This window comes from Mesoplodon bidens (assembly GCF_964165515.1).
Source record: "Mesoplodon bidens genome assembly, chromosome: 11".
NCBI lineage: Eukaryota > Metazoa > Chordata > Mammalia > Artiodactyla > Ziphiidae > Mesoplodon > Mesoplodon bidens.
In genome coordinates, this window is record NC_138167.1 from 25976812 (window position 1) to 26230415 (window position 253604).

At 39.6% G+C, this 253604-nt stretch overlaps 1 protein-coding gene across 5 annotated transcripts; it reads left to right on the forward strand.

Moving 5' to 3' along the window:
- Positions 1-34503: 34503 nt before the first annotated feature.
- On the forward strand, positions 34504-242795 carry BICD1 (BICD cargo adaptor 1; the record flags this gene model as incomplete). 5 transcript variants are annotated; one of them, XM_081248844.1, is made up of 10 exons in its annotated part: positions 34504-35167; positions 128335-128547; positions 182127-182279; positions 188909-189334; positions 199884-200975; positions 205002-205153; positions 208157-208474; positions 209437-209630; positions 238550-238625; positions 242640-242795. In XM_081248844.1, exons 1-10 carry the CDS (start codon positions 34955-34957, stop codon positions 242725-242727), a joined length of 2925 nt encoding a protein of 974 aa, XP_081104970.1. In that variant the 5' UTR covers positions 34504-34954. The 5 variants fall into 5 exon arrangements, with proteins under 5 accessions (XP_081104970.1, XP_081104968.1, XP_081104971.1 ...); XM_081248842.1 differs by lacking the exon at positions 209437-209630 and having other exon boundaries at positions 208157-208364; positions 242640-242714; XM_081248845.1 differs by lacking the exon at positions 242640-242795 and having other exon boundaries at positions 238540-238762.
- Positions 242796-253604: the final 10809 nt, after the last annotated feature.

Genomic DNA, 253604 nt, shown 5'->3' on the forward strand with positions numbered 1-253604 from the left:
TGCAGATGAGGAATGATATTTAAAGACTGCAATCTAGATTTTAGCAATGTTCATTGCTACTGACATTGTTTCTAGGGCTTTTCACTGGATAGCACCAGAAAGAAATTATGATATTTCCAAGCGAAGTTTTAGATTACTGTGTTCTTACTTAAAATGTTTGATTTAATTTACTTGTAACTCATGTTGAAAACTCTGGTTCCAAACAACATTAGCATAATTATTTGTTTTAGCCTACAATATATGTATATGTGTACCAAAGTATCAATACAAATATCATTACTAACAATAAGAATATTGAATGAAGGTCAAGATTTTTTTTTCAGTTTTTTTTATTCTTAGAATATATCTCATTGAAGTTGCTCAAAGATACTGTGCAATATAGATTCATTTGTTTTGACTTATTTTCAATTTCTGGACCTTGTTTTTTTTTAATAAATTTATTTAATTATTATTTTATTTATTTTTGACTGTGTTGGGTCTTTGTTGCTGCACATGGACTTTCTTTAGTTGCGGAGAGAGGGGGTTACTCTTTGTTTCTTTGTTGCAGTGCATGGGCTTCTCATTGCGGTGGCTTCTCTTGTTGCAGAGCACAGGCTCTAGGGGCACAGGCTTCAGTAGTTGTGTCACGTGGGCTCAGTAGTTGTGGCACGTGGGATCAGTAGTTGTGGCTCACGGGCTCTAGAGTGTAGGCTCAGTAGTTGCAGCACATGGATTTAGTTGCTCTGTGGCATGTGGGATCTTCCCGGACCCGGGCTCTAGAGTATAGGCTCAGTAGTTGCAGCACATGGGTTTAGTTGCTCTGTGGCATGTGGGATCTTCCCGGACCCGGGCTCATTTCCCTTGTATTGGCAGGCAGATTCCTAACCTCTGTGCCACCAGGGTAGTCCTCTGTTTATATTTTTAATTGAGGTTATCACATTAGTAAGGCAAACAATCACTAGCAGAAAGAGTTTTCAGTCACATGGTAGGTAACATGGACAAAAAGCAAAGCCACAATCACAACTGTTAGAAGTATAGACATCTGCATGACAGTTTACTATTAATGACATATGTTACCAGCTCTCTTGTTCTCGATGTATACTGATTATCAGTTAACCAGGAAATGCCCATATTTGCCAGAAGAATATCAAACTCTGAAAACCTAACTGGTAAGATGCAAAGGTTGGGGACAGGAGGCATATGTAGGATGCTCCAGCTGACTCTCCTGGTACTATAGTAAGAGTAGCTCTAGTTGTAGCCCTTGCCCTTTGTGAGATGGTGGGCACACTCTCTGAGAGACAGGGGCACTAGTTTCCTGAAGTTGTCATGGTCTTAATGTGAGTGGTTCTGTCTCCTTAGAAATCTCCTGGAACAGCCTCCTGACTCAAACTTTCCCTTTAGACTATCAGGTCTTTGAAGACAGGGCTTATGTCTTGCACACCTTTAATCCCTACATGAGACTCCTTTCCTCCCATATCAGGGGTTGCTGAAGCCTTGGTAAGTTGTGGCCTTGGTCAGTAGTTATTGTTCAAGGGAAACCAGTGAACTCCATGAGGGCAGGGATTATATCTGTTTTGCCTTCTACTGTATCTCCAGCACGTAGAACAGTGTTTGGCGCTTAATGGATGTTCAGTTTGCTGAAGGAACAAATTTCCCTCCTTCAACAGCTGAGTATCACAACCTTGCTCTACAGTTGCACAGTCTCCAAGTCCATGAAAAATAAATCTGACTAGATTAGGACCCCCCAGTATCTCACACGGGTAGGGTCTGGAGTTGATTTGCTTAACTGAGCCCAGGGTAAAGTTCAGATGTACAGCTTTCCTCTTTTCCCTTCCTCACTCCATATTCTATGTATCTAATTTGATTGAATGGGATTCTTCTTAAATGCCTACTGGGATTTGAGTCCTACCATTAGCCAGTCCATTTGGTGATGGAACAGATCCCCTGCATAGCTCTACTTAGCTTTCCTCTTTTCCTAGTAGAATTGGCCTCAGTTCCCAGATAACCCAGCTTTGTCCTGTGTCTTGGCTATTCTTGTGTCCACAATGGTGCCATAATTTTGACAGCAATTTTTGCCAGTACCCATTGACTCTTTTTTTTTTTTACGTTGGGGGTAGGAGTTTATTAATTAATTTATTTATTTTTGCTGTGTTGGTTCTCTGTTTCTGTGTGAGGACTTTCTCTAGTTGTGGCAAGCAGGGTCCACTCTTCATTGTGGTGCGCGAGCCTCTCACTATTGCGGCCTCTCTTGTTGCGGAGCACAGGCTCCAGACGCGCAGGCTCAGTAGTTGTGGCTCACGGGCCTAGTTGCTCCATGGCATGTGGGATCCTCCCAGACAAGGGCTCGAACCCATGTCCCCTGCATTAGCAGGCAGATTCTCAACCACTGCACCACCAGGGAAGCCCCCCATTGACTCTTATACTGAGGTCCCTGTCTATCAGAAAGGATTCCTTAGCTACTGATTCCAAGCTAGATCAGACATGAATCCACCCCTACCCTCACAACACACACACACACAAACACACACATACACACACATACACACACAACTTTGGACTTCTTAAATTTAAGATACTGTCAATATTTTGGGGAGTGGTTCTATTATCAGTATGCTTCCTAGTCACAATTCATTAGTTCCTGGAGCTTATATTCATCTCTCTGCCAGTTCATGCTGGATTCCCAGCTGATCTCAAGGCCAGGGCTACGTATGGTTATAAGAAACACTCCTCTCCTTGGCACTGCACAAGAACTTCCAGGGATAAGTAGAAAAAAACCCAGCCCTGCTTTTATTGCTTCAATTCACCCTTATTTGTCCACTTCTTTGAAACAGGAATGTCTTGCTTTCCCTTTCTAAACCACACAGCTAACATGATATTTTTATTTTATTTATTTATTTATTTGGCTGCACTGGGTCTTGGTTGCAGCACTCAGGATCTTCATTGTCACGTGCAGAATCTTTAGTTGCAGCATGAGGGATCTAGTTCCCTGATCAGGGATGGAACCTGGGTCCCCTGCATTGAAAGCCTGGAGTCTTAACCGCTGGACCACCAGGGACGTCTGAACATAATATATATTTTTTAAGGGCATAAGCAGTGTGTATTAGTTTACTACAGCTGCCAAAACAAAATACAACAGATGTGGTGGTTTAAACAACAGAAACGTATTTTCTCACAGTCTGGGGGCTAGAAGTGCAAGATCAAGGTGTCAGCAGGTTTGGTTTCTCCTGAGGCCTTTTCCCTGGGCTTGCCATGGCCACCTTCTCACTGTGTCCTCAAGTGGTCTTTCTTCTGTGCAAAGGCATCCATGGTGTCTCTCTGTGTGTCCTAATCTTTTCTTTTTTTTTTCTTCACACACACACACACTGTATTTTATTTTTACAAGAGATAAATACACTGACACCAAACTTTGTAAATGGATGACCACAACAAAAGCGACAATGATTGCAATTACCAAACACGAAACACACTCACACTATGTCATAATATTGACATTCAGTCCAGTAATCCTCCACGGTAACAGCTCCTTTACTTTGCAGTGAAAATCGATTTGTATATTTTTTGCCTCTGAGTCCTTCTGGGATTTTGTTTTTATTATTCAAACAGAAAGTCATAAAAATTATAATCATCCTCATCAGTTCACTCAGTTAACTCAATTAATTTTTTTTTCATCTTGATCTTTTGTTAGCACTTTTATGAGTTCATCAGTTTTCCATTAGAGTTCTGAAAATGCTTATTCATTCAGTTCAGCAGTATACTCAGTTATCAGAAACCTGTACTTGTCAGAGTCTTTTCCATGAATTCCTTGAAGATGAAACCCTTTTATATAGGAACATATTTGCAAAAGCATCAGAGTACACCCAAAACTGTCTGTAAATGACAAAAGACTTAAAAATGACCACAGTTAAAGATTTGATGAAAGTTCATAATAATGCAATTGACAAGGAAATTTAGTTATTTCTGAGATATACATTTTAAAGTAATAACTAGAATTATGACTTATAACATTATACCAGAACATATAAGATTTTTAGAAATTTCATGTAATGTCTGAAACATTTATATTAACATATTTCCATACAAATAGCCCAAAGAAAGTTTAGTATTAGTTGTTTTGTTTGTTTGTTTGTTTTTTTATACTGCAGGTTCTTTTTAGTCATCAATTTTATACACATCAGTGTATACTGGAACATAATATTTTTAAAAATTAAAGTGCTCCTATGATTTTGTTCCCTTGGCTAATAATTTATTTAAAGTGGATACATGAGCCAATTCTGGCAAGTGAGATGGAAGTAGAGCTGACCTGGGAGGGATGCGTTTCCTGAAAAATAAAACAAAGATACAAAAGGAAAAGGCTCTTGCCATCTCCCCCTTTTACTGGCTTGAATTTAGGGAATGCCTGGAGCAGCAGAAGCAGCCCTCCTTCAACATTTTGGTGACAAGCCTGAGGACAAAAGCCAATGATAAGCACAGCAGAGTGAATCCCAGATGGCATCATTTTGCAGCTGAACTGATGCCAGCAGCAACCTACCTCTGGTCATGTTTTGTAAGAAAATTTATGTTATTTGTTTATATGTGAAATTATATTTTCTTTTACTAGCAAAAGCATGCATTCCTAACTTACAGTTAACTTTCTCTTTTTAGCACATCAGTCTGGTCTTATTTCTAAGCATTATCTCATCTGACACTGTGACCCCACATTCACAAATTCCTGGCCCAACCCTCCCCTGGAATTTTATTTTTCCTTTTGTCCTAGTTGGAACTTTTTCAACTCTTTCAACTTTTTTGAAATTTATACTTTTCCCTGCCCACCAGTGTATGTCTTTAAACAGTTTGGTAGTCTACTCCAATGTAAACACCATATGGTTAACATGTAGGACACAATGATGTAGGGAGGACCTACTATGTGTCAGCCTTCCCTCATCCCCAGCCTCCCACACCAGTTATGTTATAGACATCACCTCACTGACTCTTCATAGCAGCCCAGTGTGGTAGGTATTAGCCTCCTTCCTTACCCCGTTTTATAACAGAGGAACTTAAGCACAGAACGTTTAGGGAACTTGCCCAAGGCCTCTCAGCTAGCAAGTCGTAGAGCCAGTTTTCACATCTAGGTCTACTGGACCCTCAAAATGCCCTTGCACTTAGGGCCCAGGCTTGTATTTGTCAGGGTTCTTAGTTGAAACAAAGTAGTACACTGTTCCTATTTATTTCAGGGTATAGAGTAGCTTATAGAATTTCCAAGAGTGCCAGGGACCAAGCTTGAATGCTGCACAGCTCAAAGAAATACCCCACCACACCACGGACTGTCAACACTGCAACCCCACTGCTACTTGTACAAGTAAGCACTGGGTGTCCAGGACTCTAGGAGTTGGTCAGCAGAAGCTCTGCCACAGCAGCTCAGGAAGAATCAAATGCCTCTGCAACAAGGGCCAGTCAGCCTCTGCGCAGCTGCCTCCTCGTCGGACTTTTGTCACCTTCGAGTCTCCCAGGCTTGCTTGGCAAAACCTGGGTCGTATATGTAACTGTGGCCTCAAGGGAGTCTAGAAGACTGAGTTCTTAGTTTCCCAGCATCTACAGTGCAGGATGGAAAGCTAGAAGGGGTTGGAACTGGCACTGAATGAGCCAATAGGAGGATCTCCCACAGGATTCCCTAAAAAAGGATCTTTCTTTACAGGAGATACTTCCTCAATTTAGTGACTGCCACAAGGCAGAGAGAGCAAATGGACTGCAATTCAGTAGCATCTCTGAAAAACCAGTAGTGTTAGAATGACTGAGATGGAATTTCAGTAATGTCGGCCATGATGAATGGATGATAACTTCCCTGGGCTGAGGAGGAGGAAACGTGGATTCTTGCTGTAGGTTAAGGAGTTAGTTATTCCTGAGAAATTTCCTTTACGTAGCTCAGTATATAAACTTATTAAAATATTTATATATTTTAAAATAATTGTAATATAATTATATAAATATAATATATAAAATATAAATACAATTAATATAGTATTTTTAAAATAAGATGATGATCTACTTCAAAGAAGTTAAATACAAATTTTGTTTTAACTTGTTTTAAATTTACTTCTGAAGCAATATGGCCAAATAAAGCCTTTCTTCTGCTCCTACATTGAGTATATGGAAAATCCAGCCTGTGGACATCCCTTTTGTGTTGCTGTGATCTTGTATGAGGTGTTAAATAAAAGGTGTTCGAACTGGTTGGTTATGGGAAGAATGCTTTCTGACGGCTCCCACACTCAACACCTTAGTAATGGGCACATTTTAACCCCTAAAAAACTGGAAGTTTCTTCATTGATTATTCTGTGCTAAACTGTTAGTTCTGTGTGTGTGTGTTTCTTTCAAGGGCAATGTTCATTAATTTAGTGCCACCAGCTATCTGACAGGTTGTCCTACAACCTGTCAAGGGCATTGACAAGTGACAAAGATATCCTTTTCCTGAAGGATTCTGGGAGGCTTTTCACCCCCATGCACAGGGTACTGACAGCAAAGAATGTCAGTCCACTGATGAGGAGTCTCCAAGTGGCAGATTGAACATTTCCTGCTGCTGCCAGAAGGCAGATACCACAGAGTGAAGCTCTTCTTTGCATTCAGTACCTCCCCTGTTCATTCATTTTCAGAGCCTGTTTTTCCTTTGACAACACTTCTCAGAGAGAACTGTGACAAGTGTACAAATGAACTTATTCCTGCTTTGCAGTACAACAACATGTCTACTATCTTAAATCCTCAAATTTAGCAGCTTCTAGTTCATTTTCTTCTTGTATTCATACATTCATTATGTTTCAAATAAATTGCACAACCATTTATTTATGGCTGCATTGGGTCTTCGTTGCTGTGCACGTGCTTTTTCTCTAGTTGCCGCGAGCAGGGGCTACTCTTCATTGCGGTGCGTGGGCTTCTCACTGCGGTGGCTTCTCTAGTTGCGGAGCACGGGCTCTAGGTGCGTGGGCTTCAGTAGTTGTAGCACGCGGGCTCGGTACTTGTGGCTCATGGGCTCTAGAGCGCAGGCTCAGTAGTTGTGACACACGGGCTTGGTTGCTCCGCGGCAGGTGGGATCTTCCCGGACCAGGGTTCGAACCCATGTCCCCTGCATTGGCAAGCGGATTCTTAGCCACTGCGCCACCAGGGAAGTCCCCCAATCAAATTTTCTTTAGTGAATATCTCAGAAGATAAAGTGTGTCTCTCTGCAGGACCGTGTAGCTTTCATAGAGTTTACTATGAACTTACCTGAAACTGAATCATGCTTTTCTTATTAACATCATCTTACAAAGGAAGAATTTCGTGTTTATAAAAAGACCAGTTTCAATATACAAATAGAAATACCCAACAGACACAGCAAAGTATGAAAAAGATTTTTAAAGGAAAAATGAAGAACACCAATTATAACAATTTTAGCACATTTTGACAGATAATCAGATTCAGTGTGTGTTGAACTCAAATCATATTATTTGAACGTTAATCCCCCTTGTTTATTAGGCCTAGTTAATAATGTCAACAAAATGTAATCAATAGTCTAAGAAAGAATTGGGAATTTTTTTTTTTTTTTTTTTGCCGTACACAGGCCTCTCACTGTTGTGGCCTCTCCCGTTGCGGAGCACAGGCTCCGGACACGCAGGCTCAGCGGCCATGGCTCACGGGCCCAGCCGCTCTGTGGCATGTGGGATCTTCCCGGACTGGGGCACAAACCCGTGTCCCCTGCATCGGCAGGCGGACTCTCAACCACTGCGCCACCAGGGAAGCCCAGAAATGGAAAATTTCAGCCAAACTGAGGATTATAACGTGGGAGACGGTCTCTGAGACAGCTCTGAGAACTGTTCCAAAGAGGGATTGGAGAGGTCAGTATATATGTGATTTTTGTGAAGGGGTATGTGCAACTAAGCACACATCTCAGTGGAAGGTTGCTGCTAGCAATCAGGAACCGATATCTTAGTTAATGGTTTTAGTGCTTTTCTAGGTATGGGAAGATACAAGAGTCCAAGTTTACAAAAAATTTCTCCTGAAATATTTCTAACTACCTAAGGGCCTCTTCTTCTGTTTTCCCAGAGCAGAAAGTGCCTCATCCTTATCTTTGCCCTGAATTCCTTTTAGGGTGTGTATTACAGGTCACTGACTGCAGTGGCTAATGACTTAATTCTTGTAGAACTGGATGGTGGGCAACATCCTTTATTTTACAATCCCTTCCCCTTCAGTCTTAATTTTGACCAAGGCTCGGGAAGCATTTCATGACCAATTTGGCCCACGGTGCTAGGAATGCTTATTCCCAGGTCAGGTGAAGATTTCATTGATAGGCCACTCAGTGTGCTTATTGCTGGACTAGGCCCTGTTAACAGTAGCCAAAAGCCTCTGGACCACCTGCTTTACTAGTCTGTTATGGTCCTGGAAATGGTTCCCTTTTGTTGCTTCTTCCCATATGTAGAATTGCAGTGTTACAATCAATCTTATAGAACTATATATTTAATCAATCATTTCAATTAACCTAATCATCATTAATTTTATCTGAAGCTCAGTCAATGCAAGAAACAATAATCTTGTAAAATAGGCAGAATACAAGTAATATAGCTAGTAACATTTATAAGGTCACAAGTAGCTATTTAAGCTAAGAACTTCCATTAGGTGTGGCCCAGTGTCTCCCCAGGCCGTCTGACCAGTCTGCTCTGCACCAGAACTGCTATCTTTAAGGGAAATGATATATTGGCATTCTTCATAAAGTTCACCAAAGATGTCTGCACATACAAGGCAACTGCTGGGTTATTGTGACCTCTTACAGAATTCAGAAAGGAATGTTATCTTCTATCGAGTTACACGGCTGGTGTCAGAAAAAAAATTTTTGTGAACTTTATGTTTGAGCGGGTATTTCTGCCATTGGAGAGGTCTGGTTAACACACAAGGCAGATGCACAATTCATACTAGAGGGAGGGAGGAGGCCCAAATGGGCAGACAAAAATTTCATGCTTAAATTTTTCTTGCCTGGCCTTAAAATGTGAATTTTTACTTCATCAATAAGTAACCCTTTTGGAACTTCCTTGGTGGTCCAGTGGTTAAGACTTCACACTCCCAATGCAGGGGGACCGGGTTCAATCCCTGGTCAGGGAACTAGATCCCACATCCCACAACTAAGAGCCAGCATGCCGCAACTAAAAGATCCCGGGGCTTCCCTGGTGGCGCAGTGGTTGAGAGTCCGCCTGCCGATGCAGGGGACACGGGTTCGTGCCCCGGTTCGGGAAGATCCCACATGCCGCGGAGCGGCTGGGCCCGTGAGCCATGGCTGCTGAGCCTGCGCGTACGGAACCTGTGCTCCGCAACGGGAGAGGCCACAACAGTGAGAGGCCCGCATACCGCCAAAAAAAAAAAAAAAACCAAACAAAAAAGATCCCGCATGCTGCAAATAAGACCCGGCGCAGCCAAATAAATAAATAAATATTGTTTTAAAAAGTAACCCTTTTAAAATCTCAGATCTAGGGGGCTTCCCTGGTGGCGCAGTGGTCGAGAGTCCACCTGCCGATGCAGGGGACACGGGTTCGTGCCCCGGTCTGGGAAGATCCCACATGCCGTGGAGCGGCTGGGTCCGTGAGCCATGGCCGCTGAGCCTGTGCGTCCGGAGCCTGTGCTCTGCAACGGGAGAGGCCACGACAGTGAGAGGCCCGCATACAGCAAAAAAAAAAAAAAGTTTAATTGGTAAGTTACTAGTTGAGGACTGGTTTAGCCCAGAGCAAGGGTTGGCAAACTGTGGGTTTTTAGCCAAATCTGGCCCAATGCCTGTTTTTGGTTAGCCCATGAACCAAGAATGGTTTTTATATTTTTAAATGATTGAAAAAAAAGGTCTATTTTGTAACATGTGAAAATTATAAAAAATTCAAATTTCAGTGTCCATAAATAAAGTTTTATTCGAACACAGCTGCTCTGTTTGTGTAAGCATTGTCTACGGCTGCTTTCACACTATAATGGCTGAGTTCAGGAGTTGTGACAGAGATCATGTAGCCTGCAAAACCTAAAATATTTACTATATTTGGCCTTTTATGGCAAAAGTTTGTTGACCCCTGGACTAGACTTCTGAATTTAAATTTTGATACTTCTCTCTTCTTCACTTCTCCTTCCCTACATTCTGCCTTTTCTAAGTACTTCTTGGAAAGCCCCAATCTGATCTCAGAGGTGGCAATCTGGTTAAAGTGAGGGTCTGGGTTTAGACCTAAGTCTGAAGAAGAAGAGGCTCAGAAAGAGCAGAGAACTTGATAGAAGACAAACCTGGGTTTGGATTCCGGCTCTGCTGGTTGTATATCTTTACTTAATGGACATCAGTTTTGTCATCCGTAAAGCAGTAAAATACTTCATAGATGTGTACTGTGTAGTCAAAAAACTTGAATATGTACAGCCTGATATACACCATGTTCTCAAAAAAATACTAACTTCCATTCTGTTTCCCTGTGCTCCATGCTTGTGGTTGTTTGCCTAAATTTGTGGAGATTGTCTGGGGGCCAAGAGTTCCTTACATGGAGTAGGTTTTTCCTCTGGTCCCTCTCCTGATGGGTTGATTAAAGCAGCCTACCTGGCTTAAGTGGAATTTCTCTCAATATCGCATTAGGGCACCTTCAGCCTAAGGTCTGAGAAGGTCTGCCTTGTGAAGTAATATTGTGGCTGATGTAAAGAATCTGTGCTTTTAATGAATTTTCATTGTTTTACTGAAGTTTATCAACTTTGCTTTCATATCTATTTAGCTCTCTTTTAAAAAAATAAACAAACAGTGTATGTCTAGATTTACATTTATAATGAATCTCACTATCCTATACTATTTCTTTTTTGTGGAAATCCCTAAAACAAGATCCTGGTCACTCTGTACGCATTTTTTTACCAAAATGCTCTGAAATTCTTTGACCATATGCTCTTAAAAATATACTGCAAACATTAAGCAATTTACCGTGTTTTTAAAGTGTTACTCTTTTTTGTTATGCAAAATGTAAGTATCTATTAAAGTTCTTGCTATTAAAATGCTTCCATGATTATTGTTATATCTCAACTTTGTTTTTGTTCTGGATAGAAGCCACAGTGATGAGTTAGTTCATTCCATCAACCCTGAGTCTATTTTGCTAAAATAGACAACAGCTGAGCCGTATTTATGTCATAATCTAATGAACTAACAGTGTATAAAATAACATTATAAATCTGATTCCTTCTTTTGAGAAGGAAATTTACTTAAAATACAATTTCCTTTTATACTATCAAAAGCTTGCACCGTATGATTTATATATATATATATTTTTTCATACTTGATCTCTAGAGGTAAATATTAAATTTTGGAGAAGCTTAGAGTTTTTGCTAAATAGACTCAGTTCTGGTGTCAAATCTAGGCTTTGACAATTAAGACAAGCCTCCCTTTTTCATCTTTATAAAGTGGGAATGAATTTAATTTCACATTCTTAGTCCCGGGTTCATGACTGCATAAAGGAAGAGCCAAGAGCAGAAGGAGGGAGCCCTTTACGTTTGGAAGGAGCAGAGAGTGAGTGTTCCTTCACAGCTGGCACAGAACATAAATCTCCTCCCTGCAACACCGTGGAGGTGGCAGTGCTGTTGATGGGGCTGGTCATGGGTAGCTGGGTATTGTGCCTTGAGTGCCATGGTGTGGGACTGTGGGGAGGTCACTGGAGAGTAGCTGATTCTTGTTCTTTGCCTACTTTTGGTCCAAGGACCTGAGAGGATGATGATCTTATGACAGAAGACCAGGTATAGAATTTATTGATATATTTTTTTCTTAACACTAAGTGTGTTAAGGTAAGGCCACTTGCTTCATCCCTTATATTCTTTACGTGGATTGGGTATGTTGCCTGACTGGTGAGCAACAGCCAATGAGCCTCATTTCTTAACCAGGTGAAGTTCAATTATCCAAGGTCCTAAACATGGGAATTTTGGTCTTTTTCTTCCTCCCTCTTTTTCCAGCCCAATGTGTGTCTGCTCTGCTGTCCCAAACTTTCCCTCAGGGGCCTATTCTAAGGTCTAGACTGGAAGATGAAGAGTTAACAAATTATTTTGTCTTCCACACAAAGCTTCATTTTCCAAATTACACTTAATCAGCACTAAAAGTAATATTTGGGTTTCTATCTGCCTTATTCCTTTGTAATATTTCTCAGTTGGTCCAGAACCCAGGTGGGAATAGAAGGACTCTTCATGTGTTCCCTTCAAAGATTTAATCAAAAGCGACCCCCTGGAGTAATCAATCTCCCCAAAATATCATGACTTTTACACAAAGGAAGAGGAGTAAAATGAATATTGGACATAGTTGTTAACTGATGTACAATAATTTGGACTTACTTAATTTTTAGGTTATTTCTTTTTTTAAAGAAATTTATTTATTTATTTATTTATTTATTTTTGGGTGTGTTGTGTCTTCGTTGCTGTGTGCGGGCTTTCTCTAGTTGTGGCTAGCAGGGGTGCTACTCTTCGTTGCTGTGCGTGGGCTTCTCATTGTGATGGCTTCTTTTGTTGTGGAGCATGGGCTCTAGGCACGCGGGCTTCAGTAGCTGTGGCACGCGGGCTCAGTAGTTGTGACGCATGGGCTTAGTTGCTCCGTGGCATGTGGGATCTTCCTGGGCCAGGGCTCGAACCCATGTCCCCTGAATTGGCAGGCAGATTCTTAACCACTGCGCCACCAGGGAAGTCCTTTAGGTTATTTCTTGATAGACATTGGTTCACTGCCCTTAGTTAGAGGTGGGTCAGGGTTAACTACTCCCTATCCCTCACTATCAGGTTATAATGAAAGCAAGTTTCAGACAAAATTAGACCACGCACACAGATGTTATGGAGCAAGAACTTATCAGCAAACAGGCAGGCAAAGTTCATACAGTCGGTCCTACTTGGTTAGATGAAGGCCCAATCTGCTTCCTCAGGTGCTGAAGCACTTCTCACATGAAAGTTTCATTCTGAGGCGAGGTGTCAGTATTCTGGAGGCAGGATGTGGGTAACTTCATCATTGCCCTCAGGCAACTGAATCCTCTGAATCAATGGCTGAACACAGGAGACAGAGTCAACAACTGGGCGGCATCCCTTAGGCACAGGCTTCAGAACATCCTAGATTCATTTTCAATTTTTAAAATTCTTTAAAAATTTTTTAATTTTTATTTTTTTACTGAAGGATAGTTGATTTACTATATTGTGTTAGTTTCAGGTGTACAGCAAAGTGATTCAGTTATATATATATATTTTTTCAGATTATTTTCCATTATAGATTATTACAAGATATTGAATACTGTTCCCTGTGTTATACAGTAAATCTTTGTTGCATATCTACTTTATGTATAGTAGTGTGCATCTGTTAATTCCATACTCCTAATTAACTCCCCCTTCCCCCCACCCCCAGTCCCAGCTTTCCCCTTTGGTAACCATAAGTTTGTCTTCTATGTCTGTGGTCTGTTTCTGTTTTGTATATAGATTCATTTGTATTATTTTTTTAGATTCTACATATAAGTGATATCATATAATGTTTGTCTTTCTCTCTCTGACTTACTTCACTTAATATGATATTCTCTAGGTCCATCCATGTAGCTTAAAATGGCATTATTTCATTCTTTTTCATGGCTGAGTAATATTTCGTGGCATATATATATATATACCCCACATCTTCTTTATCCATTCATCTGTTGATGGGCATTTAGGTTGTTTCCATGTCTTGGCTATTGTAAGTAGTGCTGCTATGAACATTGGGGAGCATGTGTCTTTTTTTTTTTCCAGCCAAGCCATGTGGCATGCAGGATCTTAGTTCCCTGACCAGGGGTGGAACTTCTGCCCCCTGCAATGGAAGCACAGAGTCTTAAGCCAGGAAAGTGGAAGCCAGGGAAGTCCCCTGCATGTGTCTTTTTGAATTAGAGTTTTTGTCTTTTCTGGAGGTATGCCTAGGAGTAGGACTGCTCTATCAGATGAGAATTCTATTTTTAGTTTTTAAGGAACTTCCATACTATTTTTCATAATGACTGCACCAATTTACATTCCCACCAACAGGGTTCCCTTTTCTCCACACCTTCTCCAGCATTTATTGTTTGTAGACTTTTTTTTTTTACATCTTTATTGGAGTATAATTGCTTTACAATGGTGTGTTAGTTTCTGCTTTATAACAAAGTGAATCAGTTATGTTTGTAGACTTTTAGATGATAGCCATTCTGACCAGTGTGAGGTGATAGGTCATTGTTGTTTTGATTTGCATTTCTCTAATAATTAGCAAGAACATCCTAGATTCTTATACTCTGTTCTAGCCAAGAGTGACTAAAACACTTTAGCCACTCCACATTTCTTGACCGCCATCAATTCTACCAGTGAGAACTCTTCTAACATGAAGATGCTAATTAACAAAGTCTCCTGCTTATTAAAGATAAAGAATTTGCAGGGTGTGCTTTCTGACTAGCATGCTGGCAAGGCCCTCTGAGTGGGTGAGGGAGTTCCAGAGAAGGGCATCTGACCTGCCTCCATCTCGTTCTGTAGAGCACACAGCCTCTGCAAATGGCTGGTTCAATGTCTTTGCAGCTTCAATTATAAAAGTGAAGGACTTCACAGAAACTAACACAACACTGTAAAGCAATTATACTCCAATAAAGATGTTAAAGAAAAAAGTGAAGGACTTCAAAAATATGCCGATTTGGGTTATTGACTATTTTGAGCTGAAGGCACTTGAAAAACAGAAAATGTTAGAAGAGGCTTTCTTTGAACTCCCCTTATCTGCCTAAAGACAGATCCTCCCAAAGGAATACAATGGTCTTAGATTCTCCTCCCCCTAGTTTCATCAACCAGAGAAGACTTGAAGTGGACACCACACCCAGACACATTTGTCACAAACTATCATATCTCCCATCTGTTCTAAGGCCCATTCATCTTTCCTAAAAATCACTTACTCTTTCCTAAGTGGCTTACGTCCCTTTCCCCTTGCCCTGTAAAGACTGTATATAAGCTCTCAGATTGCACAGCTTTTTGGGGTATTTACTTTTTTCTCCCAGTGAGGCCCCTGTGTCTGTAATATTAAAAATTAATAAATCTGTGTACCTTTTGTTAACCTGCCTGCTGTCAGTTTATTTTATAGACCCAGATATCATACCTAGAAGGGTAAAGAGAAAGTCTTTCTTCCCCTACAAAGGTTTGTAAGCTTGCATTTGCCCACATATAGAAGAGAAACACAATAACGAGTTTTCTATTTTCATACATATTTGAACTCTCCAATAAACAGAAAGTATAAAATTTATAAACAATTACATTTTTAAATTTATTATTTGATCACGAATTATGTTATTCTTTTTTTTTTCCTTCCCTTTCAGTATTTGAACATATTCCTTATTATCTGCTGTAAACTGAATGATTTAGGATTTACTTAATGCCGCCCCCTGCCTGCCCCGGACCTTTTATAATTTTTCCTCAGGCCAACTAGTGGTCATAGTTCAATTTTCCACTGTAGACTTGGTTGGATATCATTATTATCATAACTATCATTTCATGGGTTCCCCTAACTCAAATTATTCCGTGTTCCACCTTTTTTCAAAAATTATAACATTCTGGGCTTCCCTGGTGGCACAGTGGTTGAGAGTCCGCCTGCCGATGCAAGGGACACGGGTTCGTGCCCCGGTCTGGGAAGATCCCACATGCCACAGAGCGGCTGGGCCCGTGAGCCATGGCCGCTGAGCCTGCGCGTCTGGAGCCTGTGCTCCGCAACAGGAGAGGCCACAACAGTGAGAGGCCCGCGTACCGCAAAAAAAAAAAAAAAATTATAACATTCTGCACAGCTTTTAAAATTGGTAAGTTGTGTCCCCCCAAATGAGTGATCTACAGGAGCCCAAGTTGTGAACTGCTGAGCTCAATGAAGACATAATTAAAATAATTCCCTTTAGGGACTTGTTGTATCTACAATGTTTATTTGTCAGTATCCATCCAGAAGAGCCAAATATGGCACAGGCCAAACACTATGAAGTAAACAGCTGTAGACATGGTTTGGTGGATTAATAATCACTCAACATCCTTCATTACAGGCTGTGGATATATTTGGAAAGATTGCTAACAGAATTCTTTTTAGGGTAAAAGGAGAAAGTAGTGTGGCCTGGTACAGGGACCATCCTGGTGACTAAAATTTCTTCTGCTCACCTCCCTTGTTCTCTATTAGGAGTCCTTAGCCCACACCCTGGCTCTGATAGAAAGACAAGCTTTGAGTGCTCCTCTACCTCTGTCTGTTCAAAGCCACATTTGAAAAGTACAACAATTATATTATGGAGAACGCTTTTCATGGAGTAAGATGGGTCCTGAAAGCATCAGCCTTGCCTGAGCCACATGTGAGATGAAGCCAACCTCACTCAACTCATCTCATGAGAATTCTGCCTGTTACATTCAGGTAAACAATCAAAAGAGTTTGGGATTTCTTTATTTTTGTCTTGGAGATAAGTGACAGAATTTCTGGTCCTGAAGTGAAAAAAATGATTTTTAAAAATTAATTTGGGGCTTCCCTGGTGGTGCAGTGGTTAAGAATCTGCCTGCCAATGCAGGGAACATGGGTTTGAGCCCTGGTCCAGGAAGATCCCACATGCCACAGAGCAGCTAAACCCTCGCACCACAACTACTGAGCCCGCGTGCTACAGCTACTGAAGCCCGTGCACCTAGAGCCCGTGCTCCGCAACAAGAGAAGCCACCGCGATAAGAAGCCCACACCCCGCAACGAAGAGTAGCCCCTGCTCACTGCAACTAGAGAAAGACCGTGCGCACCAACGAAGACCCAACGCAGCCAAAAATAAATAAATAAAATAAATAAGTTTATTAAAAATAATCAATTTGATGTGCTGTGATATGAACCACATACTTCAACTAGTTGTCCTTTCTTGGGGCCCTACATGTTCAGCTTCATTATATGTTTCCATAGTCTGGAAAGCCTGCCCCTCATGCCATTGCTACCTCCTGTTTTCTGTAACAATTGCTTTAATGGTCCATTTCACTTTTTAGTTGTATTAACTGCTTCAGGAGTGATATTTGGAAACATGAACAAAAATCATCAGTGATATTTCACTTGACTCATTCTGCATTGCTTAAAATGTATTTCCTAATTTGTGGTTATATAAGTTAGGGGTCTGGTTTTTGGACAATCCACATTTCTAGTCTTTTCATTGGGGTCTCTTATTATGTCCTTGGTCTGACTGAGCAGGCAAAGCTTAAACCAGAACGATTGTCAAAACTAGTTAAGAAAAGACTCCCAAGTTTCCCAATGCAATGGGAAAAGCCAGTTATGTCTCAGGATGTGTCCATTGACCAAAGCAAATTATTCTCACCAGGCCATGGCTTGGGACACATGTTGCCACCTTCAAGGCCTGTGCAGTTTGTTGTTCCAACCACCAGCACTTCTCTCTTTGGACTGTGACTAGTGGACAACAGCATGACAGATCCATTCTTGAATCATGCCAACAGGTATTTATATGAGCGGGGTGGGTAGGACCTACCTGAATGACCTCAGAGAGTTGTTGTAAGGATTAAATGAGATAATGCATATAAAACTCTTAGCACAGAGCCTAGAACATAGTAATTGCTCAGTAAATGTTATCAGTGATTATATTAGGACACACATACATCTTTCAAAACTTAACTCCAATATCGCCTCTTCTGTGAAACCTCCTTGACAATTCCTAAGAGCACGGATATAAAAAGTCATTGGAGGGACTTCCCTGGTGGCACAGTGGTTAAGAATCTGCCTGCCAATGCAGGGGACACGGGTTCGAGCCCTGGTCCAGGAAGATCCCACATGCCACGGAGCAACTAAGCCTGTGTGCCACAACTACTGAGCCCGCACCACAACTACTGAAGCCCACACACCTAGAGCCTGTGCTCCACAACAAGAGAAGCCACCGCAGTAAAAAGCCCGCGCACCTGAGCAAAGAGTAGCCCTCCCTCGCTGCAACTAGAGAAAGCCCGCGTGCAGCAACGAAGACCCAATGCAGCCAAAAATAAAAATAAATAAATAAATAAATGAAGAAATGTGTATTAAAAAAAAAAAGTCATTGGAGTTGCTCAGGACTTTTCACCTTACAAAGACCTTTCATCTACATCATGTCATTTGATTTTTATGACTGCCATGGGAGGTTATGCAGGTATTATTATTATTCCCATCTGACAGATGGTAAAACCAAAGCCCAGCAGGATTTAATGACTTTACTAAAGCCACATAGGACATGAATCCAAGTCTTGTGACTACTAGTCTACTGTTTTGTCCAAATGTTTGCATTTTGGTAGAGAACATGATGTGTAATTCTTAATTGCTCCTTGGGGATAGAGGAGGAAGTGGTAGAAAGTTCAGTGGGAGAGGAGTACATGGCTTAAGAGAGAGGTTTATATGAACAGTTGATGAACATCATTTGTCAGTTGTGAGACTTTGGGCAAGGTACGTAATCTTTCTGTGCCTTCATTTCCTCATCTGTAAAATAGGAATAGTATCATTATCATTATAATTACCCTCAATCTCCTGGGGTTGTTGTAAGGGGTGAATTAGTTAATATATGTAAAACACTTAGAACAGGGCTTGGCATAGAGTGGTGTTCAAGACGTGCTACTTTTTAAAACATTTTGAAGAAAAAAAATGAGTTAAGAAGGAATCAACCTTTATATCTGTTTACCAAACTGGACATCAAGAGCTTGTAAATGCGTTTTCCTTAAGTACCCAAAGACTGTATTTGTGCATGAAATAAATTGTCAATGAGGTTTGTGTAGCTCTGTCCAGTACGTGGCCATGGACTGGGCATAACATCTTTTGTCTCTCAGAATTCTCAGTATATATACAGGGACGTTATTAGGAGAAATCAGAAGACAGATGAGAGAACTATTATAGCATGTGCTTTGTACTCATTAAGAATTTTTAGGAAAAACAGAAAAAGCTAAAATGTCACAAAAGAGAAGCTAAAAAGTTGAGTTGGGTGTCCAAACAATGCCAAACCATTTAGCTTGCCTCCACTGGCAATGAGAGAAGGCATTTCTAAGATGAAATTATTTTAGGGGAATTCCATGGCAGTTTAGTAGTTAGGACTCTGTGCTTTCACTGCCCTGGTCAGGGAACTAAGATCCTGCAAGCCGTGAGGCCAAAAATTAAAAAATAAAATGAAATGATTTTAGTAGATATAGTGATTTGTTTGACTTGGTTACTAAAAATTGTCTGTGCAAGCTGGTTATGTAGCCATGGCATCAGTTGGGTTTCCATGGTTACAAAAAATAATTAATCTCCTACAGTTTTTGCAACAGAGAAGTGTTTGTTTATGATCTTACAATTGCTTTGTAATTCAAGGAATTTTATTTCAACTTAAAGAATAAAACTTAATGTTTGACTATTTCTTTCTGGAATTGGTCATGTTTTAAAAGGAAAAGAGGAGAGAGATTATGGAGAGGTTCTGTTACCTGTGTGTAGTGCGTTTTGCTTTTAGAACGATACACATCCATCCTCAATTAATAAGACGGCAGTTTACTCTGCAGGACCCACATGCTGACCCAGAACTCCACTTATGTGTTCCTGGTTGCCCCTTTTCCATTCCCTGTGATGATTACTTCCCTCAAGTCCCTCTACTCCCCTACTTTCCCCTCTCTCGGCAGATGACTGGAGACAGAGAAAATAGAGTCCCTCATCTTATTTATTTATTTATCTTAAAATACATTCTCTTTTAAATTAATTAATTGATTTATTTGCTTATTTTTGGCTGCGTTGGGTCTTCGTTGTTGTGTGCGGGCTTTCTCTAGTTGTGGCAAGCAGGGGTTACTCTTCCTTGAGGTACATGGGTTTCTCAGTGCGGTGCTTCTCTTGTTGCGGAACATGGGGTCTAGGCTTGCGGGCTTCCGTAGTTGTGGCACGTGGGCTCAGTAGTCGTGGCTTGTGGGCTCTAGAGCTCAGGCTCAGTAGTTGTAGCACATGGCCTTAGTTACTCCACGGCATGTGGGATCTTCCCTGACCAGGGCTCGAACCCGTGTCCCATGAATTGGCAGGTGGATTCTTAACCACTGCGCCATCAGGGAAGTCCCCTTATCTTATTTAAATAGAAAAAAAGACAAATACAAAGACCTCAATAAGAAATTTGCAAAAGATGAAAAGAGAGAGAAGAAATATAAATGATAAATAAATAAACGTAGTAGTTTTGGTCAAAAGGTTCATTATCATTAGTTATCAACAAAATGTAGATTGAAATGACAATAAGATGATACTCTTTCTTTGCCTGTTAAATCAGCAAGGATTTTTTAAAATAATAGTACTCAGCACTGATAAAAGTATGGTAAAATTGAAGCTTCTTCCACTTCAATTGATGTGAAATTTAGCACACAACCTTCAAAACATGCATGCTCTTTGACCCAGTAATTTCACTTGGAATAAGTTCTGTATAAGGTAAAACTCCAAAAATAGGAGAATGATTATAATAATTTTTTTTCAGTTGTTTACAATTTCTTTTAAGCACTTGACTGTGAGCTAAGGACAAATCTGAGGTCTTTGCATTTATTTTGTCATTTAGTCTTCATCAGAGCCCTACAAGGCAGACACTATAATTCCTTTCCTACAAATAAGAAACTGAAGTACAGAGAAGGTAAGTAACTTACTTGCCCAAGGGCACACAGACAGGAAGTGGCTCCAGCTCTAGAGCCAGACCCTGAACCACTATGATCTACTGCCTGGTTCTAGAAAAGACTTAAGGCAGCAGGCAGAGTTATATAGTGAACAAGATAATTTCAAAAATTCCATAGAAGAAAGAATAAACAATGGTGGAGACTAAAACAGCGCTGGAATGAGGCAGAAAATACATATTATGAAACCTATACACTTGCTAAAAGAAGGTCACAAATTTGCCTAGATGCTTTCTAGCAGCCTTGGATAAAGGAAAATCTGATCAGTTATACAGTTCACAGTACTCATGAAATAAAAGCAGATCAATTTCTCCAGAGAATACCAACTATTCTTGGTAATAAGAACAGACGCAGATTTATTCCACAGAACACAGAAGGTTCTCATAAAAAGAGACAGTATGTAAGGTCATGGCTAGTGACCTCAACAGCATCCTTGTGTAGACAAGACAACCACTTCTGGTAGGATGAGTCTCCCACCGGACACTTTTCTCATAGGGCCTCATGACCCAACATCAAAACGTGGTAACAGGCAAGCAGGATGTGGGCCAGGCATCTTGTTCTGTACTGGTCTAAAGATTATAGAGTACCTGCGAGAGAATGGGCTGATAGTCTTTAAATAATCCCCCCTTTGATAAATGTGATTTATCAAAGTTCTGAAATTCAGACTGTACTTTTCAACAAGTACCTAGAATTCAGTACCTATTTTGTCATACAGTTTTTATTTGCATTAGGACCACTGGATTGGAGTAGGAATGGTTAAAAAAATATTACAGTATGACATGGTAAATTATGCAGGTTTTAAAGATGATGCTTAGGAAGTATTTTGATAATATGAACATTTTTTCAGACTATAATATTAAATAAATAAAGCAGGATACAAAACTATGTATAACATGATCTCAACAGTGTTTAAAAAATATAGTAGCAAGATAAGAATATTCGCTTTTTCTTAATATAGAATCTTTTTTTTCCCGCTTATTTATTGCAATAGAAGAATGGAAGACACTTTCTAGTTGGATTGGAATATCTCAGAAAGAGGCACTAGTTTCAGTTCCTAATTGCTTGGGTCCTAGGTTTGATTTATCATCAAACCAAGGGGAAAGAAGAAGATGGATATTAATTTGATTTGATTTATTTGGGATGCAGGAGGGAGGCATAATGACAATGTGGAGGAAACAGATTATGGAGAAAGGTAGCAATAAGCAAGATTTCCAGAGGGGCCTTCAGAAATCTAGAAGCTGATCCCTGAAGTTGCCCACGAAGTGAGGGTCCAGGGCTAGGAGATTTCTGTGCTCAGGAGAGGTTGGTTACTGAGCCCTGATATCCCATCAGATAAACCTGCACTTGAACAACAGCATGCTCACCAGCACCCTAGGGTCTACACCAGTTTCTTCTCAGAGATATAGAGATATTGCTCCTTCCTGAACTTGCATTAAATTGATAATTGCCTCACCACAAGGCATTGCTGACTCCCTCATTCATTATCCTGTATGAGCATCCTCTGTAAACACGCCCTAGGACATCAGTACAGGAGGGGGGTGGGTGAAGGGGGGAAGCTCCTATATCTAGAGAGAAAAAGTTAAACTAGACAAGCTTGAGATTATTATTATTATTTTTTTTTTTTTTTTTGCGGTACGTGGACCTCTCACTGTCGTGGCCTCTCCTGTTGCGGAGCACAGACTCCGGACGTGCAGGCTCAGCAGCCATGGCTCACGGGCCCAGCCACTCCGCGGCACGTGGGATCTTCCCGGACCGGGGCACGAACCCGCGTCCCCTGTATCGGCAGGCGGACTCTCAACCACTGCACCACCAGGGAAGCCCTTGAGATTATTTTAATAGTGCTTACACGTGTGCACGTGAATGCACACACACACACACACACACACAGAGGACACAGAGTACTGGAAAAAACTACACCTCCTTCAAGGATTCCACCTAGCTTCCCCTCCTGCCCTCTAAATATGTGTGTTGCCCAGGATCCATTCTCAGCCCTCATCTTCATTATAGGTAATCTTGCTGGGCTATTTCGGCTTCCACACAAATTCTTGTACATATGAAATCCGAAATCTCCAATATGAGCCTTCTAATAGTTTAATGACATCCATAATAGTTACCACATAAGAAGCACATGTAGTTTCCCATCCATAAACATTTTATCTTTGTTTTTGTCCCTTAATCTCTAAATTCTTTTTTTTTTTTTTGCAGTACACGGGCCTCTCACTGTAGTGGCCTCTCCCGTTGCGGAGCACAGGCTCCGGACGCGCAGGCTCAGCGGCCGTGGCTCATGGGCCCAGGTGCTCCGCGGCATGTGGGATCTTCCCGGACCGGGGCACGAACCCGTGTCCCCTGCATCGGCAGGCGGATTCTCAACCACTGCGCCACCAGGGAAGCCCAATCTCTGAATTCTTGATGAATATTGTTCTACTGTAAGAAGGAGGGTCTTGGGAGGGAAAAAGAAATTACCACTCATAAACCTCGTAACCACTCTATGAAGGAAATATACTCATTCCTATGTATAGATGAGAAAATTGAGGCTTGGAGCAGGTAAATACCTTGTACAAGATCAAAGAGCTTGGAAGGAAGATGACTAAGGATTAAAGTCAGGTCTATCTATTTACCTAAGAAAGAAGGTTGACGGTTTCATGTTGGGGAATCAAACTTCTTATTCCCAGGATTTGGGGTAGTATGCTAACCAGGAAATACTAATTCTCCCCCCAGGACATGTTAGTGTGTGAGACTAAGTCACCATAACTTTTTAATACTCAGTAAATGCTGTGAACTTCTAGCTTCATCTACCCTCTGATATACCTGGGGCCTCAGGCTATCTGGCAAAAAGTTATATTACAGGACTCACACTATAAAGAGAAACACTCCTCCTCCTGTGTGTCTCCTTTACCCTCACATTACTACCATACTACTGCACTCCTGACACCAGATGTGTCAGTTTTCCATACATCAAGCAATTCTGCAACACCAGCTGGGTGTCCTACAACTTAACTCAATTCTGACACTACCTACCTGGAGAGAGTATCAGATCCCACAGGTTAAAGGCTCAGTCCCATAAAACTGTCCTCTCTGCCCCTCATTTCAGACACGAATTGAAAGTCTAGGTTGTTACCCATGCTTCCCACTGTTGCTGAACCAAAGTTCATGTACTTGAGGCACAGTGATTTCAAACAAACTGAAACGTCAGTTTGGAGCAGAGAAAGGTTTATTGTAAGGGCCAACCAAGGAAAATGGGCCACAAGTGCTCCAAAGACTGAACTCTCCAATGGGTTTCAGGGAAGAATTTTTAAAGGCAAATTTGGGGTGAGGGCTGCAGGGTATGTGACCTTCTTTTGACTGATTGTTGGTGAGGTAACAGGGTAGTGTTCCAGGAATCTCAATCCTCAGCCTTCTGGCTCTGACCAGTCTGGGGTCCACGTACTTATGCTCAGCCTGAAGTTACCATCCTCCACCTGGGTGGGGGCCTTAGTTCCTGTAGAAGAACTCAGAGACGTGTGTCAGATTGTTATGTATATATCCCTTGAGGAGGAACTAGGGCTCTGTTTTATCAAACTGTTTGAATCTGTCCTTTGGAACTCACAGAAGGTCTAGGAGGCTGAAGCCTTTTTCCTACAAACAAGAAATTGGGGACATGGTCCTGCTTGGTTTCACCACCAGCTATAAATCAGAGGTTCCCACATCCCAGTCTTTGGTTTGGATTATTTTGTTAGAGCAGCTCACAGAATTTAAGAAAACAGTTTACTTACTAGATTACTGATTTATTAAAAGGATATAAGAAAGGATATAAATAAACAGTCAGATGAAGAGCTACAAAGGGCAAGATCTGGAAGCCTCTCAAACACAGGAGCTTCTGTCCTCATGGAGTTGGGGTGTGCTACCTTCTTGGCACATGGATGTGTTCACCAGCCCAGAAGCTTCCTCAGCCATACCCTTTTGGGTTTTTATGGAGGATTCATTACATAAGCATGATTGATTAAATCATTGACCAATAGTGATTGATTCAACTTCCAATCCTTCTCTCCTCCTTGGAAGTGGGGAGGTGGGGCTGAAAGTTCCAACTCTCTAATTTTGATTGGTCCCCTTAGCAACCAGTCCCCTCCTTAGGAACACTTCAAAAGTCACTTACCTCATTAACATAAACTCAGATGTGGTTGAAAGGGGCTTGTTATGAATAACAAGACACTCTTTCACCTTTATGGATCTGGAGCTATTCAGGAACTAAGACCAAATACTATAACGAAAGATGCTCCCACTGCTCTTATCACTTAGGAAATTCCAAGGGTTTAAAGAGCTCTGTGCAAAAAAAAGGGACAACCAAATATATATTTCTTATTTTAAGTCACAATATGACACATTTCTCATTTCAAAATTTACTATAGAGCAACAATAATCAAGACACCATGGTACTGGCATAAGGATAGACATATAATCCAATAGCATAGAATTGAGAGTTTAGAAATAAACCCATATGTCTATAGTCAACTGACTTTTTTTTTTTTTTTTTGCCATACGCGGGCCTCTCACTGTTGTGGCCTCTCCCGTTGCGGAGCACAGGCTCCGGACACGCAGGCTCAGCGGCCATGGCTCACGGGCCTAGCCGCTCCGCGGCATGTGGGATCCTCCCGGACCGTGGCACGAACCCGTGTCCCCTGCATCGGCAGGTGGACTCTCAACCACTGCGCCACCAGGGAAGCCCTAGTCAACTGACTTTTGACAAGAGTGCCAAGACCATTCAGTGGGGAAGAAAATCATTTTTAACAAGTTGTGCTGAGACAAATGGATATAAAAGATGAAATCATACCCTTACCTCACTCAATATATGAATATTAAATTCAAAATGGATCAAATATTAGGGGACCAAAACGGCCCGCCCTAGCCAGGCAAGATAGTAGACACTTGCACGAGTTACCTTAACAACAGGAGGTCCTGGTAAGGAATGAGGAACAAGCTACCATCAACTGGAAGAATTCGGGAAAGGTCAAAAGGAGAGGGGAGATGCCAGCCCATATGTCCTACCAAGCTCCCAGAATCCTTCTCGCTGGAATCCATCTTGGCTGAGTGATGCATTCACCACCAGGAAGGACCCTGAGTCAGAGTGACTGGCCAGAGACACCCCAGAAACTAACATTACCATAAAATCTGAGACTGTGAGCCATGTGGCAGAGCGGTCCTCCTGGGTTCCATTACCTTCCTGCTCTCCACCCGGGTGCCCCTTCCCAATAAAGTCTCTTGCTTTGTCAGAACGTGTGTCACCTTGGACAATTCATTTCTGAGTGTTAGACAAGAGCTTACTCTTGGGCCTTGGAAGGAGTCCCTCTTCCTGCAACACAAAGACCTAAATATAAGAGCTAAAACTATTAAAACGCTTAGAATAAAACATTGGTCTAAATCTTCACCACCTTTGATTTGGTAATGGATTCTTAGATATGACACTAAAAGGAAGGGAAAGGGAAGGGGTGAAGGACACTTACTGGCAGTTGTACACACTTTTTAAACCCAGTTAGCCAGATCCTAGTCACTGGCAAGTTACTTAATGTACTAACTTAAATGGCCACATTTATTACATGACCATGCACACAGCAAGAAATTGGAGATGCAATCATTATAGAAGAAGGGAGTAGATGTTGAAAGACAGGTAGCAGTTGGCCATATGCCATGATTTAACTCATCAGCTGTCTTTTCATTAATATCCTCAATTTCCTTATCTCCTAGTCCTCTTACACACTCACTGACAAAACTCTAATCCTAAACTGATACAGCTACTGCCATCTCTACTCTTATACTTGGTCTTCTGAAAAAAGCCATAAAACTATGTGGCTTTTAGTGTCTCTATAAATTCATGATTTTTAACTTTGGCTGGGCTTTTTGACTCAGGTGGGTGACAAAAATTTATTCAAAAACAATCTTTATAATTCTTTGATTCATAGCACCTTGTAAAACCTTAGATGGATTTATCACTTTAACTGCTAGCATATAGGGTTTTTTTAAAAATTAATTATTTATTTATTTTTTGTTACGTTGGGTAACATAGTTTTGCTGACTAAAATGGTCCTCAAAATAAACTTTATAAAAAAGAGGAATTAGTATTCTGAAACAGGTGACTCAGAACATTGCCTCAGATCAAGAAAATCAAGGCTGGTCAGTGGACAAATTCTAAAGAAATAATACCTGGTAGTCAGAATTTTTTAGTCTTCTTTTAATGAAAAAATAAGTTATATTAGCCTGTGTGCTGCAGTGTGCTGCAAATTCTTCTGGTTCTTTCCAGCCAAAATAAACAGAGGGTAGATTTAATAATGAAGAAAGAATTAATGAGGTGAAATTGTCCCCCTAAATAGGCAAATGCTGATAGCAAAAATGGTAAAATGAAGAATTTCGAAAAAACATCATTTAGAAAGTAAAGCAAAAAACAGATGGAAAAATGCAATCCCAACTAAAATTAAATTGAGTGCTATGAGATTACCAGTGCCTTTCTGGTGGGAAGATGACAATTATACAGGCTGTGGCTAAGAAACAAACCCAGAGAATCTGATCGCCACTGATTTTGAAGATATAAAACAGGGAGAGGACAGCTATGTGGCTGGTTTTTTTCCCCTGACACAAAATACTCCAGCTTTTATTAATTAACATCATGCATCTTAGAAGACACAAAAGATGAGGTAGCAGAGCTGGGAGAGCTCCCTGAATAAACACACAAAACAGAGCAGACGGGCCTCAGGAAGCCATGTGAGCAGAGGGAGGCAGCATCTTCTGGGAGTGGGCTTAGACCCAGGGTTGCTCCAGGATCTGGGCCAAGGGCAGCCTCCCAGAAGGCTAGTATTTGAGCTGCTTGAAAATCAAGTCCTGGCTTCAGAAGGCATTGGTGGGGGAAAACTCACATCTACCTTTAGTATGCATATGGAGGTCTCAGTGAGTGAGGTGCTTTTGAAGGGTGGATTTCCCACCAGCAGTTCATAGTAGAGCATTCCAATGTACCACAGATCCATCTTATTGTATGTTTTCCACCATCTTATTGTATGTTTTCCCCTCTATTGTTTCTGCAGTCATGGAGTTGTCTGCTCAGGCTGTCTCCACATTTGAAACTTCTCTTCATGCTTTAATCTACTACAATCTGGTTTTCACCCTCTGTTCCACACCAGCTACTCTTGCCAAGAACATGCACCTTCGAGGGATGTAATGTACAACATGATAAATATAATCAACATTGCTGTATGTTATATATGAAAGTTGTTAAGAGAGTAAATCCTAAGAGTTCTCGTTTCAAGAAAAAAATGTTTTTTCTATTTATTAAATTTTGTTTCTATATGAGATGGTGGATGTTCACTAAACTTATTGTGTTAATCATTTCATGAGGTATGTAAGTCAAACAATTATGCTGTACTCCTTAAACTTATACAGTGCTGTATATCAAAGTTATTTCAATAAAACTGGAAGAAAAAATAAACTTCTGGGAAAAATTTTTTTAAAAGACCTATAATCTGAGAACTATAAAGCATTGATGAGGGAAACTGAAGATGATTCAAAGAAATGGAAAGATATCCCATGCTCTTGGATTGGAAGAATTAACATTGTTAAAATGGCCATACTACCCAAAGCAATCTACACATTTAATTCAATCGCTATCAAATTACCCATGACATGTTTTCACATAACTAGAACACATAATCTTGAAATTCACATGGAACAACAAAAGACCCAAAATTGCCAAAGCAATCCTAAGGAAAAAGAACAAAGCTGGAGGAATCAGGCTCCCTGACTTCAGACAATACTACAAAGCTACAGTAATCAAAACAGCATGGCTTTGGCACAAAAACAGACATATAGATCAATGGAACAGAATAGAGAGTCCAGAAATAAACCCATACACCTATGGTCAATTAATCTTCAACAGAGGAGGCAAGAATATACAATGGAGAAAAGACAGTCTCTTCAGCAAGTGGTGTTGGGAAAGCTGGACTACCTCATGTAAATCAATGAAGTTAGAACACTTCCTCACACTGTATACAAAAATAAACTCAAAATAGTTTAAAGACCTAAATGTAAGACCAGATATTATAAAACTCCTAGAAGAGAACACAGGCAAAACATTTTCTGACATAAATTGTAGCAATATTTTCTTATATCAGTCTCCCAAGGCAAAAGAAATAAACACAAAAATAAACAAATGTAACCTCATCAAACTTAAAAGTTTTTACACAGCAAAGGAAACCATAAAATAAACCAGAAAAGACTACATGAACCCCAACGTTCATAGCAATACTATTTACAATAGCCAAGACATGCAAACAACCTAAGTGTCCATCAACAGATGAATGGATAAAGAAGATGTGGTGTACATATACAATGGAATATTACTTAGCCATAAAAAATGAAATAATGTCATTTGCAACAACATGGATGGACCTAGAGATTATCATACTGAGTGAAGTCAGACTGAGAAAGACAAATATATGGTATCACTTATATGTGGAATCTGAAAAATAATACAAATGAATCTAATATATACAAAACAGAAACAGTCTCACAAACATAGAAAACAAACTTATGGTTACCAGAGGGGAAACTTGGGGGGGAGGGATCAATTAGGAGTATGGGATTAACAGATACACACCGTTATATATAAAATAAACAACAAGGATTTCCTGTATAGCACAGGGAACTATATTCAATATCTTATAATAACCTATGATGGAAAAGAATCTAAAAAAATATATGTATAGCTGAATCATTTTTCTGTACAGAATTGTGAATCAACTATACTTCAATTTAAACAAATTTTAAAAAGTAAAATAAAGTGTATATACTGAAAAAAAAAGAAAGAAAAGAAAAAAATAGAGTACCCTCTTCTGTGTTCCAAATTCAGTGACATTTCTGTGTCCACATCTTACTCGACTTTGATCTCTCAATGGCACTGACTTGGTCCTTATTCTTTCACCCCTCAAACCTTCTCTTCTTTTTTTCCCTTCAGATGTTTCTCTCCTGGTTCTCCTTCTACCCACACTGACTGGTCCCTTCTCTGCAGGCTTTTCCTCTTCAATTCAGGCTTTTTCTAGGGGTTCCTCAGGGATAGGTCCTGGATGCCTTCTTTTCTCTATTTACACTCTTTCCCTAGACAATCTCATTCATTTTCTTCGCCTTAAATACCATGTAATGCTAATGATTTCCAGAGGAGAATTGTTTATACCCCCCAAGAAGTCTTTCTTAATTCTGGTCTTACATCCAATTTTCTGCTTAACATTTCTATTCAAATGTTTCAAAACTGTCTTGAACTTAGTATGTCCAAAATAGAACTCTTAATCTGAAACTCCCTCCTAGTCTTTCCAATCTAACTAATGGCAAACCATAATCCCAACCGCCCAAGTCAGAAAATTAGAGTTTATTCATGATTCCTTTTTTTTCGCTCCATCCTACATCCAATCTTCAACCAAGTCTTGAGACTTCTTCCATCCCCTCTCCCAATATATCTTGAATCCATCCACTTCTTTTTCCTACTGCCACCACCTCAGTCCAGGTCACCATTTTTTTTCTCCTGGACAATCACAACAGCTTCCTAACTAGTGACCCTACTTCTATCTTTTGATACCGCCAAACTTTTTTACTCATAGTAGTGATAGTCTTAAAGTATAAATCAAATAATTTCAATCTTGACTAAATAACCAATAACCTCCCCCTGTGCTGAAAATAAAACCCAAATTCCTCTTTTTTTTTTTTTGGCTGTCAGGCAAAGGAAATCTTCTGAACAGATTCAGGATCTCTATGTAAACTCCAGGGCCATCAAAAACCAAGAGAAGTGGAATATTTTAGCAGAAAGAAGCAATTAAGAATTCTATTCAAGTCTTGAAGAGTTGAGTGCCAGGCCAACCTTAGGCACAAATGTGAATCAGATATTTGTGTTTGGTGTTCCTAGCCTTCTCCTTTTCAACCATTCAGTTCCTTCCTTGGTGTAACTCTATCAGAATCAGGAAAAAACAAAAAGCAAATATAACTGTAAGTTTAAGTTTACTAACTTTTTGCTTTTTAAACTTATTTCTAATTATTAGATGATAGACTTTATTTATTACCAAAGAAGTTTCAGACATCATTGAGGGGGATTAGAAAGAAGGGCAGAGGATTTAAAAAGTCCTTTCTGAGAAGCTCAAAATCACAACTCATGACCTATCAGCTCTTCTGACTTTAAGGCTGATTCAGTTAGTAGGGCTATTTAAAGATTTTACTAGTTCATGCTGAGAAGCTACACAGAAGTATCCTGTCTCTTCTTGTTTCTGTGTGTTATGAAACTCATTTCCCTTGGAAAGTTTTTTACTCTGTGATTGTTTGCACTTTGAAAGACCAGATTCTTTTTTTTTAATTGAGATATAATTGACATATAACATTATATTAGTTTCAGGTGTGCAACAGCCAAATTCCCTATTCTAACCTGCAAGGTAGGCACAGTATCTGAGTATGTCTCCAGTGTTGCCTATCTCTCTAACGTAGTCTTAGGCCATCTCCCTTTTGCTTAATCAGCCTCAGCCTCTGATTTTTATTCTTTGCACTCACCAAGCTCTTTTCTGCCTTAGGTTTTTACATATGCCGTTCCCACTCCTTAGAAAGCAATTCCTCTACATTTTGCATATCTGATTCCTCTATATTCCTTAGATACTAATATAAAATCATTTCTTCAGAGAGATCTCCATTGATTATCCTGTTATTTCTTTTTTCTACCTCAATTTTATCCTTATTTTTCTTTAAAAACTTTAAAAAACAAACACACAGATGCTGCTTATTAGGTGTTAAATACTATTCTATTCACAACAATCTCATTTGTAGATTAAATTATTATCCCTTCTTTAAGGATGAGGCAACTGGTGGTCCAGTGGGTAAGACTCCATGCTCCCAATGCAAGGGACCTGGGTTCGAGCCCTGGTCCCTGGTTGGGGAACTAGATCCCACATGCATGCTGCAACTAAGAGTCCACATGCTGCAACTAAGAAGCCCACATGCTGCAACTAAAAAAAAAAAAAAAAGAAAGTGCTTCATGCTGCTACTAAGACCTGGTGCAGCCAAAAATAAATAAATTTTAAAAAAAAAGAAGGATGAGGCAACTGAGGCACACACAACTAATAAGTGGCAAATTGGGATTTGACCCAAGCAGACTAAGCTTGTGCTCTTAACCACTATGCTGTATCCTGCCTGTCAATGTCACAATTTGGAATTATTGTATTAATTTGTCTTTTTTGTTGTTGCTGTCTGTTTTTTATTCATGTTATTGTCTGTCCCTCCCAGAACATAAGCTCCATGAGTCAGGGACCTTTGAGCACTGACATCTTATTGGTCATTGATTTCACAACGCCTAGTGTTGTATCTAGGACATAGTGGGTACTTTATAAACATTGGTTTAATGAATGAATGAGAGCAAGAGAAAGCAATATTCATGCTGACAAAGTTGGTGAAAAGTTGGTTTGAGGTACTAGACCACAACAATACAATTTTTCCCTAAATATTTGTTAGAATGTTGCATAAATGATTGGAGGCTACTAGGATAAAGAAATATGAGGGAACCCTGTTTCTAGGAATGATTTAAGAAATTATTTTCTAGATACTTGTCATTGATTTATATACACATATATATGCATGTGTGTATATATGATACGTATGACATATATAGGAAGAAAGAGAGAAATATAACTGCAGTACTGGAAGAGTATGATGTATAAGGAAATGTTTACCTTTTTTCAAGTTTAATACGAACATAGAAAGGATCAAAGTTGTAATAAACAAAATCTTAAAGTATTAAAATAGTGTACATGTCTGAATGAAGTCAGGCTGAATATATTAACAAAAATATATCAATCAGGAAAATGGGGCAGGATGGAGCATAGGCAATGGGTGGCAATGGAAACTCAGAAAAGTCACAGAAGAAAACTCCATTCTTAGTTCTATCCAAAGGAAGGGAGACACAAGCAATCTACTCCAAGTGTTATGACCTCTTTGAAGGGCTGTGCTTATACTTTGTGGAGTGAGGGACCTCCAGGTCATCCTGGGAAGAAGACAGTTTTAGCTAACTGCAATTACAGGCTTCCTCTCTCTTCAGCAGTTCATGGTCATTCATCATTGTGACAGAGAATGGGCACTATAGGAGCACACAGGGGTGGGGAGGGGTGTCTCAACTGCAATGAGGGCAAGGCTGCACAGGTGGAATGGAATTCATGGTGGTCCAAAGTTTCAAGTGTTTTCTTTCTTCCTTTCCCCCTTTCCCTTCCCTTCTCTTCTCTCTCTCTCTTTTTGATCAATCACAAGAGACTATTCTGTTGGAATTGTGAGCATGTGGAAGGAATCTTTTTTTGTCTGTTTTCGGAGACAGTGAAAATTACATCCAGAGAACCTATTAGTCAAGGCTTTGTAAGGACACTGTCATTTGCTCTTCCACACCATCAACCATTGATTTTTTTTTTTTCTTTACCCTGGACACAACGATGGGAGAGTCCTGCATTCTAACTCAGAAAGAGCGTGTATGTGCGTGTGTGTGTGTGTGTGTGTGTTTGAACACCTCTTGGCCACTGAGAAACAGCTCTGTGACAAGTGCCACCAGGAGACAGGGAAGGAACTGGTCAGATCCTTGATCCCACAGCCTACTAGTTACATAGAAATAGCTCTTTTTCTGCTCCTATTGCTTCCTTTCTTCTTGGTTGTTCTCTGTTCTCATCTCTTCTTCATTCTTTACTCTTTCATTCTGACTTTGCCTTCATCTCCTTTTGTGACTCTTCATCACTCTTTGCATTTATCAAAGTGGTCATTTTACGAGCATATAATATGTAGTTATTGGTTTTGTTGAGTGAAGGTGAAGCCAACATAATGATTCAGGTTATGGCTGTGGAGTTATGGTTAAATTTTGGCTTCATCAGTTAAGAGTTGCCTGACTTTGGGCAAGTTGCTCAACTTTCCTGTGCCTTTCTTTCACCACCTGTAAATTGAGGATAATGGTTCCTACCTCAAAGAGTTGCTGTTAGGATGGGAGAAATTTCATGTACCATACTTCAAAGAAAGCTTAGCACGTGGGCTCCAGAACTATTAGCTCTTATTATTTTAAGAATATTTATTGTAGAGTACTGTGGATACTGTATAGAGGGAATTTCATGCAATTTTCCCTTATTGAAGAATCCGTAGAATAGAACTACTGGGGCAAGAAATAATTGTACCCAGAGGCTTCTGGGTGCATGCATTATAGAGATCTTTTTCTGAGTAGTGATGTTGTGATAAGCTGGGCACAGAAAGCTTGGGTGAGGGCAAGCAATCTTTAGCACAGACTGTCCTGTAATAAGGTTATTTGGAGAGAGCGTGAGGTGAACCAGGCCATGTAGGGAAAGGAGGGGAGAGATGGGAAGAGGAAGGAGGCGGAAGGGGCGGAAGCGGGAGCGTTGGGCGGGGGCGTCTGGAAGGCTTTGGAAGCACAGTGTTTGGGTGCAGAAGGCCAGGGAAGGATGCCGCGAGCCCAGGGGGTGAGAAGGAGGATGCGCGGGCCCCGAGAGCGTTAGTTACTGTTTGCTTCTCTTTGAGCAAGGCGCCGATTCCAGGCAGCTTCCTGAGCTTGGGCTCACGTCGCAGTGAGAGAGCCGGGCGCCTAAGCCATTCTCCGGGGGCTCGACGCCCACCCGGGCAAAGCCCTGGGAGGAACTCCTGCCGGCGGCGAGCCGGGCGGGGCGGGCCAGGCCTGGCTGGGGGTCCCTCCCCGCGCGCGGGGCCCCTCCCCGCGCGCGTCCGGCCGACTCGGCATCGGTCCCGCGCACTCGCGGTGCAGCCCGGCGGGAGGCGCCTCCGGAGGTTTCCGTCTGGTCCCTCCTCCTCCCCCCGCGCCGACTCCGTCCGCCTCCCCGCCCCCCGTTCGGAGCCCTGGCCAGGCGCGGAGGGAGGGAGAGGGCCGACGCTGCATCATTCCGCACCCGCTGCGGCGCGGCCGGACGGAGCAGGTGGAGAGGGCGGGCGCGGCGAGCCGGAGCGCGGGGCCCGAGGAGACTGCAGTGACGCTGCCCGGAGACATGGCGGCCGTGCGTCTCTGAATAAGCAGAATCGGAGCCCCTCGCCGCCTCCGGCCGCCGCAGCCTGACCATGCCGCACGGCTGTTGACCGCACGCAGGGGCCGGCCCGGAGGACACATGCCGCAGCAGCTGCCGCCTCGCCCCTGATCCTCTCCCCTGCATTCTCCATGTTGCATTTCTCGCCGGTTTCTCAGGCGGTGTAGCCGCGGCTGCCGGAGGGGCAACCGGGGCATTGCTCTGCTCGTACATCCAGCCACACGTTTCTTTTCCATTTTCATCCTTCCCTCCTTAGTTCCTTTTCCCTTCCCCCGCCTGCTTTGCATCCATCTCCCATACCCCGTTACCCCCTCCTGCCTCCATCCGCCGGGGCTATGGCCGCGGAAGAGGTATTGCAGACTGTGGACCATTATAAGACCGAGATAGAGAGGCTGACCAAGGAGCTCACGGAGACGACCCACGAGAAGATCCAGGCGGCCGAGTACGGGCTGGTGGTACTGGAAGAGAAGCTGACCCTCAAACAGCAGTATGACGAGCTGGAGGCTGAGTATGACAGCCTCAGACAGGAGCTGGAGCAGCTGAAAGAGGTGAGTTGCCTGTCACCTCTTCCCTGCTCGGCCCGGTCCCCCTCCCTCAACTCCCACTCATCATTTATTAAGAAGTCGGAAAGGATGCTATTGAAAGGACTGTTTCTTCCTCTTAGAGCTCTTTGTAGATAAGAGAAGATTGAAAGAGTCCATTGTTTTACCCCCAAGAGAGAAATTGCCCAGGAAATGAATGTATAAGCTGGAATTTGGGAGGCGATGGCTGTTCAGGCTGTGCGGGAGGGAGATTCATAAGAGTCCTCAAGCCTCAGCACTCTAAGGCGACATTCAGCTGGGTTGGAAGCGTAAATCAGACTTCTCAAAACTGCTGTTATATCACATCCAGGTTTCAGTAACAATCCCATAATCCACAAAGTCGATGAGTGAGTTTGTGTTGAGGACCCACGGTTTCAGGTTGTGGAACCTATGGTACCTCAGCCTTCTGCTGAACATAATCACTCCTTGATGAGATTGGGAACTGTTATTAGGAGAACTCCTTGCCAATCCCGTTTGACAAAGACTTGAACAATCTTCATTCTCCTTGTCTTTAGTTATTCTTATCATCCGGCAGCAGGAGAAAAACAACTCTACTGCTGGGTGTTGCTGCTGCCTTGATTTCACCTCTGAGTGAGGGTGGGCCATGCCCAAAGTCTTATAAGGTCACCCTGAACAGGGAAAATTTAATTCCCCTACAAATGGTGTGAAAGAATGGTGTATATCAGATGAGTGGGTAGCCGTGCATTTCACGTAAGGCTCTTCTGTTTGAAATGACTGTATGTATAAAACCAGAATGTCACAAATGGGCCATGTATATATAACACTTGTCCTCTTTGGTCTTTTGGTATTTGGCTTCTTTTAAAGACTGGCTAATGTATTAGAAGAAAATAAGTAGTGAATATCAAAAATTTAGAAGAATATACATATTGTTGAAGGAACTCAGTCTCTTTTACCCAGTTCCTTGGGTACTATGGGTAGCATAAATGTAAATGTACACACCGCTTTTCTATGTGGCATGTCTTTATTTTTAGGTGCATATTGGCATTTAGAATATTATTTCTAATTTGCTATATAATGTTAATCAAACACGTTTTTATTCTTATAATGTACTCAAACAGTTTTTCAAGGGGTGTCTTGTTTTGTGTATTACATTTAAAAAACATGATTTATGACAGATCTAATCAATTTACCTTCTAATTTAGTACATAATATGGTAAGCATTTATAGTTTCAGGTATGTCTTATTTTTATTCTGATGCCTAGATGCCAGAAAATAAACATATGGTAAAAACCCCAACTAGAAATCTGATTTTTTGTGCGTTAGGCTGTACATTTCTAGTTCATTTTGTTGTTGTTTTTGTTGTTGTTTTGTTTTGTTTTGTTTTACCATGTACACGTCTATTAACTACAGCTGGACTTAATGGTATTTTCCAACTTAGATTAGGTCTTAAGCTGATATGTTTAAATTCAGTGATGCTAAACCTTGTGAAGTCAGGAAGGTGATGGTAATTTTCAGAGATGTTTTGATGTTGTCTACACTTATCAACACTGCTTTACCAAGACAAGGAAGTGCAAACCAGGCAGTGTTAGCTACCACCTCCTTGATAAAGGTGGTAGACTTAATTTAATGAAATGGACTATAACTGTTAACTGGCCTTCCTGCTTGATTCAAATAACCCTACTAGGGTTTTTCTGTGTCATTGTATTCATCGTGCATAGTAAACCTTAATGCAATTGTCTTTTGCCTTCACTGGACCATGAACTCTTAAGGCAAGGAATCTGCCTTAATTTATATTGCATCCAAAGTCTTTAACACAAAGCCCAGCACATAGTGAGCATACAATAAGTATCTTATGAAAGAATAAATTTATACTGGAAGAAGATATACTTTATCAAGCATTCACTAGTCCATATTGGTTAGTGTTGGAGAAAGACTAAGAAAATTGAGAAGTATAGGAAGTGATTAGTATTAAACACTACCTGTATTACTTTCATCAGCAGTAATAGGAAAAATGACAAAAAATGTTTCGTAAGAATAGTGTAACAGTGTTTTATTAATAGAGAATAATGCAAATACCAATTATAATTTTTTTGTATAAAACAGTGAGGTGTATTTTGTTCTGTACAGCAGGAGGTTAATAAAAGTTTATCAGGATTATTTTCGCCAAATGATACTTGTTTACATATGTATTTTGAGTTGCATTTAGCATAAGTATAATTTAATTTCATGTTCCCAATGAACTGGCTTATACTATTATATAAAAATGTATTTTAAGGTAATAAAAAATCATTATATTGATTATTTGATAGTGAGACCTGTGATTTTGATCCTTTAAACATGATGTATACTTTAGTTGGGAGTATTATTTAAATGAGCTAAATCAGTCTCAGTAATGTTTCCTGTTTGAAAAGTAAATCCAAAATAATTGTGCGAACTAAGATATTGCAGTGATGATATCATATAGAAGCCATTTTTGAAAAACGCGTTTTGTTAGTGCTCTGATTTTTCAGAAGGAAGTTTTGTTCATTTGCAGGTATATATAGGAAATGATGTTCTTGCTCTATACTATAAAACCAAGTATAAAATCTTTGGTTTATTTCCAGGCTGTTTCAACAGATATGATTCATTTAAAAGTAATTGGACCAGTTTATGGGAATGTCAACAGAAAAATACTGTGCTAAGTACAAGCTGGACGTTAGTAATTTGCAGTGTCGTGACACGGCTGTCTTTAAGGTCATGTTGTTTTCAAGAGTCAGTACCCAGCAATGCTGCTGCCCTCTTTCCCAGGCTGTATACAGCTCTGACAGTAATGCAGGTGAGCAGTATTGCTGAAGATGTGTAGAATCAAGATGATGAATTCATTAATTTTTTTCTAGTTATTTTCTTCCCTAAGTCTGGATTGCTCTTTGGTTTGGCCTCGTATCATTAGGGCTCTGCCCTGTGCCTACATGACTACTGTAATTCTGAAAGAACACAGTTGAAAGGAAAGTACTAATGATGTGAAAAGAATGACTTCTGACATCATCATAATGTTCTGCTTTTCATTATCTTTGGGGAGCTGGACAAAGCACATGTCCACTAGAATACTTAATCACGGCTTTATGATTTCATGAATAATGCTTGCTTTTCAGTGGCCTGGGGGGCACCCATGCCCAGTTATGTTCAGGGCCTGGCTGATTGTATGTTTGGGATGTGTGTAAATCAGCAGTGTGCCTGTCACCCAGGCCAAAATAGTGTTTGAAGAAGAGTCATGGCTCTACAGTAACTTGAAACTTAAAAATAAACATTCATTAAAAAAAAAAAACAACCTAGAATTTAAGGTTTTTGTTTTGTTTTGTTTTTTGTTTTTTTGCTTTAAAAATGTTTAAAATGTTTAAATTTAAATTGTAGGAAAGTTTTAAAAGATCCCCTTAGAAAGAAATGATTCAGCATTCCTGGTAACATTTTAGAAAACATGTCCATGTGACAACTTTAGAAAAGTTTTGCAGCTGGGATACAGTGGACTGTCTACTAAGAATCTTCAACTCATTTTCTTGCTCATTTTCTCAACCTGACACTAAGGATAGACACCAGCTGCTGAGGAAGCACTTTGTGGACACAGAGCAGCTTTTCCTCTTAGAGCCAACTTGATGCTTTTTCAGGACTATAGTTAAATCATTCAAGAAATAAACACTGAACTTACATACTTTTAGAGATTGTCACATTAGGGACCTGACAAAAGCCATTTAACTACCTGAATTCATCTTTAAACAGAACTAATTTTTTTTCCTCTTATGCTTAGAAAGATTGTTAGTTTCTCTTCTCTTTGTAAATTCTAAATCATAAAATCATATGGGAAAAAAACCCCATATTTCTTTTCCAGTCTATGAATAAACATAGAGAAAGTTAATATTGAATTTATTTATCTAAGCTAGTATTTTTATCTCTTGTTGTTTTTAAAGAAGACATGTTATACTTATCACATTTATTATCAAATTAATTAAAACATCTAAAGTATATGGACATATACTTTTGGAAAGTGTTTATAAGCAACCTCAACAGGCAAACATAGTCACTTTAATCATATTTTTTTTTGACCCAGTTTCTCTAACTTGTACCATTTTTCCTTTTTATTTCAACTCAAGATTTCATCCCTGGCAAAGTTATTTCTCAGATACCATTTAGCAAGATTTTATAATCTCTCATCACATTAATCATATTTGCATGAACATGTACAGCAGCCATAGTTTGAAGATTTTTTTCAGAATTTCATGCTTACAAATATTCTTCCCTATCTTCCCAGTAAATACACTTGTACTTTATGGATATTGCATTCCAAATTTGAAAATATGATAATTAACTTGCATGTTGAAATATATAGAAAAGACTTTCTTACACTTAAGATTGTACCTGTAAACATGGCTTTGAAGCAGAGAAGGGCATGAAGAGGTGCATAGTCTGACTGTGCACCTAATTCATTATGCTAGACTTCCCTGGCTCTCCAGTGATTAAGACTCTGTGCTCCCAAATGCAGGGGACACAGGTTTGATCCCTGGTCGGGGAAGATCCTGCATGCCACATGGCATGGCCAAAAAAAAACATACAAAAAAAATTCATTATGCTAAAGGAGAAGTAGCAGGAGATGAAATTGGAAAAGTGGCAGTGGCCGTATTTTGTCTTGGGGATGGGGAACCATTAAAAGGAAATGAAAGGAAACAGTAGCTGTGTTTGGTGCCTTACATTTTATCTCATTTAATCTTCAAAGTAACTCAGAGGCTTATTGCCTTTTTTTACAGATAAGAAAATAATTAAAGCAATAAAGCATTGAACTATGTATACAGCCCCATTTAGGACTAGGCACTTTGCATGCCTTATCTGTAATTCTTATAGCAATCCTTTTACAAGGTAGATATGGCTTGCATCATACAGAAGAGAAAACTTGGTCTTAGAGAGGCTATGGGTCCTTCTCAAGGCCACAAAGCTAAGTGGTGAAACCTGGTTCAGGAAGAAGCCCACTTTCTTTGCACCTTACTACCCTGAGATGCTCAAACACCTCAGTCAACATGCAGTTTAGAAGGTCATGGTATTGGTCGTAGAGGGTGGATTGGAGCTGTGCAGGGGCAGTAGGGGTAGTGAGGGGAGGACAAACCTGAGGGCTGTTTAGGAGGTGTAGGGTGGAACGCGGTGTTGGATGTGACTGGGTGTGGAATGTGAGGAAGAGAGTAGATTTGAGAATATCAGGATGGATTAGAAGGTGGTTGCATTCACAAAGGAAGGTTCTAGGGGGAAAGAGCAGTTGCAGAGGGTAAAGTTGATGCCTGAGTTACATGAGGTTTTTAAGTTCATGTTTTCTTTTTAGGGGAGGCATAAGTTGCATGATAAAATACTCAACTCTCAGTTTAATAAAACAAATGAATAATTTGTGCAATTGGTTGTCATTTTATTCAAACCTAATTTCCAGCATATGGAATATATGAACAGTTTAATGATGTTTTCACAGTTAGTTTGACTGCATTCTTTTTTCTTTTTTAATATTTATTTATTTATTTTTGGCTCTGTTGGGTTTTCGTTGCTGTGCGCGGGCTTTCATTTGCGGTGACCGGGGGGCTACTCTTCCTTGCGGTGCGTGGGCTTCTCATTGCGGTGGCTTCTCTTGTTGTGGAACATGGGCTCTAGGCATGCGGGCTTCAGTAGTTGCGGCTCGCGGGCTCTAGAGTGCAGGCTCAGTAGTTGTGGTGCACGGACTTAGTTGCTCCGTGGCATGTGGGATCTTCCCGAACCGGGGCTTGAACCCATGTCCCCTGAATTGGCAGGCGGATTCTTAACCACTGCGCCACCAGGGAAGCCCGTTTGCATTCTGAATTGAGAGATGTATAAACTCATAAACAATGGGCAAGGAGCTGGCCTGGCACAGTGAGGAAAACCAGCCCTTGCAGACCTCTAGGGTTAGGGGTGCTGGGAGCAACAGCACTCACCCCCCACTGACTGATACTTGAGAGTACATTACCACTTTTCCTTTTTTCTTTCTTTTTTTGGCCGCAAGAGTTTGATTGCCCTTTAAAAATTACCACTGTGGGGCTTCCCTGGTGGCGCAGTGGTTGAGAGTCCGCCTGCCGATGCAGGGGACACGGGTTCGTGCCCCGGTCCGGGAAGATCCCACATGCCGCGGAGCGGCTGGGCCCGTGAGCCATGGCCGCTGAGCCTGTGCGTCCGGAGCCTGTGCTCCGCAACGGGAGAGGCCACAGCAGTGAGAGGCCTGCGTACAGCAAAAAAAAACCCCACAAAAAACCATTGTGTAATTATGACAATTTGTGGCAACAATCCCAGTTGGATAAAAGCATAGACAAATAAATAGTTTCCCCTTCCTCTCCTCCCAGTTCTGTCTCTATTGCTAATACTTTGGTGAGTATTCTCTTATACTTGTTTTAAATAACTTTAAACATGTGAATCCATATGCAGGCTTCTTTGTTGTTCTTATTCTTTAGTTTTTATAAAAATAGACTCATGCCGTACGTATTACTCTGTAATGTGACATTTGTTATTTAATAGTATATCCTTTCAAAATGCAGATATTTCTAGGACAGGGCTGTATTTTTAAGGCACTGGCATTTCAAGCGTGAAGCAAATGGGACTGATTAGGGAAAAAAAACAGAGAGCCTCAGGGAGTATGGTCGGCACTGGAGACCACGAGGGGTGGGGAGGTGGCCCAGGGTCTGCCCTCAGGATAGCTTGGGTGGCCCTGTGAGAGAGAAAACTAGTGTAGGTGTGTGTGAAAGAAATTGATGGGATTGTTTGGTTGCCCCATGGCAGGCCTGTGATATACCAAGGGAAAAGATGGGAAGTTTTATGGGTGAACTGGAAGCGATTTTGATTCCTTGTCTACGTGGCTGGTGTCAGACCTACGTGGACACCATACTAGGTGGCTGGTTTCCAGGGCCGGCAAGAGCTGGTCCTGCAGTGTGGCCACATCCTGTCCATGCTGGGTCTTGGGGAGAAGCCAGGATGATGCAGGGAGTTGGGCCTCATTACGTTAGCCCATCTTTGCCCTGTGATAGTTGAATTTTTTTGTTTATAACTTTTCATAAAAAATTATTTTTATTATTATACTATTTTGGTTGTAATTGTAAAGATAATTTACTTTTATTAAAGACAATAAAGTACACAAAGGTATGAAGAAAATTAAAACCACCCATAATTTTTATTAGTCCAGTATTTTTAATCTGCATTGTCAACTATTTTACATTATATACCAATCAGAATTTTTTTTTCTTTAGATTGTCTATTACTTCTTTTTTTTAAACACCGCCTTCATCAGATGCATGTCCGTTACTTCTTGTTCTGTTACATTTATTCATTCAAAAGTTTTTCTGAGTGGCTACTATGTTGACACTATGCTGCTTGCTGAAGATAAAAGGTTGAGCAAGACAGACAAGATGGAGCTGCCTGAATGGAGCTTACGGGGAGATAGTCAGGAAGCACACACGCACGTCAGATGTGAGAAATGCCATGAGTGAAGAGATGGGGGCTGGCTGGGGAAAGCATGATCAGGAAAAGCCTCTCCCAGGAGGTGACGTTTGAGCCCAGACCTGAATGATGAGAACAAGCCAGTCATGTGGAGATTGAGGGAAGTGATTTTTTAGGAAGCGGGACAAGTACAAAGATTGTGGAACTCTGTTTGTAGCTGTTAGGGGAAATGGTGGGTGACAATGCCCTGTAAAAATAACCATTCATATAAAGAAGATGTGGTACAATGGAATACTACTCAGCCATAAAAAAGAATGAAATTTTGCTGTTTGCAAGAACATGGATGGACCTGAATCAGGGTATTATGCTTAGTGAAATAAGTCAGACAGAGAAAGACAGATACTGAATGTTTTCATTTATATGTGGAATCTAAAAAATAAAATAAATGAATGAATGTATCAAAACAGAAACAGACTCACAGGTATAGAGTACAAACTAGTGGTTACTAGTGGAGGGAAGGAAGTGGGGAGGGACAAGACAGGGATAGGGATTAAGAAGTACAAACTACTATGTATAAAATAAATAAGCTACAAGAATATATTGTACAGCAAAGGGAATATAGCCAATATTTTATAATAACTTTAAATGGAGTATAATCTATAAAAGTTTTGAATCACTATGTTATACACCTGAGAACTAATATAATACTGTAAATCAATTATACCTTAATAAAAAAAGGAAAATTAAAAAAATATCACCATTCATTTGAAAAATGACCATCCATAAAGTAGTGTATTGCCTTTAGATTCTTCAAGTGAGATTTTGGAACTGGACCTCAGAAGTATTTGTGCAGAGCCTAGATCCCTCTGAGGTCTTCTTTTTGAAGAGGTGACTTTGAATACAGATTACTCATTAGGATCAGCTGGGTGATTTATAAAAATACTGCTGCCTGGACCCCACCCTGAGACAGTTCAAACAGTCATTGGAGGTGGAGAGGGGCTTCAGTATATTAACCCCACTCCCCTCATAGGTGCAGCTAGGGCTGAGAGCCTCTCTCCTAGAAACTTCCAACTCTAGGAGTAAATGACTCCATAGGAATAGAAGTGTTTGGTAAGAAAAGCTGGGAAGTCATGAGCCATGAGGTATGTAAACCTCAATGGCACAGTCTTTTTACTTCTGTTTTCTATAAATGAAGACACTTGGGAAAGCCTTTCAGAAAACCAACAAATGTCATCAAAAACTTAACTATGTTAAAACGTAAAATAGATAGCTAGTGGGAAGCAGCTGCATAGCACAGGGAGATCAGGTCAGTGCTTTGTGACCACCTAGAGGGGTGCGATAGGGAGGGTGGGAGGGAGACGCAAGAGGGAGGAGATATGGGGATATATGTGTATGTATAGCTGATACACTTTGTTATAAAGCAGAAACTAACCATTGTAAAGCAATTATACTCCAATAAAGATGTTAAAAAAACAAAAAATCAGAAAAACTTAACTATGTTAGACAATTAAGATGCATGCTAAAAGTATATAATTTTCGATCCTTCAGGGTTGTTTGAAGTTTCCTTTAAACGTTATTTGTCTCCTTTGTTGTGTCTGTTTTGTTGCTCTATTCTGTTTGCAGTTGTTTATGCCAGCTTTACAAATTCATAAGTAGAATATTAGGAAAGAATTGCTTTGATGGATTGATCTTTAACTTCTGGGGTTATTTTCACTTGTTCTTTTGGTTATACATGCTTACTGTTTTCAAATATTATTTTATGGAGAAAAAGCACTACACTAAAATGTAGTATTTATCTGCTATGTTTCTATCTTTATATTTAGAAATGAAAAAAAGAAACCTGTTTACATTTATGGGAAGTACACAGTAACAGTAGCAATTTCCTTAAGAATGTTTTGTTGCGCAGTTTGGTGTGGGTCTGTAAATAGAAGGTTCAGAATGATGGGTCTTTGTTTTTCTCCAGCATACTGCAGACTAATGTGAAATCAAATGCCACTGCTGAAGAGCTCTTAGCCATCAATTTTTGAAATTGAAAGAGGTTTATATTATAACATGAATGTGCTTTGTTGATAAGCCTCACTGATTGCCATTCTCTAGATAGTTTTAGGAGGTTTTTTGAAGTTGACCTCCATGTGAGGTAATTAGATGGAGACAGGATAAGTTTAATCTTGTACATGGCTTCTTTTGATGAACTGAAGGTACTACCATCTTACAGATTATCTTTGTGGCATACATGGCCATTTCCCCCCCCCTTTAAATCATAATCTGACATTCTTTCTGCTAATGCTGGTATGTGTGCAGAGCCTTTAAGCTCAAAACCTCAAGGAAATATAATTAGGAAGAAAAAGCAACCACTAGAGGGAGAGAAAAAAGGATATAACACACTTGAAAACTAATTATAAATGCTTTTAAATTGTTGGCCGTTTGGATTATATTTTTAAGTTGTTAAATGTTATTAGTGTTGGTGATTCACAATTAACTATGGTTTAATGATCTCATTCTAATGATCTGAACAACAAAAACCCCTTTCGTTAATATTTTAAAATAATTTAGAACTAGGACCCTTTTAAAAAATATTTATTTATTTATTTAGGTTGCGCTGGGTCTTAGTTGCGGAAGGCAGGCTCCTTAGTTGAGGCTCGAGGGCTCCTTAGTTGTGGCTTGCCGGCTCCTTTAGTTGTGGCACGTGTGCTCCTTAGTTGCGCCTGGTGGGCTCCTTAATTGTGGCATGTGTGTGAGATCTAGTTTCCTGACCAGGAATCGAACCCGCGTGCCCTGCATTGGAAGGCGGATTCTTAACCACTGCGCCACCAAGGAAGCCCCACAATTACACTTTTAGACAATGGTTATAGTAAGACATTTCAGGAAATGACAATGAAAAGAACTGTCATCATTGATCAATTCCAAGTGAAAACTTTTTAAGTTGCATTTTAATTTGTGATGCTAATGTGATTTAGAAATATGGACACCAAAGTAAATACCATGAACAGGTAGGTCATTGCATAAAGCTAACTAAGGTTCACTCATTCTTTCCTACAAAAACAATATATTCAATACCTCCTATGTGTTAGGCACAGATCTAGGTGCTGAGAATACAGCAGAGACTAAACCCAACAGGAATATCCATGCTCATGAAGCTTACATTCTGTGGGAAAATGGAAGGGGAGACAATAAACAAAATGAATAAGTGAAATAGAATGTTAGATGGTCCTAAATGCTATAGAGAAAAATAGAGCATGAAACGGGGGAGATGGCCTGTGAAGTGGGGAAGGATCAGAGAAAGCCTCCTTGAGAGGGACGGGCAAAGAGGCTGCGTGGCTCGAGGGGTTGGGGTGGGGTGTGAATAGTAGATGAGGTCAGAGAGGGAATGGGTGTCAGTGATGCAGCAGCTTTTAAATTGTTACCAGGACTGTGGCTTTTACTCTTGAGTGATAGGGGAAACTTTTGGAGGATTTGAGAACAGGAGTCTGTGTCCTACGCCTTTTTTCCTCACCTGTATGTACATTCAAGGAGACTGTAACCTCCTTCAGGGAAAAGGAGTTCAAATTAACCTGGTAGCTCATGAGATTTGTCGCATGCTTCTCCCTGCCTCCCCCACAGCGAGTGTGTAAGAGATGTCTGTGGTATTGCATTCATTTAGGCTGGAAGAAAAAGGTGAAGTAATTAAGACAGTTATTTTGAAAAGAGGTTGAACTAGACTACCTGTTTTAAAAATAACCATTTGTTTGACCAATTAAATCCGTTTACTAAAAAATATACTGTGTTGACTTGCCTGGGTCCTTGAACCATAATCTTTACTTAACTTTCTTCTACTCTGTCCCTTATTCTGGACGATATGAGCCATTTAGTAGACCTTAGTCTAACGTGACATGAGGACAGTTTAACATTGTATTACTGGTTCTGTGCCATAGTTGATATTCTAGTTCCTGAGGGACTGGAATGGATGCTGGTCATTCATGCATTCATTCATTCATGTATTAAATAGTTAGAGAGCATCAGTTATATGCCAAGTTTATGCTGGGTGTACAAAAATGAGGAAAACGTGGTCTTTATTTTTAAGTTAGTTATTTGCTGTTAGAGGCAAAAGACATGAACAAATGTGATTAAGGTATTTTATTGGAAAGATCATGGGTTTTTGAGTCAGAACAAACTGTATTTGAATTTGGTTAGTAGCTCTGTGATCTTAGGCTAATACTTAAAACCCTACGAATCTCACTTTCCTCCTCTGTAAAATGGAGGAAGATAGTAACTATAGATGTTAAAGAAAAATCCATCTAAAGCATTTATTACAGTCCCTGACACCTAGTAAGCACCTGTTAAATGATGGAGGTGATGGTGATAATAATTCATAATAATAACAAAATAGTAAAAATAATAATGTGTTGGCTGTACTTGATAGGACACCAAAGTGGAGGGCAGCAAACTCAAAGGAATCAGAGAAGAGTTTCTGACCAGGGCAACGTGTGAAGGGGCATGAAGAACAGGGGGGATTTTCCAGGCAGATGAGGGGCCGAGTCCTTCGGGAAGAAGAAACAGCCTGCAAAAGAGGGAGGATTGGAGAGACTGTTGCTCTTCAGCATCTGTGTTGTTGCAGGTGGCATTTGAAATGGGATGACGGGTGGGAGATGGTTTGGGGCGAGGCGATGAAGGGCCTTGGAAGGAGGCTTGTCGGTTCCCCCACCTCGGCTCCGGCGTGGCTGACCATGGCGACGTCTGCCTGGGAAGGCTTTGCCCCTGAGCTCCAGGCCCCAATGACAAGATGAGAAGTACCTCCAACTAACAAGGGGTCTGGAAGTCTCTGCTGCTCCTGTGCCCCGTTTGGTGTGTTTTTGGGTTTGTTTTAGCCTCCTGGCCTCTTGTGCATTGGAGAGTGGCAGCTTCCCAGTCTTACCCCGTTGTGACCAGGTTGCCTAGTTGCCGCTTCAGTGAGGGTCCTCAGTGCCACTGTCCTTCCATGTGGCTGGGCTGCTTCTGCTCCTGAGAGCCCTCATCGCTCACCCACCCTCTGATTCCTGACTCCCTCGGCTCTGAGAGCCACAGGCCCTGCAGTCTTGACGTAGATTCTAACCTGTCGTTCAGACCCCGCATGTTGAGCTCTGTCCGTACTAGACTTAATATTTCCTTGCTCATTGCCTTTGCTGTTTAGGACCCATGGCTGTTTTCCTCCTCTCTTGTCTTTTGTCTCAGTTGCCATTGATTCAGCTTCAACCTCCATTTTGCTGCTTTTCTACGAGTATCTCCCTTATGCCTCTGCAACGGGGTCAGGCCACTTGTGGGACTGCTAAGGAGCTTGATCTATATACCATGGGAAAAGCATCGACAGTGTCAAAGCAGGAGAGTAATATCATTAACTTTATGTTTGAAAAGAGTGATTTTTGGCTTTGGATTCTGACAGTACAGTGGTCTAGGACCTCTGACTAACCCTTCTGCTGGGAACAATTAAAAATGCTAGAAAAAATATAAAACTAGCCTTTAAAATGCATGAATGAATTGACTTCTTAGTAAGAATGCTCAGAGGCTACAACTGAATAAAAGCAAGAACCTTTAGATGTAAGCAGTACATCAGCGCTTTTGCCTTGAGTGCATTTATTACCTGTAGCTCTATAAAAATTCCGCCCTTGGTTATTTTGTTCTTACCAGAGTCACTGGAAAAATAAATTTCTGCACTAATTCCCAATTAACTGGTCTATTTAATAATAAATAATATCATACTCCTGTAAAATTTCAAACTTTTATGGAAAAGGCTCAGATGAACTGTTACCTAAGCTGGAATTCATTTCTTTTTATCATCTTATATTTTTTCATTTTTCATATTATGAAAAATGTAATTCTTCCTCTTCTTAGTTAAAAAAAACCCTTTTAGTGTTATTTGTGTTCAGATAGTTTTAAATCAATAATCTTCTCCTTATGTTTATAGCTTAATTATATTTTCAAGTCAAAACTATTTGAGGTTTTTCCCCTTTATAATCTAATATTAACAATATGGAGAGTAAAAATTCAGCAATCCAGCATCACATTTAAAACTCCCTGTTTAACATTAAAAAGTAAGACTTCTCCAGTCTCTTTTTCTCCTTGTATACGTTTCTTTCTCATCTTTTATCCCTTCACTTTCCATTAACTTTACACCAGAATATCAAGGATTTAATGGATCATGAAAGAATGAACTCTAATTAGGAGAAAATTCCTCGGAACATTTATTAAACGTCAATGTGGAGGAAATCTTCCTAAGCAAGATATAAAACTTAGAATCAAAAGGCAAGACTGACACATTTGGTTACATAGAATTTTTTTTTTTTTTTGCGGTACGCGGGCCTCTCACTGTTGTGGCCTCTCCCGTTGTGGAGCACAGCCTCCGGACGCACAGGCTCAGCGGCCATGGCTCATGGGCCCAGCCGTTCCACGGCACGTGGGATCTTCCCGGACCGGGGCACGAACCCGCGTCCCTTGCCTCGGCAGGTGGACTCTCAACCACTGCGCCACCAGGGAAGCCCTACATAGAATTTTTTTTGAAAACTGAGGTAAGCACCACAAACAAGAGTGGAATACAGACAACAGATTGGGAAAAAAAAAAAAGCAACATGATTGACTTACAAAGGATTATTATCCCTAGTATACAGCTACCCTGAGTTGATTGAAAACAACAATAATACCATAGAAAAAGGGGAAAGACTATAAGACAAACAGAAGAGGGTTTGCAAATAATCAATAAACGTGTAAAAAGATGCTCGATCTTGGTAGTCAGTGAATGCAAATTAAATAATAGTGAGTTTTCACTTTTTTACCAATCAACTTAGAAAAATTTTAAAGATTGATAATATACAGTGTTGCCAAGCGTGTGGGAATGTGAACATTCTTATACCTTGTTTGTGGGAGTATGAATTGTTATGAGCTTTGAGAATGTGATTTGGCAGTTTGTATTAAGATATAAAATGCACACAATACTTGGGCCCAACAGTCTCTCACAAACCATAGGTAATTGTATACCAGTCCTCAAAAACCATGCATCAAAGAGAAGCACTGGTTAGCATTTAGTATCTAATTAGACCCTATCTAAATGTGTGGAACACAAAAGGAATCAGATTATACTCATTCTTGCATATCCTAACAGATTTCTATATGTTTAAATAAAATCATATCTTAAAATCTAGATGTAATTCCACACATCCCCTCTTATCACTTCTCCCTTAGCCCATTTCATAGACCTGGTTTGAACTTTTGATTTAGTGCTCTTGAAGTATGATTTTTTTTAACGTCTTTATTGGAGTATAATTGCTTTACAATGGTGTGTTAGTTTCTGCTGTATAACAAAGTGAATCAGCTATATGTATACATATATCCCCATATCCCCTCTTTCTTGCATCTCCCTCCCACCCTCCCTATCCCACCCCTCTAGGGGGGACACAAAGTGCCGAGCTGATCTCCCTGTGCTATGCAACTGCTTCCCACTAGCTATCTATTTTCGAAGTATGATTTTTTTAAAATTTATGTTGCATTATTTTTCAGCTCTTCTTGGTCTTGAAAATATGTTTGTGAACATTTTTGACAAAAAGTGATGCTTATTCTCTATTCGGGTGGATTCAGGAGTTGCTCCTCTCAAAGTGAAGGGACCGCCACCACCTATGCTTATTGTTGTCCTCAGAAGCAGTCATGCCATTGGACTCCTGACCCTATTGGCAGAAGAAGTAATACATTTACTCTGAGGTTTACAAAAATACTCATAAGAAAACCCTCTTTCACATTCTGTGAATGAGTTAAGTGATGACTTGGGAATTTTAAACTGTTACCTCTCCGTATTTATGTATTTATGTAAAAATAAAAGTTGTGGCATGTAAAAAACAACTCTTTGAGGGAGAGTCCATTGCAAAAAAGGAAAACGACATAGGAAAAAAATAACTAGAAATGAAGGTTAGATGACACTGTATGTCAAAAAGAAGCTTTTTAAAAAGTTCCTAATCGTAAATAAGAAAAATTACTACGGACATTTATTTATTTCACAGATGATTATTGAACACCTGCCATGTCCCAGGCATTGTAGTTAGGTGCTGGGGGTACAAAGTTCCTGCCCTCAGGGACTTGACATACCAGTGGGGAAGAAAAGCATAAAAGAGTAAGAAAATAAAGAAATAGTTTTGCATAATGACATGTGCTAAAAAGTGAAGAAAGCAGGGTAAAGGAATAATAAGACTGGCAGGTATGCTGGGTAGGCTATTTCAGAAATGAGGGCCAGGGCTTCCCTGGTGGTGCAGTGGTTAAGAATCCGCCTGCCAATGCAGGGGACACAGGTTTGAGCCCTGGTTGGGGAAGATCCCACATGCCGTGGAGCAACTAAGCCTGTATGCCACAACTACTGAGCCTGCGCTCTAGAGCCCTCGAGCCACAACTACTGAGCCCACATGCCACAACTGCTGAAGCCCGCGCGCCTAGAGCCCGTGCTCTGCCACAAGAGAAGCCACCGCAATGAGAAGCCCGTGCACCGCAATGAAGAGTAGCCCCCACTCGCTGCAACTAGAGAAAGCCCATGCACAGCAATGAAGACCCAATACAGCCAAAAATAAATAAATAAAATAAATAAATTTATTTTAAAAAAAAGAAATGAGGGCCAGACATGGCCTTTCAAAGGAGACGACATCTCAAGTGATGAGAACGAACAAGCCTGGAAGAGATTTCAGTGTCCGGGGCTGAAAGTAACTGCAAAGGTAAAGACCTTGAGGTTTGAATGAGCTTGGTGTTACTGGCATTTTGGGTGCAGTAGTCCTTTGTAGGGTAGAACTGTGCTGTGCATTGTGGGGCTGTGGGGTTTCCTGGAGGGTGGTGAGCATCCCTGGCCCTGCCCACAGTATGCCAGCGTGTCCCCACTCTTAGGTCATTGTGATTACAAAAGCACTGTTGCTGTACATCATGGTGACTATAGTTAACAACAGTGTATTATATATTTGAAAGTTGCTAAGAGAGTAGGTGTTAGTTCTCATCACAAGGAAAAAATTGGAACTATGTGAAGGTGATGGATGTTGACTTATTGTGGTAATCATTTTGCAATTATACATATAATTAAATCATGTACACCTAAAGACTCTCAATTTAAAAAGTAAGAAATAATAAATAAATAAATAAATAAATACAAAGAATAAACCAAAAAGAAACACCCTCACCTTCCAAACACCTCCTCTCCCCCCAGGGTGGAGCCATACTACCCTCAATAGAGAACCCCTACAATATGGAGGGAGGGGCTGGTGTGGATGTTAGAGAGGAGGATGGAGCAGTGGACAGCGACCAGGACCTTGAGCCCTGGCAAGAAGTCTGGACTTTATTTTAAGCATAACGGGCAGCCTCTGGAGTGATGTGATCTGATAAATATTTCAGGAAGATCACTCTGGCTCTTCCTTGCAGACTGTCGAAGGAGTGAGCCAAGTGAAGAGGCTGTTGCAGTAGTTGCAGCATTAGGTGATGGTGGCTTGGGCTGGGGGAGATCTACTTGGGGGTGAGAAAAGAATGATTCAGGATGCATGATGAAGGACTTGCTAATTAATTGATCGGGAGAGCAAAAGAAAGGGAGAAATCAGGATGGCTCCTGTGTTTCTTTATAACAAGCTAAGAAGAATATAAAGAAATCATATGATGAGGTATGAAAATGAAGGAATAAATATTTCCTGATTAAATTTAGGAGATCAAATATTCCATATTTATTTGAATTTGAAAATTCTCACGGATCCTGATTTTGATGCTTTGTTTAAAAAAGAATTTTAAAATATGTCTGCCAAAGCATTTAACATTTGGAAAGGATTCATGACTTTGACAGAAAAAGAAGCATCATCCTATAGTTATTATACTCTGTGATGTAATTTACTGGACTTAACTTGGCTACATTTCATGATACACATTGTGTGTAGTCATATTTCCTCCTTTTATTACGAAGCTAAAATGTTGTCATTTTTCTTCCTAAAACTAAAACAAACTAGCCATATATATACACTTCTGACATTCTGTGAAGGCAACCAACCCCCTCCATTTACTAAAATGGATGTCAGTATTTTTTAAACTAAAGAGTTAATCATTTATAGGAAGCAATGTGTGTACTGTAGATTAGAAACATGGAGACTGGGGCATAAATATATCCTTAAACTGAAATTAAAGTAAAAAATGTGACTGGTACAAATAACAGCTTTCTTTCCCCTCTGCTGTGGATCTTTCTTGACTCGCTTGCAGTGCTAGATCACATTGTAGTCCCTGAGGGCCAGGGAGGCAAGTGTACCAGACTGTGAAGAAGCTGATGTGACCTTAGTCTGCATTAACAGAAACACTGTCCAAAATGTGATGGTAAATGTTTGTCCATCCGCTCCTGGAATATCGTGTTCTAGGTATAATGATCTAGGCACCAGTGGGTGGCAGATATGAGGATACAGAGCTCAACTTAATATGAAGAAGGACCTTCCTTCATGGAAGGCTAAGAGCAGAGGGAAAAGTAGCAGGTTTTCTGAGGAGAGAGACTTCCTTGTTGGCTAACGGAGACGTTTAAGCAGAAGCCAAAAAGCTGTTTGGTAGGGATGTTAAGGAAGTGAGTCAGGCATTGATGGATTTTGGAACGGAGGATGTCTAAATTGTTTTCAGCATTGTAACTCCATCATTAAACATGGCTGTCTCACTAATACCGCAGAATTAGAATAAAGTCCTGCTGACAACAGCTGCGCCAGCCCTGCTGTTTGTTTTGCAATGGCTGCTTGGTTGTTAAACTCTGCAGGTGAAATACCAGAGTGATGGAGAGCAGTGCCAGTGAGATTGGCTGCCTCTCATCCAGAGTAGAGATCACAAACCGGTACCCCATAGGCAAAAGCCAGCCCAGTGATTTAGAAACATCTGGTGTAGGGAGCTTCTTTTTTTACCATAAGGAGAGTCATGTAAAAAAATTTGGATTTCAGAGCCCTCTCAAAAAACTGGAAGATTTCACAAAGCCCTGGGCCCACATTTGTTCATGACATCCATGGGCTGGAGCTGAGTCCCTCTTCTTCAGAAAGGGCGTGAATCTCCAGTTCACCACAGTCCCCACCATTCCATCTCATCCATAACACCTTACTGTATCATCTGTCGCTTCCTTGTTGACATTTGAGGTTCTGTTTGTTTGTTTTGGCTGTGCGGCTTGTGGGATCTTTTTTTTTTTTTTTAAGTTTTATTATTTTTGGGGCTTCCCTGGTGGCGCAGTGGTTGAGAGTCCGCCTGCCGACTCAAGGAACACGGGTTCGTGCCCCGGTCCGGGAAGATCCCACATGCCGCGGAGCGGCTGGGCCCGTGAGCCATGGCCGCTGAGCCTGAGCGTCCGGAGCCTGTGCTCCGCAACGGGAGAGGCCACAACAGTGAGAGGCCAGCGTACCGCAAAAAAAAAAAAAAAAAAAAAAAAATTATTATTTTTGTGTGTGAGTGATTCGCGGGCCTCTCACTGTTGTGGCCTCTCCCGTTGCGGAGCACAGGCTCCGGACGCTCAGGCTCAGCGGCCATGGCTCACGGGCCCAGCCGCTCCGCGGCATGTGGGATCTTCCCGGACCGGGGCACGAACCCGTGTTCCTTGAGTCGGCAGGCGGACTCTCAACCACTGCGCCACCAGGGAAGCCCGGCTTGTGGGATCTTAGTTCCCCAAGCGGGGATCGAACCTGTGCCCCCTGCAGTGGAAGTGTGGAGTCCTAACCACTTGGCTGCCAGGGATTTCCTTGACATTCGAGTTTTGACTTCTGATCTAGACACTGACACTCTTGCCCTTCTATGGAAAAAAAAAATAAAGAAGAAAGCAAAATCAAGAATGAGAAAGCAGAGGAGTTGGAGGCGGGTCATCGTGCCTTACCAAGAGCCCTGGACTTGGATTAAAAGGACCCAAATTTTACTCTGAGTGCACCTCTTATATCTCAAAGCCTACATTTCTTCATCTACTGAATAGGAACAGTAAACAGGACTGTTTATTTTTGAATGAGATGGTAAGTGCAGGACCACCTGGCACATCACCTTGCCCAAAGTACATGTTCTGGTTAGCTGATGTCTCTCTATGCTCTCCTGTAAAACCCGAGGCAACTCTAATATTCCCTGTTCAGTGATTTTTGATTTTCATGTCTGTTTTCTCTTTGTGTCTTATTCAACTTTATATCACCAAGCACTGAACTTGACTTTTTGATGAATGAAGTGAATTTTTTTTTTAAACAGGATTTTAAAATAATTAATTAATTAATTTAAATTTTGGCTGTGCATGGGCTTTCTCTAGTTGCTGCTAGCAGGGGCTACCCTTTGTTGCTGTGCATGGGCTTCTCAATGCAGTTGCTTCTCTTGTTGCAGAGCATGGGCTCTAGGCACGTGGGCTTCAGTAGTTGTGACTCGCAGCCTCAGTAGTTGTGGCACGTGGGCTTAGTTGCTCTGCGGCATGTGGGATCTTCCTGGACCAGGGATCAAACCTGTGTCCCCTGCGTTTGCAGGCGGATTCTTAACCACTGCTCCACAAGGGGAGTCCCCAAATGGAGTGAATTTTGAGAGTGAGGGAAGAGAGAACAGAGAAAGAGGAGATGACTGGGCATCTCCTTCCTTCCCCGTTTCTCGGGTCCCCCTCCCCTCCTTCCTGGATCCTCAGTGTCCTAGTTCTGCCCTGAACTCCAATCTCTCTAGAAGGATGTCCACCCATACTTACCGGACCACTGTGTGCCCAGTCTGAACATTCTTAAATTAGGAAAGTGGTTCTTTCTTAAACATATCCCAGTTCTTCATTTAAGAGCTTTATTATCAGGTTTGCTTAAGACTCCTGAAATAGTTACTAATACCTGGAGGTATAGCACTGTTTTGGTTTATCATGACTCTGTTTTTCACTGAATACTTAGTATTTTAAAGTGGTTGTTTTACTAACAAGTTATTTTGCTTTTGTGACCTGAAACAGTACTCTCAAATATTTACTCTGGTGATACATTACTCAGATATATAATTTTTCTATATTTTTCAAAAAGGAAAAAAATCATAGTAGAAAAAAGAGAACAAGGTAGCATGTTTGGTGGTATATGTTTCAGCAGGAGCATCTGGCCTGATTATCTTACAACATATAAAGCCTTTCCATACCTAATATCAGCATGTGCAAGCAATGTTACTTTTTGTTACTATGTTATAATAATACTTGGGTGTATCTGTTTGATTAAATGGACTGTTTCTATGTTTCCTAGCAGTGTGGCTGTAGAAAGTGTTCTAAACACTTTTGTCAGGAAACCTGAGTTTTAATTCCAATTCCCTATTTACTGGCTAGGAGCCAAGACCAAACATTTAAACTGTTATAATTGCTAAATTGTGTTCACCCCCTACCACATACAAGGTAGTCTGCTAAATATGTAGTCTGTCTGATCTCAACACCCTCAGTAGTCTACGAAGTAGATGTTTTTATTATTTCCATTATATAGATGAAAATATTGAGTCACAGATGGATTAGGTAACTTGTCTGGTTAATGATGGAACCAAAATTTGAGTCAGGCAGTGTGACTTCAAAACTTGCATTTTTGCATTTTTAACCATAATAATAATATCAGCAATAATACTACTGTAATGGTAGAAGTAATAGCTTGGACTTACATAGTGCTGGTTGTGTGACAGGCAGTTCTCCAAGTGCTGTACATTAATTTAATTTATTCAAACTCATTGAGCTGTGCTTTCTTAGTTCATAGACTTGTTATGAGTATTAAATATGAATTGTGTGTGCTATAGAAATTGTAAATTAACTCAATTTCTTGGGTGGCATTATTGTACATTCACACATAAGAATGAAGAATTTTATGATTTTTTTTTTTGAATTTTATGATTTTGAGGGCAATTCCCTGGCAGTCCAGTGGTTGGGACTTGGCACTTTTGATGCCGTGGCCTGGGCTGGGGTTCAGTCCCTTGTTGGGGAACTAAGATCCTGCAAGCTGTGGTGTGGCCAAAAAAAAAAAGAATTTTATGATTTTGATTACTTCACATCCTTTAAAGTGACCAGGAAGGTAGAGTTTGCTGCGTGCAGAAAGGCTGCATTTGTGTTTATTTAATAAAACAGTATGATAGTAATAGCTTGGTCCTTCTTTAGTAAGTTTGTAGTTAAATTTTCATTTTCCTTAAAGCTTTTTATAAGATAGAATTTACTCAGGGCTGTTATTTAGTGACTGTATTATAACTGAATAATTGGAGGGACTAATTATCTGTCTTGTGCCCTAGTCCCTGTGGTTGCTGTGGTGACTGCTTTAACAATGTTCAGTTCCCTTGACTGCTGAATTAGGCTTCAGTGCATCATCCCTTGTTTAAAGCCATGTTTTCCAGGGTGGAACCACTCTGCTTCTGTAAATTTGTGTTTGTTATCATCTGAAAATTTTTAAGGCAGTCGTTTTATGGCCTCTGATGTAATTTTGTGTGTGTGTGCAGCATGATGAAAAAAATGAAAAGCCCTTAAATTAAATCAGAGTTTAATCCATGTCCTTAAACTAGATGGTAAGCTGCTTTAGGCCTTTTCCTATCCCTTACACCCAGTCCCAGCTCAGTAAATCTTTGCTGATTGACTCTCAAGTTAAGGATTATTTTTATAGTAGCATATGGTAGGCTCAAAAAAAAAATACTGGTAGTTGAAAACTTGTTGGCATGTATCCATTTTTAGATTTTTCTAGGTCTTATACCAAATGAGAAGCAGCAGAACCATCTGTCCCTGAACCTCTGGTGGATGTCAGCGGTCTCCTTTCAGTTGCACTGTCTTTGTAGTGGATTGTCTTGCTGTGCTGTAATTAAGTCAGCCGGTAGGAGTCCCTGTATTGAAGGGGCCCTCTCCCTGCTGGATAAGTACCGCTGCCTTTGTGTTACATGCCATGTTATTGTGAAGTGGATAATTTTTTTTCCTGCATGGGTCTTGATTTAATAGCAGGATCCTCTGAGCTTCTTCCAAGAAGCACCACATCCCCCTGAAAATAAATGGGGGATGAATTCTTTCTTGAGATCCTGAAGACTATTAAATAAAAGCTTTTCTTTTTCTCATGTTCAAAAATGCTAAATGTTTATAATTATACTCCCAGTGAGTAACTTGGTTCACTGGCTTCCTTCCTGCTCTGGCAAAGGTAGTTTTTTTTTATGGCAGAGAAATTTTATAAAAGTGTAATATTTTAAAAAATGCCTAAAAGTCGAGAACATAACATCTTTATAACCCTCTCACTATGGGCTAATAAAAGAAAGGCTATAAATGAGACTGTTATGCTTGGATTTGAATATCCTTTATTCATCTTTTCTCTTATACTTACCTTCATAAAGCCTTGTGTTCCCTCCTACAGGCAAGCCTCCCTCCTCTCATCCATTCTCTTACCTCCTCACCCCTCTCCTGCCAAACATTCCACTTATCTGTTTGCTGCTTTTCTCCGTGGTAAGCAAACTTTCTTGTATCTTAACCTCCTCCCAGAATATTCTTTCTGTCTCCTGGACTGGGCTTACTTGTCTCCCCTGCAGCCTCCTGTAGAAGATATTGCTTGTCCTCTCCCATATCCTAAAAATCTAAGAATCCAGAGCCAGTGGCATATTCTCCCCCCACCCCATTGCAATCTCCAGACCATTATTCTTCTATCATTGCCTCTATTTTTGCTAGGCGTCCTGTCTTTAGTCTGTTTTGACTGAATAATTCAGTGAGAAAGAATAGACTCAAGGAAAGAGCTAAGATGGGGGACACAAGTGGGGAGTTCTTCAGCAAATATGTTATCGTGTGATGCTTTTAATTTTTTTTTTTTTTTTTGCGGTACGTGGGCCTCACTGTTGTGGCCTCTCCCGTTGCGGAGCACAGGCTCCGGACGCACAGGCTCAGCGGCCATGGCTCATGGGCCCAGCTGCTCCGCGGCATGTGGGATCTTCCCGGACCAGGGCACGAACCCGTGTCCCCTGCATCGGCAGGAGGACTCTCAACCACTGTGCCACCAGGGAAGCCCATAAGCACACAATTCTGACTACATGGCTGAGTACAAAGCAGCTCCAAGAATAATAATATAAAGTTTGGATATTTAACTTCAAGTTAGAAATAATATTATTCCATCGGTAAGATGCATAATTTTACCTTGAAATGTGGTAAATCAAGTCAAAATGGACCTCAGTTTTCCGAAGCATTTTACAGCACTTTAATTTCTTGCCAGAAATCTTCCCAGGGCTGACCTTTTGAAGTCTGTTATTGCTCTGAGGATGTATCAGTAGAAACAAACGTATGATTAGAAATGTAGATGATTAAAAATGCTGGCATTGGGACTTCCCTGGTGGCGCAGGGGTTAAGAATCCGCCTGCTGGTGCAGGGGACAGGGGTTCGAGCCCTGGTCCGGGAGGATCCCACATGCCGCGGAGCAACTAAGCCCGTGCCAATGAAGACCCAACGCAGCCAAAAATAAATTTAAAAAAAAAATGCTGGGATTTATTTGTGGTCACAAGTGTTACTGACCTGTACACATAAGAAATAGAAATCTACTGCCTTCTTTTCCAAAAATCCTTACTTATTGGATAGGTAAAACATAGAATGCCATGCCATTTTGAATTTTTACATTATTAATGAAGTTGAAGGGACTTCCCTGGTGGTCCAGTGGCTAAGACTCTGAGCTCCCAATGCAGGGAGCCCGGGTTCGATCCCTGGTCAGGGAACAAGATCCCACATGCTGCAACGAAGAAAAGATCCTGCATGCCCCAGCGAAGATCCTGCGTGTGGCAACTAAGACCTGGTGCAGCCAAATAAATAAATAAATATTAAGAAAAAAAGTTGAACAACTTTTTTCATGTTGTTTACCATTTTAAATTCCTCTTCTGTTAGATTGTTTTGGGGGGGTGTGTCCTTTGCCTTCTTATCAAACTGCATGTCCATGCTTCCATTGAAAGAAGTGCCATATAGTTTGAGAGGACCTTTATTTTCTAAGCAGACTATTTGATTAAATGTTTATAAGAACTAGATCTACAAATAAGAAGCAAAATGTTGGGTTTTAATTTCTTTGGATAAAAATTTTACACATATTTCCTCATTCTCACAGGGTTACATATTTAAGAGTGTGTAGTTTTGGCATTTGAGGAAACAAAACTGAAAAAAAAGACATTAATAACTGCATTAACAGCATGGTATATACCGGAGGACTATAAATGTGGTGACTTAAATTCAGTGATTGGAAATTTAACATTTTTCATTGTAATTGAAATCTTCCTTAGAACATACATGTTTCCTTGACTCAGAAAGGAAAATACGTTGAGGAAATTTCACTAGTTACCTTATAATTCTGTAAAAATCTCTGTTACCTTTCAAGGGTATAAAAGTTCAGAACCAGGGTTCTCTGTTTTGCTTCTTTGCCCTGAGTGAGTGGTTACCTTTCCTGAGCCCTTGGCTTTCCTTCTGTGAACAGAAGGCACTCCATCTGCTGTTTTAAAGTGGAGATTTACAATTCAAACAAGACAACGTTTTGATCTTATACTCATGTGTTCTAAGATAACCACTTAAAATTAAGAAAATGATATTATTCAAGACCTTACTATCTTTTCTGTAACCTATTTAGAATTTATATTTTTGATTTTTTTTGTCCTGATATGTATTTTTTGACCAATTTGTTGTGTTTTTGTTGTTAAGTTAAACATGTATGAAAAGATATCTCAGAACAGTATCCTATATGTCTAATGCCCAATGAGAAATTTGATTTGGACCCCCCTCCTTTGGACAGACTTTTGAATAGCACTTACCACAATATCCTGTACATGTTGGTTTTCTTACCTTTTTTTATACCCCATTCTTTGTAAACTTCGTGAGTCAGTAGCCTTGTCTTACTTGTTTTTGTCTCTCTCCAGGGCCTAGCACACAGTAGGTAGTCAATTAATGTTTGTTGAATGAAGACCTAAATCATAGTCTGGTTTTTAAAAGGTATAAATTTTATCATGTTTTCCATCTTGCTGAGGAGATAATGGATTCCTTTATCCTATTATTCCTATATCCCTAATGGGAAGGAAAAGTTAAAATAAAAAACATAAAAGTCTCTTCACCTTCCTCTGCATAATGGTCAACTCTTCAAGCATCACCAGGCAAGACCTGCACCATGAGCCGGAGGACACAGCTTAGACTGTGGAGCTCACATGTTAGGATGAATTGTATGAAATTGCCATTTTTGTAGATCAAAATGATAGAATATTGTAATTCCACATGGTTCAGCCTAATGTATTGAACAAAAAGATACGGGTGTGAGGGCTTAAAGTTTAATCCATTTTGGGAATCTATATTATCTGAGAACAACTAATATACACAAAAAGTCAAAGCAAAATTAATTCACTTAAGAATTAGGACCAACATTTCATAGTGGATAGTCAGGGAAAAAAAAGAATTGATTGGAATTCTTTATTCTTATTTTACATATGAAACTATGCATATATTTGTGAAAATATGTTGAAAAAATAAAAATAAACGAATTCTTCAAATTGAAAATGAATGGTTTATTGTTACCTATGGTACTTTTTCTCCACAAAAAAGGCACATTACAACAGCCTTCACTTCACATCTGACTCTATGAGCATTTCGTTAAAGAGATCTCAAACTAAATTTGAGGACTTCATTAACTTTCCAGGGGTTAAAAAGATACTTAAATCATTATTTTCTTATGAAGCATCCAAAATATAGACAGGCTTTCTTATTTTCTTTTCTTCAATTGTTAACAGTCTAAGTCTGTAAAATTCTTATCTATCAGGGACTTGGGGTGTTATTGGAGTCATCTTTTGTGGATTTTATGAAATCCTGCATCTTTTATGGACCTTATGAAATCCTGCACAATTTGAAATTTTATAGTGAATTCTGTTTGCATTGCCTTTGCTGTGTCCACAGCAGTGTTCCATGAGACAAGTACAGAGACACTGATTCTCCAACTATAAATAGTTCTCTCAACTCTACCCATTCCCCTTATCCTGCTTCCTTTTTCTTCGTGGCAGTTATTATCTCCTGATTATATTTTTTGTTTGTCCTCTGTCTCCTCCCATAGTTTCCAGAACATCTGGTTTTATATGTCTGCATAACCTTTTTAAAAAACATCTTAAACTGTGAAATATGCTATATATACAGAAAAAGTACACAAACACAAATGTACAGTCTAACAAATAATATAAAGCCACTATTCATGTAGTCATCACCCAGGTGGAAGGAATAGAATATATGAGCACCCCAGCATCTCCCTTTGTGTCCCTCCTCCATTGCAATTCCCCCACCCCAGGTAATCCATAATTTTGGATTTCCTGTTTTATGAAATGCCTATTTAACTCTTTAGCCATTTGAAATATTAGGTTATCTGTCTTTTAAAAACATGGTATATAGGAATTCTTTATATATGTTCAGAATCCTAGTCTTTTATCATTTGTATGTGTTGCAGATATCTCCTTGTACACGGTGATTTGTCTTTTCGATCATAAATGATTCTTTCCAAAATGAGTATTAGCATCTCACAATAGGACAATGGCTTTTCTGCGTGCAAAATCTAATATTTCCCCTTTCTCTTCATGAAAATTTTTTTGCTACAGTACCAGTGAATATACCAGAGGTGTAAATCCATGGCAGGTGTGAATGCCAAAGATTATGGTTTAAATCAGCAAAAATATACCTTCTTAGATACTAGAAACATTTTGTCAAATGGCCTCTAGCCTTATCTGGGCCACTTGAAGAGTCACCAGGAGATGTTATACAGTAAAGTTAATCCACTTAGGATAACAGCATTTAGTAATTGCTTCCATTAATCAAGGCAGGTTAATTTACTGTCTACTTGCATAATAATGTCAAAAAATCTGTTATCTACTGAAATCTTTTATACAGAAATTTAAGTGTCTGTTTCCTTCATTAAGATTAAGGTTCGGGTTTCCCTGGTGGCACAGTGGTTGAGAGTCCGCCTGCCGATGCAGGGGACGCGGATTCGTGCCCCGGTCTGGGAAGATCCCGCATGCCGCGGAGTGACTGGGCCCATGAGCCGTGGCCGCTGGGCCTGCGCGTCTGGAGCCTGTGCTCCACAATGGGAGAGGCCACAATAGTGAGAGGCCCACGTACCGCAAAAAAAAAAAAAAAAAAAAAAAAAAAAGATTAAGGTTCAAATACTAATCCAGATTACTCAGAATCATTTTCTCTTCCTCACCTTTCTGACACTCCCTCCCCACTCTCCTACAGGAGAGGCCAAACTGCATTATCAGTCATCCCAGAGCTCAGAGCTCTCTTCTTTTGTATTTAGATTTACTTTTACTTTTATGGACAGTTACCAATGGCATTACTATGGGAGGGGGCATGTGAAATTGTCTCTTATCTAGAAAAAGTAAAGTAAAACCCATTTATTTTTATGGACAGTTACCAATGGCATTACTATGGGAGGGGGCACGTGAAATTGTCTCTTATCTAGAAGAAGAGCTGGTTGTCTCCTGATGGTTGAGTGATATACATAGATGTTGAGGGAGACATAAGTTTTTTTTAAAGCAGTATTCCTTAATTCTTGTCAATGTTTTCATCAGTACCACTTTGCATGTATTATCTCTGCATATCTTAGCACTTTGTTTTGGACATTTTGGTCTTTGCTTCTGCTAAGGGGCTGAGTAAGAGAGGAACAAGAAAGTAAAGAAGCCTTGATGCTAAGTACATCCATTCAGTGCCCACAGCTACACATTATTGAAATCATGAGGATTGCTCTCTGGCACAAGTTAATGGTCATGGATATGACAAAAGTGGTAGAGGAAAAGGCCATGGAGAGGTACAAAGTAGGAGGGATGAAAGGATTCATCCTTGCTATCAATATCTTATATTTATATTCCTAAATCCCATTTCTTTTTTCTTTTGACTATGATTTACTGATTACCAATTAAATTATCAGATACTATGTTATTACACAAGAGATCCTGAATATCTTTAAGTTGCTCCTAGTCTTAGAAGAGGAAAGGAGGAGGGAGATGCTAAAATAATTATAATATACTCTTATAATACATGATAATATGCAGAATGTGTTGTGAGCCCAGAGAGCCAGTAACTTTACATGGAGAAAATAGTTTTTGAGCTGATCTCAGAGGGCCAGGTTGATAGACTTTGATGTTCAGTTAGATTTGAGGGGTTAGGGAGAGGGAGTTTTTCATTTGTTTGGTTGTTTTAAGGCTAGATGAATATTATTTCTATAAATGACAGAAGTGCTAGAAGACAGCAGATTTCTGTTTTCTGTATATTTATACATTATGACAGTTCACTTACAGACACACTCATCCTTGTACGTAAATTATTCATATAATGTTTACCTTTCCCCAGTCTGAGTTGGCAGCTTTGGGCACAGAGATCAGGGAGCCAGCTCCTCCTTCAGTGGGTGTGTGGGTGGAATGCTTTCAAAGAAGTTCCTTTCTCTTGGTTCTTTTTTTTTTAACCTCCAAGTTCAAAGATCTTGATTAGACATTTCTACTTGTGTCATACCTTCCTGATCTATTGATGTCCAGGAAATTTGATAACAGACATTTTAGACTTGTTTAATCATTTAAAGGAACTTTTAAAATAATAAATGACTCTCAAGGCCAGTTTAGTTTTGCTGAGGTGAAGATCACTTATTATAATCAGAGTCTTTGATCTAGTGAGGTAGCGAAATTTCTGGTCAAATGATGAACTGAAGACTCAACACATGTGCTCAGAAAGTTTTATTTGTCCCACTACACATCTTTCCTTTTTTTGTGGTGGTATTAGACTGATATTATATATTGGCATTCTGTAAGCCTACTTTGATAAATCAAAGTAGAGATAAATTGTGTTTTCAGCTAATGGTGTTAGCAATTGTGTATTCCAGCAGGTGTTTACTAAGTACCTACACTATGTGAAACACTGTATAGGTGCTAGCCATACAAAGATGAGCAAAACAGGTATGGGTTCTGTCTTCATAGCACTTAGAGTTTAGTGGGAAAAAATGGAATTAATCAGTTTCCCATATTTATAATTACAAATGACATACACATACAAATAAAGGCTCTCTCATAATCCATTCATTCTTCTCTTTCACTCTTCTTCCTAATTATACCATCTGCATAAATTAACAGTCATTTGTCAGGCTTATTTAGCAACCAACTTTGCAATTTTCTCTTGCACATTTTTGTTAGCAATTGCCGTTACATAATTACTCTTACATGTTGGCCAATAGTGCCTCACAGCCATGATGGCTTCCAGATATTCAACTTGGGAAAGCATGTGGATGGAGAGGCCATGAACTGAAGTAGAGAACGTAGGAGAAAAGATTTGAGACTGAGAAAAAGAATGTTTTGAACACATAGAGTTTAAGGGAACAATAAGACATGGGAGTGGAGGTACTCAACAGGCTAGCGCAAATACACTTCTGAGTCTCAAGACTAATGAAGAAGCAAGAAAATTGACAATAAGGAACCATTAATGTGTCTTGCTCTGCTTGTGCAATATATGATGTCAAATTATTACATATAGTTCTTGAAGCCATGGGGGTGAATGAGATGAAAGTAGAGGAAGAAGGAAAAGAGCTGTGGATGGAGTCTTAGCGTCACAGCTCTCGGGACAGGCAGAGGAAGAGGGTGCAGTGAAAGCAAGAAGCGTGGTGGGGGAGCTGTGAGGGGGACCAGCAGGGAGTGGTGAATGGAAACCAACCTGAGAAGTGTTTCAAGAACGAGAAACCAAAGCTGAGGGAGGCCAAGAAAGACTGGAGCTGGGAAGCAGCTGGATTGGAGGTTCACAGGAACAAGAGCAGAGAATTTTGAATTCTTTTTTTTTTTTTTTTTTTTTTTTGCTGTACGCGGGCCTCTCACTGTTGTGGCCTCTCCCGTTGCAGAGCACAGGCTCCGGACGTGCAGGCTCAGAGGCCATGGCTCACGGGCCCAGCCGCTCTGCTGCATGTGGTATCCTCCCGGACCGGGGCACGAACCCGTGTCCCCTGCATCAGCAGGCGGACTCTCAACCACTGTGCCACCAGGGAAGCCCGAGAATTTTAAATTCTGAAACCGACAGCTCTCATTTCACTAAAAGGGTAGTTGGGTGATGATTTTTGTTTTCCTTAGCCACCATTTTGGATATTTGATTACTTATCAGACAGCTAAACTTCTTATTTCTTGGTAGTGAAGATTTACCAAGAAGAATTTCTATGCTATTTAAAGTTAAATGATTTGTGATTAAAATCATTCAAGTTCATTGTTCACTGCTCACTCAATTTCTGTTTTATTTTGTTTTTTAACGTCTGCTTCAAGGCTACTCTCTTTATAGTTTCTATGGTGATAATTTTTAAAAAACTTTTTCAAGTCTTCTTGAAACATGAATAAGTACACAATGACTTAGTGAATGTGGGCCGTGAGTAACTGGCTGTACAATCAACAGCTGCCGTCTCAGGCAGCACTTACAATGCCGGCAGCATTTTGAGAGCAAGTCTGAATGGACCCACTTGTAATCTGCTATGAAAAACCATTTGTATATAGTGTGTTTCATTCTTTAATGTGTAAAAATAAATAATATTAAAGGATTTCTGTACAAGTCACATTAGGTTTTGTTTTAAGTTTTACTAATTTCTATATGTAAAAAAAGATATAATGATTATGCAAATTGAACTTTTTGACCGCAGCTGTTAATGATTGTGCAAATTGAAAAACAAAACAGGGCTTCCCTGGTGGCGCAGTGGTTGGGAGTCCGCCTGCCGATGCAGGGCACACGGGTTCGTGCCCCGGTCTGGGAGGATCCCACATGCCGCGGAGCGGCTGGGCCCGTGAGCCATGGCCGCTGAGCCTGCGCGTCCGGAGCCTGTGCTTTGCAACGGGAGAGGCCACGACAGTGAGAGGCCCGCGTACCGCAAAAAAAAAAAAAAAACAAAACACTTAGGGCTTCCCTGGTGGCGCAGTGGTTGAGAGTCCGCCTGCCAATGCAGGGGACACGGGTTCGCGCCCCGGTCCGGGAAGATCCCACGTGACGCGGAGCGGCTGGGCCGTGAGCCATGGCCGCTGAGCCTGCGCGTCCGGAGCCTGTGCTCCGCAACGGGAGAGGCCACAACAGTGAGAGGCCTGCGTACCACAAAAACAAAACCAAAAACAAACAAAAAACCCCCCAAAACACTTAAAGGGCTGGAGGAGAGAAGGAAAAATCTCAAAGAGACAGCATGGCCAGCAAGCCTTGACAACAATCTTAAGAAAAAATAATATCTGTATCGACAGCAGCAATCCAAGGTAGCTTTGTTTAAAAAGGGAAGCAAAGAACCAAGAGAAACTGGAAGCAGATGTTTGCCGTGTCCACCCAAGCTCTGAGCAGGGGTGGGCACCCTGCCTGGACTCTGTAGTGGTCAGCTCTCCTAAGAGGCCTGTGCTGTGGAGACAGGCGTACTGGGTTTTCAGGGCCTGATGCAATTACCTTCAAATCAGGGAAATCTCACGTTGACTCTGATCCATGCTCTCCCAGCCCATGCACCTGGTTAACTGGTTGCTGGAGAGCATGCCTTTGAAGACAGGATGTGATTTTTCTCCTGATCTCTTTCTCTGGCCTCTTGGCAGTTCTGTAAGTTTCATTGTAACATAAATGTCTATTCTGATTCTGTGCATCAATCTCCTGTGGGTTTAATTAATGTGCGAGAGCATCGCAAGCCTGAATGAGTCTGGAAAGGGATAGTTACCTAGTCCATAGCTCATGACCTGAATCATAGCTGATTCACCAAGTTATGCTCCCTGTTAAGGTCTCTCAGCCTGCAGGCAGGTAGGCACTTTCCTGGAGAGAGTCTTCCATTTCACCATAAGGCCTTCCACTGGCAATTACACGTTACAGTTATTTTTCTAAAAATGATAAAATTTAATATAGTAAGACAATTCAGTAATCGTAAAAATGTGAAACAGATATTACCTAATGAGAAATGAATGACTGGTCAGTTGTAAACGTCATGATTGTTCCCATATTGCATTGTGTCTCCTTGTGCTCAACTACATGGGCCAGGCCTTTTCTATAGCGTGGTCCTCTGGATAAGGAACCATGATGCTCCTAAAGATGTATTAAGTATAGGTAATATTGGAGTCAGTGTTGGTCATCAATAAAGATTTTCTCTGTGGTGATGGGCTGGTCTCTTATGAATAACAGCATTAATACAACTATCAATATATGTTGTTGTATGTTGTACATTACTTAATAATGCATGTAGCTTTATAATAAGCTGCATAATCACACAACTTATGCCAATCTGCCTTTTATATGATTCTATATGTGTTATAGAAGAAATCGTTTTTTATTTTTCTGAAGTCAAGAAATACATATTGCTTTTTTTTTTTTGCGGTACTCAGGCCTGTCACTGTTGTGGTCTCTCCCGTTGCGGAGCACAGGCTGTGGACCCGCAGGCTCAGTGGCCATGGCTCACGGGCCCAGCTGCTCCGCGTTATGTGGGATCTTTCTGGACCAGGGCACGAACCCGTGTGCCCTGCACCGGCAGGCGGACTCTCAACCACTGCGCCACCAGGGAAGCCCTACATATTGTTTTATGTTGCTCAATTTGTGTGCTTTGTCAGAGAAGTATTGCTAGAAAATTGTCTGAAATGTAGAACAATAAATTTGGGGCTTTAGATGATTTAGGTGAACCAAGAAAAAAACTAGTGTCAGAGTTAAAAAGATGTAAAACAAGAATAAAGGCAAGGGCTTCCCTGGTGGCACAGTGGTTGGGAGTCCGCCTGCCAATGCAGGGGACATGGGTTCGTGCCCCGGTCCGGGAAGATCCCACATGCCGTGGAGCAGCTAGGACCATGAGCCATGGTCGCTGAGCCTGTGCGTCTGGAGCCTGTGCTCCGCAACGGGAGAGGCCACAACAGTGAGAGGCCCGCGTACTGCAAAAAAAAAAAAAAAAAAAAAAAAAGAATAAAGGCAAAACATTGACCCTATGTGAAGAATTCTGGTCACATGATCACAAGGAACATGAGTAACCAGTTTGGGATTCTGCAGTAGTCCTAGGAGATCATTTTGGCCTGTCTGAAAATTTTCTCTAGAGAAATGAGAGAAAAGCACACGTTTTCTTCTTGACCTTGAGAATTTATCCTGGTTTGCTGCGTACAAACAGGAAGATCCCAGGAGTTGCCCAGTCAGTTTTAGAGAGGCATGTGGATGAAGATAGGTATTAGAAGAACTGGGCGTTGGGGCTGAACAGAGAGAATGATGATGTGAAATCACCCCCAGGAAGATGCTTCTCTTTAGCTGTACGCATGTACGGCTTATTAACATCCCTGAACTCCTATGTTTGCTTTTCCATGCTGTAGATAGGTAATTTCCAGGGCTGCTGTGTAGTACAGCTTTGGAGAGTAGTGATGGGAGGGCCACCACTGATGTTATGCAATGCAGGTCTGCACAGCCTGACACAGAGGCCTTGGGTTGGTCCATGATGGTGCTGAGTGTATGATAGTCTGATACCGCACTAGAGTAGAGGTTTTCTCGTATCATATGAAATAGATAAGCATATGCAAGCTGTTATCCAGAGACAGTAGTCGAAAGAGGAGAAACCTTTCCATAGGTAAGGAGGCAGACAAGACTCGTGGTAAATTCACTGACTCTTCTTTCTGAGCATTTCCCTGTCATTTTCCTTACGGCCCTTCCTTGTAATCTTAGTATAAACTGCACTCCGCTTCTCAGGAAGTCTGGTAAATCTTTGTACTTCAGCAAACATTCCAAAACATGTAGGGTGCACTGGCTTATGTCCTTCCTGTAGGCATCAAAACAGACAGTGGTGGCATTGTCAGAAAGATGGTAGCAGACACAGTTGCCTAAAGATATAAGATTTCCTTGCTGTAGAAGAATACTGAGATTTATGTGACTGGAAATTCCTGCTCAAAGCATGTGACAGTGTAACATATTCCAATACAGAAGTATAGGGTCCAGCTTTCCCACAGCTCCTTGCCACTCAGGGAACCTGCACAGATTCCACCAGTGGACAGCGCCTCACTTTCTTCTTTCTTAGGCAGCCTTTTTACCCTGACAGCCCTTCTGACTGTTTTGGAGCATTCTGCTGCATGCCTCCTGCTCACCAGGTACAGCTCATTAATTACTTGTATACAGTATGTTGATTGCATTATGGTACAGCTTTGCCTGAATCACATTTTTCATTCTTATTAATTTGGAGACAGGTACCTGCCAACCCAAGCATAGTAAGTTGCACAGTATTTACTACAAGACTAGATGAATTGAAGGTCATGTTTCCAGGCATCCCTAGGCTTTTAACGTACATTATGGTTACTTAGTATTGGGTAATGACTAGCCAAACTTTCTCAGATCCTCCCCCTGGGAGTTTGTGAGACAGGGAGGAAGGAACAGAAGTGCCAGCAGTGGAAGCAGAGGCAGCAGAAGGAAGACGAGCAGAGTCTGAGAGCAACTGAGTCACAAAGTGAGGGATATCTGAGTGGACTCAGGTTGAAGGGCATCCCTGCCTCTGCTTGCACATCTTCTTCTTTCTTCCCTGCCTTTGGTTTGCCGTTTTCTCCTTTCCCTATGGCCATGGTGGAAAGTGGATGTTCCACAGTTCCTGAGATTAGATGTCTTTAGTTTAGGCAGTCAGCAGAGACTAGTGTGTTTAAATCCCAGTTGCAGCTGCCAAGGAGAGAGAAATGGATTGGCCCACCTGGGATCAGGTGTTGCTCTTTGTCCATTTGGCTATAACCAAAGAGATTTATGTGTGCAAACATGGCTGCTGGGACCCAGTTCTGAGAAAACAGAGATATGAGCAATGTGAGAATAAGTTCTCCTATTTAAGGAGTTATTCTATAGGAATATATCCTAATCTTTTATTTATCTTTTTCTTTTAAAGAAACCTACTTCATATAGTAATAATATTGAATATCATCAAAAAATGCACAGCTACATCTGGTTAGATTTGATTGCTCATCTGACACCTGGATCTGAGAGAGGATTAGTCAGTTCATTCCAGAAGCTTCAGTAGTAAAACTGCTCTTAGTAAGTCAGTCCACAAGGCCCACCTGACAGAAGAGGAAATTCAAAACCTTAAATCAGTTAAGACTTAGCAGATTCCCAGTGCTTAAAATCAGAAAATGGATTCAAGACTCACCCAGCTCTAAGATTTTTTGATGAATTCTCCAAGTTCATCATGGACCTTATCCTAAAGTCAGTAATGTTTTTTTTCAGTGTTCAGTATTCTGGACCTAATGCTGTAAAATTATTTCCTTCTTCTCTGGGCTTCTGTGACACTCTGTTCTCCCCATTCTCCTTGTCACTCTCTTCCTCCAAAGTTCCCCAAATGCTCTTTATCTCCCCACTCTGTGAATAGGGACCCAGGTTAGTCCTTGGCCTCTGCCCTTCTTTTTCACCCTTTTTCGTAAGTTTTTCCAACATCTTGGTGTTGACAAAGCATGTTTCTAGCCTTGACCGCTCATGTAGCCATTTTTTGTTAGACACAGTTGCCAACTGAGTGACAACTCAGTGGCTTCATGTAGCACAATTACTAGTATTCCCATAATTTTGTCAGTGTCAGTGAAATTCTTCCATTTCACTAGGCTTAACTCATTTATCTTTGACAACTTTTCCTTCATTGAGTCCCACTACCAAGTCCAGTTGAGTTTTCCTTTGCAGCGACTGTAGGAATAATTCCTTCTTCTCCATTCCTTTTGTTTGTTTGTTTGTTTTGCGGTACGCGGGCCTCTCACTGTTGTGGCCTCTCCCATTGCGGAGCACAGGCTCCGGACGCGCAGGCTCAGCGGCCATGGCTCACGGGCCCAGCCGCTCCACAGCATATGGGATCTTCCCGGACCGGGGCACGAACCCGTATCCCCTGCATCGGCAGGCGGACTCTCAACCGCTGCGCCACCAGGGAAGCCCTCCATTCTGTTTGTCATGACCACAGATTCTCACTGGAATATCTTCAATATTCTCCCAAGAAGGTTTGTTTGTTTGTTTGTTTGTTTTTTGGCATTTGTTTTGTTTTTTAAAACTTCTATTTTAATAAGTAGTTCACAGACAGGAATCACACTGGAATTACTTGAAGAATTACCCCACGCTCCATAACAATCAGTATCTGAAGTGGTCTGAAAATCTTGAAACGTAAAGGCAAGATTTAGTGTAGAATGTTCCTAGGTGATTCTGATATGTACCCTTGGTTAAGAATTACTGCTCTGTTCTTCCCTCCAGTTCGTCTTACTCACCACTGTTAGATCAGTTGTTTAAATACCACTGAAATCCTTCCTTTGTCAGCAGCCTCCTCAGGTCTGTCAGCTCAAGGTCAAGCTCCTTAGTCTGAGATTCAGCACTGCTCACTATTCCTCCAGGGGAGCCCTGAACTCTGAGCAGCTAGTATTTCCTTTATCTGTCACATTCATATTCACTCTTGTGAGTTTACTGGTCTCAATAAAGTAGGTCTTTCTTAACTTCCTCAAGACCCACCTTCTCCTCTAAGCCTTCCCAATGAATGTAGCTGACTCATATTATTCTTTCCTTTCCCCAAATTCCTGTGCTCTTATGGCCTGTACAGCTTATAACCCAGTACTTAATTATGTACTGTCTTGTATGCATGACATCTTTTCTATCAAAGTAGATTTTCAGTTTCTTAAGAGTAGGGAAGTATTTGATATCCTGTACACAGTCCAGTATAGCCTGGCACTATAAATCAACTTAATCATACACTAAATAATGTCTGTACTGATGGATTGTGGATAAACCTCCTGCTTTATCCTGTATCCAATTAAAATAATCCCATTTAAGGTTTTCCCCTTCAAGCATTTTACCCCATATTGTTTCTGCAGTTAGGCAGAGAGGTGAGCATCTGTGAAATCTCCATTTTGCATTTCTTACTCAAAATGTGATTTAAAAAAAAGTTGTGGTTTTCTTAAAATCAAGTATCTTGAATGCCATTTATTATTTTTTTCAGCTAATCAACATATTTTTAAATTTCTTTAATCCACAACGCAGACAGGGCCCTAAAAGCAAATGTGAACTTTGTCCACAGCTGTACCCTATCAGCCACTAGCAGTCTGATTGCATTATTTCAAAGGCATAGCAATTATTTACACTCTCTATTACCCAGGGGCATTTCAAACTGTTACTGAAATGCATCCATCCCTGGAGTAACCATCTGTGAATTGTAACACCATAAGGTAGAATGATGAGCAGCTACATCTAATTGATATGCAAAAAGGAGTTTCAGCTGTCCAGCTAGGGAGATTAAAATTCATCCTTTAGTAGGCTATTTCAGCTAAATTTTTGTTTATCATATTATCTAGTTCAAGGACCTATTGTTTTAGGATTCTCAAAAAGAGCCCTCTTCTGCACCGAGATAAGAACATCTCAAAATGAAAATATCTTCTTTAACAAATGTTTGTTGTAAAAAATTCAAACTCTACAGAGAAAGGAAAGTTCTTATAAAATGCAAGGAGCTTGCTATCATTGTTGTAGAATAGCACAATAGCTGTACATTTCTTTCATACCTTTGCTTGCACTCCAAAATTCCTGAGAGGCAAAAAAAAAAAGAAAGAAAAAGAAAATGCTTTATTTTAATGTTTCAACTGCATTAAAATAAAAGAAACTATTGGGAGGAACATGTGTTAAGATAGTAAGATATATTCCCTGTATTAAATGGGTTTTATAACAATGACTTAAAGTCACTGAAAATTTTCTCCCCCTTTATTACAACATGTAACCCTGACGGGGTCTCTTAAATTAGCTGTCTGGCTAGAGGTACTAAGCCCTCCCAGTGACACCAGCCCTTTTGGAATTATCTAGGAATCCTACAGACCAGCTCATACTTCAGAAAAGTTGTTCTGTGGTGATTTATAGTCTGTGTGGAGGATAACACTTTTAAAATGTAGTGAGGTCTTGAAATAGCCCTGCTGTTGCCGCCCACGGAGAGAGAACTACTCTCCTGAGGTCTGCCCCCGTGGCTGGAAGGAAAATAGCAGCTCCTTGTCAGTCTGTGACAGGAGTGGATTATCAGACATTTGTAAAGCGACAGCAGCAGACTCAGGCCTTTCTGCAGTAAAATTGCACTTAAAACTAGTTGCTCCTCCAGGGTTTTTGTGTGCAGTGTTAAGGCACACTGCAGTCCAGGCAGCAGGCAAACAGCTCTCCTTGAATATCTGTGTGTGCAAAGTGCCTGCGCTCGTCCTGCCTATGCCTGCGAGGACGCAGGGCCATCTTCTCTGCTGCTCAGCACAGCTCAGTCCCAGCCCCTGGGATGAATTAATAATGGGATATAGCCGAGAGCAGCTTTAGCCTTGGCTTGGGTTCCCAGCTATCATGCTGCTGAAGTCTAAGGATGCGCTTAAAGTAATTGAAGCAAAGCACAGCAGGGATGTATTGGCTCAAGATGAGGCACTCTGGGAGATCACTGTTAACAGCGTTGTGGGAGTTATTTGGCACTGGAAACCTAGACCATTTCCTAAAATTTCAAATATTTTTTGGCATTTTGGGCTCCAGATATTTAGTATTCTTTTTGGAAGAGCTGTTAGCTGCCAGGCAGTTTACGTTTTGAAATTATGCTGTGATGTCATCTCTAAGCTTGTCTTGGTGTTACTTACCACAAGCAGGACATGTATGTATTTAAGAATACGTATGTTTAGATAAACCAGGAGAGCTGCTGTGACACAAACCTGGAAGCAGTCAAAGCAACTTTTTATATTCTTAGTAAATTATTTGAAAATTACTTGTATTCAAGAAAAACTCCAACTATTTGAATTCTCCTCTGCAAACAGAAAAAAATCTACAAAAATTGTTACGTATACATATATACAAACACACATATAAATATAAATATGAGCATGTGAGAGATTTTGTTTCCTGTCATATAGTATGTGATAACTGTGTTTGTGATGTGTATGTGTGGTGCTGTTTACCAATGTGTTTTTGGTTCTGTGTCTTAAGATTACTACCCATTTTACAGATGAACGGGTTTGCAAGGGAGAAATAGAGACACAGATGTAGAGAACAAACGTATGGACACCAAGGTGAGGAAGCAGAGTGGGGGGTGGGATGAACTGGGAGATTGGGATTGACATATATACACTAATATGTACAAAATAGATAACTAATAAGAACCTGGTGTATAGCCCAGGGAACTCCACTGTACAGTAGAAACTAACACAACATTGTAAAACAGCTATACCCCAATTAAAAAAAAAATTACTACCCATTTGACAGTATTGACCCTGTAACGTTGTGATCTAAGAACAAATCTCAGGAAATCCTTACATTTTAGCTCTCAAAACAATTTCTCAAAATGATGGTACTGTTTTATACTGAATAAATGTTACTGCCTATTATAGAAACAATAATTTTGACATTTACAAATCAGGTAGTATTTTTGTAGTCAAGCTAATTCTCTGACTTAACAGATTACTTTTTACAATCGTTTAGTCCTCAAAAGTATCCTGGGGCATAATTGTTATCTTTGTGTTTATAACATTGTAAAAATTTTGCTTCAGGATGCACAGCCAGGAGAAGTTGGACCCAAACCCAGATTTCTCAGACATCAAATATTGTGATCTTTTGTACCATGTTGTGTTCCAAGAAAGAGAGTAGTAGACTCTAGTTTAGACTTTTAAATTATTTATTCCTTAAATATATTCCTTAAATTATATTATATAGTGTAGTTCAGTGTTTAAGAGCATGGCTTCTAGAGTAAAAATATATGGGTTTAAGTTTTAGGTCCGTTACTTGCTAAACTGTGTGAAGTTACTTAACATCCCTGTGCTCCAGTCTTCTCATTTGTAAAACGTGTGTGTTATCTTGTGGGGTTTTATATATTTGTTTATTTATCTGTACATATTTATCTGTGTATACATTTACACATCCTTTTTTCCTCTCTCTCTATAAATGTCTAATAGAGATATATATACACACCCCCACCCCTAGGGGCGTATACCTATACAGAATGAATTAGTATGTATTCATGGTTCTTAACTGGGAGTAATTTTGCCCTCTCCTTTCCCATCCCCCACCTTGGGAGACATTTTTGGCCATCACAACTGGAGGTTGCTATGGCATCTATTGCATACTACTAAATGTCTTATACTGCATTGGACATCCTTCCAAAACAAAGAATTATCTGACCCAAAATGTCAGATAATTCAGGGCTGAGGTGATTATCTCTGGATTAGTATAAATTAGCTATTGTCAATCTGAATACATTTGTGTGTATTATATATACGTACATATATAGAGAGACAGAGAGATACACACATATGTATGCTAAATGAGTCAGTAAATATAAAGCACTTTGAACTGTTGCCTAGAATATAATTATAGTAAGTCCCCTACATATGAACCTTCCAGTTTTGAACTTTCAAAGATGTGAACATGTATTTGCATGTCCAATCACATAAGTTAGTTCACGTGTCTGGCATACATTGTCACATGTGTGCATCCTTTACAAGTGGTTGTGCTTTTGTGTACTTTATTGTACAGAGTACAGTAGTACAGTATCTTTATTTCAAACCCAGGATACCCAGAAGCAAGTGTAAAAGCAGCAGTATATAGCCGATTGTGTTAGTTGGGTACCTAGACTAAGTTTGTTGGACTTATGAACAAACTGGACTTCTGAACGTGCTCTCTGAACAGAACTCATTCATATGTAGGGGACTTACTGTACTAGTATGTATGTGTTAGTCATAGTTATTGTTTTTCTAAACCAAAGGTCTGGTTTTCACAGGCTTAAAACCTAATAAATATGGATGTTAATTGGCATATGTTTTTGTTGTTGTTGTTGTTGTTTTTGCGGTATGCGGGCCTCTCACTCTTGTGGCCTCTCCCTTTGTGGAGCACAGGCTCCGGACGCGCAGGCTCAGCGGCCACGGCTTACGGGCCCAGCCGCTCAGCGGCATGTGGGATCCTCCCGGACCGGGGCACGAACCCGTGTCCCCTGCATTGGCAGGCGGACTCTCAACCACTGCGCCATCAGGGAAGCCTGGCATATGTTTTTTAAATATTAGATATTGATTCAGCAGGTGAAATTCTTTAGAAATTACTCTTGTCTAGTATTATGATTATTTTGAGTCTAGAGCCTTATTTTTATTTAATTAATTAAATTTATTTATATTTATTTATTTATTAATTATTTTTTGGGCTGCGTTGGGTCTTCATTGCTGTGCGTGGGCTTTCTCTATAGTTGCAGTGAGTGGGGGACAGCTCTTCGTTGTGGTGCGTGGGCTTCTCATTGCGGTGGCTTCTCTTGCTGTGGAGCACAGGCTCTAGGTGTGCGGTCTTCAGTAGCTGCAGCATTTGGGTTCTGTAGTTGCGACATGTGGGCCCTTAGAGCATGCGGGCTTCAGTAGTTGTGGCACAGGGGCTTAGTTGCTCCATGGCATGTGGCATCTTCCAGGACCAGGGATCAAACCCATGTCCCCTGCATTGGCAGGCAGATTCTTAAGCACTGCACCACCAGGGAAGTCCCTATAGCCTAATTTTAGAGATAAGTACTTGATCCCTGCCTCTGGGTGTCAATTTGAATTTCCTTTTTTAATGTTTTTCCCTTTTTGTGGTACCCTTTGATGCAAAGGTTAATGAAGGACCCAGGCTCACTCATATGGATGCTAAGGAATTTACCTTCTCTAGAAGGGATGAAATGTCAATAGGAAAAACCTCTTTGCCTAGGAGCAAATTCAGGTGTTGTGCTATTATTTTGGATAGTTTGTATTAATAGATTTTCAGACCTATCTCTAAGCATTTTGGGGGCCTAGGACAAGAGGACAAATGGAAGCTTGCTCAATCTATATCCAAATATTAAAAGTGATAAATCAATCGTGCTCCCCACATTTTCTGCTTATTCTGGAAGGAAACAAGATTCCTGGACACTCAAGGGTACCTACTGGGTGGTACTAGGAGGCATCTGATCCCAAATCTTCTTGCCACCGTTTCTTTGTCTTCTCAGTATGACAGTTTATTTCCTAGGTATTCTCTCAATCTCTCTCTCTTTCTCCTTTTTTTCCTGTCTTCATTGGTCACAGCTTAGTGAATTTCACCTTGGAAATTTACTTTTTCACCTATTCACACTAAAAAAAAAAAACGGTTTTCACATATTCACTTCACTGTCATGATTAGGAGCATATGGGCTCTGAAAACTGACTGTCTGGGCCAACTCTACTGTCACACTGGCTGTGTGATTCTGGGCAAGTTTAACTTCCCTTTGTGTCAGTCTCTGCATCTGCAAAATGGGGATCATAATACTTCAGAGGGTTGTTCTGATGCCAAATGAAAATATACATGTAAAGTTGGTAATAAGGGTGGCCTTGACTACAGCGGCACCTTCAGTACCTGAGAGGCCTTTGGCCAACAGATGTCACAAAGTTTATTTAATTTTAATTTGACCATTAATTATTGGGTGCCTTACTATGTGCTGAGGGTTGGGGCAGTGATATAGTTAAGTAGTTACGGTGTGGGATTTGGAATTAGACTGCCTGGTTTTAGATCCTGGCTCTTCCACTTACAAGCCGTGTGACCTTGGGCATGTTATTTAACTTCTCTGTGGCTCAGTTTCCAGATGTAAAAGGAAAATAAAAATAATAGCAACACGTTAAAGTTGTTGTAAGAACTAAATGAGTTAATATGTGGAAAGAATACCTGTGGCACATAGTAAGCATTCAACAAATATTAGCTATTCATCTTCTTCAAACTCTTATGGTGGCACATTTGGCCCCGTCCCTGTATGCAGAGAAGTTCATGTACTTTATTTGCAAACAACCCTCCATGAGTCTCGTGAGAGCTTCGCTTGCGACTCTATGCAACTTTCACACTTGTACAGAACTCTGTTACAGCCTCTGTAATATCCCAAAGTGTCATTTTATAGTACCTCCTCTCTATCCCCACTGGTTTATGAGCTCTTCAAATGCAGGAACTTGGTCTTTGGTGTTCTTTTCCTAGGACTTTGTACAATGCCTGACCCTCTTGATTAAAAATGCTTAAGAAGTGTTTGTTGTATGAGTGAATGAAAAAATGAGACCAGTGCTATGGGTATAATTTGTACACCATCAAACAAGTTTGGTTTACGAGTCTTCTAGCATATAGATTGGCTGGTAAGGTGTATGTTTTTGGAGAGGCCAGATGGGGAGAGAAGGGGACAGAGAAGTTGCTAGTCAGGCATACTGACAGCAAAAAGTGACTACCAGTAGGAAGGAAGTCAGGGAAGGAAGGGAGAAAAACTACAAAAAGTATAGTGATCTAGGCTATTTATTGTATGTCAGTAATGCTACACATCCCAGTAGCCCTGTTGGGCCTTGCTGTAACGTCAGTAACCAAAGTGTCACCTGTGTCCTCCCAGTCCTGTTAGCTTCAGCCTTTACTATTTTTCATCTGTTAATGCAGCACCAACAACTTGGTCCCAAGAGCCTGTCCTGGCAAGAAGTGTTCAGGGAGAATCAGTTCACCAGCAGGTGGGATTCTGGGATTGTCTTGCTGCCAAAGAGCCAGTATTTGATGTGTCACCATCATTGCTGCTTATATATGCCCCCAAGCAAAAGTCCCCACGTTAACCATCCTCTTGCTGGGGACTCTGGCTTGAACTCTGTGTGCCTTTTTTTTTTTTTTTGCGGTACGCGGGCCTCTCACTGTCGTGGCCTCTCCCGTTGTGGAGCACAGGCTCCGGACGCGCAGGCTCAGCGGCCATGGCTCACGGGCCCAGCCGCTCCGCGGCATGTGGGATCCTCCCGGACCGGGGCACGAACCCGCGTCCCCTGCATCGTCAGGTGGACTCTCAACCACTTGCACCACCAGGGAAGCCTTGCCTGGTGTTTTGACAGTCTTCCCCAGTTATCTTGCCATCCCCGTGCCCAGAGAGGAAGTAGGACAGTTACTTCCTGCCTATAGTTGGGGTTCCCCTTCAGCAGGAGTCACACGGCTGCACACTTTGAACACAGAGCTTTCCTTGTGTAGGATGGGTTGGGCCTAACAGGCTGAGGTTCGAATCCAAGCTCCACCATTTCCCAATTGTCACTCTTGGAAAGTATGGATCTCTCCGAGCCCCGGATTTCTCACCCACAAAATGGGGACGATATTGCCCAGTTGTAATGAGTTTAGATGACATGTATGTATGGCATCTGACACATACTAAGCACATGGTTTAGCTCGGCACATACTTTGTATTCAACAAAGGGTAGGTTATTGTCCCTCCCACTGCCATGTCCCAGCCACTAGATTTGCTTGCTCTGGATGTTATCCTCTTCTGGAACCAAGCCTTCCTTTACCAGGCAGCTTTGGCTAATCCCCTAGCAGTAAACTTTGCAGCATGCCTTACACTGCCCTTTTTGACAAGAGGTGTATAATACCCTGTATTGTTAAGAAATGGCTTTATCTTTAAAAAGCTAAGCTATTTCAAGCTAAGGTATCTCTTAAAATCTATCATACACTTTAGTAATATTTCCATAAATATGGTTAAAAGTAACTGCTCTTGGGCTTCCCTGGTGGCGCAGTGGTTGAGAGTCCGCCTGCCGATGCAGGGGACACGGGTTCGTGCCCCTATCCCGGAAGATCCCACATGCCGCGCAGCGGCTGGGCCCGCGAGCCATGGCCGCGGAGCCTGTGTGTCCGGAGCCTGTGCTCCGCAACGGGAGAGGCCACAGCAGTGAGAGGCCCGCGTACAGCAAAAAAAAAAAAAAAAAAAAAAAAAAAAAAAGTAACTGCTCTTATTGGGGTTTTTGTTCATTTATCTTGAAAATGGAAGTGCCTCACTTTAAAAAAAATTTTGGGGGGCCTCAGTATAGATTTTGGACAATCAGGAAGCATCAGTTTTTCAATATTAAATCTGGCTAAGAAGAGCTAGCTGATTCAAATTAGTTTTAATTCTTATAATCTGGTATGAAAATCTAAATTGTCTTGAAATACAGTGGTGCCACTAAAATTGTTTTTGTGTTTCATATTCATTCATTCATGCAACAATCTAAGGTTTATTAAGTACAAGAAACTGAGATGGGTAGATTCTCCTGTTAATGATGAAACATATTTTTGTATAATTAAGTTTCAGATCTTTCTCTCTCCCTCTCTCTCTCTTTCTCTCTCCCTCTCTCTCTCTTTCTCTCACACACACACATAGACATACACACACATATACATATATGTACTAATTTTTCCTTTTTCCCCTTATATAGTTAAAAGTTAAAACAAATGAAGGTAGATAATATTTCACTTGTACTTAAGCTCTATCCAAATTTGCTTTATTTGCAACAAGACTATGATGTAACCTTATAAATATCTAACATCATTTATTAAAAAAACTTTTTACGGGATAGGGTAACTCTATGACTCGATGAGCAATATGTTTATCTTTTGTCTGGAAGCCTTAATGGTACAGTAATACCCAATATTGCCCATAATCTGCTCAGATTCAGAAAGAAAAATGATTTGAATATAATTATGTCTTCAGATTCCCCTAAATCCAATCTTACATGACTTCCTCAGCACCCCCCCCCCGACATGGTAAAAGATATGAGCCTGAAGACACCCGTTGCCAAACCATTACTCATCATAATGCTGAGTAGTAATCCTTCCAAGCTGAAAGATGGCATACCATATGACAAGTGAAAGGGAGCTGACACTAGAAAGAACATTAGTGAAATCAATATTATTCAACCAGAGACATAGACTCCATTAACAGTATGTCAATATGACCAGTTATTTTCCACAGCACTGACATCATGATTGTATTTTTTTTCTTTGTCTTTAGGAGAGAATAGTTTTGCTTACGGTAATTGTTGAATTGTAGCCATTTGCCAGAAGATCTTCTTGGAAGTTTTGCATCATCATCATTACTGGTGTGAATTTGTCTTTATTTGATATCTAAACTCCTGATTGTAACTTACCTTAGTTTGAAGATTAAGATCAATAAACAGGACTAAATATTCAGTACGTTGATGTGAATTCTAGAAATTCTTGATGATTTTCACTGCCCAGGGAATAAGATGAAAGGCAAAACTTTGAGTAATCAGAATTTGTAAATAAATATTTATTTGTATAATTATTTTGTTAATTTCTGCTCCCGCAACTAGGCTGTAAGCTCCCTAAGTGTGGGGACATGTATATTTTGCTTGTCATTGTATTCCTATTACCTAGGACTATATAGTGTCTAGCAAATAGAATGCTCTGGATGAATTTTTTTGTGTGTGTGGTACGCGGGCCTCTCACCGCTGCGGCCTCTCCTGCCGCGGAGCACAGGCTCCGGATGCGCAGGCTCAGCGGCCATGGCTCACGGACCCAGCCACTCCGCAGCATGTGGGATCCTCCCGGGCCGGGGCACGAACCCGCGTCCCCTGCATCAGCAGGCGGACCCTCAAGCACTGCGCCACCAGGGAAGCCCTGGATGAATATTTTTTAATGCATCTGTGACTCTTCATGGATTTTTGTTCAGTTTTCTGATATTGGGAAGCTGTCAGCTTCAGGGTTATACCACCACCACTATAGTAAAGAAGACGCCATCATCAGGAAACTGCAGATACTGTTGCTGGTTCCGGAACCATGCCCTGCCTGCTATAATATGCACAGTAAATGGATGTCCCATATCACACCCTTCAACAGCCATGAAGTGAGGGAGTTGACACTGCAATCTCTGGTAGGACTGTAACCGAGAAGGAAAATTCCTCCATGACCATGCTGGATAGCAGAAACAGCCGTAACCTTAGCCTCACTTCCCCGGGCTAAATCCCACACAGGTGTGTCTACGGTGACCCTAAATCGCACTCAAAAACCTACCTACAATACAGTCTTAGAAAATGCAAATTTTAATATTCCAGCTTCTGCTGGAAAGAAGGCTCATTAGAAAGAAGTTAGAATGGATGTTAAGCACCTATCTGCTGTATCCATTCTACTTCTTAAAAGTTTACATTTGTTTAGCAGTCTTTGGAAGAATGCAATGTAAATTATGATTTTTCAATGTCAAAAAATAATTGACACGTATCGGGTAGTGGTTAAGAATGTGGGTTCCGAGTCATGCTATCTGAAGTCAAATCCTCTTTCCCCTCTATGTGCCCAAACTTCCAAATCTGTAAATGGGTATAATCTTGTTTCAAAATATGAATTTGAGGAATAAATAAGATAAAGAATGTGATATGCTTAGCACATGCCTGGCTAATGGTAACTTGCCAATAATGTTACCTGTTTTAATTCTAACCCCTATTCATCAAAGCTTTGTCTTCTAATAGGAAAGAGAGATTCTTTGATTAAAAAATAAAATTTGGGGACTTCCCTGGTGGCACAGTGGTTAAGAATCCACATGCCAACACAGGGGACATGGGTTTGAGCCCTGGTCTGGGAAGATCCCACATGCCGCGGAGCAACTAAGCCCCTGTGTCACAACTATTGAGATTGCCCTCTAAGGTCCGCGAGCCACAACTACTGACCCCGCGTGCCACAACCTCTGAAGCCCACGTTCCTAGAGCCCATGCTCCGCAACAAGAGAAGCCACCGCAATGAGAAGCCCACGCACCGCAACGAAGAGAAAGCCTCACTCGCCGCAACAAGAGAAAGCCCACACGCGGGCTTCCCTGGTGGCGCCGTGGTTGAGAGTCTGCCTGCCGATGCAGGGGACACGGGTTCGTGCCCCGGTCTGGGAAGATCCCACATACCGCGGAGTGGCTGGGCCCGTGAGCCACGGCCGTTGAGCCTGCATGTCCGGAGCCTGTGCTCCACAATGTGAGAGGCCACCACAGAGAGAGGCCCACGTACCGCAAAAAAAAAAAAAAGAAAGAAAAGAAAGCCCACACGCAGCAACGAAGACCCAACACAGCCAAAAATAAATAAATAAATAATAAATAAATAAATTTATTAAAAAATAAAATAAAATAAAATTTGAATTCCGTTGTAATAGAATTTTAGGTAAGAATGTAACAAATCTCATTTAATTCTTCCTGTTTCCATTTCATTCATGCAGTAATTGAGAGTTTATTATGCACAATGTACTGAAGTAGGTTGATACTCTAATTTTATTTGATTGATATAAATTCTTAATACATGCTCATTCTGGAGAATTTGACAATAAGGAAGTATATAGAGAATAACATTACATTACCTATAATCATACTATACAGAGATAACTGTTGGTAACAAACAGCTACCAGCAAAGTTGTTTTCCTGTAGTTTTCTTTTCTTTAAAAGATAACATATATTCAGTTTGTATCTTGCTTGTTCACTCAAGGTTATATTAGGAGCTTGAAAAACTTTTAATGGCCTTGATAATAATATTTAAATGGAATATAAAAGTTGCTGTTTTCAGTTTTTCAGTATTATAGTAATATCTTTTAAACATGGATTCTAGTGCTTACCGAATACTCCATGTGTCCCTTACATTTCCCAACTTACTTTTATTTTTGCGGTACGCGGGCCTCTCACCGTCGCGTTCTCTCCCGTCGCGGAGCACAGCCTCCAGACGCGCAGGCTCAGCAGCCGTGGCTCACGGGCCCAGCCCCTCCGCGGCATGTGGGATCCTCCCGGACCGGGGCACGAACTCGTGTCTCCTGCATTAGCAGGCGGACTCTCAACCACTGCGCCACCAGGGAAGCCCCCACACCTTCCTTTTTAGTTGAGTTAGGGTCCTGAGACTAGTTTTAGACAATGACCTGCAAACAGAATTTGCTAGTGTCACTTATAGGCCAGCATGTTTCCTTTGTCCCTTTCTTCCCCTAATGAAATGAATTTGGAGGGGTGTGGTCCAGATGACATAGCTGGAGGAGAGCCATCCAATCTACTTTTGACCTAACTGAGTGAGAAATAAACATTTGTTGAGTTAAACCGTTTAGATTTACAGGTTTGTGTATTATAGCAGCTTCTGTTAATTACTCTGATAATTTGTAGAATTTGTCTTGTTTTATCAATAGTACTGATTTACTATTATACTTTTTTTTTTTTTTGCAGTTTTAATGGCCGGGCTATTATGCACTAATTCTCAGGAGTTCAGTTAACAGTCAGTTCTTTGCACTATGTAAACTGAAGATGAATCAGAATATATGGTTCAAAAGTGAGACTAAGGATAGTTGACTACCACATAATCTATTTTGTCTTTTTTCTCTTTTTTATTGACATCAAACGAGGTGGTATTTTAGACTACAAAATGTTCACTGCATGGAAGAGGGTAAATGGATTGGGAAACTCCCTGTTGTCAAATGAAACTTTATGGTATTTGTTATAGAAGTAATTGGGGTAATTAGAGAAAGCCAAATATAACCTGTCTCTATTTCTGTTGCTTAGTTGTGAGGGTCAAAGTGGGAACACTGCAGTGTGGATTCAGAAATCCCTTTCAATAGCACATTGATAAAGAGAAAGATTGTTCTTCAAGGACCTCAGAGGACAAAAGTGAATCCATTAACACTCTAGAAAACAATTTGAATACTGCAGTGGGGAAAAAAAATTCAAGAGGTAAAATGGATTTTAGAAGGTCACTGGAGCTAATTGTCAGTATTTCTGCTCTTCATCAAAATTATTTTTAATGAGCTCCCTGATAGAGAAAGATCCAAAGGGGGGGACTGTGACAGGTTAGACAAAGCATTCCTTGGGAGCTTGAATTTTACTTCAGACTCAGAGGAACTGCAATAAAGATGAATTGGGTTCATGAGTATATATACTCATGATATCAAATATAGAGAGAGAGTATATATACTCATAGAGTATTATGAGAACAAAGACTAGAATTACTAGAAGAGATGTTTGAAAAGAGACTGCAGGAATTGACCAGATTTGTATAAAAGTATTTGAGGAGATACTCTGTTAAAATTTATTTTTTAAGAGGATTTGGCAATTAGCCTCAAGCTAATTTATAACTTGACTGATTTGAAGATTTGCAGGGATTCAACTATTCAAAAACAAAACACAGTAAACCGATGCAGAATACCTAGAAACTAGAGAGAAGTACATGTGGACCCCTTCAAGAATTCTGAAGGGGCTCTTTGTAAAAGGAGATTCATAGGGCTTCACTGGTGGCGCAGTGGTTGAGAGTCCGCCTGCCGATGCAGGGGACGTGGGTTCGTGCCCCGGTCCGGGAAGATCCCATATGCCGCGGAGCGGTTGGGCCCGTGAGCCATGGCCGCTGAGCCTGTGCGTCTGGAGCCTGAGCTCCGCAGCGGGAGAGGCCACGGCAGTGGGAGGCCCGTGTACCACAAAAAAAAAAAAGAAAAGAAAAGAAAAGGAGATTCATAGATAATCTTTATTGAATTGTTTCTATGAGAAAATTGTATCTCAGTTAGCAGACTAAATCAGGCTACGAGTTTTCAAAGATTGTTGCAATTTATGAAACTGCAGTAGCTCTCAGATGGGGGCTGTTTTGTCCCCCCTCCCCCTCCCTCAGTGCCTGGAGACATTTTTCGTTGTCACAACTAGGGGAAGGCTATTGGCATCTAGTGGGTAGAGGCCAGAGATGCTGCTAAACCTCCAAACATCCCACATTGCACAGGACAGTCCCCACAACAAAGAGTGATTCAGCCAACGATGCCATTACTGCCCAAGTTGAGGAATCTTGAGTTAAAGTAAACCAGGGAACTTGTGTGTAAATGAAAAAAGGGATAAAATTGGGGGAAGTGAAAGCTAACCATATTTGTTAAGCCTCTACCCAACACAGTGCCTAAAGCGGGGTTATAGATGGGGTGCCTGCCTCATTGGGATCATAGTATCAGCAATCCCTATAGTCCTAGGTTGGAACCCTTGGCTGAGGTTTCTAGACCTCTCTACTCTTGTTACCAAAAAATTGAGAATAATAATAATATTTGCCCTGTAGGTTTTTATGAAAATTCCATGAGAAAACATAATAAGTGCTTGGCATGGTGTCTTACAATCTTTAAATGCCCGGTAAGTGGTAGCTGGTATCAGCATAGAAATAAATTAAAAAGCTGTATACCACAATGTTTGCATTGGTTATCACTGGGCCAGTGATATAAGAAAATAATAAACTTGTTTTAAATCAATTCAAAAGGAAGCTTCAGATTCCATATCATAAATTCTAAATATTCTTTTCTTTTTTCCAGAGTCAAGTCTAGGTTATGTAGATCACCAAATAATCAGATATTTTCAGCTACTACCTAATTCATAAATGTATGAAAGCTGTGTTATTGGAATGAAATGAAAATAAGAAATAAAATTATTGTCAATATTCTGAGATAGAGAAGCAAAAATGCATTTATGACAGACTGGAGAATAGATAACAGGATTTGGGCCTGTTGCAGTTGTTCATATATATTCATGTTTTGCTCAGACTTTAAAATTGTTTCTCCTTTTACGTGCACATAGCAGTTATAGGGAAGTAGCAGTTATAGGGAAGTAGCTGAGAATCATTCTTATTTGACATTGATCTTCCTAATGTCAGGTCATATGTGAAACCCAGAAAGAGTCTTTCATAGTGTTTAAGAGCACAGATTCTGCAGCCCAGCTTCCTTGCATCATATCCCAGCTTTGCAGGACATTTGGTTTTCTCCAAAACGTCCATAAGCCATTTGGTCCATGCCAAAAAGTGCTTGAAATTTGATCCAGAATGTCCGTGAGCATATTCGGTTTGTGCTAAGTGGTTTGAACAGGACCAAACATCAAGGACCTTTTGGCGTGGACCAAATGGCTTATGGACGTTTTGGACAGAACCAAATGTCCGCAAACCAATCTCAGCCCTACCACGCATGAGCTTTGTGATCTTGCGGAAGTAACAACTTCCTTGTGAGTTAGTCTCCTCACCTTTAAAGAGGAAATAATAATGTACTCATAATATTAAGGTTAAAAGGAGGTGGCATGTATTTATATAAATAACTATTTTCTTCCCTCTAAACAACACCTGGCTCATAATAGGGCCTATGTAAGTGTTTGCTGTTATTACTGAAAGTTGGATATATTTTTTAATGTCTATCTTTTATACCTATTACGGAGAAGAAATTCACAATACTAACTGATAACAAAGATAAGTTTGATAGACACTCTTCAACGTGTAAATGAGAAGTATCAGACTGCTCTGATACTTTATTAGTATTAATTAGTTCAGTTACAGGATTGCATTCTATGGCTTATTCATGCTGTCAGTTACATCAGATTATGTAATGTATTTTATTTTATTTTTATTTATTTTATTTTTTTGCGGTACGCGGGCCTCACTGTTGTGGCCTCTCCCGTTGCGGAGCACAGGCTCCGCGCGCGCAGGCTCAGCGGCCACGGCTCACGGCATGTGGGACCTTCCCGGACTGGGGCACGAACCCGCGTCCCCTGGATCGGCAGGCAGGCTGTCAACCACTGCGCCACCAGGGAAGCCCTGTAATGTATTTTAGAACTAGCTACTAACACATGACTGAGCTTGCAAGCTATAGTTCTTGGTCAGACAGCTTCCTTGCCTCCCACTGTTTCTCAAGGAGGGCCTTGCATTTGCATTTGAATAGTGAGATAAACCTGAAAATGCATACTTTTGTGTTCCTGGTGGGAGAGTGAAGGATTCAAAGTTCCTTTTTTCCTGGTGCAGTTTCTTGTTCCTTGTTTTCTACTTACCTGGTAGGACTTGGCCTCAGTGAGCCTTCTGCTTTAAAGGGCCCTGTTAGGGACTGAGGAACAAGGCCTGGTGAGGGTCTAAGGGCGGGGAATGGGAACCAGCTGCTCAGGGTGGCTCTATCCTGACCTTGAGGGAGAGGAGTAGGAGGTGATGCGAGGCAGTCCTTGAGACTGAGGTGAGAGCAGTTACCTGGCATTTGGCTGACAGGAGCCAGAAAGTCAAAGCAGTGGATGGTCACTGGTAATATCGGTGCTGAAAAAATTTTTAGGCTCAGATTGCCTCAGCAATGCTCAGCAATGTAGAAACTTTGGATGCGAACCAATCACTATGTCAGGCTCCTGAGTGGATCCAAAACAGATTCGTGAGAAGAATCGTGACTTTGTGCCTGTCTGTTCTGAGGAGATGGGACTGCCTTGCACCTGGATGTGAATCCTGGTCAGGAGCTCTCATTCCTTAACAGAAGATGAACTCTGTTAAGTCTAAGGAACTGGGCTTAATTAGCGCTGCAGGCTCTGTCGGAATTGTACTGGGTACTGTCAATTTTCTCATTAAAAGTTTAACTGAAAAAATTATTTTTATGAAGAACAATATATAAAACAATAGGTACTCTAATACTTAGCAGGAGCATAACATGTATTTGTTGTATTGTTGAATCTATTCTAGGCATTTGAAGTTTTATTCTCTAGGTTAGTGGCCTTTTTTTTTTTTTTTTTTTTTTTTTTGCGGTACACGGGCCTCTCACTGCCGTGGCCTCTTCCACGGCGGAGCACAGGCTCCGGACGCGCAGGCCCAGCGGCCACGGCCCACGGGCCCAGCCGCTCCGCGGCATGCAGGATCCCCCCGGACCGGGGCATGAACCTGTGTCCCCTGCACTGGCAGGCAGGCTCCCAACCACTGTGCCACCAGGAAAGCCCCAGGTTAGTGGCTTTTGAACTCTGTCACAGGATCCTTCTGAGGAAGAGAGACAGTGATGGGAAGGAGAGGTGCAACTTTGCATCAAACTGCTGTATATACAAGACTTCTCTAGAAGCTTCTCTTCTTTGAAGAAAAGTTTTCTCTAGCAACCACATTTTGAAAACCACTCTTGTAGGCAAACGACATCTCATCCTTGGATCATCTTGGTCATTGTATAGCTTTTATTGGAAAACTACCGATGTTGCTTTAGCTTCCCAAAGAAACACCTTCACCAAATTGTGTTTAAAAGTTATGCTTTTAAATTATATTTAACTATTATATAAGAACTGCCTTTTCCTGTGAAACCATAGAATATGGGTCCTTCTTACATGAAACATGTCCCTCAGTTTAATCCTAAGAAAAACCTTGTTTCTCTAGAAAATATTTTTTCTTCTCTGACAATGCAAATTATGTAACTATTTTATTTCCAACTTTTCCTTAGACATCCTGATTCTGAGCTACATTTTATGCACAGTCCCAGACATGATACTGACTTTTATGATTGGAACATTTGTTTCTTCTTGTTCGTTACCTATTTCCCCCTATTTTTATTATTTTCTTTCCATTTTTATTATGTATGCCTCTTTGCAAGCTGCCTCAGATGCTTTTGGAATGAGGCAGGATGTAAATTCAATAAATAAAATAGGTCCAAAACACTTACAAACAAAACCTTATTGGGATGGAGCCTAAATATTACTTATATAAAAAGATCTAGTTCCACACCTTCTACAGGAATATTGTTTTCTCATTTCCCTGTAGTGTACTTTATTCTTTAAATATTACAGAATTTTAGTTAGTGTAATAGAAGGTTCATGTATCTAGATTCTGGGTTTACAGTAAGTGAAGCCTTACTTTCAAAGTGTCACTTTACAGATTATAGTTATTTCCTAGACTGGCATATTTTGTGTGTCTAAAATTTGGCAAAGGGTCTCACTGGTTTGAACATAGATTAGTGGAGCATTGATTTTTAGAATTTGAAGAAACGTAGGAGACCATCTAGCACAGTGATTCTCAACTAGGGAGACATTTGGCAGTGTCTGGAGACATTTTTGTTATCAGATCTGGGCTGGGTGCTACTGGCATCTAGGAGTGGAGGCCAGGAATGCTGCTAAGCACCCGGCAATGCACAGGGCAGCCGCCACACCCAAATGTCAATACTGCCGCGGTTGGAAACTCCGATTTAGTCCCATCACATAATATTTCAGGCAAATTGAGGCCCACAGAGGTTAAGTGACTTGTCCTTCAAATATAAGATTTAAAATAATCACCCAAATTCATTCTTTTATTTTTTTAAAAAATTATTTATTCATTTATTTATTTTTGGCTACGTTGGGTCTTCGTTGCTGTGTGCGGGCTTTCTCTAGTTGCGGTGAGTGGGGGCTACTCTTCCTTGTGGTGCGCGGGCTTCTCACTGCAGTGGCTTCTCGTTGCAGAGCACGGGCTCTAGGTGCACCGGCTTCAGTAGTTGTGGCACGTGGGCTCAGCAGTTGTGGCTCGCGGGCTCTAGAGCGCAGGCTCAGTAGTTGTGTTGCACAGGCTTAGTTGCTCCGCGGCATGTGGGATCTTCCCGGACCAGAGCTCGAACCCATGTTCCCTGCATTGACAGGCGGATTCTTAACCACTGTGCGCCAGGCAAGTCCCCAAATTCATTCTTAAAATAGTAAAATGATAAGAAAAATATTTTTTGAGACTGAGATCAAAACAAAGATGTTCTCTATGGAAGACTGTTCTGAAAAATTCCGTGCCCTCTCTGTGGGTGCCTCTCTACAGGAACATTGTACATTCCTGCCCTGTTGAAGTCAAACATGGCTCCTTGACTAGTTTGGGCCTCTGAAATGTGAGACAGATGTCCTTTTCAAGTAGGAGACTTAGGGGCACTTGTATGATATGTGGTGTTCTCTCTTCCCTCTGCCAGCATGGTTGACAGTGCTCCAGGCAGGGCAGGTCTGTTAGCCCTACTCTGAGAGCCATAGCCAACCCCTGATGGGGATGTGGTGGGCACTAGAAATTAAGCCTTTACTGTCATTTTAAAAATGTAATCACATCATAAATTAGGTCCCTAGGAAGTATGATATGCAGTATTCCCACATAGAACAAGATTTTGATGCTTTCCTTTATAACTTAAGATCTTGCACACACAGCACATTACCTCACCCAGGGCACCCTTTATTCTTACCCATCTGGAATAAATAGTAAGGCTTATGTCACAGTTATGGATGAGCTAGCAATATAAATGCTTTTCTTTTTTTATTTGTGTATTTGTATTTTTAAACTTATAGTACTAAAACTGCTGGAACTGAGCACTAGTCCTTAAGACAGAGTTTTCCTTCCCTTCTCCTGTCTTTGCATCAGTTTTCCCTACCTTCTTCCTTTCCTTACTTTAATATTTGTTTCTACTTATGCTGAATGCTAACGTATTCATTACTGGCTGGCTTATATCTGCCTCCATGTGGTAAGTCTAGAAGGACCATTTACCCGAGGAGGACAGAGTAAGCGCCTGGTTATCCTGATTATTGTTAGCTGGACTCACCAAGCTGCTGGGATCTTTGTGGGAGGGATTAGTTTGCTTTTATACTAGGTACTGGTGATACAGAGATGAAAAGACAAGGTTTCTTCACCCAGAAACCTTAGAGTCTTTAAGGGAAATAGACTTACCAGCAAGCTACTTTGTCTCCTTATCCTTAAACTCACTCTTGAATCTCTTATAACACTTTTTTTTAACATCTTTATTGGAGTATAATTGCTTTACAATGGTGTGTTAGTTTCTGCTTTATAACATAGTGAATCAGCTATACATATACATAACATCCCCATATCTCCTCCCTCTTGCATCTCCCTCCCACCCGCCCTATCCCACCCCTCTAGGTGGTCACAAAGCACTGAGCTGATCTCCCTGTGCTATGTGGCTGCTTCCCACTAGCTAGCTATTTTACATTTGGTAGTGTATACATGTCCAATGGGCCTAACCCTGGTTTTCTGGCTGGAGGAGTGAGGATGGCTAAGGAGAAATGGGAGGAGTTGAGTTTTTTTTTTTTTTTTTAAGGGAAACGAGTAAAAATATATTGAAAAAAGTGATTTTAAAAGAGTTTAGGGCTTCCCTGGTGGCACAGTGGTTGAGAGTCCGCCTGCCGATGCAGGGGACACGGGTTCGTGCCCCGGTCCGGGAGGATCCCACACGCTGCAGAGCGGCTGGGCCCGTGAGCCATGGCCACTGAGCCTGCGCGTCCGGAGCCTGTGCTCCGCAACAGGAGAGGACACAACAGTGAGAGGCCCGCGTACCGAAGGGGAAAAAAAAAAAAGTCTAAATATTTATGTAAAATAATATTAGAAAAACTACATATGATAAAAATTTGTAAACAGTATAAATGATTAGCTTAGTGAAATTATTTGCAGCTGTTAAAAATAGTGATATAGGGGCCTCCCTGGTGGCGCAGTGGTTGAGAGTCCGCCTGCCGATGCAGGGGATACGGGTTCGTGCCCCGGTCTGGGAGGATCCCATATGCCGTGGAGCGGCTGGGCCCGTGAGCCATGGCCGTTGAGCCTGCGCATCCGGAGCCTGTGCTCCGCAACGGGAGAGGCCACAACAGTGAGAGGCCCGCATACTGCAAAAAGAAAAAAAAAAAAAAAAAAAAAAAAAAAAAAATAGTGATATAGATGTGTTTAGAATGTGTATCAAATAAAAATTCAGATTGCAGAAGTGTATGCATATGATGACCCTGTATACAAAGTAGATATATGCATATGCTAATGTGATTGTGTAATGATGGGCAGTTTTTTGTTTGTTTTTTTTATCTTATGGAGAAAAACAGGAGAAGTTATTTTTACGGGTATCAATTACTAAGCCACTTACAGTGTGTATTACCTAAATTATACTCTTCCTGGTATAGCTGTAATTTCATGAGATTTAGTCATATCTTTAATTAGATAGTAGGCTGATAGAGGGGAATAATCGCTTCTTATGTGTCACTCTCAGAACTCAGAGTAATTCTGATTCATAATATCAAGAGATCACCATTGAACACAGCCTAAATGAGAGAATGGGGTCAGCATCAAAGAGGTCAAAGCATGAGCTTTAAAAAGAACAGGCCATGGTCAAAGTATTATCCACTTGACTGAAATGCTGGTTGCCTGCCTGCTGCAACTAAACAGGCTTGACCACAGTTCTCGCTGGGACTTAAGCTGCAGTTTCCAGGAAAAGGACAGAAAGGTGAGATAGGACAGGACCAGGGTTAAAGGGAACTAATCTGGGCTTCCCTGGTGGTGCAGTGGTTGAGAGTCCTCCTGCCAATGCAGGGGACACGGGTTCGTGCCCCGGTCCGGGAGGATCCCACATGCCGCTGAGCGGCTGGGCCCGTAAGCCGTGGCCGCTGAGCCTGCGCGTCCGGAACCTGTGCTCCACAACACGAGAGGCCACAACAGTCAGAGGCCCGCGTACCGCAAAAAAAAAAGGGAACTAATCTGTTTGCTAGATCAGCAAATCAGTCCCTGATTTACAGAAATTTAAGATTGGATTTGATTCAAATTTGATTAACTTCGGTTTGATTCATGCTGGAGACTCTGCTCCGGGATATCCTGTCTGGTAGACAGACCACAGAAGCAAGAATCTCATGACTTATTAGAAAGTCAGAAATATTAGAAAGTCAGGCAGGTGGCCACTTGTTTGGTTCTCAGTAGTCTCTAAAGCTGTGCAGGAGCCTGGCGACTGACTGACCGGGTAGGTAAAAGGATGGGCAGCTCTCCCCGCTGCTTTTTTTTTTTTGCGGTACGCGGGCCTCTCACCGTTGTGGCCTCTCCCGTTTCGGAGCACAGGCTCCGGACGCGCAGGCTCAGCGGCCATGGCTCATGAGCCCAACCGCTCCGTGGCATGTGGGATCTTCCCGGACTGGGGCACGAACCCGTGTCCCCTGAATCGGCAGGCGGACTCTCAACCACTGCGCCACCAGGGAAGCCCCATCCCTGCTGCTTTTGTAGGGAGTTGCTCTGTTACCACTGCCGGCTGTCCTGGCGCACTGCAGGCTGGCATCTGGGGGTCGCTCAATTCAGCACCTTTCAGCTGGGATGAGGGAGGTTTTGTCTTGCATTTTAGTATAAGGGGTTTTATTTCCAGGAAAATAGCTGTTCCTTAGTTAAAACAGCATTCCACTTGTAACAGAAAGCAGCCTCTTCTCTCCACATGGGGATAGGTTTTGGAGAGTGTAAAATATTAACCAAAAGAACGTGAAGTACTTCATAGTTCTTTTAAGGCCACTGAAAAGTAAATAATCCTTTAAGAGGGGGTTACTCCACAAGTGAAGGGACCATGCTTTGCATTTTTTCTGTGTAAAGTAATCTGTGCCTCTGTAGAAACTGCAGGCCACACCTCGAGTGATAAAGCAATTCTGCAGAGAAACCCATTTACACCAGATCCTGGATGTCATTCCCACCAGAAACAATTCCAAGAACATACTTATATTTTAAATAAATGATAAAAGCAGTTTCTAGATGAAGTGGATATTACGAAGTAGAAACTTTCGTTATTGGTATATTTATCAGTCTATATTAACCTAAGTTAAAGCTAATAGAAAAATATTGATCCCTTCTTAAAATAGATAAAACACATTTTGAGGTAAGTTGTTTTTCTTCCTATTTGTGACAGTGCTTAAAATCTAATGATACGATAAGCTTTCCTCAACCCTCTTAGGGTCCTTGACTGGACCTGAAAATTAAACTGACAAAGACATTAACAATATAAATTTTATGTGATACTTTCATCAGGAAGTGAAGACCCGAAGAAACTATTAAACCTTAGTATTTTTATAATACTCACTATTTTGAGCAAGTTTGAAGGAGAATGGACATTTGTGGAGAAATATGATGGGTCAAAGAGTATGAGATTACTGCAGTAAGCTGGGGGAAACTTAGCAAGGCCTGATTCTTTGGATTTTTCTGTGTCCCTCTGTCTCCAGAACGAAGGATGTGCCTTTCTTCTCATATGAGGAGGGCATGTCTCACATGAGAGTTTTATGACCTTCCTTGCCCCTGTCATTTTCTCAAACTCCTTCATCCTAAAATATTTGATATGCCAAGGTACCATATTTTCGGGCAGCATATCCTGAACCCCAACAGTAGGTTAAATAGTAAAGGAATCTAAATTTCTACTTTCTTGATACCAAAACTATGTAAATAAGCAAAATATTTTCATAGCTATACTACTGATTTTTAAAAAAATATATATGCAGTTTGTGTGTTAGGCTGAATTCATAGTTTTGTAGTAGGATTAAAGGGGAACTTAAAGTGGAGGATTCCCCTGGGATTCCCCAGGCAAAGAAGCAAAGCCCTATTTATTCACTGAGCCCAGCTGAGCCCAGACTATAATTTCTTTCTTAGACATCCTTTCCCTTATGCAGTGCACAGTGAGTGACGTCCAGACGTGGACTTCAGTGTTTCTGAACTCCGTGGCCCGATAGTCAGCTCTAGTGATCTGCTCAGAGAACCCTGAGGGTTTCTGTCTGGACCTTGCAGTCACCCACTGAGACATGTCTTCTGGGTCTGCTTTCCCACCTTCTTCATAGATATGTGGGTGTATTCTCTAATGTCTTCTGGAAGAGTCTGAGCTGCACTTAGCCTTCCATCTAAAGAGGGACTCAAGATGCCTTAAAATAGGCACCCGTCACACATCTACTTATGATTCTGGAGTGAGGCCTTTCTCTTGATGTTTCCTGTGGTCAGATTTTTTATTTCTTTACTTTATCAGATTTCCAAATATGCTTTTCACTTGGGTCTCTTCATTCCCTTCTGCAAAGGATTTCCTACGCAAGGTTACCCTCATCCTGCTGCAAGTACACGGTCCCCTTGAGGAGTCTAAAATAGAGCCTTTCCTTCAGTAATTCACAACTCTGGTCTCAACAGGTTACATTTTCCTCCTAATATTGTCCTGCTAAATCAAATGTCATGCCGTCTTCCAAAAGATCACCATTTGTAAGCATTTTATTAATAATAAAATTTGCATTTATTGGACACTTATTTTTTTTAACATACATTATCCCATTTAATACTTACAGTAATGTTATTAAGGGACATTCGCTTTCTCAGTCGGGGATGTCAGTGACTCCTCATCCCTGTGTATCCCAGCTTTTAATAGATTGTTGCTGTTGGTTCCTATCACGTTCTCTTGTATGTACGTGTGTATGTATGTATCTATTAATACATACACATTTAAAAATTTATTCGACTGTAGTTTTAGAGGAGCCTCAGGAGGTAGAAAAAATAAATGTTTTCAATCCATCTTTACGTGGAAGTTGGAATATTACTTTTTACAATGGAATCACAAATGAATTTAGGAATATTTTTGGCATTTGAATAGATGCATAAAAGAACTAAAGAGTTGTTTATTAAAAATTCCACTTTTTACTAATTTGTCATATTGAATGCCATGGTGTATAGAAATTCTGGCTATGAAATGAAAACAGTTATTTTTAGACTTGATTTTTTTTCTAATTAACATTTGAAATCATTTAAAGTTACTATTAGGAGCCCTTCATTTTATGCATATAAATGCAACAAGACAGCTGGTTATCTTACGCATTACAGGAAGGATTGTTTTAGCACATTTTCAAATTCAGCTAAGCTAATTATCAAAAAATATTTCTCACTCACTGGTTTTTGGAACATAATTCAATTTTCTTAGCAAATTTTGCTTATTATTGGGATATACTTGTTATAATTCTAACAGAAAAAGAACACTGACCTATGTAATTTTAGTGTCATTAAATTTGTCTCTTTAGGTCTATATGTACCTCATCAATTTAGCCAAAGCAAAAGCAAAGCTAGAAGTCCCTGCACAGCAGCTTGCAGGGGAAGAGGTATCTGCTGATGTGTCTGCATTGTAAAACCCTGCTGTCTGGTGGAATTATGATAGTAATTGCTCTAAGATGCATCCTGTTTACAAAGACTAATGTTGCAGCTGTTTTTAATTAGCTGCTACAAGTGAAAAATTGCCAGTGTATGCTTGTTAGAGCTTCTTAAACTTATTCCATTCCAAATAAAGGAAAATTTAAAGATAGCATCGTAGAACACGAAACTGTTCATTAACAACCAAGTTCAGAGAGGTGGTGGTAAATATCTGAATGTATCCTTCTGATTTTATGGCAAGGAGAAAAACTCAGTTTCCTATGGTACAGACAATTACATTCTGTATTGTAGTCTTCTGGTTTTTTCTTATATCTATATTTCTGTCCTGAGCAGATGATTCATTCCCGAGGAAAAGGCTCTTTGCAGTCCCCACTCTTTGGCACTGTGCATAGAAAATACTTACATGAGGTTTGTAGTATTTCCATTCATAACGGTTTTAGAAATTGTTTTGAGAAAATCAAAAGGTTAGAAATGAAGGAGAGTTAAAAGTGTTATATGAAGTTTGGTGACTATCATTCACAGAGATTTGTTCAGTGGGTTGGAAAAATCTGTGTTAATTTTCTTATTTTCTTAGTTTCTACAGGCCTTGAGGCCACTTTGCTATTAGTTTTAAAATGGCAATATTGATGCTCACAGTCAGGACTGTTGAAGAAAGCTGACATTTTTTTAAATTAATTTATTTTATTTTATTTATTTTTTTATTTTTGGCTGCATTGGGTCTTTGTTGCTGCACGTGGCTTTTCTCTGGTTGCGGTGAATGGAGGCTACTCTTCTTTGCAGTGTGCAGGCTTCTCATTGCGGTGGCTTCTCTTGTTGCGGAGCACGGGCTCTAGGCGTGCGGGCTTCAGTAGTTGTGGCTCGCGGGCTCTGGAGCGCAGGCTCAGTAGTTGTGGTGCACGGGCTTAGTTGCTTCGCGGCCTGTGGGATCTTCCTGTACCAGGGCTCCAACCTGTGTCCCTTGCATTTGCAGGCAGATTCTTAACCACTGCACCACCAGGGAAGCCCAAAGCTGAAGCCCAAGAACATTTTATGTTCTTGTAAAGAGTTTAAATCATCTGTGATGGTATCTAACGCAGTGCCTTGCATAGAGAAGACATATTTATTGATTTGATTTCATGGTACGCTGATTACACTGATCTCTTGCTACTCTGTGGCCTTGAATAACCAGTAATTGACTGTAACTGAAGTGTTATATGACAGATGGTTGTTTTCCATCCTAGGTGAAGACCTAATGAGAATTTACTTAAAATAACAGCAAAGAAACTTAGACTTTAGAAAAGCAAAACAAGGATGATAAAAATCCTTTTGCTATAAGACTCCTTTTGCCTGAAACTTTGGAAGTAAGTAGATAAATTAGATAGCTAAATTCTCTTTCAACTTTTGATTACTTGATTTTCATTGTTGTTTGCAAAGTTTATGAAACCTAAATTTCCTTCAATGCATAAAATGTGTTTGTTTTAATAGAAAAGCCATAAACTTTTCTATTCCTTTTAGCTACATTCCTGCAGAACCACATTTTTGGTTTTCAATATGATTTGTTGAATTCCAGAAATTTATCTATAAATCATTTGTTAGGAACATGTTATTATGTATAAGTTCCATCCAGATGGAAGTCTCTACCCTTTCATGGGCCTGGACTAATAGTGCCAGAGAACACAGAAGCAGACCCACCCCAGGCACCCACCTCCCTCCAGGCCTTCACTCTCTGGCACAGCAAGCAGCGACTCCACTATCTCAAGCCACTGGTAGAGTCCCTTCCCCAGGACCTGGGAGGTAATTTTAGCCCAAGGTAAAGGTTGTGCCTAATTCAAATGATGGCTTTTGTCACACTCTCTACATTCACAGGAATGTTTTATTATTAATCACAAATCATAAGCAATTCCTATTCTTTTTAAATGCTTCTAAAGAGCTACATCCACTGCTATGATTTTGATGCCGTATTAGTCGCTTAGGCTAAGCGGTGCTCTGGTCAAAAACAACCCCCAGCATTTCAGGGACTTGCAACAACAAAGGTTTATCTCTCACGCTATACCTCCATTGCAGGGAGCTAAGACTCTATTCCACGTCACTGTCATTCTGAGACAGAAGCTGAAGGAGCAGCCCCTCTCTGAGGCTTTGCTAGTCCCTCAGCAGAGGGAGAAAAACAGAGAAGAAACCTACAATGGATCTTAAAGCTTCTGCTTGAAAAGGATGCATGTCATGTCACACACATTGTACAAACCCATTCAGATGGCCACTCTGGGAATGTGCAGTCCTACAGAGAGGGCCACCACAAGCCACGCAGCCAGGCCTGGCGTCAGTGAGGCAGGGATGTATAATCATTCCATGGTGAGGGGCAAGGAATACTTTTGAATAATGTTACAGTCTATTACAGTTATGAAATCTTGAGACTGGCTGTAAACACATTCTCATCTGTTTCTGTGATGAGGTCTGAACGTTGCTGACTTCTGGCAGAGATAGCCCTCTGTACTCACCATCCCATTTTATTCTCTTCCTGGGCCTATAGGAAGATAGCCTTTCTCAACCCCTTTGCATCTGTTTGGGGCCAGGAGGCTATTTATGCCCAGTGGATTATGGGGAGAAGTGATGTGTGGCATGTCCAGACCTAGCTCCCATGCACCTGACAGAGTCCATTCTCCCTCCCTCCCTCCCTCCCTCCTTCCTTCCTTCTCTCTCTCTCTCTCTCTCTCTCTCTCTCTCTCTCTCTCTCTCTCTCAGCATTGACTGGGTGAATACAGAGGGTCCTATCTCTCCAAATCACTGCTCAGAAGCAATATATCCAGGAGGACCATCTATTCAGAAACATCTACTTTCAACTATGGGTTAGAACAAATGAACCTTTGTTGTGTTAAGACACTGAGATTTTGTGGTTCCATGTTTCTGTGTTACCCTGTCCTGACCAATATAACCTTCCTTTTTGGTTTACTTAATGATGCATGTTTACTAGAGTGATGTACATTTTGTAGTGAAGTGGTCAAATACAACATAACCGCCGAAATTGCTGAATGTACATGCACAGTTCTACTGTGGAAATATAAATACGTGACCAAAGAACTGATTTTAAAATTTTATTTCATTTTAATTAATTTAAATTTAAATGGCCACACGTGGCTAATAGCTACCTTATGCGACCACAGAACCTTGAGAGTAGAAAGCTTTTTTGGCTATGTGATATATTATATAAATCTTCTCACTATCTCAGCAATCCAAACATAAAACCAACACACTGTCTAAATTAGACACTTTCTGGGTGACTAAGAGACATAAAAATGAGCAGCAGAAAATAGCTACATCTTTATATAGTGTTTCATTCGTGATGGTTGCGACATTGGAGTACTAGTCAGAGTTCTTTTCTAGTACAAATTGAGATGGAGGGTTCATGTTAATAGCTTCCAAATATAGAGTGCAGAAGAACAAATGGTGGAATGGACATTTTTTGTCAGAGTATAAGTGTGGTCTTTAATTATATAAAATAAATATAAAATGAACAAGACTTCACATTCATTTCTGAGTTTCTTCATTGTGAAGTTTGTGAGGTGTGTTAGAGTTGATAACTTTGCAAATGGTGTGCCTTTGCTTAAATCTCTGTACTACATTTGCAGAGGTGCTTGCAAAGCTGGGAACCATTTACAGGTGTTATAAAAGACTAAGTTTTTCTATGTTTAAAGGACTATTTCAAAGAAGGAGCTGAGTCACGTAATGAAAAGAACATTGGATTCGGAGCAAAATGTCTAGATGTTTGTGTTGCCCACCCTCACTAACTGGCTATATGAATTTGGGCAGGTTATTTAAACTCTCTGGGTCTCAGTTTCTTCCACGGTGAACTTATGAGCTTGGACTACTCACCAATCTCTAAAACTCTGTGGCTGAACGTCCCTCTATTTCAGTCCTTTTTTTCTCCTTAACCATTTGTTGTTCACATGTGGAAAGGAGGTATTAGAATGAGCCCACCCATGTCAACATGACTTAACTCTTTGCTCCAGGAAATTCTTGCCCAGAAAGATGAGAGAGTAAATTAATAAATAGCTTCACTATTTGCTTCAGGGAATTCTGCAGATCAGTTTATCAAGACAAACAGTTTGCTCATCTGGGCAAACAGCTCTCTTATTAGAATAATACGTCATTCACCTGGGCAAACAACTTGACCAGTACATGGAAGAATAACATTATGCATTGTGGCCTTGAAAGTAAATCTGCTGTAAATGCTATCTTATTTTACTATCTAACTGGCAGGAAAATATCTTAGTATGTGAGTCTAGCATGTATTTCCTATCTAGCATGAGACTCTACATAGTTTGTATATGAATGAGGTTAATTATAACGAGGTTAATGAAATAATAGTCACTGAGTTAATTATAACAAGGGTGAGCAAAATCAGTTTTCTATGTCAAACAGTTTACAAATTTATATAAAACAATCACTTGTCTATAATATACATTCTAAGAAATTCAGTTTTCTATGACAAACATACATACTCTTAATTAAAGTTACAGCTTAAAGCCTTTGTAGTTTGAAAGTGCAGACCACAGAGGTTCCCTGACATTACTTACCCAACATTAAGAGCTACTTATTAGTTTAACAAGAGACAGGGCATGTGCAAATTTAAACTTAGAGCAGAAACTTCTGCCTTTTGCTTAAGTGTTCTTTGTTCAATGTGCTCTTTTTTTTGTTGTTGTTGAGTTTTTTTGTTTTTTTAAACATCTTTATTGGAGTATAATTGCCTTACAATGGTGTGTTAGTTTCTGCTTTATAACAAAGTGAATCAGTTATACATATACATAAGTTCCCATATCTCTTCCCTCTTGCGCCTCCCTCCCTCCCACCCTACTGTTCAATGTGCTCTTAAGAAAGTACCCTGAATTCTTAAATAACCTGTGTTAAAGTTCTTTTTCTTGAAGTTTCTCACTAAATACCTTTATCACCCATGAGTTCTCTCATTAATTTTAACTAAGGCTGAATTAAACTATTCTCAAGCTTATGATTTTTATTTCTTCATGAAGCCCAATAGGAAAAGCTTTGTCTTTAGGTTCACAGTTTTACCTCAGGAATTTCAATCACAGATCCGAGAGCAGCTTGTTGAAGATATGAAGTTAGAACTTAGAATGTGCCCTGAGAAAAGGGTCCCATGACATTCACATCTGTTGCTTTGACATGGCCATTTTGATGTGGAAGCATTTGATATAGACTGAAAAGGACACATTTTCAGTTAAAAGAAGTTACCAAATAATGTACAAAGTGGACACCCTAACCTTCCGAGCCTCCCCACCACTGTTGACCAGCCTGTCTGTTGTATTCTCTTTCCCTTCCTCCCTCCTGTTCCCCTACTCCCTGCCCTGCCCTGTCCATGTTGGATACTGTGGCCTATCAGAGATGTGGTGAGGCATAAAATCAAAGGGAAGCGTGAGATGGGTTGAGGGTTAACTAACATCTGGCAGGCCAACCACGTGTGACCAACATTAGAAGTTTACCAGCCATCTTCCTCATCTCAGGAAAAGCCATCTGTCATTCAAAGCAAAGCATCTTCTCCTTTCTGAGATTTTACCTGTATCTTTGATGTCTGTACCTCAAATTCAACTTCTCTCTTTTCTCCCTAAAAGTTAAAGGTATTGACGGGAGTAGGGGTTAGGGTGGAAATGTTTGGGCCTGTTGAAGAAAAATTCATCTTATTATTGGTTCTAAGAAAAGAATCTGCTTACGGTTATCGATTACTACAATCAGGCCGAAAGGACAAAACCTTTAATGTTTTCTTATTGACAAAGGAATTTTCAGCACTTTACCAAGGAGGGTACGTATAGAGACTTGAAGACAGCTTCCTTGACAGCCAATTGGTATGTATACCTTCAAAATTAATGACTATATTTCCCAAGAAGTAGGATTAACCTTATGAAGTCTGGATGTCTCAAAGTAACTTGCTACAAACTAGTTAAGACACTTTTATGATGACAAGGTACAAATCAGCCATAGGTAAGAAAGAGCCTTCAACAGCATGAGTTAGGATTTATAGTCTTAGCATCTTCCAGTCCTAGGTATTGTGACTAGCCTCCACCTGTATCATCGAGCTGTAACTCTCTAACACAAATCTCTGAGTAACAAGTATGCATCATAGTTTTTAAAATCCTTTATAATGATGATTTTGGGGAAAGGACCAAATATCCTTGAAGTTCTCACAGACTTTTTAATACATTTTTTGGGAGGAATGATTATACGAGTAACACATTGATAAATGCTCCAAAAATACTGAAAAATATAATGAGGAGGCTGAAAGTCCTCCATAGTCAGAGTCAGGGTCAGGGATGAATGTTGCATTACTTGATAATAAAAAACAGCAATTGTGCATTTTGACAAGGCTGTCTGAATACCCTGCTTTGTAGCGGGGTGCTCCCACTTGTAATTCTGTTTCCCCACCCACATCCTCCCCATGTGGTGGTTGAGAGTTACCTCTAAGCCTACTTATTTCATTGTCTCACACTTCCCCTTTAGTTCTTTGTACTGCACCAAGCTCTGCTTTTCTTAGATTGGCCCCCACTCTCATGGCCTCTGATGGTCCGTAAACAAGAACTGTTCATCCTCTTCCCCTCCCTCCAAGGCCTTTGCTAAACCTATCACCCACAGCTTCCTTCTACTTCCTTCTGGCCAGTTCACAGTCAGTGGCTTCCTGTAAGACCAACATCACAAAGGCGCCTTCAGGTTTGAGCTGTGGTTTCATCAATTACTGAACCTGTGTTTCTAGACAAGGTTCTTAACTTTAATTCCCCGTGATCTTTTTTCTCTGATATCATGGGTCAAGCTATTGCTCATTTCTGCCTTTATTGATATTTCAGTTTTTTTCCATTAACATTATATACTGTGAACCCCATGAAAGGTCAGCATTACTATGCTCCTGAGTAGGACTGAAATTCATGTCTTTAGAAAGAAATGAATTTGATGCTAGTAGGGATGAGTTGTAGAGAGAAGTAAATGGGAGGTAAAAAGGAAGTTATTGTGAATTAGAACAAAATTTATTAAGAGTTCTTATAAATTTCTGGCAAGAAACTATTGAGGATAATTAAAAGTTTAAAAATTATGTAAGATACTATATAACTTAGAATTAGGATTCAGCAACTTTTCACAGAAAACTCAGACAGGAATTGTTTAAACATAAAAGTCCAGAGGTAAGTAGTTCAGGGCTAATGTGGCAATCCCATAGTCACGAGGGGCCCAGGCTCCTTCTTACCTTCTTTTCTACCATCCTTAGTGCTGGTTTACATGCCAAAAGTCTCCCCATGGTCACAAGATGCTCCTGGTGCTCCAGCCATCATGTCCACATTCCAAGCTGAAAGAAAATAGAATAGCAAAAGTGCACATCTCTCAACTGATTCAGCCCTCTTTGAAAGAGATTCCCTGGTTTCCACCTACTTGACTTCTGCTTACATTTCCTTGAATACCCCTAGCAGCCAAGGAGGTTAGGAAAAGTAGTCTTTAAGCTGGGCACATTGCCACTCCAAATGACATCAGCATTTCTTACTAAGAAAGAGGGAAGAGTGGATATTGTATAGGCAACTCACAGGTCCTTCCACAATAGCAATCTAGGGCTGAGATAACCAGATGATGATTTTGCTCTAGTTTAGGCTAAACAAGCTCATATCTTTCTCTGCTTAAGCTACTTCAGTACTTCTTAACTTCCTATAAGTTCACAGCAAAAGTTTCATATTTTATTAATGCTTCTTATTATATTCCTTAATTCTAATTTCTTGCTGCAGTTCTGCTAGACAGAGTCTGGGATAGTTGATGACCATTCACTGGGCTTTGAATCCTGGCCATGCCACTTACCAGCTGGTGACTTCAGCAAGTTACCTAAGCTTACGTGCAAAATAGGAAATGTCATTTGTTATTATAAATAATGCTTTTTAGGCTGAGACAATTTTTAATTGATTTTTTATTGAAGTGTAGTTGATTTACAATGTTGTGTTAGTTTCTGCTGTACAGCAAAGTGATTCAGTTATACATATATATATATTCTTTTTCATATTCTTTTCCATTATAGTTTATTATAGGATATTGGATATAGTTCCCTGTGCTATACAGTACAACCTTGCTGTTTATCTATTCTATAAACAGTAGTTTGCATCTGCTAACCCCAAACTCCCAATCCATCTCTCTTGCATCCCCACTTCCCCTTGGCAACCACAAATCTGTTCTGTATGTCTGTGAGTCTGTTTCTGTTTCGTAAAAAAGTCTATTGTGTCATATTTTAGATTGCACATATAAGTGATATCATATGGTATTTGTCTTTCTCTTTCTGACTCACTTCACTTAGTATGATAATCTCTAGTTCCATCCATGTTGCTGCAAATGGCATTATTTCATTCTTGTTATGGCTGAGTAGTATTCCATAGTGCATATATACCACATCATCTTTATCCATTTATCTGTTGATGGACATTTAGGTTGCTTCCGTGTCTTGGCTATTGTAAATAGTGCTGCTATGAACATGTATCTTTTTGAATTATAGTTTTGTCTGGATATATGCTGAGGAGTGGGATTGCTGGATCATATGGCAAGTCTATTGTTAGTTTTTTCAGGAACCTCTGTACTGTTCTCCATAGTGGCTGCACCAGTTTACATTCCCACCAACAGTATAGGAGGGTTCCCTTTTCTCCACACGCTCTCCAGCATTTATTTGTAGACTTTTTTTTTTTAACTTTTATTGGAGTATAGTTGATTTACAGTGTTGTATTAGTTTCAGGTGTACAGCAAAGTGAATCAGTTATATAATACATATACATATATCCACTCTTTTTTTTTTCTTTTTTAGACTTTTTTCCCATATAGGCCATTACAGAGTATTGATTTGTAGACTTTTTAGCGATGACCATTCTGACCAGTAGTTTTGATTTGCATTTCTCTAATGATTAGCGATGTTGAACATATTTTCATGTGCTGCTTTATGGCCATCTGTATGTCTTCTTCGGAGAAATGTCTACTTAGGTCTTCTGCCTATATATATATATATATTTTTGTGGTACGCAGGCCTCTCTCTGTTGTGGCCTCTCCTGTTGCAGAGCACAGGCTCCGGATGCGCAGGCTCAGTGGCCATGGCTCACGGGCCCAGCCACTCTGCGGCATGTGGGATCTTCTCGGACCGGGGCACGAACCCGCGCCCCCTGCATCGGCAGGCAGACTCTCAACCACTGCGCCACCAGGGAAGCCCCTGCCTATTTTTTGATTGGGTTGATTGTGTTTTTCTTATCAAGTTCTGTGAGCTGTTTGTATATTTTGGAAATTAAGCCCTTGTCAGTCGCATTCTTTTTTTTTTAATTTATTTTTTCTCACACACACACACACACACACACACACACACACACACACTGTATTTTATTTTTACAAGAGATAAATAAACTGACACCAAGCATTGTAAATTGATGACCACAGCAAAATCAACAACAATTGCAATTACCAAACATGAAATACTCATACTATGTCATAATATTTACATTCAGTCCAGTAATCCTCCACTGTAACAGCTCCTTTACTTTGCAGTGAAAATTGATTTGTATATTTTTTGCCTCTGAGTCCTTCTGGGATTTTCTTTTTTTTTAATTCAAATAGAAAGTCACAAAAATTATAATCATCCTCATCAGTTCACTCAGTCCCAGGTAATTAATTTTTATTTTCATCTTGATCTTTTGTTAGCACTTTTATAAATTCATCAGTTTTCCATTAGAGTTCTGAAAATGCTTATTCATTCAGTTCAGCAGTATACTCAGTTACCAGAAAGCTGTACTTGTCAGAGTCTTTTCCATGAATTCCTTGAAGATGAAACCCTTTTATAGGAACATTTTTGCAAAAGCATCAGAGTACACCCAGAACTATCTGTAAATGACAAAAGACATAAAAATGACCACGGTAAAGATTTGATGAAAGTTCATAATAATGCAATTGACAAGGAAATTTAGTTATTTCTGAGATATACATTTTAAAGTAATAACTAGAATTATGACTTATAACATTATGCCAAAACATATAAGATTTTTAGAAATTCCATGTAATGTCTGAAACATTTATATTAACATATTTCCATACAAATAACCCAAAGAAAATTTAGTATTAGTTGTTTTTTTTTTTGTTTGTTTTTTTATACCACAGGTTCTTATTAGTCATCAATTTTATACATATCAGTGTATACATGTCAATCCCAATTGCCCAATTCAGCACACCACCATCCCCACCCCACCGCGGTTTTCCCCCCTTGGTGTCCATACGTTTGTTCTCTACATCTGTGTCTCAACTTCTGCCCTGCAAACCGGTTCATCTGTACCCTTTTTCTAGGTTCCACATACATGCGTTAATATAAGATATTTGTTTTTCTCTTTCTGACTTACTACACTCTATATGACAGTCTCTAAATCCATCCACGTCTCAACAAATGACTCAGTTTCGTTCCTTTTTATGGCTGAGTAATATTCCATTGTATATACGTACCACATCTTCTTTATCCATCCATCTGTCGATGGGCATTGAGGTTGCTTCCATGACCTGGCTATTGTAAATAGTGCTGCAATGAACATTAGGGTGCATGTGTCTTTTTGATTTATGGTTTTCTCTGGGTATATGCCCAGTAATGGGATTGCTGGATCATATGGTAATTCTATTTTTAATTTTTTAAGGAACCTCCATACTGTTCTCCAAAGTGTCTGTATCAATTTACATTCCCACCAACAGTGCAACAGTTCCCTTTTCTCCACACCCTCTCCAGCATTTGTTGTTTGTAGATTTTCTGAGGATGCCCATTCTAACTGGTGTGAGGTGATACCTCATTGTAGTTTTGATTTGTATTTCTCTAATAATTAGTGATGTTGAGCAGATTTTCATGTGCTTCTTGGCCATCTGTATGTCTTCTTTGGAAAAATGTCTATTTAGGTATTCAGCCCATTTCTTGATTGGGTTGTTTGTTTCTTTAATATTGAGCTGCATGAGCTGTTTATATATTTTGGAGATTAATCCTTTGTCCATTGATTCATTTGCAAATATTTTCTCCCATTCTGAGGGTTGTCTTTTCGTCTTGTTTATGGTTTCTTTGCTGTGCAAAAGCTTTGAAGTTTCATTAGGTCCCATTTGTTTCTTTTTGTTTTTATTTCCATTACTCTAGGAGGTGGATCAAAAAAGATCTTGCTGTGATTTATGTCAAAGAGTTTTCTTCCTATGTTTTCCTCTAAGAGTTTAATAGTGTCCGCTCTCACATTTAGGTCTGTAATCCATTTTGAGTTTATTTTTGTGTATGGTGTTAGGGAGTGTTCTAATTTCATTCTTTTACATGTAGCTGTCCAGTGTTCCCAGCACCACTTATTGAAGAGACTGTCTTTTCTACATTGTATATCTTTGCCTCCTTTGTTATAGATTAGTTGACCATAGGTGCATGGGTTTATCTCTGGGCTTTCTATCTTGTTCCATTGATCTATGTTTCTGTTTTTCTACCGGTACCATATTGTCGTGATTACTGTAGCTTTGTAGTATAGTCTGAAGTCAGGTAGTCTGATTCGTCCAGCTCCTTTTTTTTTCCCTCAAGACTGCTTTGGGGGCTTCCCTGGTGGGGCAGTGGTTGAGAATCTGCCTGCTAATGCAGGGGACACGGGTTCGAGCCCTGGTCTGGGAGGATCCCACATGCCGCGGAGCAACTAGGCCCGTGAGCCACGACTACTGAGCCTGCGCGTCTGGAGCCTGTGCTCCGCAACAAGAGGCCGCGATAGTGAGAGGCCCGCGCACCGCGATGAAGAGTGGCCCCCGCTTGCCACAACTAGAGAAAGCCCTAACACAGAAATGAAGACGCAACACAGCAAAAATAAATTAATTAATTAATAAAAACTCCTACCCCCAACATCTTCTTTAAAAAAAAAAAAAAAAAAAAAGACTGCTTTGGCAATTTGGGGTCTTTTGTGTCTCCGTACGAATTTTGACATGATTTGTTCTATTTCCGTAAAAAATGCCATTGGTAATTTGATAGGGATTGCATTGAATCTGTAGATTGCTTTGGGTAATATAGTGATTTTCACAATATTGATTCTTCCACTCCAAGAGCATGGTATATCTCTCCATCTGTTGGTATCATCTTTAATTTCTTTCATCAGTGTCTTATAGTTTTCTGCATACAGGTCTTTTGTCTCCCTAGGTAGGTTTATTCCTAGGTATTTTATTCTTTTTGTTGCAGTGGTAAATGGGAGTGTTTCCATAATTCCTCTTTCAGATTTTTCATCATTAGTGTATAGGAATGCAAGAGATTTCTGTGCATTAATTTTGTATCCTGCAACTTTACCAAATTCATTGATTAGCTCTAGTAGTTTTCTGGTGGCATTTTTAGGATTCTCTGTGTATAGTATCATGTCATCTGCAAACAGTGACAGTTTTACTTCTTCCTTTCCAATTTGTATTCCTTTTATGTCTTTTTCTTCTCTGATTGCCATGGCTAGGACTTCCAAAATTATGTTGAATGATAGTGGTGAGAGTGGACATCCTTGTCCTGTTCCTGATCTTAGAGGAAATGCTTTCAGTTTTTCACCATTGAGAATGATGTTTGCTGTGGGTTTGTCGTATATGACCTTTATGATGTTGAGGTAGGTTCCCTCTATGCCTAATTTCTGGAGGGTTTTTATCATAAATGGGTGTTGAATTTTGTCAAAAGCTTTTTCTGCATCTGTTCAGATGATCATATGGTTTTTATTCTTCACTTTGTTAATATGGTGTATCACATTGATTGATTTGCATATGTTGAAGAATCCTTGCATCTCTAGGATAAATCCCACTTGATCGTGGTGTATGATCCTTTTAATGTGTTGTTGGATTCTGTTTGCTAGTATTTTGTTGAGGATTTTTGCATCTATATTCATCAGTGATATTAGTCTGTAATTTTCTTTTTTTGTAGAATCTTTGTCTGGTTTTGGTATCAGGGTGATGGCGGCCTCATAGAATGAGTTCGGGAGTGTTCCTTCCTCCAAAATTTTTTGGAAGAGTTTGAGAAGAATGGGTGTTAGCGCTTCTCTAAATGTTTGATGGAATTCACCTGTGGAGCCATCTGGTCCTGGACTTTTGTTTGTTGGAAGATTTTTAATCACAGTTTCACTTTCATTACTTGTGATTGGTCTGTTCATATTTTCTGTTTCTTCCTGGTTCAGTCTTGGAAGGTTATACCTTTCTAAGAATTTGTCCATTTCTTCCAGGTTGTCCATTTTATTGGCATAGAGTTGCTTGTAGTTGTCTCTTAGGATCCTTTGTATTTCTGTGGTGTCTGTTGTAACTTCTCCTTTTTCATTTCTAATTTTATTGATTTGAGTCCTCTCCCTCTTTTTCTTGATGAGTCTGGCTAATGGTTTATCAATTTTGTTTATTTTCTCAAAGAACCAGCTTTTAGTTTTATTGATCTTTGCTATTGTTTTCTTTGTTTCTATTTCATTTATTTCTGCTCTGATCTTTATGATTTCTTTCCTTCTGCTAACTTTGGGTTTTGTTTGTTCTTCTTTCTCTAGTTCCTTTAGGTGTAAGGTTAGATTGTTTATTTGAGATTTTTCTTGTTTCTTGAGGTAGGCTTGTATAGCTATAAACTTCCCACTTAGAACTTCTGTTGTTGCATCCCATAGGTTTTGGATCGTCGTGTTTTCATTGTCATTTGTCTCTAGGTATTTTTTGATTTCCTCTTTGACTTATTCAGTGATCTCTTGGTTATTTAGTAAAGTATTGTTTAGCCTCCATGTGTTTGTGTTTTTTACGGTTTTTTCCCTGTAATTCATTTCTAATCTCATAGCGTTGTGGTCAGAAAAGATGCTTGATATGATTTCAATTTTCTTAAATCTACTGAGGCTTGATTTGTGACCCAAGATGTGATCTATCCTGGAGAATGTTCCATGTGCACTTGAGAAGAAAGTGTAATCTGCTGTTTTTGGATGGAATGTCCTATATATATCAATTAAATCTCTCAGGTCTACTGTGTCATTTAAAGCTTCGGTTTCCTTATTTATTTTCATTTTGGATGATCTGTCCATTGGTATAAGTGAGATGTTAAAGTCCCCCACTATTATTGTGTTACTGTTGATTTCCTCTTTTATACCTGTTAGCTGTTGCCTTATGTATTGAGGTGCTCCTATGTTGGGTGCATATATATTTATAATTGTTATATCTTCTTCTTGGATTGATCCCTTGATCATTATGTAGTGTCCTTCCTTGTCTCTTGTAACATTCTTTATTTTAAACTCTATTTTATCTGATATGAATATAGCTACTCCAGCTTTCTTTTGATTTCCATTTGCATGCAATATCTTTTTCCATCCCCTCACTCTCAGTCTGTATGTGTCCCTAGGTCTGAAGTGGGTCTCTTGTAGACAACATATATATGGGTCTTGTTTTTGTATCCATTCAGCAAATCTGTGTCTTTTGGTTGGAGCATTTAATTCATTCACGTTTAAGGTAATTATTGATATGTATATTCCTATGACCATTTTCTTAATTGTTTTGGGTTTGGTTTTGTAGATCCTTTCCTTCTCATGTGTTTCCCACTTAGAGAAGTTCCTTTAGCATTTGTTGTAGAGCTGGTTTTGTGGTGCTGAATTCTCTTAGCTTTTGCTTGTCTGTAAACCTTTTGATTTCTCCATGGAATCTGAATGAGTTCCTTGCCGGGTAGAGTAATCTTGGTTGTAGGTTCTTCCCTTTCATCACTTTAACTATATCATGCCTCTCCTTTCTGGCCTGTAGAGTTTCTGCTGAGAAATCAGCTGTTAACCTTATGGGAGTTCCCTTGTATGTTATTTGTCGTTTTTCCCTTGCTGCTTTCAATAATTTTTCTTTCTCTTTAATTTTTGCCAATTTGATTACTATGCGTCTTGGTGTGTTTCTCTTGGGTTTTTCCTGTATGGGACTGGCTGCGCTTCCTGGACTTGGGTGGCTATTTCCTTTCCCATGTTAGGGAAGTTTTCGACTATAATCTCTTAAAATATTTTCTCTGGTCCTTTCTCTTTCTCTTCTCCTTCTGGGACCCCTATAATGCGAATGTTTTTGCGTTTAATGTTGTCCCAGTGGTCTCTTAGGCTGTCTTCATTTCTTTTCATTCTTTTTTCTTTAGTCTGTTCTGCAGCAGTGAATTCCACCATTCTGTCTTCCAGGTTACTTATCCGTTCTTCTGCCTCAGTTATTCTGCTATTGATTCCTTCTAGTGTATTTTTCATTTCAGTTATTGTATTCATCTCTGTTTGTTTGTTCTTTAGTTCTTCTAGGTCTTTGTTAAACATTTCTTGCATCTTCTCAATCTTTGCCTCCATTCTTTTTCCGAGGTCCTGGATCATCTTCACTATCATTATTCTGAATTCTTTTTCTGGAAGGTTGCCTATCTCCACTTCATTTCGTTGGCTTTCTGGGGTTTTATCTTGTTCCTTCATCTGGTACATAGCCCTCTGCCTTTTCATCTTGTCTCTCTTTCTGTGAATGTGGTTTTTGTTCCACAGGCTGCAGGACTGTAGTTCTTCTTGCTTCTGCTGTCTGCCCTATGGTGGATGAGGCTACCTAAGAGGCTTGATGGGAGGGACTGGTGGTGGGTAGAGCTGACTGTTCCTCTGGTGGGCAGAGCGCAGTAAAACTTTAATCCAGTTGTCTGTTGATGGGTGGGGCTGGGTTCCCTCCCTGTTGGTTGTTTGGCCTGAGGCAACCCAACACTGGAACCTACCTGGGCTCTTTGGTGGGGCTAATGACAAACTCTGGGAGGCCTCACACCAAGGAGTACTTTCCAGAACTTCTGCTGCCAGCATCTTTGTGCCCGTGGTGAAACAGAACCACCCCCCGCCTCTGCAGGAGACCCTCCAACACTAGCAGGTAAGTCTGGTTCAGTTTCCCCCGAGGTCACTGCTCCTTCCCCTGGGTCCCAATGCGCACACTACTTTGTGTGTGCCCTCCAAGAGTCAAGTCTCTGTTTCCCCCAGTCCTGTCGAAGTCCTGCAATGAATTCCCACTAGGCTTCTAAGTCTGATTCTCTAGGAATCCTCCTCCCATTGCTGGACCCCCAGGTTGGGAAGCTTGGCATGGGGCTCAGAACCTTCACTCCAGTGGGTGGACTTCTGTGGTATAAGTATTCGCCAGTCTGAGTCACACACCCACCAGTTATGGGATTTGATTTTACTGTGATTGCGCCCCTCCTACCGTCTCATTGTGGCTTCTCCTTTGTCTTTGGATGTGGGGTATCTTTTTTGATGAGTTCCAGTGTCTTCCTGTCAATGATTGTCCAGCAGCTAGTTGTGATTCTGGTGTTCTCGCAAGAGGGAGTGAGAGCACGTCCTTCTACTCCGCCATCTTGTTTTTAACATCTGTCTGTCGCATTCTTGGCAACCATTTTCTCCCAGTCTGTAGGCTGACTTTTCACTTTGTTTATGGTTTCCTTTACTGTGCAAAACCTTATAAGTTGGATTAGGTCCCATTTGTTATTTTTGCTTTTATTTCTACTGCCTTAGGAGACTGACCTAAGAAAACATTGATACGATTTATGTCAGAGCATGTTTTGCCTATGTGTCCTCTTCTTGGAATTTTATGGTGTCATGTCTTATATTTGAGTCTTTAATAAGCTGACACAATTTTTAAAAATTCAAGTGAAAGATCACATTGCTTTACATGGGGAGAAGACACATTAAAAACATATGTTTCATTCACTTTGGTAACCAATAAGAACTGTGTCCATGTACAGAGCAAAGGAAACATGTCCAAGAAATGTTTTTCTTTTCTTACTTGATTAGAAATAAAAGTCACTTGATCTTTTCTCTTCCATCCTAGTCACAACTAAGTTTTAAGAAAATCCAGGTCATATTGATAACTCCAGGTCAATACTGCTTTTTGCAAGATCAGAAGTGTTCTCTCATTACATTCTTCTTTAGGTTTCAAAAAGCCTACTGTAGTTATTCTCCTGGAATAGTGTGAAATAACCCTTTCCCTGAATGAAAAGCTTCTTTCTACAGTTCTTTCTTCTGAAACAAGGCTTTCCTTTTCTGAGCCCTGAACTGGAATAATTTCCTGGGGATCCCTCTTATCTAGGGGGATTGTAGTGAGGTCACTGCCTGAGCTGATTTCAATTCATTTTCTTGAGATGAATTGTATGAATGCCTTCACAAGTCATCTTTTAAAGGAATAGACTTGCATAAAAATAAAACCACCAGATTTCTTCATACAGTATAATGAGGTCTTGACATTCCAGAGATTTGGTACCTAAATGCATAGACACTCAATGAATGTTTGCTAGAAGGAAGGCTGGTGGAAAGGAAGAAAAGAAGGGAGGGAAAGTTAGAAAAAAAAATTTTTTTTCACTGGAGATAAGTTTGATTTTTAATTGGGAAAAGGAATGTGAAATTTATTGTTGTTATACTTGTGAACCCAGAATATAATTTATGACGACTTAAGAAGTAATTGCCTTTTATCTACATTTTAATGCAAAAACAGTCATTGGACAAGATGCAGAAAAACAATTTACCTATATTTTATACATGTTTTGTTCAAAAAACCAGAATCTATAAGAAATGTTGAAGAATTTCTTTGTGGTTATTATACTCATAAAATGTGTGCATTTGAGTTTTGCTTCTGGACAGATATGTTCTGCTTGACAGTCTCTTTTGAGATCACGTGCTGAGCACATATATTTTTCCTTTTGCTGATTTTAATGTCTCTGTAGTTTGCTTGGTGGCTGTTGTAGTAAGAGACTAGCTTCTAACCTAACCAAAGGAGGCTGAGATGAATGATTAGAAATAAGATTGACCAAAAACAACACTTGGGGGACAGTGCCTGTCCCACACTTTTTTAAAAAAATTAATTAATTAATTAGTTTGTTTGTTTGTTTGTTTTTGGCTGCATTGGGTCTTCGTTGCTGTGTGCAGCCTTTCTCTAGTTGTGGCGAGTAGGGGCTACTCTTTGTTGCAATGTGTGGGCTCCTCATTGCTGTGGCTTCTCTTGTTGAGGAGTACGGGCTCTAGGCGCACAGGCTTCAGTATTTGTGGCACACAGGCTCAGTAGCTGTGGCAAGTGGGCTCTAGAGCACAGGCTCAGTAGTTGTGGCGCACGGGTGCTCCATGGCATGTGGGATCTTCCTGGACCAGGGCTCGAACCCGTGTCCCCTGCATTGGCAGGCAGATTCTTAACCACTGTGCCACCAGGGAAGCCCTGTCCCACACTTTTGATCCCAAGATTTCTTAGGGTATGTCTCACTCTAGCAACAAAAAGAAAAACTAGGAACACCAGGAGGGCCAAGGGAGAGGGAACATGGGTGGCTGCCAGCCTGGGCAAATGCAGTCCTTTTGGTTGAGCCAAATTCATGAGGGTAGAAGACCAGATCCTAGCTTGAGGCCCAAACCCTGATGAGTCAGAACAAGTGTTCAGGACCTCAAGGGCCTGGTAGGCAATGGTGGGCAAAGATTTGGACGTCCTGAACTTGCCTACATTGTGGAGGTGGGTGCAGTGGGTAATTTTTTTTCTTTTTCTGCTTTTTGGTATTAACTATATTTTCTTTAATAATCACATATATTACTTACAAAAAGGAAAAAAACCCCTAGGTTTTATGTATTCACTGACTAAATTTCAAAATCAGTATGGATTTGCTCCTTTTCTAGGAAGTATGGTGTTTTCACTTAATAAATTGCCGTTAGTGTACTTTAGAAGCAGCATCCTGTTTGATGGAGATATTTCAAGGTTTAAATAACTTAATGAATAAGGTTTAGTTGATGCAAGGTACCCCTTTTTTCTCAGGGGACTGCTCCTCACCTCAATACCTTATGAATATCAATGGAGCATTATGGGATAGCCTAGAAACAGGCATAGTTATGTCAGTATGATTTATGGCTAACTTGGCACTCGACATCAATGTAAAGGAGGGACAGTTCATTAAATGGTGCCAGGGAAATTGATTATTCATATAGAAAATAAAGTAGATCTGGACTTCATTTCATACACAGAAGTCAATTTCAGGTGGATTAAGAGACATAAACATGAAAGGCAAGACTTTTAAACTTATGGGAGAAAATATAGAATAGTTTTACGACCTTAGAGGAGAGAAGGGTATTAAATGAGACACAAAAAGTGGTAGCCAGAAAGCAAGAGATTGGTCATTGGACTACCTTAAAATCAAGGACATTACTTCATCAAAAGACATCACTAAAAGAGTTGGGAGAGGCAGAAGCCATGAACTGGGAGAAAGTATTTGACATACATATAACTGACAAATAATAAGGAAACAGGAAACCATCCTTCAGACAGTGAGACCCCACTTCATCAAAAGATACTGTAAAATGAGTGAAAAATCAAGGCATAAATACTAGGGGGAGATATTTGCCATGCGTATAGCTGACAAATTATTAAAGGGGGTAAAAAGCACTCTGTAGAAAAATGAAATAAGCCTCTAATAGAAATTACACAGAAATGGAAATGTGAATCGTCGATAAAAATATGAAAATGCTTAGCTTCATTAGTAACCAGGAAAATGCAAATTAAAACCACCAGAGGATACTACTTCCCACTCCCCAGAGTGGGAAAAACTTTAAAGTCAAAAAGTCAAGTAAGAATGTGGAACAACAGGAACTCTTAGACACTGTTGGTGGCAGTGTGAATCAGGGCAGAGAACTGGAGAACAGGCACAGTTATGTCAGTATGATTTATGGCTAACTTGGCACTCGACATCAGTTAAAGGAGAGGCAGGCGGAGAACCCTGGAGAACCCTACAGTCTTTTTTTTTTTTTTTTTTTTTTTTGCGATACGTGGGCCTCTCACTGTTGTGGCCTCTCCCGTTGCGGAGCACAGGCTGCGGACGTGCAGGCTCAGCGGCCATGGCTCACGGGCCCAGCCGCTCCGCAGCATGTGGGATCTTCCCGGACCAGGACATGAGCCCGTGTCCCATGCATCGGCAGGCGGACTCTCAACCACTGTGCCACCAGGGAAGCCCAACCCTGCAGTCTTGTCAGGAAGTGTTGAAGCTATGTGTGATCTATAGCCTAGTCATTCAGCTCCTGGCCCACACCTTAGGGCAGTGGTTCTCAACCCTTCCTTATGTTAGAATCTAAAAATGAGCATATCAGAAATAGGCCTTATCCCAGACGTGTGGTTACCAAATTGTATACGTAGGTGCTCAGGGGCACCACCACAAACCCACAGAGGACCGTGGGGTATTTTGCATATTCGAGGGAACACTGTGATACTTGGCATCTGCTGGACACTGTGTGAACTACTAACTCAAGATAGTTCAGTTCACAGTTTCCTTGTTAGACTTGCTCCATTCTTTTCTATTATGCAATATTTTGCAAAGCTAGATTTTTCAGTGGTTGCTCTAATAAAAAGCAGATAGGAAACCATAGGAAAATCAATGTGGAACAGGAAATGAAAATGGCAGGGTTTGAGAAGTTGTACAGAGCCTAACAGGTGCACCTGTCCCATTCGAAGTAATTGTGGTTACTTAAGAATGAAATTAAAATATTTTTTCTTTCAATTTTTGCACATTAGTTTTTCAGACAGCTAGTACATTATTTGGACATAAAGACTTAGTAAGTTGTTTGGAACTATTTAGAAAATGGAATTGTTTGGTATTTCTTTTGTCCTGGAGTGCCATTAAAAAAGTTTTGAGACATCAAGTGGATCTTGAACCAAGAATGTTTGAGAATCTCTGTCCCAAATTAGTTAACTCAGAATATTTGGAGTTGGAGTCTGTGTGTCTTTGTTTTTAAAAACTTCCCAGGTGATTCTAATGGCCCCTAGAGCTGAGAAGCACTGCTAGGGAAACTCTTACACATGTGACTGAGGATAGTGCTATTCAAAGTGTATCTGGGGACCAGCGCTGGTTTGCACATTATTTCTTACAGGTCTTCGTCAAGATGTAGTTTATATTAATCACATGTCCAGTGAATAATGGTACAGTTTTTGTAATCTTTTTTTACCCCTATGTTACGTTTGTTCTGGTTAAATTTATTGAAATATAATTTTCTGTCTGTTAAATCTAATAATAAAAAGTTGGATAATTGGATTCTGGTGAGGATATGGAGCAACATGAACTCTCATTCATTGCTTGTGGGAATGTAAAATGCTACAGCTATTTTGGAAGACAGTTTGGTGGTGTCTTACAAAACTAAACATACTCTTACCATATGATCCATTAATCATGATCCTTGGCATTTACCCAAAGGAGTTGAAAACTTATATCCACACAAAAACCTGCATACGGATGTTTGTAGCAGCTTTGTTCATAACTGCCAAAACTTGGAAGCAACCAAGGATGTCCTTCAGTAAGGTGAATGGACAACTAAACTGTGGTACATCCAGACAATGGAATACTATTCAGTGCTAAAAGTAAGTGAGAGATCAAGCCAAGAAAAGACATAGAGGAACCTTAAATGCATATTACTAAATGAAAGAAGCCAATCTGAGAAGGCTCTATACTGTATGATTCCAACTATGTGACATTTTGGAAGAGGCAAAGTTCTGGAGACCGTGAAAAAGTCAGTAGTTGGCAGGGGATTGGAGGGTGGGAATGAATAGGCAGAGCACAGAGAGTTTTTAGGGCAGTGAAACTACTCCATATGATACTATAATGGTAGATACATGTCATTATGGCTATGTCCAAATCCACAGAATGTACCACACCAAGAGTGAACCCTAATGTAAACTGGAGTTTGAGTGATTATGATGTGTCAATGTAGGTTCATCAATTGTAGCAAAAGTACCTCTCTGGTGGGGGGGGCTATGCATGTGTGTGGGCAGGGAGTATATGGGAAATCTCTGTACTTTCCTCTCAATTTTACTGTGTACCTAAAACTGCTCTAGGGCTTCCCTGGTGGCGCAGTGGTTGGGAGTCCGCCTGCCGATGCAGGGGACACGGGTTCGTGCCCCGGTCCGGGAGGATCCTGCATGCCGCAGAGTGGCTGGGCCCGTGAGCCATGGCCACTGGGCCCGCGTGTCTGGAGCCTGTGCTCCGCGACGGGGGAGGCCACAACAGTGAGAGGCCTGCATACCGCAAAAACAAACAAACAAAAAAACTGCTCTAAAAAAAGTCTTTAAAAATCATTGGGGCTTATATTTTGTGGTTTTCTTCTAATATTTTTCTAGTAATTTACTATTTACACGGTTTTATTAAAGTATAATTGACATACAACAAACTGCACATATTTAAAGTGTACAATTTGATGAATTGTGACATAAGTATAATTTGTGAAATTATTATCGTGACCAAAATAATGAACTTATCCATCAGTGCCTAAAATGTTGTTGTGCCCCATCATAATCCTTCCTTTTTCACCTCCATACTGCTTCCTCAAGCTCCCCACCTACACAGACACACAGACACACACACACACACACACACACACACACACCCTCTCCAGGGTAACCACTCATCTGCTTTCTGTCACTGTAGTTAAGTTTACATTGTCTAGAATTTCACATAAATGGAATCTTACAGTATGTACTCTTGTCTGACTTATTTTTCTCAGCATAATTATTTTACAATTCAACCATGTTGTATGTATCAGTAGTAGATTCCTTTTTATTTCTGAGTAGTATTCCATTGTATGAATATACCACATTTTTTTTATCCATTCACCTGTTGATGGACATTTCAGTTGTTTTCAGTTTTGACTATTACAAATAAAGCTGTGAACATTTGTGTACAAATCTATATGGAATGAAATGGCTGGGTCATGTTGTAGACGTATGCTTACAGTAACCCATTTTTATTGTATTTTGCAAAAGTGTTAGTCCACCAAGGATTGGACATAAAACTGTTTCTTCACAAAATGTATTTTGAGAAGTACTAGCCAGGGAGATGTGCAAAAAACTGGATGCAGTGGATCCAATCATCCATTGTTAGGAGAATGGATTATTAAAATGGGGTATATATTTATTCAGAATACTACTTTATAACAATAAAAATAGATGAACGGTAGCTACACTAATCAAAATGGATAAATTGTAGAAATTTAAAGTTGAATTTAAAAAGCAAATTGCCAAAGAATGCCTATGGAATGATTCCATTATACAAATTTAAAAAACAAACCATATTAAATAATGTTATTTACAAATTCATACATATATGGTAAACTATAAAGAAAAGCAGGAAAATGGTAAATACAAAATTTAGGATAGTGCTTACTTGGGGAGGGGTTGGGGTGCAGCGAGGGAGATAGGATGGGTAGACAGAAGCTTTTGAGGCTAATGGGTCATGGTCTATTTCTTAAACTACAGAAATTCATTTTGATGTTATTTTTTGTGCTTATATTTTGTTATAAATTTTCTCTGTGTATATTCAATATATAACAACAAAATTTAGAAAAATCTCTGAACAGTTGAAAAAAGAGTTTGTTAAGCAAGACAGAAGGTACCAATTATGAACCATCAAGGATAGAAAAAAATCCAGGCTTTAAGTAAATATATATTTGAATGATAGGCTATTAGGTATTACATTTGGAAAAATCAGGGGCATTAAACCAAACCATCATAGAATATTTAGTTAAGAAGTATAGAAAATATGGTATGTTATTTATTAGAATGATGCCTTGTAGCCCTGTAATATGATGATTAAATCAGTTACGGATATGTGGTAGATGTTTAAAAACACCTATGGTCAGTCACATCAAGTTAAAAATGCATGTTTTTTGGGCTTCCCTGGTGGCGCAGTGGTTGAGAGTCCGCCTGCCAATGCAGGGGACACGGGTCCGTGCCCCAGTCTGGGAAGATCCCACATGCCGCAGAGCAGCTGGGCCCGTGAGCCATGGCTGCTGGGCCTGCATGTCCGGAGCCTGTGCTCCGCAACGGGAGAGGCCACAACAGTGAGAGGCCCGTGTACCGCAAAAAAAAAAAATGCATGTTTTTAATTTTTGTGATAAATGAAAAATGGTTTACAGAATTAAAAATCAGGATCAAAAATTGGTAAATGAAATAACCTATGTTTCCAAGATGGATGGAATGTATAACTGGGTAGGAGTTAGGTTTAAAAAGCCAGAAAAAAAAATGGGGCAAGTTAAGAAAGAGTTGAAAATTCTCACTAAGAGAAGATAAAATGAAATTCTTTGATAAAATCAACCTTAAGGCCTATGCCTTGAGAAATTTCTGTGTTTTGTCTTTTTACATTTTTAATGGCTTAATAAGAAAAAAGATACATCAGAGTTCCCTTTCTGGTAAGAGGTTCAGTATTTCAGAAATGTGTGGGCAGCTGCTCTCCATGGAGAGGTGAACGGCCTGCTGAGTCATGCACAGGCCTGGGAGAACCTTCACACAGGGACGCAGCAGCCTGTCAGTGTTGGGTGGGGAGAGAGGGTGGGGACTGATATTAATAAGCATTTACTGTGGATTTTATTTATACCTCTTATCTGATATCCTTACCTTTTAGACCTAGTCTGTTTTTACTTTTTTAAGGTAGACATTATTATGCATTTTCCACATTTGGTAACTGAGACATAGAAATTCAAAACCTTGCCAAAGATTGCAGAGGAGGCAGATTTAAACCCAAATACATTTGATTCCAAAGCTCATCTTTTTCCCACAATTAATAGCCAATACTTACAGTGAACTTACTGTATTTGTACCAAGAACTGCTCCAAGTGATACACAGATTTTCTCTAATCCTCACAACAACACTATCAGATAGAAATTATTATCCCCATTTTACAGATGAGAACACTGAGGCACAGAGTGTTAAGTAACTTCTTCATTGTTAAACAATGAGTAAGTGGCAGAGTTGGTCCAGCTCAGGAGCCCATGTCTTTAACCTCTTTTGCCTCTTATGAGTACCTGTGCCTTTCAAGGATCAGGCTTCATTCTGTCAGGGAAACCTTATGGCTCCTAATAAGGTTTGAGCCATGTGAGTCATGGAAATGGATTTCTCCCAGCTGGTTACTTTTGGATTGTCTCACTTACAATGATCCCTTCTTTTCTAATTGGACTGTACCCTCTGAGACACTTTGCTGCTGGAATATAGTGGTTTGGGAAATGTTTCTTAGCCAGTTCAAACAAGTTTAGCTAGTTTATTCCTATTTTTTTTGTGTGTGCTTTATGAGGTCCTTTGGGCTCATTGTTTTCCTCAGAATAAGAATGAATCCTTAGTAGAGCTTTTAGTCCTCTTAAACTCTCAAACTTCATTCTTTAACTTGGACTTTCCTTAAGACTTCATTTAAAACAAATGGTAATTAAACATCATTTAAACCATTGATGGGATTATAACTTATATCCTTTCTACTCCAAAAGTATTTGAAGCAGATTAAAATAAAAGAAACCAATACAGTAGAGGTAAATACACCTCAAGAGTATAGAGAAAACAGGAGATAGTTATACCAGAAACTTAAGATATTTTAGTTCATCGCTACAGAGCATTTAACGCTGAATTTCCTGACAGCTGAGGCAACAGAGAAATACAATTGGTCAAATGATTTTTATTATATGTTCAAAGAAGATAAAGTAGTTCCTTGGGGAGGATGGGTTTTAGTGATAGGCAATTTGACAACCCTTTCCTTCCTCCAAGTTAAATTATGTCTAAATATTCCCTGGAGCACTCAGCTCTTAATGCTGTAGTGGAGACTTTAAGGAACTGCCTCAGATACGTCTTTAAAGACACGCCATGGCTATGCTGTAATTCTTGCTTAGCAACACTTCAGTTTAGCTTTGCTCCTCTGGGGAAAGGCCAGGTTCTGGCTCACCCCCTCCTTTGTTCGGGTCTCTACTCGAAGGTAGAGACTCTGATCGTCCTCTCTAACTGAGGCTCCCTCTGTCCACACCTGCCTGACTATCCCTGCGCTGTCCAACATGGAGTCCACTAGCCATATGTGACAATTAACATTGATTACATTACATAAAAACAAAAATTTAATTCTTTGGTCATATTGCCACATTTCAAGAGCTCATTAGCCACACGTGGACAGTGGTTACCATACTGGACAATACAGATATATCATTGTAGAAAGTTCTATTGGGCAGTGCTGTTTTATACTCTTACTCTGGATTTCATTTTCTTTTCAGAACTTTTCCAACATTATGCTACATACTTATTGATTTATGTTCCACTAGAATGCTCCCAAAGGCAGAGATTTTTTTCTAGAATATTGCTAAATCCTCAGGGTCTAAAGCAGTGCCTGTTACAGTTCTCTGTAAATACTTACTGAGTGAATGAACAAACGAATGAATAAATTTTAGAATTTCAAATAAGAATTTTTTGTCTAATGTCCTCGAGTGACCTAGTATACTGTTCTGTCACAATTCTTAAGATGAAGGAATGATTCTGTAACCAAGGATCATATTTTAAAGATAATTTGATATTATTAAATATACTAGCCGAACTTTTGTCTTTCATATTGTGAAGGATAATAGGCATGAAAATTCCACTTAACAGTTAGCATATTGTCCTGAACATGAAGGTAAAAAAATACCAATTTTCTTGGGATTAAGAAGTCCTGTGAGTAGAATGAGAAAGAAAGGTGCTTATTATATAGCTAAATGGACTTACACTGGCACTCACACTGGCATGTAACTGAAAGCAACTGTGATACATTGTGATGGAATATATTAAAGGTGATAATTGTGCAATTATAGCTACACAAATGATAGAAATCATAATACATTCTAAAATTGTATAGAAATGTCAGTTTACCTCAATTAATTTCAAATAAAACTTATTCATGAAATGATTGCAGTGCCTAAAAGGAATTTGCTGTCTGAACAAAATATAACTAGAAGCATGACTGCCCGAGGTTTGCCTATAAATAGACAGCAAAGCTAGTTTTGTGATTTCTGCCAAGTGTGCAGCTTCAATAGCCTTGGAAAAGATTGTGTCTTGTCTCTTGAGTCCAGCTTTGTTAGGAGATACTTGGAATGGTGGTGGAGGAGGGAGGTACCCGGCAGAGCCAGACAGGTCTGGTAAATCAGCTTCAACAATTCGCCAAATGATAGTTGTCAGTTGGCTGTCATGCCCAATTCCAGTTACCAACAATTAGGAATTGGGTAAAGTAGGAGTGTTTTCTCCTTCACCCTCCCTTTCTAAAATGCAGATATTTTCTGTAGTGTTAGTTCTCAGTGGATTTGCAAATGCAGATCATGGGGCATCTGTAGCCTGTGCTGGATTGGTATTATTTTTCTATTTCAAGTTAAAAAAAAAAAAAAAAAAAGCACCATGGTAAATGTCCTTGGATAACCTTGCATACTTTCAAATCAGGTCCAGTGAAGGGCCATGTTCCTCATAAAAATAATGACTAACTTTGGAAACCCCTATGTTCAGTTAAGTTTTCTGAGCTGCAATAAATATGAATTAAGGATTCATCAAAATGTTAATATTTTCAATTTCAATTCTTGACTCTACTTTGAAGATCTATTCTGTGTATATGTCTGAAATTTTTTATTTCCTTTGGTGCAGGATCCAGAGTACAATTCTTAAAACTTTACACCAAGAGTGGAAAGATAAATTCACTTGCTATTAAGACATTAGGGGTTGTTTTAGCCACCAAGAGAGCATTGCCTGTGTGCTGAGAATAATGTGAGAACCATAGGTTGCCTTAGTCTGTTGATCTTACTCAGGCAGAGTTAAGAAAATGGCCCTGTGAAAGTTTTCTGTTACATAGATGTGGGAAAGTAGTTGTGAAAAAGAAGCAAGTTGTCGTGCTTGACACACAGTTCATGCTAATTTGAAATTTTACTAATACTTAAGTATGATAGTCAGGGTTCCTTTGCCAGTGTGAGGGTCTACTGAAGACGTAACCAGGTCACCATGGGGAGATGTGCTGCCAGGTGTCTCCCCTCCAAAGATTTTTTAATGGGTAATGAATTCAGAATTGACCTCACAGAATCTGATCATCACTGATAGAAAAGCAAGGTAAACATCACTTCCAAAGACAATTTTTCATCTGTTCATAAATGTTATATGCTTATTATCACATGTAGAAGCTTGGCTACTCAAATAAGAATTTCTTTCTGTCCTGAGACTGAGCAAGCCAAACACCAAGAGTATTCTGCTCTGTATAGATGAACAATACTGAAATATTTCTTTCTCTGTTGATGTTTAGGAATCATCTGTTGATTTTGATCCATGTAGAGATTCTAAGAAAGATAGTTTATTGAGACATAGGCTTGCAGGTTATTAATTTTTTAATTTTCTGTTTCTGTAGTATAATTTGGAGATGAATACCAGATTGTCTTTAAAATCACTAAATCATGCTGTCTCCACCTAACTTTATGATGTCCCTTTTAATGATTAACACAAAACTTTTCTGCCTTCAAGTTTGTAACAAGTGTGGAACTGAGTTTCAGAGGTTAATTCCAGCCTTGTTTCTTTATGACCTGTACATAGTCCAGAAGCATCATTTTATGACACTTAAAATTTTAAAATGTATATCACATCATAAAGCCATAGCACTTCTAATTGAATAGTGACCCTTTGGTGTTCAAGTACACATGTTCTTTATAACTGTATGTGCCAGTATTTTATCAAATCTATCAAATCCTTGAGGGCAAAGACTACATTTATTTGTCTAACTTTTTATTTTGAAATAACTCTAGACATAGAAAAAGTTGCAAAAATACTACACTGAATTTCATGTACCCTTTACACAGCTTCCCCAGATGTTAACATCTTACATAACCATAGTACAGTTATGGAAACCAGAAACTGACATTGCTACAATATTATTATCCAATATAAAGAATGTATTTCGGGACTTCCCTGGCGGTCCAGTGGTTAAGACTTCACCTTCCAATGCAGGAAGCCATATTGTAACAAATTCAATAAAGACTTTTAAAATGGTCCACATCAAAAAAAAAAAAAAAAGAAAGAAAGAAAGAAAAGGGCTTCCCTGGTGGCGCAGTGGTTGAGAATCTGCCTGCCAATGCAGGGGACATGGGTTCGAGCCCTGGTCTGGCAAGATCCCACATGCCGTGGAGCAACTAGGCCCGTGAGCCACAACTACTGAGCCTGTGCGTCCGGAGCCTGTGCTCCGCAACAAGAGAGGCCGCGATAGTGAGAGGCCCGCACACTGCAATGAAGAGTGGCCCCCGCTTGCCACAACTAGAGAAAGCCCTTGCACAGAAACGAAGACCCAACACAGCCATAAATAAATAAATAAATAAATTTAAATCATATGGGCTTCTAAGAAGACCTCTGCTTAAAAAAAAAAAAAAGAATGTATTTCAGTTTTGCCAATTGTCCTAAAGTCTTTTTTTCAGGTCAGAGTCCAATCCAGGATCCCATTCTGCATTTAATTGTCATATTTTCTTAGTCTCATCTAGTCTGGAGGAGTCTTCCTCTATTTCTCCTGACTTTAATACTTTCGAAGAGTCCTGGCCAATAATTCTGTAGAATGTTCCCATTTGGGTTTGCTTGATGTTTTCTTATAGTAAGAGTTGGCTTACTCATTTTTGGCAGAAATACCACAGAAGTGACGCTGTTCTCCCCTCAGTGTGTTATATCAGAGGGTACACAATGTTAGTATGTCTTGTTGCTGCTGAGCTAACTTTTGGTCACTTAGTTAAGGTCTGCCAGGGTACCCCACTGCACAGTTACTATTTTTCCCATTGGAATTAATAAATATCTTGGGAGGACATGCTTTAAGACTATGCAAATATCCTGTCTCTCATCATAGTTTTTGCCTATTATTTTATATTCCACTGATAATCTTTACCTGCAACTATTATTACTTGGTGTTTGCCAAGTAATATGCTGACGTCAAGTAATACTGATGTATTTGATTTCTATTAGAATTAAATGATTTGAATCCTACTGTAAAGTAGAGCTATTCCTTCTCTTATTTATTCAGTTATTATATCAATGTGGGCTCATGAATATTTATTTTATTCTATGGATTATAATTCATTACTATAACTATTTTGTTTCCCCAGATTATCCCAGATTTGGCCCTTGGGAGCCCCTTCTTGTAGGCTCTTGTGTCCTTTGACATATCCACAACATTTTTTTTTTTTTTTGAGGTACGCGGCCCTCTCACTGTTGTGGCCTCTCCCGTTGCGGAGCACAGGCTCCGGATGCGCAGGCTTAGCGGCCATGGCGCACGGACCCAGCCGCTCCGCGGCATGTGGGATCTTCCTGGACCGGGGCACGAACCTGTGTCCCCTGCGTCGGCAGGCGGACTCTCAACCACTGCGCCACCAGGGAAGCCCCACATAATTTTTTTAAAAGCATTTTGTTACTTACTCTTTGGCACCACATGATGCACCAAGTTCGTTTTGCTCCAGTGAGAGACTCCATCATTTCTTCAAAGAGCCCTAGTTCTTTTAATTGGAGATTGATATTTAGAAACAAAATTTGGCTGCAGGGTTTGCTGACAGAGCTAGGAAATCTGTATACACACACACAAGCACCTTTCTCTCTCCATCTATTGACCTGTCTATCTCCCTATTAAAGACTATCCTGATAATTCTAATTACAACCCAGTACCACTAGTTTCCTTCTAGACTTCTCCCTTTCCTTATTTGTAATGCCTTTCTCCAACAGGGAGAAACCTGTCTTTCATTATCCATAATATATTTACTTATTTCCTCAGCCCTAGTATACATGTAAAGAAGTTTCAGAATTGTGATTCCATAATCCCTGTGAGAAACAAATTTACTAACTATACTATAGTGTTTGGGTACAGTTCTTTTTGTTTTTAGCTTTACTGTGTATAGCAAAAATACGGATTTCCCAAATCAGTTTAGATCTTTTCTTCTCAACATTTTGGTGTGGTCCTGTTCTTCATTTGCAGTACAGCTGGGTTCATTTGTTACTATTTGTGTTCCTTTTGGGTACCTGGACACATAGAGGCTGATTTTCATTATTATTTATTTGGGAGGTATGTGAAACCTTACTGTAGTTTTAAGAGTCAGAGCGATATGAAAAGGCATTCTCAGAAAAGTGTGACTCCTATGAAATGTGATCCCTTGTATAGCATTTCATTCCCTCATTCTCTCTACCCCATTCCCACTCACCCCCCGTAGCTTACCAATTTCATTACTTTCTGGCTTATTTTTCCGTATTTCTTTTTCCACAGATATGTTTTCTTATACATTGATTGCATTTGAATGTCTTTTTCTGGTACCAGGCAGTTTGAAAGCTGTTTGGTGGTTTTTCTCTCTTAAGGATATTGTTCATAATTGGTATATTCTTACCACTAATGTATTAGAAAGCTAATGAAACTTATTTTCTTTCTTGAAAAATTTTTTTGGGATTTTTCCTGGAATGAAAATGAGAATATGAATTTTGAAGGGCTCATTAGCACTGAACTGTCTATTCCTTAAAAAGATTTGTCTAAAAAATGGTAACATAAAACAAGCAGCAATGTTTTTCAAGTTTTAACCTGTTATATATATATTTTAGCAAGATACTTAAAATTTTTCTTTCTCCTTAATTGAACTTGAATTATTTCAAGTGTCAATGAGAGCTGCTAGCCTGTTAGATGAACTATGTATTTTTTGCTTCTGGAAGTCTTGCAGAATACCTTTTCTTTTACACAAAGTAAAACAAATCATGTTCCCAAGTCTGTTGAATAGTGCAGTGGTGCATTTCACTGTGTGCTCTTTTTCTTTCCAAATCCTCTGCAGGCATTTGGGCAGTCCTTCTCCATCCACCGTAAGGTTGCTGAGGATGGAGAGACTCGGGAGGAAACGCTTCTGCAGGAGTCAGCATCAAAGGAAGCTTACTATCTGGGGAAGATCTTGGAGATGCAGAACGAACTGAAACAGAGCCGGGCTGTGGTGGCCAACGTGCAGGCAGAAAATGAGAGGCTCACAGCCGTCGTGCAGGATCTGAAGGAGGTAAACAAACAACAAACATATTCCCTGTGAGAGAGCAGTGGGAGAGCGAAGTAAGATGAAATTCTTCCTAGGAGAGAGGAATAAAACTTTTTCTCTAATCAGAGGAGCTGTATTAAACAAGAAGCACTCGATGCCGATGCTAGCAATTTTTCTGCTTTTTTAGTGAAATGACAGCTTGTTCTGAGATGAGCTTTTCTCTCTCTTATTGTTCGTTAAGAATTAAAGTCTTTATGTATTGAGTACTTGGGAATTGGCCTTGCTATTTCTGCAGAGGTGTTTAAAAAATACAGCGACCCTAAGGTCACTTCCTCCCCTTTACCTGTTTCAATACAGTGTGGAGAGGAACTGTGAATGTGGTGTTAGCACAGGACTCTCCTCACTGGGGAGAGAGATTCTGGGGGAGTGTTCTGAGGGGTCTTACGAGTCTGGTGATGCAGAACCATAAACTCTTTTTCTGGCTGTAGACAAGCAGCAAATTGTGGCTGGACTGAGCCTTCTTCAGGCCCCGGGCCCTCCCTGGACTCACTCTTTCCCTTCAGCTTTTCACGTAGCAGCGTCATATGCCAGATGGTTTCAGAGTGGCAGAGTCATTCTGTCCTGGGGGAAGGAGGTAATGTTGGGGACAGAAATAGCCAAAAGCAGCTTCATCCACCAAACCCTTTTAAGAGCATTTTTGAAAACTTCATATTAAGCCGTTCACTCCATTTTTTGATTAAGAAAGCTATAGAAGAGGCAGATTTCCTCTAATTCCTACACCAGTGCAGTGGAGGTTGACAAACAAATACCGGGTCCACTACCAAGTGGGCTCATTAACTGAGCGATTTTTTTTTTAAATTTATTTTTGGCTGCGTTGGGTCTTGTTGCTGCACGCGGGCTTTCTCTAGTTGCAGCGAGCGGGGGCTACTCTTCGTTGTGGTGCGCGGGCTTCTCATTGCGGTGGCTTCTCTTGTTGCAGAGCATGGCCTCTAGGCACGCGGGCTTCAGTAATTATGGCCGATGGGCTCAGTAGTTGTGGCTGATGGGCTCAGTAGTTGTGGCTCGCGGGCTCTAGAGCGCACGCTCATTAGTTGTGGCACATGGGCTTAGTTGCTCCGCGGCATGTGGGAATCTTCCCAGACCAGAGATCGAACCTATGTCCCCTGCATTGGCAGATGGACTCTTAACCACTGTGCCACCAGGGAAGTCCCTAACTGAGCATTTTGATAATAGAAAAAGGTCAGATGAAAAAATTGTTTGATATTGTGAAATATAGCCAAAGTAATCCACTGATACGTTTCTCTTGACATTAGTGACATATTAGAAATAAAGTTTCATTATTATAACATATAAGTTTTTCAAAATTTACTGGAATTTAATCAATAATTTACATTTGCCTGTGTCCATATTACAATGAACTCAGTGAATATTGACAGTAGGATTTCTGCTTTACCTAGTTCATTGTCTTTGCACATGCCCCAGATATAGAAATATGACTCTGGAGACAAGGAAGGGAGGCAACCAAGGGGAATTTAGTGTTGGGTACCAAAAAGAACATGAGAGTTTTCAGGATGCCTTGCCTCATTTCCCTCCACTGCAAATGATTGTTAAAAAACAAAGCCCATCTCCAGTTCTTCATTTGATGCATCTGTATGTGCTGGGTCATCACTTGCTTATCCTTTGGAGTACCAGACCTTCTCCTCCAAGTGGACTCAAGGTCATATAGTGCCATAGGCCACCTTGGATTAAGCAAAGCCCAGAACATCCATAGGCAGAGACCTCAGCATCCATGGGCAGCAGGTTCACATGGCAAGTTGGCAGAGAGGCTGTGATATGGGCAACCTGAGGGCCATGGGCACCCACATGCAGGTGGTTTGTGTATAAGGACTACAATCAATGAGTCAAGCAGTCTTGATTACCAACTGGATGGATCCTCTGAAAGCTACACAACCCCACTGTGCGCGGCAGTTGCAGCTGAGGAAAGAACAGCAAAGGTTGAGGAAAGGGTACCACAGATGTTTTCATCTTGGGGCAAGACAGTGGAGATTGATGGAGCATCCTCACTTACATATGCCATGCTTGAGTGCAGTTTCCAAGGAGTAGATTTATGATAAGCATCAGGAGTTGATTATTAAGAATGAGGATGGGGGCTTCCCTGGTGGCGCAGTGGTTGAGAGTCCGACTGCCGATGCAGGGGACACAGGTTCGTGCCCCGGTCCGGGAAGATCCCACATGCCATGGAGCGGCTGGGCCCGTGAACCATGGCCACTGAGCCTGCACGTCCGGAGCCTGTGCTCCACAACGGGAGAGGCCACAGCAGTAAGAGGCCCGCGTACCGCAAAAAAAAAAAAAAAAAAAAAAAGAATGAGGATGCAAGTTAGGAATAAACTGAGGTCTCAAAGGAAACAAAATGCTGAGAAGCCCTTCATTCAGATCAGTTCTCAAATTTTAGTGAGCACCAGAATCACCTAGAGAACTCATCAAAACACTAGTCTTGGGCTCCACCCCCTAAAGTTCTGATTCAGTGTACTAGGTGGAATCCAAGAATTTGCATTTCTAACAAGTTCACAGCAGGTAAAGATCACACTTTAAGAACCACTAATTTAAACTTCTTTGCCTGGCTTAAAGCTGGGCATGGGAGTATCATAAGGCTCACAATTTGGGGAATTGCTGAATGATCCCTTGGTTATAATCCTTTGATTTCTATGCATTTTCAGTAGTTGATTTGCCGTAAGAGAATAACTTGTTATGTCCAAATTTATGTATTTTTAAAATCTAAAACAGCTCAAGGCAGTTTAACCATTTGGGTTTGTCAATAACTAAAAGAAAAAAAAATGGGTGGTCAGTTTCCTGGTCTTCTAAGTGTGCCAACAATTTATCTGTTAATATTCTTTCTGATGGGTTGAAAGCTAGTGAGTGGTATTACTACATCCCAGAGCCCTGCTGTTTTTCATGCAGACATTGTTTTAATGTCGCTAATAAAATTATTATTAGCATGTAGGGCTGAGGACATTTGTAAAAGGAGAAAAGGAATACTATTTCTTGGTATGTTGATACAGACTTTTGATGGCTGGTGTTAAGTTCAAATCCCAGATTTGTTTTTATTGTAGGCTAGTTTTGTTTGTCTTTTTGTATTCTGGGTATTGATTGGTGCATAGTGACTGGAAGAGAGATGATGAAACAGAAAAATCATGACCTGATGGACATGAAATAGACAAGGATCGACAAGGATAACCAATAAAAAGCGTAGTAAATCATCAGCTTGACAGATGCTGTGTGAATTTTTTTTTTCTTTTTGGCCGTGCCCCACGACATATGGGATCTCAGTTCCCCTGTCCAGGAATCGACCCGTGCAGAGTCTTAACCACTGGACTGCCAGGGAAGTCCCTGTGTGAATTTAATAATTTAATTAATGGAATTATTTTTATTTACTAAAAGGACTAATCTCTAATTTCAGTAGGATCATTGGTACAGGCAAAGGTGCCCATGTGTGTATATGTGCTGTGTGTGTTATGGAAGCTTTACAGTCATATATGCGCACACGCGCACACGTGTGTGTGTGTGTGTGTATTTAATTCCACAGCCAAATTCTTTTCCATATATGGTATGTATAGGACAGTATAGTGGAAAAAATGGAAACATTTCTGAATTAGGTATTAGAAAATCAATATTCTAGTCTCAGCTCTGCTAACAGTTTTAGAATTATACTCATGGTATTTGTCAAAGATTAGTTTAGTATATAGTAAATACACAATAAACATAAACTGTTATCATTAATAATTTTCTGCATCCTCCATAGAACTATTGTTGAAAATATCATTTATTATGTAGATCCATAGTCTTAGGTTAAAGAAACAATAGGTAAATACCTCTTTGAATTTATTGCCTTGAAAATTCTTTCCGTTGAGATATGAATCAGGTGGTAGGAATTATAGTATGTTTTTATTATTGCTTGGTTGTTAAAAGCCTCCAGCACTATGTGTCACTGTAAAACCTAACTTAGATTTTTCATATAATTCTCATTTTTAAACATTTTCATCAGCCTTATTGTATATGTGTTCCTAATGGTAAACTGCTTTAAATAAGATTTTTAAGTACAGGGAGTATAAAGAAAAAGTGTCACCCAATCAAAGAACCAAATCAGAGTTAATTTTAAACAAGTTAGGTGTTAATCCTACAGGTCTAGTAACAGGCAGGGGATGGGAAGGGGGGAATCCTTGGGTGACCTTGACCAGCATCATTTCGGTGAGAGCTAAATGAGAGCAGATCGATTACTGTAGAGCCTTTGCAAATACTGAGTAAACAAGTTTGAATTTCATTTTTTTATCTCAACCTATAGGTCTAAAATACTAGAAGATATCCTGAATTTCACTGTATAGCCATGTCACTGTAGCTACCAAGAGCACATGGCTCCCTCTTCTGAATCTTTCCTCAAGTTAATGAAATTTCTGGCACAATACATGAAGCTTTAATACAATAGCTAAATTTCTAACTTGTAACATTTTATTAAGAATTGGCCATTTTATATTTCAAAAGCTGCTTAATCCATATGATCTTTATCACATTTGAAGCTCCATTTTTTTTCCCTCATTGGAATATACAACCAAACTTTATAATACACCAGCTCAATTTTTAGGAATCGATTATAGCCACATCTATAAACTTTTAGGCCATGAAGGCACCTAGTGATTATTTGGTAAAGCCTACTCCCAGATCAATAATTCTTTCCCCAGTAACCTGGAATGGTCATGTAGCCTTTACCCAGACATCTCCATCACTACGGAGATGGTAATCTATGAGTCCTTCCAAGGAAGGGACTGTCTTTTGTTTGTCATTTATCTTGGTATCCCCAGGACTCAGCACAGTGCCTGGTCAAAAGCAGACATTAAAAAAAGAATGTTTGTTAGTTGAACTGAACAGAAATAACATACTTTAGGAGTTAGCTACCTCTGGTTTGAATTCCACCTGTGCCACTTACCAACTGTGTGATATTGGACAAGTTACTTTTGTTCTGTAAGTGTCACTTTCCTCACTTCCAACATGGAGATGGTAATACTAATGTACGGGTTCTATGTCAAATGCCGTGCACAAAGGAGATGTTAAATTACTGTTCATTCCTTGTCTTCCAGCTCCCTCCCAAGGCTGCCCATCCTGTTGCTTGGCAGCTCTAATTGTTAAACTGCCCTTTTTTGTTCAGTGAAAATTGACTCCCTGTAATTTTCACCAACTGGCCATATTCCTAGCCTCTAGATCTACAGAGAATACATTTTTTTAGTTTTCTATTCCACTTGACAATTTTAGCCCATGCCCAACAGCTTCAAACATTTGGAAAGAACTATCTTGTCTTCTCTTTTTCAGATTAAACATATCTAGATCAATTAGCACTTCCTCATGTGACATGGTTTCAGGATGCCTCAGCATCCTGTTTATTACCTTCTTAGACTGAGATCCAGTGTCTCTTAAAAATGTCTGCTTTTTAAAAACAGACTACTGACTGTCTTTACCCCATTGGAAATTTTTGAAAATGTGAACTGTTGGATGAAGGCTTTGAGTTTCTCATCTTAGGGTTTTCATCTTTTTGGATTTTCCACTTCGCAGTCATACATTCATTCATTCAACAGAGGTCTCTTCAGTGCTTGCTATGAGCCAGATGCTTGGGTGCTTGGAAGCATCAGTGAACAAAAAGTCAACAAGGAGTGGTTGTTTTCAATGTTAAAACAACTAAATGTCTTCAGAAACTATTTCCTTCTACTCTTTAGTATCTGTGGAGATAGTGAGCTGTGTTTTAGACAACATATCCTGTAGATTGAATGTTTGTGTTCCCCAACATTCATATGTTGAAACCTAATGCCCAAAATGATGGTGCTTGGAGGTGGGGCCTTTGGGGTGATTAGGTCATGAGAGTGGAGCCCTCATGAATGAGACCCTATAAAAGACACCGCAGGGCTTCCCTGGTGGCGCAGTGGTTGAGAGTCTGCCTGCTGATGCAGGGGATGCAGGTTCGTGCCCCGGTCCGGGAGGATCCCACATGCCATGGAGTGGCTGGACCCGTGAGCCATGGCCGCTGAGCCTGTGCGTCCAGAGCCTGTGCTCCGCAACGGGAGAGGCACAACAGTGAGAGGCCCGATACGGCAAAAAAAAAAAAAAAAAAAAGACACCGCAGAGAGCTCCCTTACCCCTTCCACTATGTGAAGACACAGCAAGAAGATGGCCATCTATGAACCAGGAAGTGGGCCTTCACCTGACACTGAATCTGCCAGTGCCTCGATCTTAGACTTCCTAGTTTCCAGAGCTATGAGAAATAAATGTCTGTTTAAGCTGTCCAGCCTATGGTGTTATTGTTATAGCAGCTCATATGGACTAAGACAACATATAGCATTTCGTACAGTAAATTACACTCATCTTAGTCTCTCATTAAAACTACAGATAGGTGGTACCTGCTGTAACTAAGCAAAAAACATCTAAACAGTCAGATTAGATGCCATGGACCTCAGCCACCAGCACATGGTCACTTTATTTAAGGAGAGTCCTTCAGCCACTCTTTAAAAATCAAATTGCTTCCACTGCATAAATAGGTGGTTTGGTAATAATGTGGAATTAGAAATCAGGAAATCTGAGTTCAGGTCCTAACTTGACCATTTTACTAGTTCTGTGATTAAACTTCTCATTTTCCATATAAACATTATAATAACACCTCTCCTAGTCCTCATGATTTTTATGAGGAGAAAATATTTTTCATGAAAGTGCTTTACAAGAAGGAGAGGACTATGTTAGTGTTATTTATTGTTTTAAAGTTTGTAATTGGACTTATTCATACACAGCAAGACAAAAACAATAAATTTAGAAAGATGTATTGGGGTCTACTGTCAGAAGGCCCCAGCACCTTCTGACAGTAGCAGGAAGTAATGGCTGGGGCTTCCCTGGTGGTGCAGTGGTTGGGAATCTGCCTGCCAATGCAGGGGACACGGGTTCGAGCCCTGGTCTGGGAAGATCCCACATGCCGCGGAGCAACTAAGCCCGTGAGCCACAACTACTGAGCCTGCGCATCTGGAACCTGTGCTCCGCAGCAAGAGAGGCCATGACAGTGAGAGGCCCGCGCACCGCGATGAAGAGTGGCCCCCGCTCGCCGCAACTGGAGAAAGCCCACGCACAGAAATGAAGACCCAACACAGCCAAAAATTAATTAAGTAATTAAAAAAAAAAAAAGAAGTAATGGCTGACACCCTGACACCAAAAGAAGAAACAACACATGTTTAAAAGCTGAAAGAGGAGAGCTGTCTGGGTGTTCTTACTATCAGTGTAAATAGCCTTTCGTACCTGGCTGGTTCTCAAAAGGGTCACTGCATTATTTCTCAGTACAACATCGAATGTGCTTACTGATGGGGAGAGGTTAAACTATTTAAGTAAGTCATCCAATAATAACAAAGCTTTTCTTATATTCTCTGAGGTTTCTGGTTGAGTGATTGGTCATTGAGAGCTGTGTTTACGCATAGCTGAATGAAATTGACACTTCCAACTGAACGATTATTTTCCTGTTCTGTAAAGGCATGGCTTGGCTATAGCTGGAAAGTTATTTCCCTGGCATGTCCCAGTTTCTACTTGTTGGGAATGGACCTCACACCTCCCTGGAATGATGCAAAGTGTCAAACAGTGAAGAATTATCACTCTTTAATTGGTTTAAATAACTAACAATAATATCATAGCTAACATTTATGAGAGCTTATCATGTGCCAAGCACAATACTCAGCATCTTACAATCATTATCTGATCTAATTCTCTTAAACTTACGAGGCATGTACTGTTTCTATCCCCCCTTTACAGATGAGGCAGAGATGCTGACAACTTGTCCAGCAAGCAGTCAGGCTGGTGTCCTAAACCAGGCAATCTGACTCCAGAGTCCCTGCTCTTAACCATGTTAGTGCCTGCTTATTTGTTTATTGATTCCACTGGAGAGAGCTTTTTTTTTTTTTTTTTTTTGCGGTACGCGGGCCTCTCACTGTTGTGGCCTCTCCCGTTGCGGAGCACAGGCTCCGGACGCACAGGCTCAGCGGCCATGGCTCACGGGCCCAGCCGCTCCGAGGCATGTGGGATCCTCCCAGACCGGGGCACGAACCCGTGTCCCCTGCATCAGCAGGCGGACTCTCAACCACTGCACCACCAGGGAAGCCCTGGAGAGAGCTTTTTTGTCAAAAAGTTCTTTCCAACACTTGCTGAGCTGCAGTAAACAAACATCCCTATTAGTATCATAAAGGAATTTGAAAGCAGTTTAACAATATACAAACAATTCACCTTTGAATAATTGTGATTTGATTGTGCCTTTGGGAAAAATAATTTACATTAATGGATTTGTTTGTAGGACTAGTTTAAAATTACAGGCTCATAGAATTTTTTTAATGTATGTGCGTTTAGTTCTGTGAATTTTAACAAATAGAGATTCATGTAACAATTATGATGCAGAAATTTCATCATCCCCAAAACCTCCCCCTGTGTTGTGCTACTCCTTTGATACCCTTCCCCACCCCAGTCTCTGATAATCAGTCATCTGGTTTCTATCACTATAGTTGCCTCTTTTCAGGAATGTCATGTAAATGGAACCATACAGTATTTAACCTTTGGGAGGGGGTCCTTTCCCTCAGCATAATGCCTCTGAGATTCATGTAAGTTGTTGCACGTCAGTTGTTTCTTCCTTTTTATTGTCAAATATCACTGTATGGATATACTACAGTTTGTTTGTTTTTTTAAATCAATTCACCTATTGAAGAACATTTGGGTTATTTTCACATTTTGGCAATTACAAATAGAGCTACTATATACATTCATGTACATTTTTATTTTTATGTGAACGTAAGTGTTCGTTTCTCTATGGTAGAGACCCAGGAAAAGTGGAGTTTGTGGATGCAGATGTGGTACGCTGGCAGATGTGAATGCGGAGAGTCTTTACAAGTCCTCTTCAGGTTGCTTCAATTTTCTCACTGAAGGAAGCAAGGCCAGCAGCTGATAGGGAAGATGGGGGAGGTGTTGGGGATTTGAGGAGAGACAAGTGGTGAGATAATCACTTAGAAGAGTGAGTCACTAAGGTATGATCATAGGAATGAGCGGCTGAAGCAGGGGAAGGTCCCTCAAGAGAGGAATTCCAGGAATTGAGATCACCTTTGTGCATATTAAGAATGCCAGAAATTGAGACCAGGAGTTCTGGAGACATTGCAGTGAACCAGGAGCTGAAGTCTTAGAGAAATAAGGGAGAATGAGTTGGTGTTTACTAAGTGACAGTAACAGTGCTGAGTAGTGGGTAGTATGCAGTGTCTACGCCTACTCTGCTGCTACCTTGTCCCCGAGGAAGTTACTATTAATTTGTTTTGTTTTAATGTACATTTACTAAGTAAAAAAAAAAAAAAATCTCGGTATTCCCTGGCGGCGCAGTGGTTGAGAGTCCGCCTGCCAATGCAGGGGACATGGGTTCGTGCCCCGGTCCAGGAAGATCCCATATGCCGCAGAGCGTCTAGGCCCGTGAGCCATGGCCGCTGAGCCTGCGCATCCGGAGCCTGTGCTCCGCAACGGGAGAGGCCGCAGCAGTGAGAGGCCCACGTACCGGAAAAAAAAAAAAAAAAAAAAAAAAATCTCATGATGACATGAGATTTAAAGCAGAGGAATTTTAAGGGTGGAGGAAGAAGAGGGTGAATGCTCTGAAAGCAGCCATGCGGAGCAAGACGGGCACCCATCTCACCTCCAGGCCTGTACTTGAGAGAGTTGCAGGGGAAACAGTGTCCCCAAGGGAGAATCAGTTTTCCATTTATCGAGGAGTACATTATACAAATCTGTAAAATCACCATGCCTGCTATAATCCCATATGCTCATAGAGTCAGTGAATATTGATTAAAATGCATGCCTTGTAAGGAGTGTATACATTTAATTTCTCTTTTTAAGGATTGGAAGTACTTTTTTCCCCATGATTTGGAAAGTTGAGTGGTTGTATTTGTCAATGAGAAATAATACAACAGCTTTTGAATAGCTCTTAAAACAACGTCCGCCGATCTTAGTCAAAAATATCTTTAGCCTTTCTGAGCTTATTTTGGGCAGGCAATAAGGACCTGCATCTCCATAATTCCAAACACTCTGGGGAAAACTTCAAAAATGAAAGCATACGTAAATGTTGCCAACATCCAGATGTTGGACAGCATTTGGACACAGCTTCAAAACAGTACCGTTTTCATTTGTGACTCTCTGCCTTAGACAATGAGAAGGGGCATAAACTTCTGGCCTGATATCACAGTCGCATCAACTTCCTGCGTAATAGCCAGCCACTAAACTAGTGCCAAATGGAGAATTAAACGGGAAACTGCAGGGAAGGACAAGCTAAAGTTAGAAATGGTGAGAGAGCTTTGCTTGGGGCAGGATGCAGAAATGGCAGTTCTGGAGCTGACATAGGTTAAAAAATAAAAATCTGTTTTTAAAGTATTCATGTGTAGTTTCTTTACTTTTTTTTTTAAAGGTAATTTTCATCAGTTATCATTCATCATTTAAAAATAGTAAGCAGCAAAAGGCAGCCAACTTTTTAAAATGTGTGGTATATACTTGGCGCATATATCGTATATATATGGATTATACATATGGATTATATATATATGGAATATGTATATATAATACATATGGATTTCTTTCCTTTCCTCTCTCCCTTACTCCTGCCCTTCCTTCTTTCCTCCTCCTACCTCCCCTTCCTCCCTTCTCTTTCCTATCTTTTGAATTAGGGTCAAACACCAGCTTTCTACCTCTTGGAACATAAAAATAAAGATCTGTGCACAATCCATTTTATACACATTGATTCTTGAACTAAAAATAGCTTGATTCAGTTTCAAACTTTTTCTCCTACCCGAAGCTCAGGTTTTGCTCCCTGTGCGGACTGGGTGGAAGGAAGAGTAATGCACAATCAGCATTTCTGCTAGAATGCTTAGTGGACAATTTTAATCTTTTTTTACATCTTGACCTCTTTCCAAAGAACATCCTAGTTGGCAGATCTAGCCTGATTAAGATTCTCTTCAGGTATTTAATTCTCCTAAGGGAATTTATAGCTTAATCTAACAATCAACGATACCTGAATCTACTCAGAACTTAATTTCTTGAAGGTTATAGGAAACTTATACTTGAACAAGGTAGAAAGAGCAAACTAATGAGTGAGCTTAGTGATATAATGAATTTTGATATGTATCTTGAATTATACTTTTTAATGCTTAATCAACAAAGATATTTAAAAAAATACTATAGACTGAATTATACTAGATGCATTAATATACCCAAACTTTAACTTTCAGTTTGAATTAAAGTAGAATGCATCCCATAAGAAAGGCTGTCCATTGGTTACCTACTTAAATAACTTTCTCATCATCACTTGTTCACTGATATTAAAAGTAAATTAGGGCTTCCCTGGTGGCGCAGTGGTTGAGAGTCCGCCTGCCGATGCAGGGGACACGGGTTTGTGCCACACGGTCCGGGAAGATCCCACATGCCGCGGAGCGGCTGGGCCCGTGAGCCATGGCCACTGAGCCTGCGCGTCTGGAGCCTGTGCTCCGCAACGGGAGAGGCCACAACAGTGAGAGGCCCGCGTACCGCAAAAGACAAAGAAAAAAAAAAGTAAATTGGGGCTTCCCTGGTGGCGCAGTGGTTGAGAATCTGCCTGCCAATGCAGGGGACACAGGTTCGAGCCCTGGTCTGGGAAGATCCCACATGCCGCGGAGCAATTAGGCCCGTGAGCCACAACCACTGAGCCGGGACGTCTGGAGCCTGTGCTCTGCAACAAGAGAGGCCGCGATAGTGAGAGGCCCGCGCACCGCGATGAAGAGTGGCCTCCACTTGCTGCAACTAGAGAAAGCCCTTGCGCAGAAATGAAGACCCAACACAGCCAAAAATAAATAAATTAATTTTTAAAAAAAAGGAAATTAGAAATAGTTTTCTGATAGAGTTTTGGTTTCACTAAAACAATTTTTCAAAAAGCAGAATTATACAGTCTCTTCTGAGGCTCTCACAATATTCATAAACCTTACTGTCTGCATTACATTTTTTAAAATCTAGAATATTAAAATGTATTTCCTAATGGGCTTTGGCACATAATTTCAAATATGCACATTAATAGATTGACACTATTTACGGGCCAAATTATTCCTGTGTCTTGTTGTGGCATACGGGAGAGAGTATCTGTCTAAAAATGAGGTAGAGATTTGGCTACTTGTACAGAGAAGAGGCCAGCAAGTGTTTTCTGGAAGGTAAATTCAGTTGTTAGAATGAAAAGTATAAAAGAACCTGAAAGGATAACAATATCTATCTTGTCCCAACTGCTAATGATAATGAAACTGGGCCTTGAGAGTAATAAAAATCTTGCAACATTATTTGAATCAATCTTTCATTGGCAGTGCTTGCCAATAAAATGTTGTTTTACAACCTTTTTTTCTTTTTAACTCCTTAAAAGAGTGGTTCAGACATTTTTTCCCTAATTGCCACAAAACAAAATACTGAGGAATAAGATTTTGTAGGGTAGTGTTGAGCTTGGGAGGATCACAAACCATTGTAATATATAAGATTTTTTTTTTTTTTTTTTGCTTCCCAGGGATTAATTTTTACCCCCTTGGGGGCTGCTTTAACAAAATACTTCAGATTTGGTGGCTTAAAACACAGACTTGTTGTTTTATAGTTCTGGAGGCCAGAAGTCTGTAGTTTACTGGGCTAAGGTGTTAGCAGGGTCTTCTTCCTCTGGAAGTGCTGGAAGTGTGTCCATTTCCTCTTCTAGCTTCTAGGACTGCACTTCTTGCATTCATTGGCTCATGGCCCCTTTCTTTACGTTTCAAAGCCTGCACAGCCTAGCATCTTGTTTCAGTGTCATATTGCCTTCTTCTTTTGTGTCAAATCTTCCTCTGCTTCCCTCTGATAAGGACACTGTGATTACACTTAGGGTCTACCCAGATAATCCAGGATGATCTCTCCAACTCAGAAATCATAACTTAATCACATCTGCAAAGTCTCTGTTACCATATAAGGTACCACATTCACAGGCTCTAGGGATTAGGACCGACATATTTTTGGAGGCTTATCACAGGGGTGATACCACCCCCTACTGGAAATGCATATTCTACACCATTAAGGAAAAAAAAATAAGAAAGAAGAATAAAAGATAATAAATATGTAACTTCTGCTAGTAATCAGTTTTTTATTATATCCCAATCTACTCGGGGCACTTGCCATTAGAACAGAGTATATGTTTAAAATTAGTAAGATTCAGAAGCCCTAGAGTTGGTGATGCCCATCTTATTACGATGTACTAACCCATCCATTTATTTTGCGTCAACCTTTCTGCTGGAGCCAGTCAGCAGAGAAGGGCATGAGTCACTCCAAGGTCAGACAGTGTTATTACCTAACTCTTATTGTAATGGGCAAATCCACCATTAAGCTTCAGACTGAGAGAAATACTATTGAGTTGGCAAAAGCTTTTCATGTGTACGTGCAGATAGTCATATGTAACCACAATTTTTCAGACTCTGTGGCAAAGAGAAATGAAAAATCTGTGCTGTATTTTAATTTGCTGCAGAATTTCTCCTTCAGGAATGACCATTCTATTGAGCACCACTCTGTGCCAAACACTGCTGGAAATACCAGCATGTGTAAGCAACGTCTGCCTCTGTTAGACTGTTCAGGGGAATAAAATGAATGTATAATTAATTCTAGTACTAGAAGGCACATCTCTCCCCCTGGGCTGCTTCTCTGAGCACAGCTGCCTGAATTAAAACAGGAAACACCTACCTGACATCCTCTAAATACACAGCCGATTAGAGCCCTCTGAGAAACATCCAGTGGCTACCACTTGGCTCTGCAGCCTAAGTATTATTAATTAAAGACTCGATGCCAGGGTCTTCTTTGTTTATTGTAATGGCTATCTTAGGTGGCCTTGAAATTGATCAGTTCTCTGTTAACAATCCGTGAGTTGTACTCCCATTTGAAATGAGTAGAGGTTATCCTGGAAGTTGAATAATATATTTAATATAATAATAAAGCTTGAATTCAACAACAGTCCTTATGAAGTCCAACTGGATTCTTAATGCTGTGCTCCAACTGCTTTTGGACTTCCCCTGACACATTCTACCGAATCATGGGCTTAAAAACAGTTGTAGGGACTTTCCTGGTGGCGCAGTTGTTAAGAATCCGCCTGCCAATGCAGGGGACACAGGTTCGAGCCGTGGTCCAGGAAGATCCCACATGCCATGGAGCAACTAAGCCTGTGCGCCACAACTACTGAGCTTGCGCTCTAGAGCCCGCAAGCCACAACTACTGAGCCCATGTGCCACAACTACTGAAGCCCACGCACCCTAGAGCCTGTGCACTACAACTATTGAGCCCACGCACTGCAACTACTGAAGCCCACGTGTTCTAGGGCTCCCATGCTGGAACTACTGAAGCCCGTGTGCCTAGAGCCCATGCTCCACAACAGGAGAAGCCACCACAATGAGAAGCCCGGGCACTGCAACAAAGAGTAGCCCCCTCTCGCTGCATCTAGAGAAAGCCCACATGCAGCAACAAAAACCCAACACGGCCAAAAATAATAAATAAGTAAATAAACAAACAAATAAATAAACCTTCTTTAAAAAAATAAAAATAATAAAAACAGTTATATTTGCCCTTATTCTTGGGCAAATAGGACCTGAGCATCCTAATCTTTTTTAAAAAACAGGATTGCCAGAGAATGTTACTGAAGGCTAGTAATATACCATTTCATGCTGGATAAAGCAGACGCACAAAAGAAAAATTGTTTTCAGTAAAATTCCTTACAAATTTTTTACTTAAAACTTTGCAAATAATTGAAGTTAGAAACTTTGGATTTTGCTTTTAGAGCTAGGTGCAGATTTTGCAAGTGTATTCATCTCCGTATTTGCCAGGGTTTAACACTGGTATGCACATAATTAGCTGAATAAGCTTACACATATGATTCTCCTTTCTGGACCTCAATATTGTTATCTATTAAGTGGAAATAAAAGTAACACCTACCTCTGGCAGCTGTTGTGAATCCTTACATGTGACGCACTTGGCACATAGCAGGCAGTGACTCAGAGCTAGCTGCATTATTGCATTGCATTATTTCATTGCTGTTTGCATATATTTTTTAAATGTATTTAGGATTATTTCTTTTATTTATTATTTATTTTTGGCACGTGGGCTTCAGTAGTTGTGGCACACAGGCTCGGTAGTTGTGACTTACTGGCTTAGTTGATCCGCAGCATGTGGGTTCTTCCCGGACCAGGGCTCGAACCCGTGTTCCCTGTACTGGCAGGCAGATTCTTAACCACAGCACCACCCGGGAAGTCCCTAGAGTTATTTCTTAAGAATAGCATTCCATAAGTAGAATTACTGGGTCAAATGGTACAAGATTTTCTTGTTTGTTTGTTTTTAGATCACACACATAGTTATATTGCTTTTATAGAAGATTAAAGCAATTTATGCTTTCATTAGTAATAGAAGAGAATTCCCATTTCAGCGAGCCCTGGCAAACATTAAGCTCTTTCAGGTTGCTTATTTGATAGCTGAATGGTGACATTTCAGTATTAATTTATAAGGTCATTATTGGAAGGGACATGGTTTATCTTGTTCATCACTATATCCTAGCATAGAGCTTGGCATATACTAGACACCCAGAAGAACAAATGAATGAATAAGAAATTTGCCACTTTCATTAATTTCTGGAATAATAAATGAATAAATTCATTAATTAAGGGGTAATTTCTGTACCATAATTTTTGCACATTTATTAGGTTTTAGTTTTTCTGTTATTTATGTGTGCTCCAAGAAAGTTTTGATTTTTTTTAATGATTTGCTATGAGTATTTCCCCCAGTTTATTTGCCTTTTGATTTTATTTTACTTTTAACATATTGAAGTTTTGGCAGTTCTGTTTTTAAATCTACTGCTTGTTTCCTCTGAGATTCCTTTTAGTGGTTTTAAGCGCAGATGTTTCTTCTTCCTTCTTCTCCCCTTCATTCTTCTCAAAACTATAAAACTGTAATGTTCATTTATATCAGTTTTTATGTTTTAATTTTTACTTTTAATGTTTTAGTCTATATGAGATTCAGTTTCATGTGTGGAACAATGTGAGAGTTTAAATTTAAAATGTTCCCCTAGGGCTTCCCTGGTGGCGCAGTGGTTGAGAGTCCGCCTGCCGATGCAGGGAACAGGGGTTCGTGCCCCGGCCTGGGAAGATCCCACATGCCGCGGGGCGACTGGGCCCGTGAGCCATGGCCGCTGAGCCTGCGCGTCCAGAGCCTGTGCTCCGCAACGGGAGAGGCCACAACAGCGTAGAGCCCCGCGTACTGAAATAAAATAAAATAAAATAAAAATGTTCCCCTAGGACTTTCGCTGGCAGTCCAGTGGTTAAGACTCCGCACTTCCAATGCAGGGGGCAGGGGTTCAAACCTTGGTCGGGGAACTAAGATCCCACATGCCGCATGGCGAAGCCAAAAATAAATAAATAAATAAACTAATAAATAATAAAAATAAAAATGTTCCCCTGAATGGCTAAATGCCCCAACACCATTTACGCCATGAGGCTCCTCTTTTAATAAGAATGTTAAATTCTTATCTATACTTTGTGTTGAAACTTATCAAAACAGTTTAAACTAAGAGAATTGCAATAGATTACAGTCTCAAAAAAAAAAAAAACCACCCCAGAATATTTTTATAAACTTAGAGAGCAAAATAAATGAAAAGAATGAATTATTATTAAAGTTATTTTCAATTCAAGGAATGAAAAATAGGCATATTTAATACATTATTACTATTTCCTATAATATACAACTTTTGTAATTTGACATAGATCTTTAAGACATGATTTATAAACTTACAGAAATGGCATAAGTCCTGGGGTTAAAGGTTTACATTTCTGATGAGTCTCAATATTTTTACTTTGAATATCAGGAAAATACAATAGTATAATCAAATTTAATCTTATTTTCCCCAGCTGGATTGGTCAGCACTAGGATTTGATGAGCTTCCTGCAACCTAAATATTCAGTAGCTTAAGGGTTTCTTATCAGGTTTTTGAATAAATAAAGCTTTTTTTTTTTGTCTGAGTGGGTTTCTCCATAATTTCCCTTTAATTAAAATCGATTCCTTTTTTTGGGCTTCCCTGGTGGCGCAGTGGTTGAGAGTCCGCCTGCCGATGCAGGGGACACGGGTTCGTGCCCTGGTCCGGGAAGATCCCACATGCTGCGGAGCAGCGGGGCCCATGAGCCATGGCCGCTGAGCCTGCACGTCCGGAGCCTGTGCTCTGCAACGGGAGAGGCCACAACAGTGAGAGGCCCACGTACCACCAAAAAAAAAAAAAAAAAAATTGATTCCTTTTTTAAAGACACTTGTATTTTCTTTTCTAAAAGAATGCCTACATTATTCTGTCTTCACTGTATTGTGTTTTTATATCCTGTCTGAACTATTTCTGGCCTATTTTGTCTTATTTCTATCATATTCTATTATTCTCTCTACCTACTCTTATGCCAGATATTCACTTTGTAATTATTGCCATGTAGCAATATGTTAAAGATTACTGGTACTATTTCTCTCTCTCTCTTTTTTTAATGTTTCAATTATTTTGGTGGCCCTGTCATTTTTAGTCCATGTTTAAATGGTCAGGTTCAGTTTTTAGATTATCAGTATGCCTGTATACTTGATAGATAGAACAATTTGTAAGACAGGCTCAGGCTCCCCCCTCCTTTTTTTTTCCTGTGCTGATTTAATATTTTTTCTAGGAGTGACTTTAAAAATTCATTAGTTCACTTGTCTCCAGGTAAGAAGAATCCTCCTTTATAAACTGTTCCAAAATTAAAATCATCACTTTCATATACATTTTCTAAAATGAAATATGGAAACCAAATGATATTTACAACCAGAAATTGCAAAAATCAATACTAAGATTCTTTTGTATTTGAAACAGAGAACTAGTAATATCTACTCATAGAATTTTCCAATCTAATCTTTTTCCTGCTAATGGATGCTCAGTCTGACAGAACTCTTAAGGACCATTTCACCCTGTGTCTCTCTCTTTGCCCTTCCCCCTTATGCAAATAAGATGACCCTTACATCCAATCAAATCGTCACAACAGGTTTTTCATCATTTTTAATGGAATGTCAGCTTTGCCACCTACTTGCCTGATACCCAAAGCCTTTCCATCTCCCTTCAATCTGCAACAGAGAATAGTCATCAGAGGCTGTCATCAGAGAGAGTTATCTTCAATTGCGTACTTGTTATTCTATTCCTGTCAAACACTCAGCTGACAGATATTCAAGGGTCATAGCCCAAGTGACAGGCAATCTGCCAATTCCCACATTTTTCCTTAAGTTTTAGCCTTCTCTTGATATAAAGTATTAGAAAGCTGTACACAGTTATCAGCGGTATGATGTGATGTTTAAAAAATAGGGACTCAGAAGTCAGATAAGGGTTGAGTTCAAATTCAGGCCCCACCACTTACTTTCCAGTGGAATCTTGTCTAAATCTCATAATCTTTCTAAGTCTTGTTTCTTTATCTTTACAATAGGGATAAAAATAATGGTGAAGGAATATGTTTCTCTTGATAAACGAATGATATTTTTTTAAACCAGATAACTAGAATTCAGTGACTCTTTTGTGTTTCCTTTTTTACTTGCTGTCTGGGAAACAGAGAGCTTACTCAGTTTAAAGCTCAATTAAAATGAGTACTTGGGCTTCCCTGGTGGCACAGTGGTTGAGAGTCTGCCTGCCGATGCAGCGGACACGGGTTCATGCCCCGGTCCGGGAAGATCCCACATGCCGTGGAGCGGCTGGGCCCGTGAGCTATGGCTGCTGAGCCTGCGCGTCCGGAGCCTGTGCTCCGCAACAAGAAAGGCCACAACAGTGAGAGGCCCGCGTACCACAAAAAAAAAAAAAAAAAAAATTGAGTACTTGAGGCCTGGTCAAGATATTGCTATTTGGTACAGGAGCTATTTGCCCAGGTGAGCAGTTTGTTGTCTAAGATCAATTGATTTTCCTAAAGCGAACAGTGAGTTGAATTACTGATTTTTATAGTCTTATCTGCCCTGAGCAAAGCTTCCCTGGAACAAACAACTAAGTCATGTTGACACAGAGGTCTCAGTTCTCAGTCCCAATAGCTACATCATGTCAGTGCTTGTAGTCATGCTTCTCAAGGATATTTGCTGCTGCTTTTTTTTTTTTCTAAAATTTCTTGTTTTAACTGCCTTATTATGTAGACATATTTTATTGTAATGGCCTCAAAACATTGAAAGCAGAAGGTATAAATAGTAATAATAATAATAAAATAAAAATGATAGTATAATCCAAATCATCAGCAGGGGCAAAGAAAGCAAAAGAGGCTGTATAGTGTAATGGTTAAAGCATGGGATCTGGGTCAGACAGACCTGGGTTTTAATCATGGCCCTGAGCAAGTTATTTACCTCTTGCTGTCTCAGTTTCTTAATTTGTTAGATGATCATAATATTGCCAAATAGGGTTATTTTGAGGATTAAATAAGATAGTGCAAACTCTTGGAGTAGTTAAGTGCCCAATAAACAGTAGTGTAAGAAAAAAGGATGAAATCACAACTTGGTGCCACAGACATTTTAAAGATTTGAGCATTGGGTTGAAGCAAAATTGAGATTTGGAAAGAAAAATTGTCCCTTGGCATTTTTTAATAAAGAAACATGAACTACAGTAGACAAAAAGCGCCTAACATTAACCTGGCACCTGTTAAGTTTAAGAATTATTTAAAGAAAATCACAAAGCCCTGATTTGGTTAAATTCTCTGAGGTCTAATTCCAAATTCCAGAGCTGGAGATGGACGTGGTAATCACTTTAGTCTTAAAATTAGGACATCCAAGGAGCAGCCAACATTGCTTCCATTTCTCTCTCTAGTAGATGGAAAGACTTTTGCCAGCTGAGAGGCAAGGGTGGAAAAGGAATATTAAAAATACCCACTGGTCTCATTTTATTTTTAAGTCAGAAGGGAAAATTTATGAACTATTACCTAACTTGACTTTTCCATTTTAGTGTAGAAGGAATGTTCAGTTTGAAAAATGACTACCCACTGGTAAATAAGGCAAATAATACCTTTGAGTCTAGGGACACTTAAATGGCCTTTTAATTTGTAGTTATTTCTCTTCCTTCTCAGGATCACCTTCTCAGGATAACTAGGAGAAGGATGGGAGAGATTAGTCTCTAAAGAGGAAAAGAATTTATTATCTCTACCTTCAGAAATAACACTATAATTATATGGCAGATTTCCACCAAACCACTTTTTAAAAATGCACTTTTCTACTGATTAGGAAGGACTATTAAGAAAGCATCTTTATAGTTATTTCATATTTGTAGTTTTTTCAAGTGCTTATTGTTTTTGCTTTCCTCCTTCCACTATTCTGCATTCATCAAATATTTATTGAACACATTTTATTGCCAGGTACTGGTGTAGGCACTGGAGATACAGCAAGAAACAAGACAACATCCTTGGTCTTGTGAAACTTATATTCCTGTGAGTCAGATGGACAGTAAGCATAATTATAATATTCTGTCACATTGTAAAATGGGAAATCTTCATGGAGGGACTGGGTTCGTGTGCTGGGGTGGGGTGACATCAAGAGTTCTGTTTTGATCATGTTTGGTTTGAGATGCCTATTAGCTCTCCAAGTGGAGAAGACAACAAGTGGAGAAGAAGAAGATAATTGTACATGTAAGTTTGGAGCTCAAGGTAGAGGCTGAGGCTAGAGAAAGGAATATAGGAGTTATCAGTGAATAGATGACAATTCAAGCCATGGGTCCAGATGGGATCACCTATGGACTGACAAGAGTCAGACCTCAGACACTCCAATATACAGAAGTCAGTGAAGAAAAGAATGAGTCATTAAAGGAGACTGAATCCTAGAGATAAATGTGTTTCCAAAAGGAGGAAATGAAGAACTGTGCAAGGAAGATGCAGCTAAGAATTGATCACCGATTTGCCAATGACCTTGGCAAGAGATTTCCCTGGAGTGGAGGAAAACAAGGCCTGATTAGAGTAGGCTGCAGAGAGAATGTGAAGAAATGGAGATAGCAGGTGTAAACAAACTTAGTTCAGGATTTTGCCATGAAAGGCAGCAGAGGGATGGGGGTAATATTATTTTTGCTTTCTTTGTTATTAGTTCCTTCTGTGGTGGTGGTTTATTTTAATGGAAGATGTGTGTTTGTTAACTGATGAACCTTAAAGAAGGATAAATCGGTGATGAAGGAGAGAGGTAGGAGGGATAATTGCAGAAGTGAAGTCCTTGAGCAGGTGAGATCTGCTTTCCTGATATGCATAAAGATGCAAACCTTAAAATGAAAAAAAAAAAAGACTGTGCTGATTTCAAGAACTCTAAGTTAGGGGCTTCCCTGGTGGTGCAGTGGTTGAGAGTCCGCCTGCCAATGCAGGGGATACGGGTTCGTGCCCTGGTCCGGGAAGATCCCACATGCCGTGGAGCAGCTGGGCCCGTGAGCCATGGCCGCTGAGCCTGAGCGTCTGGAGCCTGTGCTCCGCAACGGGAGGGGCCACAACAGTGAGAGGCCCGCGTACCGCAAAAAAAAAAAAAAAAAAAGAACTCTAAGTTAGAATAGGGAGAGGATGGTATGGGTAGGGGAAAGGGGGAACTGGGAATCTGAATGTTAGTAACATTTTCTAGCGAGAGGAACCCCAGGTGCATAGGGTAGAGTATAGTAACAGCTGGCCAAAAAAAAAAAAAAAAGGATTTGAACAAGCGAACTTCCTGGTGTCCTGGGATGAAAAACTGAGCCTGGCAGGAAGCCTGATGTGTACAGGGATCTCTTTAAAACAAAATATGGGCAGGGCTTCCCTGGTGGCGCAGTAGTTGAGAGTCTGCCTGCCGATGCACGGGACATGGGTTCGTGCCCCGGTCCGGGAAGATCCCACACGCCGCGGAGCGGCTGGGCCCGTGAGCCATGGCCACTGAGCCTGCGCATCCGGAGCCTGTGTTCCGCAACGGGAGAGGCCACAACAGTGAGAGGCCCGCGTACGGCAGAAAAAAAAAAAGGAAAAAAATGTTCTTATATGTGTGTTCTTTGAAATAGTTTAATTGATCCTGTACTGTGGTTAACAATATATAAATCTACTTTAAAGTAAGTTATTGATTAGTCTGTGAATGTGTCTTTCCTCTTCCCTCTTCCTCTCTCATCCAGAGTTAAAATAAGAGAGAAGAGAGTTTCTGGTTTGATTTTCACAGAGGAAGATGATACAGATCATTATGGCTGGAGAGGGAGGGAATACTAGGTGTCCCTGACAACATTCAAATGGAGTCTAAGTTAAAATGCTGTGGGTGTGGGACTGTTTTCTTAGAGATCACTAAGGGGTTCAGGAGCCTACAGATGAGTTTGTTTGTTTGTTAGTATTTTAAATTTTATTTGGTTAATTGGCAGCATTGAACTGAAGTTGTTCCATTATTTTATTTTGTTCATTTTTATGCACAAGTATCTTCCTATATGACTTGATAATATCAATCATTTGCAAGTGATTCTGTTGCAGCACCAGGTTGGGTCCCAGGAATACTGAAGCATGGGTCCTACAATAGAGACTTGAAAAGGACATAAACGGTATTTAATAATAAATGCTGTCGAGGTTGGGATACCAGACCATTTTGGTGAGTGACCCACTCCTTGAAATAGGAAACACAAGAAAGATTGTTCGGAGAGCCTGTATGATAGAGAGGCCTAACTATTTGAATGAAAATACTAAAAAGCATATCATTGTGTTAATTCCACAGCCTTAGATCTTCGATGCTAAAAGGACTACTAAAACCAAAGCTTGTCCTACACTACATTAATCACAAAGAAATTCTGTTTAGACGTTGAGTCAAACTTTCCTGACTATATTGCATACAGGTAGTATTGTGCACTCTGCACTTTCGCCCTTACTGTTCAAATCTGGGTTTCACCACTTATTAACTGTGTGGATTTTGGGCAAGTAACTCCTTTGTGCCTCAGAGAAATAGGCATGATAATAGTGCCTACCTTAGTGGGGTATTGTGAAGATAAAATGCAATGCATATAAAACAATTAGAACAATATCAACGACATGGGTTAGATGTATTTTATGATTACTGCATTGTGATATAATAAGATGACTGTCTAGAAAACACTGTCAACTTGCAGTGCATATTTATCACTTAGTTAATTTTAAGAGATAGTGAAATGATAGGGCAATGATGGCAAACTTCTTGACCACTCAGGGATGAGAAATGAAACTCAGGTGTTTTCTTGTTTTTGCCTTTCACTAGGTATTCTGCCTACTTTTCAAAATTGTGTTACTTTAATCTTTATTACATACAGGCATATTCTCAGTAAGTTTAGGCCAACTTATGTAATTGTAAGGATGAAACTGCAAACTCAGTTTCTAGTCCTTTTGAGTTTGTTAGAATCAATACAAATTTTTCCCTCTTTGATTTTTTTCTTATGTTTACCTCATTATTTCTGGCTATAATAGAAAATTTTCTTTAAAGTTATAGCCACTACAAAGGGAATTATAGTTCTCAAAATGCCAATTAAACACAACCCTTCATTGTTGTTGTTATATATTTTTAAAGTTATATATACATGTTAAAATACTTAAATGAAGTGAGATGACATACAAACGAAATCTTTCTTCACACTGCTCAACCTCCAGCCCCACTCTATAGAAGTAACCACTTCTATTAGTTTACTGTAACAAATTACCACAAACTTTGTGGATTAAAAAATTCTTTTAGTTCTGTAGTTCAGAAGCCTGAAATTCATCTCCCTGGGCTAAAACCAACATGTTAACAGGGCTGAATGTTCCTTACTTGAGGCTCTAGGGGAGAATCTTTTTCCTTTCCCTTTTCAGCTTCTAGAGGCTGCCCACATTCCTTGGTTCATGACCCCCTTCTTCCATTCTCAACATTGGCAACATCAAGCCAAATCCTTCTCACACTGCTGTCTCTCTGGTTCTCTTTCTCTGTCTCTCTTCCACTTTTAAGGACCCTTGTGAGTGCACTGTGCCCATCTGGACAATCCAGTATTATCTCCCTATTTTATGGTCAACTGATTAACAAGCTTAACTCATCTGCAACCTTATTCCCTTTTATTACCTAGTTTCCCTCTAGTGCAATTAAAAAATAGCAACAAGATAACATTGCTTAAAGAGCAATTTTCTTTTTTGTTCTCCTTGTTTAATTGTTTGCTTTTCTTCACTCTGAGCTCTTGAGAGGCATTTTTTTTCCTACCAAAGCAAAAGCATTAACATCCATTCAGTGCTTTAATTGAGACTCACTCCCTCTTCCTTAGACTAGATCTTGGCCACTGTATTAGTCTTCTCAGGCTACCATAACGAAATATCACAGACAGGGAGGCTTAAACAATAGAAATTTATATCTCACAGTTCTGGAGGCTGGAAAGTCCAAGATCAAGGTGCCAGCCAATTTGGTTTCTGGTAAGGTCCCTGTTCCTGGCTTGCAGATGGCTGCCTTCTTGCTGCATCCTCACATGGCTTTTCCTCTGTGCTCCCACAGGGAGAAAGTGAGCCAGCTGTCTGGTGTCTCTTATAAGGGCACTAATCCCAAGACCACAGCCCCATCCTCACGACGTCATCTAACTCTAATTACCTCCCAAAGGCCTCATCTTCACATATGGGGCATTAGGGCTTCGATGCATGAATTTGTGGGGGAAGCAATTCAGTCTATAGCAGCCACAATGGGCCAGGCATCTGGATGGAGTTTGAAGAAGCTCTATCCATGCCAAAGCTGTATCTCTTTTTTAAAATAATAGAGGCATAAAGGCTAATGTGACCCTTTTAATGACCACTTATTCTACAAATATTTCTTGTTTGTGTCATATCACTCACTGGCTTAAAAATCTCCTAATGAGGGCTTCCCTGGTGGTGCAGTGGTTGAGAGTCTGCCTGCCGATGCAGGGGACATGGGTTCGTGCCCTGGTCTGGGAAGATCCCACATGCCGTGGAGGGGCTGGGCCCGTGAGCCATGGCCGCTGAGCCTGTGCGTCTGGAGCCTGTGCTCCACAGCGGGAGAGGCCACAACAGTGAGATGCCCGCGTACCACAAAAAAAAAACAAAAAAAAAATCTCCTAATGATGAAAAGCACTGAACTGGAGAACATATCCAGTCTTTCTCCTGTGCTCTACAAGGCCATGATCAGGCACCTGGCTACCTCCCAAGTGTAATATATCACCCTCCTTCACCCATACTGGCTCCCTTGCTGCTGCTTTCTTCCTTAGGGCCTTTGTTCTTGCTGTTCACTCTCCCTGCAATGCTTTGCCCCAGGTAGCTGGCTTATTCTCATCATCCAGGCAGAGAGAAAAGAGAGGTGGCAATGCAGTGAATCACACACAAGCTGTTAAAGCTTCTGCTTAGAGGTGGCAAGCACTTCACTTCCACTCACATTTCATTGGCCCAAGCAAACCATATGTTCATGACTAATGTCAGTGAGAGCATTGTATGATCTTCTACAGGGAGAGGCTCAGAGGAAAGGGCATTAAATATTTGACCACAAGAGAGTGACCAATAACATCTCTTTCTGCAGAGTAGGTTTATAACAGTATTACTCTAGGATGGAACACCCAAACTGTTTGTCTATGGGCTGTCTTCAACACACATACTTGTGCTGCACCTCTGTTTTGTTTTGTTGAACTAGTTGCCACCATTTAAAAATCATGACATTTCACAAAGATGCAGATTTCTGGCTTCTCTTTGAAATCTAATTTATAGCAAGAACCATTTGGAGCTGAGAGGCATCACCATTCTAAATGGGATATGCACTGCAGTGGTGCCTGTCAAACATTTTTGACATCACCCACAATAAACAATACATTTTACATTGCTACCCAGCACTCACGTGCATGCATATGCAGGTGTACACGCTTGTGTACAGGTATACACATGCATATACATTTCCGAAGCAGGAGTTCATGAAACAGTGCTTATTGTTTCTGCAGTGCATGCTGATAGCATCTATTATATCCTACTTTACCTTTTTCTTTCCTTTTTTCAAAATGTGGAATCAACCCTCTAAATTGATTTCACAAACCACTGCTAGGTCACAGGCCACAAGTTGAAAACATTGCTCTCGATCATATTACTTGTCTGCTGCTCCTCTGAATGCTACTGGTTGGTTTTCTAGACTGAATTTCTGTCTCAGCGCTTCCGGATTCCCAGAACAGTTTGTTGTGTGGGTGAGCAGCAGCTGTTTGCCCTCACAGATTTAAGGCCGTGCCGTTACTGGCTTTGCCCACAGGTCTTAAATAAAACTTATAGCCCTTGAATACCTGGAAGTTTCTATTATTACCCTTCCCTTATTCGACTTTCTAGTTCAATTAAAATAGTTTTTTACTGCCTGGTCAGGGCCGTCACGGGTAGGAGCCGCAGTCATGACCGGATATTACGTCCAGGAAAAGCGGGTGGGCGGCGGGTGCGCGGGCGTGCAGGAGGACCTGGGGCGTGTCTGACCCCGTTTGACTACGTGCTCCAGGAAGTAAAATCCTCTCTGCCGTGTCTGAAGGAAGGAAGCTGCAAAGCTTTGAAATATTCATTTTTTGAGTGTAAAAGATCAATGTTGGATGCCAGATCAAGATTCAGGGAAAGAAAAGGATATTGATACTACTGTGTTGAAACCAAGATGAAAACAACAAAGGATTTTCTCTGGTCATTAAAACAGAGAAGCCAAAATAAGAGACATACTTTTGTTACATCTGTTCCGTTGGACCAGTTTTTTCCTCCATGGAACACTGAAGAAAATGTATGAGCTCTGGTTTTCAATATGTATAAAGTAAATGATTCTCTTGCTGTAAGTTATTTTTGGAAGAAAAATTTAATTAAACAGTTATGGGGACTCCCCTGGTGGTCCAGTGATAAACAATCTGCAAAAAAAACAAAAAAAAAGAATCTGTCTTACAATGCAGGGGACGTGGGTTCCATCCCTGGTCAGGGAACTAAGATCCCACATGCTGCGGAGCAACTAAGCCCGTGCGCCACAATTACTGACCTCGCACGCCTCAAGCAGAGAGCCTGCATGCCACAAACTACAGAGCCCATGTGCCCTGGAGCCTGCGCGCCACAACTAGAAAAGAGAAAACCTGTACGCCACAACTAGAGAGAAGCCTGTGTGCTGCAACGAAGAGTCCACAACTAAGACCCAACGCAGCCAAAAATAAATACTAAATAAATCTTAAAAAAAAAAAGACAGTTATGAGCTGAGGACATAAGAGATGTATTTCAAGAATTGTTCTGAAGCACAGAGAATGGAAAGACTGTTATTTTCAAACTTGACTCTGCAACCAAATGACACAATCTGTACATCCATTGTGAAGGCCACTTATGGGACTATTAAAATCAATGTGGAATCTGGTGAGAAAATGTCTATCTGGAAAGTTTAGGCTAAAACTTTCTTTTATTCAGTCTGTACTATTCAGTTCTAAAATAAATTGTGTTTGATTCCTTAGAGAAGGAAAAAAATAGCTTTTTAGGCAAAGAGACCTCTGATTCAAAATATCACAACTTCCTGGCTGGGCTAGGGAATAAAAGACAAATGTAAGTGAGTCTTATTGTAGGTGCAGGAAGGAACATTCTCAGAGGGTGAGCGCTGTGAATGGTGACTTTATTACCTAGGGAGGCCCAAGTACATGGTTTCCACAGATTGATTCCTCTATCTCATGCATTCGTTTAACAAATATTTATTGATCACCTGTGTGTCAGGCCCTGTGCTAGGGAACTCATCCAAAACTTGTACAAAGATCTCCTAGATGCACAGAGTGTAGATAGTAATCATTTATTTCTGTGTTCTATGCCTTCCTGTTTCTTGTTTTCTTCCCTTGACCCAGAAATTCATCCATTGTCAGGGGGCAATTCTGGTTAAATGTTTGTCACTCAGATGTGTCCTCCTGCTCAGATCTTTGTTGATTCTTACTGCTGTCTGTATGTATATGTAATGGGTTTATGCATGCTGTTGTAGGGAGAGGGTATGGGGATGATGAGACACTAAGTAAAAGTGTCTCAGCCACTATGACACAAGCAACATTGCTATAAAACCAAGTGGAAAGAGGTTATGCTAAAAGGAAGGAAAACAGTGTCTGCATGTTTTCATGGAGTTCAGTGAGGCTTTCCATTTTGAGGACCAGTGCCATTTTGATACCGAGAGGATTCCACCACTTCCATGGTGTTGGTCCCTGGAAGAGATTCAACCACCTAAGTAGTATCGGCACCAGGTGTACCCAGCATAACCAGGCAGCAAGGCCTTGTGGGACATGGCGGGAAGGGGCTTATCAGGATCTTCCAAGGCAGTAGTAAGGCTCCTTCATCCCAGTTGGGAGGCAGCAGAAGCCTCACAGTGGACATTGCTGGATGGTGCCGGAGCAGGAGAAGAAGGAAATGGTTAACGTGTTTCTGAGTCCAGGAGGACAGCTAAAAGAGACTCCCAGAAATAATTATGAGGATGAGGTGAGTTCATACTTAGAGATATTGCAGTAGCTGGTAGACACAAGGACCAGTAATATATAGCTTGTTACTGTTAAATGTGACCCCAGGTTAAGTCGTGGGTTTACACAGCAAGGTTATTTTTCCTTTTCTATGTATGTGCTTTACCTAAAAAGTCCTTTTATAGAAGCACGAATGCAGCTCATTACCAAAAATCCTTGAACACTGGCTCCAAACCTTCCCCGTTGCCTTAACTTTTTTTTTTTTTGTCTCTCTCTTAATCTTGTCTCCTTTTCTGCCTACCCTGTACTTGTCCTCTTGTGTCTATATCCGAGCCTGAGAAGAGGAGAGTTATGAAATCCTTGGCTGCTCTGTTACCTGTGTCTTCTGTTTCTATCTTTTTTCTACTCATCCTCCCATTTCCCTCTCCATCCCCATTCCTTTTACTAGCAAGTCCCTCCCTGATGTCCTGGTCACCCACCCCCTTTAGCTGCCTACCACCCTTAGCGGTAGCAAAACAGCAAAAAATAAGAATAACTGAAGGGGGTATAGTTGACTGAATTATGGCCCCCCAAATATATGTCACATAGCTCAATACATGCTAACCTCTAGTAGCTCAGAATGACTTTATTTATAATAAGGGTCTTTGCAAATGCAATTAAAGATCATGAGATGAGATCATCCTAGATTAGAGTGGGCCCGAAAACCAATGACAAGTGTAGAAACAGATAAGGAGAAGAAAGACAGAGACACAGGGAAGAAGGCCATGTGAAGACAGAGGCAGAAACTGAAGTTCTGCTGACCCAAGACAAGGAATGCCAGGGGCCACCAGACACTGGAAAAGGCAAGGAAGGATTCTCCTGTAGTGCCTTCAGAAGGAGTGTGGCCCTGCCAACTCCTCAATTGCAGACTACTGGCTCTAGAACTGTGAGAGAATAAATTCTGTTGTTTAAGCCAGTAAACTTATTGTAATTAGTTATGGCAACCCTGGGAAACTTAGACAGTGGGAGACCAAACAGCACCAAAGAGACATTTATTTCACAATTGGTGAATATTTTAAAATAAGAAAAATATTCTAGAAAGGAATATAAAAATATTTTCAATCATTAATAAATAAAAGAATGCTTGCTAAATAATTATTTGTAGCACATTTATAGAGCCAGTTCTCACCTGGCAATAAAGTACTCCTAAAGTTAACACATAAACAAATTGTTTGAGACTCATAATACATTTTTTCCTACAGGAGTCATGTGATGTGGATATTTTCAGGTATTAATCCATAATAATTGTTTTAATTTTAATCATATGTAGACTATAAATTTCCTGAAGCTCGGGATTGTCCTGTACACATATAAATTTCACTGCCTAGCAGACTGCTTTGCATATGATAGGCCCCCCAATAAACACTCTTTGAATTTTTAAGCACCATGCAGTAGTGTTTAATAGCAGCTGTTCTGGAGTCAGATTGCAAGTCTAAAAATCCTGGCTCTGCCACCTATGGAATGTAAGTCATTAAGCAAATTATCTCTGTGCCTCAACTTATTTGTTTATAAAATTGGAACGATAATAATAATAATACCTACCTCATAATGTTGTGAGGAGTAAGTGAATTCTTACATACGAAGTGCTTAGAATTAAGAACAGTACTTGCATACCAGGATTCAATAAATGTTAAATACTGTTAGCTCTAAACACGTCTCCCCAACTAAATTACAAACTCTTTGAGATAGAGAAAATGTCCTATGCTTTTTATAATCTCAGAACCTATACAATTTTTGCATAGTATGTTCATTAAATGAGTATTTGTTGAACTAATAAAAGGGATGAATGAGTGATTACCTGTTTATAATACCTTCTCCCCCCAAAATCAAATACATACAGAATCAGTAAAGTTCTAACATTTGTTTCAGTAAAAATGTATTCAGAAATTAAACAATTAAACAATTGTCAAAGAACTACAAATATAATTAAGAGAAGAAAAGAAAAGAAAATTACTACCAATTGTGAAATTTCTCACGGTATTTTAGCCCCTGGAAGGCAGTGACCTTGTCCTATGTTTCTGTGTAATTTTAGATTTGTGCATCATGTTTTGCTTCCTACCCAAGAAGAACACAAGGAAGCACTTACACAGATTTCTGGAGGTCTTTCTCTATGTAGATCACTCCTTTCCAGAATTCTACCCTGCAGCTTCCGTTCACCTCAGCTTCCTGACCTCTGAACCCTTCACCTCAGCGGGGCCTCTGGGTTCTCTGGGTTCCCCCTTCCTGCACCTGCAGTCCAGGAATTGCCTCCAGGCAGAAAGTTGGGGTGTTCACAGTACTCATCTCATCTGTTTCCCTTCTTCCAGAGATCAGTCTTACAGGCTTCTTAGTGTCTGAAAACAGCTGTTTCATATATTTTGTTCAGTTTTCAAATTGTTCACAATGAGAGGTTAAGTTTTTGTTGCTTTATCGGGGCTAAAAGTAGTTCTCAAGCAAGTGTCTTGGTTAAAAGAGAAAAAAAAAAGGTAACTATAAACTAAGACATTTAAGTTCATTCCACTGGTTCTTTTGTTGGTTAAGACTTACAGTGCCATTCCACAGTTTTGAAGAGGTTCTGCTAGGCAAATTTTCAGTCTCGGTCAGCAGTTTGCTTCAGGGGTAGACCCTTCCATCTTCACTTCTGGCTTAAATGAATTAGAGTGAAGAAGAGAATTCTAAAGTATAAAGAATGTACACCGTTGCCTGCCCCAAAGCACATATCTGATAGCTTGTTAGGCAGGATGGTAAGAATGTCATCTCTCTCCATTTATTTGAGCGTCCATTCTTATACCCTTAGTCTATTAGGATCCTCTATTGCTTTTCACAAATTGGTTTAAACTTTTAACAATGGTATATACAGATTTCCTCATCTAAGCACAGAGGCCATTTCTATTTAGGTAATTTCTGTGCAATTAATCAGTTCCCCTCCAAGATCATAGCCCTATAGTTGTGTCATACATAAACAATCCATTTTAATAGAATGCCGTGGGGGATGGGGGGAGGGCAGATAAGAGTCATTTCATCAAAGAAGTGCATTATATCTACTGGAGGGTCTTCTTGTCTGAGAAACACTCCTGGAATTATGTTTTTCAAAAATTTCAAATTTTACTAAAATTGTCAATTTTATTAACAGATGATTTTCTTTTCAACATAACAATTATCTATTGTGATAGCAGCCGGACCACATTCTGAAAATTCATTACCTTGTTAATTTTGACCTGATTCTTATTTGTTTATTTTTTTTGTGGTACGCGGGCCTCTTACTGTTGTGGCCTCTCCCGTTGAGGAGCACAGGCTCCAGATGCGCAGGCTCAGCGGCCATGGCTCACGGGCCCAGCCGCTCCGCGGCACGTGGGATCCTCCCAGACCGGGGCACGAACCCGTGTCCCCTGCATCGGCAGGCGGACGCTCAACCACCGCGCCACCAGGGAAGCCGGGAAGCCCTTGACCTGATTCTTAAAAGCTCCTTTATGTAGCTGCCAGGACAGCAGTTGAACCCCATCAATTAAAAGATATTTGGGGACCACCTATGGTCCAAAATCCAACATAATCACAGCTGGGATAGAAGAATGGACAAGAAGTTAATGAATAATGCCTCAGTCACTTCAGGGAAATTAAGCCCTGCCCAGAGAACCCTGGCCCTGAGGCTTGAAATCTGTTACCTACTGACAGGACCCTCCAGTATCCCAGTACCTTCATGGTTCCATTGTGTTAGCACAAGAGTTGCTGGTGACAGAGACTGGCAGGTGTCAACTGTCTAAGGCATTCTGTCTGCTGGGTTGTTTAGTGTCTCTTCCAGGGTAGATGTTTTCTGATAAGTGTTAATATGCAGTACAAAGATCTCCATACTGCGTGACTACTACCATAAATCCATCCATATGCCTCTTGTCCAGACCTCCCTGTCCCCAATCTTCCAAACTTTCTTCTGGGCGTATACACACACACACACACACACACATACATATACATACATATATATATATATATATATATGCACATACATATACATATTCAGTAGGCCTGGGGTGGAGCTTGAGAATTTGCATATTTGACAAGTTCCCATGTGTTGTTGTTGCTGCTGGTTCTAGGACCACACTTTGAGAACCTCTGTTATCGATAATATGACTTCAAAGGAATTCCCTGACAGTCCATTGGTTAGGACTCCACGCTTTCACTGCCAAGGGTGTGGGTTCAATCCCTAGTCGGGGAACTAAGATCCCGCAAGCTGTGCAGCCAAAAAAGAAAATAATAATATGACTTCAAGTGGTCATTATTTATTTCTTTTCCCCTAGAATTAATATGTCACTAGATTTAAATAGTAATGTATATTAATATTGAACATCATGTTAGGAAGGCAGATTTACTTAAAACATAATATTGGAAATAGACATGAATACATAATATTTTGGACTCACAGTAAATGTTGCTGTGATTTTTTTTTTAAAGAAATGTAAATATGAGTGGTGTCCTCCCAGACTTTGATAGTAGGACTTGTTGCGGTTTTTTTTTTTCCTGTAAATTATCTTCTTAGACTGAAAATGTAGAGCATATTCCTCTTCAGACCTAAGTACTATATAGGAACTATGAGTTGAGTAATTTAACAGGATATTCTCCATATGCAAATAAATGACTAGTATCATTTTTACTAGTCTGTACAGCTTTCCGATTTGATATTATCCAGAAGGAAACAAATTATAGAGAAAACATATCAGAAAAGATAGGTAAATAGTGCATCATTTTAGTATTTCTAACAGTTTTATAGATGAAATTTTAAATTCTCTGGATTTATAACACTTTAAACTTGCCTCTGAATGTCACCATAAATCTGATGGCTGAGACACTGGTCAGTAACTTATTAGGAACACATACTAAAATTTTTTGCTTTGATTTTTTATAAATTTTTTTTGTTTTTATTTATTTTTGGCTGCGTTGGGTCTTTGTTGCTGTGCGCAGGCTTTCTCTAGTTGCAGTGAGTGGGGGCTACTCTTTGTTGCAGTGTGCGGGCTTCTCATTGGGGTGGCTTCTCTTGTTGCGGAGCATGGGTTCTAGGCGCACGGGCTTCAGCAGTTGCAGCATGCGGGCTCAGAAGTTGTGGCACACGAGCTTAGTTGCTCCATAGCATGTGGGATCTTCCTGGACCAGGGCTCGAACCTGTGTCGCCTGCGTTGGCAGGTGGATTCTTAACCACTGTGCCACCAGGGAAGGCCCTATTTGCTTTGATTTTTTTAAATGCCGTTTAATTTTATGTTTGCTTAAAATTGACTTGTTTTAAGCCAGTCATATGGTGGGCCCCAGGCATATATTAAATTACAATTGTGATTGATCCAAAATATTATTTAGATTTATATCCTCAATTCACTAATGAAAGATATTAAAGTAATGATGAATAAAATATATGGATAATTTAAAATAATACAATATATCTTCAAACTCTGAATATAACTGATAACATATTTGTGTTATGGCTGATTCTTTACAAAAAGCAGTTCTGGTTTACTGAAAATTTCTTTTTTTTTTTTTTTTTTTTGTGGTACGCGGGCCTCTCACTGTTGTGGCCTCTCCCGTTGCGGAGCACAGGCTCCGGACGCGCAGGCTCAGCGGCCATGGCTCACGGGCCCAGCCACTCCGCGGCATGTGGGATCTTCCGGACCGGGGCACGAACCTGCGTCCCCTGCATCGGCAGGTGGACTCACAACCACTGTGCCACCAGGGAAGCCTGAAAAATTCTTATTTTAAAAGTCTGTCAGTCTGATTATTTCTGGAGAATGTGAGCTTTACTGAAAGTATAAAATTTAATAGGAGTGGAATTAAATAACTAAGGTACCACCAAAGAATCAAAGATATCTCACACATACTTTGATTAATCAAATGATGAGTGGGAACATATTTTATCTCACTATGTAACTCAGTGAAATGTTAAATAGGTAAAGCAAAGAAGGTAATTATCAGGAGTTTTTAGGTAAGATTAAAAATATATGAAACTCCAACAGAATACTCTTAGGAAATATTCCCCCCACATACACACTGAGTTCATTTGGCTAATAGTGATTCTTTTTTTTTTTGCGGTACACGGGCCTCTCACTGTTGTGGCCTCTCCCATTGCGGAGCACAGGCTCCGGACGCGCAAGCTCAGCGGCCATGGCTCATGGGCCCAGCCGCTCCAAAATTCTTTCCCAGGGCGGGGGGAAGGGAACCATCCTTTGAGCTCCTCTATGGGACTCTGAGTTTCATCCCCCATACACTATTTTCTCCCTGAATTAGTGTGCTTTGAAACTTTGAGCAAATAAGATAGTACTCAGAGCTTGAGGCTACGGCCCCTTAGTTCTCTGTTTCACAGTACTCCCAGCCTCTTCCCAAGTTTGGAGACCCAGAAAATGAGGAATTCATTTTGATTTGGAGAGAACTCTTCATTTTCCCATTGCACATTTTATTCTTTTTGTTTCAGTCTGTTTTCTTTGGCTTTCTGCCAGAAGCCAGGAGACAAAGCCAGGGTGTCTTAATGAAAAGAGCTCAGAATTCGGATCTGGGGTACCTGGGTCAAAGCCTAGAGCTATAATTTCCTACTTCTGTGACATACCCCAATTTCCTTTTATCTCTTTGGGCCTCAGTTTACTCATTATTATAGTAAAACATACACCACAAGTTCTTTTTATTTAACTATTTGTACTGTATTTAATTACCAACAATTAATATTATATATTAGTTATATATAGTTGAATCATAACATCCTTTTGCTGTCTTTTTTTATGCCCGAGAAATTTCTTTCCTATGTCTGATAAGTAATATGTAAGCGGCTAAAACAACTTTTATTAAAACATTAAATAATCAAGATTTCCCACTTCAATAGTACTATAATTGATTGAAAAATTCACTTTGAGTGATTGTAAAATAAGTAATGACAATAAAGCAGTAGTTATTTTCATGTAAGAGAGAAAAACCACAAGACTTAGAATCTATTACCTTCACCTGCCAAGAAGGAAAAATGTTATTGAATATATTTATTTCAATGTATGTATATCTTTCCAATATTTCAAATATAAACTGAATTTCTGCCAGGAGAGTAGTATTCAGGTATTCCTTTTGTTTATCTTGCCTTATAGTACTTTATTTGGTTTTAGAAGTCTAACTGCAAAGATGCAGCTTGTAGAAAAATATTCTATTCCAAATGTTTCTTACTGCTAAAGAGTGTGTGAAGAAAATGCCTCAGAATATTCTCCTAGGAAGGCAAAAAAATTCTGATGCAGCTTGTAGCCTTGACACCTCTGTTTCCTTTCAGGACTGACTAGTATGATCTGCCTTCTGGTGACTGAGCAGTTCACTCTCATCTGAGTGTGCAGCGTGTGAGCGAGGGGGGCTGCACCTTGTCTTCTGTGTAGTGTCTTCCTGGATGGTTGCTGGAATTTATGATTATTGCACTCCGCTCTCCTAGCCTCAATTTCTGTTTTTGTTTGCTGTTACTGAAGTTGGAGCAGTTACACAGGGTCAGATAATTGAAATGACTCGCAAGATTCCAAAGGGTATACTCTTATAAGACTTCGTAGGGGCAGAAAACTTTTTCCTTCTTCCTTTCTCGGTTCTTTGGCAGGTCTCATAATTAAATTGACATAAGACAGATTCACAGGGGAAAAATATAAGGGGACCCCATAAAATATGAGACTCCCCAGCGGCCAGGCAATCGAGGCTTATGTACCATCCTGAGCTAAGGAGGAAGTAGGGGGTCTGGAACTTCAAAGGAGAGGAAGACAATTCACAGAAGCTGAGAAGAGCAACTGTTTGATAAACAAATGTTTGCCATGCCACGGAGACAAGTCTTTCTGACATAAAAAGTTATATCTGGTAATAGCTCTCTTCCTGGTACAGGCCTCAGATCTAAATTCTTTTAGACAGTTAAGAGGGAGGTAAAAAGCTCCTCCTAAGTCTGCTGGGCCCCAATGTCTTCAGCTCAAAATAATCCACATGCCAAAATGGCACATACTCGGGTGGCTTATTCTGCTCTCCCTCAGCTTTGATAAGCTAAAGAATTGGTACAGCAGGAAGAGGAAACAAGCAGAGGTCTGACACTTCGAGACACAGCTCCAAGGCCCTTTCTTAATACCACCTGATGTGTCTTGTGTTCATGTTGTGAACAACTAAGATACACGCAAGATACTTGTTTTCAGGGAAGTTTACGGAAGAGTCTTTTATACCTGGCTGTTCTTATAGCTAAAATTAGACAATATAAACTATGGAGCCAAGTACCAATCATCAACCTATAGATTTTCTATAAATAATGTAGACAAACTAGTAGAGTGTGTGTCAAGGGAGTTTCAGATTTAAGCATCACATTGTAAGTCACTAGTTACTCCATTCATCCTATTAGGGTCCAGGGTCAGTCACAGATGTCTGTGATCCCTGGAGATGAGCTGAGAATGACCTTTAACTACAGATTATCCCCAACCTTACACAATAGTCCATTTTCTTTGCTAGTATTGCTTCCCTCTCACCTGGACCTTATCACTCTTAAATTTCACTACCTAGGTTTTAACCTATCTCTCAAGTTATCACTCCTGCCATGCCAAAATTCCTTTCTCTAGATTATTCTAAAGTTCAGTTTCCACTTATTTCAAAGTAAGGGGGAAAGCCAATACCAGGAAGATGTTGGTAAGGAGAGTTCTGTTTGAAACTTTAATGTAGATTGTAAAGGTAGAAAATTGATCACCTTTAATAATTACCTAAAAGATACATCTTGGAATTTCTTAGACTTTTAATATAATTGTTGAAATCAGAATGCCAGTCAACTTAAGATAGATCAATACTTAAGGGTTTGGAACTTACATTTTATTAAGCACATATACAACTGGATTCCTGTAGCATTAGTTAGCCTGTAGTACTCACACATCCAGAATATCAAAAGCCTTCACAGAGGAAAGATTCTGGAAACATTGTAACAGTCAGAGTAAAAGTTATAGCTTTGCCTTTGCAGTGAGAGCTTTTACCTATGGAACTTAATAGGAAATGAATGTTCAAAATGTGGGCACCTCTTGCTAATATTACATCATTATCTCCAGAATCAGTTCTGAGGAAATTTTGCGAGAAGTTATGTATTGAAAACAATAAAATAATTTATTTTTCAGAAACAGCACCCACTAACTTATTATACACCGGGGAAAATTTACTAAAGCATTTATATTTCTATTCATTCCTTATTTCATAAAGAGAAGGAAACTACAACGTAAAGAGAGAGTTTACAATAATCTTGAATGGATGGATGGCTACGTCCATTCAAGCAACAATTCATATAATAAGCCATTTTTAAGGAAGCAGAGCTTAGTGGTTAAGATCATGTGTTCTAGATTGAACTCCTGACTGCACTTATTCTTGAACTTTAGGGAAATCATTATATAACCTACCCATGCCTCAGTTAGCCTAGCTGTAAAATGGGATTTTACAGCTCCTAGAATTGTCATGTGGGTTAAAAGGTTAAAAGTTTTATATTTCTAAAATGCTTAGAATGGTCTTGGTACATTGTAAACATTATTTAAGTGCTTATTAAATAAATAAATTCTGGCTTGTAACTGAAGAATGCTATGAGATACAGATTCTAGTGATATGTATGTGTATCACTAGGCGTGATGTATGTGATATATATGTATATATATATATACCACATATACATCCACATATATAAGTAAAATAATTTTGTTATGATTAGTCCATTATATAATTGTGTTAACCATGTTCATTTTCATGTGGGAATAAGTTGGCTCTATAGATAAAGTTTGAAAATAAGCAAGATGTAAAGGAACTCTGAAAGTATACATAAGCTACTAAGAACAGTGGGTTGGGGGTTGAGGGGTGGGACAAGTTGGGAGTGAGATTTTTACTCACTGCATATATTTTTATAATATCTGGCTCTGAAATCAGTATCCCCTCATCTTTTTTTTTTAATTTTTATTTATTTATTTTTGGCTGTGCTGGGTCTTCGTAGCTGCGGGGTCTTTCTCTAGCTGTGGCGAGTGGGGGCTACTCTTCACTGCAGTACGCGGTCTTCTCATTGTGTTGGCTTCTCTTGCTGCAGAGCATGTGCTCCAGGCACGTGGGCTTCAATAGTTGTGGCATGCAGGCTCAGTAGTTGTGGCACACGGGCTTAGTTGCTCCGCGACATGTGGGATCTTCCGAGACCAGGGCTCGAACCCGTGTGCCCTGCATTGGCAGGCGGATTCTTAACCACTGCGCCACCAGGGAAGCCCTCCTCATCTTAAATTATTCATATGATGAGCTAGAAGCATGTCTACATGTTGACTGTTTTTTCAAAGAATCTTCAAATGGTTAATGATAAAGAACATTCTGAAGGATCTCCAACAATGTCCTACAAAAGCTTTTTTTGTTTGTTTTGTTTTTCTTGTTGTTTTGTTTTTATTTTTGTTTTTTGGCCACACCATGCGGCATGCAGGATCTTAGTCCCCCCTGCAGTGGAAGCACGGAGTCTTAACCACTGGACTGCAAGGAAGTCCCACAAAAGCTTTTAACTGACATTTTAAAAACTACCTCTTAATGAGGATGTAGGATGGCTCATTACAATTTACAAACTGCTTTTAGAAATGTTTGCTCATTTATTTATGACGACTCTGGAGTTGAGTAGAAAGCTATATTTCTGTTTTATTTTTAATTTTTGTTTATTTATTTTTTGGCCACGCCATGCGGCTTGCACGATCTTAGTTCCCTGACCAGAGACTGAACCCGTACCCAGTGCAGTGGAGTCCTAACCACTGGACTGCCAGGGAACTCCCTATTTTTCTGTTTTCAGAGGTAAGAAAACTGAAAGTCCTGGAAATTTTTTGCTATAAGACAGCATTCGAATCCAGGTCCATGTCCAGAACTATTTTTACTCTTCCACCCACCTCTTTGTAAAATAGCTGCTTCTCTGAAGCTGTTATTTTTTATACTATTCCATATATTGAAGACTTAATTTGAGTAACTATATCCACTAATAGTTTAAGCTTTCTTCTTTATTACCAATGTTTAGGCTAAACTTTGTTTCCTGGATAATAAAGGTGTTTTGTAGTATTAAAAATAAACAACCAAGTCAGACCAGCCAGATATCCTGTAAAAGTTTCAGAAACTATCTGGATGAATAACCAATCAGTCAGCCTCTACTATATGCACATACCTAAGGAATAAACAAAAATAGTGTCTCTAATGACCTTTAGTCCCTTAAGGGGTTTAACTTGTATCTTCCAATCAAGTTATAAATTATATCAATACCCCCACTTTCTGTGCAGCCTTTTTTCCTCATGATACTTATCTCACATTTTGTCATTTTCAATCCCTTCTCCTTTCTCATCCCTCAAATTTTTTTCTTTATTTCAATGTTCACTTCCATTTTTTAAAAAATCACTTTAAGTACATACCATTACTTCCATATTTAATCACTTCTTTCCCTTTCATGGTGTTTCTTCTCATTAAACATCTTTATATAGTGTGTTCCCATGGTGATAGGCAGTAAAATTAATTATTATAATGAATGATTTTGAGACTATTGATGCTGTTTATCTGTTGGGTTAGATCGTTCTTTACAGCAAGTTCACAATAAAGTCTTCAAAGCTGCGGTGAAAGGATATTTGCTAGAGATTGAACTATTTCTGGAATATTTGTCAACTCATGTTTATTGCACAATCTAGATTTCAAATCTATTTAATGTATTATCTAAATTTCCCTTTCCCCTTTTCCATTTAATAAATTATTATAGTAATTGTGTAATCAGGGCAGCATGGATATTCATAATTATAAGGAGATACTATCAGTAAAGAAAAATTGTCCTGCCATCTTTAAATTTAAAAAAGAGAAATTTTAAAAAGAAAAATCAAGCAAGTAAGCAAGGGGTAACTAGACTATTTTGGGAAATGATCATGGTTTCCTGACTTCAAGTTTGATTATGGAAAGAAGAAAAGATTCCAGTATTTTATATCTGCAAAAGCTCATTCCAGAACAAATCAGTATATTCAGGTTACAATACCCAGGTCACAAAGCCACACTTTCACTGATTAAAAAATAACTTCCAGTCCACTGAGTGAACTTAAACGATCATACTACTTTGTGAAACATAATAACTCAATTACTGGATCTGATATATGCTAGATACTGCCAGCACAATTTGCTTATTATCATGTGAAATACATTCATGCTGCAGCAAAACTGTCTATAGACTTTGCAAAACAAAGATATTTTATCAGCAGTAACCAAACTATTAAAAATCTTACACATAGTCTCAAAAGACCACATACTTGATTCCATTTATACGAAATGGACATGGATTTTCTTTTTTTCCTGTGTCGAGCAGCTTGTGGGATCTGAGTTCCCTGACCAGAGATCGAACCTGTGCCCTCGGCAGTGAAAGTGCAGAGTCCTAACCACTGGACCACCAGGGAACTCCCTGTAATTTATTTTTGAGGTGATGAAAATGTTCTAAAATTGATTGTGGTGATGGTCACAACTCTGTGACTATATTAAAAACTATTGAATTGTATGCTCTAAATGAGTGAATTTTAGATATACGAATTATATCGTAATAAAGTTGATACCAAAAAAATTTTTTACACAAAATGTTTTCTGTAAAACACATGTTCCACCCAACTAAGATGCAACGTAAATGTTTATTAAGCTATTTTTTTACTTAGAATAAATATGTATTATTTTAATGTCCTTTTATACAAGTAAAAGAAGGAAAAAATGATAAATCAGGATATAAGAAAATCAGTCATATGTTATTTATTTTGTGCCATTTGTTTCAAATGTTTACAATAAAAGGGCATATTTTATGTTGCTGTCAAGATTTTGCTTATGAGAAATGTTTGAAATGAGGCATTGAAATGTGAACTGCTTATGAAATGTCTGGTCCTTGATTTCTAATGGAGGCTGATATCCCATGGGAAACGTGCTGATATTGCTTCAAATTCAGTCAAAGATAGTTAACCCTTCATGGTGCCGCTTTCTTCAGAACAAGATTTGCAGATACCTTCAAAGTGAGAATTACGGAGTCTTGCTTTCGTTATGGCTTTATTACTCTTGTATAGTCATTGCCAGTCAGGACCTGATCATCTTGTTTCACCCATTTTTATGTCTATTCACTCCTTTGCTTTTGATTTTATGTCATTATTTAAATCTCGTGATCCATTCAGCCCTCAGCCGTTGGAAGGGATCTGGAGTTGTGCTATAAAGGGCTTGGAGGTTTACCCCAGTCCGCTATACAGATACTATCATTTTCTACCATCTCAGAGTCACATTTTCCAATGACTTGGTCTGTGGATTGATCAAAATGCTCCTTTTAAAAGGCAGAGATCTTGTAGTCAAAAAAATTTAGCAAATGCTGCATACCACGTTTTACTCTTACAAAGTCTCAATACATGCTAGCATATTAAGGGCTCTGAGAAGTCCAGCAGAAAAAAGTACATGTGTAACTTTTTTCTTTTTTGGGGGGGGTACGCGGGCCTCTCACTGTTGTGGCCTCTCCCGTTGTGGAGCACAGGCTCCGGACGCGCAGGCCCAGCGGCCATGGCTCACGGGCCCAGCTGCTCCACGGCATGTGGGATCTTCCTGGACTGGGGCACGAACCCGTGTCCCCTGCATCAGCAGGCGGACTCTCAACCACTGCGCCACCAGGGAAGCCCTACATGTTTAACTTTAACTTATATTTCCTAAACTTATGTTTGAGCAACTCCCAGTAACCCTGCACAGAACTAGCCTAATGCAGAGCTCACTATGGGCAATGCTGTCCTCTCCTCCTTTACTACTCTTTCCCAGCCATGGCAAATCTCTTTTTATTCTTTTTCTCACTGAGCCTGTTTGTTTTAAGCCACATTTCAAACTCACCTTGTTTGTTTGTCCTAGCTATTTCCCAGTTATTAAGTCTGGATTGCACTTGGAGATGCTGCCTGTATGGGGCTCTGGATACCTCATTTTCTTCATCAACAGCTCTCCTGAAGACTGTGAAACCCACATGACTGCCTGATAGAGCAATTGGTCTTCCCTTATTGTGATTTCGGAAGAAGATCCCAGTGTCCATCAGCTTATTATTGGCTGATAGCATGGAGACATCACAGTGTTGATGTCCCTCACTAATTGTACCCATTCTTAAGCAAGAGAGTTTAACAAGTCGTGTCAGTCCTATAGTATATATCTATGTCTGTAGGAGATGTTTATCGAACCCTCTTCTTGGTACAAATTTCTACAGAGATGGGATAAAGTATACATATGCATGGAACGTGTGTCACCAAAAGGGTTTTTAAACAGTGGAGAATTTCACCTGGGGCCTGCTTTTCAGGTGTGCTTTTTTTTTCCCCCCAATCTATGAACATATATGAAATGTACAAATACACCTGTACTTCTTTGGCTATACCCAGCTAAGCTCATCCTTCAGAGACTTCCCAGCTTTCCTCACATTACCACCAGTCCAACTCAGGCTGGAAGTGATGAGTCTGAGCTTGGGATACGACTACCGTGAGTGACAGGCTCCCCTGGATTCTGGGATACTGTGGGGATGAATTACTGACAACTAGTGAAGGACATCTGTTCCTTCTGACATCTAGTGAAGGAAAAATAGCCGATATCCAGCAAACAAATAAATCAAATAGTGATAAACACTTTTCAGACCATTAAAACAGGGTTATGTGAGTGTGACTGGGCAGCTACTTTAGACTGAGTGGTCAGGGAAAGCTTCTTGTGGAGATGACACTTAAGTTGAGATCCTAATGAAGAGACAGACAATGTGAACAAGGAGAAGGAAATCCAAGTAGAAGAGACAGCTGCTGCAAGAACTCTAAATCAGGACCCAGCTTGAGATGGTTAAAGAACCAGAAGTTCGGGGATTGGGGACATGATGTGTCCTTGGGAGAAAGATGCAGGATGAGCACTTTATGTGAGGCAAGAGTCAGGTCCCATAGGGCTCTGTTAGGCCTGGTGGGGATTCGAGAATCATCAGCATATCGGTGGTATATTTAAAGCTAGAGGCCTGGATGAGGTTGCCTTTGGAGAGTAGCCAGAAAAGAGAGGGGCTCAGTATAGATTTGGAACACTTGACAGTAGAGGTTGAGCTAAGAAGGAGGGAAGCAAGTCAGAAGGGACTGCAAAGAAGCAGCCAGTGAGGTTAGAGTTTACATGTCTGGAAAGCCAATAGAAGAAAAAGAGTTTCAAAAAGGAGGGAGGGGGGCCTCCCTGGTGGCGCAGTGGTTGAGAGTCCGCCTGCCGATGCAGGGGATACGGGTTCGTGCCCCGGTCTGGGAGGATCCCATATGCCGCGGAGCGGCTGGGCCCGTGAGCCATGGCCGCTGGGCCTGCGCATCCGGAGCCTGTGCTCCGCAACGGGAGAGGCCACAACAGTGAGAGGCCCGCATACCGCAAAAAGAAAAAAAAAAAAAAAAAAAGGAGGGAGGGGTAAACGCTGTTGAAGAAGTGGGGTAAGAGGATGGGACTTCCCTGGTGGTCCAGTGGCTGAGTCTGTGAGCTCTCAATGCAGGGGGCCCGGGTTCGATCCCTGGTCAGAGAACCAGATCGCACATGCCGCAACTGAAAGATCCCGCATGCTGCAATGAAGATCCCACATGCCGCAACTAAGACCTGGCACAACCAAATATATAAATAATTTTTTTTTTTTTAAAGAAGTGGGGTAAGAGGAAAACACAGGTGTGGCCACCAAATCCAGTGGCAACAACGCAAGTCATTGATGACTTTGACAAGGGCAGGTTCAGTGTTTATTGGAATGGATTGAGAAAGGGCGATCATGACTGTAGAAACAAATATGGATGTAAAGGTCAAGTTTTGTTTTAAGACTGGATTTACTATCTTTAAACTGTATAAAGTATTGATAGATTAGAAGAAAGTAATGGGAATGGGAATAGGAGCCATACCTCCTTCTGCTCCACCTCCACCCCAAGTAAATATGAGACGATTCTCAGGGAGAGAAGAGACTGATTGTATGAAGAGAGAAGTAGGAAACTTACTACACTGTGGATATACGGTATGATCACTAGACAGTACCAAAGGCCTGTTTGAGATTCAGGACTTCACCACTCATATTAGGCACCATTCTGACCCACATAACACCTGGAGGTTATTCCCCTGACAGGAAAAGAAACAGGCATGGAGAATTAGTAACCTTGGCCAGCGTTACTAAGTGTTGGAGTAGGGGTTTGAATCCAGGGAAGTTTGGTTCCGAGTCTGGACTCTTCACCACTACATTCCACTACCTCTTTGTGAGTTGTAATTGAAACCATGTGGCATGGATTTGTATTTTCTCCAGTTCTGTTTAGCTTTGGGCATAACAAGGCAGAAAGTTAGGCTCTATGATGTGTTTGCAAGACAGTAAGTATGTGATGATAGTACTGGGTTGGCCAAAAAGTTCGTTTGGGTTCTCCATATTACAGAAAACCTGAACACACTTTTTGGCCAACCCAGTAGAATCAAACCTGGGTAAGGAGGGAAGTGAAAACCCAGGGTTGCAGGTAATGAGCAAGTTGGAGATCAAAGGATAGCAAACCTTGATGAGGTGGAAGAATGGCTGGGTTGGAAGAACTGGAGATGATTTGGAAGAATAGGAGGTAAGTTATTGGTAATGTGGGTTAGAGAGTAGTTCACCTGAGTTGAGGACGCTGAGGACCTGAGAGGTCAAGCAAGAAGTATGGTCCACTCCTCTCACCAGCAAGAGAAGAGTTAATCTTTGGCCAAAAGAAGGAAAATAAATACTATGGTCTTAAAGTGCCAGAACTGGACAGCAATGGCAACTCTCTAGGAGAGAAGTGAAAAAGTCAGTACTGCATACCCCATCCTTTCCCTTCTCCATCTGTCTTCCTTCACTCCACTCACAGATCCAGAAATTCCTGGTTTGACTATCCAAATTAACACTACCTGTAATTATTAATAAGACACATCTTTAACTCTCACATTAACTTTATTGTAAAATTTCTTCCTTTCTTACAACTACATTTTGATACTTTTATCCTTATTAGGCCATTGTTTTTTGCTCTTTTTCTTCTTCTTTTTTTTTTTTTCATTTATTATTACATCGATCAGTGACTAAGTCCTGTTCATCCTGAGTTGTCCCTCAAAATTCCTCATCCTTTTCCTCAAGTTAGGGGGCTGCTTAGCTTGTTCTCTGTCCACCCTTCCAACTCTCAGAGTGACTTTTCAAAACATAGGTCTGATTACATGGCTACTTTGTTTAAAAGACTTTGATGGTTCCCAAATTCCTTTTTTTAATGTAGAATTTCCTGCAAAATCTATCTCAAGTTACTTTGCTCTAGCCACACCCAACTGCACTATTTCCTAAACCACAGCCTGGTTAAGAACTTGAAAGCTTCCAAGCACTGTAAATATTTTGGTTCCTCCTACTACCTCAAAGGTTGACCACACTAGACTGTAATTTAACATTTTATTTTATGAAATAACACCAAATGTAGACATAAGCTGAAAATAATTGGCTATTTTCTAGAGTTTTCTGAATTTCTCTCTTCTCTTTCTCTCTCTCTCAGTGCTCCAGCTTCACTGGTGCCCTAAGGAAATGCTCGGTCTGGCTATTGGCTATTTTAGCATTGCCCTCAAACAAATAGGTCTCTCCTTTTGTTCAAAAGTTTACCTCTGGCTGGAAAGTCCATCCACCTCTTTACCCATTTAGTCAACTCTACTTGTCCTTCAAGGTTCTACTCAAATGTTACTTACCTTATAAAGCTTTTCCTGACTCAACCAGGAGTAATTAGCAATAGTAATACTTACTCAGCCTTTAGGTGTGAACCTCTCTCTGTAAGAGCATGTGTTCCACTGTGTTACAGAAATTATCTGTGTGTCTGGCATCTCTGCTCATTTCCTCATGTTATATCATTAAATTATCACAATTACCATATAATGTTAAGTATTAGGATCCCCATTTTACAGATGAGTAAGCCGTGGGCAGGGACCTGTCACCCAGCTCACACAAGTTATTAGTAAGATCTGATATGACAATGAATATAATTAAGTTATAAAAGGCTAAGAGCTGTATAACTGGAAGGCACTATATTATTTTTTGTACTTTAGTCTTTGTGTGGTAATAAGTGCTTATATTTTCTTACTTCTGGCCAATAGTAGAGGGAATTCATTATTCCCACATAAAGAAATCCTCTTAATGTTTTTTAAATTTATTTATTTATTTATTTGGCTGTGCTGGGTCTTAGTTGCAGCACGTGGGATCTTCGTTGTGGCATGCGGGATCTAGTTCCCTGGTCAAGGGGTCGAACCCAGGACCCCTGAATTGGGATTGCGGAGTCTTAACCACTGGACCACCAAGGAAGTCGCCTCTTAATGTTAATTAAAATAAAACTCTCAAAATGCTGCTATACTCAAGTGCAATGCAAACTGTGAGGATAGTCTACCCCAAACATTTCAGGGAATCCTTTGTCCTCTGAGGAGAAGCTGGGGCTCAGGTCTCTGGAGGCGAAAGGCTAGAGTATCTCCTGGTTGCGCCATTTTCTCCCCTTTCTCTCATGCTTTATTTTTCTCACTCTCATTATTCTTGATGAGGGTTTCTTTTTTTTTTTAATTAGTAAAAATTGTTTTATTGTGGTAAAATATACATCACATAAAATATACCTTTTAAACCACGTTTAAGTGTACAGTTCAGTGACATTAAGAACATTCACATTGTTATGCAGTCATCACCACCATCCATCTCCAGAACTTTTTCATCTTCCCAAATTGAAATTCTTTTTTTTTATTATTATTAGTTTCTGCTTTATAACAAAGTGAATCAGTCATACATATACATCTGTTCCCACAACACTTCCCTCTTGCGTCTCCCTCCCTCCCACCTTCCCTATCCTACCCCTCCAGGCGGTCACAAAGCACCGAGCTGATCTCCCTGTGCTCTGCGGCTGCTTCCCACTATCTATCTACCTTACGTTTGGTACTGTATATATGTCCATGCCTCTCTCTTGCTTTGTCACAGCTTACCCTTCCCCCCTCCCCATATCCTCAAGTCCATTCTCAAGTAGGTCTGTGTCTTTATTCCTGTTTTACCCCTGGGTTCTTCATGACATTTTTTTCTTAAATTCCATGTATATGTGTTAGCATATGGTATTTGTCTTTCTCTTTCTGACTTACTTCACTCTGTATGACAGACTCTAGGTCTATCCACCTCATTACAAATAGCTCAGTTTCATTTCTTTTTATGGCTGAGTAATATTCCATTGTATATATGTGCCACATCTTCTTTATCCATTCATCCGATGATGGACACTTAGGTTGTTTCCATCTCCGGGCTATTGTGAATAGAGCTGCAATGAACATTTTGGTACATGTCTCTTTTTGAATTATGGTTTTCTCAGGGTATACGCCTAGTAGTGGGATTGCTGGGTCATATGGTAGTTCTATTTGTAGTTTTTTACGGAACCTCCATACTGTTCTCCATAGTGGCTGTACCAATTCACATTCCCACCAGCAGTGCAAAAGTGTTCCCTTTTCTCCACATCCTCTCCAGCATTTATTGTTTCTAGATTTTTTGATGATGGCCATTCTGACTGGTGTGACATGATATCTCATTGTAGTTTTGATTTGCATTTCTCTAATGATTAATGATGTTGAGCATTCTTTCATGTGTTTGTTGGCAGTCTGTATATCTTCTTTGGAGAAATGCCTATTTAAGTCTTCTGCCCATTTTTGGATTGGGTTGTTTGTTTTATTGCTATTGAGCTGCATGAGCTGTTTATAACTTTTGGAGATTAATCCTTTGTCAGTTGTTTCATTTGCAAATATTTTCTCCCATTCTGAGGGTTGTCTTTTGGTCTTGTTTGTGGTTTCCTTTGCTGTGCAAAAGCTTTGAAGTTTCATTAGGTCCCATTTGTTTATCTTTGTTTTTATTTCCATTTCTCTAGGAGGTGGGTCAAAAAGGATCTTGCTGTGATTTATGTCATAGAGTGTTCTGCCTATGTTTTCCTCTAAGAGTTTGATAGTTTCTGGCCTTACATTTAGGTCTTTAATCCATTTTGAGCTTATTTTTGTGTATGGTGTTAGGGAATGATCTAATCTCATACTTTTACATGTCCCTGTCCAGTTTTCCCAGCACCACTTATTGAAGAGGCTGTCCTTTCTCCACTGTACATTCCTGCCTCCTTTATCAAAGATAAGTTGGCCATATGTGCGTGGGTTTATCTCTGGGCTTTCTATCCTGTTCCATTGGTGTATATTTCTGTTTTTGTGCCAGTACCATACTGTCTTGATTACTGTAGCTTTGTAGTATAGTCTGAAGTCAGGGAGCCTGATTCCTCCAGCTCCGTTTCTCGTTCTCAAGATTGCTTTGGCTATTCGGGGTCTTTTGTGTTTCCATATAAATTGTGAAATTTTTTGTTCTAGTTCTGTGAAAAATGCCAGTGGTAGTTTGATAGGGATTGCATTGAATCTGTAGATTGCTTTGGGTAGTACAGTCATTTTCACAATATTGATTCTTCCAGTCCAGTAACATGGTATATCTCTCCATCTATTTGTATCATCTTTAATTTCTTTCATCAGTGTCTTATGATTTTCTGCATACAGGTCTTTTGTCTCCTTAGGTAGTTTTATTCCTAGATATTTTATTCTTTTTGTTGCAGTGGTAAATGGGAGTGTTTTCTTGATTTCACTTTCAGATTTTTCTTGATGAGGGTTTCTAATAGAGCTCAGTGCCATCTTATCCCAGAAAGAAAAGAATTGTCAGAGATAAATGTATGATGAGTATGCAAAAAACAAAAATAGAAATTTAAAAAATTTATTATGGAAGCAAAGAACACTGCCCATAAAATTTAATCTTTGGCAGTTCAAAAAAAAAAAAAATGGGGCTTCACTGGTGGCGCAGTGGTTGAGAGTCCGCCTGCTGATGCAGGGGACACGGGTTCGTGCCCCGGTCTGGGAAGATCCCACATGCCGCGGAGCGGCTGGGCCCGTGAGCCATGGCCGCTGAGCCTGCCCGTCTGGAGCCTGTGCTCCACAACGGGATAGGCCACAGCAGTGAGAGGCCCGCATACCGCAAAAAAAAAAAAAAAAAAAATGGGTTTCGGACTTCCTTGGTAGTTCAGTGGTGAAGAATCCGCCTGCCAATGCAGGGGACACGGGTTCGAGTCCTGGTCTGGGAAGATCCCACATGCCGCGGTGCAACTAAGCCCATGCGCCACAACTACTGAGCCTGCGCTTTAGAGCCCGTGAGCCACAACTACTGAGCCCATGTGCCACAGCTACCGAAGCCCGCTCGCCTAGAGCCCGTGCTCCACATCAAGAGAAGCCACTGCAATGAGAAGCATGCGCACCGCAAGAAAGAGTAGCCCCCACTCGCCGCAACTAGAGAAAGCCTGCGTGCAGCAACGAAGACCCAATGCAGCCAAAAATATAAATAAATAAATAATTTTTTTAAAAACGCTTTTTAAAAAAGGGGGTTTCTAACAAAATAAATGAGACCAGTTTTCTTCCCCTGCGTCCCTGGGTCTTATGTCTGTTTTATTGCTAGGGAGTCTTTCAACTTAACCTGTCTCCACACCAAGCTCTTCCTTTTCCTTAATTAACATCAGCAGTTTTCATTAGCTATTTTATGATTTATCTGTTGGTGATCCTCATCAGCTTTGCCATGGTCTTAAATTTGTCCTGACATTTACTATCTTACTATATAAGGTTTTATGATTAATTCTGAGTGTATACGAGCTAGGTTTGTGGTCATTAACATTTTTTACATTGTATATATTCACATTTTACAGAACCTCTTATATCTTAATGTTTTTGTTTATAATTTTATATAAATGACTGGCATCCAATTTATTAGCTTCCTCATATATTCATGCATATAAACAAGGAAAACTAAATAACTATACATCACCCATTCAGTTAATGGTAGACCTTTAAGAAACAGAAAATTTTAAATTAAGATGTCCTGTTTCTGCAAAATAAAAGAACTTAATGAAATATTGTAATTTGGCTTTGTAACCAGACTCTACTATTTTTCATTGTACACTTATTGAACACATATACAAAATATTGTCCAAGGAGCCGGGAATAAAGTAATGTTTCTGCCTCTAAGTAGCTTGACAGTATATTGAAGAACTGTAATAAGTCCAGTCATTTCACAGATTTAGGTATGTTTATTTCAAAATGTGTTGTTCTCCCTTTGTTCCTCACTCTAACAATGCAGACAAAAAGCCATAAACCCTACAATAAATTTTTACAACGATTTTTTTTAGATTTTGTGTTTAGCCATTTGTATAACTGTTTTGTTATTCATTCCATGGTTATAAGGGCCTAAAATATGACAGGTATTAGGGACCCATAGGCAAACACTAAAGGTTCATTATATTCAGATGGAAAAGGAAATTTAATACATGTAAAAAGTGTAAAAGGTAAATAAATTACTAATTTCAAGTAATGTTTAGTGCTATTCTTTCAACAGTTGTTTTCTAAGTATCTACTCTATGCTAAAATTCTGATCTATGAAGGAAATCATATAGGATGATGGGAGACTGAAGGGCACAGATTGGGGAGCTGTCTTATAGCAGCTGTTCAGAGAAGGCCTCTCTGAGGAGGTGACATTTGAACTGAGACCTAAATGACAAATAGAAGCAGAAGAGTTTCCTAACTTGGGTCCTGGGAGTCTGTGGATAGAATTCAGGAGGCCTGTAACCTTGGAGAGAAAAATAATTGCACCTCCATTTTCTCTAAACTCAGACTAAAAATTTAGCATTTTCTACCATTTGAATGAGGCCACAAACTTCAGTAGCATTAGCAGCACCTGTTACTTTGTGATCAGTATTTTCATATCACATCAAAGTTCTTGCAGGATCTTGAAATATCATCATTTCTTTGAAATTACGGTATTTCTTAGATCTGCCACTAGATCTGAGTATACATTCTGCTAATAAAGAAGCACATGTGGGCTCCCCTGGTGGCGCAGTGGTTGAGAGTCCATCTGCCGATGCAGGGGACATGGGTTCGTGCCCCAGTCTGGGAAGATCCCACATGCTGCGGAGCGGCTAGGCCTGTGAGCCGTGGCCAATGAGCCTGCGCGTCCGGAGCCTGTGCTCCGCAACGGGAGAGGCCACAACAGTGAGAGGCCCGCGTACCACAAAAAAAAAAAAAGAAGCACATGTATTATTGCATCAGTTACATGTTACTGTGTAGCAAATCACCCCAAATTTAAGGGCTTAAAATAATACCCCATGATTCTATGGGTCAGCTATTTGAGCTCTACTCAGCTGGGCAGTTCTTACAAACTAACATGGGGTCACTCATGTGGCAGCCATCATCTGGCAGCTCAACTGAGCCAAAGAGTTCAAGATATTTCACTCCCCTGCCTGGCAGCTGGTGCTGATTATGGGCTGGGCCACGTGCTCCAGCAGGCTAGCCTGGGCTTCTTCACATGGTGGCAGTGTTCCAAGAGAGAAAGAACAAGAGCTACAAGGCCTCTTATTTACTTATTTGGCTGTGCCATGTCTTAGTTGTGGCACATGGGATCTTTTAGTTGCGGCATGCGGGATCTAGTTCCCTGACCAGGGATCAAACCCAGGCCCCCTGCACTGGGAGTGCGGAGTCTTAACCACTGGACAACCAGGGATGTCCCTACAAGGCCTTCCTAAAGGAAGGCCTTTAGCCTTCCAAGCTAAAGCTTCCACTGCATTTTGTGGGTCAAAGCAAGTCAGAGAGGCCAGTTCAGGTTTGACTTCAGACTCCACCGGGTGTGGCCACAGGGAAATGTGATTAATTGGGGGCCACTACCATAATAATCTACCTGATTACCATATCATAATTTTGTAAAATATTAACTTAATTTGAGCATAATCAGTGTCCTTTGTAATCTTGTCTTTTACACTGTAAGGGAGGAAAATTTCCTTCTACCCTCTTGGGTTCTGTGACAGGGATAAAGAATTAAACTGACATAAACAGATTAATAAGAAAAAAGCATACAAATTTAATTTTTTTACAAGTACATGGGAGTCTTCAAAAGGAAAATGAAGACCAGAAGTCATTAGGCCCAAAAGCTTGTATACCTTTTTACACAAAGAAGGATAAATTGTGGGGCTGTGACAAGACAAAGGAGCTTGGGCTAGGGGCAGTATATCGTGGAACAGTGACTAGGAACTAAATGGGGGAAACTAATGGAAGGTCATTTTAGTAGATGTGTTTGTACAGGTCCATTTCAGCATCGATTCCCAGTCTCTGGTGATAAGAACGTTCTCTTCCTGGTACAGGAGGGGCACTTTTCTCAGGGGAAATTTCATGTCCTGCTTTTAGGTAGAAAGGGGGAGGGCAGAGAGCCCTTCCTGCATCTGCTGTTTCTCAAGTGCCTTCAGCTCAAAATAATCAATATACCGAAGTGGCATATGTTGGCATGGGAGGTTCTGAACTCTTTCAGTGCCCTTTAAAATATCATTCTGAGAAGAGCTCCATCAGCTTCACCACGTTGTCAAAGAGGGTCATGGCGCAGATGAGGCTAAGAACCCTTGATCTGGAGACAGGGAGTCGGGGAGCGGGAGTGAAAAAGCCTGAAGGCGGGAATGAGCGGCCAAGTCCAACGTGGTAGGGGGCAGAAGGAAGCGTCTGTGGCTGAAGCCAGGGGACCGAGGCCAGAGTGTCTGGACCAAGCCAGGGTTAGACCACGTGGCTTAGTTGGAAGATTTTGAAACTTGCAGAGGGACCCCCCCGGGGTTTGGAAAGTTGGTATTGTATGCATACTAATCTATAACTTTCTTTTATATTTCATAATGCATTGTGGCTCTCTTTGCATTTTAGTGCATAAAGCTCCTCCTCATTCCTTTCTCCTCATTCTTTTAAATAATTCTATAATGCTTCACTAAAGGATGCATAATAATTTATTTCATTGTTCCCCCATTAGCAAACATTTAGACTGTTTCCAATTCTTTGTGTAAATATACATGAATTTATTTTTCTTTTTATTTACCTCTAAGAAAATATGCTTAAGAATGATTTTTAGTTGTAGAATTGCTGGGTCATGTGTATGTGATTTTAACGTTTGACAGATATCATTAAATTCTTATTCAGAAAAAGGTGGTACCGATTTACACTCCATGAGATGTTTTTATTATTACTTTTAACTACCAAGACTTTATCTACACTTCATAAAATCTAGAATAAGAAAGTTTTGTATTTACTGTTTATTCTCTTCTTTCAGAACAATGAGATGGTGGAGCTACAAAGAATACGGATGAAGGATGAAATCCGAGAATATAAATTCCGAGAGGCCCGCCTCCTTCAGGACTATACTGAACTAGAAGAGGAAAACATCACGCTGCAGAAACTGGTGTCCACATTAAAGCAGAACCAGGTGAGGTTTAAAAAGATTTTTGGTTACACTCCAGATGGATCTACTACACCTTCTGACCATTAAGGTTAAATCTTCTCTTTACTTATCCGAAAAGAAACTGTCGAAATTTGCCTCAATCTCCCAACATTAATTATGTGCTGAAATTTCCCAACCCTCCTATTTCAGCTAAATTTAAAAGGCAAACCTAGAAGTAGTATAATTACCAAAAAGCTTTACTGGATAAGAAAAATCTTACTTTATACTTTAACTCTATGTTAATTTATTTCTGGAGTAAGTTAAATGTATTATAATCAGTTTAGCCGCTGACTTCTCATTAAAGCCTGGGTTTGTAAGCTTGTTTTGGAATACAAGCTTAAGGTTTCCCTGCAATCTCTATCAATCTCTCTCTCTGTAAACTGCTTTCAAATCATACAAGGAAGGGGATTATGAAATATAAATCAGTACGAACATTATAAGAAAAAAAACGGCCTGATTTCTTTATTCTGCTGTAAGCTGACTAAAAAGATTGCATGTGTACATTTAAATAATTTTGTGGGTAATGAGACTTAGATAGCTTAATTGCTGAATTTTCCTGATCAGTTTGCATTGTGGTTTGTTACAGTTATTAGTAATAGCATTCTTGAATCTGTACTCTTGGTAGAATTTATTTATGAATAAAATTCATAGGTAGTTAAGCAAAGGTGGACTGGATTTCAAGGTCTTTTCAAAGGTGGTTCCTCAACCACAACCCAGTTCTGGTCTCAGCGCTGTTATAACCTCTCAGATCAGGTCATCAAACTGTGCCAGGCACTGTGCTAGGCTACAGAGGTACCAGAATCCAGAGGGTACGATTCTTGCCCTCCGTCAGCTTGGACGGCAGCCCAGTTGTATGCTTCCACCTCTCTCCCTTCCCAAGTTGGTATCTCCTTCCAGAACTGTTTCAGTCAGCCCTTCATATCTATGGGTTCTGTGTTTGTAGTTTCAACCAACCACAGACTGAAAATGTTCTAAGAAAAGAAATTCCAGAAAATTCCAAAAAACAAAACTTGAATTTGCCTCACACTGGCAGGTACATAGCATTTACATTGTATTAGGTATTATAAGTAATCTAGAGATGATTTAAAGATGAGCCAGTGTGCGTGGTTATATGCAAATGCTATGACCACTTTATCTAAGGGTTTTGAGCATCCAGATTTTGGTGTCTGCCTGGGGCCCCTGGAACCAATACCCCACAGAGACTGAGGGATGACTGTGTGATTTTGATAGATATAAAGATGAAAAGGGGGCTTCCCTGGTGGCGCAGTGGTTGAGAGTCCGCCTGCCGATGCAGGGGACACGGGTTCGTGCCCCGGTCTGGGAAGATCCCACATGCCGCAGAGCGGCTAGGCCCGTGAGCCATGGGTGCTGAGCCTGCGCATCCGGAGCCTGTGCTCTGCAAGGGGAGAGGCCACAACAGTGAGAGGCCCGCCTACCGCAAAAAAAAAAAAAAAAAAAAAAAAAAAAAAAAAGATGAAAAGGGGAAAGGAAAAATCCAGAAGAAAACTGACACAATTGAAATTTTCTTTTTTTCTGTTTTTTTTTTTTTTGCGGTACGCGGGCCTCTCACTGCCGTGGCCCCTCCCGCCGCGGAGCACAGGCTCCGGACGCGCAGGCTCAGCGGCCATGGCTCACGGGCCCAGCCGCTCTGCGGCATGTGGGATCCTCCCGGACCGGGGCACGAACCCGCGTCCCCTGCATCGGCAGGCGGACTCCCAACCACTGTGCCACCAGGGAAGCCCCTGAAATTTTATTTCTGATCATTTCCACTTCTCCCAAGCTTTGGAGTGCTGGGGGGCAAAATGTGTACTAAAGAGTACAGGGGGTGGTTCCAGACCATTAAAAAAGGATTATCTGGATACCCCATGTGTTTTTATCTCATTCCTTCCCCGTTAAGCTCTGAATCACTGTGTGTGCTGAGGGCTGGCAGTACCATGAGACCCCAGGTCTTGATTTGTCTGGGGACAATGAGCTCACAGTGGGGAAAATTAGAAGATTTTTAAAAAATATATGTTTCTTAGAAATAAGAAGGGTATTTTTTGTTGTTTAGTTATTTTGGTCGTTGTTGAAGAATGTAGAAGACTTGAAGCAAGTTTATGTGATGTGCAAATATTTAAAGTGGTCATTTCCCCTGATTCCTACAGGTCCTCATTGCTCTCTGCACAGGCAGGGGTGCGGAGAGCATCCATCTACACTGTAGGGTTTCCCATCACTGCACGTGGTAGACTAATTTACTCAGGAGGTTAATTTAGGCCAGTATTAAGTATTCTTGAAAGACTGCCAAGGTATCCTGTGAGTATTCATTAGCCCAGATGCCATTTCTGTGGGAATTTGTACTACTAGTCTGGCTGATTACTGTTTACAGTTTACCCATACCCTCCCACCAGTAATTGAAACATGGAAATCAAATGCTTAACTCAGAAGTTTGAAAAAACAAACAAAAATGTATACATCTTTTAAATTTTATTTTCTAGATGTAATATGGTAATTATCCCAATTAAGTGTCTAATTAATTAATTTGAAATCATTTTCCTTACAAAGGGCCGTTCTGGTTTATTTGCTAACAAATGGGTGCACTGTAGTGTCACAAGTCTCTCCCAATTAAGTAAATGCTGGGGTTTTTTTGTTTTTTTCTTACTATTGGCTTTTATTTACAGGATTTAGCATATATCATAAACTTTCTTACTAATGAAGTATTGAATATAATGCTTTACGTATAAATACCAGATTTTTTTTCAAAGACATGATGATGGCTGGCTTTCAGTCTCAAAATTGGTCTGAATGTTGCTTTGTACTGAAGCTTCCTATACAAAGTATACTCTTCCAGCCTGGTTTGAGGTTTCTCTAAATACGAAAGCTACTAGAATTGTAAAATGTTTAGTTCAAAGAACTAGAAGGTGCTCTTCTTCTGAAGTTCCATTTTCCTGTTAAATGTTGATTATTTTCTAAATAATTGTTTAAATAGCACTTCTTACTCCATATGTAGCTTCTATATATTAGTTTGTTTCCATCTCTCTTCACTACAATGTAAACCCTTAAAACAGGGGCTGGCCCATTGTAGGCATTAAATATTAATAAATGTTTGTTGAAATAACAAATAAACTTTTTATCTTACATCCACAATTCAACTTACAGAGGAAACTAAAATTTAAGATTATAATTAACCATACCAATTTTTATTTGTGATCCTACACCAAAGAGTTGACTCTGAAAACTTTAGCCACATTCCTCTGTGTGCTGATTTGGTTCTGTGTCTAAAATAAAATTAGACCCAACCTTATAAATGTTTTATACCTTTATACTTTTCAAACCAAAATATCTGAAAGAAGTGCAGTAAGCAGCAGTAGCCATAAAAGTGTCAAGTCAACTGTCATTTCCCCAACAGAGCATCAGAAAAACCTGTTGATGAAACAAAGCTGTTTGTTAGACCTCTTGCAGTAAGATAACAGCTCAACAGAGCCTTAGTAGTATCTCAAAACAGGATGTCAACAGGAAGGATATTCATAGGATTTGAGGATCTGGACCGGTAGGTCTCACATGGTGGGAAAGTGGTTGGGTTAGAGAGAGTTTATGACATAGCTTTGAGTTGGGAGGTACAGTAAAGTGAGGGTCTTGATGCAAGTCTTGAGGAAGCTGTTTTAGTTGAGTCTTATCTTCCAGGAGCAAGTTTTTCCCTCAAGCAGCTAAGTTTTTTATGCCTAGTCCCAGTATCAGTTAACATAGAGGCAGGACCCAGTACTGCTTAACATAGGACAGGAAATCATGCTCAAGTTTTAGAGATGTGATGGCAGGAGAGAGAAATAATACATTTCATGCCCCTAATATCTCATATATTGAGCTAAAGCATTCAATATTTGTTATCTAAGCATTGAAAACCCTAGTTTTCAATTAATAATACAATCATTTTTATTATGAAGAATATTTCCTCTAGGGATATATTTCTATTATTATTGATATATTTCTATCAAGTAATAATATCATAAGAGATATTAAAGATATTATTTCCTGGGATCAATTCCATTTGATTTCATTTAACCAGTATTTCAGGGGTAGCTTTCTATGAGGCCATGTACTTTTTAAGAACAAAAAACGTGGTCACTGGCTCAAAGAGCTCATGGTCCCAGTAGGGAAGGCAGGTAATAAACTCAGCCATCCATGTAATTGAAGAGTAAAGCTATGTGTTAGGTTTGGCAATATGGGTACAAATTAAGATCTTTAGAGTTCTAAATAAAACCCAAATGGAAAACAGCAAGAAAAAGAAAAGATCTTTAGAGTTCCTAAACTCTGAAAATATTATGGTACTTATTTCCAACCCTCATTAAAAATAGAATTACTAAACTATGAAATTGCTATAATGAATCACAACAAAGTACTGATTTTTCTCATGGTGACTACTTTGATGCTTTCTTTAACATATCAGATACCAATTTTTAAGTGCCTTCTCATTCTATTTCTTGGTGCCTCCACTTTGCCGGGGCTCTAATCATATGATAAAGCCTTGCAATGATGGTACAAGAAAGGAGTGATCTGTTTGCCTGAGTGGGTCAACAAAGACTTCAATTAGGATCAGAGTCTTGACTTGGGTCTTGAATGATGAATAAGAGTTTTCCAGATGACTGTCTTTGCCTAGGCAGAGAAACATGAAACAGCTGGGTGAATAGGAACCACATTTGAGAGTGGAATGAGTGAAGCTGCCCAGCTAGAAAGAGGTCAAGTCCCTAAACACAGTTTATTAGTAGTATCTAATATCATAATTGATGTTGTTATATTTTTTTCTATTTTATTTTTTCATTCACAAGTTTATTCAGCAAATACCTATTAAGAGCAGAATTTTATTGAAACACTATGAAGGAATACTGAAGCACTGTGAGGGACACCTGGGTGCGTAAAAAGTATCTCCTCTAAGTAGTTGTGGAGAATATTTATTAAAAATATTTATTAAAAGGTGGCATGTGGTAAGAGCCATGGAAAAGGCCCCAAAGAAGGCATTTGGGCGCAGAGCGGAGTTCTCTTTCACCTATAGACTTTCATGACCAAGAGAGTGTTTGAACAGGCTCTTATTTGGTTGTAATTCAAGAGTAATATTATATATGTATTATTTTTCTTAAAATCACCTTTATTCCCACCACTAAAGAACTATTATTAACATTTTGTTAAATTTCCATTTGATCTCTTGTATTCCACAGTCGTAATACATTATCCTTTTTCACTCAGTTGTATTTATTTCCTATAACATTACAAACCTATTGTTGACATCGTTTTGATAACTTATATTCTTAAGAAATTATTTGTTCAAGGGATTATAGCTATGCTTTTTTAAAAAATTATCTCTTAGAGATAGATACTAAAGTATGTGATATCTAGGGGTTAAAATAATCCAACTAGGGGAGTGAATGGAAATATAGATGAAAGCAGAGTAGACAGGAGTTAATGACTGTTGAAGCTGAGTGGTGGGCTCCTGGGGGTTCATTGAACTCTTCTTGCTACTTGGGTATTTTTACATTACCCACAATAAAAAGTTTTTTAAAAAAGAAAAACATCTCATCATGTGATGGTAAAAATATGTGGTAGATTTAGATTGTTCTCAATTCGTTACTCTCTCCCTCTGCCACGTAACCTGGCAGTGCCCTAGAAAGGGCAGAGTAAATTGGCCAGCTCCATTGACCTTGGTCTTAGTCATGTGACTCTCTGACCATTGCAATGTTAGCAGACATGATGGAGCACAGATTTCAGACATACTACCTTGGTTTGACTAATCCCCTTACCTTCATGCCCCAGGAAGCGTGACCCTTCAAGTTTGGCCCTAAAACAAGACATGTGCAGCTGACCTGAACACAGTCTGAAGCCTGAAGCCAAGTCTATCCAACTGGCAGCCTGAAGCAGAGCTGCTGGTGCTGGCATACAATCACCTGGTTATGTGGGGATCTTTCTTGCAGCTTTGCTTGTGTAAGAGATCTTCTGCCAGTTTCCAGTTGGTTTTCTGGGAGAATTGTTCCACATGTAAATGTATTTGATGTGTTTGTGGGGGTAGGTGAGTTCCATGTCCTCCTACTCCACCATCTTGATCCACTTCCATGTATTTTTGTTTTGGGGTAATTGGTACTGTTATTCCAGATTCTATCCTTAAGCACATGAAATTTTTCTTTGCTTTCTCATCTTACTCTCAAATATATTTTATTGAGATTATATTCTTATTGTGATCATTTAACTAACTTAGCCCTGAGTATAAAAATTTCCTCATTATTAATAATTAAATAAAACAAAGTAATAGTGATGATAAAAATCTTTTCTTGGATTGTGAATATTCTGATAAAATATTACAAAAAAATATTCTTGATTTATTAAGCAAACAGTGCCCCCTTTTGACCACTGGACTCCATAAAAGAAATCCTGAGAGAGGTACCTTTTTCATCTCTGCTAGGAATTGAATTTATATGTATGGATATCTAAAGAAACCATCCTGTGTTACCTTAATGGTGTATACACCATGTGCTTTTCAGATTTATTTTATAGCGTTTTAATTTTTAAATGTTAGGTCCACTAGAGTGTTTAATGGCAGTTTTGTTAGACCCAAATTTTAGTTTTATGAATCTTCTTTATCGTATCTGATTCAGGTTGAATATGAAGGTTTAAAGCATGAGATTAAGCGATTTGAGGAGGAGACGGTGCTGCTGAACAGCCAACTGGAAGATGCCATCCGGTTGAAAGAAATCGCCGAGCACCAACTGGAAGAAGCCCTTGAGACCTTAAAAAATGAAAGGGAGCAAAAGAACAGCCTGCGGAAGGAGCTCTCCCAGTACATCACCCTCAATGATAACCATATCAGCATTTCAGTCGATGGACTCAAGTTTGCAGAGGATGGAAGTGAACCCAACAATGATGACAAAATGAACGGGCATATTCACGGGCCCCTTGTGAAACTGAATGGAGACTATCGGACTCCCACTCTAAGGAAAGGAGAGTCTCTACACCCTGTTTCTGACTTATTCAGTGAGCTGAACATCTCAGAAATACAGAAATTGAAGCAGCAACTTATGCAGGTAAGAACTTTGTTTAGGGCTGTTAGAGTGAATATTTTGTAAGTTACGTGTAGTGTGTTGTGGGATTTCTTATTGTCACATTTCAGTTCTAGATTTTTAAAATATTCTTTAGCAACTTTGAAAGTACAATAGTTTAGAAAGACACAAAAGAGGTGTTGAAGAGAAATCTCTCATTTGCATTGCTTTACGAAATTTATCTCTTAGATAAATTAGATAGCAATCGAGTGTGAAGGGAGAAAAGACAGCATCTTGATGCATTTATCACAAAAGAATGCAAAAGCTTTATACACAAGAGAAATGACAGAAAATGAAGTTTCCTATCACAAGCAACTCTGTGTATAGCTTCAAGATAAATAGTTATACTTCACAGCAATATTTTAAGCTCTAAAAGACATGAATGACATGGGGAGGGGGAAGGGTAAGATAGGACAAAGTGAGAGAGTGACATGGACATATACACAATACCAAATAGATAGCTATTAGGAAGCAGCCGCGTAGCGGTGCTTTGTGACCACCTAGAGGGGTGGGATAGGGAGGGTGGGAGGGAGGGAGATGCAAGAGGGAAGAGATATGGGGATACATGTATACGTATAACTGATTCACTTTGTTAGACAGCAGAAACTAACACACCATTGTAAAGCAGTTATACTCCAGTAAAGATGTTAAAAATAAATAAATAAATGAATGAATAATACGTCAAAGACATGAAGGACTTTCTATATACAAACTAGCAGGATATCATATAATTATGATCATATGATTAAAAATACAGAACAGGTATAAATCTGAAACCAAGGATTTCTTCTTCCTACGTGAGCTAGGCCTTAAATTTTTAGCATCTTTTAATCAAATGTCTTGGGGAGAGTCCCGCAAGCTTATCTCACTGTGAAATGGCTTTCTAATGTAGTCTTGCTTCCCGACCATACATTAATCCAGTGATGATGGAAATGATGTCAGAGGAGCAGCATCGCCACCACCATCATCACCTGTGGGCTGCTGAGGGACAAATTGTTGGGCTCCCCACAGATCTACTGAGCCAGGCATCTGCTTCAACAAGCTTGTTAGGTGACAGGTTTGAGGCTTGCTCTTCAGTCTGTTATCCCACCAAGGTTCTTTGCATAAAGCTGATAATTAAAGGCCTTAAGACTCTGGCAATCACTTTTTTTTATAGCAAACAGGGCTTATAATTTTCTTTTCTATTTATTTATTTAGTTATCTATCTATTTATTTATGGCTGTGTTGGGTCTTCGTTGCTGCATGTGGGCTTTCTCTAGTTGCAGCAAGTGGGGGCTACTCTTCATTGCGGTGGCTTCTCTTGCTGTGGGGCACGGGCTCTAGGTGCTCGGGCTTCAGTAGTTGTGGGGCGTGGGCTCAGTAGTTGTGGCACATGGGCTTAGTTGCTCTGCTGCATGTGGGATCTTCCTGGACCAGGGCTCGAACCCGTGTCCCCTGAATTGGCAGACAGATTCTTTTTTTTTTTTTTTTTTTAATTTTTGCGGTACGCGGGCCTCTCACTGTTGTGGCCTCTCCCGTTGCGGAGCACAGGCTCCGGACGCGCAGTCTCAGCAGCCATGGCTCACGGGCCTAGCCGCTCCACGGCATGTGGGATCTTCCCGGACTGGGGCACGAACCCGTGTCCCCTGCATCGGCAGGCGGACTCTCAATCACTGCGCCACCAGGGAAGCCCAATAGGCAGATTCTTAACCACTGCACCACCAGGGAAGTCCCAGGCCTTATAATTTTCTGCCTCTACAGAAATGACGACTGAAAATCTAATTAGCAGAAGTAAATAAGACTACAGAACCAATAAAATTAATATATTATTAGGCTTATTTTTAATATTATATCAAAAGTTGACATACCCTTTAACTTTTTTAAAAAATATTTATTTATTTATTTATTTTTGGCTGCATTGGGTCTACGTTGCTGTGCGTGGGCTTTCTCTAGTTGCGGTGAGTGGGGGCTACTTTTCGTTGAGGTGCACGGGCTTCTCATTGCGGTGGCTTCTCTTGTTGCAGAGCATGGGCTCTAGGTGCGCGGGCTTCAGTAGTTGTGGCTCACAGGCTCTAGAGCGCAGGCTTAGTAGTTGTGGTGCATGAGCTTAGTTGCTCTGCGGCATGTGGGATCTTCCCGGCCCAGGGATTGAACCCATGTCCCCTGCATTGGCAGACAGATTCTTAACCACTGCACCACAAGGGAAGTCCACCCTTTAACTCTTAACTTTACCTGCCCAGTGCTTTTGGCTGCTGAAAGAGAATTAGTGAGAATTCATTTTCTCAGTGTTCAATTTGAATCAAGGTAAGAGGGTATGGCCACTGGAAGAAAATTAATTTCATATAGATTTACCTGACTGCAAAGTGCAGTTCTGTGTAGGTGATACTTGTCCATGTCTTTTTGCTCAATTTATACTAATACAACCAGGTGGATAGAAAACACATTTCTTGTGAAAAAAATTTTTTGTGACATATATTTACAAGAACGTATGCCCTCAAATTAAATAGAATTAATGTAAAATTTTTCTTGAACTATCATGTTGGTTTCTTTAGGATAAAACTTTAGTGGTTTGAAGCTTTTGTTTTTTTTTAATTTTGGTGGCACTGAGAGTATATGAGGAAGAGGGGGTTTTATATGTAAACAGCCCAATAGTTTTCAGCCAGGTCAACTATTGGTTGAAAGCTCAGAGCAGTTCTCAGTTTTAATCCTAGATGTAATCTGAGCTGGGGAATACAAAAGTCCAAAAGAGAGGAGTAGTTTAATCAAAAGAATGGTGAAGAACAAGTTCTCAGCAAGAGAGTGGTTCTCAAAGGGAACCACCTTGCAGCACTTGGGGTGGGAGAGTTCCTCATTGTCTGAGTCTGTCTGATGAGTTACAGGAGGTTTAGCATCTCTGGTCCCAACCCATTAAATGCTCATTATATCTCCTCATAGATGTGGTGACCAAAAATGCCCCACACATTTCAAATGTCCCAAGGGTCAACCCCTAGTCAAGAATCATTCTTAGAGGGGACAGCACTTTACTCTCCCATAAACTGGGGATACATTTTACCTTCTTCAAAGTGTCATGAAGGTTTTTGAGTTAATATACACAGAGTGCTTAGAACAGGGCCAGGCACATGATAAATGCTCAATAATTATGAACTATTATCATTATTTCAACTCCACAGTGCCTTTAATTTGTTAAGCACTCCATTTATTTAGCTGTTATTAATATAATTAACTGTTATTGTTGGATGATTAGCTTAAGGATAGTCATCTCAGATGGGAGTAATGTGGCCGCTGGTTAAGTCTCAGGGTGTGAGACAGTCTGAAAAGGGATATTCATTCAGCAAAAAGTTAGAGTGAGAAAAACTTGGCTGGATAAGCCGTCCCTCAATATATGAGAAAACTGTGTACCTTTGAATCTTTCATTAGCACTTAATTAATGCTGACAGTTTATAAAGATGTAGAGGGACACAGGAAGGGCCTTACGTCCCAAAGTTTGCTCTTAATTTGATTGTAAAAAACAGGCTCCACACAGGAAGGGCTTTGCAGTGTCCAGTCTCACACTCAGAAAACTAACTACTAATTTTGTTGTAGGCAAAGTAACTACCTCTTTTCTCTTAACCACCTCTTTTCTTTTAATCAGCATTTTTTGTAATATATCTTATTCAAACTGGTGAACACAAGTATAGCAGAATGTATCTTCTCATGCATAATTTCTTTATAATCTGAGTTTTTCCTTAGCTATGTGTCCCCTTGTGTTTAATTCATATAAATAAATTATAAAAACATTACAGGAGGGCTTCCATAGTGGCGCAGTGGTTCACAATCCGCCTGCCAACGCAGGGGACACGGGTTCGAGCCCTGGTCTGGGAAGATCCCACATGCCACAGAGCAACTAAGCCGGTGCACAACAAGTACTCAGCCTGCGCTCTAGAGCTCGCATGCCACAACTACTGAGCCCGCGTGCCTAAAGCCCGTGCTCCACAACAAGAGAAGCCACCGCAATGAGAAGCCCGTGCACCGCAACAAAGAGTAGCCCCCACTCGCCGCAACTAGAGAAAGCCTGTGAACAGCAACAGAGACCCAATGCAGCCAAAAATAAATAATTTTTTTTTAAATTACAGGATACATTGCCTAGAAGTTATTGCAGTTGATGTGAATGAGCCTTGAAAATAATATGGCAGTTCTAATAAACAACACTTACGCACACCTTGCAGCACATACCATGGCAGTACCATTGTTTTGGACCTTCTGAGGGAGCAATAAAATGCACTTTCACTATGACTATCTGGAACACTTGGGGCCAGATGTATTTTGAAATTAAATATTCAGAATATAGAAAGTGTAGGCATAGAGAAAATTTCCCCTCTTCCCTTCTAGGTTCTTTGGCTGGCCTAATAATTAAATTGAAGACAGATTAACAAGAGAAAAACAAATTTAATTTCATATGTAGAAGGGCAGAGGCAGGAATGTAACACCCTATACCAGGGAATATGCAGCTTTTAAGATTTTCTTTCTTAGGATTAAAGAAACCCTTTGAGGGACTTCCCTTGTGGTCCAGTGGTTAGGAATCTGCATTCCAATGCAGGGGACGCAGGTTTGATCCCTGGTTGGAGACTAAGATCCCACATGCCGTGGGGAACTAAGCCTGCAGGCCACAACTAGAGAGCCTGCGTGCCGCAACTACTGAGCCCGCGAACTCTGGAGCCTCCCCACCTCAACTAGAGAGAAGTGCGTGGGCTGTGATGAAGAACCTGTGTGCCTCAACTAAGACCCAATGCAGCCAAATAAATAAATATATATATATTTTTTATGCTTTAAATATACTTTTATTTCTGTTTTTTTAATTAGTCCAAAATAAATACTTTAAAAAATAAAATAAAGAAACCCTTTGAAAGCAGCATACCTGAGTCAAAGCCTATCAGCCTCTTCTTATCTTGCAAGATTCCACCTATGCGTGTAAATTACATTTTCCCCACTAAGGATACTTACTTAACCTGGTTCCCAAAAGAAAAAAACTATGTTTATGCCTTGGGTATCAGGAATGTTGGGTTAATTGCCTCACTTCTCTGAGGTGCATTTATAAAAGGGAAGGTGAAAGGTGATAAATTAGCCCCATCACTAGTCTCTATGATGCCTTTGTTGGAATTAGGAAAAAAATTAAAAAGTCCCCTTCCTCAAGATATCATACTGCCATCTGCTGGAAAATGGTAGTAATATTGATAAATATAAAAACCTACACTGACTACAATTTAAATAGTGCCTCCTAGAATTGGATCACCCTCAAAACCCAGTTATTTCAAACAGGTTATAATAATAATAATAATTCCCAGTGACAAGTACTTTAGTTCATTTTATTAGAATGAAAATAAGTAGATCCTGCCTGGGAACACTAAATAAATTACATAATCTATTTAAAGGAGTCTCTATGCTTGTGCTAAAATTTCTACCTTTGACAAATAGCCTCTGTTTAACTTCATATCACAGAGAGTAAGACTAAGCAGGAGAAAACTCTTTGCATTGTTTTTATCAGTATCATACTGGCTATATAATTTCACACGTAATGTGAGAAAATAGTAACATTTCTGTAAAACTGAAATTTATAAATAAGTTTTGTTGTATCCTCATGGATGTAGAAGAAATAAAGATCCATATTGTGTTTAGATATACTCTATTAAAGGCAATTTAAAATTTTCCTATAATGATGGTAAGTGGTCAATTTGCTGCATGTCCCATAAGAGTTAAAAGCAATTTGTGTATATTTGCTTAATTGGTGGATGCTTATAACCCAGGTAGATAGTGTTATCCCCATTTTACAGATAGGGAAACTGAGGCACAAATATGTTATGTCATTTGCTCAAAGCCAAAAGCCTAGGAAGTGGATTGCTACACAGAGAAAGAGAGAGAGTCAAACAAATGAAATATTATCTGTGCTTAACAAAGACTCACAGAATATTTATGGGATGAAATTAGTAAGACAAGGTTGGTCAGTTCCTAGTTTTTAAAAATGTGACAAATACAATTTCTTAGGACAAAGTTGACAACTTAAGTTGTCAAACTATTATAAACTTTACAGTTAAAGATTACCTTTAAAAGCTTCAGGCAGGGCTTCCCTGGTGGCGCAGTGGTTGGAAGTCCGCCTGTCTATGCAGGGGACACGGGTTCGTGCCCCGGTCCAGGAAGATTCCACATGCCGCGGAGCGGCTGGGCCCGTGAGCCGTGGCCGCTGAGCCTGCGCGTCCAGAGCCTGTGCTCCTCAACGGGAGGGGCCACGACAGTGAGAGGCCCGCGTACCGCAAAAAAACAAACAAACAAACAAAAAAAGCTTTAGGCAAACACATTTCTCAGAAGCCTTATTTTTTTTTTAAACCATCTGTCTGTAACCATAGTAAGAGCATCCATAATCACACGACAAGGGGTGAGTCTATGAAGTTTTTTTTTTTTTGCGGTATGGGGACCTCTCACTGTTGTGGCCTCTCCCGTTGCGGAGCACAGGCTCCGGACGCGCAGGCTCAGCGGCCATGGCTCACGGGCCTAGCCACTCCGTGGCATGTGAGATCTTCCCGGACCGGGGCACGAACCTGCATCAGCAGGGCACTCTCAACCACTGCGCCACCAGGGAAGTTCAATGTAGTTATTTTTTAAGAACAGCTTTATGGCAATTATTCACATACAATCCACCCACTTGAAGGGTATACTTTGGTGTTTTTTAGTATAGTCACACAGTTGTTCAATCACCACCACAGTCAACTCATTACACCAAAAAGAAACTATGTACCCATTAGTAGCCACTCCAACCGTAGGCAACCACTAATCTACTTTATGTCTCAGTAGATTTGTCTATTCTGGACATTTCATTTAAGTGGAATCACACAATATGTGGTCTTTTGTGTCTGGCTTCTATCACTTAGCATAATATGTTCAATTCATGTTGTAACATATAGTAGTATTTCATTTCTTTTTATTGCCAAATAAGACTCTATTATATAGATATACCACATTTTATTTATTCATTTATCAGTGATGGACATTTGAGTTATTTCCACTTTTCAGCTATTATGAATAATGCTGTTATGAACATTCATGTACAGGTTTTTATGTGCACTTATATTTTAATTCCCTTGAGCATATACTTAAGAGTAGAGTTGCTGGGTCGTAGGGTAACTCTATGTTTCACCTTCTGAGGAACTGCAAGACTGTTTTCAAAGCAGCTGAACCATTTCACATCTCTACCGGCAGTGTATGAGGATTCTGATTTCTCCACAGCCTCACAGACGTTTATTTGCCTCTTGACCATAGCCTAATTGCCCTGGCTAGAACTTCTAGTACAACGCTGAATAAAAGTGGCAGGAGCAATCATTTTCGTCCTGTTCCTGATCCTAAGAGGAAAGCATTCACCATTAAGTATGTCATCTGTGGGTGTTTTGTAGACGCCCCAGCAGGTTTAGGAAGTTCTCTTCTATTTCTAGATTGTTGTCTGTTTTCATCATGAAGGGGTATTGAATTTTGTCAGATGCTTTTTCTGCATACATTGAGATGATCAGTGGTTTTGTCCTGTGTTCTGTTAATACAGTGTATTATATTTATTGATTTTTGCATGTTAAGTCAACATTGAATTCCTAGGATAAACCCCACTTGGTCAGGTTGTCTAACACTTTTTTATATATTGCTGGATTCAGTTTTCTAGTATTTTGTTCAAGATTTTTGTGTCTATATTCATAAGAGATACTGGTCTATAGTTTTCTTTGCCTGGTTTTGGTATCAGAGTAATACTGGCCTCATAGAATGACTTGAAAAGACTCCCTCCCCTTCTTTTTTTTTTTTGAGTCTTTGTCCAGCTGACTGACTTTTGCATATACGTGTGTGTGTGTGTGTGTGTGTGTGTGTGTGTGTGTGTGTCTGTGTGAGAGAGACAGACAGACAGAGAGAAGAGATTCCTTCTCACCACACTCTCCAAAATATATTACCTTCTTTTCCAACTGCTGGATTCCCTCACCTTGTGTTTCTTGGTTGTAGGCTGATCTTTTTTCACAGCTCTCATTCATCAGGGCACAGATTTGCCAGTGTTACTTCACTTCAAGCAGAGAAGAATGTTATTTATTTCTGAGTTCTATTTTACATACTCATACGATGTATAACATTACAAAAATCACACCAGTCATTCAGGTGTCAAATTGAAAGTCAGATGACCAGGATAAAGACTTTATAGAAATTAATAACTCATAAAACAGCTTTTATTTCTTTTCCTATAAAAGTCCTAATATAAACATGCAAATTCTGCTGTCTTTTCTTTTGTTCCTTCACAAAAGAATCTATCCGTACTCAGTACATGTAAATGTGTTTATTTAAAAGTTAAACACTCAGCGAAATTAAAAATAATTTCTATGGTGGTCCAGTGGTTAAGACCCCACGCTCCCAATGCAGGGGGCCCAGGTTCGATCCCTGGTTGGGGAACTGGATCCCACATGCATGCCGCAACTAGGAGTTCGCATGCCACAACTAAGAATTCCACATGCTGCAACTAAAGATCCCATGTGCCGCAAATAAGACTCGGCTCAGTCAAAATAAATAAATAAATAAATAAATATTAAAATCGTCCCCTCCCTCCAACCGTCATTCCAACTGCCTTTAAAAGTAATAATAATAATAATAATAATAATTTCTATGGGATGGGATTTCGCTGGCGGCCTCCGTGCTTTAGGACTCCGTGCTTCCACTTCGGGAGCACGGGTTCGAAACCTGGCCAGGGAACTAAGATCCCACACACATGCCACAACTAAGAGCCTGCATGCTGCATGGCCAAAAAATAATAAAAATTTCTATGGCACATAATTATAACAATAATAATAATATATATTGTGTACTTATACCAGACTACAGAGTTTACAAATTATGCATTCAAGTTTTCTGGCAAAACAACCAACCCTACTATGCAAAGTAAAATCTTCAGTTTCAGATAGAAGACAGAGATTGTAAGAAGAGAAATAAGGCAACTATTCTTAGTCACTGTAGAAGATTATATATTATTTATATATAATTATAGAAGATTACAGTTAACTCAGCAAGGCTCTCTTGAATAAGTTCTTCACAAATGGAGATTAAAATATACACTTAAAATGAATAGTAATTTTAATCTTTAAGTGCTTTGCATTTAATAATTCAAAGTACCATGTATCTTAAATAGCTTAAGCCCTGCTGTCTGAAATCCAAATACAATTTAAGGTACTTCAAGCCTCAGTAGCTGAGGGAAAATGTAATGGCAGAGTTATACAAAATTATCCACAATTTAGTTATCTTTTTTTGGAGGGGGAGGGCAAACCAACCTCAATTGTCCAGAAAAAATATATATACACACACACACCTGTATGTATGTATGTGTGTATAAAATTTGGACATCATTCCCTATTCAAATGATTCCACCAGAAATGTATTGAGTGTGGAAGTTAGTACTATATGTGGAACATATACATATGAAGGAGACAGTGTTCTATTTGATGTTTTCTGGAGGTGCTATCATGAAGAAACTGGTAGACATACTTTGGGGCTTAGAAAATGTTCATGTTAAATGGGAATTGGCAAAGTCCAGGTTGGAAGCTCTCCTAAAGGCATTATCTCATTTATCGTAACACTTTTGCCTCTAAAACAAACCTGAGACACGTTCAGTACATTTTGTTCTCGTCCAGTTTTTAGTTTTATCCAAAAGTTTTTCCTATTGAAGAGCTTTTTGAAATCAGCTATGTGTATTGTATTCATGTATACTAATCAAATGATATTTAGACTTTTCAGAGCAAATTTACTTAATTTTTAAGAGAAAAAGAAAAAAAACAGTCCATTTCATTGAGATTGTATACAATACCAATAATAGAATATTTAGGAGACTTTCCATCACTTTTATCAAAAATTCAAATGTCTTGGCTTTTCATCAAATACTGTGTTGCATAATTACCTGGATTTTCACTTAAAATTATTGCCCAATAGTCTGGGTAAGTCAATTCATCTTCAGCTATAAGCAAGTACAATCTGTTATACGTAATGAAACCCAGCTAAGAGGATTTGTATTCAAATATATCCTGACTCTGAGATGAAAGAGTTGCTTTTGCACATACAAATACAAATTTGTAAAGCAGATGTGTTTGCCATGTAGAAGCATTTTGGTCGTGGGAATTGGACCACAGTTACCCAAATGTTAACAACAGCTAACATTATAATACCTTGAGCGTTAAATTCACTGTCCTACTGAATCATCCAAATGTCCCTATGAGACAGGCGTTGTTATGCTCCTTTTATACGTTATTAAACTGAAGCTTGCCCAGATTTGACTTGTGTATAATGCATGAGAATTTAGATGGGTAAATATGCAGAGCATAATTCTTTTGGAATGATGTACTTTTTTGATTGACTTACCAGTACCGCTGAAATAAGAAAACACACTCCAATTCAACTTGTAGTAATGGAAACATGGGCTCTTCTGCATTTTTAAAACATATACATGTCCAAATGTGAATGGGTCAAGCTCATCACTGGCATTGCCTTGAAGTCATTCAGAGACTTTCTTTTGCCCTTGCAGGTAGAACGGGAGAAGGCCATTCTTCTGGCCAATCTCCAGGAGTCACAGACGCAGCTGGAACACACCAAGGGGGCACTGACGGAGCAGCACGAACGGGTGCACCGGCTCACGGAGCACGTTAATGCCATGAGGGGCCTGCAGAGCAGCAAGGAGCTCAAGCAGCTGGATGGGGAAAAGGGCCAGGACTCGGGAGAGGAGACCCATGACTACGAGGTGGACATCAATGGCTTAGAGATCCTTGAATGCAAATACAGGGTAGCAGTAACTGAGGTGATCGATTTGAAAGCTGAAATTAAGGCCTTAAAGGAGAAATATAATAAATCTGTAGAAAACTATACTGAAGAGAAGACGAAGTATGAGAGTAAGATCCAAATGTATGATGAGCAGATTACAAGCCTTGAGAAGACCACCAAGGAGAGTGGAGAGAAGATGGCCCATATGGAGAAGGAGTTGCAAAAGATGACCAGCATAGCCAATGAAAATCACAATACCCTTAATACAGCCCAGGATGAGTTGGTGACATTTAGTGAGGAGCTAGCTCAGCTTTACCATCATGTATGTCTGTGTAATAATGAAACCCCTAACAGGGTCATGCTGGACTACTATAGGCAAAGTAGAGTCACCCGTAGTGGCAGCCTGAAAGGGCCTGATGATCCCCGGGGACTTTTGTCTCCACGGTTAGCCAGGCGGGGTGTGTCATCCCCTGTAGAAACAAGGACCTCACCTGAACCAGTTTCAAAAGAAAACACAGAGGCCAGCAAAGAACCAAGTCCAACCAAGACTCCCACCATCTCTCCTGTTATTACTGCCCCACCATCATCTCCAGTATTAGACACAAGTGACATCCGCAAAGAACCAATGAATATCTACAACCTTAATGCCATAATCCGGGACCAAATCAAACATCTGCAGAAAGCTGTGGACCGGTCCTTGCAACTGTCTCGTCAAAGAGCTGCAGCACGGGAGCTGGCCCCCATGATTGATAAAGACAAAGAAGCCCTAATGGAAGAGATCCTCAAGCTTAAGTCCCTGCTGAGCACCAAACGGGAGCAGATCGCCACACTGAGGGCAGTGCTGAAAGCCAACAAACAGGTGATCTCATTCTACTAATGAGCCATGCTAACCAACACTTTAACTAGTTTATTCCTAAATGTTTTTGAGTGTCCACAACCATCAGGATGAGAGTTCAGATTCCTGGTCATAGAGGAATAAAACAAACTATGGCCAGAGCCAGATCAGAATGTAATAATTTCTTTGAAGTGAATGGATGAAACCGGAGAGTAGCTATGCCCTACTAAGTAGAGGTAGAGGTGAGGAAATTAAAGCAGGAACAGAGAAGATCCAGCTGCAGATGTAGAAAGGCAGTCCAGGCGGTACTTACCTGGAGCCCAGCGATCACTGAGTGTAGAAATAGGAGATGGGGGAATGCAGAATAGTCTGGCATGGAAGCTTACACCAGGCAGAGACTGCAGCAAGAAAGGCACCCTGGTAGGCAGCTAGAGCAAACAGAGGGGAGCTCTCTAGAGAGAGAGGTAGAGATAGAGATAAAATAGAATGTGCACCAACTCTGCCACTAACCACATATCTGAAGTTTAGGTCCACTTGGGATGTCAATTCACCTCAGTGAGAGCTTAAGCAGTAGAGAATTTTTCCTAACCATAGATCTTGTCCTTCTGGCATAAGTAGGAATGCTACCACATGATCCTACCTAACTCCTAGATCTCCTTGATGTCTGAATTTGGTTTCCACCGTCAAGCTTTACCTGGATGACAGTGCTATGACATATAGGTGGGAAAATATTTTTAACCTGTTATTTTCTCTGGAAAGTGAGACTTGAAAGATACCTTTGAGAAGGGTGCTGAATAAAGGGCATTGATAAAAAGAAGCAACAAAACATCCAATACCTTCCTGCAAATGTGAGCAATGCTAGTGTTGGAGAGTGAAAGTTAATTTCAGATTCAGACTTCCTTTCCCTTTTGCCTTTAACTGGGGGAAACCATACCATTATCATGCCGTCTACATTGCAGCCTTCTACCATCTTTATCTTCAGTTCCCATAAACCTGTTGATAGAATTTGGAGGTCTATACCACAAGCAGTAATAACCTTTGCACTGTATAAACATGTGTTTTACAAATCTAAAGGCAAAATAGGACCTTATTTTTCTGCTATCACTTCAGGGAATTAGAAAAGATTCGGGTGAATGAAGAATTTGTGAGAGATCTGATTCCAGTTTGCGGTCAGAATAAAGAATTTGTTACCATATCCTTCCAAAGACCCAATGATTTAGTGGTCATGAATAACTAATACCGTATTAGATAAGGCTTAGAAGACCTTCATCAGGGACATAATATCCTGGGCATTCTTGGTCAAGCCATTCAAATAACTTCTTTGACTTCTTCCTGAAGTTTGAATATTACTGACCTAGAAACCTAGATCTATAGAAGTGTCAAGATGCCTAATTGACATAGAAGTACAGATAAGCATGGTTGATCAGCCAAGAGACTAATTTGTCAGTAAGCATTCATTGATTCCATATTTCATGGCAGGTAGTAAGTAGGGATGCAAAAATAAATGACTAGGAATCTAGTAGAATTTCAATACATGCCTGTAACTATTTACAAGATAGTACCTATCATCGAGCATTTTAGAGTGATATAAACATTGCCATAGGAATTCAGAGCAGTTCAAAGCATTCCTGGCTGAATTTTATTTTCATAGTAGTTTGTGGTACCATTTGCATTACATTAGTGTCACAGCCCATATGGTCTCAGTAAATTAAATGTAAACACATTTCTAGCCATGCCTTTAGTTTACATTTTAATGATGTTAGGGCTATTGCTGTGATGCTGTGTGCCATAAATAGTTCAGGTCTCTACAGATGACATCCACTATATTTAGACGTTGTGAAGTATTTATTATTAAGGCTAAGCTAAGAATTCTGTCATAGAGGAAAAAAAGAGAATCTTCCTGTTTTTATTAAAACAGGCATTCTGCATTCTCTATGACTTTTGATATACCTTAAGGTTTTTTGTAAGCACAGTGTCTTCTGATAAGTAAATGTTTACAAAGAACCATCTGTATACTAAACTGTGATGGATGCTAAAGATTCAAAGAAGGCCAGTATATGGTCCCTGCCTTCCAGAAAAAGACTCACAGACTTCTGGGGATGTCAGAATAGAACAGATAATTACAGTTTGATATTGTACATGCTGTAATCCAATTTACGGGAACATTGCAAAGGAAGTAACTAATGTATCCTAGATCTAGACCTCTGTGGCTGGAAACAAGATTTTTTATTTAGAAAATCAACTTTGGGAGAATGTGGTGAATGCAGATGTCAGCAAATCTGCTAAAGGGTTAGAGATACTTACACTTTCTTAATTCCGGAAAAGCTTTGTGCAATTTTGTTGACAAAAATCTACAAACATTGCTGAGTCCTTTGGGGTATTTTTCACAATCAATGAGTTTGTACGTCTGTTTCAGATCTTGCTCTTCTGTCACTTCCCTCTCTTTTCCCCTTAGATAACTGACCATGTAGCTCCACGTGTTTACAAACTTGTTACATCTACATTTTCACAACTTAAACTTAACTATCTGTTCTAAGTGATTATGTGTCTAAATTTTTAAAAAATTAAACAACTGCCATTTTTCCCCAGGTCGATTTCTGCATTCTGGATAACTTTCTGAATCTATAACATTTCTAAAGTTTCTACTGAGTTATAGCACTACAGAACATACTAAACTATTTTATGAGTAACCTCTCGTTTTAATCTGAATTTAAATACAATCAAAACTATTAAGTTACATTAAAAATAAAAATTAAAAAAACTATTAAGTTACGACTTTGGAATAAAAACATTAACAAACTACCTTATCCAATAGTGTTTTAATTAAAAAAGAATCCATTTATCTCTATAAATGGATTGGCACTTTGTAGAAGAAAGTTGAAGCACTTGAAGTCCACTTGAAGTCCACTTGAAGCACAAAAAGGAATGTTAAAAAACCACAGTAGTCTTCCTGGGAAATCCCATTACTAATGGATTTTTTTCATTAGTAATGGGCTTTTTTCATTAGTATTGAATATTTTTACACACTCTGAAAACTGTAGTTAACAGTTTGTAAAAATGGTGTGTTTCCAGTTTGGCCTCAATATGAATACCATGGGGGCTATGCATCAAATAGGCAGTCCCTAAATATACATTGATTTCATGCATTGATTTAGCCAACATTTTTTGTTTGTTTGTTTCTATTTCCTACTGTGTGTCAGGCTAGTTCTCAATTTGAAACACTCTTAATTCCAAGAACTTAAACATGCCCAAATCCCAAATTCAAACAAATACTTTAATTCATTCAATATTTTGGTGCCTGCTTTGGCAGCATATATACTAAAATTGGAACGATACAGAGAAGATTAGTACGGCCCCTGCACAAGGATGACACGCAAATTCGTGAAGCATTCTATATTTAAAATATATGTATATATTTTTTGGAATCTGATTTTATGGAGATTGTGAAGAAGAATTTGACTATAATTTATTGTTTTGAAGAAGTTGTATACAAAGACTTAGGAAATAATTGATTCTTTGTTGATTCTTTTCCTTAAATATATAATATGGATTTATAGTTTGTCATACTCATGTTATAAATTGCAATGACCTGTGTCTTTTATTCTATATCTTTCAGACCCACCAAGCACAGGTGACAAAAGAATATTTGAGTTCTGTTGTATTTCGACTGGGAGCTGTGCTTCTTCACTAACTTCTCCTTGATAAAACCCTTCTTGTATAAAATTTCATTTTGGCTCCCTTCATATCTGAAAATCCCACACTCAATAATCTGCATTAAATATTTACTGAACTACTATCATTCCCTTAGCTCTTGATAGTGACTGGTTCACAGCTGGCTTCTAGGGCAGTTTATCCGCATTATAGATTCACATTTATGTTTTGACATAAAAAAAATTGCCCTATGTCCAAAGTACATATATATGTTTATATAAAATTCAACCTAGACAATTTCACTTTTTATTTATGAAAGAAATAGACCCAGCATGAAGAATCTGTATGATAGATTTTCCTGATATGAAAATTGTAAGCATTGTGATTTTTCTGCTTTAGACAGCTGAGGTGGCATTAGCTAATCTCAAGAACAAATATGAAAACGAAAAAGCAATGGTGACTGAAACTATGACGAAACTTAGAAATGAACTGAAGGCTTTGAAAGAAGATGCAGCAACTTTCTCATCCCTGAGAGCAATGTTTGCAACAAGGTAATAGTTTTTCTTGCAAGATTAGCTGTGGTACATGGGGAAAAGACTTCAAAATGCACATGTTCATCTTCGTGCATCGTGAGTGTTACTTAGTCTGCCATCTAAAAGGGCAAGGTGTAAAGAAAATACATGAGGTTCCACTCTGACAAATCTAAGATAAAACCTTTTGTGCTGTTTTCCAGAGCCCTCTACTGGACACACTGGGTCAAGCAATTCTTCTACATACAAGTGTTTTTATTTATTAATTTTTAAAATTTTTTAATTTTTTAATTTTTTGGCCATGCCACACAGCTTGCAGATCTTAGTTCCCCAACCAGGGAGAGAAGCCGGGCCCCCAGCAGTGGAAGCAGAGTCCTAACCACTGAAATCCCAAGAAATTCCCCATACAAGTGTTTTTAAATTAATAGATATTTTTTCTAGAGACTTATGTGCCCAAAAGAATTAGACCAAAAAAAAAAAAAAAAAACAAACCAAAAAACCTCCAATAAGGGGAAAAAACCCACTTCCTAAAATAGCTAAATATTTCATTATCACCACTGACATTTATTTCTGTATACATAAAAGTGTTTATCATTAGCAAGTATTTGTGTGAAAAAGATACTTTGTAATGAAGATTAATATTCATATCAGCTAATTACTTTAATATAGTGTGAATTAAATTATAATTTCTAAAATGTAATTATATGTATCAACAAATTTTTCACACTGCCCAACTAATAATTTAGACAAATATTAGTTACTACCTCCCCCCACCAGTTTTGTTACGAAGCACCACTATATTATTTTTTAGACTTGAAATGCTGGTTAAGAATTATTGATTCAACGTTTTCAAAATCTTGAGGTGTTCAATATAGTGTTGCAGTTTCCTTTTTGTTGTCACAATTCAGTGCCAAAACAAAAATAGTTCTATAGGGCTTCCCTGGTGGCGCAGTGGTTGAGAATCCGCCTGCCAATGCAGGGGACACGGGTTCGTGCCCCAGTCCGGGAAGATCCCACATACCGTGCAGCGGCTAGGCCCGTGAGCCATAGCTGCTGAGCCTGCGCGTCCGGAGCATGTGCTCCGCAACGGGAGAGGCCACAGCAGTGAGAGGCTCGCGTACCGGAAAAAAAAAAAAAAAAAAAAAAAAGTTCTATATTTTATATGATTCAAACTTGGTACAAAATTCACAAAGCATAACTATTCCTTTCCTTTTTTACAGATTCAGTAAATTACTTACGTGTAGCTGATATAATGTAAAAAAAAAAAATCCTGGGCCCTGGAATCTGTCCAGCTTCCTTTTAGTGTCAGAAGAGAAAAGGCTCAAACTCAAACTTTGTTATTGACTCTTGGAAATGGCAGTGAGGCGGCCGAGTCCCTAAGAGACCACAAGGTTACAGGAGGACTGAAGGGAACTGACTTCTGGGTCTGAGCACAGTAGAGTTTGGGGAGTAGAATGTGCACACCTCTGGCCACTATGGCGGTGGAGGGCGGCAGGATGGAGAATGGGTTTGGTGCACAATGCCCTCCTCTTTGAAAAGGAAATCAAAACATTTTTAAAGGGACATTTAATGTCTCGATCTGGTTTATATAAGAATTATTATCCTCAAATAATGCATTTTCACAGAAATTTGTTTTTTCAGGTATATTAACTGCCTTACTCCACAGTATTTTTAAAAATATTTTTTTCTAACCAATTAAAATAAATCCAGGGTCCTGAAATCCACATTTTATTTTACTAAGCCCTGATTTTTCTTATGATATTCCTACTATGCTTCTCAACATTCAGTGTTAAAGAAAATGGAACCCAGGAGATTGGGATTGACATATATACACTAATATGTATAAAATAGATAACTAATAAGAACCCGCTGTATAAAAAATTAAATTAAATTATATATATATATATATTTTTGGCGGTATGCGGGCCTCTCACTGTTGTGGCCTCTCCCATTGCAGAGCACAGGCTCCAGACGTGCAGGCCCAGAGGCCATGGCTCACGGGCCCAGCCGCTCCGCAGCACGTGGGATCCTCCCGGACCAGGGCACGAACCCACGTCCCCTGCATCGGCAGGCGGGCTCTCAACCACCGCGCCACCAGGGAAGCCCCTAAATTATATTTTTTAAAAAAAGAAAATGGGCCCCACCTGGATCTCAAGTTCTTTCACTACAAAGTCTGTTCTTTCTTTAAAATACCAAAAGTCTTGTGTTAATTTCAAAGTTTGTACAATACATTTTGGGTAACTCCAGAAAGTCATTAACTATCTTCTGATTCATGGAGAGTTCTTACTATCCTAGTGGGTAAATAAATGCAGAAAAAACTCAATAATTGTGTGAATAATTCGTCCTTCCAAATGTACATATGCTTAGGTGTTACTTTTGGTAGAAAAAAAGACCACTGAGCTTATCCTCCTGCTGCAGCACAAGTATCAAACCTGAGTAAAGATGTTCCTGACAGCCGGCTATATCTGTTTTGAACCCTATGCGAATCTTGGTTTTCTCTGACACCTATTGCTTTATCATCTGGTTGGGAAATCACTGAAGATACTCAGGTTTCTAATTCAGGCATATCTGCCATATTGAAAACAATAACAACTACAATCTGTACTCAATTAAAATAAAACCTATAAATATAAATAAAGAAGTACATATTTTCTTTACAAATATTATTATTCCTTTGCATGTTACACGCATAGACTATAAAGCTATTGTACCACATCTACAATGCTGTGAACATTACCTGAGACTTTACTGTTGGTTCTTCTGCAACCACAATAACTGTCTCTGGGGTTTAAGATACCACCTATTAAGAATGTCCCCATATATACTTCATTGTATAGATTAACTATCAGTTATTGAACCTGCTCTGTTTCCAGTTTTCTACTGTAATAGATTACTTCCATTGTGATCTAGGAAGACCAGTGTTCGAAATATCTAAATTCCAGTAAAATTCATTACTTTCAACTTAAGTTCCAAACTTAATTTCACCAAGATTTTCTCCTGACCACTTTTCTGCTGTGGTTCCAGATGTGATGAATATGTCACACAGTTGGATGAGATGCAGAGACAGTTAGCAGCTGCAGAGGATGAGAAGAAGACTCTAAACACTTTGTTACGAATGGCTATCCAGCAAAAACTCGCCCTGACCCAGCGGCTGGAGGACTTAGAGTTTGACCATGAGCAGTCCCGTCGCAGCAAAGGCAAACTTGGAAAGAGCAAGATCGGCAGCCCTAAAGTAAGTGGGGAGGCATCAGTCACCGTGCCCACCATAGACACTTACCTCCTGCATAGTCAGGGCCCACAGACACCCAACATTCGGGTCAGCAGTGGCACTCAGAGGAAAAGGTATGCATGCAGCGATCTTCATAGTATGGTGCAGTGGCCAGATTTTAGTTAACTGCAAAAGTTAATGTGCTTTTATTGTGGAGGATGGAGGAAGGAAAGGAAGGGAAAAACTGGGAGTGGGTGTGTAAATGGGCCTTGCCCATGTTGGTTTTTCCAAATTAAAACCTTTGGATACTTGTGTTTATTTATTCCTTTCTGTCCCCCACACCCCATCTCTTGGTTAACCATAATATACTTTTCAAGTGTCTGTTAACATTTTTGCTGTTCCTTGTATGCATAAATATGCCTCTCCCTTACCTCCAACCTAAAAATTGGTAGACAAAAAGGTCAATATTAAGAATGAAGCTATGTTTTACATGGGTGATAGTTTTAATGGCAATGGTGCTATTTACCAGCTTCTCTCTAACGAGGCAAGGATATGAATGTGTTCTCTTAGGGGAACTTTTGTCCATATTCTGAAAACTGATGACTGACTGAAAGGAGATGTCTCTATTTAGGTCAAATAGAATGGAATATGTATAGTCTTTTTCTTAAAAGCAGGTTTTTGTGCTTTTTCATTTGGTATGTGAATATTGTTCAAAAGTCACTTGTATGGTTTTTAATGGCTTGATTTTATGACCTTTTTCCAGAGTCCTGGATGTTGAATCACTTACCCTGTATTTTCAGTTAATAGTAAAGTTTTTATTTTAGGAGTTTTCAGTTAAGAATCAAACAATATAAATATTTTCTATTTGTGGTTCAAACTGACTAACTATAATAAATCTCTTTTCCAGTATCCAGTACAGTTTCCAAATAGGGTTGTATCCTGGTATGGAAACTAAACATTTAGTGAAAATCTTGATTTACTTGTTAAAAGATTTTAAATGCCAATATAAATAATGTTGTCACTGGTGAGGCTTTGAAAGGTAATTAAAGTAAAACTTTTTTGTTTCCTATATGTATTTTCTTGGATCTCCTGCAAGACAATTTTCACCTTCCCTTTGTGATCAGAGCCGTCCCAGGACTTCAGGGGCTTCCTACCTACAGAATTTATTAAGAGTTCCCCCTGATCCCACCTCCACAGAGTCATTTCTTCTGAAGGGCCCCCCTTCCATGAGTGAATTCATCCAAGGGCACCGGCTCAGCAAGGAAAAAAGGTTAACCGTGGCTCCACCAGGTAAACATTTTTTCCTTGGGTGCATGTGATGCAAATGATGAGTTGAATAGACAGCTCTCCCCTTCCTTCCAGCCACTCACTCCCACCCATCCGCAGAGTCTAACTTTAATGACGGTAAATTCCTATGGTTAAAGTAAAAATGCCTTTATACCTCTCTTTCAGTTTCCTTCTTTACTCAGCCACACAATCATTTCTTAGGAGTCTCCAGCGACCTCCTTTTAACAGACAAGGATGGAAAATGAGAGTTGGAAGGAATGGGATAGCTGAAGGGAAACTAGCAACAGGCACAACACAGGACACACACAGTCAGGTCCTATTTGCAGTTTGGTAGCTCATAGCAATTCCGTCTTGGTCAAATTTTGTCATTTTCTTCTGATCATTTTTAATGTAATTTCAGTAAAGGGAGCCATCTTTATAAAAAGCCTTTTGGGCTGATCTCCTTTTGTAGTGACTCAGAATGTCTCCTCAGTTATAGAGAATGTAAAAGTAAAATCCTCTAAGGTTTTGCTCCTCAGGAACATTTAAGGTCTTAGCGTAATGTTCTTATAGTTTGTAAGCCCTTATTGATTTGTGCTTACCAGCATGCTCACAACTTACTTTAGCTTCACTGTTTAGCATTTTTCTTTTTTCTTTTTTTAATATTTTTTATTTTTTCTATGAAAGGCCTCAATTGAAAATGTGACTCCTGGCAGATAAAGATCATCCTTTTGGGAAATCCCTGCCTGCATGCTACCTATAGGTCAGAGGTGGTACACAGGAATTCTGTGAAACAAAATAAGCCCAAAGGCAGCTGTTATTAGGCTATTGCAGGGAATGAAAAAGTAAAACTAATTCTAGTTAGTTGTCAACAGTTAGAAACTCAGGAGATTTCACCTGAACACCTGTATTTCTGGGCTCCCTTGAAGGATTCTGAATATCTGGCAGCCCTAAGTGTGCATTCATGCATGTCAGCAACCTGTCGGATCTATGTAGTGCCTGCTGCTTTTAAACAGGGCAAACTGCAGTTTACCACAGGGTCCCTCGCTCCCAATTCCTTATATCCAGCCTGCTGCACTTGTTTCTGTTATCTTCCGGCCCCTACTGTAACCTTTGAGTTTGCCACCTTTGCCACAGAATTTTTTTAATTTACTTCAATTTTACCTTAATTCCTTTTTGGAAACCTCAGCCTTTGGATCTCTAATACTGTACTTTCCTTATCTGATTCATAAGTCAGCCTACTGATCGGGATTAAAAGATATGGTGTGGAAATTTATAGCAGAAGTTAAACATTCTAAGAATGTTTGAGGACATAGGTAGTGATAAGGAGTTAGAAGAGCCTTAACAGCCAAAATGTACACCTAAAACAAAAGGCAACAACTCTCCTGGACGATCCTCCTTTCATAACTCTTTTCCTCTTCTTTTAGACCCCTTTGGAAGTATCCGTGAGTCACCAAAGTGGTCTTGATTCATCAGGACACCTAACTTAAATAAAACCCACAGGTCTTTTTGTGTTCCAACTGGACTTAGTAGCACTATCTTCTAGAACTTAGAAAAGAAATTCTGTGATTAATAAGTAACCCTATTGTATTTTAATTTTAAAAGTGATATATCAGTAAGATTAAAATTAATAATAAATATTAATAACTATTTTCATTTTATATATGACTATTTGATGCATGTTTACATTAATATCTATTTTACATCATTGTCATTACATTGTGGAAACCACTAACAGATATCATAAACTTTTCTATGTTACTGCCTAGTCTTATTTTTATTTTTAAAGGTTGTATCATAGATTCTATTTCAGATATTGTTATTGCATTAATCACTACTTCCTCTCGTTAGCCACTGAGATGGTTTTCCATTATTTGTTATAAGATGCTGTTAGGAATAGCATGCATTCAACTTCTCATCTATTTCATTTTCTTCTCAAAAGTGAGATCACTGGGTTAAAGTATGAACATCTTTATGTTTTTTGCTCCATTTTGATGTGCCGTCAAAAAGGGCATATCATGTACTAAAAGTCCAACATTTTCACACATTCTGACTCTTTCTACAACTTTATAGACACTGTACACATCTTGCAACTCTAAGGCTAGTCAGCATACATGAATGAGAATACTATTATGTAGTCTTAAATTCTTTAATTTTGAATAATGAGAAAATGCCATAGGCCTTAGAAATGATTGCTATATACAAGATTAGAGAGATAAATAATGTGGAATTCAGAATCGTCATTAGGCCAGAAAATCATTTTAATGACAACTTAGCATATTGATAAACCTTATATTTTTAACCATTTATTTGAAGTTAAAATAATAAAAGCAGGAAGGAAGTAAAGCTGTTATTATAGCCTGAAGAATTTTTAACTGGATATCATGGAACCAATCAGATTAATCGTTAATAAATTCTTAAATCAACCCAGCAACATTTTCTAAAAGGTTCTGGTTAAATGAATTACTATAGAAACTGATTAGCCATCTACACCAAGTAGTAGCTTCTAAAAATATTTGCACTATTGACAATATATTATTTTTCTTAGGCTGAACTATATTGTATAAAACATATTAAACATTATTTGATGCTTTTACTATATAAAATGTTTTCATTAAGCTGAGGAAGGGAAAATATGCCGTATATATCCAGTCCTATGTCCTATGCAAGAAATATCTTAAAGCCATGGGAAATAATAGGTTTTATGAGTTTAATATGTTATTATTATACATTTACTTGCTGGTAACAATATATATTCATCACTTTAAAAGGACAATTTCCTGTTAATTTATCAGAATGTTTTTTGATAGGCATTGTTTTCAAAAATATATTTTTACTGTATCTTTTTAGGTGATTTTAATTATTCTAATCAGCAGATATATAGGTTGTTTTCTATTGTGGATCATTGAAGTAATTAAATCAATAGAAATGATATTAGTTTAATTTGTTTTGGATCCTTTGGTTGAGGAATTGGAAGAGGTATAAATCTCATTTAACTTTTAAAACAGTTACATAAACAGAATATAAAATATTATTTACCATATATAAGGAATATTTTCAAATAGATTTCACTTCTATGAGCTGGTAAGCAGAAACCACATCTTCTTCAAGGCAGAATTTCTCAATTTCTGGAAAATCAATTCTAGGATAGGGCATTGATTTTCAAAATTAGTAGAATGTTTTGTGCTAATTTGTTAGTACATTGTACTGATTGATTTCCAATATTACTAAAACCTTGTGGAGGAAAATTCTGGCTATGGCTCTGTCTCTGCTACCTCAGCCCCTGAAATCCCAGTTTCCAGCCATGGCTTGCTGACTTTCTTGTTCTTGACTTTATCCTTATCTAGCATACAAACTCCAGCGTCCTCCATGTACCTACTAGCTTTGATGAACTTGAATCAAAAGGGGCCCTTCTGATATCAGCAAGTTTGCAATCAGTCAGCAGATAGTATATCTTCATAATATCAGTGGTTATTTTGTAGCCAACATTGTATCTCAACGCCTTCTCTACCTAGGCCTATATAATAAAAACTTACAATTTAATCAACAATTTAAATCAGTCTACCAGAATATGTGAAAGGAATCTATGCAGTTCGTAGGCCAGAGATGTTATTTTTGTAGTAAAGACCTAAATGCATCATTTGTACAAGTGAATTAGGGACCCAAGTGCAACATGGGGGGCGGGGGGGTGCTTCCCCACACCGAGCAATTCTTTGACACCAGCTGGGTGCCCTATGATTCAACTCAATTCTGACACTATCTACCCGGAGATGGCATCAGATTCCACAGGTTGAGGACTGAGTCCTACAAGACTGCCCCACCCCCCACTTCATACACCAGTTGCAAGCCCGGGTCTTTACCTGTGTTTCTGACCCACCGCAATAGATTGGGCTTCCCACGACCCCTCCTTGGATTCCAGGCGCCAGTCCAAAGTCCAGGTTGTTACCTTACTTCTGAACTACTGGCTATAAATTAGAGGTTTCCATGACCCGCTCTTCAGGTTCAATTAATTTGCTACTTCCTTGATCACAAGTTTAGTATAAAAGGATGTAACTCAGGAAGAGCCAGACATAAGAGATGTGGAGGGCAAGGAATGGGGATAGGCACACAGCATTTTTTGCCTGCTCTCCTAGGGCGACACTCTCCCCCAGTCTCCGTGTGTTCACCAACCCAGAAGCTCTGTGAACCCTGTCCTTTCGGATTTATATGGAGGCTTCATTAAAGAAGCATGAGTTTGATTAAATTGTTGGCCATTGGGTGATTAATTCAACCTTCAGCCTCTCCCCAGAAGGTCAGGGGTTGCAAATGAAAGTTCCAACTCTCTAATTCTGTGGTTGGTTCTCCCGGCAACCAGCCTCCGCCCTTAGCTGGGGTCCTAAAGTCATCTCATTAACACAACAAGAGACACTTTTGTCATTCTCAGCGCTTAAGAAATTCCAAGGGTTTGGGGAGCTAGGGGACAGGAATCCTGGACGAAGACCAAATATACATTTCTTATAAATCACAATATCGCAACAGGATAAACAAGAAATCTGAAACTTGAAAAAGCAAGTTTGAACTCCCCTCTTGAAGTAATAGCCTAAGCAATTTGCTCCTCGTGAGCCTGTGCTTTCCATGTAGGAGCTTTTTCTCTTGAATGTTCTGCTTCCCCATTATCATTTCAATTCCTCTGTCCCTCCCTAGCTCTCTTTTCCTCGCTCCTTCTCTTTCTCTGAAACCATTACAGAACTAATGTGAAAGAATGGTATTGTTTTTAAATCTGAAAATTTTCTATATTTTAGATCTTAACGATTTTTAAAGCAGCTCATAAATGTATTAACCTTAGTATGTAGTCACCCCTTTAGTAATAGATACAAACACGTTCATTAGTGAAAATTGTCTTTACATTTTCGTATATTCAGACAGTAAACATGTATTTGTGTTTGTTATATTGCAAAGCCTATGTTCTTTTTTTTTTTTTTTTTTTGTTACGCGGGCCTCTCACTGTTGTGGCCTCTCCCGTTGTGGAGCACAGGCTCCGGATGCACAGGCCCAGCGGCCGTGGCTCACGGGCCCAGCCGCTCTGCGGCATGTGGGATCCTCCTGGACCGGGGCACGAACCCGTGTCCCCTGCATCGGCAGGCGGACTCCCAACCACTGCGCCACCAGGGAAGCCCTATGTTCTTAAATAAGTAACAAAACCACATTTCTTTCATTAACTCATTTACTCATTCGTCAAAATTTAACAAAATATATTGTGCATCTACTATGTGTCAGGTACTTTTTTTGGCTTTTGGTGTAATGAAATGATATTCAAGTAAAACATCACCTCTGTTCTCTCCTTTAAGGGGAAGTAGATAGGCAAATAAGTAATGATATTAATAAATGTTCCTGGTAAATAGAAGAGGTGGAGTGGTGAGGAAATCCTCGCAGAAGAAATGCAAGCACCGGTCATGATAGGTAACTATAGACCTTAATAGGCAGAAGGTATGTTACCGAGTCCAAGTTCGCTCTGCTTGCCGCACGACAGGCCAGTATATCAGGAGATGAGGTGTTGAGGCAAGGAATAACGATTTTATTCGGAAAGCCGGCAGACCGAGAAGATGGCAGACTAGGGTTCCCAAAAAACCATCTTATCGGGGTCTGGATACCAGTTTCTTTTATAGAACAGAGAGGGGGAGGAGGTGAGGAAGTAAAAAGACCATATATCTTGCAAAATAGGAGGGATGTGTTCATTTCTTCTTTCCTGCAGCCATTCACAGGTGGGCAGGGTCAGATTGTCTTCCTGTGAGCTGAACAAAGGCACTTTAACGTTCAGGCAGAAGGGTAGGGTTCCCTGAGGCAGGCCATTATGCATGATTATAATAACAAAAGCAATGAAAGGCAAAGTTTAAAGTCAAAGAAAGATCCATCTTGGAGTCCGATTTCGCTCTTCCCTGTTACATTTCCCCACTGTCAATGTCCATTCCATAATCTTGTGGAAAAGGGGCGATGACCATTCTAACTGTTTCTTGCTGTGTCTCGTCACATGGATCTTTCTGGGAATGTCCACCATAGGTGCCAGTTGTTTCGAATGTTGAAATTTGTCTTTAAGGAATTGAGGGCTTTTCTATGTATGGGAAGATGCAAGAGTCTGGGCTCACTGAAATCATTCCTTTGATATGTGCCTCGGCTATCTGGGGCCTGTATCCTGTATTTTCACATTCTGAGTTTCCTCAGGGCTCACCATAGGGAGTGGCTGTAGTCTGATGGCTGCTAGATGGCAGGTATTCTTCTCCTTCCTGAGTTTCCTCAGGGCTCACTGGCTCACGTTGGAGGGCTTCAATCACTGATGCCGTTTCTCAGATCCTCCCCTCTTCGTCAGAAATTTGACCAATATTTGGGAGACATTTCATGATCAACTTTTGTCCCACAGCGCTGGGAGGCTCATCCCAGATCAGGGGAAAATTCTTGACATGCCACTCCAGGTGCCAATTTTTGGATTAGGCCATATTGATAATTAAAGATTCTCCAGATCCTCTGTCTAATTATAATCCAGGAGACATTTTCCCTTGTTGCTTCTACCCACACCTAGAAGCACACTATTATTATTATTATTATTATTATTATTATTATTTTGCTGTACGCGGGCCTCTCACTGAGGCGGCCTCTCCCGTTGCGGAGCACAGGCTCCAGACGCGCAGGCCCAGTGGCCAAGGCTCACGGGCCCAGCCGCTCCGTGGCATGTGGGATCTTCCCGGACCAGGGCACGAACCCGCGTCCCTTGCATCGGCAGGCGGACTCCCAACCACTGCGCCACCAGGGAAGCTCTATAATTATTTTATGTTATAAATGTGATCTATTTCCTCAGGATGTTTAGCCATAGAGGTTTTGTTGGAGGACTGGTTACACACTGGGTACTGTAAGAGACAGCAATCTTATAAAGTAGACAGGATATAAGTAAATGCAGCTGGTAACACTGACAAAGACATAGTGCAGCAGGGAGGCACAAACAATTTGGAAACAAAGAACACATTAAAACAATGACTAGTATAACTAGTTGTAATCCAGTTGCAAGAATTAGCGACCAAAGGAACCATAACTGATTTAATGAGCCATTTGCAGATTCACTGTACTGGCCATGTATGCACAGCTTAATCTTTGAGACAAGCATATGCTACTGGTGGGATCAACCAGGTAGAGAGAAAAAGATAAATGTTTCATCTTTGTTTACAAAGGCATACTTTATCAACTTGTTGTAGGTCATAGCATAAGAGAAAAGGTTTTTTTCTGAAAAACAGAGATTAAAGCCAGTATATTTTCCAAAGTCATAAAGTTATAAATCATATTTACATTCAGTCCCATGTAATTAATTCCTGTTGATCTGGATGAAGTAATCAGGTTTTTCCATTAGGTTTGTCATTTGTTACCCAGTCCAGTGATATTATCTAAAGGCTATCAGAAACTAATTGTTAAAAAGTTCCTTTTTATGAGTCTTCTTGAAAATCTTCATTTTGTAAAAACATCAGAACAAAACTTAAAGTAGCCTGGTTAAAGATTGGAATAAGGGCTTCCATGGTGGCGCAGTGGTTACGAATCTGCCTGCCAAGGTAGGGGACACAGGCTCGAGCCCTGGTCTGGGAAGATCCCACATGCTGTGGAGCAGCTAAGCCCATATGCCACAACTACTGAGTCTGTGCTCTAGAGCCCGCGTGCCACAACTACTAAGCCCACATGCCACAACTACTGAAACCCATGCACCTAGAACCTGTGCTCCACAACAAGAGAAGCCACCACAATGAGAAACCCGCGCACCGCAATGCAGAGTAGGCCCCGCTCACCCCAACTAGAGAAAGCCCGCTAGTCGCAACGAATACCCAACAGAGCCAAAAATAAACAAATAAAATAAATTTAAAAAAAAGATTGGAATACAATGTAATTAGCAGGTGTAAGGCCTGGCCGTGAAACAAAGAGCTTTAAATTAGCTTTATTTGGGAACGCTCCCGGGCGAGGTTCGCTGATCCAAAGGGCAGGGGCCAGAGAAGTCGCGCCCGGTTGGGGGCTTGGGTGGGATTTATAGGGGGTAGAAAGGAAAGGGTGGGGCAGATCATTCTTGGTGTAGATTAGTCCTCATTTGGCGGGTTTTCTTCGGGTGCCGTGGCAATATCAGACACCAGTTGCATCAGTTGTAGGACCGTTAGTTCCGTCCCTCTCAAGAGCGGGAAGGCTGAAAGTCCCCGGGCTGATGCAACCGGTCAATTTGTTTGCAGCACCTGCCTTGGGCCAGCTGACCTTACAAGACCATGCACCACAACTACTGAGTCTGCGCTCTAGAGCCCGTGTGCCACAACTACTAAACCCACATGCCACAACTACTGAAGCCCATGCGCCTAGAGCCTGTGCTCCACAACAAGAGAAGCCACCACAATGAGAAACCCACGCACCGCAATGAAGAGTAGGCCCCGCTCACCGCAACTAGAGAAAGCCCACGCACAGCAATGAAAACCCAACAGAGCCAAAAATAAACAAATAAATAAATTAATAAATAAATTAATAAATTTAGTTAATCCTGACCATATATAAAACTTTCTCAGTAAAATGTAATTCCATTCCTCATACCTTAACTGAAAACACACATTCTACCATACTGAAATGTTTTATTATTTTCAGTAGCTTTAAATATAAATTAGAATCCCTGACTCTTAAAAACCTTAATTTCTATTGAAAACCAAGAGGCAAGTAATAGTTACCAAAACCTGGAGAGACTATCTTAGATTATTTTTAGAACATAAATATTCTTATAGAGTTTACCTAAAAGCTCTTATCTCGTTACATTTACTTTAAAGTTTCATCATATCAAGTTATTTTTCTTGCTGACAAATTTGCAACAGATATAATAAGATTTCATTTAACTTCTATTAAACCTAGGTGCAGTGAAAGTATTATACTTAATGTTGATGACTCTAAAGACATGTCTACATTAATTAGATCAATAAACTTAAACAATAATATCAGGTATTAATTTAATACTGAATATTTCTCAGTTCACATGAACCTGAAATTCACTTAGCTTAATTTCCCTTGTATTTAGAATTGTTTGATTTGTAAGCGCTTACTTTTCTTTTTTTTTTTTTCTTTTTAGCGCTTACTTTTCTTTAAGCCAATTAAATAGAGCTTATTTACAAGTTAACCTCAGCAATGTTATCCAAAGACAAAGACACACACAAACAGAGAGACCTCATGGTTCTCATTTCAAAATTTCAGCCCTGGGCTTCCCTCGTGGCACAGTGGTTGAGAGTCCGCCTGCCGATGCAGGGGACACGGGTTTGTGCCCTGGTCCGCGAAAATCCCACATGCCGCGGAGTGGCTGGGCGCGTGAGGCCCGCGTACCGCAAAAGAAACAAAAAAAAAAAATTCAGCCCTGAGTCAGGTACAGCCATGTAAAACCCATCAGTTTACAAGAAAGTTTGGATTAAAGTTGGGTTTCTGGCAGATGGAACAAATCAAGCTCCCTTGTCTAGATGGCTAAATCTTAAAAGACACTTAGGATTTCTATTTATCCTTGACAAGTCAATTTCTAAATTACATTACCCTCTTTTCAAAATTTGCATTTTAAAATGATGGCCGAGATGAGGGTTCCTGAGAAGACCAAATAGGACATTTGCATCTCAAAGATACAGGCAAGTTTCTCCTAGGATGACTTTGTTTCCTTCTCTGGGGTTTCCAGGGGCACCACTTGTAGGCTTAAAGCTTACTCCAGTGGGACCCTGATGTCAGGCTGTTCTGGCGAAAAAGCTACTTGAGCATTTAATTTACAAAGGCAACCCCAAAGGGGTATTGGACACTCTGGCATATATAAGAAGCTATGTTTCAGGGTGAGGTCCCCTCGTTGGCATTCTAGATGTTTAAGAACAAATGGTTTTGTACTTCTCCAGAAACTCCCATGACCCAGATAGACTGAGATGTTTTCTGTGCCACCTTGGTGTTTACCACAGAATATGTGGCACCCGTATCTATTAGAAAGTCAACCAACTTGCTCGCCACTGTCAAAGTTACCCGGGGCTCCTCAGGGGAAATTAGAATCAGACGCCTCAAGTCTAAGGGAGTACCCTGGCCACTTACAGGATGTCAGCACAAGGGAAATTGCCCTTCTGTGGAAGTGACTACCAGTCCAAATTGGGTGCCCTGTTGGGTCTTAGATGGTGATACTAAACCAGGTCCCTGTGCCTTGGGTGTTAACACAGAAAATTTTATTCGATCCCTATGGGTAAGGGAAACAGGAGGCAGTGAATATGTTGGTGACATGGGGGCAGTTGGAACAACTGCTGGTGCAGCCTGCTTGGCCAGTGGGGAAGCTGTATGAGCCAGAGGAGGGTTTAGGTTTTGGAGTACCATGTCCCCACTCTCATTTTCTCCCTCTTCCTCTTGTAGAACAGGTTCCCCTTTGGGTTTCCTTTTAGATCGCTGCACCAGAAGGTGGCAGTCCTCTGACTCCTTTTCCTCCTGATGCAATAGCATAAATTATTCTACATATGGAATCTCATCTCTTTTCCCTGTTCTTTTGCAAAACACTTCTACTGCGAGATTGTATAATAACTGAGTGAGCCATTCAGGGGCCATCGCTCTTCTGATCCTAACATATATTGGGTCCACACCCTATTACAATAGTGTATATGTCTTTCTTAGTCATAGGCTCACGGCTGTGTTTTACCCAGTTATCTAATATATGCCCCAAAGGGCTCTCCTTTGGGATAGATGGAGTATTTCCCATTTTTATAAGTTTGATAACACCAAAACACAAAAGACGCAAATTCCAACACAAAAGGCACAAATTCCAACACTGATGCACACAAAACCAAAACCAAACCCAACAAACAGGTTCCCAAAATTATCCAATGACAATTCCCTCTCCAACAGGGTACCCCAACCAAACAGATTAGCTTGTCCCATAAAGGAAAAACCCCAATTGAGGGAGGTAATATATTCCCAGTGTGCACGCCAGAGCGACTTACCCTCCAAAATCGAGCCTGTCAACTTATAGAAGTTTGTCGGTTCCTTGCTTCGTCTGCCAAACGCTGGGGTAACCAGTGCTGTTTCAGGGAGTTTTGAAGGAAAGATCCTCAGGACAAATGGTCCCGGCAGCTGCTAGGACCTTGCCCCAATATTCCCTGACCAGGGCCGGCTAGCCACGAGCAGCAAGGCTCCTGGCTGGCTAAGCCAAATTTGTTACTGAGTCCAAGCTCGCTCTGCTTGCTCTGCTCACTACAGACGAGGTGTTGAGGCAAGGAATAACGACCTTACTCGGAAAGCTGGCAGGCCAAGAAGATGGCAGACTAGGGTCCCCAAAAAACCGTCTTAACGGGGACTGGATGCCAGTTTCTTTTATAGAACAGAGAGGGGAAGGAGGTGAGGAAGTAAAGTAAAAAGGCCATTTATCTTGCAAAATTTCTTCTTTTCTGCAGCCATTCACAGGTGGGCAGGGTCAGATTGTCTCCCTGTGAGCTGAAATTTAACATTTGGGCAGAGGCGCAGGGTTCCCTGAGGCAGACCATTATGTATGATTATAATAACAAAAGCAATGAAAAGCAAAGGTTAAAGTCAAAGAAACAGATCCAATATGGAGTCCGATATAGCTCTTCCCTGTTACAGGCAGGGGTGCAGGTGTGGGTAATGAGAAAAGCCTTATAGGAAAGGAGGTCAGCTTGCACAAAGGCCATGAGCTTGGGGCTAGGAACTGGAGCAGGACTTGGGAGTGATGGAAAATGACACTGGAAAGACAGGCAGGGACTTGAAAACAGAGGGCCAGGTTAGTGAGAGCAGACTTTATTCCAAGGGCACAGGTAACAGTTTTAAGAAGAGGAGCAGATTTTTAGTATATAAGATCACCCTGACAGCGAGGTGGAGAGTGGATTAGATGTAGGTAATGTTACCCGAAAAACTGGGTTCACCTCTTGGTGGGTGTCCAGCCAAAAGACACAACCAAGCCAAAGACTGGGAGAAGGAAGGATTTATTACTTGCTGCAAGTAAGGAAAACACCAGGGATCTTTCCCAGAGCAGTGTCTCCCCAAACAGCAAAATTGGGGAAGTTTTAACAACAAGTATATTCATGAAGGGGCTTGGTTGAGTCCAAGCTTTAGTTGATTGGAGTCAGGAGGCTCAGAAAAGGTCAACATCATCGTCCCTTAGGTTCCAGTTGATCTGGTGGTTGAGCACTTCAGGCTAATCTTTACCATTGAAGCAAAACTGGGAGTTTTTACAACTGATATATTATGTTTGCTATTGTTACTTCTCTTGCCTGATAACAGGCAATGTTTCTGCATTCTTTTGTTCCCTTAAGATTATTGAGAACTGTTCAAGGCCAGGCTTAGATCATAAAATGGCTTAGGGCAAAAATGGCTTCTCTTAGGTCAAGAAAGCCATGCCTGGTTCTCTTTCTCCTGGAACCCCCTGCCCCTAACTGCTTACAGTAACACCTGACGCAAAGAAGCAACTACAGAGTCTAATGAAACGTGAAATGAGAGGTGGTGGAGACTCGGAATCAAAACTGTGAGGAATATGAATGTTTACAAGTGTTTGAAATCAAAGAAGTTCAGCTCTACGCAAAAGCCAGCGTGTCCTGTGTACATACGTCCTGCTCTAACTGCCTGTGCTTCTTCATCCTCCCGTGGTTGGTCTGTGGAAGGAGCTCGGTGAATGCTAATTGAGCTGACTTCCTGAACTAACAGCCTCAGTGGTTTTTTGCCTAAAGTGTGTTTTTTCCTATAGAGGCTTCTCCATTTTTGTGTGTTCCACTTCCCCACATACTTTCTTTTTCCACAAGATTCAATTCTTGAAATAGTAGGAGTGAACAGCATTCTGTTGAAACGTGTAGTCGTTTAAGGTTGTATTTGCTTTTAACATAGCTTCTACAGACTTTTCCCCGGCAGAGGAAGGCTTGAGCATTTTCTCATGCTAGAGCATGTTGCCCTTAGTTTGGAATCTGCTAAAACAAAAGTTAATTCAAAAATACTAATTCACAAAATTACCAACCACATGTTTAAAAATACATTTTTCTGTCTTGCCCCAGTGTAATATGCAATCAAAAATTTGTTCAAATTTCCAAATTTTAGTGAATCATGTATGCTGCAAGAGTACTTTTCTCTTCTACTGGGTTAGCTCTGATTCATTTTACAGTGGAAATGTGCGACACCCTTAAATTTTGTTTCAATTCTTTCAGTGTTTCTTCAAGTAGCAATTCCATTTTTACAGGAAGTCTTTTAGTATAAAATGATCTTGGGTTGGAATGTGTGAAGAATGTCATCTGAGGAGCTATACTTCTTCTTTAGATTCTGTCCATCTCTGTAATGACAGATACCTAACTGAAAACTGAGAAATACAGGAATTTATCTCATTTTTTTCAAATAGCTCCATATTTGCTTTGTTTAGATAAATATCAAATATCCTCCAGTTTAGACGAGTGTTTTGATTTTCATCCAGATAACTAGTTTCATATAAAAATATTTTGGAATTTTAAGACTTTTTTCCCTTCCTTGTTTTCTTTTGCAAAGGTTTTAAGCTAGATGTCTCATATATACCAGTTTTACCATCGTGTGCATAAATGCACAAAAATTATAAAGAGTTTTCTGATCCCTTGTCTCCACTGGGTAGAATTAGCCGCTTCGATCTCTACTCCTCACTACAGACAGTACAGTCACAGTTTGTCTTAAAATCAGATTTCTCTATGAGTCTGTAAGCTTTTGGGCAGAAACCTTACCTCTTTTAATCTCCAGGATCTTACACTGTACCTGGCACATAGTAGGCCCTCAGTTTGTTGGATAATTGGTAATTAGTCCAAATTTTCTACAGTATCTCAAAATATACAGCTTTATTGTGGTTTATCATCTCTATATATAGTTCTTCCGATATACAGAATTATAGTGCATTTCAGATGTAGTTTAAAGTAGATGATGTAATAAAATCTATATATAACAATTGCATTTGGAAAATTTTCAAATGAGTTAGTCATTTCTCTTACTATTTAATATAGGCAGCATATGTATCATTTGAAGTTTCTTTGTTTGGTTGTTTTAATATATTATGCCTAAAAATCAAGGCAATTATAAGAAAATATTCACTTTTCTTTGGCCATGCCCCGCGGCTTGTGGGACCTTAGTTCCCCAACCGGAATCAAACCTGTGCCCACTGCAGTGGAAGCATGGAGCCCTAACCCTTGGACTTGCAGAGAATTCCCCTGAAAATATTCACTTTAGAGGGCAAAATTTATGAACCCATGTAATACAGACCAAAATGTTGCATATAAATATATAGGCTTTCCTTACTTATTAGTTTCTCTTATTCTTTTTTAAAAATAATTTATTTATTTATTTGTTTGTTTGTTTGTTTGTTTTTGGCTGTGTTGGGTCTTCATTGCTGTGCGTGGGCTTTCTCCAGTTGTGGCGAGCGGAGGCTACTCTTCGTTGTGGTGCACGAGCTTCTCATTGTGGTGGCTTCTCTTGTTGGGGAGCACAGACTCTAGGCGTGCAGGCTTCAATAGCTGTGGCTCGTGGGCTCTAGAGAACAGGCTCAGTAGTTGTGGCACACGGGTTTAGTTGCTCCGCAGCATGTGGGATCTTCCCAGACCAGGGCTCGAACCCTTATCCCCTGCATTGGCAGGCGGATTCTTAACCAGTGCGCCACCAGGGAAGCCCTCTTATTCCTTTTTAAGCATATATGATTATATATGCATCTAAAAAGGAATAAGAGAAAGTAATAAGTATACTTATAGTTTTTAAGTATATTTTTCGATAGATAATGATTGTTCAAAATTCAAAAGGTACAGAAGGGTATACAAATAGAAAGTAGTTCTCCCTGCCACAACTGTGCCCGGGCAAACTTGGGTATCCTTTCAGAAACACTCTGTACATATACAAGCAAATATATATAAACATATGCATATATAGTCACATATATGTATTTATATATGTATTAACAGTAACACTGGCACAGCCACAAACATCATTATGCATGCTATTTTTTTGTCACTTAATATATCTTGGCTTTTTTTTCCTTTTTATATTAATATTCATCTTTTTGTTTATTTTTAAATAGACATTTGGAGGAGAAAGAAGATATACTTGAACCCTTTAAGAAAGCTTGAAATGTCTTTATGTGCAGAATTGACATATATCTTGTCAAACAATAAAATGACAGCTATAAGAATGTTTTACCATCTAGACCAAAGCTAGTCAATAGGGCTTCCCTGGTGGCGCAGTGGTTGAGAATCTGCCTGCCAATGCAGGGGACACGGGTTCAAGCCCTGGTCTGGGAAGATCCCACATGCCGCAGAGCAACTGGGCCCGTGAGCCACAACTACTGAGCCTGCGCATCTGGAGCCAGTGCTCCGCTACAAGAGAGGCCGCGATAGGGAGAGGCCCGCGCACTGCGATGAAGAGTGGCCCCCACTTGCCACAACTAGAGAAAGCCCTCGCACAGAAACGAAGACCCAACACAGCCAAAAATAAATAAATAAATTAATTAATTAAAAAAAAAAAAAAAAAAAAGCTAGTCAATAGAAAGATGATATGAGCCACATGTGTAATTTTAAATAATCTAGTAGCCATATGAGAAAAAGTAAAAAGAAACAGATAAACTTAATTTTAATAATACATTTTATTTAACACAATATGTCCATAATGTTATGATTGCAACATGCAATCAGTAGAAGCGATTATTAATGAGATTTTGCATCTGTTCTTCTTAGTCTTTGAAATTCAGTGTGTATTTTGCGCCGACAGCACGTCTCAATCTGAACTAGCTATATTGCAAGTGCCCAATAGCCAGATTTGGCTGGTAGCTTACCAATGGTTTTAACTGGATATAATTTCTGCACAGAAATCTAATCATTAACATCTAATTTTAAAATAAGATTTAAGGTGACACATGTTTAGGTTTTCTTTTAAAATGAAACATCAGACCAAATGTTTGCTATTACAAATTGATTCTGCTTCATCTGTCTTTGGTAGCAATATTCTTTTAAATATTATAGATACATATTAAATGTTTGTATACCTTTCTCCATACATCTCCTTTATTTGTTTACTAGGTCTCCTTGCCAGTATAAGAATTTAATTCTGGGCTTCCCTGGTGGCACAGTGGTTGAGAGTCCTCCTGCCGATGCAGGGGACGCGGGTTCGTGCCCCGGTCCGGGAAGATCCCACATGCCGCAGAGCGGCTACGCCGGTGAGCCATGGCCACTGGGCCTGCGTGTCCGGAGCCTGTGCTCCGCAACGGGAGAGGCCACAACAGTGAGAGGCCCGCGTACCGCAAAAAAAAAAAAAAAAGAATTTAATTCCTATTGTTTAGATATCCTAGGAAACCATATTTCTTATATATTCTTAAAATAATAAAACAACTTAATGGGTTTTTTTTAGTTGGTGTAATCAAGCTTGTAAAAAGTCTGTGTTATTTATTCAAAGCAGGGAGAGCCTGGAAAATGTTTACAATGCATCCTGCCAATTTTAAATGGCAGAGTTTAATGACACCATATATAGACTGAAAACACATCAGACTATTCCAAGGTGGGTTCTGTGTGTTTTCCCATTTCCAGGATAAAAGAAAAGATAAAGACAATGCTAAGTAAACCATTCCATGGTACAGATTGGAGCCACTCAATAAATAATGCAATGATTCATGGAACATTTAATGACCAAGGTTCTATCAGCATCTTTGTTTTGTTTTATTTTGGGGTTTGTCTTCTACTCCCTCCTCTGTCAGGTATACTATCCAGAACTTACACTTTCTTAAAAGATTTCATATTCAAAACCTGAGCACTGTAAGCACAATAAACTATGATAAAATGATGGAATTATTTAATTACTGAGGGATCAACATGAAAACCAACACTGCAGCAGTAATGTGCTTATTAAATTAGATTATATTTTCAATCCATGTTGACTCTTTTAATATAACTATGTCATATAACTCTTTTAGTATAACTATGCTTTGAAGTCTTTTAAGTTTTATTAAAATTTTAATAAACCCATGGAAATTAAAAATTTTAAATTAAAATCCTCAAGGAAAAAAACTACAGTCTTTCTCTAATATATCCATTAAGTGAAAGAAAATATACTTATTTGATGTTCTTAATTGTTACATATTTAGGGCGAAAGTGATCACATCATGCTTGTGTCCACCAGGGTCCACCCATGTGGTGAAGAGAGAGGCCTCTAGAAGGGGGCTGAGTCTGGAGGGATGATGGGGAGGCACAGGTGGGCTGAGACACACAGAAGGCGCCGGATGTTGCAGGCAATAACTACCTTCCTCCCTTGACCCTGCCCAAATGATACTTCTGGCTCACTAAAAAGTATCAAAAGGCAGGTAGAAAACTCGAAAGAGTCAGGCACCTAGATCTTGGGTTTTTTTTGTTTGTTTTGGTTTTTTTTGGTTTTTTTGCGGTACTTGGGCCTCTCACTGCTGTGGCCTCTCCCATTGCGGAGCACAGGCTCCGGATGTGCAGGCTCAGCGGCCATGGCTCACGGGCCCAGCCACTCTGCAGCATGTGGGATCTTCCCAGACCTGGGCACGAACCTGTGTCCCCTGCATCGGCAGGTGGATGCTCAACCACTGCCACCAGGGAAGCCCCAGGCACCTCGATCATAGCTTCTGATTCAGACTCACTGAAGTGACCAATCTCTGCCACCAAAAGACAAACTAGTCCGAACACTGAATTTTAAAATTGCATGTTATCTCACCACCTTCTCCCTGTTCATGCTCCCCACCCTCAAGTCAGAGAACAGCCTTTATTCCACCAAACTGCAGTCAATTACTTACCTACAGCACTTAACCCTTAGCTTCTTTGGTATCCTTTGTGCCAGGGAGTAAGGTGGGACAACCGTCTGTCATTGGCATGGCCCAGCCTTCAGATCCCAAAGCTTCCCCTTGCAAAGAAGAGGTTTAGTACTCTGTTGTGATGGGCAGCTGGGGGCTCTCCCTCATTGTATTCCAGGGGAAATGGCCATCAGCTATGCTATACTCCTCACTATTTAATCCAACTTGCTGGCACTAATCTATTGAATTCTACTGTTTGTCCTCACTATAACTACATAACGACCTCTATTATAAAAATGCTCTGATTATAAGCATTCCCTGGGATGTTATATTCAAACTGCAGCTTTCAAAGGGATGTCTTTTATCTACAAGGAATACTAAGAAAAACATAATTTAAAAAGCCACAGTAGGGCTTCCCTGGTGGCGCAGTGGTTGAGAGTCCGCCTGCCGATGCAGGGGACACGGGTTCGTGCCCCGGTCTGGGAAGATCCCACATGCCGCGGAGCAGCTGGGCCCGTGAGCCATGGCTGTTGAGCCTGCGCATCCGGAGCCTGTGCTCCGCAACGGGAGAGGCCACAACAGTGAGAGGCCCATGTAACGCAAAAAAAAAAAAAAAAAAAAAAAAAAAAAAAAGCCACAGTAGATACTTGGGGAAGCCAATCTTTAGGTTAACAACTGTAGGCTCTCCTCTACATTTATAAGGACATGTGGACAGCTATAGTGAAGGAATACTGAAGGAGCTCTCTCAACTCTGAGTCTTTCTGATTCAACGAATACAAATTATTCTCTCCATGACTGGGACTGGAGTTCATTGTGTACAATCCATGTTTCTAAATACACTTGTAAGTAAATATATTAAAATATCTCAGCACCGTATAGTATAGTTTTCCATCCAGAAAATGTAAAATTCCCATTATCTAATAAACAGAGCAAACTTTTTTTGGGACAATTTAAAGTGTCTATGTGTTATAAACTGACTATACAAGTCAGGAAAGAGTGGAGCTCCAGAATTCACGCTGAATTCTTTCAGTGTGCTAATACTTTGCTTTCCTTCGCCAAAGCGATGAGATTCCATTTCTAAAAGTATACCTATATCATTACACTGGATATGGGGGCCACTGATTTAATTGAGAAATGCTTCTCTGGTACCCATCAACATGGCAGCCAACCAGACTCTTCTGAGGCATATTAACAGTTTGGGGGTGGCCTTTGTACACGCTAAACCTTGCTTCAGTGGCTCTCCTGGGCTGTTAGCGAGTTGGGCAGGGTCTGAAGGAGCAGCCGAGTTCTGGCTGGGAGCATGGTGCCAATGATGAGTAATTCTGATGCTCACAGAAAGCCTATGCTTGCTACTTCCTATTCCTTTGTTTTCAATTATGTAGTGAAAATGTAGTTCCTTACACTTATACCTAGACTACTTAAAGTGACCTAGGCATTGAACCTAGACAGCTAATCAACCAGAAAGATTCATGGCGCACTGTACTCATTACACAACAATGAAGCACCCTGCCACCCTCTTGTTTTCTTCTTGCACAACTGTGTGTCACTTCTTCCACACATCCTTCTCTTTAGTCATCTGTTGATGCTTGTTTGACTTTCTTGGCTGTTTCCCAGTGTATTATGCCTGAAAGATATGAGAGGAAAAAAAAAAAAGCACGACTCAAAATGGTTGACTTTATTGCTTTCTATTGTTTACTAAAAAAGTAAAGTCATAAAGATGTCATATAACCATTAATTCCATTGTCACCTCTCAGCCAAAAAAAAAGTCATTGATATACTCTCCATATCACAAATTTAAAGTTTTTGTGAACTGTATATGTAAAAGCCAAGTTTGTTTTGCCTATGCTCATTACTGGACTCTAGAGATCTTCTCCCTCCCTCCCTCCCTCCCTCCCTCCCTTCCTTCCTTCCTTCCTTTATGGGTTTTTTTTTGTGTGTGTTTTTTTTGGTGTATACATTATTTTTATGTCAGTTTAGTGTGCCCAGTTCACAAATCAAGTCTCCTTTTTGGGGATTGCTTCTTGAGCTGGGCCTGTCAATGTGACCGCAGTTGTCAGTGAATGTTCTCGAGAGTTGAACTAGATTAGATTGTTACTCTTAAAATAATTATTTAAAAGAAACTAATATAACTTCAAATATTTGCATTTATATGATTTAAAATTTTATATGAAAATATATACATTTACTTTGCAAGATAATGATTTAGAGCAGGACAGTCATTTTAATTAAACCTGCTTTTGGTGGATATAAAATTCGTACTTTTTTTAGCTGAAGAAGGTATACTTTCCTCATGTTAAGGACTTTTTTGCTGCTCTGATGCTGTTCATCAACTACATTTTTGCTCTAAACTGAGCCTTACCTCCCAATTCTTCATTGCACTTAAGATTTTGTCTTACTAGCAATGAAAAATCAGTCTATGATCAGTTTGGGTCATAAGAACTGAAATTTAGAGTAGGAAGAGGTACCCTATATGGATGCTGCTTAGTTCATGTTAAATACCTATTTCTGGCTTTCCAGGCAGTCCCAGCTCCACCTCTATTCATAGGATCCTGTGAAAACAAAAAACAAACAAACAAAAAAAGTATACTAGAGTCATTTACTCCGAGTAGGTATTTATGGAATAAGCCATTATGACAGTAGAATCAGTTAAACATAAATTTTTTTCTCTTTTTATGCACTACTTGACATCAAAAGCAAAAAGAGGTAAGTTGGCTATAAACCCGAGTGAACCTTATTTTCTTTAATAGATGTATTTCTGAAGAGCTTTGCTTCAATTAAATTTCTACAAATCAAATACTTTTACATTAGGAAGCTTGTTATTGTAAATCTTTATTCTTTTCTTTGAGAACTGAATAAGCACCTTCTGTAAACTTGTATTTTAAAAATATTTAATATTTAAATATATTGCTTTTCCTTTAACCAAGTTATACATATGGTTTAATTTTCTTGGGAGGAATTTTGGTTTAGTTTTGGGGTTTCTGAGTTGTCCCCCCTCTCCAAAATATGGATTACATGTTATAAGTATTTCTTCTTTTCTTAAAAAAAAAAAAAGCCAAGAAACAACTGACATTGGTGATAGTCTATAATTTTCAGATCCATTGCTTTACAGAAGAGGATGCCCTGAACCCCTCAGGATATTTTCTAGTTTTGATTTTTTTTTGAAATGACTATGTATATATATTAAATAAGCAAATCAAACACATTTCACTGAGTGGTGTCTCAAATATTTTTCTTGTTTGGGATATATTTTCACTTGATCTTTTTAGCGGGTTCTTGTTTGTAGTTTAACTTACTTCTCTTTTGTTTCTTTTTGATGATGAATTAATTCTGACATTCAAAGGTATAGCTGGTCTTCATCTGATACATGCTATTATTGACATTGTTTAATGAGAACAGACCATCATACCATCCTGAGTTAACTTTGTGCCAGCTGACATTGTTCTTGGGAAGGTCATTTCAGAACAAAACGTTATTTTCTAAAAGGTACTTAATTGGTGTAAGAATCTGGCAACAAAATGTACTTTTACCTCTTGGTGCCACTGTATTTAATTACCCTCTTCCCCTGTATCTTCCATGTCTTCCTACATAGGCTGTTAATTACACACATGCTCATGGTATAATTGTAAGTTGTCCAGAAGCAGAAAGTTGACGATACTGCAGGGTATTTTTATATTTCTCTTTTGCAAGGTTTGAAATAAATATAGACTTTTTAATATTGCTTTGTTTTATCAGCTAGTCATATGATATTCCTCAGGACAGCAAATGGAAAGCGCGGTGAAAGTTTTTGTCTAATCTGTAATCACTGAAAAGTCTAAAAACGCTCCTGCTCGTTAGCAAGACATGCTCTGATTCTACATTGTTGAAGACAGTTTTAATGCTTGTCCCCAAAGTATGATAAACTATGCACAGTTGTCATTTATATGAAGGCAGAGCCAGGTGTTTTTAAAGGTTTGTCACCAAGTCATATTTTTGCATTGTCTATCCTGAAATTTTTTTATGTGTTTCAACAATTCTGTCTGCATCGTTCCCTGGAAATTTTTAATGAATAATGATTGTCTCTGACTATAAAGGGTATAAATAAATAATGGGATTTGCTGTGTTAAACACTGATGTAAAGTTAAAGCTGAAGTGTCTGTTGACATAAATTAGCAGATTACACCCCCGAGTAGCTGGAAATTGTTATTGTCTTATCTGTGGGTACTTTCAGAGAAACTCATGTGATATGTTTGGCAAAAAGGGATGAGATAGCCAACTCTATGTGTTTGATTATAAAACGCTAAAAGTTTTTCACAGCTATCCATTTTTACTAAAGCCAATGTACCATTAAATTCATCATTACGTTTTTGAAAATATTTCAGCTCTTCCTAACTACTGTTTATATTCATGCAAATGTTTCTATCTCATTAGTTTTCTTTATATAATGTTCCTATCTTAAAATTTTTCTTATCTTTTTCTTAAATTCTTTACTGCATATGTCTGTTTTTTCAGTTTATGTGTATAGGCATCCATAGGACTACTTAAGTGTTCAAGTTATTACTGCGAGGAGAATGTATTTTGATGCTTCTCCATTAACGTTTCTGTTAATTCACTAACACACTATTAGTCATTTTGTGGATTTAGTGAGGAATAATTTAGTATTGATGTTATTTGGCATATTTTAAATAATGGCAATTATAATTATTTTCAAAATTTATACATCAAAGTCTTAAAATTATTGAAGAATAATCAATCACCTGATATCACTAAATTAGCTTTAAAATCTTTATCAGAGAGTATTTTCTCTTTCTTATTCCTTTTGTTAGAAAGATATTGTTACGATGACAGGAATGTCTAAATTGTACTCTTTCTTCCTCAAGTGGATCCATCACACAATGGCGACATTAATAATGTAACTAATAAACAAGTCTAATGATCCTTTAGGGAAGGCAAAGTCAGTATATTAGCAGGTTTTTTGTATCACATGCAAATTCCCGAAGGAAACTACTGTGGGGAAACAAAGAATTATAAGGCAGTGTCCCCTCTGCTGTCAACTGCATAGCATGACTGAGGAATTTAGATACACTGCAAGAAACGCAGTGGTCAAAAGCTGTGTACAAGAAATCCTGAAGGAGATGAGATAAGTGCTAACCGAGTTTAGGGGAAGCAGACACTTCTTTCTTGGGTGGTCAGGAGTAAAGACTGAAACTTGTTAGTTCTGAATACTCCAAGAGAAGAGAAGTGCATTTTAGATGAACGTAATAATAGGAGCAAAGGCTTGTTGAAATGATCTTATTATATGGTCTATTTGGTCTTTTTAATTTCATTGTTGTTAATGGCAAGGACTTTGTTTCTTGAAGCTGAAAATCTCAAGGTCATCTTGACTCCTCCCTTTAGTGCTCATGTCTTATCGATGACCAGTTCCTGCTCATGGATGTGAAAGAGGATGCTTTCACAAACATCCTCTCACCTGATCTGCAAGATTTATATTTAATGTCCTCACTTAACAGAAAAGCTGAGACTCAGAATGGTGAAGTCACTTCTTCAATGTCCCTCAGCTACTGGTTGGTGGAGCAGGGATCTAAACATTAAGATCTCTCTGAAGGACCTAAATCTTATGCTGACATGGAGGAAAGTTGAAGAGCACAGAAGAGAGAGGATAGAGAATAATGAGGAAGGCAAAGAGACCATAAAAAATTTGCTGCAGAAGCATCGTTGGCAAATGGAAGGAAATTGTGATGTACCCATTATCCAGTCCCATGAATTATTGTGTAAAACCCTCACTTAAGACCTGAGTGTGTGCAGAATTATGTCAGTAATTAATTGTGGAGAGCACCTTTGTGCTATTATCCACAAATATTCAGAATTTCTGAGTTGGGAAACAAAAAAATGTTATGCAGTTTTTCTGTCTCCACCTCAGTGCATAGTACATAAAAATGTATATTTTCTACTAACATAATTACTCAAATTTCACATTCTATTGTCAATTTGGTTTTTTCCAAGACTGATCTGACTACTTTATCTTCACTCTAAAATGATTTTTGCCAAAAAGAAAGTCTGCTGAAATTTGAGTACAGATTTTCAGTTAGAATTTGTGCTTCTGTATTCCTTTTCCAGTGGGTTTCCTTAAATTAAAACATATTTATTTATTTCAACCCTTGGCCTGCTTAGAGTTGAGAAGAATCAAGGTCATGATGATCACATTTTCTGACTTGAGAGAGAAAATAAAAGGAAGAGGAAGTTAATATGGTAGATGACAGAATAGAATCTAAAAGATGCATCAGGTAGGAAGAGGTGAAACATTTTAGAGATTAACATAACGTTAAAAGTATATAAAATATTGCATTGAAATTCCAGACACCGTAAGTACAGGCTGGAGGAAACATGACTTAAACAAAGTAAGCCCATATGAGATAACAGTGTGACGTGGCTGCCCAAAAACACCACGCAGGCTTCTTCTCTTTTAGTAGAATCGGGATGTCTCAGATGAGCAGGACTCTGCCACCCCTGTCCAGCTGTCACAGCTTATCACTCATGGTTTCCTCTCTGAGCACCTCATTTTTAGAAGGTTGTACACAAACTGGAGCATGGTCAGAGAGCAAAGATGTGGCTGCGGGAGGTTGAAATTGTGTCCTGTGAGGAAGAACTTGGATTATTTGGCCTGAGGAAAACTCGGGGGACAGAAATCGTTTTCATGGGTATGTGTGAAGCACTTGATGGAGTTTATGGTCACGAAGGAAGGAGATGTGGTGTGGAAAATAAGACATCACGAAATGGTTAGGATGCATTAGTTCTCAAGTCAGGAAAACCAGGGGCTGGGGCGCAGGCCATTCTGTAGAAGACTGTTAGCCACAAAGAGCGGCTGCTCTGCCCTCCTGAGAACATCCAGGCACCAAGGGAGCCACCCCTGCAGCAGCACACTGTCCTCATCAACTCCCTCCACTGCCATCTGAGCCATGTGTGGAGCCAAAAACATAGAAGTGTTCCCGGCCCCCCCTCCATGAGGCTCTCCCTCCCATCCCAATCAGTCACCAGTGGGCCCATGCAGTCACTAAGGCACTGACTTTTAGAAAATGGGTTTGTTTTCTAAATTGCATCGAAAAGTTTAAAAACAGTAGCCTCCTGAGGGAAAACCATATGACAAGACTTTCTCTTCCTGCCAATGAAATTCATTAATTTCAGCCACCTCTTCATAGAAGCTGGATATTATCCCCATTCCTGCACCTTTTATCTTGCTTTGTGTTTTTGAGCTGACTAGTTGCCTTCAAATTACAGTCAACTGTCTGATGAAGTTCTTATGTTTGTTTGACAATATGTGTCTGACAGTTTCTGATAGTTTCTAGAGGTAGCTGGCGTCTGATAGTTTCTAGACGTAGCTGGCATCAATTCGAGAGACAAACAGAGGAGTGAGTAGGAAGTAGGCCTTTAGCATCGGAAACGTTTCACTTTAAACCTTGGCTCTGCCACCTCTTAGCTGGTGACCTTGTATTAACTTAATCAGTGAATGTTTGCGGAGACCGTACTGTGATGCCAAGCTCTGTATTTGTTTTTGGTGGGAGAGATCATGAAAAATGTCAAAGAAAAAACTAGTCTCAGAATACATGAGATTTTAATATAGTCCCATAGATCAAAAATACTTATTTTCCTCGTGATAGGAATAGTGCAAATAACAACTCCAGAGTGTTGCTGAGACTTAAAACTAATATAAAGTTCCTAGGAGAAATTACATCATGTTGATTCACCAAATAATTTCCTTCCTTCTTTCTCACCAAATAATTTCCTTCCTTCTTTCTCCCCTTTTCTACCTTCCTTCCTACTGGAGGCCTTTGTTTAGGGAGGAATGTCAAATAAGTTCCTGTGTATACCAGGACATATAGATTGTTAAACAATAATATCCCTTATTCACCTCTGACCTTGAGGCACTAACAATCTCTTGAGTTCTGTGACATTTCTCAGGCCTATGGCCTTATAATATAAATGTACAGTGTTATCTAATTCAGTTCTGAGCATTTCAAGTAAACACTTTAACTTTATAAAATATTTTATTACCAGTAGTAGAGGCCATAAAGAGTTTATAGTTGCTAAGAAGTGCTTTTGCTAATTTGCTCATTTGTTTTCTAGGTGTACAACCTAGATGTCACAACCGCCAGGAAGCATTTCCTGACTACTTAGATTAGTGAATTGTTTCTGCTCTGAGATCCCTACATTTCCCTATCATGGGAAGCATTGCAGTGAGGTGCCTTAAAATCTAATTCAGCCCTTGGATCATACAATCCTGGATTCAAATTCCAGCTCCACCTCTTAGTGAACTTTGGCAAGTTACTTAACCTAGGTCCCCCTTTCCTCATTCACAAATTGGGATTAATAAAGCGAGGTTAAAGGAGAGCACACATAGTAAGTGCCTGCACAGTGCCTGGCACATGGTAAGCAATGAACGAGTGCTCAGTGCTCCCACCACCACATCTCATCATCATCACCATCACCATCATCATCGCCATGACACTTTGTTTGTTGAATATGCTTGTCTTTCTCAATTGACCAGGGACCATGTCTTCTGTTTTCCTTTTATCTCTACCACCTAACACAGTTTTAGACACATAAGTGGAGTTTAGTAACTTGCTTGCTGAATGGTTGAAACAAATTCTGGTGGCCCCAGATGACAGCAGTGGCTTCTGGTGTTCTGAGATGCCTCCTCCTTAAGTCACATACTTCTCATCTTTTATGCCCTCAAAAGCAATGAGATGAGGCCTAGTTCCTTCAAGAATGAGTCTACCAGAGTAGATCCTACAAAGAACAGGTAAGATCATGTAAAGCCCACAGCATCTCATAGCTGGAAGGGACTTTCTCAATCTCTCAACCCACCCCTTTCATTTTACAAAGTACATGCTAAATACACATGGGTTAGCCAAGTCCATGACTGGAAGACTGTTGACCACAGAAGAGGAATTTAGAAGATAATTGAGTCAGAGCAATTAGCTATTTTTCAAATTTCTTTACTCTTTCACCATCTTATCTATGGAATTTGTTTTTATTCTTTAAGGATAGCCCTTAGCTAAGTACTTATAAATAATAAATGCAAAGTAATAATAATAATTAACCAGAGGTGATATAACTAAAGAGGGAAAAACTGATATTCACTACAAATGTAAGAAATAGCCACCACATATTAAACAATTAATTAAGAGAGTGCATTGTGGTCCTGCTCACCAGTTTTCTAAACTTCATCACAAAGCATATTTCAAATGAACAATAATCTGTGACTGCATTAACAAAAAGAAAAAAGAAATCTAATGTGAGAGATGGAAAAGAATTTAGACCATTTAAAAACTCTAATTACTCTAATTCTGGGGCTTACCATTCCACAGAGGTCAAAACTTTGCTATAAAAGAACAAAAAACAAAAACAAAAACAAAAAACTTTGCTATAGAACAGCTTTATTTATACCTTCCTGGCAATAGGAAAGACAGGCCAGATTCCCAAGTGTTCACATTCATTTGTATTCATTGCATTTACTCAAATATAACAGAAGAGGGCAGCACACATCCGGTTAATTTAAACATGTCTGGTGGCCACATCAAAATAGTTGTCTAAATTTGTCCAACAATTCCTAAATTATCCCTTAGCACAGCCGTTGAAAAAGGTGAAAAGAGCATAAAGGAATTCATCCTTTAAGACTCCTGAGTTTCTACAAAAGGGAATCATTGAGCTAATCAAGCTGCAAAATGGAAAAACAAAGAAAAAATAGAAAGAATTCCCCAAAGCTAAGAAAATGGAAATATTTTTTACATTTGAAAGACTTTTACTGAGTATGATAATCTGAACACCAGCTACTCAACGAATCAGATCTTGCTCCTATTAAAAACCAATAATTAATAAGTTACTCTGCAGCAAAGACCACCTTATAAAAGGGTCTCTGTCTTCAGTGATGTTCTCTTGAATGAACTTAAATCAAGCCTATCTTATATTCTACTTTGCATCACAGACAACTTTAGTGTGTTTGCAATGTCTTATACAAAAGCATGAGCAATTTTCATGAATTTTGGTATTCTGGAGTTATACAAGCAGGTTTTGTTACAATAGAGAACATGTAGGCTTTAGAACAAGTGATGCTTAGATTCAAGCCTTTGAATGTAAATTTCAGTAGAGGCTCATTAATTCGACTTTAAATCCAGAATTTGTGATAATTTGGCTTAAATATTACCTATATAACATATAGGGAAAGAGGTTTGCTAAGCAAATACATAGTCTAAGCAGTTAGCAAGAGGAAATGCTGCAATTATTTAAGAATAATTGAATTTTTAATTCTAATTTTAACTTTGTTGAAAAATCTTTTTTGTAGAAATATAATGTATGCATTTCTAACTAGCTTCGCAGGTGATCCTAGTACATCAGCCTGATGCCAGTAACCAGACTGCTCTTTGATGATTTTAGAACACCCAGCACATGGTCTTTCTTCGAGTAGCTGAGTAACATAACTGATCAGCTAAAGTCTGAACTTTTACTAGCTAGTGCTTTGTCAGCCTAGTGTGAGCTATAGTGTACGATTTTTAAATGACAAAAATAAAAGTAGATTTCCCATTCAGGTTAGCTTTCTCTGTCAATCCCAGTTACTGACAATTTAATATATATAAAATAAACATTCTAAGATTTCTAACAATTCTTGCTTTTGAGAAATAAAACCTATTTTCAGAAAACGGTAAAGATGATTTCCTTCTTTAATATCCTCCTATTAATCATGGAAAAGTTTGTATTGCATGCTTTTCTCAATGTACCTATGGGACTGACAATACGCCAGTGTGTCCGACAATGCATACCATTTTGGAATAGCAAATCTAACTGCCCAGCAAGTAATTACCATCATGTTCAGGTTCAGAACTTGAAGATCTTTCATTATGTTAAGAGATCCTTTATTTTTAGATGTAGCTAAATACCAAATATGAATGGCCACGTATGTCCTAAGGTACTTGAGAACTCTCAGGACTAATTTTGTGTCACTGATTTTTAAATACTGTATTTAATTAAGGAAAAAGCCTTGTCTTTTCTATTGGCATCATTCAGGGGAAAAAAAAAAGCTTAATCCAGATGTTTCTGTGTGAATGCACATTCCTCACTAAATCTCTCAGGCAGCTGCTTAAGTTACTGTTGCTAACACGTTGCTCTGTTGTCTCTTCGTATACGTGTCTAATTTATCAGTTTCTTATAGATTGTCAGCAGCCTGCTGCCTCCGTACCGCCACAGCGCTCACAACTAGCCGGGGGGCAAGACTGCCCGACTCTCAGGTAAATTCTGATGTCCCCACTCTTCCCACCCGGTTGCACATCAGTTCCATAGACCCCCAAACTCTCCTTTCCCACATCATGACTGCCTATACATAATTATACTCGCCACATTTTATTTCAAATATGGGCTACACAGACACACACTGGACTCCTGAAGTCCACACATGCCCACTGAAAATACAGGAGAGCTAGAGTTCATTTTACTGGCCACTGGCAAGTAGCCTAAGGTGGCCTTCAGCTCCCCTGTGTGGGTAAATACTTGGTTAGTCCAGTGTTTCATTACCGTCCAAATATAAAACCTGGAATTGCTTGTCTTTTGTCCTTAAAATATACTTCCCAGGCAAACAATTAGGAAGGATATAAAGCATATCTGATGTCTGTTCCAAGACAACTTTATGAAAGTGTTTCTGTTTTCTGTCCATTCAGTATGCTCAATGCAACTGAAATTGAAAGGTGGAGAAATTGTAATTGGCATTCAAAAAAGAATATTTGCAGTGATAGTGCCTTTTATGTAAGATTAACTGAAGAATTTTAAAGGCAGGTCTACATACTCCCTGGATGCTAAACTGGAGAGTTTGCTAAACAATTTCTTTTCCAATGAAAGCTTTGTAAATCCATTATGAACTTACCTTTATGGTAAATTCCACGGGCGAACTTCCACACATCATCAGAGCACCCCATCAGGACCTAATCATTTTCTTGAAATCCTTCATCTCCAGTTATTTGGCCTCCGATGGTGTCTAGTTTTTATAGTCTGGTTGTGGCTGTTATAGCCTGCTTGTTGTTCTCTCCTTATTTTAATATAACTGTTGCTCTTCTCCCAGGGCAAGGCTTCTGTTGAGTAAGGGCAAGCCCAGACATACTTCCATGTATGTGTGAGGAGTAGATGTCAGTAGCAGGCTGCATGTGGTCATGGGTTAGAGCTGAGAGCTGGGGAGCCACAAGTGCTCCCTGGAAACACAGCAGCAGCCAAAGCCCCACTGATGACTTGGTCTCTCAGGTGGTTGTGCAGCCAACTATTTAAGTGGGACATCAAGTGAGCAGGAGAAGTTATGTGATTAAATAGGCCCCAAGCCAATGTCTTCCAACTGATGTCTCAGCCTGCTGTTCCCACCACTTCCAGCAACAGGTTTTTACTTCAGGAAAGTTCTTCATTAACATACAAACGCCATTAGTAATTTCAGTCATTAAGTAACTGAATATAATTATAAACGTTCAAACCCATTTCAGTGGGATTCTACGTGTGTAATGCAGAAGGACGTGGGTTCTTAGCCTGCAGTCCGTTCTCCACAAAGTGCCCCCACCCCACCCAGGGCATGGGGCAGTGCCAGGGCGCAACAGAAGTTCAGGGAGTGAATGAGCTCCAGAGTCACATGACTGGGTTTGACTTGCGCCTCTGACACCGACTAACTGCGTAATTTTGGAAAGTTGCTTTTGCTGGCTAAGATTTCGTTTCTTTACTTGTAAAGTGAGAAAGAGAATGGCTACTGGGAGGATTCAGCAAGGCACAGGCCTGGGCCACAGTGTGCTCTCAATAGCTGTTACTACCACTAACTGTTCTTAGTACCTAACCATTCCTTAAGACAGAAACCTGCTGTCTCTTAACCTCTCTAATTTGCTTGGGCAAAAAGTAGAGAAGGCTGCTGTATTAAGTGTTTCAATTAGATAAGAAATGGAAAGGCTAATGAGGAATCTTTTTTTTTTTTTTTTTTCTTTTTTTTGCGGTACGCGGGCCTCTCACTGTTGTGTCCTCTCCCGTTGCGGAGCACAGGCTCCGGATGCGCAGGCTCAGTGGCCATGGCTCACGGGCCCAGCCGCTCCGCGGCATATGGCATCCTCCCAGACCGGGGCACGAACCCGTATCCCCTGCATCGGCAGGCGGACTCTCAACCACTGCGCCACCAGGGAGGCCCGGAATCTTTTTAAGTTTAATTTATTTCACCTTGCTTTTTTTTTTTTGAGAACCAGTTTGACTAAATGATTAGAACTTATTACGATTAAATGATTATGATTATTATGATTAAATTATTTGACTAGAACTTATCAAATACAGTATTCACATTCAAGAAGTGATTCCTCAATCTGTAAACCAAAAATATGCTTCTGTCACATAATATACACAGTGCAATTGTATTTTATTCAAATTAAAAATAGTAATACTATAATATGAACTATTTATAATCTATCACTTTAAGAAATCTGAAATAATAAAAAAATTTTAATTATCATGAAACAACACAATGTGTTGGGCCGAGCTATAACCCATGTTTAAGCCATTACTACACACTTCAGCTGGTCAAACAGAAATGCTTGCCTTCCTTTATCAAGAAGAGTATTGAACTCCATGGGTCTTCAAACACTTACGCCTCTGGTACGATGTGACCACCCTGTGCTACTTGCCGTAACTTATGCTGAATAACATGTTTCGTGCCCTAAAAAGAAACTCATTCTGAATCATGCAGATTTAACAGAAAGAAACTCCGTTAGGTCTATGGGAAAGTCTATCTGCTGCTCTATTCCCCAGGCCATCTGACTGTTCCTGGAGGGTGGAGGAAGAAGCCTGCCATGCAGTATTCTCTTAGTCCTTGTGTTGAACCTCTAGCTCTCCCATGTTTACCTATCACATTTTAAAATAGATAGGAAAAGTCATTTTTATCACTGGTTGTCCTAACTAGTGCAGAAGAGCATATCTCCATTTAAAACTAAATTTATAGCAGTTCAAAGAGTTTGGGAAGTAAGGGTGATCCCAAGCAGAGGAGTATTGTACATAATTATGATTCTGTATTAAAACTCAAGAGATAGGGCTTCCCTGGTGGCGCAGTGGTTGAGAGTCCGCCTGCCGATACAGGGGACACGGGTTCGTGCCCCGGTCCGGGAAGATCCCACATGCCGCGGAGTGGCTGGGCCCGTGAGCCATGGCCGCTGAGCCTGCGCGTCCGGAGCCTGTGCTCCACAACGGCAGAGGCCACAACAGTGAGAGGCCCGCGTACCGCAAAAAAAAAAAAAAAAAAAAAACTCAAGAGATATACATAGTATACCAAAGATAAAAATTGTTTAATGCTCATTTTTAATGAGTTGAATAATAGTGTTAGGTTTTTTAAAATTATGATTAAATTAATAAATAACAATAATAAACCTTGAATAGCTTTCTCACGTAACACTCCTGGCAGAAATTATTCTATGGTACTGAGTTTCAAAGTATAAAGGAAAAAAGCAGAGTTTTAGAAAAATGCCAATCTTTTCCAATTAAAAAAAAAATACCTATAGTGTGATTTTCCCCCTATTAGTCACATTTTAAGAGGTCTGAACCCAAATCTGTTTTGTAGTATTACTTCAGGAAATTCAATGATTTTGCGTCCTTATTCTCCAATACTTTTCAGCAAGACGTTGATGAGCTGGAGCATCTCTGTGTTCATTTAAACTGGAGGCTCTCCAAAGTGGTCATTTTGGAAGCCTGCATTATATACTTGCTCTTCTGTCATATTTACACAACCAAGCTAAAGCAGATAGGGGGAACCCTTAGAGCAGGTCAGACTTCCACAGGCAAATTAGTTCTCCTATTGAATCTACCAGAGAACTGTAGAATCCTCTAAAGCCTTGGTCCAGCATGTCCGTGTCCCCAGGAACTTCTTTGAAATGCAGATTCTCAGGTCCCACCCCAGACCTATTGAATCAGAATCACTCCCGGTGATTGCTATGCAATCATTAAAGTTCGAAAAGAACTGATCTAAAAAAATCTTGCAACTAACCCAGAGAACTAGGGGAATGAGACTGTGTGAAGAAATTGAAAAGAGTGATTGCTGGGGAGGCGTTCACATACTATTTCCCCAGTGCGTTTCAGTTTTCTTTTTGGGGGCATTTTTTTGAAAATCTGCAGTTGTCTTGGCATGCTTTAGATTTAAGCCATTTTCTGTGCAAAATTCCTGTGAAGAGAATGTGTCTGTTGAACCCTTACAACTGTGTCTAGCCCCTTGTAAATACATTTCTGGCTGACATGTTGTTTCTCATTTGCAGTCCTGACGTAGCTCTGCCCGATGAGCAGCCACATTCCAGCTCGCAGTGCGCCCCTCTCCACTGTCTCTCCAAGCCTCCTTACCCCTAGTCTTCGTCTCCCGTGGACGAATACCTGGGGTGAACGTTTTGCAGCCACACACAGGATACTGCCCAAGATCCAGCGGGTGTTTTCTCCTCGGTGGTTAGATATTTGATTGAATTAATGGCCATCATTTTGCAAGATGAGAGGAAGTTGGGAAGAATAACACAAAGCACAGACTCCGGTGTGATAAAACAATTTATGCTTTCTCTAAGTCACAGATAAACTTCTGCAATCAAATGGCTACAGTTCAGTTAAATCAAAACAAACGAAACAGGAAATATGTATCTCAGATGGCTGGCTTTACCTCGATAGCTTAAGAGAGACCTCAGACAATGTAAAATACATATATTGTAAAATCATCTTTCCTTACACTTCAAATTCATCTACAGAGGTTGATTCTAATTTTTTGGTCATTGATATTTACTTTGTACTTTACTTGCCACATGATTTATGTCTATAAAAATCATTTCTATGAGAGGTGAACTTCATTTATTTTAAAATACACATAATTTGCTCAATTAAGTATGATTTTAATTTAGTCTGAAATCTGGAATTGGCCAGACTGTGGTCATTTTTCTTGCACAAAATGATAAATGAGGTGCATCGGAATGTTAACAATAACTGTATTTTGCTGCTACACTGATATTGTTTATGCACTTACTTTCTAATTGGTAGCTCGTTGTCTGCTGTTTTTTCTGTTTTGTTTTGTTTTTTTAACTAGAATTCTTCACTGGACGTTATTAAGTAAATCCAGAAAAGAGACTATGTTATGAGTCATTGACTTATTCAACTTTTGATGGCATCTTTAATTTTTTTTAAATTGCAGACAAGTAGATGCACTGGTGCTGCTCCTTTGTGTGTGTATATGTGCGTGTGATAATGTTAAAGAAGGCTAAATAACGTGAAGGGAAAAAAATGGTGTGTTTATTTAATGACCAGAATTTTTTTTACTTCTCCCCAATTCAGGGTCTACTGTGAGTATTTCTTGTTACAAGATATCAAGTATAAATGGCAAAATATATGCATATGTAGATGTAAGCTAGCTTTTGGTTAATTAATTTACCCAGAAAGTGTTCAAATTCTGATTAAAATTGTATGTTTTGTTGTTGTTAGGTTTTTTTCATAATGTATCTTCCTTGCCAAAAAAAACAACAGGTAATAAACCTTAGCTCACTGTCTACTTTTGACAAACACTCAGGTGCCTACAATCATTATGTTATATTGAGACAATACATGTTCCTAGTTAATTTACAGATTTTGCTGAGTAACTTTTATGACTTAATTTAAGGCAGTGGATTTTCACAGCAAAATTTATTTTGCACATAATCTGACAAACAAGGAAAACAGCTAACTGAGCTGAAAGGTCTAACACTCTTGGGCTCCTTATATCAAGTGCTGCCCACACACCTGCTCCTATCCCTCATTCCTTGTCTAGTCAGGTAGCCTTAACTTGTTTAAAACCATACCGGTTTGACCTTTTCGTGTAATGATATCTGTAACTTCTCTTTAAAACAAAACAATCCTCACTGTTAACACAAAAGGTAGTTAACAATGCAGGGCTCTAACAATGGCGATCCACTAGGAGCCACTCAGCTTACTTAGTGAAAGTGGTGGAGCACTAGTAGAGTGGCCCATCAAAGGTGGCAGCCAGTCGGCAAGTCATAAAGCACAGAGCAGGAGCTCTCATCAGTCGTACACCTATTAAGTAGTGGTCACTGTTACCAAAGCAACCAAGGGATTTTGAATTCCTCATATGAGTGCTATTTTCAACAGTGTCATTTATTATGCAACTTGCAGTAGTTGGAAATCTTCACCAAAATAGGGATTCAGGTTAAAATACGGAAAAAGAAACAAAACAAATCTTCATAAAGCCCTGATCATGGCCACCTAACCTTCTGCTCTTTCCACTTGCATTGCCTTGCTATTCCTAAACATTTTCTTTATTTTATTGGTGTTGTATCTGCCTGGTACCAGTCTTAGTGAGACTGTGTGGATTTTATAGAGTTCAGTTAAAGGAAGCTCCCCCACCCCCATCCCTGCTTTTTCTTTTTCAAGCATCATGTGTTTGGACCTGAGAAGTGGCATAGCTGCTAAGTTGACTTTTAATTAAAAACTGTGCCTGAGGGAAAATATGCCTTTTTTAAAAGTACCTCAGAACATTTTCCTATATTGCCTCATCAGTTTCGTTGGTGGTGCAGGGAATTCAGCAGTGAGTACTGTCTGTGTGTAACTATAGGGCATTTGTGCTCTCTTACGCTGTATTTGTGACCAGCTGAAAAGCTGGGTCATAGACAAAACACTTATTTCTTCCAATAAAAAGTTTATCATTAAGTCTATTATATACTAGTTTTATTTCAGTTCATTATATTAACAGAGTGGGAAATGCTTGTTTTGAAATAGTAATTCTATAAAAATGTTAATTTTAGCAAACTTTGCCAGAAAGATATAGAAACTTGGAAATAAATTTCTAATTTTCAGCACAAAACTAGATTGTAGTCCCTAAGCAGTAAGAGAGAGTTCCATGTATTTATACTGTGGCTTCACTTAGTATAGTTTAAACTGAGCCATATCTATATTTATTTATAGGCATTTAAAATGGACAAATGTGTGTAGCATTGATAAAAATCAGTACCTGTAAAGAAACATCAGGATTTAAAAGGAAACTGGAAAACTGAAGAACTAGTGAAAATAAAAAAGAATAAACCTCAGTAAGACTAGTTGAAGACAGACTTGGGGAAGAAAAACCAACTATAGAAGTATAATGACAATACTGGCTAATTATTGCAAACACAGTGGGCAAAGATTAAAGGTAACTAGCAAGACTTTAAAAAGTAAGCACAATTACCATACTGAAAAGAATAGGATGCAGAAATGCTTTACTACTGAGGATTTTTCTTAGTTAAAAAAATAAAATATTTAAAATAAAAAGGAGCAATAAATTGCCTTTGGTCTGGGTGCACAGGGGCATACAGGACCCAGAATTAATCTTTCCAATCAACTCATGATTCATCATATCCCTTTTTCATATCCAGTTCTGTTTCAATAAGAGGAATTTGGAGAACTTGGTGAAAATAGAAAGTTGTTAAATAATTAAGAAAAGATCTATTTATAAAGATTATACTTTAGCCTAGGGAGGAAGAGGTACAATAGTGATCATCAAGAAAATTTAACAAAGGATAGGTATCAGCTATGGCTGCCGTTACTAAGACTAGAATAAAAAAAAAAGTCTTCATTCTGAAGGATTTTATTAACTCTTGGGAGGAGATTTTTAACAGTGGGAAATTAATCATCAAAATTGATAATCATTAGGAAGATTTGTTTTTTAAGAATTAAATATTACTGGTTGTCTAGTAAGGATTAAGTTATGTGGCAAGAAATCTTACGATAATGTATTATAATTCTGGGATTCCATAATTCTATGGTTCTTTTATTTAAAATTTAAAAATACATTAAAGTTATACTGGTTAGTCATAAAATATTTTATCCCTTGAAAATAGGATAGCAATCTTACTTTTTCCAAGATATTTGGTAAAAAACAAGACAGGGTTGTCAGTATTATTTTTCCTTCCAGCTATATTTCATAATATCTTTAAAGTTGTCCAGAATGTAGTAATTTTACCATAAAAAGCCTCAATTGTCAGAGTCTAAAAAAACAAACGTCCTCAGGAATACTTCAGAAATAGGTATGCAATCCCTCAGGGGGGCAAATGCTTCTCAAATTTTATCTTTTCTTAAAAGAATCTTCAATCTACAATATTTGCTTTTTCCATACTTTGAAAAATTTTCCTGTATAGATAGTCTTTCTGTTTCAAACAAGCATGAAACACCAGTCAAATTAATCAGCTATGAATGTGGACATTTCCTGATATTCTGTTTTAAATAAAATCCTTACAATTCTCAATTGGAAATTACAAAATATGAAAAGGAAGAAATGAAATATATTTTCTATTGAGTTAAGAATGGCAAATTTAACGTGTAATTGTTATAATCAATCAGCCAAAAGACATAATCTGTATCTCAGAAAGACACGTCATGGGAAACTGATGGATTTCCACCAAGGAACCGTGCTGGTTCAACCCATGATGCCACAAATGTGTTAATATTGTAGATATAAAGTAGGACTAGATTCAAAAGGAACTCTTAGGATAAAGTTCATAATCTAAAAAATTTACCCTCTATGTTTTTTGTTTGTTTATAAACCAGAGTGATTTTAAATAGTCCTTATATTTAAGATTTCAAAAAATTTACAAGAATATGTTTTCATTAAATAGAATATAGTTCTTCAAAAAGCTGTTAAATTGAAGATGTGATAGATAACATGATCAGTACTGATATTGACAAGCAATTTTTATTTTAAAATCACTTTCTGTGGACGTACAAGACCAATCTAGCTCCTGAGTGACCTTTTCCATTGTTTGTAATAATGCCCCCAGATGAGTTGTATCTGTAATTTAATTCATCTTTATTTGAATGACAAGTTAACTGCCACAGTCCTTGATACATTGCATTTGCATCCTGATCCTATTATGTTTACATCTGAAAGGTTTCATCTAGACATCTCTTTTGTCCTTCTTACTCAAAGAATAACTTAAAAAGATATTTAGTATTAAGATATGTTCCCTAATCAAGGATTTTCCAGAAATAATATTCTACTTATGAAGAAGAGCAGCAATTAACTGCCTTTAGTGTAAGGGTGTGAGTGCATAAAAGTATGCCCTGTAAAATGTTTGCATGAGATATTTCACATCATGTAAGCTTTCCCATACTCATAATATGAACACTATAGAAAGTCTTATTTCTCTTGTGATCTCTCCATTAGGAATGTAAGGAGATTCTTTCCTATATCTGGTCTCCTTTCCATATTGAAATGCATGGCTCTAATCCCTGGTGTATTTTCATCCCTTTCCTCTGGAGTTATTTGAAATTTGCCCTATTTAAACTGAAGCCTGGATAAACTGCTGAGTCAGATTATTTCTGTGATTGGAGTTTAATTGCTATAGAACATTGGTTGAGAACACGTTTTTATTTTAACTTCTTTTTCTTTCAAAATTATTCCGTTATGGTTCTCTAATGAAAACACTGAGAAGTAAATCTGATGTTTTCTAGTGTGACTGTTTTTCTTTTTAAAAAGTCATTTTAAAACAAGGATCAGAGAACTATAAAGAGAAATGGCATCATTTTGTTGACAAATCATTATTCAGTGATAATGGAGAGACAGAATGAATCATTTTGTTGTTTGAGTTCAAAGATATGATTGTGCACCAATCTTAGAGGAAGTAAATGATTTTAACTTATTGTCACAAAGTTTTTAGCTGAATGGTTTGACTGTTAGTCAATTAAAGAATTCTTTGAAAATATTTTATGACATTTTTGTAGTCTACTCAGTGTTTTTATTTGCATGATTATGCATATGTGATGAACCATACATAATTCTAACATTGTATTTCTTTCCAGTATTAACACTTGTGTAATGTGTGGCCAACGCTGATTTGTACACTGTATGATTATTGTTGTAATGATCCTGTTATTCCTACATTTAATTGCAATTTTGTTATTATGCCTTTTGGTGTTAAATGATGTGAAGTGTTTCCACCTAATGATAGTACCATATGAAAACTTGACTAAAAGACTGACCTAAGAAACTCTTTGTTGCTAATTATTTTTTTAAATCCAAATTTCATAGGAAACTTGTTCTCGAAGACAAATGCCTTTATTTTAAATCCAAAAAATTATTTTATGAATTTATTTTTGCTTGTCCTTTTAAACTTTTTTGTTGACAATCCTAAGTGAATGTCTCGTGGGAGAATCCATACAATATGTGCTTGTATTTGTATTTGATCATGCACTCAATGGTTGGAAAAGGCACTACAGTGCTAAGAAAATAACCGAGGCCAATACATCAATTCTTTTATCTTGGTTTATGTTACCAACTGCATATGGTGTAATGCATAACTCTTTCCAGTAAATAAACTGGTTATCTTTCATTCATTTCATCTATGGTACCATTTTATCAGTTTGAGCAGTGTGTCTGTATTTTATGTTGATTTGTACTTACAAAAAAAGGAAAAAGTTATGAATTTCTATGATTTATATATTTACTCGAAGTGAACACTTATTCAAACTAGGAACTGAATGCTTCGCTTTGACATTTCTACACAATCTTATTAAGAAATGTGTGTCAACTTTGCCCATTTTCTCCATTTATCATCATTCCTACTTGTAATCTTTTCTAAAAGGTTGTTTTGGCAGGAGGATACGCTTAGCTGAATTAGATTAGAAATGTACCAACATGAAGGAAATGCCTGTTCTTAAAAAAAGGAAACAGTATTTTAATGAAAGAAGAATGAAGCTTGTATGCTTTATTTTGGGAGACAATGCTTTGTCCTCTTTCATATGAAGAAACATCAGAGTCTCAAACCTGAGGAAAGTTAATTGGCTAGCCCCCCCCCTTCAGATATGTGCTGTGGTAAATGGGCTGCTTTGGGAGCCACCTGCTCTGACCTGGCTTTATTTCTGGAGGCGGGGAGAGCCAGAATATGGACTTAACGTGAGGTTCCAAGGAGTTGAAACCTCTAATGCAATCCTCGTTTTAATGAATCGAATTAACCCACCATGGGCACTGCAACGGTCCCAGCTAAAGTTGCCTGCTTACCTGTTGAATAAATACAACACTAGAAATAATAGTGTAAACTTCCCTAAAAATCTTTTTTTGTCTCTGAAAGCTATTGTTTTTCTTTGATATTATAAGTGTATTTGATCCTTGATCTTCTCATATACAATAAAGCTGATAGCCTGCTATATTCAAAAGCTAGAACAACTGGATCAGCCTCCAGGAGCATCAAGGTCTCTCGTCTCATCCTACATTTTGTAGGCAACTGGGATAACACTATACAGAGAGCAATGTGGAGGTTTCCTGCAACCCCACTGAGGATAAGAGGCCAGAGTTGATGGGATTTCTTAGTTTTTGGTTATACACACATTGATTAGCACATTGTAGGAACTCAGTGCAATCCCTTGGCTCCTTTCCATCTAGCTTTTCTCATAACATGTGGAATTTTTATGGAACCTAATGTCACCTACTATAATATGAGCAGGCACTAAATGCCAACTCACTGGGGGAAATGGTCTTTAAATGAAGTAAATGGCTATTCCTATCATTCTTTCCTTGTCAATCTAAAAACTGTATCTCTAATGTTGTATTTGAAGGAGCCTTAATGAGTACAGTGAAATAATCTGACTGAGTCCCTTAAACATTTTATGAATCAACTATCACTTAAATACTTTAAGAAGAAACTCAGGATAATTCATCTACAACATAACTGTCACGGAAGATAAATCTCACTGTAAAAAAATATTGCCAGTGTCAAAAGTAAACAAAATTTATAATGTAATTTAAATGTAAAAAACAATATAAACAAATCATAACTATAGTGACATCCTGTTAAATAGTAAAGAAATGTTATAATGGTCTACATAATTTGTGAGACCCAGTGCAAAATTAAAATGCAGATCTCCTTGTTCAAAAATTATTAAGAATTTCAAGACAGTGACAGCAGACATTAAACTAACAGGGAGTTCTAGGCACAGGGCCCTGTGTGACTGTAGAAGTCCACATGCCCATAAAGCCAGCCTTTTCCCAGAATATGCTGAAATAATGATTCAGAACCACAATACAATGTAGCTATCCAGAACCTGGGCTTTATTTTTAACAGAATGGATTTTCCAGTTTCTGTGCTTGGAAGAAAAAATAATGTGCTTTTGTTCTGGGCAAAAAAATTAATGCTATTACCTCAAAGAGTTATAAATCAATCTTGCAATACTCCCGTATTCCAGCACAGTCATACTTTTCAACTCAAAACTTCTGAACTCTCACATACGTATCAAGTTGTACAGAGATTATAAAAATCATTAAAAGAAATCTTCAAAATGTCAGCAGTAGACATTTTAATTAATGTATATTAAAACTAATTTAAGAACCCTACTGCTACCTTCATAATTTGACTTCCTTTGAAGTTATAAATTATTAATAATGTCAGTCAAATGTCACAGGAATAGTCACCTCATTTAAAAGATCTATTAGCCCAAGATTAATAAGTGATTCATATCAACTCTTCTTCTAAATAAATCAAAGGGGAAACATTATTTACCTCATGAAACCTATTGAAACTGAAAATAAGCTACCCTATATGTAAGAAAGGGAGAAAATAAAATACATGTAATTTTTTCCTGTTTTGGATAAAGTAACAGTGGAAACCTATAGAAATGGTTATCTGTAAAAGAGCAAAGGGTTGGTGTAAGGGAACAAGTGGGGAGCCAGATTCCTCAGTAAGTGAGTACGTTTTTATAAAGTTTTCCTATTTCAACCATGGAAATATAGTATTTATACAAAAATGAAAAATAAAGAAAATAGGTGCCCTCAAACTTCTCACAATGAAGTCAGAAATTAAAATTAACATAAATTCTAGAGAAATAATTGTTCTAAAGCAGGCTATATCAGTAGAAGTATTTTCAAAAGCATGGAATTTTGTGCAAATTTTAGCTCTGGCACTTACTTACCAGCTCTGAGACTTTGGAAAGGTACTTAACGTCTCCAAGGCTCAACTGTCTCATTTTAAAAAGAGGATAAAAATGCTTACCTGGCAAGGTTATTGCCAAGATCAACATACATGACATCTTCCAAACAGTGTTTAGCCTTTTGTAGCTAATATTATTTCCAATAACACAGTGCCTAGGCTACTGGAGTCCCATATGAATGAAATTCATTCATTCACTTATACAAGCATTAATTCAGCAAATATTTATTGAGAACGTATCTTGTGCCAGATACTGCTCCAGGAGCTTAAGATACAGCAGAACAAAACAAAAGAGGTTCATGCCTTTTTGAAGTTTGTTTCATTTATGTAACATTGATGAGGGAGACGTACAAAAGCCAGCAAACATAATAAATATGGAAATACCAACGTATGTTAGTGAATCTGTTACGGAAAAATTAAAAAGTAGAACAGGGAAAAGAGATTGTGCTGGGTTGGAGTGGGGAGAAAGTGAAACAGATTACAATATTAAATGGTGTGGTCAGGTTGGGCCTTATTAAAAAGAAGAATAAATACGATAAAAATCATTCTGTTTACATCATGATTGCTTCAGTTTTAAAAATTATTAAATTACATAGGTTGTTCAAATTTTTAGAAGTTACTATTCTAAAATATCAAACAGCAATGTACATTAAGCAATAGGATTTTCAAAAACTAGTCTTTTAAAATGTTCTAATAATTTGGAGTAACCATTACAACAATATGCATATACTTTATTTCATGACAATGTTGCTTTAAAATTCCAATATTTATTTTACAAATAGATATTATGACTTCTTGAAGCTGTAGGACATGTTCATTTGTGCTTCGCCAATAAAAATTTGAGTCAAATAATTTTATTCATCGGTCTTATTGATAATTGTCAATTCTAATGAACTTGTAATTGACCCTATAAATAATCCTTAAAATAACTCAAAGTTGTTTTTCAGTATATAGTCAGAGATTAAGCTATTCTTTCTTCTGGTCCAACTCTCTCCTCCTTGAATGACCCTTTCATCCAAATTTTCTGTAAAATCAAGGGCATCTTTTAAAATATATTCTCACAGACTTTCTTCCTAATACAAAGGTAAGAGAGATAGTAGTATCACGTGGCTAAGCTTTGCATCAGCCTGCTGCTGAGTGTTACCATTTTTCTTAGATTTATATAGATCCGGAATTCAAGTTTGGCTATTTCAATAGAATTGCCAGAAAGTAATATATATTTAAAACTCAGCCTTCTGTCATGAATAGTTGCCCTAATTCTGGGTTACCTTATTAGAAAATAAAGGCCACGTAACTAAATATATTTATGTAATATGGAAAGGATCTCATCAAATTACATGCCTAGATAAGTATGCATACTTAACAAATATCAAGGATGAAAGTAAAATCCAACTGATAAAAATATTACCTATTAAAAGTGTTTATTATCTCCTGTGAAGTGGCCTTTAATGTCACTGCTTTCTAGCAGATGCAAAAATAAAGCTGACTTGCTTTGTGACCGCCTGGAGGGGTGGGATAGGGAGGGTGGGAGGGAGACGCAAAAGGGAGGGGATATGGAAACATATGTATATGTATAACTGATTAAATTTGTTATAAAGCAAAAATAAATAAATAAATAAATAAATACGTTTACCCAATTAAAAAATAAATAAATAAAAAATAAAGCTGACTTGAATTCGAGTATAATTATGATTATGTGATTTTAATTACATACATCAAACAAGTCAAAGGTTATCTTTTATTTTTATTTTTTTAATTTATTTTTATTTAATTTATTTATTTTTGGTTGCACTGGGTCTTCGTTGCTATGTGCAGGTTTTCTCTAGCTGTGGAGAGTGGGGGCTACTCTTCGTCACGGTGCACGGGCTTCTCATTGTGATGGCTTCTCTTGTGGAGCACGGGCTCTAGAGTGCAGGCTCAGTAGTTGTGGCACATGGACTCAGTAGTTGTGGCTCACCGGCTCTAGAGCGCAGGCTCAGTAGTTGTGGTGCATGGGCTTAGTTGCTCCGCGGCATGTGGGATCTTCCCGGACTGGGGCTCGATCCCATGTCCCCTGCATTGGCAGGCAGATTCTTAACCACTGCGCCACCAGGGAAGACCAAAAGTTGTCTTTTAAAATCGTGCTTTATCTGGAAAGTGGCTGTTCTTTGGACTGGATGATGGCAGCCTACCATTATTCGTAATATCATTTGACTTCCACATCTAATGATTGATGAAAAAAACAAGATCTTTCTGAAATACTCCTTAGAAACACATTCTCATTGGATGTTGAATGTTCCAAAGTCCACATTTGAGTATGTCATGCGCATT